The 250,826-nt window shown below is 35.8% G+C and overlaps 8 protein-coding genes, 2 long non-coding RNA genes, 1 other non-coding gene and 2 pseudogenes across 63 annotated transcripts; 9 read left to right on the forward strand and 4 right to left on the reverse strand.

The window, feature by feature from the left end:
• The first annotated feature begins 11,777 nt into the window (after nt 1-11,777).
• On the forward strand, nt 11,778-19,142 carry LOC148780028 (putative metal-nicotianamine transporter YSL7; annotated as a pseudogene). The gene is made up of 7 exons (XR_016042505.1): nt 11,778-12,543; nt 13,599-13,773; nt 14,027-14,124; nt 15,580-15,714; nt 15,880-16,068; nt 16,212-16,351; nt 18,247-19,142. The product of XR_016042505.1 is annotated as a putative metal-nicotianamine transporter YSL7 (transcript).
• LOC18435770 (putative metal-nicotianamine transporter YSL14) lies at nt 18,250-19,142 on the forward strand. Its single transcript, XR_002281160.2, has one exon. It is a non-coding gene; the product is annotated as a putative metal-nicotianamine transporter YSL14 (transcript).
• Nucleotides 19,143-26,026: 6,884 nt separating this feature from the next.
• On the forward strand, nt 26,027-35,168 carry LOC18435772 (putative metal-nicotianamine transporter YSL12). 5 transcript variants are annotated; one of them, XM_011625661.3, is made up of 8 exons: nt 26,041-29,339; nt 29,986-30,161; nt 30,408-30,505; nt 32,075-32,209; nt 32,363-32,552; nt 32,697-32,835; nt 33,078-33,406; nt 34,132-35,168. In XM_011625661.3, exons 1-8 carry the CDS (start codon nt 28,988-28,990, stop codon nt 34,738-34,740), a joined length of 2,028 nt encoding a protein of 675 aa, XP_011623963.2. In that variant the 5' UTR covers nt 26,041-28,987; the 3' UTR covers nt 34,741-35,168. The 5 variants fall into 5 exon arrangements, 4 of the variants coding, with proteins under 4 accessions (XP_011623963.2, XP_088705569.1, XP_020523820.1 ...); XM_020668161.2 differs by having other exon boundaries at nt 26,073-29,339; nt 29,972-30,161; XR_016042504.1 differs by lacking the exon at nt 32,363-32,552 and having other exon boundaries at nt 26,027-29,339.
• A 13,681-nt stretch (nt 35,169-48,849) lies between these two features.
• On the forward strand, nt 48,850-52,150 carry LOC18435774 (wiskott-aldrich syndrome family protein, putative (DUF1118)). The gene is made up of 2 exons (XM_006845813.4): nt 48,850-49,061; nt 51,608-52,150. Exons 1-2 carry the CDS (start codon nt 48,888-48,890, stop codon nt 52,037-52,039), a joined length of 606 nt encoding a protein of 201 aa, XP_006845876.2. The 5' UTR covers nt 48,850-48,887; the 3' UTR covers nt 52,040-52,150.
• A 1,297-nt stretch (nt 52,151-53,447) lies between these two features.
• On the reverse strand, nt 53,448-63,792 carry LOC18435775 (Nuclear transport factor 2 (NTF2) family protein with RNA binding (RRM-RBD-RNP motifs) domain-containing protein). 4 transcript variants are annotated; one of them, XM_006845814.4, is made up of 10 exons: nt 63,691-63,792; nt 62,780-62,829; nt 61,185-61,322; nt 57,738-58,041; nt 57,247-57,485; nt 56,913-57,114; nt 56,417-56,538; nt 56,253-56,312; nt 54,756-54,819; nt 53,448-53,988 (listed from the first exon to the last, which is right to left on the reverse strand). In XM_006845814.4, the coding sequence occupies exons 2-10, from the start codon at nt 62,825-62,827 to the stop codon at nt 53,816-53,818; spliced, it is 1,350 nt and encodes a 449-aa protein (XP_006845877.1). In that variant the 5' UTR covers nt 62,828-62,829; nt 63,691-63,792; the 3' UTR covers nt 53,448-53,815. The 4 variants fall into 4 exon arrangements, with proteins under 4 accessions (XP_006845877.1, XP_011623965.1, XP_088705572.1 ...); XM_011625663.3 differs by having other exon boundaries at nt 56,253-56,318; XM_088849446.1 differs by having other exon boundaries at nt 62,780-62,832.
• Nucleotides 63,793-84,111: 20,319 nt separating this feature from the next.
• Nucleotides 84,112-91,334, forward strand: LOC105420763 (furry). 2 transcript variants are annotated; one of them, XM_011625665.3, is made up of 2 exons: nt 84,112-84,690; nt 91,054-91,334. In XM_011625665.3, the coding sequence occupies exon 1, from the start codon at nt 84,295-84,297 to the stop codon at nt 84,688-84,690; it is 396 nt and encodes a 131-aa protein (XP_011623967.1). In that variant the 5' UTR covers nt 84,112-84,294; the 3' UTR covers nt 91,054-91,334. The 2 variants fall into 2 exon arrangements, with proteins under 2 accessions (XP_011623967.1, XP_011623968.1); XM_011625666.3 differs by lacking the exon at nt 91,054-91,334 and adding an exon at nt 89,148-89,488.
• Nucleotides 91,335-113,756: 22,422 nt separating this feature from the next.
• Nucleotides 113,757-127,022, reverse strand: LOC148780029 (uncharacterized). Of its 2 annotated transcripts, none has more exons than XR_016042508.1 (2): nt 122,938-127,022; nt 113,757-113,953 (listed from the first exon to the last, which is right to left on the reverse strand). It is a non-coding gene; the product is annotated as an uncharacterized LOC148780029 (long non-coding RNA). The 2 variants fall into 2 exon arrangements; XR_016042507.1 differs by having other exon boundaries at nt 113,757-113,988.
• TCP17 (TCP domain protein 17) lies at nt 126,316-134,800 on the forward strand. Of its 3 annotated transcripts, none has more exons than XR_016042506.1 (3): nt 126,316-126,441; nt 127,013-128,517; nt 134,342-134,800. XR_016042506.1 is itself a non-coding variant. In XM_006845816.4 (2 exons), the coding sequence occupies exon 2, from the start codon at nt 127,146-127,148 to the stop codon at nt 128,373-128,375; it is 1,230 nt and encodes a 409-aa protein (XP_006845879.1). In that variant the 5' UTR covers nt 126,316-126,441; nt 127,016-127,145; the 3' UTR covers nt 128,376-128,639. The 3 variants fall into 3 exon arrangements, 1 of the variants encoding a protein (XP_006845879.1); XR_002281165.2 differs by having other exon boundaries at nt 127,016-128,517; XM_006845816.4 differs by lacking the exon at nt 134,342-134,800 and having other exon boundaries at nt 127,016-128,639.
• Nucleotides 134,801-150,410: 15,610 nt separating this feature from the next.
• LOC18435778 (Asparagine synthase family protein) lies at nt 150,411-187,041 on the forward strand. 12 transcript variants are annotated; one of them, XR_016042518.1, is made up of 14 exons: nt 150,411-150,739; nt 151,728-152,208; nt 156,732-156,928; nt 158,133-158,272; nt 158,908-159,154; nt 159,285-159,383; nt 159,554-159,681; nt 160,184-160,289; nt 168,932-169,033; nt 170,465-170,615; nt 179,285-179,384; nt 182,608-182,724; nt 183,172-183,228; nt 186,548-187,041. XR_016042518.1 is itself a non-coding variant. In XM_088849448.1 (14 exons), exons 1-14 carry the CDS (start codon nt 150,623-150,625, stop codon nt 186,668-186,670), a joined length of 2,178 nt encoding a protein of 725 aa, XP_088705574.1. In that variant the 5' UTR covers nt 150,411-150,622; the 3' UTR covers nt 186,671-187,041. The 12 variants fall into 12 exon arrangements, 1 of the variants encoding a protein (XP_088705574.1); XR_016042516.1 differs by having other exon boundaries at nt 168,940-169,033; nt 170,431-170,615; XR_016042517.1 differs by having other exon boundaries at nt 168,940-169,033.
• Nucleotides 165,053-166,030, forward strand: LOC148780030 (alpha-aminoadipic semialdehyde synthase pseudogene; annotated as a pseudogene).
• Nucleotides 187,042-189,966: 2,925 nt separating the features above from the next.
• On the reverse strand, nt 189,967-191,630 carry LOC148780031 (uncharacterized). Its single transcript, XR_016042531.1, has 2 exons — nt 191,482-191,630; nt 189,967-190,462 (listed from the first exon to the last, which is right to left on the reverse strand). It is a non-coding gene; the product is annotated as an uncharacterized LOC148780031 (long non-coding RNA).
• Nucleotides 191,631-192,539: 909 nt separating this feature from the next.
• Nucleotides 192,540-214,054, forward strand: CDC48B (cell division cycle 48B). Of its 29 annotated transcripts, none has more exons than XR_016042521.1 (12): nt 192,540-193,162; nt 193,302-193,346; nt 194,061-194,116; nt 194,393-194,542; nt 194,947-195,054; nt 195,799-195,898; nt 196,871-197,155; nt 197,253-197,422; nt 198,121-198,249; nt 202,489-202,590; nt 212,932-213,009; nt 213,526-214,054. XR_016042521.1 is itself a non-coding variant. In XM_088849452.1 (12 exons), the coding sequence occupies exons 1-11, from the start codon at nt 193,028-193,030 to the stop codon at nt 212,973-212,975; spliced, it is 1,383 nt and encodes a 460-aa protein (XP_088705578.1). In that variant the 5' UTR covers nt 192,540-193,027; the 3' UTR covers nt 212,976-213,009; nt 213,526-214,054. The 29 variants fall into 29 exon arrangements, 18 of the variants coding, with proteins under 18 accessions (XP_088705578.1, XP_088705577.1, XP_088705579.1 ...); XR_016042520.1 differs by having other exon boundaries at nt 213,538-214,054; XM_088849452.1 differs by having other exon boundaries at nt 202,489-202,649.
• Nucleotides 214,055-215,350: 1,296 nt separating this feature from the next.
• LOC18435782 (actin T1-like protein) lies at nt 215,351-227,915 on the reverse strand. 2 transcript variants are annotated; one of them, XM_006845819.4, is made up of 4 exons: nt 227,771-227,915; nt 226,154-226,373; nt 218,595-218,673; nt 215,351-215,704 (listed from the first exon to the last, which is right to left on the reverse strand). In XM_006845819.4, the coding sequence occupies exons 2-4, from the start codon at nt 226,303-226,305 to the stop codon at nt 215,639-215,641; spliced, it is 297 nt and encodes a 98-aa protein (XP_006845882.1). In that variant the 5' UTR covers nt 226,306-226,373; nt 227,771-227,915; the 3' UTR covers nt 215,351-215,638. The 2 variants fall into 2 exon arrangements, with proteins under 2 accessions (XP_006845882.1, XP_011623970.1); XM_011625668.3 differs by having other exon boundaries at nt 226,154-226,392.
• Between the last annotated feature and the right edge of the window lie 22,911 nt (nt 227,916-250,826).

A 250,826-nucleotide genomic window follows, 5' to 3' on the forward strand; every position in this document is an offset into this window, starting at 1 on the left:
AATGCATCTTGAAGATGATGTCACACACCATATTAGTGATGACATTGTCTATTATTGTTAATAAGTGATTTTGTTTCTATTAGGAATTTTTAGTTTACCCTTAATTAATTACTTAAAAGAAAAAGTTTAGGTGAGCCCACTAGCTCATAGGAAAAATGACCCCAACGGCCCAGATTGAACTTGGGCCGATTTAACGATAACGGATGGCCGGTAGTGTTTGAATTTTACTTTTTTTCTATAAATCCAAATCACTTGAAATTGTAGTCGTGTATTCTTCTCATCAAGCCGTACCTAATAAAAATATACAAAAAAAATTCGCAAAAAAATTGATCAAAATACCCTTGAAAATTTTTGGGGGTATTTTCATCAATTTATTTCATGTAAAATATTTTTTTGATATTTTTTGAAGATTCATGTATTTTTGATATACAGAAGTTCAAAATTTTAAATGATTTTGAGTTGTAGAAAAAAAAAATTAAAATTCAAACACTACTAGACATCCATGATCGTCTGATCGGCCCAGATTTAACCTAGGCCGTTGGGCTCTTTTTTTCCTTGTGAGCTAGTGGGCTCACCCTAGCTTCTTCCTTACTTAACCCTAAACAAAAAGTTACTATACTATAGGATAAGGGTACCTAAATGTCTAAAAATGTTGAGCACTTTAAGGGTTTACACTACAGGTGGTGTAGCCTAACAAAACTCAAATCTTAAACTTAGTGCATATTGTGACATTATTTAGATTGTGTATTTTTTAAATGTTCATAGATCTGTTCGATGTGCACAAGTTTCTAAGCTTAATGAGGGGTAGAAATAGATTTTGAGGCTATAATAAAAAGGTTTTAACACCAAAACTATATTTTCCAACAAAATTTGTACGTGTCTTACTTAGATTATTTAAGGTAGGCATCTTATACAAACCTCACTCATGCATGAGAGTTCCCTAATAAAAACAAAATTCAAGAATTTAGTCTTGGAAAGGCAACAATAAAAATATTACTCTTTTCTTTTGAGAGAATGTAACAAAATAGGAAATTGTATATTGCATGTAATGAGATAGAAAAGTGTACATTATTCTATTGTATCACTATTATATATACAATGAAAGAACTACTACAATATTAGTGTTGGAAAGAATTAGTTTTCTAAAAGTTCCTTTTTCTCTCTCTAAAATTATTCATGATATCATAGTATGTATTTATGGAGCAACTTCCTGGATTTGTTAGCTCAGAATATCCAAATCATATCCGCAAATTAAAAAAGTCTTTATATGGTCTCAAACAAACACATCGGATCTGGTTTGATCGATTTAGTACCTATTTATTATCATCTTTTTTTTAATAATTAACCGTAGCTTTTCATTGATGAAACGAAACATTACAACAAGGGGGAAAAAAAAAAAAACAACAAAACAAAGGGAAAAGAAGTGAAAGGAGTAAGTTCAAGGAAGGTCACATTACAACGCCCCTGGGCAAGGCATCTGCGCTTCCATTCCCCTCTCTATGGACATGTACTAATGGAATCTCCCTACCACGAAGGCATAGTTCAATATGATCCCATATATGAACCCACTGCTAGAAGAAAGTTGCATACACCACTTAATAACATTTAGATAATCTCCTTCAATGACCACCCAAAGGCAAATGTCGACTCCATAAAAGAGGGCTCAAAGCTCAACTTCGTTGGCAATGCACATATGTAAATCATTGTGGTAGGACCAAATCGTATCTCCTATATTATCTCTAAGAAGACCTGCAAAGCTGGCCACCCAACCATCTTCTCTCACACTGCCATCAAAGCTAAGCTTGATCATGTTATTCCCAATAATGAAAATATATAAATAAATAAATAAACAACTTACTCGGATCTGTCCTTAAATCACACGAGGGATTAAGGTTTCATACCAAAACCTATAGATCAAGTCATCCGGTGACAGGCTACCTTGAGAGTCCTCTTGGTGAATCTCTTTCACCAATTTTCTATCATTTTCTTTGTCTTTTACTTGAGGGGTTAACCTCTTTTTGTAGAGAACTATATTTTGTAACTCTCACATTCATGGTCTATAGGAGTTAAGATCCAAGTATAACTCCTGCCTTAGTTCGCCTTAACAAGTTGTCGCCAAATTGTAAATCCTATGCAATGAGCTAAACATGTCATTAGTATACTAATGACTCTCATAATACGATGTTATCCAAGCATTCCTATAACTTGATAAAAGATATTTGGAAATTAAATAATTTTGTATATCTATAATATAAAAAAAATTCCTGCAAAGAATTCAAACACATCACTAAGTGTTCCCTCCAGTGAAACTAGGCTTTTCCTCCAGTGCAACATCCTATAAAAGCTCCAAAATGGATCATAGTATATGTCATTGCCTCATGTCAACCACATGGGATTTCACATATACTATTTAATATGGCTTTTGTACCATTATTGAAAAAATAAATTCTCGAGATAAAGGGCTTGATAGGTCATATTTCCAACATCTCCCACTTGGCCTAAAGGCCATTTAACTTATTGTATATGGTATTGCCTCATACTTTCTACGTGAGATTTCCATATACTCAGCCTGAAGGCTCTTTAACATATTATATATGGCATTGCCTCATATTTTTCATATACGCTACTCAGTAAGTGATCATCATAATCCTAAAATAATCATTGATGAAAGATATAAACATACTTTCAAAATGGAGGTCAATTAAAAACAATGCGAGCACAAGCATTTATAGATAACAATTTCACTTTAAAAAATGCACAATTAAACATAATCCAAATGATTGAAATGCTAACATTTTAACGGCAGTGCATAATTCAAATGATTCCACAAAATTACCCTACTGGCGTCCCCAGTAGGTCACTTATATACCCCATCAGCGTCATGATGGGTCCACTTAATCCCTATCGACGTCCTAGATAGGTCCACTTAATCCCTGCAGGTCCACTTATACCTCACCGTTGTACCGAATGAGTCCACTTAATCCCTACCGGCGTCTCGGATAGGTCCACTTAAACCTCACCGGCGAACCGGATGAGTCCACTTGCAAACTTAAAGTATTTCTAATCTTTAAACATTCGAAAGCAGCAATATCATGTACTCAACATATTACTGAAATCATTCATATGAATTTCACTGAAACCATTAATAATAGTCACTTTCAATCACATTTCAAAAATAAACAATCAAATATTTTGGGCTCAAATTTAGAAAGGTAGTAGTTCGTAAAGACATTCTAGCATAATTGCGAGTTTAATCTGTATAGAAAAACTCTTATAGAATTTCAAGAATACAGAATTATCACAATTTATGAGATGTTAATTCGCAATTAAACATTTCACAACAATACTATAATCAATTGCAAAAATATCAATTTTAAAATAATAAGGCAGTCATTGTACATGAAATTTACAATGTCTAAATATTAAAAAACAGTAGAAAGAAATCTCACAATTTTACTAATAGTAGAAATATCACATTTATTTCTAATAATTTTATTTCTAAAATTTTCTAACAATAGACAAGAAAAATAAATAAATAAATTTATTTCTAAGAATTTACAGCATTTAAAATTTCTAATATTATAATTTTATTAAAAAGATTATTTTTCAAAATAATCAGGTTACTTGCCCATAAAATTTATCGCGCCTAAAATTCATGAAAATAAGCAGAAATAATTATTTCATTTCATTTTTTAAAAAGAACGGATTATTTTTCAAGATAATGAAGTCACTTACCTAAAATATTTGAGAGGGAGCTTCCGATAAAAATTCGACTAGAGAGAGATCTCAAAATTTTCTAGGGTGGGAGTCCTCGCCTCTCGTATTTAAATTCTTAGGATACTATACTATAGTCTTTTATTAAGTTACACATCACACATGAGGTGTAAACACTTAAGGCCCACGTCCTTTAGTGGACGTGGCAAGAGCAAGGCAGCAAAAGCTTTTGAAAATAGTGATGGTCCTTAAGGACCATCATGCTCATACGAACCATCACTTATTTAAAGTTTCTGTTTTTTTTTTTTTTTGGAATTTTAGAATTATTACAGCATAAGCCACAAAAAAGAAGTTTCATCATCACACACATTCAAGTAAGCATAAGAAGATAAAATTTCATTCACTTTATCTAGTAAATACATATCCCCTCGAGCTTTCTCTCATACAGTGATTTTCCTATTAATCCCAAATGAAACTTTCCTATCCTTGAAACGAACTTCATATCCATTGATGTGAAGTCTCTTGACTGACAACAAGTTACTACCCATGTAAGGAGCATAAAGAGTATTAGAAAGGAGCAAGAAGTTTCCATTTGGGATGACTAGTTTATAAGTGCCAATGCCCAATGTATCAGACATAGAATCATTGCCCATAGAGATGACATGTTCACTAACTTTAAGTTCTTTACGTTCTACAAAGCCTCATCTAGACCTGGATATGTGTTTAGTGGCTCCAGAGTCCACCCACCAATCATCAATAGACACATTAGCTATTAAACAATCAACTACTACACACAAGTAGTAACGACCTTAGTTAGGTGTCTTGGGTTCCTTTTGTTTGGGCATTGGGATTAAAAATGTCTCATCTTCCCACAAATAAAACATGCCCCCTTAGGTCCATTGTTCATAGGCTTCTTCTTTTCCAAAATAAAAACAAGAAGCCTATGATACAATATTCTGCCTTTTATTATTATTCCAAGGTTGGTAAGTTTTTCTTTTATTAGAGGATTCTCCAATTCAAGAGTTTTGAGATTGAGCAATGCGAAGTGCATTAGTCCTCCTTGAAGATCTACGATCCTTTTTAGATTTCAATTTAACAACAAGATTTTGAAGAGTAAGATGCTTGCGGTTTAAAGAGAAAGTAGTCACAGCAGATTTCTTAGAATTAGGCAAACTATTCAATATAGTTAAAACTTGTTGTTGATCATTCAAAGCATAACCAACACTTATAAGTTGTTTGCCTAGCAAATCATTTTCCTAATATGTTCAACCACAAAGTCATTTTCTTTCATCTTAAAAGAGTCGTACTCTTAAGTCAAAACTCTTAAATTACTCATAAAAGTCACCCCAAATTGGATCTCGTATTCATCATAAATATCTTTGGCTTTTTTAAATTCATCAAAACTCAATAATAATTCATCATCCATATTTCTCAAAATTATGTTCCTACACATCTTATTTTCTTTTTCTGAATTAGCATAAGCTGATCTTCCTGCTCTATTGCTAACATCAGTGGGTTTAGTAGGAACTACAGTTAAAATAATGTGATCTAAATTTTCATGCTCTAAAATTAAAGTTAATCTTCTTTTCCATGTATTATAATTCGATCCATTGAGTCTTTTTATCTTCAATTCTTGCATAGGATCCATGAATAACAACAAATACAGACAATAAATAAATAAATCTAGTTTATAGATGCGATCTCACAGGGCGATAGTATAGACTATCAAGAATAGAGCTCAAGAAAAATATGCAACAACCGGTGAATTAAAGAAACCTCGATGTGAATCTAGCTCAATCAATAATTCTTTCTTCCAAACCTTCTCATCAGAAAAAAAAAACCCAAATTGCTAACAAATCGCAATATATGGTGCTCAAGTAAGATTATTTTCTCTCTCTAGATTTGGGGAAAAAAATGATAAGGACAATATGGATTAAACTGCAGTGAAATAGAAAAAGATTCACAGATTATGAAATACTAGAGAAGATGACTTTCTATATCTCAGGATAATAAACAACAATAAAATCAGATATATGAGCAGGATAGGAGAATACACAATGTCTCAGAAAAGGGGGGAAAAATTGAAAGACTAACTTTCGTTGAAGGGTTGGCCCATTCTTTTGTAGTGCATTTGAGCAGCCAATAAAAAAGGAAGAAAATTAAAAAAAAAAACTTACCGTTGGTCATGGATGCCAGTTACAGGATTTTAGGGGCCATGATCTTTGCTTAATTGTCTGAATAACTGTCATAGGTATAAAAATAAAACGTCCCATCTTTTTTTTTTTTTTTCTTCTGTTTGTTGTTTTCCTTCATTAAAAAATTGGGCGAACCCTTAGGGAGTAAAACAAACTGAAAGGAAACAGATCTTTCTCCATTGAAATAGCAAGTGCAAAAAGATGTTAAAAAAACAAAAAAAAAACATCTTTTGGCTCAATAGAGTTATTGCTAGAGAGAGAAACAGGGCCATTAAAAAAAAATTTATCTGTTTGAAGATTAAAGATAGAATCAAACAAAAAAAAAAAAAAAAAACTTACCTCCTTTGCTCCTCTTTCTTAGCTGTAGAAAAATATCCGTTTGAAAATTAAAGATAGAATCATACCAGAAAAAACAAAAAACAAAAAAAAAATACTTATCTCCTGAAGAGGAGAAAGTCTCTACCATTTGATGTATCAAGAGAGATAAGATGGACCTCGGATCTTTGACAGAGATTTGTGGTCGAATCTATGCCCAAAAAATTGTCTTCTGTAATGAAAGTTTTAGAGAGAGAGGAAAAGAGCAATAGTTTTACGGGAGTTGTAGGATGGAAGACTTATCCTTTTCAGTATAAAGGGATGGGTGGAAAACAAATGGTCGAAAATGCCCTTGTAAAGGTTTTGAATTTGAGCTATAATAACTTGTTATAGGTAGTATAAGTAAATTATTACATAAGTGATAAAAAAAGACCAAAAAAATAGTTCTGATTTTATTTATTTATTTATTTGGCACAAAAAAGTATGTATATCAATCTTCATTATATAGTTAAAAAAAATCCGGCAAGTTGTATTTTAAAGTCAATTTGACCAACCTGGCTCTACTACCATTGTTAGTCCCAATAATGAAAATAAATAAATAAACAACTTACTCGGATCTGTCTTTAAATCACACGATGGATTTAAGGTTCCATACCAAAACCTATAGACCAAGCATCCGATGATAGGCTACCTTGAGAGTCCTCTTGGTGAAGCTCCTTCATCAATTTTCTATCATTTTCTTTGTCTCTTACTTGAAGGGTTAACGTCCTTTTATAGATAACCATATTTTGTAACTCTCACATTCATGGTCTATAGGAGTTGATATCCAAATATAACTCCTGCATTAATTTCCTTAAGTGCAGTTAATTAGGATTAACAAGTTGTCACCAAACTGTTAATCATATTCAATGAGCTAAAACTGTTATTAGTGCACTAATGACTCTCATAATAGGATGTCATCCAAGCATTCATACAACTTGATAAAAGATATTTAGAAATTAAATAATTTTGTACATCTATAATATAAAATTTTTTTCAAACACATCTATGGGTTTTTCCTCCAGTGATGCTGGGTTTTCCCTCCAGTGCAACAATGTATAAAAGCTCCAAAATGGATCCTAATATATAGCATGGCCTCATGTCAATCATATGGGATTTCATATATACTATTCAATATGGCTTTTGTATCATTATTGAAAAAATAAATTTTCAAGATAAAAAGGCCTGATAGGTCATATTTCAAACAGACCCAATCAAAGGGTGGGGGGCACCAACGACGACCTTTTAGGAACTTTCTTCTTTTTGGGGCTAAAAGCATATAAAGGTTAGAATCAAATAACTCCTTTTGAGTGTGTTTGAAGGCAGACTGGGCGTGGGCCCATTCTTTAAGATGAAGTATAAAAGGGGCTCCATATTCTATTTTTTTCCGGGGAAAGATCTAGCATTCCTCTCCTTCCAGACAGTCCAAATGACTACCGCCACCCATAGCCGCCATAAATCCAGACCAAGAGATGAGAAAGGGGGGGACAAACCATGTTAAAGATGCCAGGAATGTGCACGACATCACCCAATGCCATGTGCATATTTATACAAAAGTCACTCCCAAATATGCCAAGCAAAGAGACAAGTAAGAAAAATATGAGCAGCAATCTTAACATCCTGCTTACAAAGGATGCACACATTAAAATTGGGAACTCCCCTCAGGCGAAACTGGTCAATGGTTAAAATGCGACACCAACTCAGAAGCCACAGGAATGCTCTCACTTTGAGAGGAGCTTTTTACTTCCAGACTTTACAGGAGAGTGAATCGGTCAAGATATATCTATCCACTAACAAGAAATTATAGGGCGACTTAACCGAAAAGCCCTAGAGGACTCCAACTCCCAGATCACTCTGCCTCCCCTAAAAGGAGCAAAACATAAATCATACAGATTGGACAAAAGTTGAGAGTACTGTTGCTCCACCGCTAGATTCACCCTCCTGGTACTCAGGGTCAGATTCCAAATAACTTTATCTCCCTGTGCCTCTGCTATATTACAAATCTTCGCATTTTTAGGGGTGCATTTCAAGAAATGCTCAAGAAAATGGGACTTTGAAGGGCATACCCCAAACCATTTGGAGTACCAAAACTGTGTATTTAAACCATTTCCAACCAAATTTCTGCTATAGGCCAGGAACAAAAGTGTAACAGAATTTGATGCCCCTCCAAACAGCAGATGCATGGGCCTTGATAGACAATTTTTTTGGGATAAGGTGGCAGGGATCCCATCCATATTTAGAGATAATGACATGCAATCATCACTATCCTTGTAAAGAAAAGGCCCTCCGTCGCCATTTCGTGAGTAATGCATCATTAACTGCCTTGAGACTTCTGATCCCCAACCCACCTTTCTTTTTAGGTAAGCAAATCACCTACCATCTAATAAGATGGAACTTCTTTTTGTCTTGTGTCCCACTGCACATAAAACTCCTCATCGTTCTCTCTAGATTTTTAATCACTGTCTGCGGAGCTCGAAATAAAGAGGAGAAATAAATCAGTAGATTTGTCATAGTAGTATTGAATAATACTTATTATTATCACTAAGGTTTCATTGTAGTAAATTGATTTATTTCTATTTGTTCTATAAAACATTACAAGATTTTATTATGGGTAAATTCATACCATTATAATTGGTTTCTACCAGGGGCAAAGTCACCATTATTTTCAATTAACAACGTCCTGTGGTGATATTTTTTATAGCAATTCATTCCCATGATAAGGGATATATTAACGGATTAAAACCTTTTCACAAGGGCCTTTGTGTTGTTTTGAGAACTTTTTCCTTAATTATCAATGACAAACACTATTTTAATAGAACGATAAAATGACCATAATTTGATTATGTTCAAGTTAATACTATATTAGAAAAGTTTTTGTGATTGAAAATCTGTCCAATATTTCGACCTATTTTAATAGAACGATAAAATGACCATAATTTGATTATGTTCAAGTTAATACTATATTAGAAAAGTTTTTGTGCTTGAAAATCTGTCCAATATTTCGACCTTGAGATGTAGGATATAAAAAATAGGATCTCAATTTACGAAAATAGTGCATTTTCATTTTCAAGATTTTTTAAATATTTACAAATAATGCCCAATCCTTACCATTTTTTAACTTTTAAATTTCACAATTAGAGTTAAAATACACTCATGCCATTTTAGGGCTTTTTTAGCACCGAAACTACATCTTTTGGCATGATTTGGAGGGTACCTTATTTTGATTGTTTAAACCATAGTACACCCTGCATTATGGTTGTAACATTGTCACTAACTAGACTCAAAGTTCCAGAAGAAATTCTCGAATTTACTGAGACACCCCAGGCCGTTCAAAATTTGACATCTAATAGCTAGGAATGGTTGTCACCTCCAAAAGTGAACTTAGAATATCTTAATCTGAAAATTTGTCCTTAAATTATCTTATCATAGTTAAAAATAGCTTCCAACCAGAAAGTGATCGTGTATATATTGGAAATGGGGAAAAATGGACTTAAAATTTTAAACGTAGTGCATATTGCAACACATTATTTATATGGTTTTGTTAGGCTACACTACTTGTAGTGCAGAAGTGCTCAACATTTTTAGACATTTAGATACCTTTATGCTATAGTATAGTAACTTTTTTTTAGGGGTATTTTAAGTAATTAATCAATAATAAACTAGAAATTTCTAATAGAAATAAAAGCATTTATTAACAATAGTGGACAATGACATCACCGATATGGTGTATGACATCACCCACAAGATGCATTAATTATTTTTTAATACTAATAGAATGCCACTATTTTTTTGCAAAAATATCCATTCTACCCTTCAAAATGACAAAAAATGCCCCTACTTGAAAAATTTTGTATTACAACTCAAGGGTATTTTAATGTCAAAAAATATTGAACACTTTAAGAGAATACACCATCAAGTAGTGTACGCTAACAAAACCCTTATTTATATTGTGTATATTTTAAATATTTATAGATTTGCTCGATGTGCACAATTTTTTGAGCTAAATGAGGGGGTAGAAATAGATTTTGAGGCCATAGTAAAAGGTTTTAACACCAAAATTATATTTTCCAACAATATTTGAGAGTGTGTCTTACTTTGATTATTTAAGTTAGGCACCTTATACAAACCTCACTCATGCATAAGAGTTCCCTAATAAAAACAAAATTCAAGAATTTAGTTTTGGAAAGGCAACAGTAAAAATATTATTCTTTCCTTTTGAGCCAATGTAACAAAATAGGAAATTATATATTGCATGTAATAAGACAGGAAAGTATCCATTATTCTATTATATCACTATTATATATACAATGAAAGAACCACCACAATGTTAGTGTGGGGTACAATTAGTTTTTCAAAGTTCTTCTATTTCTCTCGAAAATTAGTCATGGTATTAGAGCATGTATTTATGGAGCAACCTTCTAGCTTTGCTAGCTTAGAATATCCAAATCATTTTTGCAAATTAAAAATGGCTTTTTATAGTCTCAAACAAGCACCTTGGACCTGGTTTGATTGATTTAGTCCTTATTTATTATCACTAGGGTTTTATTGCAGTATAGGTAATTTATCTCTACTTGTTTGTCACACTTCTCAAAGCATCATTATCCTTTTCTTTTATATCGATGATATTATTGTTAGAAATGATAATTTCAATATGTTAGAATGGTTTATTTCTCAACTTGGAAGATAATTTACAATGAAAGATTTTGGACGACTTCACTATTTTCTTGTCATAGAGTTATCTTATTTTTCTGATGGAATATTTCTGTCACAAAGAAAATATGCCCAAGATCTTCTTGCTCGTGACCTGATGTTAGGTGCCAAACCTAGTTCAACATCAACGGAAGTAAAAAATAATATTCACGGGAATTTTGATCTATTTTTTTATCCATTTCTTTATCAAAGCATTGTTGGTATTCAATACATCACCATAATACAGCCTGACCTTTCCTATAGTGTTAATACAAAGTGTCAATTTATGCATGCTCCTATAATTGCACATTTTCAACATGAACATGCATTTCGGTTAGGGTTTCAAGATGCACAATAGTGACCTCATTTCTTACTTAAGGATGAGGTTTATAAAAAGCCTAGGCTTTATGAAAACCAAATAAGGCCTCACCTCAAATCCTTGTCTAAAAAGCACTTTCGGCAAAAGAAATCTCTATGATGGCTCTAAAATCAATTTTCAACATTAACAATAAAATTTGACACTAAAAAAATGTAGTAGATCTTGACAAGATATGTAAATACCTATTTTTAAGACGAAATAGACGGTCTAGATAATTTATTACAATATGCCCTGTTTTTCCACACTCGATAAAATACCAAACTATACCATACACCAAACTAATCTTCCCTTTTTCTTTTCTTTTTTTCCTTCTCTCCGGTAGTTTCACTTTCCAGTAAAAAAAGATCTCTTTGTTTGTAGTTATCTTGAAAAGTTTTCATCAAAAATAAAATAAAATCTGGGCCCCTTTTAAATGGACAACTGGCAAGGTATGTGTAGGCACCCATCGCTGTGTGTTCAAACTTCACATGGAGTTAGAAGAAAATAAATCTCTTTCTGTGTCTCTCATTTGAAGCCTTTCTCAGTGGTCGCATTATTCTAGAAGAAAAGCATCACCTAACTCTAAATTCCAGGGAAGACTCATCTCTCTCTAAATACTATTCAAGTGAAAACCTCTCTCTCTCTCTCTGATCTTATTTATAGCTTAGATTCTGGTGAAGTGAAACCTGCAAGTCAGAACCATGAGCATGGATGGAGAAGAAGCCATGAAGAAGAAGGATGATGATGCATCAATGGAGGAAGGTGCATTTGCAGGTGTTGAGGTCCCTAAATGGAGGGACCAAATTACAGTGAGAGGTTTGGTTGTGAGCTTTGCCATGGGGTTCCTCTTCTGCTTAATAATACAAAAGCTTTTATTGACAACAGGTATTATACCTGGATTCAATATGGCTGCTGGCTTGATTGGGTTCTTTCTTGTGAAGACATGGAATAAGCTTTTGGAGAAACCTAAATGGAGGGACCAAATTACAGTGAGAGGTTTGGTTGTGAGCTTTGCCATGGGGTTCCTCTTCTGCTTAATAATACAAAAGCTTTTATTGACAACAGGTATTATACCTGGATTCAATATGGCTGCTGGCTTGATTGGGTTCTTTCTTGTGAAGACATGGAATAAGCTTTTGGAGAAGGTGGGTGTGGTTACAAAGCCATTTACAAGGCAGGAGAATACAGTCATTCAAACTGGTGTGATTGCCTGCTGTGGAATTGCTGCTAGTGGTATGTTCTCTCTCTCTCTCGTATTGTTTAAGCTAAGGTGCTTAGTCTGATTTAGTCTCTCTTCTCCTATGCTTTGAGACAAGCTAAATCTATTTGGGCTCTCTCTTTGCTAATTATTTGATGTGGGTTTTAATTTACTCCAGGAGGCCTTGTCTATTCAACTCCACCCACTTATATGTGGCCCCTGGTCTCAGCCATCCCATGGTTGAGATGTGGCAATGTCACAAGCGATCGGACCTTTATTTTTATAAATATTTTTTAAGGGATATCCATATTAAAAAATATTACAAAAAATATTTCTGATCATAAAAAATTAACATAATACTTTTGAAAAATGGTAAGGGTATTTTGGTCATTTATTTTTATATAAAATATTTACTTTTTATTTTTTTCAGGTTTGCCCTAATTTTTTTTTTTATGGGACGCCGAAAATTTCATCAAAAAAATATTTCATAGAAAAAAATGAGAAATAAAACAGTATTTAATGTGACATTGTGGTATATGAACAATGGTACCTTTTGTTGAAAGGTCCGGTTTCTAAAACGTTGCAATCTTAAACAATACAATTAAGGGGCTCCTCCAAATTTCATCATGCAATTTTGGTGTAAAACATTTTTAGGATTTTGTGAAAATCTATTTTCATATCTAATTATAAAATTTTAAACTCAAAAAATATTCAAATCAAAGTATAAGCACAACAAAATCTTGAAAATTATAAAATTTTGGACTCAAAGAATAATCAAATAGAACTATAAGCAAAGCAAAATCTTGAAAATTGACTTTGTAGATAATTTGTTTCAAGATGCATTATTTTTTTGGACTCCAAATCTTTTTTTTATATTCATATATCTCGAAGTCGAGATGATTAATTAGAGGGTTTTTCAACATTAAAACGACCATTTCCATGGATTTTTAATGTGCATCTTTAATTCTATATTTTAAATTTGCAAACCTTATATAAAATTTTTCCTTTGTTGAATTCTGTTTTCTCTCTCTCTTATGATTCATTTTTGTTCAAAAACTCATATGGGGTTTTCTTGGTTTGTGATAAACAGGGGATATGGGACTTATATCATTGCCATGGGCGAAAGGAGCAGAAATCAAACTGGTCCAACTGATTTTTGTCCCAATGGACCTTCTAGTGTTAAGAACCCACAATTAACATGGCTCTATGCTTTTATCATCACAGTGAGCTTTGTGGGACTTTTCTCTGTTGTTCCTCTGAGAAACGTATGCTAAAGCAATGATTCCATAATAAAAGTTTACTCTTAGATCTTCATCCATGTAAAACTTGATAGGTTTTGGGGGTAATTAATTGGGTTTAATTTTTCAAATTTTTTTCAACTGTTTCTATTTTTTGTCACTTTTGCAGATCATGATTATAGATCACAAGCTCACTTACATTCTTGTGAAATTTGTAAGTTTTTTGGGCAATGAGATTCATTTCCTTTTCAACTCTTTCCATGTTTTCTCAATTTTGCAGATCATGATTATAGATTACAAGCTTATCTACCCCAGTGGGACTGCTACAGCAGTTCTTATAAACAGCTTTCACACTCCCAAAGATGAAAAGACAGCAAAGTAAGCATGTATATATATATACACCTCTGAAGCAGATATATATATATATATATATATATATATATATCATTGGAACTGCTTCCCCTTTCTCTCTCCAACCATTACCCTTCTCTTCTTTTTCATTTTCCTCCCATCCCCTTTGACTTATGAATCTTTTGAAAGTTCAAACACAAGGAAGAAGAGAAGGAGAGATTAGAAAATTAGTACCCAAAGAAGCATAGGACTTCTACCTTTTATATTTATTATCATAACACCCACCCATTTATATGTGCCCAAATAAGGAGTTTTCCTTTTCAAACCCATCTCCTCTTTTACATTTTCCTCCCATCCATCCCCTTTGACTTATGAATCTTTTGAAAGTGGAAACACAAGGAAGAAGAGAAAGGAGAGATTATAAAATTAGTGTCCCAAGAAGCATAGGACTTCCACCTTTTATATTTATTATCATAACATCCACCCATTTCTACATGCCCAAATAAGGAATTTTCCTTTCCAAAATGCATGGGACATGTCATCATGACATCACCCCATGAGATTGACTTCCCTGGGGACTTCTATTACCTTTGATAGCACAGAATCCAAACCATATGCATTCAAATCTCCTCACAATTTCTTGATTCATGACCTTGTACCAAGAACTGATGTTCAGACTTGCCATCTACTCTTTACAGTTCCGTAACTCATGTGGCTTCAATAACTTTAATGACCCATTGCTGTTCTATTAGAAGCCTGAAAACAAACTCTTGCCACCCGTTTATCTTTCCTTTTTCTTTTCTGGTTTGAGTTTCTGCCAAATACCAAAAGCAACATACAATTTTCAGGCTGAAATCTGCAGAACATTCAATTTCAGAATAAAATCTCCATAAGCCTAAGAAGGATGAGTCAAATTTCCTAGTTCCCAATTGGTGGGTATTTTTAGCTGAAATCAGCCAATGAACTTGGATAATTTTATCCAAGACGAAAAGCTCAAATAAGAGAAGAAAGTGCCCAAAATGACTAATTGTCTAATTTAGTTGAGATTCAACTAAATTTGGTTAGGGAAATACAAAGGACAGAGATGTAATAGCAAACTTCGCCAAGTTTAGCTGAATTTCAGCTAAAGTTGGTCGGGAATTAGCAAAAGCAACATGAGGCATTTAAGTTAACATGTATAAAAAACAAGGCTAATTAGAGGCAAACTTCCTTTCTTTTTCTTTTTATTTTTTTTGTTTTTTGGTATTTAGAGATAAACTTCAGTCAGGCTAATTGACTGAATGGTTGGGAGATTTTTGGAGAATAATCACTTGAAATATTTGAAGGAATTTGGAAAATCTCCAAATGGAATAAATTTTTGTTTTTGGGGGGGGGGGGGCAAAATTCAAGTTTCAAATATCCCCCTTTTACTCTCTATTTTTTTTTTCATTAGTCAGTCACTTTACATTTATGATATGCTCCATGTTATTCGACATGGATCAGGAAGCAAGTTAGAAGTCTTGGGAAGTACTTTACAATCAGCTTCCTGTGGAGCTTCTTCAAATGGTTCTACAGTGGTGATGGGGACTGTGGGTTTGGCAATTTCCCCATCTTAGGCTTGATAGCACAAGAGAATGGGTGAGTCTCTTTTCAATCATGATCTCTCTCTCTCTCTCTCTCTCTCTCTCTCTCTCTCTCTCAATTTGCTTTTACCACCTTATAAAATCTTGGTTCGACTTCTAAAACTGAGCATAACAAGAGACGGACAAAAGCCTGACCTATGTTGAATCATTTGATTATCAGGTTTTATTATGATATGAGCCTCACATATGTTGGAGCTGGAATGATTTGTACCCACCTAATTAACATCTCACTCTTGCTTGGTGGTATATTTCTTGGGGTCTATTGTGGCCCCTTATCAAAACAAAAGAGGGGGATTGGTACCCAGCTGGTCTTAAGGAAAGAGATGTAAAGGGCCTCTTTGGCTACAAGGTGTATATATCAACAGTATATTTCTTATCAATAATTTTTATTATGATTATTTAAAATTCCTTCTCTCCCTCTCTGATAATGGGCTTATCTCTTCAATTTTGTAACAAATTACTAATCAGAGAGCCATATTTTCTATTTTGGAGGTTTTCATTGCCATGGCACTAATTCTTGGAGATGGGGTTTACAACTTCCTCAAGGTATTGGCAGTCACCATCATTGCCTTCTACAAACAACAAAAAACAGAAGCAAATAGCAACCCTCCTCCTTTCACATGACAAGCCAGGTAATATGTCATCCAAAATTCCATTTTACACATGTTTTTGTATAGTTAATGTGCATCCATGCATATGGAGATGAATGTACAATATATTCTCTATCCCTCTCTCATGTATTTATATATGCATGCATATGCAAACTTTCATGCCTATAACAACGTAATCTTGCATGTGCATGTGCATGCATGATCACATGTATATGTGTATATCCATTATGCCTGTGCATCATTATGATGCTCTCTTCTCTCTCTCTGTCTCTCATCTTTGCCCTTCAGAGGAGCCCCTACCCCCCCTTGAGGCCCGACTCAATGAGTTCTTCATGAAGGACCACGTACCTCTGTGGTTTGCCGCCTCAGGCTACACTGCGCTTGCTGCCAGCACCGTTGGCATAATCCCAAAGCTCTTCCCCTCTGCAAAATGGTACTACGTCCTCATCTCCTACCTCATTGCCCCTGTTCTGGGGTTTTGCAATGCATATGGTTGTGGCCTTACAGACTGCAGCCCGGCCTCCACGTAAGGAGTCCTCGGCCTCTTCATTTTCTCAGCTTGGGACGGTCCAGATGGTGGGGTCTTAGCTGGTCTCGCCCTTTGTGGGGTCATGATGGTAATTCTTATGGCAAAATATTTTTTGAAACTGTTTTACTACTAAGAAGTAAAGATGTACAACTTATCAAAAAGTAGGCTATATTTACAAAATAATTTGAGTAAAAAAAAAGTCCTACAATCCAAATGATGCATACTAAAATCCTCATGAAAGTAGAGTCTCAATTATGGCCATGAAGATGGTGATACAGAGACTTTTGTACCCCCAAGAGCATGGGATTGTCTTTGATGGTAGGTTCCCCTCCATCACCATCCAGTCCATTGTTTGGGTTATAGAAAAGTATAGTATGATTTATATGGTCATGATAGTTATGTGATACATGTAAACCTTCATTAATAGCATGTTTGGTGGCACAAACTCTGCCTTCACCACTGTCCAGCCGGTAGAATGGATAGTTACAAGCCCTATGACAATATCGTTTTCATCTATGAACTATGAAAGTAAAGTACTTTCCCTAAAATGGAATCCTTATGAATGTAAAAAAACCAGATTCATCATCATGGGTTTTGACAGTGATGGAGAGAGAATGAAACCTAATGCAACATGAAATAACTTTGATGGCGGGCCCCTCTCTCTTTCTATTGTTGAGTATTGATGTCTTGTATTCCGAGGAAATAGATTTGCCAAGGTGGAGTCAAAAAGATGACTCTGGAGGGCCGTTAAAAGCCCGCAGGGCCTAAGGCCCGTAGGGCTTGAGGTCCGGGGGAGTTGTCTTGACAGGTTGGCTCGACGGACTAGGCCCATGCGAGGGTTTGGGGGCGGCAGCCCTTGAGGAAAAATTCGAATATATTCTTATATGGGATTCGATATATCTGGGACTTAATATATATCCGTACAAGGGTATTTCTGTAATTTGTACCATCTATATGAAACTCGATATATATTGTTGCGATTGGGGGTTTATCTAGGGTTAAGGGAAAACGCAGATCGCTATGTAATCAGAGAGGCGTGAGGAATAGAGCTTTTTGTAACCCTATTCTCCATTGCCTGTAAGGAAGTTCTCATCTCTCGTGGACGTAGGCATGTTGCCGAATCACGTATATCAATGCATTGTAGTTGGTTGTCTTTTCTTTTGTATTTGTTTCTTCTTTCTAGTTTTCATGGATTGCTTTTCGTTTCTACATCCATCAGCTCTAAGAACCATTACATGGACAGTTATGACCTTCATGAGCATTGGTTCCTCGTGGTGATGAGGATTATGGTGTATGGTGTCCTTAGATTGAAAGAATTTGTCTTTAAATAGCATTCAGACAAGAAATACTTTTAATAGAAATAGCCATTTTTTCCGTTTTCTATCAGATCATGGTGCAAACAGCCGCAGAACTAATGCAAGATTTCAAGACTGGGTACCTCACCCTATCTTCACCGAGGTCCATGTTCGCTAGCCAGATCTTGGGAACCCTCATGGGCTGCATCTTCACTCCATTGACCTTTTGGCTCTTCTGGGTGTCCTTTGATGTGAGGATCGCAAAGGAATACCAAGCTCCATATGTTGTGATTTATATAGAGATGGCCCTTTTGCGGGTTGGTGGGGTCTCCTCTCTCCCTAAGCATTGCCTCTCTCTGTGTTGTGCCTTCTTTGCTTTCTCTCTATTAACAAACTTCATCAAGGACTTGGTTCCAAAGAAGGTGTCCTTGTACATTCCCTTACCCATGGCCATGGCCATACCTTTCTATATAGGCCAGTCTTTCGCCATCGACATGGCATTGGGTTCGTTGATAAATGCAGTATGGGGCCGACTAAATAAGAGAAAAGCCGATCTCTTAGGCCCGGCTGTGGCATCAGGATTGATATGTGGAGATAGGATGTGGACTCTTCCAGCTGCTGTGCTCGCATTGGCTCAAGTGAACCCACCAATATGCATGGCCTTTTTTTCGCGAGGTCAAGCTGCGAAGCTCTCAAGTTAGCAGTGGGAATGCACCCATATGTTTGATGATATGAATTTGCAGTCTAAGTTTGTAATACTACCGCCAAGACCCCATGTCATTCTCAAGTTTGGTTGGTTTAAGGTAAGCGTAAAAATAGTTTGATAGTATTGGTTGGTTCTAATGGCAATTTGAAGTGGGTGTGTTGTGTTTCTTATACCTCAAGAGTTGGATGTAAGATAAGAGTGGGGGTTTTTATCAGTGCTCTTCTTTGTGTTCTCTCTAACACGTAAATATAAGAAATGTCAAAGAAGCATAGTTTTCAGGTTTTTCTACTCTCTCTGAATTGTGGTATACCCATGGGAGCTGAACTATTCAATATCTTACCCATTTACAGCTATCTCATCTTCTGGTCATATTCCTGATCATGAGACTTTCTATGGATATCTTAGAATTAAATCAAACGATAATAGTAGAATCTTTAATAGTTCATCCCACATTATTATTTGGGTAAATTACCCTACAACAAATTATAACATCTCTCTGTGTGGATTGGAAAATCAGTAAATCTTCGTACACCATGTCTGTTTTGACATACACATCCCCTCATGGTTCACAAGCACACTATATTTGCTTGTCATATACATATTAATCGACTGTTCACAAAATCGACTCAAGTGATGAAACACAGCCCCACATGTTGAGCAATCATCATTATACCATAGCCACCAAAACTATTTAAAGCACGATTTCCCAAAAAAAATACTCCAATATTTTAGCAAGAGTATTACGAGTTGATATTCATAATAATTTTTGTAGACATGAGGGTGCATCCTTAATGTGATGGCACACCCAAGTGGACCTTACTCCCTTCATGAAGTGATTTATTTTACTTCATGAGAGGGAGGTGGGGAGAGGTTTGCCTCTTCATGAGGGGGTTATTCTCCAATGAATGACATGCATCATGCATCATTAGCGTGTCCATTTATGAGAAGGTTACTCCCACATGAATGAGGGGGGTTTTTCTCTTGCTATAAAAAGGAGAGGAGAGGATCTCTCTACATTCAACAACACACACATAAGAAAGGGTGTAAAAGCTCCATTTAGGAGAGAGAGGTTGAGTGAGAGAAAGAGAGAGTATAATCCCTCTCACATTCGAGTTTTAAGAATAGAACCAGTCCTGAGATATAGAGTTGTACGTTAGAGTCAAGCTCAGACTGCTCCTCAATCTCATTTGTAGGAGTATTCGTGAGGTTTCACCTCGCTTGGGATTTGCCGTGTGGAACAAAATTATGCAGCTCTAGTAGTTGTTGAATGTGCCTACTTGATTCAATCATTCATCTCCATATTCGTTCATTGAAACTCTTTTGCGAACATTGACGTATGATATGTGATTCCTGATTGTTTATTTTGTTTTCGTTTTAGCTGTTGGACTGTTTTTTTTCCAACATTGGTAGCAGAGTTATAGTAGAACCGGGTTTCTGATTGTGTCCGCAACATTGCTTTCGCTTTACTTTTGAAGGCTTGGTTATGGTTAGCTATGATGTTGCAAAGTGCACATGACGGTCATACTAAGACCATGGGCAGGTAGGTGCATTATGTAACCTTATGTACCAACCACATAGTCACGTAAGCATTATGCATTGAGGAGTTGCCAACGATATGTATGAGCTATGCAAGTTGATGCCTCCTAGACCGTGAGCGTTCATGGCTACCTGATTTTTATAGGCATAACATGCTAAGCCATGCATGGCAGGCCCAACTCATTTTTTTTGGCATTTTAAGGCGCAAGTTTTTCTAAGTGGGAGTGCATCTATGAAGGTGCGCCGCTTGCAAATTGTGAGGTATTTGAGATGCTAGATCCAAGAAATAAAGTTCGTATTGATTACAAGCAAGAGCTCAATATGGCCATGCGAAATTATCATATCAAGACTTTTAAGGGTCAAGTTTTTTTCAAGTAGCTAGACAATTAATAAGCATAAAAAAGATAATCTAAGCGCAATCATAGATCAAACAAACCATTAGACATCTATATTGATAGGTGCACTTTTGTTGTTTTACTTAGAATGGCTTCTAAAAACGTGATAGTAGATCTTGCTAAAGGCAAAACGTTGAGTGGGGGCAATTTTCCTATGTGGCATAGGAAAATGCAATACCTTCTAAATGAGCAAGGTACTCTTGAACACCTAACTACCATTACGCACAAACCTGAACAAGGTATTCCAGATGAACTTCGTTGTGAATATGAAACATGAGACAATGCTAATCGTAGCACTCGTTTTACTTTGTTGAGTACTATGGTTGATGACTTCATTCGTGAATATGAAGGATTCACTACAGCGAAGGCTATGTAGGATGCGCTTCAACAAAAGTATGATGGCACTTCCGTTGCTCGGTTACCAGTCTTATCTATAGCTTTTGAGGTATACAAAATGCCTCCAAATGTGTCGATCGCAGACCATGTCAAAAAAATATCTCAAATAATACATGACCTCGAAGCAGCTGGAAACAAACTCAGTTACAATAAATAGATGTTCAGATTGCTTAGGTCTCTTCTCAGTGTTTTAAAATGTGGCCAGATCGTCGCATATGCGGCCGCATCAGGTGCTATGCTCCACCCGACGCATCGCACTTTCCTGCATATGTGGTTTGGAGAGATGCACTCGCATCAGAGCCGCATCCGCATCGACCGCATCAGGCCGCATAATCTATCCGCTATTTTTTTCAAAACTGTACCCCTCGAGTAGGGGCAATAAGGCCATTTCGACCTTTGAAAATGGGGGGAAGGGTTTGGGAGAGTACTAAACCACTTAAACAACATTTTTCAGCCACATCGATGGCTTTTACTGGATCGATTGAATCAAAGAAAAATTTGGGCGAAAATTTTATTTGTTGAAGTTCTTCAATTTGTAATACAAGATACTACAAACTAAATGTCTATAAAGATTAAAAGTTACAAATCTATGAATTTATCCCAGTATTTTTCAAATAAAATTTGTAAGTTTAAAGAGTTTCATGGACTAATACAATAAAGTTACAAATTAATGAGTTTATAAAATGTATTGATTTTCATAAATGCTCTGATATCGTAAAGTTACAACATTTAATTTATAAAAGTTTACAAATCGAGTCGAAGAACTTCATGGACTATCTTCACGATTAAAGAGTTTATAAAATTTGTATATTTAAATTTTTTTTTTGCAGAATTGTGCTTATGGTTGTTGATTGTCGACTATTTTATGAAGCTAGTTTTAAGTTTCTATCAAGAGATAGTGGATACAAAATCTCCGACAGCTAATACTTTTGGAGTTAATGAATAATCTTAATACCTATTATCACATATATCACATTCATATATATTTTTTATGCATTAACCTTTTTTTTTAGCTGGTTTATAATTTTTTTATATTTATGAACCACATCGCCACGATGCACCTGCATCCGGACCGCATCACCGCATCGAGCCCCCCAACGCTGTTGGCCGCATCCCATATTTTAAAACACTGTCTCTTCTAGAATCTTGAGAAAATATCAAGTCACTAATATTACACAATGAATCTGTAACAACTTTTTCCCATCTTTTCCATCAGTTTGAGATAAAAGCTAAGTTCTGCTAATCTTTTGGAGCTAAAACCACTATAGTTGCCTAATCAAGCAAGCCTCGACTTCGTAAACCTCAAGTAAGTCAAAGAATGGGGCACCTCAAAGGAAGGAGCAACATACCAAAGAGGCTGAGGAAAATGAAGAGGCAGAAATAGACGCAGGAGGCGCATAAGGGACAAATCTGAGATAATTTATTACAATTGCAAGAAGAATGACCATTATGTATGCGAATGTCCTAAACTTAGAAAGGTACAAACTGATTTCCCTAGCTATGCAAATGTTTGCATTCAAGTGCTTGCTGCTCATTTACAATTTTCTGGGTGGATTGTGGATTCAGGAGCGACAAGGCATATGACGAGGGATCGAGAAGGGTTTGTTGAGCTCCAAACTTTGCTCATTGGAAGCCAGAAGATTTTCATGGGGACTTACGCATCAGAAGATGTGCTAGGGGTTGGAACTTACCAACTCTGATTTTGAAGTGGACGAACCATGACGTCCTCTATGCTCCTGGAATGAGAAAGTATTTGCTTTCAGTTCTATGTCTAGTTAGAGACATGTGCTTTATCAGTTTCATGCTTAGTTAGGCGACATTTACATTTCTGGATGGTTTTCACTATTATGACCGGATTATGAATGACTTGTTTGTTTTGGATAATAATGTTGTTAATGTTTCACTTCCTTCTACCTATATGATATCTTCATTATTGTCCACCTCTTCTATTACATACAACTCCATAATATGACATGCTAAGCTTGCCTATATATGAAAAGATAGAATGATCCAATTAGTCAAAGAAGGATTCTTGTCTTTATCTAAAATAGACCTACGTATTTGTGATCTATGTATAGCCGAAAAATCAATTAGAAATCCCTTTAGGAAAGCAAAGAGAGCAACTGGTCTTCCAAATGTAATACATTTCGATATTTGTGGTCCATTTAATGTGTCGGCCTGTCATGATTCCTGTTATTTTATCATATTTGTCAATGATTATTCTCGCTACGGGTATGTATATCTAATCTCACATAAATCTCAAGCAATAAATTGTTTTGTTGTTTTATGCTAGACGTTAAAAATTAATTGGATAGAAGAATTAGATCTACCAATTCCAGCAAGCAAAGGCATCAAAAAAGGAGATGGTGGGACAAATCAGAAGAGTTGTTTGATCCAAGCCCGAAACTTTGAGTTTCGAGTCCCTAGAGGTAAGTATATTTTTCTTTGCTTAATTTAGTTTGTTTTTCTTCATTTAATTATTTGTTTTATTTTATTGTTTCTGGAAATTAATTCATCATTAGATTTAATTAAATTTAGAAGCATTTTTTGTCCAATACGGATTTGGAGCTGGCGCTGCCAGTGGAACTCAGAAAAAGATCGGATCTGTATAGATCTGGGATTTTTCTGAGCCTATAATTCAAGCGACCCCACTTTCTCTACCTTTTCAAAAAGTAACTCAGTTTTTGCTAAGATTTGAGCAGATCTCGTGACAGAGATCGATGCAGATTGAGCGTAAACACATACACTTCACCCTAAAAGATCTAGCTTTCCCGAACGATCTATCTATATGCATGCCGTGTGATGGCACATGGATGAGGTTTTGGCCCCCGTCTCTATAGGCCACCATCATACACAAGGGTCACACAGTCCCTCGGCTCACTCATCCGAACATGTTCTTCGACCTCATCAAGGGCTAACCATGAACCCTCCTCGATTTGTTCTTCAAGCCCAAGTAACATGGGTTTTTCTCAAACGACTGGCTTAGATCGTCAAGCACAGTCCAGTATCTGTAAATATCGTTTGCATGGTATGGTCCACGAGGAACCACACTTCCACTGAATTCATGTTCCATTATATCATTTCATTTTACAAGTACTCATAAGGCCTTTAAAGGCCACATAAACCCAACAATTTTTTATCTTATGAGATGCATAATCGCATTAGTATGAAAAACCTCATGACATGGATATGCTCATAAATGTTAAACCCACTTAGTAGTATAAACTTTCTAATATTTTAAATGTATCTGGTCCTCATGGCCAAGTGGGAGATGTTGGTATATGTGAGTGGTCATGGGGCTTCACATGTCTCATAATTCTCTATCTTATTATTTATCTTAATGTTTTAATATTTATCATTTAAAAGGCTTATTAGATAGATAATATGCCTTTATCCAACGGGTAGATGATAACTACCCATCTCCTAAGATTAAAAGGTCATGTTTTTCAGATATTCCAAAAGGAAGCCGAACTTTGGAGAACGACCTCCTCCATCCCTTTATAACTAGGTTTTATCATGGCTATAGAGAGGTACTTACAGATAATTAATTTTTTGAGTTCTCAGTTGTTCTGGTAAAACCTAATCTCTGTGATCCCTAGTCTCACGACACTGTCATTAGTCTTGGGAGCTTGGTGTTTTTCATCTCTTCCTATCAAAACTCTAACATCTTGTTGGACCCAAAAAGACATTCTAGCATATCTGATGTAGATTTGAGGTATTATAATAATTAAAGTAAAAAACATCTTCTTTTTGGAGTTAAAAAAAAAAGACTCCCTATTAAAATGGAAGCCAATATCTCTTGTAAAAAGATCAACTACGTAGGAAGCACTAACCAACACACCAACCTACGACTTACTAATAATAAGTTATATTATAAATATTCGGATTTTTAAAAACCAAAAGTTTTTAATTTTATTTTTGAAAACCCAAAATTTTTTAAACATTTTGGTTTTTTAAAACTGAAAATGGGCAATTCTGTATTTTTAAAAAAAAATTAGGAAGTTGAAAAAATAGATATATGAGTAATAACAGAAACTTTGAGGTATTTCAGTAATAGCAGTAAATATAATATATTATTTTTCCTAAAATTTAAGGTATAACTTAACTTTTTATTGGAATTCACCATCCCAATGAGATGAACGGTGGGATATTCATGCAGGCATATGCCCGCATGTATCTATTAACCATTTTTACTAGATGAAACAACTAAAATTGAAAATAAAATATTTTAAATAAAAAAGATCAAAATACCCTTATTATATTTTAGTCTATTTTTTTGATACAAATATTTTTTCTATTTTAGTTAATCCATTTTTTAAAATTACTTTATTTCTCAAATTTCATATAGATTTAATTTATAAATAGAAATATAAAAATAAAAATATTTTTTAGCCCTTTGATGAGACAATGTTCCATTTGAGCCATTGAATATTGCCTGCGCACATGTTGTGGATGCCATACTATCCCTATTCTAATTTAGATTCGTTTGGTTGTTTTTTAAGTCTTTCGTTTCTCTAGTTTTGTCTTCTTTATAGTTTTCTAACCTTCCTCACATATTTTTAACATAATATTCAGTCCCCACGTTTTTTACGTATATGAAGTTGCGGAGTTTTCTAACCTTTCTCACATATTTTTAACATAATATTCGGTCCTCAAGTTTTGGACGTATATGAAGTCACGGATGAGTTGGTAAAGAAATGGGGAAATCTTGATCAGGTAGTTATTTCATATTATTTATTTTGACTAATGTATCTTTTTCCTCTTTAAGATCAATATAAGCTAAGTAATCTTGTCCCAAAAAAAAAAAAAACTCGTGTATATGGTTCTCCATAATGATGAAAATTATGTAAGGTCTTAAATAATTAGGTATAAGTTTTGGGCTTGATTGTTTAGTTGTTGATGATTGATTTTTTATCATTGAACTACGGATAAAATAAGTATAGTTCTATAAAACGTTGCAACATGCTATTACGGGTAAAGTTGTAGTGTTGTAATTGGTTTCTACACGGGGCAAAGTCACCGTTATTTTCAATTAAGTCGTTTGGTGATATTTTTCAATTAGCGAATTAAAAACTTTTCACAAGGGCCTTTGCGTTATTTTAGAACTTTTTCCTTAATTATCAATAACAAACACTATTTTTAATAGAACAATAAAATGACCATAATTTGATTATGTCCAAGTTAATACTACGATGGAAAAGTTTTAGTGATTGAAAATATGTCCAATATTTTGACCTCTGATATAAAAAAAAAGAAAAATTATAAAAAAAACTCCAAGCCCACACTTTCTATGCAACTTACCCTGACATTTTCTTTCACTTTTTTTTTTCAAAACAAACTTTTTACGCAAAACCCCCAAGGGAAAAAGTTCATTTTTTTTAAACAGAAATGCCCTTCTGTACACAAAATTCACAACTAGAGTTAAAATAGACTCATGCCCTTTTAGGGCCTTTCCAGCACCAAAACAAAATCTTTTGGAGGGGTACCTTATTTTGATTGTTTAAACCTTATCACAACCTGCATTATTTATATAGAAAAGTATACAAAGATACTATTTATTTTTTCTGTCTGATTTCAAACCTAGTGGTTGTAAGATTGTCACTAACTAAATCCAAAGTTCCAAAAGAAATTCTCGAACTTATTGAGACACCCAAGCCATCCAAAATTTGTGACCTCCAAAAGTGAATTTAGAATATCCTAATATGAAAATTTGATCTTAAATTATTTTATCATACTTAAAAATAGCTTCCAGCCATAAAGTTATCATGTATATGTTGGATATGGGGAAAAAAAGAATTAAATCTTAATGCATATTGCAACACATTATTTAGATTGTGTATTTTTTAACTGTTTATGGATATGCTTGATGTGTACAATTTTTTGAGCTTAATGAGGGGCAGAAATAGATTTTAAGGCCATAGTAAAAGATTTTAACACCAAAACAATATTTTCCAAAAAGGTTTGAAAGTGTGTCTTACTTTGATTGTTTGAGGTAGGCACTTTATACAAACCTCAATCATACATAAGAGTTCTTTAATAAAAACAAAATTCAAGAATTTAATTTTGGAAAGGCAATAATAAAAATATTATTCTTTGCTTTTGAGAGAATGTAACAAGATAGGAAATTGTATACTACACGTAACAAAATAGGAAAGTATCAAGTATTTCATTGTATCACAAATATATATACAATGAAAGAACCACCACAATATTAGTGTGGGGTACAATTATTTTTTCAAAAGTTCATTTCTCTCTCTAAAATTATTCATGGCATTAGAGCATGTATTTATGAAGCAACCTTCTAACTTTGTTAGCTCAGAATATCCAAATTAAGTTTGCAAATTAAAAATAGCTTTATATGGTCGCAAGCAAGCGCCTCGAGACTAGTTTAATTGATTTAGCGCATATTTATTATCACTAGGGTTTTATTGCAATATAGCTTATTTCATATCTATTTGTTTATCACACTACTCAAAGCATCATTATCCTTCTCTTCTATATCGATGATAATATTGTTAGAGGTGATAATTCAGATATGTTGGAATGTTTTATTTCTCTACTTGAAAGATCATTTGTAATAAAAGATCTTGGATTTCTTCACTATTTTTTTGTCATAGAGCTATCATATTTTTCTGGCGGAATCTTTTTGTCACAGAGAAAATATGCCCAAGAACTTTTGCTCGTGCCCTAATGTTAGGTGTCAAACCTAGTTCAACACAACCACAATGAAGAATGATGTTAACGGGAATTCTTATCTATTTTATCCATCTCTTTATCATAGCATTGTTGGTGCATTCCAGTACATCATCATAACACGGACTAACTTTTCATATAGTGTTAATACATTGTGTTGATTCATGCATCCCTCTACAATTGTACATTTTCAAAAACAACATGCATTTCAAGTAGGGTTTTGAGATGCACAACATTGACCGATGAGGTTTATAAAAGGCCTAACCTTTATGAAAACAAAATAACGCCTCGCCTCAAATCATTGTTCAAAAAGCACTTTTGGCAAAAGAAATCTCCAAGATGGTTCTAAAATCAATTTCTAACACCAACAATGAAATTTGAAACTACAAAAGTGCATCAGATCTAGATGATCTATAAATATTTATTTTAGGGTGAAATAAACGGTATAGATAATTTGTTACAATATACACTATTTTTAGAGTTTGAAATTCTACTTTTTTTTCACAACCATAATGTTCAAGTCGAGATGATGATGATTGATGTTAAGGTTTTCCAATGCTCAATTATAATTTTGGACGAGTTATGAGGTGAGGCTTTGCTCAGCCCTATCAAATCATTTTCCCTTACTGAAAAAACCCCAAGTCACATTAAAAAAAGCAATAAAAAATATAGACAAAAGAAGGCCAGTATACCGTAGAGTGACAGCTGCCATGGTTTTTCTATACTTGATAAAATATCAAACTATACTATGCACCAAACTAACCTACCCTATTTTTCTTTTTTTTTCTAGTAGTCAGCACTTTCCACTAAAAAAACATACTTATCTTGAAAAGTTTTCTTTAAAAGGATAAAAAAAGAGCAAAAAAATATCTATGAGCCCTTTCTAGATTTTCTTTTAGTGAAAACTTGTGGCCCATGCGCTGAAAAAGCAGAAAAAGCGAAACAGACAAATGGCTTTCTGAGTGGGCATATTCAGCATGTCCTGCCTCCAAATTCCAGGGAAGACTCATCTCTCTCTAAATGCATGTCTAGTGAAGGCTTCTTTCTCTCTCTCTCAATTCTTTTATAGCTTAGATTCTGGTGAAGTGAAACCTGCAAGTAGGGCCCATGAACATGGATGGAGATGACGCCATGAAGAAGAAGGATGATGATGCATCAATGGAGGAAGATGCATTTGCAGGTGTTGAGGTCCCTAAATGGAGGGACCAAATTACAGTGAGAGGTTTGGTTGTGAGCTTTGCCATGGGGTCTCTCTTCTGCTTAACAATACAAAAGCTTTTATTGACAACTGGTATTATACCTGGATTCAATATGGCTGCTGGCTTGATTGGGTTCTTTCTTGTGAAGACATGGAATAAGCTTTTGGAGAAGGTGGGTGTGGTTACAAAGCCATTTACAAGGCAGGAGAACACAGTCATTCAAACTTGTGTGATTGCTTGCTGTGGAATTGCAGTTAGTGGTATGTGCTCTCTATCTCATATTGTTTAAGTTAAGGTGCTTAGTCTGATTTAGTCTCTCTTATCTCTTTTCCTCTTTGTATGTGCTTTGAGACAAGCTAAAGCTATTTGGGCTCTCTCTCTACCAATGATTTGATGTGGGTTCTAATTTACTCCAAGCTTTTCCTCATTTGTCGAAGGGTGTGGTTTCTATAAGGTTGCAACCTTAAACAATCCAATTAAGGCGCACCTCCAATTTTATAAAATGTAATTTTGGTGTAAAAAATTATTAGGATTATCTGATAAATCTATTTTCATATCTAATTATAAAATTTTAAACTTCAGAAATTGTTAAAATCAAATAGATCTATAACATAGTGAAATCTTGAAAATAGACTGTCTAGATAATGGGTTGCGAGATGCACTATTTTTAGGCTCCAAATCTTTTTTTTTTCTTTTTATATTCATACATCTCAATGTCAAGATGATCAATTAGAGGGTTTTTCAATATTAAAATAACCTTTTCTGATAGATTTTTGAGGTGCATCTTTAATTCTACATTTTAAATTTTCAACCTCATATAAACTTTTTCCTTTGAATTCTGCTCTCTCTTATGATGCATTTTTGTTCAAAAATTCATATGGGGTTTTCTTAGTTTGTGATAAACAGGGGGATTTGGGACTTACATCATTGCCATGGACGAAAGGAGCAGAAATCAAAGTGGGCCAACTGATTTTCGTCCCAATGGACCTTCTAGTGTTAAGAACCCACAATTAACATGGCTCTATGCTTTTATCATCACAGTGAGCTTTGTGGGACTTTTCTCTGTTGTTCCTCTGAGAAGGGTATGCTAAAGCAATGATTCCATAATAAAAGTTTACTCTTAGATCTTCATCCATGTAAAACTTAATAGGTTTTGGGGGTAATTGGGTTCAATTATTTATCAACTGTTTCTATTTTTGTCACTTTTGCAGATCATGATTATAGATCACAAGCTCACATACGTTCTTGTGAATTTATAAGTTTTTTGGGCAATGGGGTTCATTTCTTTGTCAAAATTTCAACTGTTTCTATTTTTATCAATTTTGCAGATCATGATTATAGATTACAAGCTTCCTTACCCCAGTGGGACTGCTACTGCAGTTCTTATAAACAGCTTTCACACTCCCAAAGATGAAAATAAAGCAAAGTAAGCATATCTCTCTCTCATTGGAGCTGCTTCCCCCCTCTCTCTCTCCAACCCTTACCCTTCTCTTCTTTTACATTATTCCCATCCCCATTGACTTATGAATCTTTTGAAAGTTGAAACACAAGGAATAAGACAGTAGAGATTATAAAATTAAGAAGAGAAAGGAGAGATTATAAAATTAGTGCCCGAAGAAGCAAAGGACTTCTGCCTTTTGTAACTATTATCATAAAACCCCCATTTCTAAAGGGAAATGTTTCCCAACAACATATAAATTACATGTGACCCTACTTTTTAACCATTCGATTTGAATCAAACGGCTACAAAATGTCATGACAAACACTATTTTATTTTTTATTTTTTTCTACAAAAAAAATTTGGATAAAAGTTTGGGCATCCCATTATAGAAGTATGGTGAACCTGGAGAAAATAAAAAATAAATATTTTCTGTAAAAATACATGCGCGCCCCATGTATGCGTGCTCCAAATTTTGCTTCAAAATTATTCATAAAACAAAAATAAATAAATAAAAAACTATTAACCACCTTATCAATAGATAATAGTTAAGAGCTAGCTTGTGACAATGTAACTCAAGCCATCCCAGCCATCTACTCATAACAGTGAGACAAGGGTCACATACACTATATACATGGAAAGCCCTCCCATTTCTAAATGCCCAATTAATAGTTTTCCTATCCAAAATACGCTGGACATGTCATCTTGACATAACCCCATGAGATTAACTTCACTGGGGACTTCAGTTACCTTTGGTAGCACAGAAGTCAAACCATATACATTCAAATCCCCTCACAATTTCTTGATTCATGTGCCCTTGTTCTTTCTCTCTCTATCTTGTAGCAATAACTGATGTTCAGAATTGCCATCCACTCTTTACATGTCATTAACTCATGTGGCTTCATCAATTCTTGTGACCCATTGTTTTTCTCTTAGAAGCCTGAAAACAATACTCTTGCCACCCATTATCTTCCCTTTTTCTTTTCTTGTTTAGGTTTCTGCCAAATACCAAAAGCAACATACAATTTTCTGGCTGAAATCTGCAAAAAAGTCAATTTCAGACTAAAATCTGCATAAGTCTAAGAAGGATGAGTCATATTTCCTAATTCCCAATTGGGTATTTTTAGTTGAAATCAGCCAATGAACTTGGATAATTTTATCCAAGACAAAGCTCAAATAAGAGAAGAAAGTGCCCAAAATGACTAATTGGCTAATTTAGTTGAGATTCATCTAATTAGCCAAGGCATTTAAGTAGACATGAGGCGAAAACAAGGCTAATTAGAAGTAAACTTCCTTTCTTTTTCTTGTTTGTTTTTTGTTTTTTGGTAATTAGAGATAAACTTCAGTCAGGCTAATTGACTTAATGGTTGGGAGATTCTTGGAGAATAATCACTTGAAACTTTTGAAGGAATTTGGAAAATATCCAAATGCATCGAACTTTTCTTTTTGGGGGGCCAAATTTCAAGTTTCAAATACCCCCTCTTTTACTCTAATTTTTTTTCATTAGTCAATCACTTATCATTGATGTTATGCTCCATGTTATTCGACATGGATCAGGAAGCAAATTAAAATCCTTGGGAAGTACTTTACAATCAGCTTCCTGTGGAGCTTCTTCAAATGGTTCTACAGTGGTGATGGGGACTGTGGGTTTGGAAATTTCCCCATCTTAGGCTTGAAAGCACAAGAGAATGGGTAAGTCTCTTTTCAAACATGTACTCTCTCTCTCTCTCTCTCTCTCTCTCAATTTGCTTTTACAACCTTATAAAACCTTGGTTCAACTTCTAAAACTGACCATAACAAGAGTTAGACAAAATCCTGACCCATGTTGAATTATTTCACTTTCAGGTTTTATTTTGATATGAGTCTCACATATGTTGGAACTGGAATGATTTGTCCCCACCTAATTAACATCTCACTCTTGCTTGGTGGAACTATTTCTTGGGGTCTATTGTGGCCCCTTCTCAAAACAAAAGAGGGGGATTGGTACCCAGCAGGCCTTAAGGAAAGAGATATAAAGGGCCTGTCTGGCTACAAGGTGTATATATCAATTGTTTATTTCTTATCTGTAATTTTTATTGAAATTAGTTAAAGTTCCCTCTCTCCCTCTCTGAAAATGGGCCTTATCTCTTCAAATTTGTAACAAACTACTAATTAGAGGGCCATATTTAATGTGTTGCAGGCTTTCATTGCCATGGCACTAATTCTTGGAGATGGGCTTTACAACTTGCTCAAGATATTGGCAGTCACTATCATTGCCTTCTACAAACAACAAAAAAAGAAGCAAATGGCGACGCTTCCGCTCTCACATGACAAGCCAGGTAATTGTCATCCAAAATTCAATTTTACACATGTTTTCGTATAGTTAATGTGCATCCATGCATATGGAGATGACATAAGAATGTACATCGTATTGGCATGCATGTCTGCAAACTTTCATGCCTATAACAAAGTACTACTGCATGTGCGTGTCCATGCATGATCACATGTATGTGTATGTCCATTATGCCTGTTCATCATTATGATACTTTCCTCTTCTCTCTCTCTCATCTTTGCCCTTCAGAGGAGGCCCTACCGCCTCTCGAGGCACAACGCAATGAGATCTTCATGAAGGACCGCGTACCTCTGTGGTTTGCCGCCTCAGGCTACACCGCACTTGCTGCCATCTCCATGGGCGTAATCCCAAAGCTCTTCCCCTCTGCAAAATGGTACTACATCCTTATCTCCTACCTCATTGCCCCTGTTATGGGGTTTTGCAATGCCTATGGTTGTGGCCTTACAGACTGCAGCCTAGTCAGCACGTATGGAAAAATTGGCATCTTCATTTTCGCAGCTTGGGCTGGTCAAGATGGTGGGGTCTTAGCTGGTCTCGCCCTTTGTGGGGTCATGATGGTAATAATTATTATTACAAAATATTTTTTGAAACTGTTTTACTATTATGAAGTAACGATGTACAACTTATTAAAAAATAGGCTATATTTACAAAATAATTTGAGTAAAAAAAAGTCCTACAATCCATATCATGCTTACTATATCCTCATGAAAGTAGAGTCTCAATTATGGCCATGAAGATGGTGATACAGAGACTTTTGGACCCTCAAGAACATGGGATTGTCTTTGATGGTGGGTCCCCCTCCTCACCATCCAGTCCATTGTTTGGGTTATAGAAAAGTATAGTATGATTTGTATGGTCATGATAGTCATGTGATAGGTGGCAAACACACTCCCTTCACCACAGTCCAGCCTGTAGAACGGACGGTTATAAGCCCTACGACTATATTACTTTCATGCATGAACAATGAAAGTAAAGTACTTGCCCAAAAATGGAATCCTTATGAATGTAAAAAAGCCAGATTCGTCGTCATGGGTTCAGACAGTGATGGACAGAGAATGCAACCTGATATAACATGAAATAACTTTGATGGCACGCCCCTCTCTCTTTCCATCACCTCCAAGACCCATTACATGAACAGTCATGACCTTCATGAGCATTGGTTCCCCATGGTAATGAGGATTATGGTGTATGGTGTCCTTAGGTTGAAAGAATTTATTTGTAAATGGCATTCAAAAAAGAAATACTTCTAATAGGAGTAGCCATTGTTTCCTTTTTCTATCAGATCATAGTGCAGACAGCCTCAGACCTAATGCAAGATTTCAAGACTGGGTACCTCACCCTATCTTCACCAAGGTCCATGTTTGCTGGCCAGATCTTGGGAACCCTCATGGGCTGCATCTTGGCTCCACTGACCTTTTGGCTCTTTTGGGTAGCCTTTGATGTGGGGATCTCAAAGGAATACCAAACTCCATATGCTGTAGTTTATAGAGAGATGGCCCTTTTGGGGATTGGTGGGGTCTCCACTCTCCCTAAGCACTGCCTCTCTCTGTCTTGTGGCTTCTTTGCTTTCTCTCTATTAACAAACTTCATCAAGGACTTACTTCCAAAGAAGGTGTCCATGTACATTCCCATACCCATGGCCATGGCCATACCATTCTTTATAGGCCCGTATTTCGGCATCGACATGGCATTGGGTTCGTTGGTAAATGCAGTATGGGGTCGACTAAATAAGAGAGAAGCCGATCTCTTAGGGCCAGCTGTGGCTTCAGGATTGATATGTGGAGATGGGATATGGACTCTTCCAGCTGCTGTGCTTGCATTGGCTAAGGTGAACCCATCAATATGCATGGCCTTTTTATTTAGAGGTCAAGCTGCGAAACTCTCAGGTTAGCAGTGGGAATGGACCCATATGTTTGATGATATGCATTTGTAGTCAAGTTTGGTTGGTTTAAGGTAAGCATATTGATAGTTCGATAGTATCGGTTGGTTCTAATGGCAATTTGAAGTGAGTGTCTAAGAGTTGGATGCAAGATAAACGGGTGGGGATTTTTTATCAGTGCTCTTCTTTGGGTTCTCTCTAACAGGTAAATGTCAGAAATGTCAAAGAAGCATAGTTTTCAGGTTTTTCTACTCTCTCTCTCTCTCTCTCTATTGTGGTGTACCCATGGGAGCTGAACCATTGAACATCTTACCCATTTACAACTATCTCATCTCCTGGTCATATTCCTGATCATGTGCCTTTCTGTGGGTATCTTAGAATTAAATCAAAAGATAGTGTATAATCTTTAATAGTTCATCCCTCATCATTATTTGGATAAATTCCTCAGCAACAAATCATAAAATCTCTCTTTGAGTGGATTGGAAAATCTGTAAACCTTTATATGGAGTACGTCATACACCATGTCTATTCTGGCATACATACACATCCCCTCATTGTTCACAAGCACACACTATATCTGCTGTCACCTACACATTAACCGACTGTTCACAAAATCAACTCAAGTGATGAAACATAGCCCCACATGCTGAGCAATCATCTTCATACCATACCTACCAAAACTGTTTAAAGCATGATTTTCCCAAAAGAAATACTCCAAGATTATTGGGAGGTGATTTTCATAATAATTTTTAAAAAGTAAGCTCGGTTTTTTGAACAAGATGTCACAGCATTACAAAGTAAAAAAATAAGATTCAATGAACTTTTTAAAAATTATCTTAAATTTATTCTTCTTTGTTAGTTTTTGTTCTTATCTAATTGGATACATTTCTCTTTGAGCATCATAAAGGTATTATTAATATGGATTTATTCATTGATCAGTAGCATTATAAAATGAAATCCTTTGTTTTCTTGAAAATTAATACACTCCTCTCTCTCTCATACTAACGAATATATAAACGTTTTTAATCCACTTTTTCAAGTTAAATCAAAACCAATCACATACTCTCCGCTGAAGATATTCGGCACTTCATTTTCTTTGGATCCATTTTTTTGACTCCCTTATTTTTGAACCAAAACCAAAATAATAGACTTTTTCGTTTAAATTAGACATTGTTCTTTACCGCATATCCATTTTAGTAAGAGAGAATGGATTGCTTGAGCAAGAGGCAATGGATGGTATCCGACTGCGTGTTACAGAATGCACACCTAATCAGTGCTCTAAAAACAGGCACGCGATCTCATAACTGTTTATGCTTGGAACCGGTGGGCAGGCGGTGGAAGTCTTGCGAAACCCATTGGTTCATTTATTAGTAGTGTTATTATTATTTGGTTTCATTAACAAAAAGCTTCCCTGGATAACCAGCCAATTCCTAATAATCCGGATAGGAAGAAGTCGGGGATCAGTGTGGGTCACCAGTCCTTGCCGGTCTGGTCCTTCGTCTTTCCAGATCGAAAGAAGTAGGGGATCGGTGTGGTCACCAGTCCTTGCCGGTCTGGTCTTAGGTCTTCAAAAGAGTGTTTGTAATATGAGCACAGGAGAACATAGTAGCAGGGAAGGCGCGACCCCAGCAAATGTAGAGGGGCAGCTTCCCACCACAATATTTCATCAGAATTAAAGAATGAATGCAAGTAAATCAAAGATTTGCATTAATCATCATCGTTTTAGCCTTTTTCTAATTGTTATTTTTATATCTCCTCCATGAAACTTCAGCCTAGCTGACTGAGGCGTGCATCCAGTTCTTTTGTGAGAAGTTCAAGTGACACATGCGTCAAGAAAAATCTCAGTTTACAGAGCCAAAGTACGAACTCATTCTTGAAAAAACTATCAGAGTTAATTTTCATTCCAAGAAAATACCATAACGAAGTTACTTCCATTCCCGAAAATGGAAAAAGAGTTGCTCATTAACAAATTGTGAAGATTTCATTCAATCTCTTAGTAAATCACCTAAATGCCATCTTTTATCATTTCCTGTCGCCTACATATAAAAAATGCAAAAGAAACCAATCAGGGGTGGTCGGGTATGGGTTGGATCCTGCTGGACCCGAATAGTACGAGTTGGACCCGTCTCCTGACCCATGCTGACAGGTCCAAAGTATCCAATACCTGTTCCTGTTTATCGGAACGCAGGTTTGGATCCGAGACCCAACCCGCGCACCCAGAATACTCTCTCTCTGCTCCTCTCTCTCTCTCTCTCTCTCTCTCTCTCTAAGCTCCTCAAGAAATCCATCTCTGATAGAGAGTCCCTATCTCTCTCTCTCTCTAAGCTCCAATACATTTTCATCTCGCACCTGCATATCAAAGTCTGTCTCTCTCTAAGCTCACACACATTTTCGTCTCGTACCTGCAAATCAAGGAGCACACATCTCCAAGAACACAAGATCGGCCTCATGTTCAAGAAAACCAGTTAAATCTTTTGACCCTGAAACAAAGCTTTCCGAAACCTCTTTTGAAGGTACTCTCCCTCTAAACCCCTATTTCGATGCAAGAGTACTCTCTCCAGACCCTATTGCCCCACTCCCAGCTCTAAATCCAAAATCCAATTATGATTTCTCCCTATACCCATCTTCCAAAATCCCAAACTCCAAACTCATGAAGCCATTATTTAAGCTCGGAAATGTTGAAAATACTTGAAAGAAGAGATGGACCTACTTTTAGAACTAAGGAAAGTGTCTTTAGACTATTGATCGCAAAGATCAGGTTTTTACCAAAACTGTGAGAATTCAGTAAATTTCTGTGTACCTCTCCATAGTCATGAAACCCTTCATTAGGAGGGATGTCATTCTCCAACGTTCAGCTTCCTCTTGAAATCTCTGAGAAAAACGTGGCCTGTAATTTTGAGAAGTGGGTGGTTACTTTCTAGCCGTTAAATAACTGCACTTTCTCTCTAAGAAACCTCTTTTTTTAGTGATAAGCATTAAATTATAAGAGAGAGAAAAATTGCACTTTTAAAGGCCCCATGACCACACACATACCAATATCTCCCACTTGGCCATGAGGGCCAGATATATTGAAATATCATAAAGTCTTTACCACTTAATGAATTTAACATTTATACGCAAATTTTTGTTATAAGGCTTTCACGCAAGTACGGTTATACATCTCATAACAAAAAATATCCAAAGTCAAACCTCCTTTTTTAGTGACAAGCATTAAATTACAGGAAAGAGAAAAATTGCACGTTTAAAAGCCCCATGACCACACACGTACCAATATCTCCTACTTGGCCATGAGGGCCAGATATATTGAAATATCATAAAGTCTTTACCACTTAATGAATTTAACATTTATACGTAAATTTTTGTCATAAGGCTTTCACGCAAGTGCGGTTATACATCTCATAACAAAAAATATCTAAAGTCATGTCATGGTTTTCACACTAATGCGGTTTTTCCTCTCATGACCAAAACATCAAAAATATCCCATTTGGGAGTTCTTGACTTAAATATTTTTAAGTCCCATCAAAACTACATGCTTTGATAATATTTATGCATTCAATCCCTTTGTTAAAGAGTCAGCAATCATATCTGAAACTTACAGTTATTTCATTCTTTCCAATAATATCATAAATATAATGATAATCAATTTTAATTTGCTTACCCTTGGAACTATAAGCTTCATTTCTAATTGATGAAATTGCAGCCTGATTATCACAAAAAAATTTAACAGGTCCGTCGGCTATATTCAGCTTCAAATCATTTATGAAGCGTTTAATCTAGAAGGCATAAGTTGTAGCAATACTACATGGAATATACCCGGTTTCCATAGTATACCGAGCTACACAACCTTGTTTCTTACTAGACCAAGAAATACATCCATCATTAAAGAAGGATATAATTCCTGAGGTTGATTTCCTATCATCTAGGTCTCCTGCAAAATCTGCATTAGCGTACCCAGTAACCTCTAAGTTGTCAGCTTCGAAGCAATACAATTCATGAGGTTGATTTCCTATCATCTAGGTCTCCTGCAAAATCTGCATAAGAGTACCTAGTAACCTCTAAGCTGTCAGCTTGGAAGCACAACTTGTAATTTTTAGTTTTCTGAATATATTTGAGTAACATTTTTACAGCTTGCTAATGAATCATCTCAGGATTACTCTGAAATCTACTTACAAGACCAATGCATGACTCAAATCAAGTCTTATATATAACATGGCATAATTTATGCATCCTACAGCTTGAACATATGAAATTATTTCTATTTCGACTTTGTCACTAACATTTAATGGACACATTTTCTTTGATAATTTTAAACCTTTACAAACAGGTGTATCTATGGGCTTGCAATTTTCCTTCTTAAATATAAATAATTTTCTTGAGATAAATATATAAGCCTTGAACTTCTATCTCTTGTTATCTTAATCCCCAATACATATGAGCTTTCTCCCATATCGTTCATATCAAAATGAGAACTTAGCCATGATTTGGTATGGTTAATCATGCCAATATCATTACCGGCTATCAAAATATCATCCACATATAGTGACAATATAACAAAATTGCTCCCACTATTCCAGACATATACACAATGGTCTAATCTATTGGCTATATAACCAATTTTAGTGATTGCATTATGAAAAATAAAGTACCATTGCCTAGAAGACTGTTTTAGACCATATAAAGATTTCTTAAGTTTATATACTTTGTCTTCGTGGCCTTTAATTACATATCCTTCTGGTCGTTTCATGTATATATCTTCTTTTAATTCTCCATTTAATAAAGCTGTTTTGACATCCATCTGAAGTAATTCTAGATCATAATATGCAACTAATGCAAGGATGATCCTAATAGATGAAAATTTTGCTACTGGAGAATAAGTTTCTATATAATCTATACGCTCCCTTTGGGTAAATCCTTTAGCTACCAACCTAGCTTTATATTTATCAATGGATCCATTTGCATTAAGCTTTTTATTTATGACACATTTGCAACCGATGGCTTTTCTTCTATCTTTAGGAAGGTCAACCAACTCCCAAACTTGATTTTTTTTTAATAGAATCAAGTTCATCATCCATGATTTGAGTCCACTCAATTGAGTCATGTGAGCTAATAGCTTCACTGTAGCTACGAGGTTCATCTATTGTATCATCACTCATTGAAGAGTAATTATCTTCATTCATAAATACATAAAATTCTTCTAATGTAGTAGGTGTGGCTCTAGTTCTTATAGGTCTATCTGGTATACTTGATTCAATTGAATCATTCTCACCAAGTGTAAAAGGAGTCTGATATTGAAGCGTAGAGAGATAACCTAATATTGAGGCATATGCTAAGTTAAGATAACTCTTCTACAACAACCTTAAACTTATTTTCTCTCTCTTCATATTCTTTTGATGATTCTTCTAGCGTCTTTATCTCTTTAACTTTTTTCTACGAAAGATTAAACAACCAGACGCAATCGAGAGAGAGAAAATATGGCAAAAGAATTTACGGAGAGAAAATATTCCAGAACCAACAATACCAGTAAAAACAAATACTGAATCGCAAATGAGGAGCAATAAATTAAGAGAGAGAAATTTATAAAAAATAAATAAATTCAGACTATTAAATATAAGGTTAGAAAAAAAAATTACAGCAAGATATACGTGAATGACAAAGCACAATATCAAAGTTACTGTAAATTAAACTCAGGAAAAAAAAAAAAAGATATAAAATACCAAAAACAAATTGGGACCCGTAGGTTATGAGCCCAACACACTTCCACAACCTGCTCTGATACCAATATTGAAAATACTTGAGGGAAGAGATGGACCCACTCTTAGGATTAAGGGCAGTGTCTTTAGACTATCGATCGCAAAGATCAGGCTTTTACCAAAACTGTGATAACTTTGTAAATTTCTGCGTACCTCTCCATAGCCATGAAACCTTTCTTAAAGAGGGATGGAGGAGGTCGTTCTCCAACGTTCAATTTCCTCTTAAAATCTCTGAGAAAACGTGGCCCTATAATCCTGAGAAGTGGGTGGTTACTTTCTAGCCGTTAAATAACGGCACTTTCTCACTCTAATAAGCCTACCTTTTTTAGTGAATAGCATTAAATTATAAGAGAGAGAAAAATTGTACGTTTAAAGGCCCCATGACCATACACACGTACCAACATGGCTCAGAACCACTGTTGCTCTAGATCCCTATCTCCAAACTCACGAAACCATTATTTGAGCTCGGAACCACTGTTGCTCTAAACCAAATGACCATAGCTGATTTTCAGCACAACAGCTGAAAACAAATCCTTGAAGGCAGAATATTTTTTTCTCTGGACTATCGTAGCATTATTTCTGCAGGTTTTTTTAAGGGAAAATATCTCCATAGACCCATTTTACTTTCATTTCTTTTTTAACCCAAAATTTTAAAACCTATATTTTAACCTCAAATAACTTTATCTATTTTTATTGCAATTTTTTACCCAAACAAATTATTAAAGACATCTTTTTTTCTAACTCTCTCTCTCCTCGTATGTTTCAATCTCTCTCCTCACATGTTTCTCTCTCTAGACTGGTCAAGCTCAAAGCTCTCTCTTTCTTCTGACCCACCTTCTCTCTAGCTGCTCTCTTGCTCTTACTCTTGGCCTGCAATGGGGTCATCGGAATTTATTATCGAGGTATTACAGCTGACCAAGCCCTTCCTTGATGGTTCCAATGAGCTCTAAAAGCCTATCGGCCCAAGTGAATTTTCGATGATCGACATGAGCAATGATCGAGAAGTTCCTGATTCTTTCAGGCAGAAACTGGGTCAAATTAATGACGGTTTCTCTGCTAGAATGGCGAGATTAGGAGAAATAAAAATGGTTAGAAATACGACCACCCAACTTCGAATTTCCTCTAAAATCGTGAAAAATGGGACCAAATACAGAGGATCCAGAAAGTAAAACCAGAGACTTTGGTCTAAGGGTCCTTGAAGCTCGATGCAAGGAGCCATTAGAGAACCTTGAAGAGCGATCAGCCTGGACTGAACATGAGGTTGTGATTTTGGATTGTGTATCGTTAAAGCCTAGAGGCCCAAAATTTAAAATGAATTTATTATCGGATGATTTGGTCAGAAGCTTTCGTCGGAGAATGAGGATTGATGATTTTCTTGAGGTTTTGTGTTATGGTTCAGTTGGGATTCTCTCTTTAGGTATGGGGGGAGGGGAAGTGGGAGGTGGTGGTAGTCATTTTAGGAGGGGTAGGGGAAGTGGGAGGTGACCTGGCGGAGGACAGGAAAGAGTCACGGAGGAGCAGATGGGGCTGGTGACGTGCATGTATGTGCAGGGGAGGCGGCGGCGCTCACCAAGGATTGTTGCGGGGGGCTGAAGCAGATGGTGGAGAAGAGTGGCAAGTGCTTCTTCATCCTTATCAAAGACTCCACTGACCTCCGTCGATATACTCCACTGCTCAGGTTAAGCTCTAACCTCTCTCTCTCTAACCCCTCACGGGTTTTCAATGGGGTCGTGGTGGTGGTGGTGGTGGTTTTAGGAGGGGAGATAGAGAGAGAGGAGTTTGGGAGGTTAATTGGGGAAGAGAGAAAGGGAATCATGTCAGGAGAGAGAGGGGTTTAAAAATAATGTTTTTTTTTAAGTTGTTTGGGTTAAAAAAAAAAGTAGTAAAAAATGAATAAAATATGTTTAAGAGGTTAGGAGATATAAAAGAGTGAATTTTTATGTAGTAAGATATGATTTGAAACTTTAAGTCAATGGAGAAATGAAAGTTGAAAATGGGTCTATAGAGATATTTTTTCTTTTTTTATTGGAAATATTTTTTTAAAAGAAAGATAGAAGGTATATTATCTGTCTATATATATATATATATATTATTATAATACCAATAATAATGGTAATAACAACAACAACTATAATTATAGTTGTTGTTGATGTTGTTGTTATTACCGTTATTATTATTATTTATTTTGTTGAATCATTTTATTTTATTTATTTTAATTGCATATAAGTTATTTATTTATATTACTCTTTTTTCTAGCTTTATCTTGCTATTTTTCAAATAGATTATATCTCTTTTAGTCTCTCTATTGGGAAGTAGAAAATTAGTTTCTTTTTTTTTTTTAAATGATGTATCGATTTATTTTCATCTCAATTTTTTCCTTTATATGTATTTTAAATTTTTTATGACTATTTGAATATTAAATTGTTTTTGTAACTACAATACTATTTTTCTAGCAAAAAATTATGTGATGAAGTATATATAAAATTTAATTCTTTTTTTTAGGGATACTTGGAGTAATTTTTATTTTCTAATTATGAATTTTGATCACATCTCCTCTAACTTTCTCTCACTATTTTTCATTGCACTATATCAATTTTTATTCCTCTATTTAAAATAGCATTTAAAATTTTTTCGTCTCCCTATAATCGTATTTTATCACAAATAGTATACCTGAATTATTTATTTATTGCATAGTTTTTAAAAAATCATAATTATTTCATAAAGTTATTCAATAGCATGGATAAATTCAATGATCTCTAAAACCATGTTTTATTGAAAATATTTTTCAAAACATGTTTATGTTATTTATATTAAATATCACATACAGCACACATGCATATCACTATTATTAATTTAAACATAATAAATACGGGTTGGGTATGGGTCAAGTCTTGCTGGACTTGTACTCGGACCCGAGACTATTCGGGTATGCTATATTGACCCGAACCCTACCTATAGATCCAAAACTTGAACCTATACTCGGACCCGAGTTGTGAATACCCACTAGGTCCTGCGTCGTCCACTGCCAACCCTAAAACCAACCGATACATAAGAGGACATAAAGAAACCAATAGATATATAAGAAGATGGAAAGAACACAATAAAGAGCTACAAACACGCTATATAAAGATTTACAAGCATTTTCTATTTAGATAACTGAAGAATCTCAGGATGTAATGACAAAATTTGATAAGCCTAAGCTTCTATTTGCAGTTAATATTTTCTTATCACCTATTGCATTACATTTCACATGAAATCTTTAAGTGACAAAACAAGGAAAATTTGAGAAGACTGATGAAAAACGCCAAGGACTCATAAAATGCCACTAAAAAAACAATCAATTTTGAAAATATGAAAAACTACAGTAAGAAGAAGCAATCGGTTTTGAAAATATGAAGAAGCTTCATCTCTCTCTCACTCTCACTCTCACACAGAAGTACAGGTATGCATAATATATCCACATTTCCAAAAACAAAATTCGAAAGAGTATTTTCTATTCAGTTCAACAATCAGTTCATAGCTTAACCTCATGGCATTTAAAGTTCTAAATCACATTCAGAATCAAGATCCCCCCATAAAATCAGTTCTTTCATAAAAATTATGAATCGAAATGAGCATTACCTACCACAAGCACCTGATCCCATATTTGTGCATTACAGCTGCTGAAGTGACAAATAACCCGAAAGCCCATAGTATAATCTGTCAAACAGAATCATTCCAAGTTAACATTCACAGGAAAAGCCAATTTCAAATTAAAAATTTCTATGTTGTTTCGATTTTACATATTTCCATCAATCAGGTATTGTGTTTCATAAGAAATCGTTTTGACAAGCATCTAATAGTGGAAGGTTTTACTTACACTAAGAAATAAGGTTTGAAAAATCATTAAATCAGAAGAAGATATTATATCGATAAGCAGCAACTGGTGAGTAACAAATTTCTCTTTACCATGTATGAAGAACCAGCCATTTTCCTGTGCATTAATATGGTATAATCCACAAAATAAGTTAACATTTGAACAGACTCCTCTCAAAAAAAAAAAAAACATTTGAACAGACTAATAAAGAAATCATCACTTCCATTACAAGAAATTCATCTATAAAACCTACAAGCATGTTCTTGAATATAACATGTAAAAAAGGAAAGAGAAAAAACAGAGACACAAAGAGCATTCTAAGCCAGAAATTTATTCAAAAACCAATCCAACCAAAAAAATTTATATACGCATTTTCACTTAAAATATAAGTCCAATTAGTAAACAAAATTACCCTATTTCCAAGTATTTTAATACGCAGAATCATCAACCCATCCATAGTAACTGAACACAACCTAAAGCTTGGATCTTGAATATTCCATCATTAATTCTTAATAAAATCCAGGAAAATCAGAAAAAAATTACAAATAAATAAAGAACAAGGGCAAGCAGAAATCATCCAGTGACTCTAATCCTCATCTCAGAAACATCATTTCTTCCAAAACTGCAGGCATATTAAAGCTCCATTCCTTACTGATGAGCATACTATGTTGAAAGTCAATCAAACCTCAGATTTCTCAGAAGAAGAAGTGAACCCCTATATCAAAGAATTCAAAGAGCACTAACATTGGTAAAGGGCAATTTCTCGTCGTCTAGAAATTGAGAATTCAAGAAGTGAATCATCTGATCCTTAGATTCAGAAATAGCCATCGAAGAAGCACAAGGGATTGCAAAACCCTGGATCGAAAAACCTATAAATTTTTGGGAAGAAAAACCCTACGTCGATTTTTTAAAATAATGCATCTTGTAACGCATTTTTGGACAGTCAATTTTGAAGATTCCTAGAAATCTACACTATTTTTTAAGTTTTAAATTTTATAATTAAATATGAAAATATATTTTAAAGCTATCACAAAAGATTTCTAGTATTCAAACTGCTTTTCTCCATACTATTTGAAGGCTTCTAATATTCAAATTGCATTTCTCGATACTATTTGAATGTACGCACCCAAAATACAAACATTTGCAAGGTATTTAGATTGGGGTATTGGAAAACAAGTCTCCACTTTTGTATCATTTTTTATGAAAGATAGCAAGCCACTTAAAATTACATAAACACTAGTCTTTTGCCACCCCGAAATGGCCAATGCTGATTTCTTTTTTGCTAAAATGGCAAAATTTAACCCCAAAATTTTGGGAAAATTTGACTTTTTGATAAAACAACATAAATTAACCCCAAAAATATTGAAAAACTTATTCGCCATTGATCAATTCATATTTAAACGGGTTTTTAAAAAGTCAATCTAGTTCAAATCTTTAGATTTGAAAAATAAATCTCAATAAATAGATTGCAACTATGTAACATCAACACATACCTTCATGGCTTTTTTTTTTTAGACGTGCTAAAGATGTAATATATGTGCCTAATACTTTAGACATTAAGGCACTTATTTTTAACATTTTCTCTTAAAACATCACCATAAAAGTATTTAATGTTATCTAAAAACTCATAATTGTCTTTCATTAAATAGCATATGGATATATTGTATCTGGAAGGTCACTTCTCAATAACTCCTAAGTTATCTTATTGTTACACACACATGTGAATTTGAAATTAATAGAAGAAAATAAAAAAAAACATTAAACCTGAATTGAGATGAAAAGTTCAAAATAGATTCAAATTATCTGGTTTCAACTTTCAATATATTTTTAAATAGATAATATTGATTTGAAAAATAGATGTAAAAAAACTCCAATGTTCAAAATTCTTGTTTTGAAAAATGAATGGGAAATAGTCAAATTTAGGCAGACGAAATCAGATGCAAAAAATGAAGAGAAAATATAGGACGCAGTTAGCATGCGGGCCAAGCCCGCACATGTAGAAATGTAGGCCGCTTAATAAATCTATTTTTGAGACGATTTTTTTACTTAATTTTTAAGGATATGTAATCTCTAACATGGAGATCATGAATATAAATAAATAAATAAATAAAATTTTAAAATTAGAAATAATAATTTTATTAAAAAAAATTTGGACCATTAGTTTCAATTACTTTTAGATAGACCACATATTTGCATCCATCTTTAAGATAGATTCTTTAGACTTCTAGACCGTATATGTAGAAATACAGTCCAACCCGGATGAAACAATTTTTCAAAAATATATGACATGAAAAGAATGTGTGCTTAGCCTAAACGTGATTGCCAACCGGACCACATTAGAAAGCAAGCTTTGTTATAAATCACTACTTTACAAATTAAAAGAACAAACCATTGATTCGGAAATCCTCAATTCGACTCGAGAATCGCTGATTCTGATTAGGATTGGGAAGCATGCGACTCCCATATCAAACCCTGGTATCAATCTTCCTTTTCTTGTATTTATAATCTTTTTTCTATTATAGTTTTATATGTCTTGAGAATTGCCCAACTCGGACCCTGTGAATCTAAATTAGATGGTCGATCCGGGTTAGATTCTTATTGTTACAACACTAGAGATCACACGTGGAGATTTGTGAACAAAATGCTTTTGCAAGAGGATGTTGTGCATTAGCTCGAGGAAAAGAGACTGGGAAGCATTTCTTTATATTTGAATTTTTTAAGGGAAAAGTTCTTATAAGGTTGCAACCTTAAAATGTAGAATCCACCCCAAAAATCTATCGGAAAGGCTGTTTTATTATTGAAAAAGCCCTCTAATTGATCATCTCAACATCGAGATGTATGAATATAAAAAAAAAAATTGTTTTTGAGTCCCGGATATAGTGCATCTTACTACACATTATCTAGAGTGTCCATTTCCAAGATTTTCGTATAATTCATAGATCTACTTGATTTTAACTATTTATGGATTTTAAAATTTTCTAATTACGTATGAAAATAGATTTTAAGATAATACTAAGAATTTTTTACAACAAAATTACATGTTATGATAAAATTTTAAGGTACGCCTTAATTGGATTGTTTAAGGTTGAAACCTTATAGAAACCGCACCCTTTTTTTAATCCTAATTGTTTTTAAGAGAAATTTTTTATTTTAGCTTTTTCAACACTTAGATCTCGCTCTTCAACAATTAGATGGTCTTTGTTCAATCTTCAAAAGTTGTTTTTCTAGGAAAATAAATTGTATAATTTGAAATTTTCCTTTTATTTATTTTTTATTTTTATTTTTTTGAGATTGGTCACCAGGTTCAAGAGATCATATCCCTAAAATTGTAGGTCTGGGAAATAATATAGCTTTAGGTTCTATGCAAGGAAGCATGCTTTGATGGCAACAGCAAGCCAGCCTTGGCCATAGCCCGGCCCTTATCCAGGCTGGCTAAGGCCTAACCCAGCCCTAATAGGAATAAAAAGGCCCTGAACCTATCATGACTGAGTTGGGCCGGGCTAAGGCCTTGCCAGGCCAAAAATAAAAAATAAAAATTTGTAAAGAACACAAGAGCCGTGCTGAACTACATTTAATAGTTGGCCCAAATCGTTTTCTGTACCGGACCGGATCACGTTCCATTGCCACACATTTGAGCAGCTTTCTTTTTTAGTACCAGTCAGGAAAAGAAAAAAGTTTATACAAGGAGTCAACTCTATACTATACGGGTAGGTTTACCTAAAAAGCCCATTAGAGAGGTTGTTTCTATGCTGGAAAATCTATAATCTGGACTTCAAAATTTAGAGACATGTAAAAAAAAGGTGTTTTTAATTCTAAAAATAGTTCAGACACATTATCTGGATCATCTATTTTTAAGATTTTCAAGTATCTATATATATGCTTGATCATCACTATTTTTTAAATTTTAAATTCTAAGATTGGGCAACAATAGATTTCACATCGTCGTAAGGCTTTTATGGCACTTAAATTGAGACTTCAACATGGTTTTGAGGTGCGCCTTACTTCAATAGTATAAAGTTGACACACAATTTTTGGGAAACGTGTAGGGATGTATCCTTAGAGGTAAGGTGCACCTTCAAATTTTATCATGGTATTTAATTTAATGTAAAATGTTTTTAAGATTATCTCAAATTCTATTTTTATATCCAATTATAAAATTTTAAATTTCAAAAATGGTTAAAATCAATTAAATCTATAAACATATGAAAATCTTAAAAATGAACGGTGTAGATAATATATTGTAAAATGCAGTATTTCTAAAACTTAAAATCTTTTTATTTTTCATGATCATGCCTCTCGATGTGATGTCGAAATGATCAATCAAAGGGTTTTCCAAACTATCTTTGCCGATTGATTTTTGAATTGCATCCGTAGTTCTACATTGTAAAGTTGTATCCGTATATAAACTTTTTCTTTTGGGAAATAGTAGAAACATTTTGGTCATTTGCTTAAAAGTAAAGGGCGTTCTCCCTATCTCTCTCCTCAAAATCCCCAAGTATGAGAGGCCACCATGAGAAGAGAGAGAAAGTGAAGCTATCTTCAAGAAAGAACCCATGGATGCTCTGGGATTTTGCAGTAACAAATTGCTCCTCTCTCTTCCCAGCAGAACCAAATTCTCCATTAAAAAGATTGGCAAAAGGACCTCAGCTGTTGAGTCGCCCCTTCTGATTCACTCCATGGCCACCCAAAACCCTAATTCTGCAACTCGCCCTATGAGCACCAAAAAGGTCAGTATAGTGATCCCATTGTTTGAAATTTCGTCCAAATCTCAGCTACCCAAATGGGTAATACAGCCCATTTGGGTTGCTAGTTTGCTTAATGTTTACCCAGTATCAGTTAATATTGTGTGAAATTTTGCAGAAACTGAAAATGGGAATATCTCTGAAATTCAAAAGAAAAAAAATGTACCCAACTTTTGACGAAAGATTGGGTGAAATTTCCTTTCTTTTCAGATAATTTTGTCTTAAAATTCAATATATTGTCATTTACTTAGAAATGTAGCTGAATTTGCCCAAGTTTAGTTCTTTTAATTTCAAATTAATTTATTAGTATCTAGGCATTTGAAAAACAGCTCGAAAAGGGCACAATGTGCAGTGGCACTCTCAGAATGAGTCTCTTCACAAAAACTTCTTAATACTTAGGGATTTTTTGAATAAAAGTCTTTGGCATTTTATGTTGAAAGGGTGCAGTTTGTGTAAGGCACCAGCTTCCAATTAAAGTAAGGCACACCTGCTAAAAGATGCAGTTCCTGCGATAGAATGCATTGCATGTGAAAATAGAAATCTATTTTCACTCTTAATTATGAAATTTATAGCTGCTCGAGCATATTTACAGACATCCGAAAAGTTTGGAAATAGACATAGATGCATTATTTTTATGACTTGAAATCTTTATCATATATATATATCTTGAAATTTTGATGATCAATTCGAAGGTTTTCCAGCAGCACAACAACCTTTTTAGGCGGGATTTTGAGATACACCTCCATAAAGTTGATACCTTATATAAACTTTTTGCTCTTGAAATGAGTATCATGATGCTTTGAAACAGTGTGCCAGGACTCACCTCGGCCAAGGAGCTCAGCCCTGGGCCAAGGCAAGTTACTTGGTCGAGTCGTGAGGACTCGGCTGGTCCCGCACAGAGCCTAAAAAAAATTAAAAGCAAAAATTTTAAAAAAAATAAAATATTGTAGTCCTAGTGAATTGAAACCTACAACAGCTTTAAAAAGTTAAAACAAGCTTAAAAAGGTAAAGAAAATATGGATTTTAAAAAAATTAACAGGTTGGGATATTTAAAAAAATAAAAAATAATATATAAATAGAGTGATTATCGCAAGAACCACTATCCAATTTTGGCCAAATACATCCAAATCCTATAAAAAAATATTATAAAACAACTCAACATTTTTTTATTTTTTTCTAAGAATGTTTAAAAAAAATATTTACATTCCCGACTTGTACACCCAACCAGGGGTAACTCGGCCTTACCCATGGGGCAAGTTCACAGCACACTACTCTTAAATTTAAGTCAAATATTATGTTGGGCGATCTCTTTTTCCTTTTGATAGTCTCTAAGCGGCAGGCTTCAATCAAATGCAATTTGAGAAGCTTATAAATAGACTTGTGCGACCAATCAAATATTGATATACCCTTTGTAAAGGAAAAAGTTTATAGAAGTTTGCAATCTTAAAATTTAGAACTAAGGTGCACGTCAAAAATCTATCATAGAAGGTTATTTTGATGTTGGAAAACCCTCTAATTGATCATCTCGACAATATGAAAAGAAAAAAAAGTTTTTGAGTCCTAAAAATAGTGCATATTGCAACAAATTATCTAGACCGTCCATTTTCAATATTTTCAAGTGTTCATGTCTACTTGATTTGAACCATTTTTTGAAGTTAAGATTTTATAAATAGAGATGAAAGTAGATTCTTAAGCCATCCTAAGAATTTTTTACACCAAAATTATATTTATGATAAAATTTGAAGGTGTGCCTTAATTTGATTGTTTAAGGTTGCAACCTTATACAACCACACCCTTTTGTAAATAGTAGCATCTCACATTTGAGTTATCTTTTGTAATTAACAAATTTACTGTTTCTATTTTTCCTTTGAAATTCAAGTCTTAAGTACCTGAGCATAGCACTAGAAATCATGGTTCCAATTTTGGTTTTTAGTAATCATTGATTTTCTTGATGTGGATAGATTGTGTTTTCAAGATGATTTTTTTAGTTTGCATTGATTTTTATTCTAAATGTGGATGGGACTGAGTTAGAACCTGGAAGGGTCATTCTCAAATTTATGCTACAGGTTATAATGTTTTTATTTGGCTTAGTTAACAGTGATTTAGATGTGGAATTTTGATTTGGACTAATTTATAGGATTTTAGCCCATGATAATGCATAGTCTTCATTTATTTGGATACTTAGACCGTGGTAGATGTAATGTTTCACCTGAAAGTCTGAAACTGTTGAGATCAGGGCTTGAAAAATAGCATTTTCAGAAATATTGGCATTTGCAAACTATTGATGCTTATTAATAGACTGAGAAATTATCGAAGCAAATATTATCATATTGGTAAGTGAGTTCTAGGTTCTATTATAAAAATTTTCACTGTATGATGGAGTCAACCATGAAATTTTGGAGAAAGCTAAATCGGCCTCATCCCTAGAATGTGTGTGTGTGTGTGTGGTGGGAAGGGATAGTGGGATGTGGGTGGCGTGAGAACAATCCACTTCTTAAATACTCATCTCTTTTGTCATGACCATCATTCAGGGAACAGTAACAGTTTTCCCCGTCGGTGAGCCATCAACAGGTCCTAGTGAGAGAACATCCAACTCCCCCCCAATAAAACTCCTTACAAGGGTTGAGAAACTGAGGCTTTTAACCAAAGCCGAGAAAGCAGGCCTTTTATCTGCAGCCGAGAAGTTCGGGCTCTCTCTCTCTACGGTAGAGAAATTGGGTCTCCTCTCAAAGGCTGAAGAATTTGGTGTTCTCTCAGCTGCCACTGATCCAGCCACTCCTAGTACCCTCCTCAGCCTAAGCATGGGGCTTTTGATTTTGGGTCCTTTTTGTGTTTACTTTGTGCCTGAGGATTCGATATGGGAGATAGCTTTGCAAGTTATTGTGGCTCTTGTTTCTATTCTTGGAGGCTCAGCTGCCTTTGGTGCCTCTAGTTTTGTATCAAATTTGCAAAAATCTGGTTAAGTTTTTTGAACCCACTTGGACTTTTGGGGAACGCTGGTCAAGTTTTTTTAACCCATTTGTACTTTTGGGGGTGGCTTTGTCGTATTTATGCATAAATGTGGTGTCGTAAAATTCGTCAGTGTATATGATTCATGATGTGATGGACTTCTGGTTAGAGGACGTGGACTTGCTGATTAAGATCTCTGGTTGGTTTTTAGGAAGTTTGTGAGCTTATTTTCTCTCTTATGCGGCATGGCAAGGCCGGTGCGTAGCTTGACAAGGTCGGCAGTGTAGATTAGGAATTAGGAATGGGTTTGAAGTCACGGCAATAGCACCACCTGCGCCTTAGCTCTACCGATCTCGGTTTTCATTCCTATCAATGCTAACCCCTTTCAAAAAACTACGAACAGATTAAAAAATTACTAACGTTTTGCATCCCACAAGATAATCGTAGTCTTGGATTCAAATCTAAACTTACCTTACGTAAAAAAAAGAAGTTTATATAAAGATGTTACCTTGTAATGTAGAACTACCGATGCCCTTCAAAAATCCATTGAAAAATGTAGTTTTAATGTTGAACAACCCCTTGATTGATCATCTCGACATCAAGATATATGATTATGAAAAACAAAAAGATTTTAAGTTTAAAAAATAGTGCATTTTGCAACATATCTACTCTCTCTATTTTCAAGATTTTCATATGTTTATAGATCTACTTGATTTTAACTATTTTTAAAATTAAAATTTATAATTAAATATAAAAATAGATTTTGAAATAATCCTAAAAGCGTTTTTCATCAAAATTATATACCACGATAAAATTTGAAAGTGCACCTTACCTCTACTCCAACAGATGCGTCTGCATGCAAACTACACCCATGTAACAAATACTAATATGAGCAAAATTTACTGAAGATGGCTTTCCTCACTGCAGAACCTGAAAACCTGGAACTTACCTTTCAGGGAATAGATCAGGTGTTAACTCCACCTTAACCATCTAACACCATTGGATCTCTTTCATATAGATCCAACCTCTAAAATGTAGATGTGCCAGTTATATCGCTGCAAGTCTGGGTGGACCATCTTTGTGATGCTTGTATTTCAAATACATGATCTTCTCGATTTCTATGAAGTATTTACATAACAAATACCAGCTCAACCACCTAATATTTGCCTAACAAAGACCAGTGAATCAAAAAACATGTCCAACTTGGGAATTACCCCCATCAATCCAGGTTGGGAGATTGGCGATTTCAGGCAAAAAAAGCCCTAATCTCCCATTTTTCTAGTTTTCTGTTTCTTTGTTGAAAACTAGGAATCACAGTCGAGAATCGAAATCAGACCCTGCCAAGTCTGAGCCTGGTTTCAATTTTGGAACAATGAAAGACCATTTCATTATAGCTTACTTTTCAAACGATAACAGGAAAAATAAATCGCAATAAAACTATGGTTCTTTTCTTTCTTCCCAAAAGACAAGTCCACAATCATTCCTCCAATAAAACCATCCAAAAACAAGAAAACAAATAGAATATCAAACCCCCCAGTTTCATGATCAAATCCCACACAAATATAAACAATTAACCATGAGAAGAAAACCGAATCATAGCCGAAGAACTACCCTCAAAACAGTACAGAATCAGCCATTTAACCCATGCCTCGTAACTCCCATTAACAAAATAAAATCTCCCCAAGGGCGTTATCACCGAAACCCATCAAAATTTGAAGACCCAAAATGGGTTTTAAGAAAAAATACTAAAAATAAACCCGCTTTCTAAGGATGAGCCCCTTTTATTGTTCTTAGGCAACAACAGCACGCGCATCAACTCTTTGATAATTACGACCTCGACCAATAGAGTCGCCACGATTTCCAAAATCACCCCTGGAGTACCCCCTTCCACCATAGTTTCCTCGGCCCCTAAAACCATCATTTCGAAACCCACCTCTTCCTTGAGGAAAGCGACCTCTACCAACTGAAATTTATACAAAGAAAGAGAATTAGTCACTAAATTGGAATTCCAGAAAGTTATGCAAAAAGAGAAAAAAAAAAAGACAAAACAACAACATTTAAGCACCACACAGGGGTGTGTGAAACTAGGGGGACAAAATAATAATAAAAAGTCAGGCACATGCTGTTGATTCAGAAGAAAAACGAAGGATGGGTTTCTCTTTTCTCTTAGCTGGTGGATATCCAAGCAGTTTTTCTGCAGTGAATGGCAGGTCACCAAAGTATTTTCTCTTAATTATAGGACAACTTAACCAGATTGTCATGAAAATAAGAAGGAAAAAGTTTATATAAGGTGCACCTCAAAAAATCCATCGGAAAAAATTGTTTTAATGTTGAAGAACCCTCTAATTGATCATCTTGATATCAAGATGTATGAATTTGAAAAAAAGAAATACTTTTGAGTCCCAGAAATAGTACATCTTGCAATACATTATCTAGACTCTGTCCATTTTCAAAATTTTCATATGTTCATAGATCTACTTGATTTTAACAATTTTTGAAGTTTAAAATTTTATAATTAAATAAGCAAATAGATTCTCAGAAGGTCCTAAGAAAATTTTATACCAAAATTACATGTCATGATAAAATTTGGAGGTGCACCTTAATTGGATCTTTTAAGGTTGCAACCTTATATAAACCACACCCAAATAAGAAAGCCAAGATTCTAACACCTATAAAGCAACCTGAAACCAACCAGAAAAATTTCAATGATATAGGGAAGATTTCACTTGCCTCGAGTTGTTGTTCTCTTCTCCTCTACAAATGCTTGGCGTCCCCCTATCGTAATAGGCGAAGCCTAAATGAAGAGACACCAAGATTAAGAAATGCTCCCAGAAAGTAAAGATAAAAGTCACACCAAAGGAAAACGAGATCCAATACATAATCATATAAAAATAGAGAACTAGTGATAATAAAGTGCGTCAAAATATAAAGAGAAAATGAGGCCATCCATTCACACACACATGGACTTCATTCAAAAACAGAAACAGGGGCCCATCCCTGATAACAGTCATCACACAAAATAATATGGGTAAACAAAAATGTGTGGACATACTCCTCTTAACAATATAAGGTTGAAGCACAAAAGAAGAATAACAATGACAAATTTAGGTCCATAATTATGGCATGCATCATAGCCTACCTGTCAATAATCATCTAAAATTAAATGTGGATGGGATTCTAACCCCCCGGCAGGCAACATCAAACAGGAATAGAAAACGATTACACACTTTCCCAAGACAATATCTAGAAACCAAAGTCACCCAGACAACCATATACTTGGGTAGTACGGGACAGCACAAGGGCATCCCAGCAGGCTGCCATCCCAATTTGATCTTGCATGCAATATTGAAAAAAAGCAGAGGCGGCAGCCCAGGGGTCCTTACTGCATAGGCGTCCGGGCAGGTGCCCAGTATAGGTGTGAGGATAGGGGACTCTGTTATATATCATCGTCATCATCATAGCCTTTTCCCAATAGACTATGTTATATATATATATATATATATATATATATATATATATATATATATATATCCCATTAGACTATGTTATATATATATATATATATATATATATATATATATATATATATATATATATATATATATATATAAAATCTACCCCTCCCTCCCATGGCACTAGGTGTAAATGCTTTTCAGGGGCTGGAATGTTCCCCAAAGCCCTTTTACCCAATCTTAGTGGGGAAAAATACATCTTTGACCTTGGGAAGGCATTTTTTTACCTCGGCCAAGTTGCATCTAGGCACCACCTAGGTGCCTGCCCTAGGAACACGACCACCCAGGCCACGCCTAGGTGTTTTTAAAGGCAGCCAAGCGACTGAATTTTCAATATTGCTTGCATGAATCCCAATATTAATTGTCTTAAACAATCAAAGATTGGATTATAATTTATGACTAGTCAAAGGGGTCAATCCAATAAAAATTATTTGATCAAGAAAATTGAATTGCTCATAAGTTACGACCTTGATAAGGTTATTCTTAAAGTTCCATAGAAAGTAGGTCCATTCAAACAATCCAAAGATAAACAAAGAAAAGAAAAGTCATTAATCCCATAGAATGCCAAATGTACAATTGATCAGATGAATTTGTAATGCAGTTGCCCATGCCACTAAAAGAAAAGGAATTGCAGGTTATACGGTGTTCATTCAAGACAGAGTATTCAACTTTTGTTACTTCAGGATCATATATCAAAAGTAAGAGTCTGACGTACCTTCAATGCACTTTCTACAGAGCTATGTGATTCAAATTCCACAAAACCAAAACAGAATCCCTGTTGCTACAAAAAAGTGACGTAGAAATGACCACATAAATCACAATTCGTAACGATAGGGATATTCAAACTCAAAATGCATAGCAGTGTGTAATTAGGCAAACCTTGTTACTTCTGACTTGGATACCACCAATCTTAATGGGTCCAAATTTCTTGAACTCCTCCTCTACTTTGGAAACAGTAGCACTCATAGGCAAGCCCCCAATATAAATAGAGTAACCCTCAGCTGCAAGAAACAAGATTGTCCATAAGAATACTATAAGGGAAGATCTAGTTCTAGGTATAATCAGATGTGAAACATAATCCCTTAGGACCATGGAACAATCCTTAGGACTATGGAACAACCCATGTTCATTAGTCATCACCACCATCCAATGAAATAATGGAGGGTAATGGGAAAAGAACAGGACCCCTACCATAATGGGAAAACAGCCAATTCTGGGTCCCACTCTCTCCACCACCATCCATTACTTTATTGGAGATTGACAACCCATGTGACTGGGGTTTCGCCATAATCTATTAAATTGTAGCATCCTTCACCTAATCAGACATCTCATAACTCGGACTATAAATATCCATCCATGAGACTAAATTACGGACCTTCAGATTCCTCAGGACTGCTACTTTCAGGACCATTGCCATTGCTAGACTCTAGGGTTTTTGGTGCTGGAGCAGGTGCTGGAGAGGCAACCGGTGAACAATCAGGATTTTTTGGAGCCACCTTCAAGGGAACTTCCTTAACCAGAGCTTTAGTAGGAACTTGAACTGACATTGGAGCCTTATTCTCCTTCATAACCTTCACCTGTTCAATAGTAATCATTTTATTAGGCTCAAACCCAGAACTCACTGAACTGATTGATTTAAAACGAGAAAGAAAGAAAAATAAAACTTAGCCCATATCTATAAAATAATCTCCAATGGTGAAAGCACTTACAATAGAAGCATAAGACTTCTTTGGAACGTCTTCCTGAACCTGAGAAGGCGATTCAACCTTGGATTGGACGTCCTTCTGTCTAATGTCAGTAGTCTTTTCCAACAGAACTTCTTCCTCAACCACAGAGCCTTCACTATTATCAGAAGCTTCAAGGTCTCCTTGAGCATTATTAACACCATTCTCCACCACAGGAGCAGCTTGCTTTGATACTTCATGTTCTTGAACAGTGGGGGCTGGTTCTGAAAAACATTATTTTCTTAGTAAATGCGTACCCCACAAGTATGGTATAAGAGAAAAGGATACCAACTCATTCTATGGCCATCGACTGGAATTGATAGTATAGTATAATCCAGTGGATTATGATTTCCTGAAGTCCATTGGGTATTTGGGGTATAATATAACATTTTCTTTTTGGATAAATTTGGTTATGGTATACCTCCCAAAGAAATAAACTTCATTTTTCTATGAAGATGGACAAAGATAAAACGTACCTAGCTCAGATGTCAAAGGAGAATCAGGTTCAGTTTCACTGATGCCATCGGTTGAAGCTGATTTCCCCTCAAGCTTTTCCGATTCATCCACATACCTAAAAACATCATTTAAAACAAAGAAACCCTTGTCTTGTGGAGCAAGGAAGAATGATTGTGTGAACTTCCTTGTTAAATTGTCCTTGCCAGTCAGATACCCAGTGACCAGAACAATAACTCCACCATCGAACGACTTCTGGGCATCTACAGTCTTTATCTCTGCCTTCAATTCACTGTAGTCCAAGGAGAGTATTTTGTCGTTGATGGCCTATTCCAGAATAACAATACACAGAGCCGTCATTCTTCAATCAAATTTCTTATAATCACTCCCAAAATACATACATTAAAATCACTACCTATTATATAGTGCTTATATTCACGAGAATGTGCATGCATATATATCAACATATGCATATGAAATACATAAACACAGATACATAATTTTATGCAAAAACACACAGTGACATGGACACAAGCAAAAAGATCAATTTGCCCTTTGTTGCTCTAAATGAACATGAATCTACAATTCTTTTAAATGCAGATGGCGATCTGATGGAATGGAATTTCACAAACTGCATTAAAATCAATCTGCGGTTGAGAGTAGCTGGCTGCCATTTCCGCCTGAGGTGAGCCCATAATCAAAAGTCACTGAAATTCACCAAAAAAATTTGTACTCAACAAAAAATTTCTCTCTTCAACTTGCTCTATCACTGAAACATTTGGTTCTCTCAAGCAGTCACCTCTCTCTCAACAACCAGTGTTGAATAGAAGAACGCGCTACACGGCACTTAGGAAGCACCTAGGTGTGATGTGGTCGCCTCGGTTTCGAGATGTCCAACACACATATATATTGCATATAAGTGCGCCCTGAATGCACTATATGTATACATATGTACATTATATGCATACATCTATCTAAAAGTATATTTATAAATACATGTGCATGTGTGTGTACCTGAAACAAATATATATAAACATTTGCATATATATGCAGAATCAATCGATTGAATTGAACTTTGAACATTATAAATTTGAAAAAGAAAATCCCAAAGTTCATTAGTAGATCACATCTCACAAATAAAATCAGTAAATGAAAGATGTAACCAATTAAAAACCACAGAATTAAAGATGATAGCATTTACAAACACCAAATAATGATCACAAGGTTCTCATATTTTTTATATCACCCCCTAATGGCAATTTTCCCAGGGAGGGCAATTTCCATCCTCAGTCCATGGCATCCAAGATGGGCACCTCGGCTGAGGAAAATAGAGCATCCAACCCATCTACCTTTATTTATAACTGCATTGACATTTAAGTCAACCCCACAAACTACAGTGAGTTTGCAAAAAATCTCACATCCATCTCCTCCCCCTTGGATTCATGATTTAAAGTCCTGCGAGTAGCAAACAGAGATGTCCAAGAGATTTCACCAGAAAAAACAAGAAAATTTCAGCCACGGATTATGTGGACAACCCATTTTTTTACCATGAAAGGGAATTGGCCATCTCATATCTGGATTGAAGCTGCCGACTCCCCCATTTCCTTGTTTTATTCCAAATCATCCAAAACCCCCACTATATTCAAGCCCTAATTGTTGCATAGCATTGGTCTCTCAGCAATCGCCTCTCTCTCTAAGCACTCCTCCCTCTTCAAGTTGAAGATGAGAGAAAGGGAATGAAGGGTTTGGCATTGGGGCCATAAGTCCTTGTCGAAGACAATGTTCTGGAGATGACTTTTTTTTGTTGGGAGGGGAGTTTGGCCTTGTATTTGTCAGGTACATTTTCATTTAGCAGCAGCATCCATGCATACCATAATTCTAAGTTTTTAGCTTTGAATTTTTATAAACCAACTAACTTTCCAAATGTCTCCCAAGCCATGGTTTGGGTTGGCATCCCAACATGCCCTTGGGAAAGATAAAAATATCAGCATGAGAAATGCAGAAGAAACTACAAATGAAAAAACCAATACATGTGCAAAATGCAGAAAAGAGAGCTCTTTTTTTTTTGATCGATAGGAACAAGAAGCAAGCATATCCCAAGAGAAAGCACACTATAATGGAGATGGAGACATATAATGAATAAAAGATAATGTTTAACAGGACACTACAATAGAAATGGAGACATGAAAAGAATAAAGGATAATGTTTAATTATCAGTCCTGTGGGTACATGTTATGTTAGCCATACACTGAGAGAGTTATAGGGAATTGTATAATACGAGTGAGAGAGAGCGAGAGCGAGAGCGAGGGAGAGAGAGAGAGATTTTGGTCATTCCCAGGACATCTCAACCAGGTTTTTAGTTCAGCATTTGAGAGAGAGAGAGAGAGAGAGAGAGAGAGAGATTTTAGTCAATCTCAGGACATCTCAACCAAGTTTTTGGTTCAGGATATGCCTAAAAAACCCAGTCAATTGTATTCTGGCCAGATTTTCATAACATAGGCACTTAAGAGTTTCAAGCAGTATTATTGGAAAGAAAGAGCTTCAAGCAGTAAAGGCAAAGGACCTAATGACGGCAATGTAAGTCTGTTATGCATAGTTGATACTCTTTGAGCCCAGTTTTAGAGCTAAAATGAGATAACTCATGGCAGCTCTTTTTTTTCTTTTCCTTTTTTTTTTTTGAAAAATCCATGGCAGCTCGTTGGGTAACCAAAGACAGGATTTTGACAACGAGTATAAAGACTTGGAAGGCCCTATTGATTTGGTAGATTTCATAGGCAGAAGTTAGAACTCTTCTAAATTGACCCAATATTTTCAGTAAATTTTGTTCTAGTCCTTTAATTGTGAAAAGGGACTCCCTAAACATGACATCAGGTTAGTATCTCCACAGACACATGCAAATGTACGACAGGAAATTCTAGAAAAAATCAATTCTTTGATATTCCTTTTCAACATGTGTTAAAGAAGCAATTAGGGTATCTAGAGAGAGATCAGGTCAAAAAACTATTTCTTCTCTTAGTTATACTCATGCAAGGAACCGTTGATACACTTGCATGTTAGCAAGAAATATTAATCACCAATCAACAAAAATGTAATGCGATAATATTATAGTACAACAGTAGCATGTAAGTATTGATGGTGCAAATTTCTGCAGTGGCATTATGTTGAGGACCAACCCAGAAGAAAGGGATGACAACAAACAAAGGATACAATATACAACACCTTATGATAAAATTCTATAAATAAAACAAAGAATAATTTGATTCCTTCTTCATGCTCATCTGAGTGCAAGTGTGTGCGTGTGTGTGTGCGTGTCTACATACATACATAAATACACACATTAACAAATCAATCAACCAAAAAGAAATCATTCATCTAGGCATAGGAGAATTATACTAAACCATTTAACCACACAACAAGAACACTAATGATAAATTTTGTTCATTGTTAATTTTCGTTTTCTATCAAATTACCTGCATCGTTGTCACAGAACTCATTTCACCATCTGGCTCAGGCCTCCCAAGCACACTTGAATCTTGATAGAATCGGTACACAAGGCTGGGGGATTGATGAAGAATATGGTAATATTGGGCCACAAAGGCATTACCCACCTGTAAATCAACCCAAAAAATAAACACTTCACTTCTTTTATAACATAAGGATCATCTTTTAACTTTTTTTCTTGTAGAATATAATAAACTCTCAACCCTTTTTATGGTAAGAGTCTTAGGGCATGTTTGAGAATTGGAACTTCCAGCTCCAGAAGCTAGAAGTTCCAGTTTACCATAGCATTTCCTTGTTTTGTTAGCAAGAAGTGCTACAGGAAACTGGCTTTAGGAAGTCTAGGGTTCTCCAAAAGTGAGAAATTGCAGCTTCCATGCCCCCATAGAAGTTCGCATATTCTATTTTTTAGGAAGTTCGCTTCTCAACTTTTTTTCATTTCCCGTGTCCTTTTTTTCTCTCTCCAAACTCTCTTTAACTCCTTTCTCTCTCTAACCATGCTCTTTCTCTCTAAATCCTCTATTTAACCAAGCCTTCCTCTCTAACTGAGCCCTTTCTCTCTAACCCCTTTCTCTCTCTAACCATGCTCTTTCTCTCTAAATCCTCTATTTAACCAAGCCTTCCTCTCTAACTGAGCCCTTTCTCTCTAACTCCTTTCTCTCTCTAAATGCGCCCATCCTCTCACCAACTTCTCCCTCTCTAACCGTTCTCTATCTATCTAACTCTCTGCAACCATACCATTTCTCTCTAACTCTCTAACCATGCCCTTTCTCTCGAACTCTCTCTAACCATACCTTTTCTCTCTCTAAATAATCTCTCTTAAACCATGCATTTTCTAACTCTTTTCTTTCTCTAACCATCCCTTTTCTTTAACTAGCTCCTTGCTCTTAGCAGTGCTCTGTCTCTCCAACTCCTTTCTCGATCTGATGGTGTCCTTTACCACTCTCTTAATCCTCTCTCTCTCTAATTGTGCCCTTGACTGTCTCTAACTGTGTCCTTTTTCTTTCTCTCGTCTCTTTAACCATGGTCTTTTCTCTGTAACTCGTTTCTCTATCTAAATGTGTCATTTTTCTCTCTTACTCCTTGCCCTAGGTGAGTCTCTAACCATACCCTCTCCCTATCTATCTGTGAAGCCTTGAAGGTTAATCTTTATGAAGCTTTGTTAGATCATTGTGCAGCCTAATCTCTGTATTTGAGAACTTCCAGACAGAGAGTTTATCAAACAACTATTCCAAAGGTTCCAGATATCAACAGTTCTGGCTTCAGGGAATTAGAAGATCCAGGTTTCAGGAAATCCTCCGCACCACATTATCAAACATGCCCGAAACTGTTTTTGATACTTAAAGACAAAGGGCATGTTTGACTGTTGGATCTTTTTGACTTTTTTTTATAATTGAAAGAATCAGCACTTTATTATTGATAAGTAAGAATCAATACTAAACATAATTAAACAATACACTTAAATTTTCTACTAATTAAAAAATAATCACTTGATACAATGAAGGTGAAACACATAATCTCAACCAGTTCAAAGAGGGGAAAAAAAAAATTTAAATGATATCCGTACCACTTGAGCACTGGGAACAGGGGGAGAGTTGTTATCTTGAGACTCCATATCTGCTAAAGAAGAAGAAGAGGGGTAAATACCTGTAAATTATACTAGTGAAATAGCACTACAACATAAAATAACAATTGACAAAGGAATCGTGTTTCTCCTATAAGAACTTCACCCCACAATCCTCCCTCTCTCACACAAACCACCACAGTATTCAGGCAAAAAATAGCTGAAGAACACCAAAAAGACAAGTTTATTACAGGGCTATAACGATAGAAGCAAAAAATCAAAAAATAAGAAAAGAATCATAGTGTTGATAAATAAACTTTGACCCTTAAACCCTCTCCTAAAGTCTCTCTCTACATAATATGATGCTGTTAAAATAATGAAAGAACAGAAGATAACCCATAAGACCGCAAATCTCTCTCTCTCAGAGTCTTCAAGCAACCAAAACCTCAAATCAAAAAAAGAGAGAGCCATTAAACCCAAAACCTCTCAACATAAGAAAAAATATACTAGAAAGGTTGAACACATTACATTTATGATTAAAACCCTAAATCACATGAGCAAAAGCAAGCCTCTCAATACCAATGCAATAGACACTTGGAGCCCAAAAACCCTAGATTGAGCCCAAATTTAGAGCCCTTTCGATCAAAACCCTAGAATACAGAAATGAATGCAAGTTTCCTGAGACTCGTACAGAAAAACCCAAAACCCTAGAGAAAACCTAAGTCTTAAAGACGAGAGAGAATCCCACAAACGAAGTTCACCATAAAAACAATAAGATCCCAAAAAAAAGAGAAAATTTCAGAAATTCTTCAGATATATAAGTGAAGAACCAGGAGAAGAAACCTAGATATCATGAAAAGAAAAAAGGGACTTTATAGAGAGAGCTATACAATAATGGAAACGAGAGAAGATACCTTTGTTTAGAGAGAGAAAGGAACAAACGTCCTGTTGCTAACAGTCCCCACCCAAGGGGAAACCTTTGTCTCCTCCCCTCTCTCTCTGTCTCCTCTTTCTTCAGGAGGAGCGAAAATAGGGTTTTAAGCTTTTTAACGAACAAAGGCTTTTTCGAATTTTCGCACACTTTTAAAAAAGAAGACGAAAATACTCGCAAGCCCTTCTTGCAAGTAAATCTATGATACATTATATATACACTACAGTTAAGGGTTCCTATATGATGTAGGATATGTATCTTTAAATAGATAATTCAGTTAAGGGTTCTATATGATGTAGGATATGTGATCTTTAAATAGATAAGTCAGTTAAGGGTTCCTTTATGATGTAGGCTATGTGATCTTTAAAGAGATAAGTATAGGGCATTGCTAAAGGGGTTTGGCTATATAATGTACGATATGTGATTTTTAAAGAGACAACTTTAGGGCATTGCTAAAGGGTGTCTTTCTATTTTGAAAAATAGCAGATCCAATCTTTATAGATAATGATTTTAGGATATGATAGAGAAATCTATATACTTTGAGAGATTGTGGGAAATAAATTTATTATATATAGATTCGTATATTATTAGAGTATATAAAAGTAAAAATAAATATATTTTAATATAAATTAGACTATTTTTAATAAATATGTATTTTTTAAATGAAGATACTTCAATAAAAAATATTTTAAATAATCATACTAATAATAATAATAATATTATTATTATTATTATTATTATTGTTATTATTATTATGATCATCATCATCATCATCATTATTTTTATCATTATTGTTATTATTATTATTATTATTAGATAGCAATATAATATCATAACGTTGATGTGATATTATGATATTAATAAAATATAATAATGTTAAACAATATTTAAATATCGATATGATATGGTATCAGTAAGGGTTGGAGCAACAATAAAAGGGGTCTCCATCTCTAGAGATGATGTAGGATATGTATTCTTCAAACATATAAGTTTAAAATATTGATACAGGGTATCTTTATATTTCTAACAGATAGCAAATCATATCTTAATTGATATAGATCTTTTATATAGAGAGATCTTAATCATATCTAACAAATAGCAAATCATGATATCACTGTTCTATCTTAAATGATATAGATATTTTAGACTAAGATTGAGATGAGAGATTTCTATAAGGAAGTATATTATATATAAATTGCATATTATTAAAAGGGAAAATATATTCATATCTCATATTTTTTTGTTTCATTTTTTGATAAACCCAAGGTTTCAAAAAATATCTTCTAACCCCTGGCAACTTTAAGCCCATTTTTTAACTTAAACAAATGCGAGAAAGACATGCTATTTCTAAACCCAATCATTTATCTCTTCACTTATATACCCCAAACTTCTTGTTTTCTCTCTCTTCTTGTGTTTCTCTCACTCTCTCCTCCTATGTTTCTCCAAACACCTCTCTCTCTCCTCCCGGTAACCTCTTACCTCCATGAAGCCCTTCTCTCTTTAGAAGTTTAGGATGTTGCCTTTTAAGAAAAAAAACATGTCTTTTTAGATTTATTTGGCCTAAAAAAACAAGTTTAAATTAGGCCAAGGGGTTGTAAGAAATAAATCTATAATTTTTATGCTCCAATATATCTTTTAAAACCCCGGGTCTATTGTGAAATGAAACCTAAAAATAAGGGATATAGAGATATTTTTCCTTATTAAAATATATAAAATTCAAAATAAATATATTCTAAATTATAATTATAATCATTAAATAAAAATATTAAATTATGAGTAATATATGACCAACAAATTATGAGTAATATATGTATAACAAATATTTATTTAAATATATTAAATAATTTCAATAATGATTATTTTAAATAATAACATTGTCATCATTATTATTATTGTTGTTGTTGGTGCTGTTATGTATAACAAATATTTATTTAAATATTATTTAAATAATATATTAAATAATTACTATTTCAATAATAAATATTTTAAATATTATTATTATTATTATTATTATTGTTATTACTATTATATAATAGGGAAATTACCGCTACTATACCCATATTTTAAGAAATTGGAAAAAAAAAGAAAACCCAACTTCCCAAAACCTCGCCAACGCCCTTTTTAACGAATTTTGGCTTTTTTTTGGACGAAACTACTATTTACGATAGTCTTTGTACCGTAAATTATTAATCATTACGGTAATGTAATTACTGTAACAAATTAAGATATTATTACCGTATTAAAAATACCGTAATAGTTTGAAGATATATTAAGGTAAGTATAGTACCGTAATATATAAACTAAGCATTACCGTATTCTTAATACTGTAATGTTTTCAAGAGTCATTACGGCAATCGCATTGCCATAATTGTTTGGCATATAAACCCTAAAAATGAAACCCCCATTCTGCCACTCTGCCGTATTTGTTCGAAGAAGTTACAGTCTTTATTCTGCGATTAGAAGGCTACTGGTTACGGTGTTCTAGAGCTCAATTTCTCTCTCCCGCATCACATATTTGAGGTAAGAAATAGTTGTTGGATTTATAAATTAGGAAGTATATTTATTTTAGAGATCAAAATTTGGGATTTGTTTTTTGGCTTTATGATAGATGCTATAAAAAAAACGAAAAGAAAGAATTATTAGTGAAATTTTGTTTCGAGTTTCTAACAACTCTTATATGCTGGTGTGATGGTATCCTGTATTTTAATATTAGTGAAATTGTGCTAAAAAAAAGTTTAATATTTGATTTGAAACTAAATATTGTTCAAGCTTGTGTGATGGTATCCTGTATTTTGGATGAAAAATGAGTTCATTAACTTATTTGGTAATCCTTCCTTGCATTTATTGCAACATAAACTAGCATATGTCAATCACAATAAGACAAAATAAAAATAAAAAGCGATGATATTTATCATTTTCGAAATGTTCTAAAATCCTTGCCGACTTATGTTTGTAGGGAGTGAAAAACATCAGGTCTATATCTCAAAGTAGTGGGGTTTCTAATATTAATTATATTTGGAGAATCACCTCTCAACACAAACTTAATAACTTCCATGTCAAATGATTTGCTTTCTTCTCCTAATCATCTTCTCAGACAATTTCTTTGTAACTCTAAAGTTATAACCAAGAACTTGGTTACTTTTTGCATACCTAATCTGTTCTTGATATCAGAAGATGTCATTATGTTGTCAATGAACTTTGTCCATATTGCTGAGGATATGAAATATGTAAGTTGTAGATATTAACTAGTAATGCATCTTACTGGTCATATTTGAATGATTTGTTTCCTTTTGCTTGTGATCTCAATTTATCATAAGAATGATAATTATACAAAAATCCTAGTCTTACAAAACCATAAGTAGAAATAAGAATTATCTTAAAACCTCTCTTAAAACTAAGGACACACCATTTGAAGAAAATGATGATCTTTTTCTCATATTATATCTTTAGAAAGTGGATGTATCTTCCTCTTATGAATATGATAAATGCACACTAAGTTCAGCATGTTTTAAGTAGAATTGACATAAATGTACACAAAGTTATGCATTTTTTAAGTAGAATTGGCATAAATGCACACCAAGTTAGACATGATTTTAAGTTGAATTAGCATCACATGTCATGCATTCAACTTTTATGGCATGAGTTCTTTGAAAGCATGAGTTATTATTTGGAATGGAGTGTAAGTTGCATATATAGTGGTTTTAAATATAGGTATCAAATTCATCAGGGACTTAAGGAATATTTACTAGGACATTAAAATATCATAGTAATGTGTCATTTATTATGAAAATGTTTAACATTTCCTAACTCTTAAAGTTGATAGTAATTACCAATGTAACTTGCATAGTCATCAATAGTAATAATGATTAGTCTTTGGCTTTTTATGTATGATGGCCTTTTGAACAGTGATCATGACAGAAGATGCACCCTTTCCTGAAGGTCCTGAGATTCCTACATTACTCACTAGACAAAGAGAACATATTTCACAGAAGATCCGGGAAGGAGATGCATGTATAAGTATTTAAAATTATATTCTTTATCTATCATGTTAGTTAATCAATATATTTATTTTAATATCTGAAATGACAAATTCTATTTAAGGATCGAGAAAACACCCTCAGGAATGATGAGAAGCCCAATGCAAATTCTTCATGGCTGTTAACAAACAACAATCAAATTGATTTGGTCAGGAGATCTGGATTGTATCATCTGACCATAGTATTGATGAATCAGCATGACCGGGGCATATTATCTACAATTATCGAGAGGTGGCACGTAGAGACGAACACGGGGTACTTCAATGTAGACATCGAGGAGATGATGCTTACACTTGAAGATACATGAAAAATTCTCCGGTTAAAGGTGGCTGGTGTAGCTATAACCATGAGGAGAGTGGAGAACTATGTTGATCATATAGTCTGCATGATAGGACAACTGTCACCTGGTCGTAGCCATTCCATTATCCGACTGATATGACTGAGGAACACGTTTAAGTGGCTACCACAGAACTACAACCACATCACTATTCTACGATACACCCGTACTACCTCTTATATCTAGTCGAGTGCACAATATTTTTGCGGATTCCACAAATGGTATGGTTCCTACAGTCTATTTACAATTTTTTGAGGATATCGACGTAGCTGGTCAGTATGCATGGGGTACAGTTGCGTTAGCGTTTTTGTTTCGAGCCTTGTTAAAGGTTGTTCATGCTAATCGTCGACACCTAAGTGGATCAACCATTCTTTTGTTGGTAATGGTAGTATATTAGTGTTTCGATACTTTTACAACGTTCGATAGGTATTTGTTGTTGTGATTCTTATTTTTTTATACATGTATTTTAGTATTCGGCGTACAAGCATTTCAAATTGTTGTGCCTAATTCCATAAAAAAGAAGGGCATGGTAACCTAGATTCCTCAGGTAGGCCCCTCATAGAGAATGGGAAAATGCTTACAACTTCGGTCTCGTCGGGTGACATGAGCTTGATATTGCGTAGATAAATGATGTTACTATAGTATAATTATAATTTGTTTTGTTTATTTCTAATTTAATTAATTTGGTACAAGTTATTTATCTTAAAATTTGTCTTATCTTTGTCATAGGTAATATGGACCACTTACGATGATTATCCTGACATAGGAGAGGAAACTGTAAAAGACAAGGATTATGTGCTTCGTGTCCGTCAGACTGCTTTGTGTTGCACATACCTCATATGTGGGCACATCTATAAGATGTATATGCCAGATCATGTGCTCCGGCAATTTGGACTTCACCAAGGGATACTGACAAATCCCTTGCAGTGGGAGAGGAGGGAGAGAAGGGGGAAGAGGTATGACAACTGGGGAGATGAGCTTAGAGATGAAATAGATATGTGGACGAATCGTTTAGATTATATTTGTCAGGTAGATGAAGATGTATGTTCAATGTGAAGCCGACACGAGAATACATCGAGTGGTACAAGCTTAGGACTAGCCCCTTGATCTATAATCCATTTAGAAAACATCGCTCCAAATACGCACTTCGAGGTTATAAAGATGAAGATAGAATGATAATAATTTATTTTCATATTTCATATGACTTGATACAATTTAGAAGTCTCAATAATCTAATTTCATATTTTATATAACTTGATGCAGCCTAGGGACATCAGCATGCAACTAAACTTGTACGTGAAGGTTACAATTCAAGAAATTGGGACCTAATTGGCAAAGCATTATAGGTGCTTAAAATGTATGACCCAAAAGTTGCAGGAAAAGAAACATCAGAAGAATCGGAGTTCGATGATGAGATGGATGACAATGTGCCAATATGACATCCTTCTCGACCAGATGAGAGGCCTAATAATATACAACCCATCTCTCCATATCGATTCAACCAGAAGAGCCCAGATGGCGGTTACATCCTCGTGTTGCAAGACGAGAGGAGAGCAGCTCACAACAGCAAGGTAGGTCTAATACAGAGTTGCAGTTACCACAGTTCGCTGAGAAGCTGCAAGTACGACGAACACGTTCATGATGTGTACATGGCTGGACGCATGGTTGAATGCATGATTGAGAAGTTTTATTTGTTGTAAAGAGGCTAGTAGTGCTTAAAATGTGTAAAGAGGCCATTAGTGCATATATTGTTTTATGTATATAGCTGGATGCATGGTTGAGAAGTTTTATTTGTATGTGAATTGCTTTGTATGTCAATTGCTTTGTATGTCAATTGCTTTGTATATGTGAGTAAAAATATTTGTTCTCTACAAGGTGGTTATGTGTGTTAAAGAACCAAATAAAACATCATTCATCAGTCACACTAGAAGAGAAAGCATAAAGACATTCTAAAGTCAGCAAGGTTTGGCATCTTATAATCTGTAGTTGGAGCAACTCATAAGACACCTCAAGATGCATTACATTGTCCATCAAGACATAGAAAGCATGAATGGGGTATGAGTTGAATTTTTGGATAAAACCCCCCAAGATGAATTACATAGTCCATCAAGGTTTTCAAGTGTTCATAGATATTCTTGATAGACTCTATTTTTTAAGCTTGAAATTTCATAATTAGAAAAAGAAAAAGAAAAAGAAACGATAAGTGACTCTACAAAGTAAATGCACTCTATACCATCTCAAAATGATGATGAAATATCACAATATAAAGTTAAAATAAAAAAATAAAAATATTTTCATTACGGTCTGTTTATAACCGTAATGCTCTTCAACTGCATTACGGTCATAAAAAGACCGTAATGGTCAAAAGTCCATTGAAATCATTATGGTATTATTAGTACCGTAATGCTCTTCAACTGCATTAGGGTCATAAAAAGACCGTAATACTATTAAAGTGCATTACGGTATTAACAATCTTGTAATGCTCTTCAATTGCATTATGGTCATAAAAAGGCTGTAATGAGAATCTTTTATTTTTATTTTTTTAAAATTTATATTGTGATATTTCATCATCATCTTGCGATGGTATAGAGTGCATTTACTATGTCGAATTACTTGCTTGATATTTGACCTATACGTGGTTCATTTACCATTTCTTTTTCTTTTTGGACAGCTTAAAAGTAAGGCGCACCTTCAAATTGGATAGCTTAAAAGTTCAGAAAGAATGAGACCATTAATTATATAGATAGAATGAGACCATTTAGCTTGATTAATTATAACCATCTGATATGAAATTGGATAGCTTGATATCAGTAATATCAGTAGGCACTTGCCTCTTTACAAAATGGCATATAAAAAAAAAATCAACTGACACTAATGACCTATTTACATCATTTTATATACTTGATTTACATGTCTTATGGTTATGGCCCACAACCTCGCATCGGCTATACTTAAGAGGTCTAATCTCTTTGTACTCTGTTTGCCTGCGGCGTTTCTTTGGCCGACTTGTGGTTCGCCTTGTAGCAGACGACATTACAGTTGTATAGACAATCTCTAGCAACTCTAGTACATCAGACATTGGGTTGAAGGGAAGGGAATATGCTCTACGATACATTTGAATTGTGAAATAAATGCCGCAAAAATTTGTAACATCTTCTTGCCTATGATCTATAGCGGCAATTGCATGACTGCACGACAACCCACTAAATTGCCACACCCGACAATTATATATATGATGCCAGATTAATAGCATATTTCTTATCCGCATTGATCTCATACATACCATCATGTGCCCATGTGACTATATGAAGGAATCTGAACTTATCACTCCTCAGGCCTATTACCTTTTGGGCCCTTCGACGTAAGCACATTGCTCAATTCTAATAATAGAGTCATCTTCTTTGAAAATTCTCTTATGAGCTTAACCCTTAGGCATTCAAGGGGTTTAATAAGGAACTTCTCCAGAGCTTGTAATATCCATCGATTAAATGTTTCAATGATGTTCGATGTTAGATGATTGTATCTATACCCCTAAAAATGTGTGTTTGCCCAATATTTCAGATGTTGTAACATGATTCAGTCATAGGCCTCAACATTTGCACTCTTAATCTTTGTCATGTACTCATTGAAATATAATATATACAATGCACGTGCAGCTTTCCAATAAAGTTTTGTGAGCGTTGAATTTCTATAGGCCTTTGTGAAGTTATCGACAAGGTGTTTCATACAATAGCCTGGTTCACTAATTGGAAATACTGTTTCAATTTCTGGCTTGTAACCCTTTCTGACGATCTGAGACAATAGTCAATGCTGGCAAATCAGGCCTCTAAAAAAACTACTTATTCAGAAGCTCTAGGAACTAAGTCCAACTTGGTGTGTTTTTACTCTCAACCACTACATATGTTATAGGAAATATATTTTCATTCGCATCTACACCAACTGCAGCCAATAATATCCCTTTGTATCTTCCCTTAAAAAATGTCTCATCTAGTCTTATTAGCAGCCTACAACCAAACATAAAAGCATACAAACATGAACGATTGCCTATAAATGCACGCTCAAACCTATCATGATCATTTATTTGAATAATCGTTAAGGTTTTAATGTTAGTGACTTGGATCTTATATAGATATTTAATGAGATCCTCGTATGACTTTACATGGGAACCCTCATTTATCTGTTGTGCAATCTCTTTGCCCCGCCATGCTTGTTGGTAAGATAACATGACATCATGATCACTTTGTATATCATTAACCACATCTCCAAGTGTAAGATTGGGCATATCATTTAACCGATCTTTGATCTTGTTTACCATCCAGTGGCTGGAGCAAGTGGCTGATGAACCGTACCTATTCCGTCAGCACATGAGTGCATGCTTACAAACTTCTTCGCCCTGAAGAAGTTTGTTGTATTAACCCTCCAACAATGCACTTGCCATGAACACCCATCTGTAGCACACCATGCCCATACATGTCTCCCCTCACTTTTTATGAACTTGATATTGAAATTTTGTGATGTGACATAATCAATAAGATAATTACGGCATGCATGTACATCATCAAAATTCTGACCATTTTGAAGTACAACTTCGTAAAGGTTATCCTCATGGGGCTTTCTATCAGATCAATAGCGTCCATATGCCGCTCGATTTATGATTCATGCTCATCTTGTACACCTAGCCAGCAGCACAATCACTGTGACCTACTTGCTCAGGTCGGGATGTGCTGTAAAAAAAAAAAAATCAAGGCAAGTCAGAATTATCTTAACCCATAACAAAAAATTGACAAATAAAAAAATTAATGATTTCTATTGCAAACTTCTTACATGATCAATCTTGATGGATCATTATCGGGCATTGTTGGTGATCGATATTCAGTGTACTCAGATGGACCAATATCGGGCATTGTTGGTGGTCGATATTCAGTGAAGTCAAACTCAATAGGTCTGTTTAATATGTACATAAAGATGAGAGACCCTTCCATCATATTGGTAATGTCGTCATCATCATCAATACTTATTATATTATTGGTAACCCTGGGTTAATATACTTAATAGTTGTGGTACTTGGGATATAATTTGATACTTTTGACAAGTGATCCTTGACCTGTACAAATGATGGGATCCCCTTAAAAAATATAACCTTTACGTCCCCACCGTCATAAAAAATACTTCCATCATTAGGTTTCTTATTGAAAAAACCATCAAAGTGTAAAACGATTTTCACTCTGTTCTCACCCATTGTTGTTGTGTACAAGTTGAATCACTGCATAAAAATTTCAGATAGAAATATAAATAAAATACTTATAAGAAGTTCAAAATACTTACAAATAGTGAGGAGGTTGCATGAGGGACATTAGATTGCAATACAATTGTCATAATATAAAAAAAAATTACAATGGCCAATCAAACTACATCAAGTATTATAGGAAAATATTATTTTGATGGCCAACCATTAAATAAATCTAAAACTTATTTATTCAACAATATAAATAAATATAAAACTTATTTATACGACATAATATTTTTTTTAGATGCTAAAAACAACATAATATTTTGATGACATACTTAAAAATCAGTTGGTGTGTAAATTTGATGCTCTCAGAGACCTCCTTCAAAGATTGATAAATAATAGATGACATGATAGAAACTAGAGAAGAGAGATAAAGATGGATGAGAGAGATAAAAAATGGATGAAACTGCTAAATGATACGTCAAAATAGGGTGTTATGAAAAAATTGGTAAAAAAAAAAAGCAGAAAATGATTACGGTAACTTTGTTACCGTATATAATTTTGGAAGTATTACGGTACTACGAGTACCGTAATTCATTATAAAAACAATACGGTAACCAAATTATCGTACTAATTTTATTTATTAATACGATATTCCCATTACCGTATAGAGGCGACTAAACATTACAGTATTTTAAATACTGTAATGTTTTTTACGGTACAAAGACTACCATAAAGGGTAGTTTCATCCAAAAAAAGCCAAAATTCGTGAAAAAGGTTCTGGGCGAGGTTTTTAGAAGTTGGGTTTTTCTTTCCAATTTCCTTAAAATATGGGTATATTGCAATAATTTCCCATTATCTTAATCATTAGATAATACTATAATATAATAGTGATGAAATATTATGATATTAATAGCACAATAATAATAATAAAGACTATTTTATACTAATATAATATGACATCAGTACATTAAGAAAATAACATAATATTATAGTAATAATAATAGGGTGTGGTTTGTACAGAACCGAGGCTCTAAACAATCAAAGCGTAACACATCTTCAAATAGTATTCAGAAATGTGATTTCAATATTGGAAATCTTTGTGATAGCCTTATAATATATTTTTATCTTTAATTATAAAATTTAAAGTTTCAAAAATAGTGTAGCTCGAGTAGATCTATGAAAACTAGAAAATTTTAAAAATTGATGGTCCACAGATAGATTACAAGATGCACCATTTCCAAAACTTGAAATCCATTTTTTTCTCATTTCCATGGATCTTGACATCGAGATAATCAATTTTAGGATATTTGAGCATCAAAATAACCTCTTCTATTAGAATTTTTGAGGTGGGCTCTAATGTGTATTGCACATTCTAACTCATGTACTGTGGCTCCATTTTTTTAATTAAATTTTTGTACTTCATTAAAAAGGTATAGTTTGTATAAGGCCGAGGCTCTAAACAATCAAAGTATAGTGCATCTTCAAATAGTAACGAGAAATATGGTTTCATTACTGAAAGGCTTTGTGATAGCCTTAAGATGTTTTTCTATCTCTAATTATAAAATTTAAAGCTTAAAAAATGGTGTAGAATGAGCAGATATATGAAAATATGAAAATCTTGAAAATTTACAGTAAAAAAATGCATTACAAGATGCACTATTTCTAAAACTTGAAATCCTTGTTTTTTCTCAAGTCCATGCATCTTGAGGTGAGATGATCAAGTTGAGGATAATTGGGCATCACAACAACTCTTCTAGTGAAATTTTTGAGGTGCGCCCTAATTTGATTGTTTAGAGCCTCATATTTATATAAATTTATTCTTTATCAAAAACGTAAAAAGTTTAACATCTTTAACATGAGCATTTCATATATATGCAAATATATTTTAATGTGCATTCGAAGTTCTCATTAAGAATATATGAAATGCAAATTTAGTAATAATAGGAGTAAAAAACAAGGAAGTGTTAAGATAGATGACCAAAAAAAAACCTAAAAGATAGTATTTTCAATTAATTGGATTAATAATCCAGGAGAATCGAGAGATTGAGAAAGATATCGTGCATAGAATTAGAATTCGGTGGACGAAAAGGAGATGTGCAACTGGAGTTTTATGCGATTGTCACATACCAATGAAGCTGAAAGGAAACTTCTACAGAACACTTGGAAGATCAACTTTGCTTTTTATGGGATGAATGTTGGATGGTCAAGAAACACCATGCCCATAGGATTAGCATTGTAGATGTGAAAGGAAAGTATATATTGCCTATCAGGTTAATATATAAGGTATATCTTGTATTTTATGGTAAGTTTTGATATAGTTTAGGTGTCTCTAATTTATGTTTTCGAAATTTCAAGTTGTAGCAAAAGTAGTTTCTCTCATCAAAAGAGTACTAAGAGACTTAATCTTAGTCTCTTCTGCAATCAACTCAGAAAGAGCCTGAGTAAGAGTGGACAGAGTGCCTCTGTGCAATATGGCACTCCTGGTACTGTCAAATTCAACCCTACGTGCCATCAATAATTCAATAACTCTTAACTCATTTCAAAATTTTTCAACAATTTTCATTCTGGGCCTATCAGTGATTTTAGGTTCCATAAGGGTCAGAGCATCCCAAAACACCTTCATAGAAGAATAAAAGACATGATTGGACTGATCACCTTGTCAAAGGGAACGAAGTTCCTGTATTAATAAATACTTTCTTGCCCAATTAGTTTGATTATTGATTTCTTCCAAAAAAAACCCGAGCCTCTCAAGCATTCTTATAAATGACTCAAATTAACCTCAATATTACTCTCTACTGACCCTATCAACTAGGCTATTATCCTAACATTCATGATTCCCCATTCAACTAACTTTTTTGGATCATTTGGTTTTGTTCATGTTCCATCTATATATCCTACGAGTCATTTACCATGAATCACATTTTTCATGAAAGGGGCCCAAAAAATGTAGTTATTCACATTGAGCTTAACTAGCACAAGTTGAAAGGATTCGGATTTTTCCATTTGGGCAAGAAAGAATTAAAACTTATAATTTGTAGGATCAAAATAATAGAATGGCCACAAGGGCACAATGGACCACAAGAACCAACCCCCTATCCGCTTAACCCTAACTAACTTTACCCTTTTTTAATTATTTTTTTAGCTTTAACAAATATAAAAAAGACATGCTCATTCTAAATCATTCCTCTCTTTATGTGATATATTTCCTCTATATTTCTCTCTTTTTCTCTCTTCTTTGAGATTCTCCACCCCTTCTCTCTCTTTATTTTCATCCACTTTCTCTCTCTAAGTCTCTCTCTCTCTCCTCCATGTTTCCTGAAACCCTCTCTCTCCTCCATGTTTCCTGAAACCCTCTCTCTCCTCCATGTTTCTCGAAACCCTCTCTCTCATTTTGGGTTCCAAAAACAGGCACAATCTACATACATTTAATCATCCATGTGAATAATATCTAATTAATCAATAGAAAATATCCACAGAAATCAAATAAATATATAAAAATAAATAAACCATGGAGAGAGAGAGTGGGAAAATAGGGGAGAGAGAGGGTTTGGAAAAAATCATGGTGAAAGATTTATGGGAAAATCAAAATCACGTAAAGAGATAAAAATGATGGTGTTTAGAAAAAGATGTCTTTATTATATTTGTTTGGGACAAAAAAATAGGTTTAAAGGGGATAAAGTTAACTTAGGGGATTAGAAGATACAAGACTTAAAATATTTTGTCTATGAAACTTAAAAATGGGTTGGGGGGGGGGGGGGGGGGAGATTTTTTTTTGACTTTTACGTCCTTACTAAAGAACAATTGGGTTTGGTTTTGGTTTTGCAAACAAGCGGAAACAAAACAAAAAAAAGCACGAGAGGACTTTTTGAGGTTTTGTTGCAAGCAAACAACAAAAAAAATGGAATGCACGGGAGAACGAAGGTGAAAAAGAATAGGAAGTGAGAGATAGAGAGAGAAAACACAATAGTTTGGGTTTTCAGTAATCAGGAGAAAATATAGCATAATAGAGAGGCCAAAAATAAAAAAAAGCGATGCCTGCTTGGTTTGGTGCAGATGACTGAAAAACAGATTCAAGAGAGATTTGAATGGAATTTTTCGACAGTTTTGGGATGATGAAGAGTCGGTAGAAGTGGATGGAGTGATCTTGAAAATAATGGAGAAAGCCGGAAAAATAGTTTAAAGCAGCTTGCCGGATTCAGACAAAATGGACAGAAAACAAGCAACACTAGATCGGAAGACTCCTTCTCCCAAAGCAAATGTTGCTTTCTCTAACTGAGAGACCGGTAGATCAGAACCGTGCTCTGATACCATATAAAGAGTCACATGTTTTTCTAAAAAAACTCAGCATCTCTTAATCAATATGAATTTACAAGCTTGCCTTATATAGACAAATACAGTTGACAATAATACAAATAAATTAAGGACACCTAAACTATACCAAGACTTACGATAAAATAAATGGATACTATTTCAAGACTTATCATAAACTATAGAGACACATCAACTATATAAAGACTTACAATAGAGGGACACCTAAACTATATCAAGACTTACCATAAAATACAAAATACTATGTCTACCTTCCCATACATATTGGTTACCATGTATACCTAAGGGCCCGTTTGGCTCAATGGATTCAGATTTCCAGGAGTCACTTTCCTTGAAAAAGCTGGGCCAATTCGCTTAGAATTGAGATTTCCATCAGAATTGAGATTTCCGTGGGATTCCTTAATGCTCATTTTAAGCCTAAATTTTGGAAATCTCAGTTTCACCAAAACAGGTAGAAATGACATTTTATAGAAATGATCCATTTTGTTGTTGAAGAACAAAAAAAATTAAAATTTCAGAGAAAGAAACTATACCAAATTTTAAAGAGAGAAAACATTTTAAAATTTTAGAGAGGGAAACCATATCAAATTTTAGAGAGAAAAAGTATGCGAATTTTTTAGAGAGAGAAAATATATAAATTGTTTTAGTGAGAGAAGCTATGTCAAATTTTTAGAGAGAAAAGCTATCTCAAATTTCAAGTTTTAGGGAGACCATATTAAAATTTTAGAGAGAGAAACTATCTCAAATCTTAAATTACAGAGAGAGAGAGAGTATATTAAAATTTTAGAGAGAGAACTACATTAAATTTTAGATAGAGGATCTACTTAAATTTTTTTAGAGAGAAATTTCTCAAAACATTTAGGGGGAGAAATTATCTCAAATTTTAGAGAGAGCATATTAAAATTTTAGAGAATAGAAACTATATCAAATTTTAGATAGAGAAACTACCAAAAATATTTTAGAGAGAAACTATCCCAATTTTTAAGTTTTAGAGAGAGAAAATATTTTAAAACTTTAGGGAGAGAAACTATACCAAATTTTAGATAGATAAAGTACTTGAAATATTTAGGGAGAGAAACTATTTAAAAAAAATTAGATAGAGAAACTATCCCAAATTTTAAATTTTAGTGAGAGAAAGTATGTTAAATTTTTAGAGTGATAAATTACTTGAAAATTTTAGAGATAGAATCTATCTCAAATTTTAAGTTTTGGAGAGAGAAAATATCTTAAATCATTAGACAGAGAAACTATATCAAATCTTAGATAAAGAAACTAACTAATTTTTTTTGAGAGAGAAACTATTGAAAAATTTTAGATAGAAAAAATATCTCAAATTTTAAGTTTTAAAGAGATAAAATATATTAAAATTTTAGAGAGAGAAACTACTTGAAAATTTTAGAGAGAGAAATTATCTCAAAATTTAAGTTTTAAGGAGAGAAAGCATCTTAAAATTTTAGAGAGATTAACTATATCGAATTTTAGAGCGCGAATGTACCTAAAATTTCTTAGAGAGAGAAACTATCTTAAAGTTTTTAGAAACTTTAAAATTTCTTAAAACTATCTTAAAACTATCTTAAAATTTCTTAGAGAGAGAAACTCCTTTATGTTGGTCAAATTACCCATTCTAATTATAATGTTGTATTTTCTCCCTTTGGTTGTTATGTGCCAGTATATTGTGGAAATTGTAACGGTCCACTTCTGTAAATTGTGGCAACCAATTTTTTTTGTTATTAAAAAAGAAAAAATTGTATGTTCTGCCCTTCTGAAAAGCAACTATTTTGTCTTTGAAAATTAGGCATATGCTAAATGCCAACCAAATCTTTTAGAAAACCCCTCTAAAAAATTATCAAAAAAGGGAGTATATTCTCTTAGTTCATATTTGTGATGTTTGTTTTTATGATCAAGTCATTTATTCTATTACTCAATCATGTCTGACTGTCTACGAGCTATTAAATCTGCATCGGATATCAAGTTTTGTTGGCTCTTCCAAGTACCATTCTATTTTGTTAGATGTCTCGACTATTTTTTTGTCTCCAGCGAAGATCTGAAATTTATTGTTAGTGAGGCTTGTTGATATATCATTGCTCGAGCCTACTCTGTTATGGCCATCCATTCCTTAGGCTGCTCTATTCGAGCCTTTTATTTCTGAGGCTTGTTGATCCGCTGTTGCTTTCTGTATTTGTTAATTAAGCAATCTGAGCATGACAACCACTACTTCTGTTTGTCACACTATGTGCCTGAAGATTCAACTGCTCATTTCTTCAACTTAGTATTCAAACTCCAACTGCTCTCTCTTGTAGCATCTTGAGTTTGAAGGAGAGTGTCAAAGGAAATTATATATTGCCTATCAGGTTAATATGGAAAGCAATGGTTTAAAAAACGGATCGGTGACCTGGATCGGGCACCTAAAAAACCGATTCGGATCTGCGAATCGGCGATTCGGATCGGGAATCGGCTGAATCGGTCGGATTAAAGCTTCAAAAAAATCACAAAAAAATTATTAAAATTCATTATAAATGTTGTTTTTTAGGAATGCAATAAAAAATGAGGGTACTACATTATTAACTTTCATTTTTTTTTTTTATCAATTTGTGAATATTAAGATGTTCTTTCCCTGTATAAATTTATTTTAACTATTAAATTTACATCACATAAAAGAAAAATCATAGAAAAATCATGGATAAAATATAAAATTATATATGGACTATTATAAAGAGTAGACTAATCAATGAAAGAATGGCCATTAAAATCTCGTTTTGGCGAAAAACCCTAACCCGCAAAAAAACCCAAACTATTACAGCCTAACTAACTATAATCCAAAATTATTACAATCTCACTAATTATAATATTATATACTGAAATTATAATTATTAGTTTACATTTTATAATTATTTTATTAGACAAATAATAACAAATTAAAAATATTTTATAATATTATCTAATTTAAAATGTATTATTGACAACTGTAAGAAAAATAGTACATTACATGATTTATAATGTAAAAATTCATAAATAAAATAAAAGATTTGGTTATCAATGTAAAAATTAATAAAATGCGTACAAATTTTGGAAATAACATTTTCAATTTTTCAAAAATTTATTTTTTTAGGTTTCTATAATAAATTTAGTAAAAGAAATTGTTAGTAGAAAGATGGAGATTTCAAATAGAATAAACTTTTTATTTTATTTTTTTTATACCTTTCATATTATTTACAAAAATAATTATACCACAATATGCAACAAAAATTAACGGTTATATAAAAAATTAAATTTTTTATTTTTCATTTTTTTATGTCTTTTATATTATTTACAAAAATATTTATATTTATACCAACCACTATATACACAACAAAAATATTTATATTTATACCAACCACTATATATACAACAAAAATGCAACACATGCCAAGGGGATTCGAAAACAACAAAAATATTTATATCAACCACTATATACACAATAAAATTACAACACATGCCCAAGGGGATTTGACCTTGGAACCTCAAGTAAAAAATTCAAAGTCATAACCATCAAGCCATCTAACTACATGTGACTATAAATTGTTGTTTAATAGACTATATTTACATTTCGTTTTCATTTAATGATATTTGAGAATTATCCTACATCGAAAGATGGGTACTCAAATTTGGTATATAAATACCTATGCAACATGAATTATAAAATGTGTATAAAAATATTAGGGCAACCTTGCATGTGCGTTTGGACACACATGTGCACGTGCGTGGGGCATGCTCGCACGTGCGCTTGGACACACGTGTGCGCATGTGAGTGTGCGTGGGGCACGCTTGCACGTGTGCTTGGACACACGTGTGCGCGTGTGAGCGTGTGTGGGATACGCTCGCACGTATGCTCGGACACACGTGTGCGCATGCGAGTGTGCGTGGGGCACGCTCGCACGTGCGTGACATGTGTTACGTGTGTGAACCGGGCTAAACAGAATGGGAACCGGCGGTTCCACTATAGAACCGGGCTGAACCGGATGGGAACCGGCGGTTCCACTCTAGAACCGGGCTGAACCGGATGGGAACCGGCGGTTCTACTCTAGAACCGGGCTGAACCGAATGGGAACCGGCGGTTCCACTCTAGAACCAGGTTGAATCGGATGGGAACCAGCGGTTCCACTCTAGAACCGGGCGGTTCCCGATTTTCGGTTGGAACCGGCACTGGCACGCGTGTTTCTGAGTCGAACCGGGCTCGCCGTTTTTTAAAACACTGATGGAAAGTATATATTATGACCAGTATATATGGGAAACACTGATGGAAAGTATATATTATGACCAGTATATATGGGAAGGTAGGCATAATATCATGTATTTTATGATAAGTCTTGATATAGTTTAGGTGTCTCTGATTTATTTCTATTACTATCGACTGTATTTGTTTATATAAGGTAAGCTTATATATTCATATTGATTAATGGATACTGAGTCTCTTTAGAGAAACCTAAGGCTCTTCACACTAGAGATGAAAATATTGAGATGGATGAGTGACAAGACAAGAAAAGGACGAACTATGGAATGAATATATTCGAGGGAACTTAGGGGTGACTTTAGTAGGTGACAAGATAAGGGGAACTAGACTTAGGTGGGTTAGCAATGTTCAGCACAAACCCAATACAATATCGTTTAAGAGGTACAATTTGTTCAAGTGGAAGGCTGGAAAGGGCAAAGGGAAGCCCAAAAGGACGTAGATAGAAGTAGTGTGAAAAGATACATGGACTTATAGTAATATGGAGGGGGTCTTGATAGAGCAGAATGGCAGAATATAATTTATGTAGTTGACCCCAAATAATTGGGATAAGGCTCTAATGATGATGATGAAACGACTATCTCTCTCTCTCTCTCTCTTTATCTATCTATCTACATTTTTTTCTCTCCCCTTAATGATGAAACCCCAATGAATTGACTTATGGATTTTTTTTTATTTCTCTCGTCTTGCACGTCATTTCTTTATTTCCATCCATCTCTTAAGGTTACATGTATAAGTGTCGGGTGTAGTTTTGGTCATCATACAAGACTAAAAAACTTTGAGGTGCTATTGAACCCAAGGGCGTGACCATGAGATAAATATTGAACGAACGCCTGATTGATATCTTAGCAGACGATGAATAAATTATGCAAACCCCATAGGTATTGATTCTTGAAGATATAAGCAAGGATATACTCTTGATGTGCTATACTGATATGATATGTCTAAGATTCATCATATGAAGGTCCTAATATGCCTTGAGAGTCTTGGCCCATATATGTCCTAGCTAACGACGAATAATAGCAAGAGGTATCAAACCATCTTAATTTGAGACAGATTCTGTGATACATATACTCTCAAGGCTAAGATATGCCGCTCCACATGATATTGGAGGAATTTGATGCAGTGCAACATACTATCCTTATCTGTTGTTAGTCAAATACGTGTATCTTAGTTGAACCGATCATAAAAGATATTAAGTCATTTCAATTCGAGACAGATTCTGGGATATATATATTTTCAATGCCCATATACGCATCTCCACATGATATTGGAGGAATTTGATGTGGTATGATACTGTTTAATCCATCGGTAGTCACATATGTGCGTTCTTTATAGACAGAGCGTAAGGATACCTCACCATATGATATCACAATGAGGTGTATCCTTGCAAATATATTCCACGAGGCCTCACATGCTTCCAAGAATCATATAAGTTGGACATTATTCAGATTTGACTTAACCCATCATCTATATTCATTGGCGGTCAAGATTTGCCTTGATTGACAGCCCCAAACTTGATATTTTGGGAATTGGTCCGAAACTCTCAAGAAATCATATTTAGGACAGTATATACATATTCCCAAAGTTTCACATCATTCGAAGTTAGCTTAACCTTGTATTCATCAGCAGCCAAATGCTTATGCGCCGTTTTACAGAAAATAACCAGGATGATCTTCGATCACCAAATTTGAGATTTCTTTAAATTTACGAGGAGTTTTCTCATGGGACTTGGATCATGACTTCTGACTCGATGCCCTATCAACCATGTAATCATATCATTCTCTTAGGAGAAATTGAATGTGATCTAAATTGAACGGTCTGATAGGGGGAAGTATACAACTTCTATGAAGTATTGAAACCTTTCCGTAAGGGGTGTGGTTTGTATAAGGCTGAGGCCCTAAACAATCAAAATAAATAGTATCGAAAGACGTTGTTTCAATATTGAAAATCTCTGTGATGATCTAGTAGATCTATGAATACTCATAAAATCTTGAAAATCGATGGTTTAAAAAATACATTACAAGATGTACCATTTTCAATACGTGAAATCTATTTTTTATCATGTTCATGGATATTGAGAGCGAGATCATCGATTCGAGGATTTTAGAGCATCAAAACAACCTCTAGGTTCCTTCCATGAAAGGCCGGTCCAAATTTCATAGAATTAAATACCTTAAAATAAGAAACCTGTCCCATGCCAATCAAAATGACCGAAACGCCTTCCAACCAAAATACCCGCCCTCTCTCCCATTATTCGTCATCTTCTATCCCAAAAACCCTCTGCTCTTCCAAACCCATCTCTGCAGCTCCAAAAGAAAAAACTCTAACCCTAATTATTCTCTGGCAAAACCCTCACCCTAACTTCTCTCTCTGCTCCAGCAATGGCTTCGTCTGCTCCAAAAACCCTTATCCAATCTGCCGTTCAAACCCTAAAAAGGTTTGTGAAGAAGCCATGGGAGATCACGGGGCCTTGCGCCGATCCAGAGTACAAGAACGCTATTCCTAGTCCCCTAGAATACAGGCGCTTTTGCCCTGCAACTCCTCCTATTAAGCCCTGTATTCCCACCTCCGAACCTGAGACTGTGTTTGATATCAAGTATTATACCAGAGATCAAAGAAGGAATAGATTGCCAGTTAAGAGGACGGTGTTGAAGAAGGCGGATGTGGAGGCCATGATGAGGGAGAAAAAGTTTGATTTGAGCGATTTTCCTCCTGTTTATGTAACTGAGAAGGTTCAGGAAGATGGGAACTTGAGGGGTGGTGGTTACCAGAAATAGGTGAGAGAATTGATTTTAAATTCAATAACAAAGTCCCTCTCTTTATGGCTTTGTCACAGTCTCTCTCTCTCTCTTTTATTTTTTTGTTGAGTTTCTGTGAAATTATGTTGTAATAACATTGTCGTTTGGTTTTTGAACCTGGCAATTAGTATCATTTTGCTTTCTTCTTAATGGCATCATTTGTGAGATGGGTTTCATCTTCTGACGAAGAATTGTGGTGTAATAAATTAATCTTTTGTCAGAATTGGTTTTGCTATGAGTTGGGTAAGTTTTTTGTTAAAGCTTAACTTTGATGAAGACAATGAATTTTATCAAAATGAGACTGCATTTTGATTTTCTTGTGCATGTTTTGTGAATTTCTATGGTCATTATCCGTTAGTATAACTGTTTTGGGGAACTATGTGCTCTGATGATTTGGTTGTTAGATGAATCCAGACTGTGATGAAGAACTGTGGATGGAATGAAATGAATTGATCTCTATTAGAAATGAGAGATTTGTAGATATCCATTTCATGTGTGGGTGTTGGAATTCCACGTCTTTTTGACTAATCACTTTTGATCTTTTATCTTCAGCTCCAAACTATTGGTTCATCACCTTTTGGTACTCGATGTGCTAGTTGACCTGTTTATTTAGCTTGCTTCTGTTGATGAACTAGCTTCTAATGTAACCTACCTAATTCGCATAAGTGCCTCTTCTTTGGCGTATCCTTCCTTGGTCAGTGATTTAATTTTTAGTGTAGCATGTCGCTTTTTCCAACCTAAGTTTTATATGTTTGTGACCTAGCTGGTAAAGTAACATTCCTCCTCTTTCCTTTGAGCTTGCTTCTTTTAGCATTGCTGGCTGCTTCTGTCAACGATATGACTCTTAACATAGGTTGCCTCCTTTTTGATGAATTTCGTTACTCTATGAATCAAATGAAGGTGTTGGCTATGATCTGATGAATATATGCAGGGTAAAACATATATTATAGAATCAATTTTAGAGAATGACATGAAATTCTTCTCTTATCTTCTTATTTGTGATGTTGGTAGCATAATTGTTAGCATCTATGTTACAAGGACATGGATAGGACAGTCAGATTCGAAGAATCCAATTCAGTTACTAATATTTTACCAAGTCTAGCATGACAAGTTCGTGCAACGCATGTGTCCATACATGTTTCTATGTAAATTAATTTGTAACTTTTTAACAATAAAATTAATTTAAAATAAAACATGTGGGTCCAAATGAAACACATGTGTCCATATCATAAGACACATGTGCCCATGTGACTCTTTAGTCTTACAAAACAGACCTGCATGGCTTCCAAAATGGACATGTGTCTTGTTCGTTCAATCGTTGGGCTTCCTTGTCCACATACCAGGCATGCTGTGTTTGCAAATCTAAAACCTGAAAATCACCAGAAACTTATTTCAACATGGGTTTCCATGTCCATACATGTGTCTTTCATGGCAATGCACATGTCCAGTGCATTGGCATGACAGATTCTCCTAATTGGATGTAACACGCATCTCGTTGTTTCATAGGTTATTATAGATATGTCCAAGACCTTTTTTTGAGAAGGTATTTATGTTTAGGAGAGAACAAGGTGATTGATATGCCTGCAGAGTTAAATGTTTGACATTAAGACTTTCTGTCTCTAATGGTGACTTGCTTGGTGACACTACTATGTGGACCCCATATAGTATAGGTTTTGAAAAATTGTGGGCAATTTTAGGCCTGTTATTTTAATGGTTTCTTTTCTTTTCTTTTTCTTATTTTTTTTTGGGGGAAATATGGAGATGGTTTGAAATAGAAATCCATCCAGTCATGCTTATTTGACTTCTAGTTTAAGTTAGGAAAGGCCTTCAACCATCCTAACAACCCTCATTCTCCTTATTTGTCTCTTTGTCTCTGTTCTTTTGTATAATATGCACTCCCTTTCCAAACTGAAGGTCTATGGTATTTATTTTTTAATTGTACTATTTACTATTAAAGAGGTTATTGGTTTGTATTTGGGTACTAATGTGGTGGAAAGGAATTGTGCCAGATTTGTGAGAGTATTTATTATTTTGACAGTGTCTGTTTTGACTGTATTTACATCCAATGAGTGGGCATTTTCTCCTTCGCCAGATTTGATGTTACTCATGTTGCAACTCAGTCGGATTGTTCAGTCACCTGGTACTTTACATAGGAGAAACAGATACCAACAAGATGGTATTATGTATTTCTATGAGGCCATTGTTTCTTGGGGAGTAAGAAGTAAGAATGGTCCCATAAACCAGTTTTGAAATAGAATTATACAGAGTTGTCTTCAGCTTCTGCTGACATCTTGGAATTCAGATTAAATCATACTTACAGTTCTTCTTATATCCCTTACACGGTTACACCTATTCATTGACATGATATCAATGCCATGGTAATTGCATGAAAGCTAGTTTTTCGTGTTATGCAAGACACATGCAATTTGATTGCCGTTCTATTAGCAGGATTTCTTATTTTTCCCCATATGTTCCTTCATCAAATAGGGCTGTAGATTCATTCCTCTAGACACTAGAGATAGACATAAGTAAAATCGTGGTCTTATGGTATAGGATGCTCCAATTTGACGAAGGACGTTAAGTAGACTGAGGTCAAGGTTAATTATGTCATATTTATATTATGTTTCTATTGTGTGCGTCAGTGTTTTGCACCTTGGCTCAGCCGCGGAACTTGGCCCCTGGCCTGGCCAAGTTGCTTAGGCAAGTCCTAGTTGACTTGCCCGAGTACGCTTTGAGCAGCCTAATGAACTAAAAAACCCAAAGAAATGAAGAAAAATACTAAAGATGAGGAAAAAGCTTTTTAAAAATAATAGTAGAAAACTTGTTAAATGCCATCTTTCCATAAAAAATGAGATAGGTAGAAAAAATATTAAAAAAACATAAACCCATGAAAAATACAAACAGAAGTAGTTATAAATCAATTACAATCGATTTCAATCATTTATAAATCAACTAAAATTAATTTTACAGCCATTATACGCCCCCTGAGTTTGGAGGGTTTCTGGCTCGCCAGAGCAACTCGGGCAAATATAAGTTGTACTCGCGAGTTGTAAAACACTGATGCGCATTGCTTTATGTATAAGGTATTTATATCATGGTACCATTGTGAATTTCCTATACAAGGGTTCTATCCCTCTCTCTTCAATGAAGGAAATGGGGTTATTCTCTCGGGTTTAGCAGGTGATATGCTTTGCTTCCTTGTTGATGTGTTATTGGAACCTATGGCCACAGACCTGGAGAGGTCATCTTTTTCGGAATATTTGTCTCACTTACCTGAAATTGGAGCATCTGAGAGGGGCAGAACAATAGTATCTTTTTTTTTATCATTCTTGTTCTAGTTTTATGACAACCATGAAAGGTAATCCTTATGCTCGTATCATTTACCCAAAAAAACAAAAAAAAGGATGCTCTTATCTTTGAAGCTTTGACACTGGTAGAGTTTTGTAGTTCAAGAGCTCAGATACTCAACTTTGACATCAGTGTTAATTACAATTCAGGGCCATAGGAATTTGTGTGTAGGGTGAAGCAACTGTTTGGTTGCATTATGATCTGGATTTGTTTGGATTTGGACAAATAGTGTCCATGAATTTGAATGTTGTTGAAGCCTAGGCTCATGTCACAGGTTTGGCGATTTTTTACTGTTCTTCTACAGAATACTAGTGGCATATGTTGTAGGAATTAGTCAATATTTATGAAAATCATCAGGTGGGTGAGATCTGTCGGGGTTTCTCCGTGGGAATAGTTAACACCATGGGAAATTTTTTGGATCTCTTTAGTTGCACAACTAGCTCATTTCAACACACTTCTCTTTGGACTCTAATCAATGTTTCAAAAAGCGGATCGCCCAGCGCTTGGGCGCATCGCTCAGGCTTCGGCGCCCAAAAAAAGCGGATATCCTTGGGCGCCCGCCTGAACCCGCCTAGGCGGCCGCCCAGGGGTGGAAAAATTGTGGGTTTTAGGTTCATTTGAAACCTAAAACCCATTAGAGCCTATTTTAGAGAGAGAAAAACTCGAAAAAAAAAAATTTCTACTGGGCCGCTCAGGTTCTGGGCTCCCACCTAGGCGCTGGGTGGCCTGGACCCCCCTGACCGCCTAGGTGCAGCCTAGCGCTTTTTGAAACACTGACTCTAATTCAGTTGTTGATTCCCTTTGCTAGAGAGGGCTACTTTAGAGCTTCCTAACTTATTCATGGATCTTCACACTACATTGGCATTCCTTTTCACTACAATGCAAAAAAAAGGATATTCCTTTCCACCGTATCATGTCAATGGGTCTGCTGTTTGCTGTTATCGTTTTGTGTTTTTATTTTTTATTTTTGCCTTGTTTATACCTCTTTGCTTGTCGGAATTTGTTACAACTTGATCTATATTCCTGATTATAGATTATATGCTCCATTAGGACCATATTAGGAGTATTTTTTACGACTCAATTTTCAGGGATGCGACCTCCTCAACCAAGCAATCAACCTCAAAAAAGAAAGAAAAGAATCGTACAGTCCTGGATGTGCTTGACAAAAATAATGTACTAAGATTGAACATAGACCAGTCCAACTTTTGGATGGTGATATCTAAATTTTTGGGGACTCCAAATCCCTTTTTTTCTTTTTCTTTTAAATACTCATCTGGTGTTCTAAAGTGGATCCCAAACTTATACTTTGACAAAATGCTATGGAGTAGGTCTTTACGTGAGGAAGTGTACACTGTCCTCCTACAGGAGCATGCTACATGCACTAGTGATTGACTGTAATAATATGGATTTCTATGGATTTATAGTGGTCTTAATGTTCTTGCTTGCTAGTGAGAAGTTTTTTGATGACTTCTAAATTTGTGCTAATCTTGAGGTAAACAAATTAAATTTCTTTCTGAAAGGGATTCTCATGTGAATTGCTTTCTACTAGGTGTTATGGGTTTTTGTATGGGATTAAATGATCCATGAGTTCTGTTTCTGATATATTTGGTGTCATACTTTGTTAATGGGCTTAGTTTATAGATGGGTGTTTGTTTTGAGTGAACAATGTGGATGTATTAAAACAATTCTCCTAGAAGTGATTTTCCATCTTAAATGTGCATGTCCTTCAGGGAGGCATTACATAGCGATGTGTTACCTTTTGTATGTATTGATTTTCTTTTTCTGAGTAATGAAGCCATGCTTCGGCCTGATAATTGTTGTCTTGAAGTCTCTTTTTGCTAACAGTTATTGAGTTTTAGACGCACTTTTGTTTTCTGGGCTTTTCTTTTAAGACATCTTTTATTCCCTTAATTTGTTTGTTGAAATAAACCTTAGCAGTCTAAGGGACATTCCATCCTTAACTAACTCCCTTGGCATTTATATATAGTCCTTACGTCTCTGCTCATGTCTTGCACTGGCCCACTACAATTCATAAGCGATGCACCCACTCTCTCCATTTTTCTCCTTCCCTCTTTTATTCCTTGTTAATTCTCTGAAACTTCAGCTCCTTTCAGAATCTACACCATCACCTTTGTTGACCAACTCCTACTCTCCCCTCCGCAATATCACCCTTCAAATTGTGTATTATTGATTTCTCTTTAGAATCTAATCTCTAGTGGTTTCTCTTTAGAATCAAATTATGGGGTTTGCTTTGTTAATCGGATCCATTGTAAGATGAACATTTTTTTCACGGAAAAATTTGTATGCTACATGTGGACTTTCTTTTCTTTTTAAAATCAGAAGTTGGTTTTTCTCTTGACTGTACATCCCATTTTCATTCTATCTTGATAGTTATGAGGTTCTTGAAGGGATTTAGTGATTCATTTTATTATTTAAGTAGAAGATATTGTTTCAGTAACTATTATGGGTGTTTCAATGGAAGGAAAGTTTATTATATGCATTTAAACCCAAGGAAAATAAAAATGTGGTATTTTCCTTTTGTTCTCAATGATGGACGGTGCAGATCAGCCATGTTGTCCATAGATGGAAACTCACCGGGGAATGGTTCATCCTTGTCATCTCTCTTTGAGAATGGATGGTGGATGCACTGGTTGTGTACTGTGTACCATATCCATAGGTCGTGTGTGGTTTAGTTTCCCTTCATAGATGTTTAGTTCTTAAGTAACATTTGGTGTGCTGCAAAATTTACAGTTTAACATATTAAGTGGAGTTTCACTTTATGAATGTGGTATGGAGCTTCAATACTAAAGTGATCTTCATATTATATCTGTAATGCTTGTTTCTTTCCCTTTCTGTGATCTTGACTCGCTGTTGTCAAGAAGGCTAGGTATTGTGATGAAATGCTGTCTCCGCAAGATAAGATCTCTCTCTCTCTACCTGTATGTGCACGTGCATTGTTCACGCTTGTGTGGTGACTATTTGTTCTGTGTGCAGGCCATGAAACATGAAGTAACCTGAATGGGCAGTTTAGAAACTTGGTTAACTAACAGAGCACTATACTCTGTCAGCATTTGGGTAAATAAATGCATTCATTCAATTGATTAGAATAAGTCAACCAGATTGAATGGAATCCTATGCAATTTATGAATTGGACCAAGAAGACATTAATTCCACAGTAGAGGTTTTCAGTTTCCAGTGTGGCATTAATGAAGTATTAATGAATGTAATTTACTATAATGGCTTCCACGTCAATTATAAGGGGAAGGTTTAACAAACAGACAAGTAGTCTTGTCTTTTTCTTCTCTGTTGACATACTTTTGGCTTCCTGGTCTTATTCTGATCAAATTCATGGCGCTCAGTTGTCCTGGGAAACTGAGATTTCATTCTCATACTCAACTTTTTTAATAGGGTAATCCCATAGTTGGGAATTGGGAATAATGGAGTGAGAGATGATCATCTAAGTTCTCTTTGTTATCTCACAGAGAGTGAGATTAAGTTCTCATCTTAAGTTCTCTTTGTTATCTTTTCCTTTTGCCGCCTAATCTTTCATGGTTTGCTCCTCCATCCTGATATTAAAAAGAATATTATAGAGGGGACCAGGCGCGCACGCATACACACACACAAATTGTAATACGTCATTCAGTTACAAACAAAACAATCCTACAATGTAGATGTTTCCTATAACCAAGATATAGGGCCGAGAATGGGTCAGATGGGTCCTGATGGATTTGGATTTGGATCTGAAAAGTATATGTGGGATCTGGATCTGTATATGGATCCCATCGGATCCAAAAAATTATTTTATATATTATTTTATACTTAAAATAATATCTAATAAAAATACTATATAATGTATACATATAAAGGGTGCGGTTTGTATTGAGTCGAGGCTCTAAACAATCAAAGTAAAGAGCAACTCCAAATAATGGCAAGAAATATGGTTTTAATATTGGAAATCTCGCCTTAAAGTATAGGGTGTGGTTTCTATAAGGTTGCAACCTTAAACAATCCAATCACGGTGTACCTCCAAATTTTATTATAACATGTAATTTTGGTGTATAAAATTATTAAGATTATCTCAAAATCTATTTTCGTATCTTACTATAAAATTTTAAAATCTAAAAATGGTTAAAATCAAGTAGATCTATAAACATATGAAAATCTTGAAAATGGATGGTCTAGATAATGTGTTGCAAGATGCACTATTTCTGAGATGCAAAATATTTTTTTTTTTCAAATTCATATATCTCGATATCGAGATGATCAATTAGAGGGTTTTCAATCGGTAGTCCAAAAATGCATTACAAGATGCACTATTTCCAAAACTCTAAATCCGTTTTTTTTTATGCCCATGCATCTTGATGTCGAGATGATTAATTTGAGGATATTTGGGCATCTAAACAACCTCTTCTAAGGGAATTTTTGAGGTGGGCTCTAATTTGATTGTTTAGAGCATCGGCACTATATTAATTTTTTTTTCATATATAAAATAATATATAATATCTTAATAACTAGGTTGGAACCCGATCGGATCTACTTGTACCCAAATCTGACCCGAATCCAAAGTTTGGATCCGGATCCAACTCATCGGATCCAAATATTAGATCTATAGGAGGATCCAGATAGAATCCAAAATTTGGGTTTTGGATTCAAACCGGGTAAATTCTTTGACTTGCCAAGATAACTTGCTTAATACCAGGCATAAGTGACAACATGAATAATCCAGTCTGTACCAAGTGAAAGAAAATTCAAATAATTTGAAATTAGAAAAGTATAATGTTCTTCAAAATTTCATGCCCCTTGCAGGACCATCTTAATAAGTTCCCCCTTGGAAATCCAAACTGGTCACAAGCATGACCAGTAGCATAAATCTCGAAAACTTTGCCATGCTGTCCACGAATTGAATCCATTTGTCCCTTTTCTTATTCTTCATATCCACTTTGACGAATCCATTGAAATGAAATGTAGATCAATAGCAGATGGTAGAAGCTCCGAATATGGAGTATAGGGTTAGTCATCATGATATGATCTGTTGCACTCATCCTCGCGCCTGTAATAAAAACCAATGATCCCTACTTTGAGATTAATATAACGGATGGGATTCCTGCACAAATCCGCGCTCCGATTCGAGGTGTCAGCCATGAAGGTCAGTAAAACCCACTGGAGAATTGAGGAACTTGGCTTCTCAAAGTATGTGAACCAGGCTTGTAGTGGAGCATAGAGGAGCTAGGTTCTGTGAGATTGTCTAAGCTTCTAAATGGGAGACTTAGTAAAGACTATAGGAAAATAGAGGGAAATTAGCCTTCCAGGAACAGGCCTAGTAGGGCTCAGAATTTACCGGTTTGGATCTAAAATTCGAATTTCAGACCTATATGGGTCCGGGTATGGATCTAATTTGGATCCAACAAGTCGGATCCAATCCCCAATAGTAATTCAAATTGGATCTGAGTATAGGGGGATCCGATCTGGATCTGACCCAAATTAAAAAATATTATATGTATATTATATACACACACATACACGTTATATAGTAATTTTTTGTTATATATTACTTTGTAGATGTAAAATAATTTATAATATAATTTTTTGGATCCAATTTTGATCGTGATCTAGATCAAAAATATTTTGGATCCGATCAGGTACAAAACATTGTGACTTCGGATCCGAATCCAAATCTCGGTGATCCGGACCCGATCGGACCCATTCTCAGCCATAGGACAAGCTTCCCAAGGATGGAAAATCTCGGTGTAAATCATAATGGAAAGAAGGAATACACCCTCTATGGATGGCTGCTGATTGTGGTTCATGGTTGATTGAAAAATTTTGAAAGTTAAAAAGCAGGGAACTTGAAGAAGGAAAAGTCTATTACGAGTTCCCTGACTCGTGACTCAAAAAATGGTGCAAATTTGGATGTTCTGTGAAGAAGTATAAGGCTCTAAAATTACAGCTTTTAAATTTTAGAGCTATTTATTTTTCCATATGCATGATAGCCTGGTCAAAAATATTAACTCCTAAATTTTGGATCCAAAATTCATCTCTAAAGTGATTTTTGGAAGGGGGATTTCACACCAAAACCTCAGCTCTTAAAAGAAACTTAACTTTCTTGTGTAAAAAGTATTATTCAAATACTTGAGTTGGCCAAGGGCCGAGTCCCTTGGCCGAGTTCGAGCGGACTTGGTGAGTCCTGCACATTCTAGAAAAAGCCAAAAAAACAAGAGTAAATTTTAAAAAGTAGTTAAAATAAGAAAAAGCAAAAAAACAAGTGTAAATTTTAAAAAGTAGTTAAAATAAGAAAAAGCATAAAAGAGGTAGTAGAAATCATTGGGGGTCTAAAAAGATGAAAAAACTCTATAAAGATGCGTTAGCAAAAAGTTTGATCTTGGTCTTGAGTATTTAAGAGAAATTTTAAAATATAGGAAAAAACCATGAAAGTTCCGAGATCATCTTAAAACCTATTCAACTCCTCCTGGCAACTAATTGTAAGTAATATGGTGGTGTTTTCAAATATTTATTTTTTTTCATTTTTTTTTTCCTTAATAAAGGTGACGTGAGTTGTTGCGAAATTTACCCCCAATGGTTTAAAAAGCGGATCGGTGACCGGGATTGGGCACCTCAAAAACCGATCTGGATCGACGAATCGATGATCCGGATCAAGAATCAGGTGAATAGGTCAGATTAAAGCTTCAAAAAAATCCGAAAAAATTATTAAAATTCATTATAAATATTGTTTTTTAGGAATTCAATAAAAACATGAGGGTACTCCGTTAAGAATTTTTATTTCTTTGCATAAATATGCGAATATTAATATGCTCTTTCCCTGCATGAACTACTATTTACCATTTAATTTACGTCACACAAAAGGATAAATATAGAATTATCATGGAATAAGTATATCAACATACATGGACTACAATAAAGCATATAATTAGTAGCATACGATCTAAAAATAAAATGACAGACGACGTCATTCTTCTTATTGGTTACGCTGGTGCCATTGATTGAATTCGTTTGACAATTAATTGATTCGATCTAAAAACAAATCATCGATATTAGCAGGCGTCTGACTATATCCAAATCCCTGAGTGTTCTGTTGTGTTCCCAATCCAAAATCCCCGAAGCTTGTCCATCCTTCATGCTCACCTACACTGTCGTGCTCATCCCTACCCTGTTGCTGTTGGGACTCGATATGTGAATAATATGGCTGAGATAGGGTGGCCTCGGAATCATCATCTCTCTAATTTTCCCTTAGACCCCCTTCTCACTCTCCCTCATTAGGTCCAATATCACCGACGAATTGTGGATACGTTGGCTGACTGCTTCTTCTTTCATGCTGCTCATCACCTTCTTCAAGATATTCCTCACCGATAGCCTCAAGGAATGCTCTCTTGTGCAACAATGGCTCCTCCTCTTCTAGTACCCATTGGTCTGCTGTGTCTATGACAAATATTGTGTCTAAGTCTATCGGCCCATAGTCTTCAAGCTTCATTCTTATTTGTCGCTCTCGGAGGTTTAAGTTGTAATGAACGTAGACTAGTTTATGAAGCTTCTCCGAAGCGAGTCGATTTCTCCTAGTAGTGTGCAACCAATGGAATGTACTCTAGTTGCGCTCACAGCCAGTAGTAGAACATGTCTGGGAGAGTACCTTGATTGCTATCCTCTTTAGGTGAGGTGCATCAGTACCATATATCTCCCACCATTCAACTGTATTAAAATGCAAAAAGCATTGTAAGGGCAAGAACAATTCATAAGATTAAATATATGAATGAACAAAATATTAGCTAGGGGATAACCTGGATTCATCTTAGTTCGAGAATTCCTGGCAAGTCTAGTTCCAAAGGATCCTATAGCATCCCTATACATAGCAAGCTAACACAAATATATTTCGTTTTAGTGCATTATTCCTCACAAATATAATAACTCAATAAAGTTCTTACCAAAACATTAAATAATACCTCTTGTACTGCTGTTACCTGGTTTCGGTGGCTTCTCTCCAACCTGACAATAATGTATCTGGCCCCTTCCATAATCTTGTGGGGATTTTCAGGTGTCAAATAGGAAAATTTTGGGTTGAAGAAGTAACCTGGAAAATATATTTATAGAGAAATGTCATTTAAAATTTCATAAAAAAATAATTTACAATGAAACATTCTAATGATATAAATATATATTTACCTGCATAATGAATTGGACGTCCAAATTTGGTGTTCCACCTCCGTTCTATAATTTCGATCACTTTGCTAGCAAAACTACACTTTTCCCCAATAGCTGATTTCGCTCTTTCGATACCTTCATAAAGGATGCCCATGGTAGCTTTCTTGTTAGCATCCACCATTCTTAACACCATGACCAAAGGGGCAGTGACCTCTACGATACTAGAACATCGAGACCAAAACCTCCTATTTGAGACTATGCCGTCTACTTTTATACCGGTATTGGACTTCGAGAGGCGGTCATTTAACCACTCTTCACAGGTAAACAATCTCTTTCATGCCTTCAGATTCCCGAATGGAGTCCACAGCTAAATAATCGGTCGCAAAGCGGGTTATGGCAGGCCTGATTATCTCTTTTTTCTTAGAGTGTTCTCTAAACATAAATAATATTTTAGAGTGGTTGTATATAAATCTCGACACCAACCTTACTTCATCTAGAGTCTCCTTCACAATTTTGATCTCACCGATCTCCTCTAACATAAGAACGATGATGTGTGCAGCACACGATGTCCATACTAGATGCTTCCTCTTATCCATCAACTTGCTGCCCGCAGAAACACATGCACGCGCATTGTTCGTAATAAACTGGACTACATGCTTATCTCCTACCTCCTCCACTATCTGATCATATAACCGTAAATAGAAATTTGCATCCTTCTTTGTTCCTAATACGTCTTTGCTAGACAAAAAAGCTGTACCTTTTGAGGAATAGGCCAAGAAGTTTAAAAACTCCTTTTTGTTAACTTTATTCAACCAACCATCACTCATGAGAGTAATGCCTGTCCTTGGCCAACTCTGTTTATATTCTTCAATCCACTTAGTAACTTCCTCCACCTCTTCATCTAATATTGGCCCACTGAGCTCATACGCCGTTGGGGGTTTTACCCCGGGCCTTGCTCTCTGAATTACACTGACCATAGGTGGAAAATATGGGCTATTGGCTGCATCAAAGGGAATCCTTTATCGTAGAACCATTTACCAACATATCTCCCCAACATGTTTTTTGTATCTTTAACCATGCCTTTTAGGGTCATCTGTTGTGTTTTAGGCTTTGAGAGAAATTGGTCTATACGACAATGACCTGCAATATTGGAACTCCTAGATAAGTTAGGAACTATTTCTTCAACATTTAATTCTTGTTTACACATACTGCCACCAATCCCTTCATACATATTTGAGCTGAGCCCGCCATACATGCTCGACCTGGGCTCGCCATGCATGTCTAAGTTGGGCCCGCCATACATGTCTAAGCTGGCCCCGCTATACATGTCTGAACTAGACCCACCATGCATGTCTGAGCTAGACTCATCGGGCATTCTAAACCACGTTCCCTTTGATATTGTTCATGTAAACTCAATCTTGTGGCCATGTCCAGGTCATTATTATATTGCTCTTCTAGGTCATTATTATACTGCTCTTCTGTATCATTCCTGCTTGATGGCGTATATAAACTAGTTATCTCCTTATTCATCCTATGTTTGACAATTTTTTTACCTTTGTTAGCATTAAGAATTGCCGCCATATGTTTTTTTACATTACTAAGGACACTATTGCATGCAGAAACATCTCCCTTAACCCCTGCCAAGTGTTGTTTGAACCTATGTACCCCACTACTTATCACACTTTGGCAGTAATTACAAATAATTTTGTCTTTTTTGTTGGGATCAAGTCTGACCCCATGTTGCCATGCAGAGTCTTCTACAGATGTTGACATGATTCAATTGTTTTAATATGTAAAAAGTTAAAAATTAACCCGACAGTTCAACAAGAAAAATAATCACCATGTGTAGCGATAATATGTTGGGGTAGTTCATGTAGTCATATTTGTTGTTATTTGTTATTGCAAAATACCTCTATTGACAATAATATTTTCGTACATATCAATTACAAACATACAGGATAATATAATACAAAATGCAAGCTCCAAACATGGCTACAACTCAATTATCAAGAACATACATTTTTTGCACTAAAAATTAATAATAAAATTGAAAAAATGTAGGATAATATAATTGTCTTACATGCCACGATTTTTTTACAATGATATTCACTTTAATTCCTCACGATAATACAATTTAACAACATGTATTTTTTGCGTTCAAAATTTTAAAAATTGAAAATACATTTTTAATGCAAAACTACATAAAAAATATAATACAGTTTTGCATTAGAAATATAATAACATATATGTTTTTTGTATAAATATTCTATCAATATGCAATTTTTTCAACAAAAACTTTAACAATAAAAATTAAAAATATGGTTTAATACCTCATGATAATCAAATCCTGGTCACTATTTTCACATCTTTTCGGAAAATCACGATTTTTAAAATAAAATCCATCATGTACAAAAAAAAAACAAAAAAAAACAATTCTTCACAAAGCCACCTAACATAAGTTATTCCAACTAAAAAATGCATTAACAACAGATTAAAAAAATACAGTTTTGCATTAAAAATATAATAACATGCATTTTTTTGCATAAATAATCGATCAACATACAAATTTTTCAACAAAAACTTTAACAATAAAAATTTAAAATATGGTTTAACACCTCATGATAATCTAAACCTTGTCACGATTTTCACATCTTTTCAGAAAATCATCATTTTTCAAAAAATTCGATCATGGATAAAAAAAAAAAAAACAAAAGTACAGAAAATTTTCATAAAATTCGATCATGGATTACAAAAAAAAATTCGACCATGGATTAAAAAAAAAAATCGCAAATTTTCAAAAAATTCGATCATGGATTAATAAAAATTCGATCATGGATTATGGATTACAAAAAATTCGATTATGGATTACAAAAAATTCGATCATGGATTACAAAAAATTCGATCATGGATTACAGAAAATTCAATCATGGATTACAAAAAAAAAAAAAAAACAAAAAATTCAATCATGGAGTACCAAAAAAAACAAAAAAACAATTTGATCATGGATTACAAAAAATTCGATCATGGATTACAAAATAAAAAAATTCGATAATGGATTACAAAAAAAAAAAAAAAAAAAAAAAAGAAAAAAAGAAAAAAATTTGTTCTTCACAGAGCCATCTTACATCAGCCATTTTAACTAAAAATTCCACCTCCAAGGGAATAAATTACATCCAATTGAGTACATTTTCTGATAAACAACAATGTAAAGAATCAAACCCCTAAATTTTAAACACATTATCATCTATAAATCAAATCAGATCGATTAAAATCATCAAAAAAACAAAAAAGCAGTTCTTCACAGACAACAGTCATTGAATCTAAAAAATGAAGCTCAAATTGAATAAATCAGATCAAATTGAGTACATTTGATTATAAACAAGACTATGACGATTAAAAACCCTAGAAATCTAACACATTAATTGTAATATATCATGAACAAAAAATCGAAAGGCGGAAAAAAAAAAAAAAACAGCAGAAATTTTTTTTCACAGGCATCACTGTGTTCATCTAAAAAATCAAGCTGTAATTGAGCAAATTAAACAAAATTGAATATGTTAAATGATAAAAGACACAATAACAATTAAAAACCCTACAAATGTAACTCATTATTTTCAAAATATGCAGTGACATTGATCATATGGCGGAAAAAAAAAAAAACCCAAAGTTTGTACCTGGTTTTGTGAACCCGAGCCTTCAATCTCCAAATTACTCTGTTTTTCTCAACGATTATCACAAATTCGTAACAGAATGTTTTGATGAACAACTTTACGATCAAAATGCCTACAAATATTCACAGATTCATGCCCTATTTGGCATGAAACACAAGAAAAGGCGAAAACCCTAAAAACCCAACTTTCATGATAAAAAAAAAACGAAATTCTCCACCATTTAATCCATGAAAAGGCTGAAAAAAGATGTATAAAGCCTGCATATTCGATCACAGGGCAAAAAAAATAAAAAAAATGATAAAAAAATGACAAATTTTGAAGAATCCCGTGAAGAACACTGTATTGCCCGTGTTCTTCAAGAGACTCGTCGATTCTGTATACAGAATCGCCCGGTTCTCTCTAGAATGGGGCGATTTCGTGTTTTTTGACCGAATCGGCACATACAGTGCCGATTCCCGAGTCGAACCGGGTGATCTGGGTCGACTCGACATTTTTTTAATCACTGCTTATCCCTACTGGGACTCATCCAAGGCGATTCCCATTAACTCGGCCGAGTACACTTGACTCAGCAATTCACATCACACTAAGATTTTGACAAAGGAAAGAAATAAAAAGTTTGAATTTTAAAATAGTTTATAATATTTTGGAAATCAAACTACATGGATAAAATGTTAAATAGTTAGTATTAAGTACATTTTGATGGGGATTTGTAGCAAAAAAAAAAAAAAAAACCCAAATTTTCTCTCAATGCTTCTCTCTCTATGTCTTTCCTTATGTTTATCTTCTTAACTTTTTTTTTCTCACTCAAATCAAATGAGTTATAAAGCCTTATGAAAAATAACTTTTTCATTACGACTAAAATAACCCTCATCATAATAAAAATACCATGGGATGTGATTTGGCATAATGTCTCAATAATCTCTACCTTGATGTAAAATCACACAATTTTCTTGTCAAACCATTATTTCTTTCCTTTCTTGAAATCTAGAAAAGTTAGGCTCCATTCTAATTTATCTACTTGGATGTTCATTGTAAGTATATTCATAAAGTTGTCATCGGTCTTGATCTGGACAAATCGAATTCTTCAATCTTCAACAATTTGCCGGATATAATGATATTAAACCAATATGTGTATTGACCTCTTATGGTGAATCGGGTTCTTGGCCAAATGAATAACACTTATATTATCACAAAATAATTACATGAGCTTGCACACAATGTCCATTTCACCCATCAATCCTTGAAGGCACATGACTTCTTTTGATGCCTTCGTGGCCCCCATGTACTCGACTGCGGTAGTTGACAATGCCACCATGTCTTGGAGCCTTGACATCCAACTTACCGATTCATTTGCAAACTGAATAACAAATGCAGTAGTTGACCTACCTCGATCAAGATCACCGGTAAAATTTGCATCCAAAAAACCTGGTATTGGAGTTGAGCCCTTGCCAAATGTGATTGCATGCCTAGTTATGCCTCTTAAGTACCGAAGCACCAATTTTGTTGCTTCATAATAAATCTTTTTGGGATATGCCATAAACCTATTTAGAACTCCAACCGCATGCGTGATATCCGGTCTAGTACATATTATGACAAACATTAAACTTCCAATCGCATTTGCATAGGGCACCTTAACAATGCTTTTTCTTTTTTCTTCCGTCTTCAGACTTTGTAATTAAGACAATTTGAAGTGAGACGCTAGGGGTGTCTTCACCTGCTTTGCATCTTTCATGTCAAATTTTTCAAGCACCATTTCTAGGCCTTGAAAGGTTGTCTATATTATTTTCCATAGACATAATGCTTACAAAATTCAAATCCATCAATTTTAAGGGTAGGAATAAAATTCTTCTTCATCAAGACCTCCATACCCTTATTACTCATATGCCCAAATCTTCTATGCCATAAGCGAAATGGAATTCCTCACCTTCTACCACCGAATTCACTTTATCATTTATTATTGTGCTTCTTAATAACTTGCACAAGCTCCCAACTTGGATTTCTTTCATCACAATTAGAGCTCATTTGGATACTTTCATTACTTTACATTAATCGGTGAACTTGTAACCCTCCGAATTTAGAGAAGAGAGGGAAATCAAGTTCTTTTTTAGTTCCAATACATGCCTATTATCCTTAATTATTCTAATAGTCCAATTAAATATTCTTAGGCAAACCGAACCCATTTTAACGACCTTGCTAGTGAAATTATGACCCATGGATACCGATCATCCTTTACATGACTCTTATAAATCAAACCATGATTTATGTGAGCACATGTAATGGCTTTATCATCAAGTATCTAATTTTGATAAAATATTGAATTATATGCCCCCATTAATACTTCATCCTCAATGAACCCTGATGTAGACTCTTCAACTTGATTTGCTACATTATTGGATTCACTTGGCCTTTCACCTCCTGTACTAAGAGCTTAAAAGAATTCACCCCATTTTTTTTAAAACAATTTTTCCTTATATGCTTGAGCATCCCACAATGCCAACACACATTCCTGTTATTGGACCCTCTAGATTTTGATCGAAATCTTGAACTACTTTTTTAGTGATTCCTCGATGAATCACCCCGTTCATTTGATCGACCTCTTGTCACAAGAACTTCCGTCTTTGATTCCATTGAATTTCCTAAAGAAGCCTTCTTTCGAAGTTCATCGGCAAGTAGGGTACTACACACTGAGCCCAGATCAAAAGAATCCCATTTACTACAACTCAATGTAGTAACAAAGTTATCATAGGATCCGGCAATGAACAAAGTAAGGTGACCGCCTTATATTTATATTCCATTTTCGCACCAATACTTTCAAGTTAACAAATGATATTATTAAACTCATTCAAGTGTTCCGATACATTTGCACCTTCTTTTATTACCAAGAAATATAATTTTATTTTTAAGAAAATTCTGTTTGTGAGATATTTTATTTGTTATAAACTTTCCAATTTTTTGCACAAATCTTTTGCCGACTTTTCCCCATCCTTCATTCGCCAAACACAAGTGAATAGTGGCCGGTGCCTTCATATCAAGTTCATCCCAATCAACGTTGGTCATGTTGATCAGTTTTTTTATCCTTTCCAAGTAATGTCTTGTGTTGCCCTTGATATACCAATAAATCTTGCATTTTTAATTTCCAAATTTTAAAGTTATCTTTCATATTAAACTTCTTCTCCTCAAACTTGTGAGATGCCATTTTTCCAAAAAATACTACACTACTTCTTTGAGCTATGACACTACTTGTTGTAGATCGGGATAACCCAATTACCCCTTTGAGCAAATCAAAATATCTCAAATCCCTATTAGATGTGGTAAGCTCTCCACATCAATAATTTCAACACTTCAATAACATGCCCAAGATGCAATTACAAGTGTAATATAATTGAAAAAAAAAAATATGAACAAAAAAACAAGTAATATAGAAAATCATCAAAGAATAACACAAATGAAAGTGGAGAGGGATACACACATTTACATAGTTCACCCAAGATGTGTTACGTCTACCGGCAAGACGGCAATGATGTATTCACTATCAAGAATAAGATACTTAAAAGATTGCAGTTATGTAGAGTTACCTCATATAATCTCATAAAAAACTCAAAATGAATTTCCTACCACAAAAACCACCCATAATCTACTCCTTTCTTCGATTTTCCTACACCGCGATAAAATATCGATTAAATAGCCCAACTTGAACCTAAATGGTGGCATTATAGTTTTGTAGCAAAAGATACCCAAATTTTCTTTCAATGCTTCTCTCTTTATGTCTTTCGTTATGTTTCTCTTCTTACCTTTTCTTCTGCACTCAACTCAAATGAGATATAAAGCTTTATGAGAAAGAACCTTTTTATTATGACTAAAATAACCTCCATCATAATGAAAATACCATGAGTTGTGATTTGTCAACACGTCCCAGCAGGCCCGCATGGACCGATACATAGTGCTACATGTTAAATTGCTTGTAATGTCTATTTGTTTATCGTGCAATCATAACCTTTCATATTGATTGATTTGATCACTGTTGGCAAAAATATAGTGTTGATACCTTATTACATAGAGACTCCCGATAAAAGTAGGGGATGGTATTGTTGGGTTTATGTGGCTTTATGAGTGTTTGTTAAATGAAATGATATAGTGGAACATAAATTTAATGGAAGTGTGGTCCCTCATAGACCATATTAAGCAAATGATGTTTACTGATACCAGACTGTGCTTAATGATCTAGGTCAGCCGGTTGGGAAACCCATGTTACCTGGGCATAAAGAACAAACCGAGAAAGGTTCTAATGGGTTAGCCCTTGATGAGGTCGGAGATTATGGCTGGATGAGTGAGCTGAGAGACTATGTGACCCTTGTATATGATGGTGGCCTACAAAGACGGGGGTTAAAGCCTCATCCATGTGCTATCACACGGCATGTATATCGATAGATCGTTTGGAAAAACCAGAAATCCACCTTTTAGGGTGAAAGCATATGCATGTGCGAGAGATAACCTTATGCACTATAGGAGCTTTGGTCGCATTAGGTCTAGGTGACCTTGACTCGTCTCTAGGGGAGGACCTGAAATCCACAGATTGAGATTGCGACCCCTTGACTCAATGGCCGGACTTTGATGACCCGTTAATGAGCCCCTGCTTGGACTGTGGGTCATAGAAAATACTAGGTCGGTCTGATAAAGCAAGTGTGGTCTATAGTCCAACACTGCGTCGGTCTGATAAAACATGTGTGGTTTGTAGTCCACAGTTGAAGGTGGAGTGCCCCATGATTGTTGATTATTAAACGATATGGATCATTTTTCCATCAAATTAATTTAATTTTGTTTGTTTTATGATGAAAATTATTTTAGTTGTGATCAAAAAGGGATCATGTTCTATTGATGTGAGCTTAAACTTGCTTTCCCCGGTTGAGATTGAAGGTTGATCATCGATCCCGTGTTATCGGATGGTAGTGACTCGGTGTGGGGTGTAATAAGCCCGGTTGAAGTAATCTCTGACACTCTTTCTTTTTGTTTTTTGCAATCTTATCTTTTATTTTCAAACATAATGCATAGTTGTTTCAATGACCTCAAGTTGTTAAAATCTTGGTTTTATTGTTATATTGATTTTATTTTGAAATTTATCTTATTGTAATAAAAATCACCTGTACGTTATCTTTTGCCAAAAGAAAGGGGAGAAGAAAAAATAAAAAATAAAATTGTATTTCCCGCTAAAAGATTACATAGGTCTTTCTTTCAGGTATAGCATCCAAATCAATATGAATACTTGAAGGGTTCACATGCACCCTTCATCGGGTTTAGCCTCATTCGGATGCAAAACAATTTTAATTTGATTTTTATTTTATTTAAAAATTATATTATCTGAAAATTTGAGATGTAAATTAAATTCTATAAGGTAAACCAGATAAAAATATAAAAATAATGTCAACAAAAATATTGACTAAATTGTATTTAGGAGAATTTTGATTATTTTTGTTCAAAATATTTATTATTATTATTATTATTATTAGAAAAAAAAGTACCTATTTCCCCTAACCATCACCCTCTTTCCCTGTTACCGGTTCCCCTTCTCTCTCTACCCCATAAACTTCTCCTTCTCTCTCTACCCATGATCCTCCCCCTTCCTCTCTCTACCCTTCTTCTTTTCTTTCTTATTGCATGAACCTCTTCCTTTGTCTCTCTACCCGTTACCCTTCTATTATTTGTGTGGAAGTAAATAATAGATAATCTCCTTCGCACCTTCCATAGGAGTAAGAGTTGACGTGATTAAAAGAAGTAGGGAAAGTGATTTGGACCACAGAAATAAGTGAAAGAAGTAAATGACATTTTTTGAGAAAGAAAAAGGCAAAATAGGGTTCACAAGGTTCTCCAACCCGTTTTATAAACTTTGGAGGGTCCATGGTCTTCACATGGGCAATATGGGATCCTTAGTTTAAAGTGTGAGGTTTGTATAAAGTTCACTATTTATATGGTAAAAGTAAGACATATCTATAAAATTTAAGAATCTACGTCATTAAGGGCCTGTTTGATAATAGGAAGCAAGTTCATAAACGATAAATGGGAAGTTCTTCACGATAGTAAATTAGAAGTTACTTAAGTAGTTTTTAGTTTCTGTGTTTGATAACTTCATTGGAAAGTTAGGAAGTTATTGGTTTCTGTGTTCGATAACATGGGAAGTTAAAAAAAAGATATCCACTTTCTATAAATCAAACAATAATCAATTTGTACGATCCACGCTTATTTCATGATTTATTTATTCTTAAATTTAAAATTTTGCATTTTTTATTTGAAGCATAGGTAATATATTTCAATCCAAATCATGGTCTAACAAATCTTCCATGAATAACTCTGTACCGGAAATGTGAAACTGAAATTAAATCTGACTAAATAAAAATGCAATGAACAAGACCATGCCAAGAGAAGCATGCAAGCCACGCTCTACAAGAAGTTTCATGTATGTAAGAAATCATAGATAATCCATTTTCAATATAAGTCACAGCCTAGCAAATTCTCCATGAATCAATAACTGCTTACCTCAAAATATAAGACTGAACCAAATTGATTTTTAGCAAACCAATAAACAAAAAGCAAAGAATGGGACATGCCATTTCAATATAAGCATGCAAACCGTGCTCTAAGAGCTTCCGAGTAAACGATGTGAAACAAGCAAATTCTCAGAATTTAACCATGCATCGCCAAATAATGGAAAAAATTATCATGGGGCAAAAGGATATCCAATTCAATTTTCAAACAAAGCTTGCAGGAGCATTCCAATTATCATGGGGAAAGGATAAGATCCAGAGAGAAGAAGGAAAAAATAAAAAGAAAGGATTCACCTTGGAGATGGTTGATGGGTGAAGAGAGAGATAAACGGCATTTTGGTGGTGGGCCTGCCAATTCTGTGGCATCGGAGAAGAGAGAGAAGAAGATGCATCCCCTGCAACACTAATCTAAATATCTCCTTTCTCTGTGAAATCAACCCCTTCAGAAACTCGAGAGGATCATAGGGATTAGAGAGAGATAGAAACGCTACAAGTTTGGAGGATGATAGATTGGAGGGCATAGAGGTGCTGCAGAGAGAAACAATACCGATGAGAAAACCCTAGCGAGCAGAGAGGGTCTGGCTGAGCGGCATGGTGCGAAGAGAGGGGTAGCTCAGCGGCTGATTGTGAAGAACAGAAGATGTAGGTGAACCTGTTTAGGGTGTACAACATCGCGAGTGAAGTTTTATAAAACTTCCAATTTCAAGTTCCGACCTTTTGGTTGGAACTTTTTTTAAGCTAAAGATGGGAGCATGAGCAGTAAAGTGAAGTTCCTTATTAATTTTTTCTTTTTTTATCGAACTGAACAATAATAGGTAAGTTTCAACTTTTAGGAAGCAACTTCTTGTTATTGAACACGCTCTAAAAGAAGAAAATAAAAGTAATTTGGATCACGAGAAATAAGTGAAAAAAGTAAATAGCAGTTTTGAAAAAGAAAATGGCAAACTAGGGATCACAGGGTTCTCCAACCCATTTTATAAACTTTGGAGGGTCCATGGTCTGGGTTTGCATATAGGATCCTTAGTTTAAAGGGTAAGCTTTGTATATAAAAGTAAGGCACACTTACAAAATTTACTTAGAGATGTTGTATCAGCGAGAAAATGTTTTTATGATGGCTTCAACGATATAAGTTTGCAACATTATATAAAATTTTTCTTAAATAGCGGTTTATAGGTCATTTTTTTTTACTTTTATTTGGTTTCCCTTATAAATATTAACTTGTGCCCTAAATGTCAAATAAATATAATATTTAAATAAAATAAAAAGAATTAGATTTTAGCCATTGGATTTGATCTTATTTATTTTGAACCGTTGCAATGGTGCTTGTGTACCCTTCTGACAATCCACATGATGTGGAAGAGAGACTTTTCCCATAAATATATTTAGTATATTTGAGAATTTGAATCAAGAGTGGTGAAGATTTCAGTTAGAAATGTAATGAGTCTTAAAATTCCCAAATTATCTTTATTCCCTTAATTTTTTCACGCATAAAATTATTGTACGATGCTTTGTTCTCATATTTTAATAAAATTTTATCTATTTTCAAATACTTATACATATTAACAATATAAAATTTTAAACTTATTTGCAATTCAATTTGTTGCCACTGTGCATGCCACATGATGTGCAATGGTAATTTTACACATTGCATCATTCATTCTTAAGCAAAGCGCGTCAACTTTAAATGATCCAAGTAAGACGCGCCCCCTATCTTTAACCAAGTATGTAAATTTTCTTTTTTTCTTTTTGACGACCTTCAAAATTTATTGGTATTATACTAGATTACAAAATCGTAATGATATCATTTGAGTAACACCCCTTTTAGTTAAAAAATCAGCCAATTTATTGGCCTCCCTATACACATGTACTAAAGATCAAATCAAAGAGAACATCAACTCAAAGATCTGAATCCTGATGACTTTAATTTGTCAAGGAAAGCGTTGCTCTTTCTTACACCATTTGATCACATTCATCGAATCCCCTTCAATGCTAACACCTTTGAGTGTATTTCTCACCACTAGTAATTTCAGGCCATGTAAAATTGTAAGAAGTTCTACATGATTTACCGTTGTAACTCCACACGGTCCAGCATATACGACTATTACATGTCATTGCCAATCCCGGATAGCACCATTGAAATCAGCTGGATCTGGGTTTCCCAACGAACTCCCATCAAAATTTAGCTTTAGCACTCCTCGATCTGGTGGCTTCCATCTAGTACAAGGTCTAATCTTTGACACATCCAATTGAAAAAGATTGGACAGGTTAATAAAAACATCAACCTTAGATAAACCCCTGCATTCTTTGGTAACAATTAATCAAGACTACAAGGATAGTTTGATATTATTTACATTTATTTATGAAATTTAAATAGGAGTGGCAATGGACCTGGACCCGACAAGTAAACTCGCCTCGGGTCTGGGTACAGGTCCAAAGTTTGAACTCGGTGGGTCGGGTCTTGGTCCAAATCTTGGACCTGAATACTATTCGGATCTGGGTCCAAATCTTGGACTTGAATACCATTCTGGTTCGGGTCCCACATTATATTTTTAGGCTCCAATTTATGAAATATAATTTAAATATATTTAAATCTGTACATATTTTAATTTTTGGGTTGGTTCGGATCCCATAAATTTTTTTCGAGTCTGAATCGATGTTTGGCTGGATCCGTACCCGACCCGACCCGATGCCATCCCTAAATATAAAACTCCAAAAATAGCATAGATCAAGCCGATATATAAATATTTAAATTTTTTGAAATTAAGCGTTACAAAATACACTAATTTTAAGACTTTAGATCCTTTTTTTGCCATATCCATTTATTGAACGTCTAGATGATCAATTAGAGAATTCTCCAAAGTTAAAATAACATTTTTTGATGGGTGCCTTACTTCTATAGTCGATGGTTGACACCATATATGAACTTTTTTCCTTCTATTATTGCTCATGAGCCCTAGAAACCATAAAGTTTACATTTTTCAAAAAAAAAAAAAGTAAAAAAGAAAAAGAACAAGAAATAAAAAGAGAGATATTTGAGATCTTAAAAACTCCAAATAGGGATTGTCCAAAACAACAATTTAAGCAATCTTTTGTTATACTAAAACTTAAAAGTTTGAGCCCAAAATAAAATTTTTTTAATTTTTTTATTTTTTATAAATTAAAGCAAAAAAATTATAAAACTATTACACCTTTCTACCCCGAGATTACTTTTCAGTGTATTTACCCCCAATCAAATAACCAAACAATTAAAAGCCATTTTTCCCTTTTATCTTCCTTTTTCAACCTACGCTTTATATTTCTCTCTCAAACTCTCTCTCTACTTACCCAAAAAAAACTCACCCGTCCTCTCTCTCTTTTTCTCTACCCTCCCTCACCGTTTTTCTCTCTTCCTCTCTCTACCCTCCCTCAATGAGATCCGCAATGTTGAACCCTTGGCCTTGTGTAGCTTAGAGAGAGAACTGATTAGGATCATTCAGAGTCAGAAACTGATTTTTGCATTAGGATGCTCTTTGGCCTATCATTCAAAAGACTTCCCCTCGAGGTCCATCTCTCTAATGCTCCCTCTGATGAGAGAGACTTTGGAACTGCATGTGTCATTGAAAGCAAAGCAGTGAAAACGGGGCAGCATTGAAAGTGGCAATTCTTATGGTTTTCGAATTTTCAGTAGTCCGTGCTGATCATGGGTTCTAATTCCCTGGAACTCACCAGAGAATTTTTTTGTTGAGTTTTTGGCCTATCGAGCCTGACCACTATCTGGGGTTTGGGTTTTCAAGAGAGGTGGAATCCACGTTTTTTATTTGGGTTTGGGTTTTTTTAGAGAGAGAGAGTATTGGAAATATGGGTTTTATTTAGAGAGATAGAGTGGTGGAATTTTCGTTTCTGATATGGGTTTTGTTTATAGTGGAGGGGGGAGAGATGGAATTCTCGTTTTGGATTTGGAAAGAGAGAGAAATGGCGGAAGATGGAACTCTAGTTCCGATGATATGTAGAGAGAGAGAGAGGTGAAATTCATTATTCGGATTTCTGTTATGGTTTTTATTCATGTAAGGGGCACGCTCGGCTCTTTGCAGGTTGGGGCTCCTGAGGTGGTGGCTCAGCTGGAAGAGGTTTGCATAGTCTCTGCACCCACCTCTAAATCCTCTTCAACAATATAGAGAGAGATAGGAGTGGGTGGAGAGAGAAAAAGAATGAGGGAGGGTAATGAGGAAAGAGAGAGAAAAAGTGCGGGAGGGTAGAGAGAGAAAAAAAAATGGGTGGAGAGAGGAAGAGAGAGAGAAGATCACCTGTTTAAAAGGATAAAGAAAAAAAAAGAGGAGACATGTAAAAATGACATTTTAATCTCAAAATGTTTTGAATATTTGACTGAAGGGTTAAATACAAAAAAAAATAATTTAAAATTTAGAGTACAATACAAAAATTATTGAGAAGGGAAAAATTAAAATTGAGAGGTTTCTATAATTTTTTCTAAATTAAATAAAAAAAAGTACTCAAAATATCAGCCTCTAAAATCCTACTATGGAATCCTAGATGTTGGTCAACGCTATATAAATAATTAGTGACATCACATGTACAATGTTTTTACTTCTTCTCATGCGTTTCTATGTGATATTTTACTTATGTGCATTAAAAATTATGAAAGATGCTGAAATATTATTATTATTATTTTAAAGTTTGAATGGTGGTAATGGAGCATAGGACGTTATTTCAGGGCACCTGCCCCTAACCACCAATTTTCTAAGGAACATTACTTTTTATCGTTTTTGTTGGTGAGTCAATGGACCGCCCATTTTTTTAAAGAACATTACTTTTTTTTACGTATTTTTGTTGGTGAATAAATGAGGATAAGGCCTTACCCATGGTAGAAATTGAACTTAAAATGTATCGTTGTAAATAGTCAAATATTGATCAATTAAGAGCGAGAACTTTTCCCATAAAAACCGTTGTTCTACTGCTCGCGCTTCCATACTTCAAGGATCGATACGTAACATTTGCATTTGTTAGGACGCTTTTTGAGTCATTATAGTTTCTTTATAGAAGAAAATAAGCTTACCCATCTAAAGGATGAAAGTGAAAATACTAAACATAAAACTGGGGAGCAAAACTTCTAACACATTTGTTTGACATCGTAGTGAGGACCTCATCTACATGGATATGATAAAAGAATAACAATGAAAATAATGTAATTATTATTTATGTAGTTTTTTTTTCCCCTATTAATACAAGGTTTGGACCATTCCTTTGGTTTATGAGTTTTAGATTATTTTTAATTTTAGGAAAAAAATTCGTGGAGGGATCTGCATGCCCTGGTTTTTAATTTTTGTAATTTTCATTGTTCTTTTTAAATAGTCTTTTATTCTACTCAACATTCAAAAACTCGGCTCGGCTAAGTCCGTCGGCCTCAGGTAGCCTAGATGAGATCACATGTAACCTATTTTGCTCTTCTTCTTTCTCTAAAGGAAAATTGTTTCATGGGTTGGATCACATTTCTACAATATGCGGTTCTGTGGTACAAAGCATCCATTTTAAAAAGCGATGCAAATAGGTGGTCCATCTAAAAAACAAGTGTAACAAAATCTTGTCAAGTCTAAACGTTTTTTTAATATAATTATTATGGGGAAAGTTTACATAGAGCCGAGGCTCTAATCAATCAAATTCGAACCTACCTCAAAAATTTCACTAGAAGATATTGTTTTGATGCCCAAATATCCTCAAATTCATCATCTCAATATCAAGATGCATGAACATGTTAAAAAAATGGATTTCAAGTTTTGGAAATAGTGTATTTTGTAACACACTTTTGGACCGTCAAATTTCAAGATTTTCAAGTTTTCATAGATCTCTCGACTTACATTATTTTTGAAGCTTTAAACTTTATAAATAAAGATGAAAATATATTTTAAGGCTATCAAAAATATTTTCGGTATTGAAACCTTATTTCTCAACACTATTTGAAGGTACGCTCTAATTTGATTGTTCAGAGCCTAGGCTCTATACAAACCGCACCCAATTATTATTTCTAGTTTTTAATTTTTTTTACTTTTTATTCATGATTTCCACGTTAAAAATTATATATTCTTTATAATTTAGAATCAAATTATATTTAAAAATATATTTATTGCCAAACCCGCATTTCTACATGCGGGCTGGACGCACAGAAACCGTGTCCCACTCTAAATTTGCTCTCTCGTTCATGATTCCTTCAACCAGATTATCTTCAATTTCTATTAGGATATTGTTGTCTTTTTTAAAAAAGTTTAACTAATACTTTTTTAGGTCACCCTACCCCAATTTTACTTTTATTTTTAATATTTTTTTAGTGGATTGTTCCAGCCATTAATTCTTTCCATTTAAGGACCATCCTCGAAATTTCGAACACTATTCTTCTTGATCAGATTGCAGTGTATTTCTTATGAGATTTTATGATGATTTGCATGTATCCTTGAATAAAGTATTTGTTTATGTAAATTCACTCATGATTTAGACCTGGATTTGCTCTAATAAAGTAGGATGTGTTTTTTTTTTTTTTTTAAAGTAATATCATCTTTCCAAATGGGTTCTCCTCAAATCCATTTTCTTTTCTTCTTAAATTTTTTTTTTAAAAGATTTTTATTTTTATTTATAATTTTAAGGTATTTTTATGGACATACAAACTTAGATGAGTATACTCGAACTCGCCCAAGTTACACAGCTAAGCCAGAGCCAAGTCCTAAGCACAATAAACCTTGCTTTGACGGGAGAGTCTCTTGGGAAACCCAAATTATGGTATAAAAGTCCCTTTTTCCATATTGAATGTTAAAAGAATTGGACTGGTGGTCGAACTGATCACCCCCTGGTTGAGCAGATTGGCTGACTCAAATAGCGAGCTTGGCAGACTTAGCAAGTTTCTATTAAAAAATAAAAAAAAATGTAAAACTTAATGTATAGTTGTTTAAATATTTTAAGAAGGAAATAGTTGTTTATAGAAGGTTGCAACCTTATATGTAGAACTACAGATGCATCTCAAAATCCATCGGAAAAGGTAGTTTTAATGTCAAAAAATCTTTTGATTAATCATCTTGATATCGAGATGTGTGACCATGAAAAACAAAAAGATTTTAAGTCTTAGAAATAAGGCATTTTACAACATTTTATATACACCGTCCATTTTCAAGATTTACAATAGTTTATAGATCTACTTGATTTTAATCATTTTTTAATTTTAAAATTTTATAATTGGATATAAAAATAGATTTTGAGATAATTCTAAGAATATTTTACATCAAAATTATATACCATGATAAAATTTGAAGGTGCATCTTACCTCTACACCTACTGATGCATCCGTATGCTAATTGCACCCTTTTTAAGAATTCTCAAATCACTTCATAAACTTTTATTAGACTTTAAAAAAACATAAGTTCTTTTAATGGAAGATGATCCATCTCCCTATTTCAGGCAATCCCATCAGTTCATTTTGAACCAAGAAAACGGGCCAATCCGCACCTTCTTCTAACCCTGAAATAATTTGAACTTTGAAGGACCAGCTTCTTGAACCATCTGCATTTCACATCTGACGGGTTGGATTGGCATTACTTCACACAAAAAGTAACTTGTCATTGAAATACGATCACATTAAGTTGTATGCTATATTTTTGAATTTACATGTTTTTAATTAAATTCAATCATCAACTCTCTCTCTCTCTCTCTCTCTCTCTCTCTCTCTGTTACATACACACACCTTGGGGACTACATTCTCTGTGCAGATCCTAAAACATGAAATTGATTGATCAGGCAATGAAATAAATTGCTTAGGCAGTCGAGGGACTGGGTTAACTAACAGAACAATGAATACTAAAGTTAGGTTTTGGGTCAGGAAATTCATTCTTTTAGTTATTTCCAAGTTTAAAGAAGAAAGTGATCAAATGGAATCTTCTGCAATGTGTCAGATACCACCAAAATGACCATGACTTCACTATAAATTTCTTTGCCATCAGTTCATGTTGAAGGAAATGGAAATAAAGTAGTTGCAGAGCTTGTAAATTAGTCAATGGCTCCAATATCATAAAATCACATAGCATTCTCTTACTGGAGAATATTGTAGCTTAATTACACTTTCATGCGAAAGAGCCACTGATGAGGATTTTTTGACATGTAATTTTGGGATCCACCTCGAAATCAATATTTATTTTGAAAAATAAATTTGGAGTTCTTAAACACTTAGATCTAACCGTCTAAGCTCTGAGCTTTATCTTTAGGCGTAATTATTTTCAGGCACACCTAATGCAAGTTTATAGAATTTGCAATAAAAGAAATAGAGACAAAGGAGAGAAAGAGAAGAAGAATCAACAAGACATATACATGGTCCGGCAATGGTGCCTACGTCCATGGAGGGCAAACCGGTATCTCATTTATAAGGAATTTGATTTTGAATATGATAAGAAACTACATAGTAAATATAAAAATCTTGAAGTCTAAAGGAAGGTTGAGAGATACGAGAAGACTTACGTAGGGGGGGATCGGGTTGGGTCACAATAGAGTCTTCATTTTTTCTAAACCAACTAGGTGTATTTCAGAGGTATCTTCAACTTCGGCTTGATCATCAAAACTGTTTTCAACTTTTCCTTGATCATCATGGCTTATTATGGGTATGTCGAACACATCACTTGTACTAATATTAGGCAAGGGCAAATGACCATTTGAACACTCTCCCTAAGTCCTATTTTTCAAACCACTATCTAATGTGTCATGGAAATAAGACTTAATTTCAACAAATTGAACATCTCTAGAAATATGCATTTTTTCTAGTAGTGGGATAATAACAATTGTATCCATTTTGAGTATAGGAGTATCCAAGAAAGATACATCTATTGGAATATTTATCAAGTTTATCCAGGTTGTGCCCAACCACATGAACATAAGACGCGCATCCAAATACTCGCAAATGGGACAATCAATTTTTCTATTTTTCAAAATTTCTTTGGGAGATTTAACCTTTAGAATTTTACTTGGAAGTCTGTTAATCAGATAACAAGCAGTTAAAACAGCTTCAGACCAATAAATTTTTGGAACATGTATCTGAAACATCAAAGACCTTGTAGCTTCCAAAATGTGTCTATTTTTCATTTCAGCAACTCCATTCTGTTGAGGTATTCCAGCATACGATGTTTGGTATATAATACCAAGATTTAATAAATACTCAGAAAAAGCTTTGTTCACATACTCTGTGCCATTATCAATTCGTAGAATTCTAATCTTGCCATTGTATTTAGTGGAAATTAGTTTGTAAAATTCTTTGAACACATGAAGAACTTATGTATTTGATTTCAATAAATATAACCAAGTAGCACGAGATCAATCATCAATAAAAGTAACAAATTATTTAAAGCCGACATAAGAATCAACTGGGGCTGGTTCCCACACATGAGAATGTATCAAATAAAAGGGTTCCTTTGAAACATGCGTAGAAGGCTGAAAATAAAGTCTTGCTTGTTTTGAAAATTTACAAACTTCATAAGAATGAGAGTTTAAATATAGATATAGTATTAAAATTTCCAAAACTTTATCTGAAGGGTGTCTAAATCTCCAATACCACAATTTACTAATATCAGAATTATTTTGATTGGGAACCAAAGCCCTATTCTACTGATTAAATAGGTATAATACATTAGACAATCTTCCTTCACCAATCTTCCTCCCCGTGGCCCGATCTTAAAAAGTCGCATAGTTAAGATAAAAAATATCATTGCAGTTCATACTCTGAGTAATTCTACTAACAAACATTAAATCAATGGGAAAAGACATCATAAATAGAACTTCAGAGTTAAGAGACTTAGAAAAAAAATTGGTCTTACTAACGACATGAACAGGAATCAAATAACCATTAGCACTAGACATAAGGTTAATATTCCCATTGTCCTTGAAGTTGGATATGCATTGTAAGTTACCAATCATATGATCGCCCTTGAGTCTATTATCCAAGAAAAAATGTCACAAGAAGAAATGGAATTATAAAGGTTACCGTTGTTCGAGAATACAAAAGAATGATCATATGTGGAGGAAGAACCAAAGTTGTTACTTGATTGCTGATAATTATCACAATTGCAATGATGAGTTTAAGTGATAGATATGTCTGCTGTCCTATTACTACTATTTTGAGGCATTCTTGTTTTATATTTCTCATTATTAGCAACCAAAAAAGATTTTTCAATACTTTTTTTAGATGTTTTGAAATCAAGATTCATGATCTTCTTCCTAGTTATGTATCTAAATTTAGATTTTCCAAAAAGAGAACAAGAATCAACTTTCAACCAAACAAGATAATTAAGTCCATTCAAAGGAACAATAGTAAGTTTTATACTGGAGTTATTTTCTGAATCTGCCATCATAAGAAAAATAGGAACAAGAAGGCTGACCTGGTCAATAACAAGGGCGATTATAAGAATAAAAGACACCTCAATCAGATCCAGCCGAAGTCCCTTAATGAGCACTATTGTTTCTCTATCTAGAAAACACCAATATGTATCCAACCGTTTGTGCTGCTTTCCTTCAAATCAAATCTTACAAATGGCTAGTGACCATGCCGAGAAAAAAATCCCTCAAAATAAATTGCAAACCAAGATCCAATAATTTGCAAACCAATAGCCAATGAACAATAACCACTTTGCATACCAAAACAGTTTGTAAAAGAATATTTGCAAATCAAAACCTTGCAAGGAGGACAACGTCAACTCAAAGCTACTACAACCCAAATCTATTGCTTAAAAAAAAGCTCAAGATGTAAACGTTAACCCTAATATATGGCAAACAAGTTGGAATAAAGTCCGGGACAGAACCTTGGGCCCTGCACTCTGAATACCACCCTGCCCATTGTCCGAATAGACAAATCTTACCAAGATACTTAAATCACGAGTTGTAGACAGCTTTCATGTGTTGCATGAGGGTGAGGAATGCCTACCCATCAAGAGATCCATGACAAAACTTCTTTGAAAATTATTTTCTTCTCATAAACAAACCACTTGCCATATTACATGAGAAAGTCATCTGTAGTATATCCTAGAATGATTTCGGTAGTGGAATTCCAAAAATCTTTAGCACGAGATCTTGAAAATACAGCTGTTATGGAGGCAAATTTTATATGTAAATGATGTATTGGACTTTCTCTCTCTATCAATTGGTACCATATAGAATTTATAATAAAAGAAATAGAGATGAAGGAGAGTGAGAAGAAAAATCAACAAGACATATATGTGGTTTGACAATGGTGCCTACGTCTATAGAGGGTAAACTAATACCTTATTCATAGGGAATTTGATTTTGAATGGGATAAGAAATGTATGGTAAGTATAAAAATATTGAAGTCTAGATGAAAGTTGAGAAATACAAAAAGACTTGTGCAAGGGAGATCGGGTGGGGCCACGATGAAGTCTTCTTCTTCTAAATCAGCTTGGTGTATTTCAGAGATATCTTCAACTTCGATTTGATCATCATAATTTTCTTCAACTTCGCCTTGATCATCATGCCTTATTTCGGATGTGTCAAATACATCACTTGTACTAATATTAAGCAAGGGCTAACGACCACTTGAACAAAATTGGTTCTTTTTCGAAGCATTGGGTTTCAGAGGAATGAATTAGGAAATCTCCCATGGGAGCATAGAATCTATCAATATGGAGCATAATATTCTAGAGAGGAAATAGTTGAGCCATTTTGGAGTGAGAGGATTTATGTACAGTCTTTTGGTTGTTTTTATAATGACTCAACCTCACAATTCCTCTCACAAAAATTAGAGAAACTATAGTTGTGCAGAGAGATTAAAGTTCTACAACACTCTCTCTCTTAAAGAGGATAAATATTGTTGGGAAATGGGAAGTGGATGATGGATTCAAAGAAGGTGAATATCATTGGAAAATGGGAACTAGGTGTTAAATTCGAAGAGAGAGGGAACTGGGTGATGGATTCAAAGAAATTGAATATTGTTGGGAAATGGAAACTTCACCAACTGGTTGTTAGATTCAACGAAAGTTGAGAGAGAGAGTGAGAGAGAGAGATTGTTTTATTTAAAGATATATTATAAATTTTGTGGAATTTGTAAATAGAATATACATTACCAAATATCAATGTTTAAAAACCTTGATTGGCTCTCTGGAAATCCGGTCTACATCGCAATCCAATTTGTAGTATCCGGCCGATCCATCGAACTCCAAAGGGTTGGTGAATTGTTGCACTCTGACCCTTTGATATTGTCATGGTATCTGTTAGTATTTTTGGTTTTGGAAAATACTTGGTTGTATTTCAGAAGAATATTATGTTTTATATGGTTTTCCTTTGTTTTAAATATATTAAGAGAGAAAAGAGTGGGTTTTTGTTTCACATTAAAGAAGTGAGCATGGAATGGGTGATATTTAAGTGGGCATTATCAAACCTTGTGTTCAACAGAGGTTAGAGTGTGGATACTTGTGCGGATCCTAACGCTAGCGTTTGCGTGAGAGCGCAAGGGTGCTTGATGATGCACTTTGCACTTTGCACACTCGCATGTAACTGCTCGCATCCAATAGTTAATAGTTGTTGATGGTAGCTGCCAAAAAACCCAATAGTTACATTGTGCTGTGAAACAATATGTAAATGTTCGCTTCAATAGTGATTGGCTAGCTACTCAGCTCTATGTAATGGGTTATTTTTCCCATTCTTTGTACGTCATTCTCTACATATGATTTTGCATAGTTTTGGCACTAATCCCTTTCTCACTCTACTGATTTTTCTAATTTTTTTTCTCTCTCACTCTCTCTCTCTCACATAGACTATAACACTCTGGTGGTTTTCAATAGACTTCTAGTTCAGGTGCATAGGACTTAGAAGCGCAAAAAAGAGACCTTCTATTATTCTATCCTGAGGATGAATTGCTCTTCTTATGACATCATCTCTAGCATTGAAGAGGGGACATATCAAGAGGAAACAACGCCGTCTTTCGTTTTGGTATTGAATTGTATTTTTATAGTTGTATACTTCATTTTCAACCATGTATTTCACATCTATTATGGTTATATACTCCTTTTTATGTGATTGTAATCGTCAACAAACACTAAAACAGGAAACATTGTATCAATATTTATGTATTTTTATGAAATAATTGAAATTCATTATGCACTGCCCTTATTTTTCTTGAAAACCCAAGAAAAAATTAATAATGATTTTGAGAAATTTTTTGAAAGTTTTTTACGGCCTTATCTAGACCGGTTTTCTGGACAGCATGAAAGCAAATCTCCAAAAGGTTGTAGAAAACTTAAAAGAAAAGACCATGGATTTCACCGTGGCGTTGTATTTAACACGAAGGAGATTGTGGGAGTTCATGACATACTGGCTAGGTCTTTACTGCGGTTGATGAAAAACAATTCTTGAAGATAGAGAAGAACAATAAAAGAGGTACTCTCAATTATCTAGATAGAATCGTGGCATGACTGGACAAACCTTCAAGTAGATGGTAAAAAGAAATTGCTTAAAGATAAGGGAAAATAACAAAGGTAAACTCGTTTTGAGTACACTTTCTTTATTTAGATTAGTCAATCAAAGGTAGTCCTTGCCTGCTAAAATGTCTTATAAGCATTGGTAACTCCACCAAACCCATATTTCAAATAAAAATTGGTGATCTTCAACGATCGAGAGGGAATATAGTATCTCATTGTGTGGCTTCTCTGGGTGATATCATTGGAGTCAGTTTCTCTTTCATACTTTGTAAAGACATTTTTTGGGGTGATCATCGTTAGATGTCATTGATAGGAAATAGACAGCCATGACATATAATCCCACTAGCAAGATGATAGCAAATACCATGTCTAAGCCTATAATTTGAGAGAGAAGTATGGTGTTTGCATTAGGGGATGGGGACTTGGAACTCCTTAATTATTTTCTTATTATGCCAACATCATTGTCTGACTTTTTTTTGTTCATGGATGTCATTTATGGTTGAATTTAACTATTTATTTAAGAGGTTTATGGTATTGTTGTTTGTTTGATACAAATACACATGATTTGATTGTACACTCACACGAGCACCCTAGGATGCATGTTTATTGTGAGATAAATCGTCAGTAGGCTTGGTCTATTTTCTCACACAATATTAACCATCCTCAATGTTTGGGACATTGGAGGATGAGGCATACATGGGGTGTGTGAGTATTGCCTTGATAAGAGATCAGGATGAGATTTCATAGTTGGGAATCACATGATCTCTATAACATCCCACCAGATCATGTAACTTGTATGATAGTGAGATGTGAGCATCAGGGATGGTTAGGTCAGTCGCTTGGGTGTGCAACCTTAGGTACATTGGTTGATGGGATATATAGTTGTGACTAGACTAAGACTTGCATAATGTACATCCTGGTAGTATTTATCATTTACACTATGGTATATGACTTATACCATACGTACTTAGGGAGATCGACATTACTTTATAAAAGAGTATATAAGGTGATCCACATTTTCCAATTACATCGTGCGAGAAATAACCGATAAACGCTGACCTTGAAATTCCTTCACAAGCCATGGACCATATTAGAAAGTTGAGGCTGGAGGTTGGTAGTTTAGCATGCCATCCCCAAGGTCATGTATGATTTGGTTGGGAGGGAGCAGAGCTAGCAAAGCGGTCAAGTCCAAGCAAACAATTGAAGGACTGGGGGAAGACCATTCGCATCAAATAATAATTAGCACCTATATCACTGGTGACCGACATGAAAAGCACTCAGTTGCATTGTAAGCTTAAAGAGTTTTGCAGAGAATATGATTTTGTAAAATATTTTTAAAAAACTATAATATAAATATATTATACACAAATAAATTTCTTGACTTACATGAGAACAATTTTAGTAGATGAGTTGGGCATATGTGCCAAAAAGGGTTGTGCTGTCTCATGAGCTTAGGTAACTTGTAAGGGACTAGTTGAGTTACTCGATTCAGTGTAGCCGTGTGTCTAAGAAAGGATGGAGCATATTTGAATAAGAGAGAAGAGATGTTCGGTGTAAGTTAGGTTGGTTCTCTTCGTAGAGATACATTATTCCTTAAAGTGTCTTGGTGCACTAGTTCTTGCACTTGATGTATCACTAGATGATGATCATGGGACTGACATCTTTTATGCACCCATTAGATTGGTTCTCTTCGTAGAGATACATTATTCTTTAAAGTGTCTTGGTGCACTAGTTCTTGCACTTGATGTATCACTAGATGATGATCATGGGACTGACATCTTTTATGCACCCACTAAAAAATGAGATGTTAGATTTGGATTCCACCCCATATGGGTAGGGACCTCTATACAATTATTAGTATTCTCAGTAGTTAATAGAGAGAAACATCCATGGTATCACTAAACTTATTGACGGTAGAGAAAAAGTAAAAGAGCAACCTATATTATATGGATTTCCAATTAGATGGGACAGATCGGTCCATTCGTCCTTTTATGGATAAGATTCCTTTATGATAAATTTTTATACGAAAAGGTCAAGAGACAAAATAAAGAATTCTCACGGGATTTATATATTTTTTAAAAATAGTTTATCTGTTTACGCTTAAAAGTATCATCTGTTTCTTATCCATTCTAGTTTGTCTTTATAGAAACCCTACAATAAAAAAACCATATTAGTGATTCAAGAGTTTTTGGACTTTCTATCAAAAAGCTCAAGATGTACATTGCATATATAATACTTATAGTTCTAGTAAGTAAAAGTCAACCTAAGATCTCTGGATTCAGAGGAGCTGTTTGCCAAAGGAACAAAAGGATCATATCGACTACAAAAGAAAAATTGATCTTGAAAACGGAATGTAATTTCTATCCAACCATACATTTTTGTATGTCCTCTGCGTTGGGATTCACCAGATAAATCCAACATAACCAAAGTGCGCTTAGAGTCCAAAACTTAAGGAACTTTTAAGATTCTTAAGTTTCCTAAGGTTTAAGCATGAGTTCGGGACCATGTGCGCGCCTGGTGGCTCTCATTCATTCATGTGTAAATGATTCAGGAAAGCTAAAAGGAAACAATTAGATCCTCTGTAACATGTGGCCTGATCCTTGATAGTTTCAAAATCCGTGTAATTTCCAAAGGGATACATGAACTATGTTTTGCCATCTATAGAGCAGGGTGTCGCCTAATTCATCCTAAGGCTTAAATCGCTCAGAGAAAGAGAGAGAGAGAGAGAGAGAGAGAGAGGGTTATGAACTCTTCCCATTGAAGTGAATAAAATGTTGGGAAGTGTTACCATGAGGCCCAACTAATGCAACCACAATGAGTCTCCCCCTCAAAATGCATCTGTTTAACCTAAAAGCATTCCAAATCTCTGCACACACATTTCGTCTCCTAAAATATTGGATTACAAGCTTTAAAATACTGCAGATCTCACTGGTGTAGGATCCATTGATATGGACAGTTCAAACAGTTCAAACCGGAGAGAGAGAGAGAGATGGAAATTCTCTTTGCAGAACGAGATTTTTGGGGGGGGAGAGAGAGGCCGCTAAATATCTATCGACTATCAGAGAGTAATGGTAAATATACCTTTAACTCGATGTAGGAGACTTGGGGCGTACTTGATCTTCCTCATGTTCTAAATAGTAGCTTTCTCTCATACTAAAACTCTCTCTCTCTTCTCTCCTCTCTCTCTCTCTTCTCTTCTCTCCCCCAAGCAGCTCTCTCTCTCTCTTCTCTTCTCTCTCTCCCCCAAGCAGCTCTCTCTCTCCCCCATGTAGCATCTCTCTCCTCTCCTCTCTCTCTTCTCTTCTCTCTCTCTCCTCAAGCAGCTCTCTCTCTCTCCCCCATGTAGCATCGCTTTCTCTCTCTTCTATCATCTCTCTCCCCCAAGCAGCTCTCTCTCTCTCTCCATGTAGCATCTCTCTCTCTTCCCCATGTAGCATCTCTCTCTCTTCCCCCCATGTAGCATCTCTCTCTGTGGAGGTGTTGAAAAGATAGAGATGCCTACTATCTTTCCAGGGACGTAAATGATCCTCCATTTTCTGTTGAAAATACGACAATGATGCCTCCCTCTCTCTCTCTCTCTCAATTGAACCATCGACTGCCTATTCTGGTATGTCATTTGTCTTACTTACCTCTCTTTCTCTCTCATGTTTTCAATATGTTCACCTTTTTCTCTCCCCCTCCCCCTCTCTCTCTCCATTGTACTGTGAAATTCTGCAGTTCTGATCTATCATGCCTCCTACGTACCCCTCTCTCTCTGCAATGTACAGCTGAGTCCTCTGGTTTACCTGCTATGGCATTTCTACCTCTCTCTCTGAAGATGCGATTCCCATTTGATAGGGACAGTGTGCTGCAAAAAGTAAGCTGCTTACTGATTAAAGCAAGATAAATGCACTCTGTGTACCCTAACCCCAACCCTTCCATTTGCACCATTTCAGCAATAAAACAAACCCTGAGCTATTCATTTATGAATTATGACCCCCCATCTCTCTCTCTCTCTCTAACCCTTTTATCTCTTTTCCTTGTCACCTTTTCCTGCAGCTCTTCACGCTTATCTAAGCAACAGATGGCTAGTTCTCAAAGGGGACCATTTGGGATCTGCAAGTCCTCAAAGACCCAACGTCTTGCCATGGATAAGAACCCCAAAAATCGGTTAGTTAGGGTTAGGGTTTCGCTTCAAGGCCTGGTACCGTTGAAATAAGGCTTGGATGTCTTAGGGTTAGGGTTTCGACGACAACTCAAATGTTATCATGGCACAAAAGTTTGGGATTGTTGGGCTTCTGTTTACAGCTTTGATTGGGTTTTCTCCTTCATTGTCCTTTTGAAGTTCTGGGTTCACTGGAATATAGGCCTTAGCTCATACCACCATATGAAACTTTGGGTTTCTTAGATTTAGGGTTTTTGAGATAGGTAGTATAGTATCAATACTCAACAGGATGAGGAGTTTCTGGGGAAGAGAAAATAACTGTACTGGTTTTCGCTTTCATTTTGAATTGTTTTTTGATTTTGGTACTGATACTAGTCAATAACCATGAAGCAAGTACTGCAATAATCGTCGGATGAGCAGGCGCCTGATAAATGGGGTCATTTTGTCTGGTTCCTATATGGTTATTGGGTTGTATAAGTAGTTTTCTTACTTGGAACTGACCTCTTGTGTGAAAAGGAAGGATGCTACTGGAGTTTGGGCTGTGTCTCCCAAAGGAAAGGAATTTATTGTCCCATTGAAGAAGAAGAAAGAAAACAAAATAGCATGCAATTGTGGTTTTAATCCCTGGGCTTGACTAGAAGGAATGAGCACAAATTTCAACTGGAATGTCCCTCTTGTTGTTGGTAACATGAGGTTGTGAGTTTGACACAGCTTATCTTCCCAAACGAAAATAAGCTCCAAATGTTGCACATCATTTGGCGAAATCCATCCATGGAGGACCATAGAGCCAAATTTTTGAGAGACATTGTTTGAGTTGTTCGACTTGACCGCACCGGTGCGAGTGTACACACGTGCAATTGTGTAGACCCACAATTCATGATTCCACACGCGTCTGCGTTCGTGAATGCCACATATATGCATATTCATGTGTGGGTATGCTTTCCTGTTCACATGCTCATGCTTGTGTTACATGAAAAAGGATAGCAATGTAAATGAATGGACATCAAGTGGGTATGCTCTGGCATGTCTTTATTCCTTATGGTTTATCTCATGATGGTAGTGACCTGAATTTGGCTGGATTCAAATTGATCCTTACAGAGTTGCATGCCTTATGACACTAGGGAAAGTTGTGGTCCTCTATGCTTGATGGATGCTATAAAGAAGTGAGGTAGGTCCCCAATCTAAAACCTAGCTCTGTTGATTTTTCTATTAGATCTCCATACATATCTATTTAGAGCGCTCATGGGGTTCAGATCAGTCCTCTAAGATCTTCCTTGTTGGAAGTATTTATTGAATTCTTTATTCCATCCTTTTCAAAGAGCCTAGCCATTTGATTTGGTTGCTTCCTATTGCTCGGTAGATGATTGACGCCAAACGTTTTAACTAGTAGATGAGTAAAGATGTCCTTATCTTGATCAGAAAGATGGCAACCGTAAAACCGAAAAGCTAGCCATTTCTGTAAAAGATCACTAAATTGAGTATCACTTTGACACACACGATATCAAGCAATTACTGCTAGATCAAATTCATTTGGAAAATAATAAAATTTAATGAAATCCCCAAAATAAACATTGTTGAACTCAAGAAGTTGGTTTCTAATTTTGACTCGGTGTCCGGATTATCTACAATGATAGTTCTGCACTCTTACTCTTGAATTATTGTCATCTTTTAGTCATTTTAATCACAATCGTGCTTCATCACATGGTCCCATGCAGCACTTCCAATACTTAGAGCTTTAGTGGTCCCAATTCCAAAAGGATGTAAGTTCCTTCGCTGTAAAAATATTTATTAGTTATTCAGTAGGTATATGTTCCCTGCAACATAGTAACAGATTCGCTAGGATTGATGCCAAGATTGTAGAAATATCACTCCTATTAATTTAGGATTTGATAACAGATTTTTTTTAACATTGTACTTAAAATAAATGGGCTTTTGAATCATGTTTCTCTAGGATAGTATGTTCAAAGGTGTGGTTGTCTCATATTCCTGCAGATGTTATAAGATTAAATAGGTAGAATGATAGACCCTATTCAACAAAAGAAAATAGGAAAAAATATGTGTGAACTATGTGATGGTGATGCCTATTAGTAAAAACTAATGAATTGACCATTGTCCGAGTTCGATAAGTATAAATGCGGTCCACGTGTCCTTAGATGAGCCTCATCTTTTCTGTTTCTTTCCCATTCAAGTCTAGAACATGAATTTCAAGCATCTTCTCTTTACCAAATTGTTCTATATATCTGCCCTAAATTTCAGAATATCAATTCTTTACCTTGAATTGTGTTCCTATTACTACCGATATAGATAGTTAACAGAAAGACTTGTGAGCTTTAAGGAGCATTATCAAATCATATGAACAAGATCATCGAGATTCAAGTAAAAGTATATCATTGAGAAGTGCCAGTCGGTCATTGTACGGCTTCTTCGATCCAATTTTGCAGGTATGTTACCTCTTCATCTCATTAAATTCATGAAAATATAAGAAATTTAAATAGAGTTTAAGTTATTTACGATTTGAAAATGAATTATTTCATGTAGTTTCTGATATATTTTTGTGATTTTTTTTGTTCATCTTGAATTCATTTTTTATTTGTTGTAATTTGGAGCTATTTTTGACACTACTAGGCGGTCATACTTTGTTTTAGAGACAAATAATTTCATGAAATATGGCCAGAAATACGGAGGCATCCTGAAATCTGAATCCTTCTATTGGTCTCTGTTGATACACAAGGTGCAAAATGAATTTGTTATAGAAAAGTGGAAGTCCTCATTTCATGTAGTATTAGATACTTTCCCAAAAGAGAAACTTTTTTAGAGCTACTGAAAAGAAAAAACTTGTTCATAGATTGTATGAATCGCTCAAAATGTTACATCCATCAGAAATAATATTGAAGACCTATTATTATTTTAAAAGACAGCCTTTCATTGGTAGAATATTTGTATTCACGATCTGAACAATCATCAATTGGAACACCTGAAGTAACTAATTTGTTTGTATTGTGAAATATATAGCAGAAAATCCTTTCATGAATCATTTCAAGATAGTGATATCAATCAGGGGAATCTGGAGCTGAAGTATTCTTCTTGCCAATAGTAGTTCTATGCAGATTTAGATGATAATTTGGTGAATGATGAGGCCCATAAGATGATAAGAGATTCAAGATTGAAAGCTTCAGTGACAAAGCAAGAAGATGGAATTGATGATGGCAATAAGAATAAGGGATCGTCTAGCTCAAAGCCATGGTCAGGGCCTAGGGATCCTCGAATAGTGCGTGTCTCGCGTACTTTTGGTGGAAAAGATAGACATAGTAAAGTTAGTACAATTAAAGGATTGAGAGATAGGCGTGTGAGGCTTTCGGTTCCAACTGCTATCCAATTATATGATCTACAAGAGAGGCTTGGTTTCAATCAACCTAGCAAAGTTGTGGACTGGTTACTTGCAGCTGCTCGACATGAAATTGATGAACTCCCCCCACTCCAATTCGAACAAGCAAACTTTCACAATGATCCTTCACCTCAACTTATTTTTCAAGAAATCACCAAACCTCTAGCCTCTTCTAATTCTGCTTCAGATAGTTTGGTTGGTTTCAAGGACACCGGAGCTTGTTCCTTAAGCTTGTTCTCTAGCAACAAAAATGTAACGAGCAGTGATGCTACAATTGGAGGCGACCAAACAAACTTACAGAGAACTTCAACTTGGAATTTAGACTCGTTGAGAGAAAAGTCGAGTGTCATGCCAAGAGATAAGGACCTTGGAAAGAGCAGTTCAAGCAAAACATATGACCATGAATATCAAGAGAACATTCATACCCATGGATCACATGTGTTGGCTTACAATCCAGTCCCTACACCCAATCAATCTTCCTTCTCAAGCGTACTAAACAATATGATGCCAGGTACTTCATACTACCATTGGGAACATACAAATCCTGCTCTCTCTAATGCAGGAAGCCATGGATATCCATCCCAAGCAATAGAAACTCATAATTCTAATACTGTGTCCTTACCTCCATCCTTATCTCTAGTTTCTATGCTACAGCCTAATATTCGTCAAATTTCGGCAACACCATCGCAATTGGCCACCTACTTCGGTGCCCCATTAGATCTTGCTTCTAAACAACTCAGCCACCCTCAATTATTGAGTATGAATTCTCAACATATGAATCCGAACTCCCTAGGTCCACCTGTATATGCCATTAGTCCAACCATGAGACCATTTCAAGTGAACTTTGCCAATTACCATAATCCTCATCAACGAGATTATGACAATCAATCAAATACATTAGCTAAGGAGACTGCTTCTTCCAGTAATGACCAACTTGCAGATTCTTCTTCGATTGGTTTGCGTGGATCAAATGAGCAACATTTGATGTGAGAGGCTCCATTGCAGTAAGTGCTTATAGTGCCATGCAAGTGACATGCCATCAAAGCTATCTTCCATTAAGCACGAATGGGAAGGACAATGCTGCATCCCAGGTCAACAACCAAGACTCAATCCTGAATTGAGCAGTACTCGGGTAACTCTACATTTTATTTTATTTCCTTCCCAATGTTTTATTGTAATCACAATTATAGATGGCTCTTGTGGAATTAAATTTGAACTATAGAATTCCTATTAATTCATACAGTTTCTTGTTTACATTGTGTTAATCTCCAATACTTCAAGTAGCTCTCATATAAAGGAAACACATACTTGGTACCTACTTAGTTTCAAACAGTATAATAGCAGCTTATCAGCCATTCAATGTCAACAACCCGGTCGTTTGAAAAGTTGCAGACATCAGTTGCCTTGGGCGCTGCTCGTATGCTATTTGAAACCGTATACTATTCGAAACGAAGCGAGTACGATAGAATTCATGCATTAATGTGGTTTACAGAACACTAAATGGATATCCAGCACTTTTTCTTCATAGGTTAATACGTAGACCAAATATCATAGGAAATATAGAGTAGCTATAAAGACATGAGGTAATGAATTTGCATTCATACATAATGTCATGCTTTTATAAATAAAGGAATATACATTATATATGCATCTACATAAACATACAATACTATTGAAGAGACATCTATCAATAATTATTTTACATTTGAAAATGCCAACAAATATGTGAAGGAAAAGAGACATTCTTCTCTCAATCTTATAAGCTCTTTAAGCTGAGTCAAATTAGGATTTAAAATGACAGAAAGCCAGCATATGATTTTCATCAACAGTGTTTTACTACTTGGAGGAGTCAACTCGGACTCTCGGGCCCCCGAACTTAGGATTGCCTTCATAACATAAAATTAATGACTCAAATCAAATTATAAATGTCTTGCATTCAGTTTTGGTTATAAGTTTTGTAATTTTAATTATTTTCTATTTTTATATATTTTCTCATTTATTGAGACAAATATTTAAACATGTCTTTAATTGCTTTATAAAAACGTTTTCTCATTTTTTATATAAATCTTCCATTCTTTATCTTTTTCATTGTTTTTTCTTGATTTTAACAAATTTTCAAAATATCTTTCTTAGTTGAGCGTGTAGAGTATGCTCCGGTGGAAGCAGAGTTTATATTTACTCCAAAAGACCTACTTGCAAGGCTTTTGTCACTCTTAAGTTTTGGGACCACCTAAGATTCAGTACATGATTATTTTCAAAAGAAAAAAAAAATGAATCTGTGAGAGTTTTACATTAGATTTCACCCTCCAAATATTGGATGGTCTCTATTTAATCTAAGACATTATTTTTTTCTAGCATAGAGAGTTCGAAGCAAATTTTTTTTATCTAATTAATGTAAGTGTTATGGATTGAAGAGGTTACATCTCCAAAATTTAGGATCCTAAGATTATTCCTATCTTGGGTTTTTCCGGACAATATATTTCCATGGGAGTATAAATATTTTGGCTTCTTATTTTTTAAAACTTTTCTAGCCAGGTCAGAGTAGAGACGTAGGTGAATTGACTCGCTCAAATAACTCGGCCAGGCCGCTCTCGTGGCCAAGCTAAGTAGAAAAACCTTAGCCTGAATACATAACGTACTAAGCTTGAAGATTTCCAATAAGTGTCTTCAAGAAAATGAAGGAAAATGAAGGCCAATGAATGCATGGAAAAGAGTAAAAAATAAAATAAAGAGTAGTAGTTGAGTACATACTCAAATATAGGGGGGCTTTTATTTTAATGAAACTTTATGTGCAAGAACATAGTGTATTCTATGGCAGACCTCACATGTATGGCTTTTACATCTAAAGCCGCATATTTATGACCTTTATATCTATGTCACTGTTATTTCCATTCCTAACAAAACTAGGAGGATCAGAAACCTGATAGAATATTGAGACAGCAGAAGGTCAAGTAGTTGAGAGTGGCAATGCACATGGGAGCATGTTTAAAGAATTATTGTGGCATTTAATTGTACATTTCCTGTCGCGAAAAGAGCTACTTAGTAGGATTGTTGGAAATTGAAAACTCGGGATTCATTTTAAGGATCCCCGCATGTATTTATTAAAAAAGAAGAAGGAAAAATATGGATTTTGAGTTTCTAAACACCTACATCTGACTGTCCAAAAATTAGACGAGTTAAATCAGAAAAAACATGGATTTTGAGTTTCTAAACACCTAGGTTGACTGTCCAAAAATTAGATGAGTTTAATATTAAGATTTAACTTTCTTTAGGAATACATAGCATTTTTTCCTCTTTACTTGTAGAGTTGGTCGCTAGGATGAGGAGGTTATATCACAAAATTTGTGTCCTAAAAATATGCCTACATAAGGTGTACCTAAGGAAGTGAATTGACAATATGCTGCATTGGAGTACAATTTTGGGGAACTAGTTATGAAATAGAGCAAGTGGCTACTTGTATAACTGCTAAAGAACATTATCTCTGCTCCTATGAATTATTTACAAAACAGAAAATTGTATTAGCAACTTGTGTTTAGTTATTTAGCAGACCACCTAAATAGTTGGAATAAGATTCAAATAGTAATGACAAAGTCACTTTTAGTAACTTGAAACTCTCGTGTTAGCCATGAAATTTGCAGCATGTTGGTAAGTCATGGTTTCCTTTTCAAGACTTACTAGTGAGTAAAGTAACAAAGCTAAGTTCATCAAACTTCTTCACTTTGTGTATCATCCAGTTATGCTAGTAGATGAACTTAGGTTTTCCTTTTCCACTTATGCTAGTAGAAGAACTTAGGTTTTACTTTTTTTTTTTTTATTCGAACTTAGGTTTTACTTTTTTTTTAGAGAGAAGGCCACTGTTCTAACCATTATATCATACCATAAGGATTATTAACAATGGCGGGGTAAGTTGTAGGGAAAATTGCTAAAAGCCCCGTAAAATATACTTTCTAGACACTCTACCCCTACCCTAAACTTTCCTCACTTCTTTTTCTCAAAAATCATCTTTTCTAACTAACATTCCCCCAACCTAAAAAATATAGAAATAAAGACAAAATTACCCCCCCTTTTTAATTTCTATCTTAAAAAGGGCGTTTGTGTAGGCAATCTGGCGTTTGTGTAGGCAGTCCGGCATTTGCGTAGGCAGTCTGGCGTTTTGTAACCGTCGATCCGGCATTTGCATAGGCAGACCGACATTTTGTGGGCGCCGTCTGGCATTTTGCGTACTGTAATAAAATCACTCCAGTGTTTTGATGCAGTTGTCCGGTAGTGTATGTGCACGGTCCGGCGATATGTTTAATGTAATGTGGGCAGTCCAACGATTTGAAGTAGTGCTCTGGCAATTTACTTACTAGAATGGGGTCAGTCCGACGCAATGTGCGGTCCGACATGTGTTTCTATAATGATGTTAAGTTTGGCGTTTCACATCATCGCTCTGATGTTATGGTCGATCTATCTGGCACTAGGAGGATTCAGTCTGGCAATTTCTTACTCGTAGCCTGGCATTGCAGAACTTCGCTCCGGTGATTTTACTACTGGAGACGTAAGTCCGGCATTTCATGGTCTTAGTCTGGCGTTTTAGATACATGAGTAGGGTGTCCGGAGGTAGTAGTCTACGGTCTAGCATATCACTGTCTAAATAAGCAGTTCGGTATTGTAGAAATGCAGTCCGACATATGTTGTAAGTCCGGCAAATAACAACCGTGGTCCGACGAAAGTATTATTGGGTCTGTCCAAATGATTTGTTTGTACCGTGAAGGTACATGAAGGGGTATTTTTATCAAAAAAGATATCACTTTTTGAGTTGGGGGTATTAGTTAGAAAAGATGATTTTTGAGAAAAAGAAGTGAGGAAAGTTTAGGGTGGGGGTAGAGTGTCTAGAAAGTATATTTTATGGGTTTTTCAGCAATTTTTCCTACTTTTTATCATATTGTCCATTCATTCCCTTGAGTAAAATTCTATTTAAGAGTAATTTTAGGGCGTCATTGAAATTTGGAGACGTAACTTCTTGAACTTAATAACCAATAAATGTTGCTGAACAATAATGCCCTAAAATTGAACAACGGTTGTCCATTATGTTGAAAAGTGTTTAAGAATATAAAATTTTATTTTATTTGAAATTATTCATTTACTAATTTTAAAGTGGATCTCAATATTTATATATAAAGGGGACTTTTTTTTCCCCAAACTCCATTTCTATGTGACCAACGCATATGTAGAAATGCAGGCCTCTTAATAAATCTATTTTTGAGATGGATTTTAAGACTTAAGTTTTAGGGTATGGTTTCCATACGGTTGCAACCGTAAACAATTCCACTACGGTGCAGCTTCAATTTTTATCGTAATATATAGTTTTGATGTAAAATATTCTTGAGATTATCTCAAATTTTATTTTTATATCTAATTATAAATTTTAAATTTAAAAAATAGTTAAAATCAAGTCAATCTATGAACATATGAAAATCTTGAAAATGGATAGTGTAGATAATATATTGTAAGATGCACTATTTTGATACTCAAAATCTTTTTAATTTTCATAGTCATACATCTCGATATCGAGATGATCAATCACAGGGTTTTTTAACATTAAAACAACTTTTTCCGATGGATTTTTTACCTGCATCTGTAGTTCTACATTATACGGTTGCAACCTTATATAAACTTTTTCCTAATTTTTAAGGACATGTAATCTCTAACATGGAGATCATGAATATGAATAAATAAATAAATTTTAAAAACTAAAAATAATAATGCTAATAAGAAAACATTTGGACTGTTAGTTTCCATTATTTTTAGATGAAACACCTACTTGCATCCATCTTTAATATGGACGTTTTACACTTTCTGGACCATATATGTAGAAATATAGTCCAGCCCCCATGAAACAATTTTTCTTCTTACAATCACGTAATCTTTCGTTTGGAGTAACCCAATCTGTAAGCCAAAGCCCTTTAAGCATCTTGTTCTCGCACCGAGGCAACATGCACATCAACATATGTATGGCCAAACATGTACATGCATGACACAATCATGTGCGCACGCATGCACCACACACAACATGCATATATGGTGTAAATGCCACCTGGATCATACTTTATAGGCATGCTAACTCCAATACTTTCATGTCTGCATCCAACCCCATAAGTAAGAAAGAAATTTTCTTAGGATTAAAAGAACCTCAATGCATAAACCGCCAATAGCATGCTCCAAGTTCTCTTAGATAATAGAGACTTGGTTCTATGTTATGTTTTAGGACAAATCGCAGATAGTTTTATGTGGATATTACCAAGCAATAGACTAAAAAATAAGACATTATGATTCAATAAGGGGATATATTATTTATAGGCTTCACGACAAAGATTCAAATGATTAGCCGGTTTCTGAAAAATTGCCCTAGATAAGTAAATAGTTTTCTTAGCATAAAAAAAAACCCCAATGCAGAAACCTACTTTTATTCCCATCCTTTAACGCTCTCTAAAGGCTTTTAAAGTTTTAGAGAGTTTCTCTCTAGAAATATGAAATTGATATAGTTTTTTGTTATAAAAATTTGAGATAGTTTTCTCTACAATTTGAGATTTGAGATAGTTTTCCTCTCTAGAAATTTTGAGACAGTTTTTCTCTATAAAATTTTTTAAATTTGAGATAGTTTCACTTTCACTCTAAACAATTCGAGATAATTTCTCTCTCTAAAATTTCAAATTTCAAAATTTTCAAAAAAAATCTATTTGAAATAGCACAGGGGTATTTTTATCCTAAAAATTTTCTTATTTTGGGGGCCGGTGGGGTGTGGGGGGCGGATACAAAATCAAACATTATTAAAGTTAGTGATGTAGCATAGAAATATTGAGGGGGTATCTAATTTATTTATTTATTTTTTGTCCCGAATATCTCGTGAGCAATCAACAAGAGTGGATTTTCTATTCTGGTTGTATCTTAATTCTGGCCTTTTCTTTGAACAGTAGGTGACATGTGGGCACAACCCTAAGCCTAAGCCTAGTTCTGGAGTCCTGGGCCTATAAAAAGAAGTTGGAACTCTCTCTTTCCAGGGTTAAAAGTGAGACAAAAGGTAGACTGTCCCATTATTATTGCGCAGGATCCTAGGGCAAATAACAAGTGGAGAAGGGTGGGGCTAATGAGAAGGAAAGGGCATCAACTATGAAAAAGTGGTGGTCCTCACCTCTGTGCATAGGGACCACTGGTGGGACCACACGCTTTTCCCGTGGTCCCCAATCCCCAATCTCACGCGACCTCTCTCTGATAAATATAACTGCTTCTCAGTTCTCAGTAAAAAGAAAATAACAAAAAAATTTCTTGATTCTTAGTAACGCATGAATGCTCTCAAGCGATCATATTGTATATTTGCCCCTCTGGTAAAAGATAAAAATATTTTTAACATGTAATTTTTGAAACCATTCTAGCATCACTGTTTGGGTAATTTGGGGGAATGAGCAAATTTTCATACTAGGGCTGGCAATGGGCCAGGTGACCCAGCCTGGCTCAGTCGGATACTGGCCTTAAAAATGTAGGGTTTGGCCACGAATAATGGCCGGTGACCCAGCCTGGCTCAGTTGGATACTGGCCTTAAAAAAGTAGCGTTTGGCCACGAATAATGGCCGAGGACCGAGCTAGGGCCGGTTCTCGGTCTGCCCCGATCCTCATTTCTTCTTGTTTTTTCTTTTATTTTTCTTCATTTGTTTTTGGCTCAACCTGGCTCTAACAGTGCAAGGGATAGGGCTGGCCCGGCACCTCACCCCTTATTCATCCACGGAAAAAGTTTATATAAGGATGTTACCTTATAATGTAGAGAACTATGGATGCCTCTCAAAAATCCATCGGAAAAGGTAGTTTTAATGTTGAAAAACCCTTTGATTGATCATCTCGACATCGAGATGTATGACTATGAAAAATAAAAAGATTTTAAGTCTCAAAAATAGTACATTTTACAACATATTATCTACACCGTCCATTTTCAAGATTTTCATATGTTATAGATCTACTTGATTGTTACCATTTTTAAAATTTAAAATTTTATAATTAGATATAAAAATATATTTTGAGATAATCCTAGTAACATTTTACATCAAAATTACATACCATGATAAAAGTTGAAGGGCACGGTACCTCTACACCTACGGAGGCGTCCGTATGCAAACTGCACCCTTCATCCACTAGATTTGACTGTAAAAATTTTAATGGTTAAAGTGCATTTGCAATTATTTATTTATTTAGTTGTTGTGCTGAATAGGTAACTTACTTTGCCAAAATCTGGAATCTTAAAAATACTATTTTACCCCTAGGGGCAAATGTACATTTTGCTCCTGTGGAACATAGAATGTTTTAACCCAATCTCTCTCTCTCCTCAGCTAAAAGAATAACAAGAAGGCACGCAACACACAGAGGATAACAAGAACATTCACAATATGCATCACACCCCATATGCAATCTACCTCATAACAAGAACGTACACAATACACAGTCTCTCTCTCTTCATTTGTAATCTACGGTAGCCAATAGAACAGCAAGAACGTATATAATAAACAGAACCTGTGTATGGTGTCTCTCTCACATTTAATATCTCTTCTATGAATTCAGTAGATATAAAGTTTAGGGCTCTCTCTCTCTCTCTCTCTCTCTACATATGTAATTTAGGTTAGCTGCTAGAGAGAGAACATACCTTATGGACCGTATAAGGTAGATAGCCAGGGTTTATTACCAAAGAAAGAACAGTGGAGATCAGTTTTCATTTGGATAAAGATTTAAGCCCTGCTAGTGTAAAAATCCATCGTCAGTGGTTATGCATGGATGGTGGATGTCAAGGCCACGTATCGAATAGCTTCCCCATTCATCCATTGTCGGTGTTTTCGAAGTTCAACTTGGCTCTCACTTGCTGGGGTCGCAAGTCTGAGCCCTTGTCGGACTTGAGTAAATTCTGATTCGGCCTAGCGAATAATAATAATAATAATAATAAATCGTGTTTCTTATTGAAAACAATGGAGATTAAGGTGATTTCTAGTTTGTGAGATTTGAATCACCAATCCGAAATGACTCGGGCGAGTTACTAATCGAATAGGAGATTCTTTAGATGTTTGTACGGTTATTGGGTTTGTGCAAGGCAAATGAAGAATACCAAACCAACGAGCTCAGGATATAACTCCCCTTAAGCTCTGGGTGTGTTTCAACTCCAAATAAAGTAAGATTATGCAATGATTAGGATGGAAATAGTGTTTACCCGAATTTTATGATCCACTTGAGCGTGTGAGGCTTGCCTCGGGCCGAGTACCTCAGACTAGATATTAAGTACTCAGCCCGAGTTATGAACTACTGAGAAAAAAATAAAAATAAAAATAAAAATAAAATAAATAAGAAAATTGATGCATGGCCAAAGGGAAAGAATCCTCAGCCACGTGACTCACCTTTTTTTATTGAAATAATGCATCTCTCACACATACCCACCCCTCCTCTCTCCTCTTGCATACCACCCAACAACACAAATCTCTCTCTATACCATGGCATCTCTCTCTCTCACTGACTCGAAGACACCCAACTAGTGCATATCTGTAGGGTCCTCGAGAACACCTCGCTTGCAAAACTATGAACCCCAAATACTCGGATGCCTCCCAAGGCTTTTAATATAGTTGACCAAATGCGAGAGAAGTAAATGCAACAACAAAAGACATGTGAGAAATAAAACAAATACAAAAGATGCACCGCAGCAACACACAATTTATATGGTTTAATACTCAATGCTATGTCTACTGTCTTAGCAAGTAGAAAGCCAATATCACAATAAAGATTGCAATTTTGGATTACAGGAGATATACATTTCTCTAAATATTGGCAAAAACCTAATTAATCTTTACTTCTAAACCCGCTCTTTTGACCAAACAACATTGTTGATGAACTTTATTTTTTCACTGCTACATAACTACCAGAAAGAGAACCTTGAGAGCAACCAATAGATTTTCTCTCTCTAAAAGTGAAAGTTTAACCAACTCAAAACCCTATAGAAAAACTACCTCTCTTTACGAGGCCATTTCTTTCTCTTTTAGAGATCCATCACCTTCTTGGAGATCTCTTACCATGACCTCAAAGGAGTGACCCTTAAAATGATGAGTATTATGTTTTCGGTGATCCTTGGTTATAGAGATTATTAGGGTTTCTTTCTCGCTTCTCAACAAATGGGAGACCCTAAACAATCAAATTAAGGGGCACCTCAAAAATTTCACAGAAGAGTTGTTTCGATTCTTAAAAATACTCAAATTGATCATCTCAACCTCAAGATGCATGGACATGAGAAAAAATGGATTTCAAGTTTTGGAAGTAGTGCATCTGGTAATGCATTTTTAGTCCATCAGTTTTCAAGATTTTCAAGTGTTCATAGATTTGCTCGATCTATACTATTTTTTAAGCTTTAAATTTTATAATTAGAGATAAAAATAAATTTTTATGTCATCACAAAGATTTCCAATATTGAAACAGCATATTTCGACATTATTTGAAGGTGCGATTTACTTTGATTGTTTAGGGCCTTGGCCTTATTCAAAGCACACCCTTAAAAGATACGATTGACATTTTAAGATTTTGAAAAATATTTACTTAAAGCTGCCCTACCATAATAAGTAGGGTTGCAGCCTCTTGGCCATCCAAATATTTAAACAGTGAAAATTGATGTATTTCTGTTTTCTTTTGATTTCTCATTTTGAAACTAGTTTGCCGTTAGGCAGGTTGTTCCCAGGATGCCTAAACGTTTTGTTCATCATCAAGCATTTGCTCCATGGAAGGCGACTATCTTTATCTTTTTTCTTTTGGTTGAATTCTCTCTCTGAAACTAGTATGCCATTGAATATTATTGGGAGTGTTTTTCTTGGGGGTTTTTCTCTTTGAAACTGGTATGGTATGTTCTGTGGCTTTTTCTAAAACTTATATGAAGTCTTGCTTGGAGGGTTTCTCTCTCTAAATTTGTGTTTGGTGGGTTTCTATCTAAGAGGTTCGAAGTTGGATTTGAGTGTTTGATGACAATTTCTTCTATCTCTAAATCTGATGGCATGGTTTAAAAAGTTATACTGATTTGAAGAAAAGAGGAGAGAAATCTCAGATAAAAGAAAGAAAGAGAAAGGGTCAACAAATTGGTAAAATGGTAAATAGAAAACTAGGGCTCTGGGAAGCCCTGGTTCGTTCGGGGTGCCAAATCTATATTGTCCAAATAAATGGACGGTGTATATGGTTGCAGCCCTACTTCAACAAGTAAAGATGCGGCATTATAGAAACCGTATCCCGATGTTTTACGATGAAGTTCTTCTTTTTTCCAGGTTCATTGTTACTTCACGTTTCAAATCGTGGTTATTTTTACAAGAAAGAGTTTATATGAGGTATCAACCTTACATTGTATAAGTAAGGTGCACCTTTAAAACTCACTTAAATATGTTATTTCGACGCTGCAAAACCCGCTAAATTATCTCGACCTCAAGATATAGAAAACAAGTTGATCAAGTCCTGAAAATTATGCATTTTGTAATATCCTGAAAGTTGTGCATTTTGCAATATATTATCTAGACTGTTTATTTTTTTGACATTTTCAAGTATTTATAGAACGACTCGATCTACGTCCTTTTTGGAGTTTTAAATTTCGTGATTTAAGGGTAGGCATGACTTTTAAATCTATCGTAGGGTTTTTGGCACCACAACAATATCTTTCTATACAATTTAAAGGTATGCTTTATTTTGATTGTTTAATGTTGACGCCTTTTACGACCCACACTATAATTGAGAAAATATTTGAGCAAACATTTTCAATAAAATATACCAATTCAGATTTGAAGTTTCAGGTCCTCCACCTGAAATGAATTTCTGCTTCTTTCAAAATTTCATAGGGAAAATTATAAATAACCCCCAATAATAGACTACCTATGCAGCTTACCCCCAACCAAGCTTTTTTTCTTAATTTTTACTCCAAATTTAACTTTTCTAGCAAGTATCCCACAAGTCAAAAAAATCACATTTTTTTGACGAAAATACCCATAGTGTCGGACCGCCCTCATTTTGTGCAGACCACATGTCCAAAGTGCCGGAACACCCATATTTTATGTCAGACTGCCCCTATTTTGTGTCTGACCACATGCTTTCCAGAAGCCTAAAGTGCCGGACAACTCCCATTTTTGTACTGGACCGCATGCCCAAAGTGCTGTACCACCCCCATTTGGTGTCGGACGGCCCCTATTTTGTACCGGACCACATGCTTTCCAGAAGCAAAGTGCTGGACCGCCCACATTTTATGCTAGACGACATGTTTTTCAGAAAGTATTTTGGTCTTAATTTTACCTTTTTTATGACTTGGGGGTATTTGCTAGGAAAGTTAAATTTAAAGTAAAAAATGAAAAAAAAAAAAATTGAAATCTATTCTTGAAAGTTATTTATAATTTTCTTAATTTCATATGCAACCCTCACGTATATTGGGTTAATAGGACCCAAAAATCAACAGTTGGATTTCACTTGTGAGATTGGATAATGGTCAAAAGTGATCCGAGGTTAGCCGGTGGAAGTGATGTGTCTCTCTTTGTACGGCCTCCTATTGCTTCTCTCTTTCCTCCGGCCTCAACCTCTTCTTTCACTATCCTCCATCCCTTCCTCTTTCGCTCTTCCGGTCCTAGAGTTCGGTTTCTCTCTGACCTTGATTACATCTCTCATTTTCAGCTGCTTTCTCTAATCTTATTTTCAGCTGCTTTCTCTCTAACCTTGATTACATCTCTTATTTTCAGCTGCCTTCTTATGTCTGACTTCTCTCTCTGTCTCCTTTGTCACCCATCATGTACATCTTCTTCCTCACAGTCCTACTTGCATCGTGTGAGGGAGATGGTTTAAGCCTCTGTGTCATGGAACTCCTTCAATCTTCAACCCAAATCTCTCTCTCTATATGCTAGATTCTTACTCTTCATTTGCAAAGTGCAAGCCTTATGGTAGCTTTTGCTGGCTCAGAAGACATAGACAACATGCATCCACAATAGCTTATCAAGACATAGACCACATGCATCCACAATAGCTTATCAAGACATAGACAACATGCATCCACAATAGCTTAGTGAAATTTGAAAATTTATTGCTTCATTTTAGGAGGCATGAGGAGCGAAAGAAACCTAGATGGCTCCTAATAGAAACAAAATTAAAAAATCCCAGTTTTTTGAAGACTACAGTAAAAATATTACTCTTTCCATTTGAGAGGAGAATGAAATAAGATAAGAAAGTGTATACTTGTAGTGACCCCAATCCCAATTGAAGTAACTGTAGGAAACCAAAGAAGTCCAGAATAGCCATCGTGAGCCCTAAACCGTGAGCCCTAAACCAGGAAACTTAAGAACCAGCATCCCTGAACCACAATCCCTACTCCAAAATTTAGTAAGAAGCCCTAAACAGTTAGAACCTATCCTATAGAAGTACATAATCCATATGGAGCTCCCTTAGGATAGTTCGCGGGGCCACCAGGGTTCAACAATCCACCTCGAAGCACCAACAACGAAGGTGGGGTCGTTGGGCAAACAATCCAACAACATCACGTGTAACCCTAGAAACCAGTATCCTTTAACCTCAACCTTTACTCCGAAATTCAGTAAGAACCCTTGAATGGTTAGAAACTACCCTACAGAAGTCCATAATCCAGATGGAACTCCCTAAGATGGTTCGTGGCACCACATGGCTCAACAACCCCACTAGTAGCGCCACTCTAGTAGTGGGGTTATCGGTATCACCTGTACTGCCAAAGTGGCAAAGGCCTCGTCAGGAACTTGGTGGCTCAAGCCAGCTTTAGTGGTGGGGTCGTTGGGCACACAAGCCAGCAACATCACCATTAATGAAAAATAGGGCAGAGGCATTGTTGGGAAGTTGGTGGCTCAACTTACGAGCCTACAACCCGAGCGTCATGCTTTGGAATGCAGTGACAAAAGCTCACAATTACTTCAACAACGGGGTTGGTGTTGCCAACAACCCCACTAGTATCGCCATTCTCGAATTGGCCCAAACCACCAAGTCTTAGAATGCGCAAGTCGCAAGCAAGAAGTAACCATCATTACCTGGACGATGGGGATGACGTTATTAGAAACATGACCAGCAACATCTTTGCACAACTATGAACTTGAAGAGGCCAGTAGCTATGCCAACGATGCCACTAGGGTCGTTGATTTCTCACCACAACTATGAACTTGAAGAGGCCAGTAGCTATGCCAACGATGCCACTAGGGTCGTTGATTTCTCACCACGCCATTGCCCAAGTCACATTGTCCATAATTCTGGCGATTGCATGTCACACAAACAGTAATCATGTCTTCAACTTCCCGAAGGCAGCACCAGATAGGCCACTAGTGTTGTTGAATGATGGACGACCCAAATTTCATCCCAAACTTCGAATGGTGGGTGGTATTTGTCTATAAATATTTGTCGAAACCCCTTTTTTTCAAAATGAAACTTTAAACTATCTAACAAGACTCTGTCAGAAGCAACCTAGACCCTATACTGCCCCTAAACGTTCCTGACTTGGTAGACTCAAACCTCAATCTAGGATACCTAAACTCAAATTATGATATCTTTGAACCCTAAAAAAAATATTATGCTCCGATAGCCTCACTTGGCGGACTCCTGAAGGATTGGAGAAGGTTTGCGCATCCATACTGCTTCTAAACTGGCATTGGCTGCGGGTGTTGGGACTTTGTTCTTTTTATCTCTTTTCTATTGGCTATTTCCAAAAAATGCATCTTCTCAATCCCTCCCTTTTCTCGAAACGTAATTTTAAAACTTCTGTACAAGCTTCCAGTTTTGCCATCTCAAGATCCGGCTTGCCGATGATTTGTGCGAGGGCAGTCATATGGCCAGTCTCTTCCCTGAATTGTAATTTAACGAGACCTATTCTCTACTGAAACCCTTTTCGACGGGTTTACACTCGAAAACTAGGTAGGGGCCACGGTTCCTGCAGAAATTTTTGAGTATAAACAACAATGCATGTAAAAAGATAGAGAAGTGTATATTTAACAAGATAAGAAAGTGTATATTATGACATTGTATCTCCATTAGATGCACAATGAAAGAGATACGAAAGTGTAATTATATCATTATATCACTATTATATATACAATAAAAGAACCACAACAAATTTACGTGGGGCACAAATTTTTCTTCAAAAAAGAACATCTCTCTAAAGAAATCTTTATGGTATAAGAAGATCATCGATCCATCTCTCGTCATCTCATGTTAATTTCTTTTTGTCTATATGACGTAAGTCCTCTCTCTCTCCCTACTTTTTTACTTTTCCTTCACTAAATTCGTTAAACTCTCCCTTCTACGTTCTATTTTTCCTTCATCCTTCATCATTCTACCTTCTAGCGTTTCCCTCATCCTTCATACTTTTTATTTTTCCATCATCTTCAATTATCAAATCATCTTCATATTTTGCCATCATCTTCAATTCTACATCATGTTCATTTTCCTTATTATTATTTATTACTAAGCCATCATCTTCACACTCTCACGTTATGTTAAAGCCATCATTTTGCATCATCTTCCCTTAAGCCTCATCCATTATTTCTCCTTTCACTTCTCATGCCATTAGCCATGACCGTCCACCACAAGCGATCATCTTCCTTCATCCTCGAGTACCTTCAAGGTGAAACGGATGCTCCAACATCTAAGTATCCCTATCAATATATGATATTTTGCGTTTATTAAATTGACAGAGAATAACTATTTGTTATGGGAAACCCAAAATGTTGTCATTCATTGAGACTCATGAACTTTTGGATTAATAAATAGTGATTGCCATATACCAAGTCAAAAGATTTGCTCTCCTAATGGTAAGAATGAAATTGAAAATCCATACTACAAATTATGGATAAAGTCCGACCGATTTCTTAAAGCCTGGATTACATGGGCACTGTTAGGAGAGTGTCTCAGCCAAGACTTCTGTAGATATTTGGAAATGCATAAAGAATACCTATACAAATAATTCTCAAGCTAGGGAGTTCTAACTTACTCAACAACTCCAACTTTGAAAGAAAAGGAGTTTGATCCTATCAAAATACGTATGCAAATTCAAGAGTATTTGTGATGATTTGGTGGTTATTGAAAAACTTGTATCAGATAAAACTAAGGTATTTTGACTTCTTCATGGACTTGATAAAAAATATGAGTTTCTCTACCATTATGCTTAAGCCTCTCATTCTTTTTTGTTATGAAATCATACATATTCTTGAAAGCCATGAGAATACAAATCAGCCCCATATCTATGAAGAGCATTCAAATCGAAATCAAAATATGGCATTTGTTGGAAAACAAAATATTTTTTGGACCCAACAAACGTAATTAGAATTACAGAGGTAGAGGGAGAAATAGTTTTTGTGGTTAACAGTTCTTCAACTCTCAGAGATGTGGGTTTTGTTCAAACTAACCAATTAGTAGTGTAGGTTGTGTGGGGTGCCCTGGACAAACCAAATAAATAGTGGTACACCTCCTATGCGACACATGGATCATGGCTTCCAACAAGATCCTCAGATACAACAGTTGGCTCAAACAAGTTTAGAAGTGATAAATTTGTGGGAAATTTGGGCATACTTCATTAAAGTATTGGCATCGATTTAATCACACGTACCAAGTAAATGATATTCCTCAGGTCCTTGTTACAATAACTATAGCTAATTCAAGAGACTTGGAATTGTTCCTAGACACAGTTGCCTCCACTCAACAACATCAGAAGTAAAGCAAGATTTATTCTCTAATTAGAATAAAACAACTTCAGAAAATGTGTGGCATCAACGTCTTGAAAGTCCTCAAAATAAAATTATCAGTTACTTAGAATTTAAATAGTTGATTAATGTTGATGAATGAAATAAATCTCGTTTTGCTTGTACAATTTGTCAAATGGGAAGTATTGATAAAACATTTACTGAACATCTTTTTAAGATTCATTTAGACTTATGGGTGCCAGCTCCAGTTTTATCCAATCAGAGTGTTTGGGGGTACTTTGCATCAAATAAAATATCACTACACTGGAGGAGTGGTGATGTCTCACCAAATAAATTCTCAGCCTGATGACTGCCTGAATACCAACAGAACAATTGGAAATGGCTACAATGGACAAAAAAAAAGCAGTCTTATAATATATGAAAGGATGAAAGATCACCTCAATGTGACGAAAGAAAGCTCCCTACCAAAGACAAGAAATATCCGAGCCCAATCATGCCCAAATCAATACTAAGACAGTCCAAAAAGAGGCACAGTCGAACTCTGGTAAAATTATCCGAAAATGGAATTCCAACTATTCAATCTCTAATCCAAGGTTCCTTAAGGATACCTCTGATCGTCAGGCCACTCGAATGCCGAAACACAAAAGATATGGTCCAGCGAAGCTCAACCATCCATTTCACAACATTGATCTAAGGCTAATTTATAAAGCTTCCTCAATATATACAAAGAAAAATGGTCCGATAACTTTATAGGTGGAAGGTTACAATATAAAAGGGCTATGGTCCAAATTTGAGCCTAATTCGACATTTGATAAAAGAGAAATGGCTTAGGGTCCACCTAAATCAGTTAAATTTTACAAGAGGAACCCAATAAATAAGTGGCTAATGAGCTTCACATTTTTATTAAAACGATGATGAAAAAATCTTTTGATAAAAATTTCAGCTAAATTTGATGTCTAAAAGTGCCTTTTCGGGCACCATCTTTAGTGCACCACATAATGATCACACAGAAAAGAAGAATATACCATATTGTGTCTATGATTCATCATCTTCAAGTGAATTACAAGCAACAATTTGTTTTGCAAAAATTAAGGGGCGATATATTCCGATTTCAAATTTCACTATGTTGGTCCGTGCAACATGGGATTTTCATCCATTTATGTATCATTGGGTTTCTCCTCTTCGATTGAGGTCGAATCGAGATAAATTTTTGGAGGTTTGCAACAAGTGATTTGTATTTGTTCTCATGGCCTCCATTCACTCTCGGAGCAATATCGGGCAATCCATGTAGCAATTTGAGCCACAAATTTACAAGGAGCTTCCTAACTCAAAGATAAACGCATCCATATATAGAAATCCACAATCAAAATCCAATTAAAGAGGTGAATCTTGTAGAGAACTTGCCTAAATTTATGAGGCTGTAGTTTTCAAAAGTAGTAAAATATGAAAAGAATCATATCTCTTTAATCTGAAATCACCTTGAGCTTAAATTCTCACCAAACATCGGTCTCGGCGTCTTTCATAATAATCTACTAGCAGATCATCAAATAGTAGCTAAATTTGAGCACAATGATGAAGTATAGAAATAGGTTTGCAATTTTTTTAAAAAATAAAAAACTTAAACTTAAAATGAGTGAAACTTAGTGAATGGACGATGGTTTTTACCCAAATTTATTGTAGAATGACTATGGTTCATTTTTGCACAATTTCACGAGAGAAATTTGGGCAGAAATAGAGGGAAAAAAATGTCTAATTTGATGGTAAATGAAAAAGGAAACCTCCTCAAGGGCAAACCATTGAAAATTCCGAGGTTTAGGCATCATTTTTAATAATTTTCAGCTTTGACCCGAATTTATTTTTAATAATCCACATCCTTTAAGCCATATTTTTATTTTCCACCTACCAACTTTTAGTATTCCACCCATATTTTCCTATGTCTATAAAAATCCTCTCAACCTCATTTAGGATTGAAAAATTAAGCTTAACCTAGAGAGAGAAACCTTAGCCCAAGAGAGAGAAAATTTGAACTTTCCAAATCACCCCTGCATCTATCCCATAGTTTCCAAACTATCCCTCAACTCTATCAAAATACCTTTATAAATTGGAAAATCCCCAAGAATTCCCATAAATCATAGAATACCAAAATATAAAAAATGCCTTCAGAAGTTCCCAATTTGGAGTGGCGAGCGATTGGCTCCTAGCCATTACTTCGGTTGGGCTTCAGGCCCTTCAGACTTCAATCATAGATCCACCCTTGGGGGACAGTAAGTCTACCCCTTTTACGCACATCTTCAAAGAGACTTCGTGCAATGGTGATGCTGCTAAAGTTTTGTCAACCTAGTCTTGAGAGGGGCTGGCCCAAGGTTCATACAAGGCCATGAGAGGGGGTGGCCCAAGGTTCATACAAGGCCATGAGAGGGGGTGGCCCAAGGTTCATACAAGGCCATGAGAGAGGGGGGTGACTCCATGTTTGAACTAGCTCTTCTTAAAATCTAAAATACCTAAAATGCCCCTTATAAATTAGAAAATCCAAAAATTCTCAAAAAGTTCCCATAAATCCTAGGGCAGCAAAATTACCCCTAGGAAATCTAACCAAAGAAACCTCAAGCACCCACTTTTTGGATTGCTTAGATTCTAGCGTAGAGTCGCACTTTCCTTCTCGCTTAAAACGAGCAAGGCATGGCTAAATTCCCTGTGAGGAAAAGTGTTGAATACTTGTCCAGATTTCCTAGTAGATTGTTAAGGGTGAGTGGGCCTCCCCGACATTCTTATAGTTTGGTAGTCTAAGAGGGTCAGCTACATCGACTCGGGGAATTTAGAACTCTCTTGTAAGCGTGTTCTACGCACCCTGTAATAATTGAACATATTTTTGCCTCTTTTGTGTGCAAGTCTTTGGTTGTCGCATTTCCTTTGGGGGTGATAAATACCACAAGCGTACACACCACATGCACAATATTCAAGTGCGTACTGATAGACACGAAAACAAAGTTATCGATTTTATGTGGTGTTTGCTAATGATTGTGTTTGTTTTACTTGGATTTATCCTTTAAAGAGAAAAGCTAAATTTTTATCGAATGGTTGAAAGGATATTTGATAAAAGAATTCGAGTTTTTGAATGTGATAGACGTAAAAAATAAGTTATCAATCATCTTAATGACAATGACCATGCAATAATTATTATGCCCAGAAAACCCAGAGCAAAATGGAATAACTGATAGGAATACATAAATATTGTAGAATTGGGTCTTATAATGATGTTTCATATGGGAATTCCTAAATATTTTTGGGTTGAAGCATTTTATACTACAATATTTGTTATCGATAGAATTTCCTCTACCAATTTAAAAATGGATTCACCATATTCACTATTGTTTGGACTGTGACCAGAATATCCTCAGTTCGAGTATTTAGTTGTTGGTATTTTTTCATGTCTTTGAGACTATGCTACAAATAAATCTAGTCCCCATTCTCTTTTAAGTGTATTCTTGTGCTATAGTAACTAGCATAAGCGCTACAGATGTCTAGATCCCCCACATGATAAGTCTATATATTTCGATATGTTGTATTTGATTAAAATATATATCCTTATGTTAACTCCAATTCTCGGTTTGATAGTGCTCAAGTTTAGATGGAGTTGTGCACTTATGTTATTGGTTGTCGTTGTACTTATAAGACTAAATTAAAGTTTGATGGTAGTCTAGAGAGACTTAAGGCCAGGCTAGTTGCTAGATAATACAATCAGGCTACTAGAATTGATTTTTCTGAAACATTCGGTCGTGTTATTAAGACAGCTAATATTTGAATTGTGCTCATCATAATTACTGTGCACCACTAATGTGTCAAGCAGCTTGATGTGAAAAATTCTTTCCTGCATAATTTTCTTAAGGAATATGTACTTATGGATTAACCTCTTGGATTGTAAGCTCAAAATATCCAAACCATGTCTGAAAATTAAAAAGAGCTTTACATGATCTCAAGCAAGTACATTGAATCTGGTTTGATCGATTTACTATCTACTTATTATCATTGGGGATTGCATTATAGTTGATTCATCTATGTTTGTTTGTCGCACAACTCAAGGTACTATTATCCTTCTCCTTGATGTTTATTACATTATTATTTATGGTGATAATTCAAATCTTTTAGAATGGTTCATTTTTCAACTTAAAAAGGAATTTGCAATGAAAGATCTTTGACCCTTTTATTACTTTCTTGGCAAAGAGGTATCTTTATTTTTAGGTGGAATTTTTGTATCATAAAGCAAATGTACCCGGGATCTTCTTGATCGTGCTCAGATGCTAAGTGTCAAACCTATTTAAACACCAATGACAATGAAGAATAATATGAATGGGAATTCTGGTCCATTTCCTGATCCATCTATTTATTAAAGCATTGTTCGTGCACTCCAATACATTCTATAATACGCCCTGACTTTTCCCATAATTGTTAAAACAATATGCCAATTTATGTATGCCCCTACAATTGCACATTTTTAGGTAATTAAGTAAATTTTTCTTTGTCTCAATACACAATGTTGTAATATAAAAATCTTATATGCTAGTTCACTGGAGTTATATGTCTTCTTTGATGCAGACTAGGCTTGGTATCCAAACACTCACCATTCAACCACTAGTTTATGCACCTATCAAGGTTTGGAGTGCTAAGAAACTCGTTCAAGTGTTGAAGCAGAATACCGATCTATGGCATCCACTGTTGTAGAATTGATATGGTTTTATTTTATTCTTTGAGATATTATGGTGCCTCTTCTTTAGCCACCAACATTTTTTATGACAATATTAATGCTCTCTACTTAACAATTAATTAGGTTTTTCATGCCCGGACAAAACACATTAAGATAGACTATCATTTTGTGCATGAAAAGGTTGATCTTGGATTACTTGTCGCTCGATTTGTTTACTTTCGTAATCAAATAACTGATATCTTCACCAAGCCATTTGCCACTAGATGGTTTTCGAGATCTTTGCTTTAAACTCAAGTTTCACATGCCTTCTCAGCCGAGTTTGGAGTAATAGAAACAAAATTCAAAAAACCTAATTTTTTAAAAGGCCACAATAGAAATATTGCTCTTTCCTTTTTAGATGAGAATGTAACAGTATAAGAAAGTGTCCACTGCATGTAATAACATATGAAAGTGAACATTATATGTAACAAGATGGAAAAGTATGTATTATACTATTTATCATCATTATATATAAAATACATGCAACAAGATGAAAAAGTATAAATTATACCATTTATCATCATTATATATAAAATGAATGAGCCACCACAAGTGTATGTGGGGTGCACTTTTTCTCTCAAAACATCCCCCCCTTTCTAAAGAATTCTTTAGCTCCATTTGTCAAATATGAAACCATGGGATTTCCTCGGGTTATTTCATAAGAAAAAATGGTGCCAATCTAGATGCATGTTGGGGTTCTTTGTCTTCATAACAAGAGAAGTTTCCTACCTTATCATGCCAGAATACTCAAAAAAAAAATGACAAAGAACAATTTACGATGCAAATAATTACTCGGTTGAAGAGGAGAGAAAAATTTGAAATAGAAGATAAAGACAGACGGTAGTGGAGAGCGAGGAAGGGGAAACTAGAGAAAGAGGAGGTTGAGGCAGGTAGAGAGATAAAAATTAGAGGCTATTCATGGGAGAGAGAGACGTCGAGGGGAAAAAGAGCAAATGGGATTGCAGGTTTGGTAATAATTATATTTTTTAAATATAATTTGATCTTAATTTTTAAATAATATATAATCTTTAACATGAAGATCATGAATATGAAAAAAATAAATTAAAATTAAAATCTAAAAATAATAATTATATTAAAAAAATATTTAGACTTATACTTGTTTTTCAGATAGACCACATATTTGCATCCACCAATGGATGCTTAATACCTTTAGACTATATATTGTTGAAATATGGTCTAGCGCGCATGAAATAATTTTCTTTATCCGAATCTCAAAGCAAGTGAAATCCAACGGTTAATTGTTGGGTTCTTATGTAGCCAACATATGTGAGGGTCGTATAAGATCATTACTCAAAATCTTAATTTCCGAACTCTCACTTTGGACTAGTATATATACTATAACATACTAAGCATGGATAATCTAAGATGATGGGCAGCATCGCTGTCCATCCATCATCATTGTCCGATAAAAAGACACCGGTGATGACAAACAGTAAGATCCACTACAAAAATGATTTGCCAAGGGTATGTCCCACGCTCTTTCTATCACCATTCATCTACTAATTGGACAGTGATAGGACACTATTGACCATATATCCTTATGGTCATATGAATCGCAGACTGTTCTTGTTCTTCGAAGAGCAAGACTTCCCGCGAAACCACCTTCAATCAACCTGTGAAAAATTAGGGTTCCTTTTTCTTCTGGCCAGGGGAGGAAGTTAGGGTTTCGATTCATGCATTACGAGCAATGTATGAATCACTAAGCATTTTTTTTGCTCGTCATCATCAGTTCATGTGAGAGAGTGTAACAATCACCAGATATGTGCGGGATTGCTCTGATAATTTCAGGAATTTGCTTTGATTCATCTTCTCTCAATAATGTTAATGGAAAATGTTTTCAAGACTCTAATTTCTCATCTTATCAACAGGACACAGAGGTACCTGTTAAACCTTTAAATGCAACTGTGTTTGTTGCTCTACTCATAGTTAGTTATTCTATTGGTACCGGTTTTTCTTTTTTTTGCTTTTTTTTTTTTGTGTAATTTTGGGTGATTCTGAGCTTTGTTTGAAAATTTTCAGAAAATCATGGGAAATATTGCTACTTTTTGAAAGAACCCATTAACACTAAAAGGGAATAACAACACATAAGGAGAGACCCATGTGAAAATTCTGGCTCTTTTCTAGTTTAAACTGATTGTATCAATACTACTTTGGTCTGCTCGATGTTTCATGCTTATTTATGTTTATTTGGGGGTTGATTTTCAGCTGCCTCATGTGCTTAGTTCTTCTCCTGTGCTGATTTTGAAAGCCGTCCAAAAGACAGTCATGGAATCCAAGTTTATTCGTGTAACTATTTTTTATTACCTTAGAAGCATTCTTCAAGTTGTATGGTCATTACCATAGGACGACACCTGATAGTTTGAAAGTGGCTTGCATTTGAGTTTATTCATTGAACTGTACTTTACAACTTGTGATGATTGTCTTCTTTAGATTAAAAAAAAAGGAAAAAAGGTTAGTCATGGTGTCCTTTTTAAGATGTAGAGCGTCCAGTTATGTGATCTGCTTGTTTCTTGATGTTTGTGTTTGAAGTAATTTGTTGTTGGTACTTACCCCAAAAAAAAGTAATTTGTTGTTGGTATAAGTTGGCTTTCTTGGGAAAATTCTGTTATGTGCTGACCTTTAAAATGTATGAAACATTTTAAATTTGGTTTTGAAATTATTTGTTGCATTCTCCATTTGCATTTTGCCATGGCTTTTATTTGGATTGAGAGATTTCTATCATTGTCTTTCCCTTCCATTTATGGTAATCTTGGGTTTAATCTTTAGATTGTAGAAAATTGAGTACTATATCTGTGTTTCTTATCTCACAAACTTTTTTACTGTTACTTGCGAGATACCGAGTGAACCAAGTTTCAACATTTTCAGGTTTGTGGGTCATTTTGGACCATCGATGACCTTAAAGAAGCACTGCAAAGGCGAGGACCTGATCACCTGGGGAGTGAGATAGTGCTTCTCAAACAAAATGAGATACTGTCTAGTGGAACCGAAGAAAACTTTTTCTCAGATACAGGTGCAAACAGTACAAATGGCCATTATGGTGTCATTGATTCCCCTGTAGCTTCCCATTCCTTATCTGCTGACCTTAAAGCTCAAGGCCCAATCCTTGAGTTGGAAAAGGCTGATAATGACTGCAGAGAGGAAATTAAGGATAATGCATGGCTTCTTGAAACTGAAAAAGACTGTGATATTCCTAGATGTGAAGTGAAAAACACTGGTGGTGATGGCTTATCTGGGATAAACTCTTCCTCAGAGATGCATTTCTTTGGTGCTACTTTGCAGCTGAGGGGAATAGCACCTATACATCAGCCACTAAAAGATGCAGACCAAAATCTGCTTATTTATAATGGTAGTGTGCTGCATTTACTTTCTAGACGTTTCAATTCTTTACACGCATCAAAAGAAAAATTAATGAAAATGTTTATATTCCATTGTGATTAGTAATGAAATGAGTTTTTAACTTGATAGTTGTGAATATCAAACAATGTGTAGACTGTGATTCCTAGGTTATGGATGAGATGAGTACTTTATAACCGGGCACCCTGATGAGAGACCGAAGTCTTGACCCTAATTTTGTTACTTGCTTCTTATCAATCACCTTGTTGAGCAGACCACTTTCTTTATTAGGTAAATTATTGTTTGTCCCCTTCCAAACCCCACACTTAATGATATGAACACTTACGTTTGATGTTGTCCCTCTTTTCATCAATAGAAAACCTCATCTCCTAGACCCTGAGCTTATTTTCTATGCTCCTTTCCGGTCTTTCGGCACAAACAAGACCCATGCACTACTCTCATTTTCTTTTATTTTTGATCTTTTACTATTTTTTCATTGAATAAATAAAGATGTGTGAAAACTGTGTGTTTGCCCCTGAGGGCCTTTACAAAAATATCTTGAAACTCAATAGAGCAAAATTGTGTTTGTATGACTGCACAAAATCATCAGTGGTAACTGCAAAATTTTATAGACAAGGTGGAGGAGTTTGTTGTTGTTCATATCTAATAATCATCAACACCTTTTTTGTACCCCTTCCTTGGCCTGATAGTCCACTTTATCATTACACTCCCACCGAAGATGTTTGAACGAGACTGTTATTGTTGATGGTATCTCTAGAAATTCAAAGATTCCATCTAGCCTCCATGGGAAACCTTCCCCAACCTGCACCCATGAGATAATTTTTCCCTAAGTCATGTTCCACTGAGAGGGTGCCCTGAAGTAAGATAGTGGCTTCTACCTCCGTCAATTCAACTTTCTTCCACATTCATTACAAAATACCCCCTATGCCTGTGGGCCAGGATTGCCCATTGAGCAGCCATCAAAGTTCAGCATGATGGCTGTGGGGTGTTTGAACTGTTTGCATAGCGGCTCATCGTAGTTGTAATCCAAGAAGCTCCTTTCTAATGGTGGCTTACTATGTTGTAGTTTGCCTGATTCTGTTGATAAGGGTTTATGTGTTTGGTGAAATACCTTTAATGGAAGATAACTAATGCGCGCGGTCTCCACAGAATCAGGCCTGGTTTTTGGCGTAGACAGCAATAACCATTGCTTAGACTCCCGAGCTAAAGAATCTGGGGCGACCCCCAGGACCTGGAGACATTGAGGAAGAAATTCCATTTTGAGATACTAAATTGACAGTGGAGCAGGAGATTAGTAGAGGCTGAGGAAGAGGTGGTTGTAAGAACTCTCTCTTTCACGGCAAGCCACCCAGAAGCATGAGTCTTGGAAGTAGCTGGGATCTCCCAAGCTTCTCTCCACGGCTATCAAGGGTGGATTGGCTGCGTATGTGATAGGACTTGTCTGCAAAAGTCCCTCTGCTATTGTGATGTGGGGAAATTGATGGGCAGTAAACGCAACAAAAAATCAAGCCAAATACAAGCAATAACTAGGAGAGATTCCTCCTCACTCCAAGCTAGGGTCCTCACCCAAGCTAGGGTTCCAAAAAGTCTAAGCTTTTTCCTTCTTCAATTTTGGAAAATTACATGGGATGACCACTCAAGGGCCCCACGCACCTCTTAAATAAAGTTTATCTAATCGTTCAAGGACATTAAATGTCCATGAAAAGAATAGATTGATCCAAAAGTCCTAACTTCATCACAAAATTCATAGTGATAATTTAACTCCTGTGAATAGGAACTCATGAATAGTGCCCATGAATAGTATCCATGAAGATTAACTAGTGAAGAGTAGAAAAAGAAAAAAAAAAAAACTAGAACACCCAAAATAAACCCTAAAACTACAATTAAAATATATATCTTTTAAAATTAAATAAAAAGAAATTAGAATAATTTTGTCTTGCATCATTCGAGAAAACTGTCCTCAAGTTTTGAAGCAGGTTAAGATGAATTTTACGTTAGTTCCACAACCTTCTTCAACCTGAAAATTCATCATCATCATCATCATCCAAGCCTTAACCCTACTGAATTTGCCTTGGCTCAATCCTATAACATACGAGGTATGCACCTTTGAGATGAGCATTGGATTCAATGGTTAAACCACCCTCACCTATTGATTCTCCTTGAAGTTCTTTATCTTTTTCTTTGTCTAAGATCAGTTCAACCACGCAATCTTGTTCATCATTGTAGATCAGACTCCCACAAGATCTTGTTCTTCATCTAAGCATGTATCAAAGATTGGTGGCAATTCCTAATCTATACCCTGCTGATTTTGGATACAACTTGCGTGAAATCAAGAATGTCTTCTTTCAAATAAAAAAAAATAAAGTGATGTCTCCTATGTCTAGGTCTTTTTTCGGTTGCATTCGAGATCTTCTTGGCCTGAAAGATCAATGTCTTGCCCATGATTGGTACTCACAAACTACTGCATCAGTTGGTGAACTTGCCTTTTAAGGTCCATGATTTCTTCATATGTGGGATCATGACTTGGGTATGTGAAAACCCCTTTACATGGCCCCTTCTCGCTACCATACGTTCACCTAAATCACAAACCTAGGCAGAGAATAAACAAAACCTTGCTGAAATTAGCAAGATCTAGGCTGATTTGACAAAACTTGGTCCAAATCAGCAAACCCAAGGCTTGTTGTAGTTTTCTTGCTTTGTTGTTGAAAAATGCCTATGCACTGGTACCATTGATGTAGGGAAATTGATAAAAACAACAAGAAATCAAGCCAAGCACCACCGGCAATAATTGGGAGAAACATAGGGTTTCCTCATCATCCCAAGCTAGGAAGCCTAAGCTCTTTTCTTTCTTCAATATGGAAAATCAAGTGGAATGGCCACTCAAGGGCCCCACACACCTCTTAAATAATGTTTATTTAATTGTTCAAGGACATTAAATGCCTATGCATGGAATAAAATGACTCAAAAGTCCTAACTTGATCACAAAATTCGTAATAATAACTCCACCTTGGCCGGCCCTGTGTTGGTCAATGCCAGCCCTAAGCCCGGGTAAAGGAGGAGGGTTATGTTAGGTGGGCAGTCAGCATAAAACTTTGCCGCAATTTTTCAGGAATCTTGAATATATGTTGTCTATTCATGCTAGGGTGTTTCCCATAAGCGTTTATGGTGAATGGCGGCATAAGATTCGTGTAGCCAATCCCAAATAGTTGGAATAAGGCTCTGATGATGATGAATAGTAATCTATGAACAATACCCATGAATAGTATCCATGAATCGCAACTAGTGAATACTAAAAAAAGAAAATAAGAAAACCCTAGAACACCTAGAAAAAAACTTTAAAGCCCTAAAAATAAAATCAAAATATGCATCCATTGGAATTAAAAATAAAATACAAATGAGAATAATTTTGTTCTACATCATATTAGGACCTTGTATCCACTTATTAGAGCACCTTCATGGAATAAACACCTTGTCTAATTCTTTGAATAGCCATGTTAGTTCTGCAATTTCTTTTTTATTAAGACTTCTTCAGAATCTTGGGTTCCAAACAATTCAATATGTTTCTCTCAAACACTTTTGAAACCATTTTGTCTTTACCCACATTTGCTAGAATGGAAAATACATTTTCAAGGGACTGAAGGACTGGCAAAATATCTATCCAAAGTTTTATGCATTCACCACTCGTCAAGAGAAGTCTACTGTGGTTCACAAACATTTTCTTACCGAATTGATCCCTCTCTATGACCAAACACACTGCAGTAACCAGTGAAGCTATTCACTAGCCATCTGCACTGATTGCTGCCATATTTGGAAACGACAATCTGCTTCCGTAGGTGCTTTTTGTCTTCTTTATATCCCCACTGCCATGTGCATAAAAGTGCATCATTTGCTTCTCTTGAATTTCAGTCCAAACCTCCCTTTTTCTTGGAAAGACAGATGAGACTCAATTAATCAGATGAAATCTGTCCCAATTTCCACCATCTCTCTAAATATAATCTCATTACAACTGCTCAATCCTATTTGCTATACCCACCTGTGTTTTGAAAAGCGAACTCATGTATACCAGGAGATTCAATAAGGTACCTTGATTAAAGTCATATGATCACTTGAAGATGAGCATTTGCACTTCCAAATCACTAGCCTTCTCACTGTTGCTCTCATGTTCCTCCAGAGAACTCATTGATGCGGTTGTAAATGGTCAGTGTCCTTTTCGTCCTTACACTGAAAGTGTTGACCATCCATGTTATCTCTGTTCAAATTGTTCTTTATAAATGTACTGGCCTTGAGGAACTTGTCACGAGATGTGTAGTCATCCCCATCTGTTTGTAGGGTCCCTCTTGAATGTGTTTGCCATCCATCTTACCTGGTGCTGCTAACCATTGGGTTTGCATTGTTTCTCGTGGTTATCTGTCTTGGCTAAAATTAGCAAAAATGAAAGAAAATATTGGTTGAAGCATATGCACTATTGTACCCAATCTTTGTCAGTTCCTTTTGACAATCTTCTTGGTTTTAAAGGTGAAGTATTTGGAGGAATTCACGTTGACAGGGATGAAAATGATGGTGAAGTTTTAATGCATGCTCTGAGAAGTTGTTGTTCCTGCAAGTGCCATGGAGATAGAAAAGTTTGCCTTTGTTCTGAGAAGATGGGACATATTCGTGTGCCACAACTTCTGTCAACAATCAAAGGACCTTGGGCTCTAATTTATTGGCAGGCATGCTCAATATTTTTCTTAATTGATTTAGTTTTGAATGATTCTTTAGAATTCTTTGATGGGTTTCTACTCATTGTTTTGATTCATATTGAATTTAAGAGGCTTTACTTTAAGATACTGATGCAGGAAGGAAACGTGGAAAATTAAATCCACCCTTTTCGTGAAGGTTAAACAAGTATAATCGATAATATTGAAGTTAAAACATGGCTGTAAATCATGCCATGATAAGAAAAAATTTTATCTTTTATAAAATAAAATTTATTCCAATAACATATGCCTTCCAAATATAACATCCAACCTTTTTTAAGCCTATTAAACCCTAATTTAACTTGAGATCCAGATAAACATTTAATACTCTAAAATACCCCTAAAACTATATTAAAATTCCAAAAATACCCCTGTGAACAATAATGTGTAAACAGTAATTGTGAACAGTAAGTATGAACAGTAACTGTGAACAATGCCATAAATAGTACTTATGAATAATAAATAAAAAAATATAAGAAAATCCTAGAATCTCAAAAAAATCTTAAAATCCTAAACCTAAAAGCAAAATATACATCCTTTAAATTAAATAGAAATAAAAAATAAGTATAATTTTTATATACTAATTTAAGGGTAGTGATTTCATGCAACAGTTGTATCATAGTATAATGCAATGGCACTTCTAGATAACCATGTTTGTGGTATTTGTATGACCCAAAATTTTGCACACACTCTCTTCATCTCAATAATCAATCCAAAAAACAAAAAGTTCAATTTGACCTTAGATATGGTTAAAATGGGTCCCCTCCAAAAACGAATATAAACCATTATTTGGTGAATTTCAAGATCTTAGCGTTTATAGACTCAAAATCATGTTTTTCTTTGTTAACATTGTTCATCTAATGATAATAAAGCCATCCAAAACAATTGGAGATGACAAAATCCTTCTAAGGCCTAGATCTAAGCATCTCACCAAAATGAACGGCGTATGTTAATTGGGCTAAAAAATTACTTTCTAAGTTGTGTTTTCAAACTTTTCTTCTTTGTGACTGTTCATTAGAATGAAAATAGTGTATATTTCAAAATTTGGATCAAACAAATGGCCATACCATGGTTTTTGAAGGTTGTTGCATCATATTACTACACAACCGTTGTATGAAATCATTGCCCCTAATTTAAATTTTTTTCCTTTTACTTATGGAAAATTCAAATTGTACAGGAAAGTTCGAAGACCTTATGGTTTGGAAAGGATGCATTTGGAAGGCGAAGCCTTCTTGTTCACTGGCCTAATTCATATGACCCAAGACTTGTGCTTTCTTCTATAGCACTGCCCTTGGCTCTAGAAGGGAAGTGTAGCAGGTAATAGGGAATGACTTGAGGGACATTTGCTTTCTTGCCGTTATGGTGGTAAAACTGCCCAAGTTGCTTTTTTTTTTTCTGGAAAGTATACTCTGATCCAATGGGCCATGGGAGACTCAATTGTCCATTCGGATCATCACTGTCGAATGAAATGATGGATAGTGAAGATGATAGAGAGTGGGACCATCCAGAATAGGACATGACCCACTGATGAGTCACTCTCTTTCCGTTTGATGCTGGCATGCCAAGGGGCTACGATTTATCTAGTCAATTAGATTATAGTGAGCTTTAATTTTTTTCTATTTAATTGTATACAATACTTTGCCCACCACATGGGCATGGCTTCAATAGACCATAGTCTCCCATATCATTGGAATATAGTATACCTTCCCTTTTTTTTCATTTTTTTTTCATTATAATATGTATACTTCTTCTTCCAACTTTATTTCATTGAAAGGCAATAGCCCCAATGGAGAACGGCTTTCCATAATCAATTGGTTAATAATGTACCTCCTTTTTCACTTCTATATGATACGATATAGATTCTTCTTCAGATTTTCTTGAACCACCATACATAAGAAATTATTGAAGGAAAAATAGTGTCTGCCATGTTGATTGTATTGTTGTTCTAACAGGGACACAGGTTGGGCTACCCCACGTGATAACTTTGGAGCTCATTCAGACATTGATGAACACATAAATGATGACAATTACTGGGAAGAGCTTCCATGTGGAATTTATAGCATAACTTTTGGGACGAGAAAATCGTATCACAATAATACCCAGAATACTCTAGGGAGAGTTTCAAAGCATGAATGGACGGATCCCCAGTTACAGAGACTTGTCAAATGGGATAGAGCTTTTGTGGACCCAAAGCTTAAGGTTAATTATCTTAAGTTTTATTCATCACTAAGAAAGTATCTCTTGAACTCAATTTATGCGTAATTGTGTATTAAACATCCTTCGAAGTGATCTTGTCAATAATCTAATTAGATGTTCTTCACATTCTCAGGTTACTGCAGGTGTCTGTCAATTGTCATTGGCAGAAAAGGTGCTCGTTGCTCTAAAACTATCCATCATAAAGCGAACAACTCAAAGCATGGTTTCTCAGGTATGAAATTAATTGGGAATAGTGTAGAAGAATCAAATGCACTATGGAAAGACCATATTTGCATTTGGTCATCATAATTCACTGAAATGATGGACGGTGATGAAGAGAGACTGGGAACCACCCTTGCGGTCATAGCTTGTCCATACTGACCAAAGGAACCCAATGTGCAGAAACCTGTGGGAGAAGGTCAAAAACAGCAACTTGTCCCAGTTGCTGTTCTATTTTCAGGTGGATTGGATTCCATGATACTGGCAGCGTTGCTAGACCAGTGCTTGAGCTCCTGTTGTAAGTCTTACCTGTAAGAATTGATAATTTTATGCTTCATAGGCTCGATTTGTTCACTAACCTTTTACAGACAAAAGTTATGTGCTTGCATGCGCATGCATGGGTACATGTGTGGGTGAGAGGGTGTGGAGGAATATATGGGTCTTTATAAATGATTAATAACCCATTTAGTCTGGCCTAGGGTTATCATTCATTTGGTGTGGTCTTTAGTTGTCATTCGTAGGTGCCAGTTTGAGAGAGAGAGAGAGGCGGCTTTGTCAAGGATTTGGGGAAGGGGGGGTGGGGGGCAGGGAGGTAGGTTTTCTCTTTCACACATATTTCCTCCATGACAGAGGCCAACTAACTGAAGAACTATAAAATTTTGCTAAACAAAAAAAAAACAGAAAAAGAATTTGTATGCTCTTTCTCTGTGATGCATCATTTTCTCAGTCGATATAGAAAATTTCATTTTACTTCAACTGATATGGAGTATTGAACCTTCATGTAGAGATCTCATTGGATTTTTCTATTGACAGATGATATTGATCTTATCAATGTAAGCTTTGATTGTCAATCTGCACCTGATAGAATATCTTCTAAGGAAGGCATGAGAGAGCTCCAGAGGATTGCTCCTTCTAGAAGGTACATGCAGTTTATGTGGACTTTGTCAGTGGCAGCTTTATTACTTTTTTGGTTCTCTGGCATAATGTTGCTCTTTTCTTACTTCAGTCTGCAATACATGTATGACTAATTGCCTTCCCATTTAGCCATATATGTTCTTTGGTGTTTGTAGTTTATTTTCTTGCATGACGTACTAATGATGCTATGGTTGGATTTTGTTTTAACATTTTGCTTTTAGCCATTTAATATCTGATGTTGTTCTCTTCTTACCACGAAACTTCTCTTCAAGGTTCAGATTCCCCCCAAAAAAGAAAAAAAAAAACCTTCTCTTTCAATATTAACCCCATCTGCATGCATGAATACGTAGAATTTTCCTGAGAACTATGTGTTACTGTATCTCAACGAGCAGGTTTCGTGTATGTTTTCAACTACAGCTTTACATAAGTCAAAAATCAAAGTCGCAAAGTGTCGTGTATGTTTTCAACTTTTTTCACAGAGTATAAGAGAGTTGGATTCAGTACAAAATAGAAAGTTCGCACTTGATGTTCATTTTGAACATTGGCATCTTCATTTCTTAGGAAAATCTCATATAGGGATACTCTTGCAATTCCACCTTCAATCTGTCTTTCATTGCTTTGGTTAGATTAGGGCACAAAGTTGTACCACTATTGAAAATTTGATGTTATTCTTTTCTCACTACTAAACTTCTCTTCAAAGTCAACCCCAAATGCATGCATGAATGTAGGCTTTTTCTTGAGATCTATGTCTGATTGCATCTGAACATTCAGGTTGCCTGTGTGTCTTCAACTACAGCGTTACATACGCTGAAAATCAAAGTCACGGAGTGTCTTATATACTATCTCTAACAAACCATTATACGAGAGTTGGCTTCAGTACAAAATAGAAAGTTTGCACTTAATGTTCATTTCGAATATCGGCGTCGTTATTACTTGGAAACATCTCACATAAGGATACCCTTGCAATTGCACCTTCAATCTGTCCTTCATTGTGTTGGTTAGTTTGGTGCAAAAAGTTGTATCACCATTATGTTGATAGAATTTTGATAGAACTTGGATGGTTGGAGAACTAAGTAACATTAATTACATATCATTCGTTAGCAAATGGGTTTGCCGGAGGAATTATTCAATGGGTTCCTCCAGTGTTTCAAAAAGCATACCGACCAGCGCTTGGGCGGCAGCCAAGGCGGTCAAGGGGGCTTGGCCGCATCGCCCAGGCCTAGGCGCTAGAAAAAGGCGGAATCCTTGGACGCTCGCCTAGGCACCTAGGAACCCGCCTAAGCGGTCGCCTAACGCCCAACCCTGGGCAGCCTCCCAGGGACTGCACCCCTCGCAGAGGGGGAAAACACATTCGGTAGGGACATTTTTTGTCTTTTTTTTTTATACTAAGGGGTTAAATTTATGGTTTTTTATACCTAGAACAAATTAGAGCCCATTTTAGAAAGAGAAAAACTCCTAAAAACTAATTTTTGGTGAGTTCTTTAGAATCGAAGGATTTTCCAAAGTTTTGCGAAATTGATCAAAACATCACTCATTGATATTATTATTAGATTTAATTTTTGATGTTTTATAAATCTATTGGAGGGTTTTTTAGAAGATTTTGAGTCCTTAGAAGCAACTTTGAGGTGGAAGTTTGGAGATCGAACAATTAAAGTAAGTGATTTTTTTTTTATTGCTTGTATAAGTTGTATTATTTTGAGATGTCTTTTTCGGGATCTAATAGGAGTGGTGATCCGGGTTGAAAATATGGCAACAACCTAAATCCTAATGATAAAAATTGCATAGGATACAAGTTTTGTGAAAAAGATACATAAGGGAGCATAAACCGGTTGGTATTTGTGGATAGTGGATTTGTAGTTCCACTGGTTTGGTATTTGGTATCTTGGATTTGGTAATTTGGTTGGTAAATTTTAAGTTTTAATTGGATATGGACCGATTTATAGTTATGCTTATGGAGTGTGTGCTAATGTGTACTTTTGAATTTTGATGTGCCCTGAATACCTAATTCCTATATTTTATACTATAGATTGTTATACTTATACTGTAAAAGGTTATAAAGTCCTTTTTTATTTCAACTGGGCTGCCCAGGTTCGGGGCGCTTTCTTAGGCACTGGGCGGCCTAGACCCCCCAGGCCGCCTAGGACCCGCCTAGCGCTTTTTGAAACACTGGGTGCCTCCTGATTTTTATGCTAGTATTGAAGATACGGTCCAAATCATGTCCTCTACTTGCTTAAGTGTTCAACTGAGCACAGCTTGGGGCCAACTTTTTTAATACATAAAAGTCTCTTTTTAATTAATTATTTTGAAAAGTCAGCAACTGTAGTTCTCTACTTGCACAAACTTTGGAATCACTAATCAATTCCTTGGGCTTTTGAAATCATGCAACTTTAATACTTTTTTAATTTTAAGATGTAAAAAATATATAAAACCTTGATGAACCAACTTGGTTGTTGTGAGGGGTGTGTGGGAGGTCGATGCAGCTTTAGAAACTTTTCTTTGTTGAATATTAATTTGGGAGCTGTTATGAATGAAACTCTCGACATCATGTTTTGGAACCCACCACCCTGACCAACTGTGCCTACCACTCGTGATGCAACTTTAGAACCATATTTTTTGAATAATTGAGTTTTTAGTCAATAGGGCTAAAGAGTAAATCCACACAGTTATATAATATATTAGAACAACAAGTTGCAATTTGCTTCTGAGAAAGGTCCCTTCAATCTCTTGTTGCACACATATTTCCATTTCCAGTTCTCAATTAAGTCTTTTCATTGTGATGATGACTTGCGATAAAGCAGAAAGCAACTTTATGACACTTTGATGCAAATCGCATCCAAGATTTTTATTTATCTATTTTTGGGACTAAATTTTAGGGATATTCATATAGCTGTTAAAAAGGGATTTTTATTTTATTTAGGATGAAATTCCTAGTTTGTAGGATTCCATGATCCTATTTTGGTAGGATTGTTAGATAATTAGAAAGAGAATGATGGGAGATGGGTTGATCACGTGAGGAGTAGAGAAATTTCCTAGAAAAGAGGATCTAATATGAAAGTTTGGAAAAAGGGTTGATTTGTTTGATTTAGAGAGATTTATGTGGGATATGGATGGGGAGTTAGAGATTTAAAAGAAAAAATTTTATGGGAGACTTTCATGAGAGTGAAGATCTAAGCAAAGATTTGATGGAGGAGAGATTCACGTGAAAAGGAGATGAGCTAGAGAGACAAAATTGTAGGGAAAAGAGAGATATAAGTGGTGGGAAGAGAGAGAGAGAGAGAGAGAGAGAGAGAGATTGGCGTGGGAGAGAGTCTATTTTTTGGGTTTATTTATTTATTTATTATTGACTTGTATTTAAGGTGGAACTTTCCCCTTGCAAAAGAGTCTGGAATATTTTTGTACAGAATTTGTTTATGAATGAAGAAAGATAGCTTCTTCTTCTCCATGGCTTGATTTACAGCCACATTTCCTCCTCCATTATTGTTGAATTTTGCTTGTTTAAGATCGAAAGAATGGCATATTTAATTTCCCGGACTTCTTTGCATCATTTGGTATCAGAGCATGATTCGAAAAGGGTTAGTGACTACGATGGATGGTCGTGGAGGTCTCGACCGTAGGAATGCTGAGCATCACCAAATATACAAGAAAATCGACAACTTGACGGAGATGGTTGAAAAGTTGTTACAAAAGGAAAGATTGCAACATCACACATCGAACAAGATGAGATCTATGGTGTTAGATCCATATTGTGCAGGTTCTAGTGGAGATCAACGTAAATCAGAGCACGAGTTTGAGTGGGAACGGTCTGATGTTATGCTTGATCGCATTTATGGGTTTGATGCATGACGGTATCGACGGGAGCATGAATGCAAAAAAAAATTGGGCGACCGACAACCCGAAAGCCGATGTCATTGGCATAAGGGAGTAGATCAAAATCAGTGTCGAAATGAACAAAGAAAGAATTTTCCTACATCCAGATCGACCCCTAGAACCGGATCATCCCAAGCTAGGAGACTGACGCCTCCAACTCAGGGAGTTATTGTCCCTACAACAAAATCTGAACATCACACAAGTAAACAAAGAAAGGTATGTGATTTCTTGGTAAATGAAAACCCTAATTTTCCACTAGAGAAGTTGATGCTTTGAAAGACACAAATGGTCCTAAATCTAATGGGAAACGAGTAGATATATTTAGAGATCAATATGCTGAAAAAATAAAGATAATTGAGGATATGCCTAGCATTTTTATTGATGAAAGTGCGGAGGATTCTAAGTCTGATAATGAAGAAATTCTGCATTGTATTGATCAGAAGGAAATGCTAACTTCTAACATTATTTCTGTTGAAGACAATGTTGGATTTTCAAATGATTCCCTCCTTATGAACATGAACGGGCAACCACTGACTACAATGTAATGGGATTTGGGATTGGATGAGAAAACCAAGATAGTGGGCTTTTTATCAAAGCAAATTGTCGATGGTCAGACATGAACTATCTTTGTTGCCGTTAAGTGATGAGACTCCACCTGAATCTTTTAAAGAGGAGGGTGTGGCTAGATCTCTATTCGGCAACTTATAAAGGAAAAAGTTGATGATATCCAGGTTGTAGTTGATGATGTGGTTAATGTTGGTGCCGGTGGTAAAAATTATGTGTGCATTGGAGTTGTCTAGTAGAGGTGATGAGAATGTTGGTACGAACATGGAGAGTTGTGATTGGTTGTCTATTCTGAAAAATCCTAACCATGATGTGTGGAATGGTTATGATAAATTTGAATGGTTTGGTCGTTTATTGGAACCATTCCGTAATTAGTGTGGTAAGAATTATGGTTGTGTTGTAACTTGTGAAGACATGGACACACCTCTGGACCCTGCAAAAACATTTGATAAGGATGACTATTGTGCACATCCAGAACACTACGTTGCCATTTTCCATGAAAGAATTGCACCATATGCATCTGTAGTAGTGAATTGAATGTATTGGGAAAGAAGAATTCCTCGATTGCTTAGTACTAAGCAATTACATGACATAATGAGAAAAGGATGCCCACTTGTTGATATTTCAGATATAATATGTGATGTTGTTGGTTCAATTGAGTTGTGTTAATCAAACCACGAGGGGGCAAGGGTATAATATGTCTAGCGGTTGACATTCTTCCAACTGAGTTTGCAAGAGAAGCGACCCAATAATTTGGAGATGTCCTATCCAATTTCATTGTTGTCTTGGCCTCTACGATTAACATCTCAGATTTACCTCATTTAAGAAGAGCTTGCATATCTCACAAATGAGTGTTTAAACCTTTGTATAAATATATTGCCCGCATGAGAAATTCAGACTCAGTTGATTCACTGCTAAACCCTTGCAATTGCATCCAAAAGAAATACACAATATTCGTTTCTCTTAGTGGTCATTTATATGATCATTTATTTTACCAATGAGGCATTGGATATTATTGAGGCTGCTGGTGGTTCATTTCATTTTGTGAGATGTGAAGTGGGTCAAAGTGCGGATGCCTTGCCATTCTTAGAACTTGAAGTTGGTTCTAATGATCAAAGCATTCTTGACCAAATAATTGATTCGTTGTCTTTTATTACTAATACAAGTGATAATTCTGAGGCTAGAATTTCTAGGAGAGGTACAGACGGAATTTCACTAAAGGTTGGTGAAAAAATTGTGTAGGCAGGAGGTCGCCTAGAGGAAAGACTAGCGGTTCTAATACTAGGTGCAGGATGTGTTCGCCAACAATTATATTTCCTGTGCAGATATTTGAATGTGCTTGGGTGTTTGTCATGGAAGAAAGTTTTTTTTTTTTCTAGGAATTAAAATTCTTTGGTTGGAAACAATGCTTCCTTTTTAGCAAAAGTAATTGATTTTGATCCCTCAATCAGCAATTTGTTCTGCAATGTATATGCCAAATGGATGGCCATCGAAGATGCATCCCAGTTGTTCAGCTTAATGCCTTACAAGGAACATTTGCGTGGAGATGTTGGACTTCACCATCAGTGAAGGGAGGACGATGAAGATTGAATAGGAAAAACTCGAGACGATATTTATTTATTTATTTATTTATTGTTAGGACTGAATTTTAGGGATATTAATATAGCAGTTAAAAAAGGGATTTTTATTTTATTTAGGATGGATTTCCTAGTTTGTAGGATTCCATGATCCTATTTTGTTACGATTGTTAGATAATTAGAAAGAGAATGATGGGAGATGGTTGATCACGTGAGGGGTAGAGAAACTTCTTAGAGAAAAGATGATCTAATATGAAAATTTGGAAAGGGGTTGATTCTCTTGATTTAGAGAGATTTATGTGGGGTATGGATGGGGAGTTAGAGATCTAAAAAAGAATTTTATGGGAGATTTTCATGAGAGTGAAGATCTAAGGAAAGATTTGATGGAGGAGAGATTCATGTGAAACGGAGATGAGCTAGAGAGAGAAAATTGTGGGGGAGAGAGAGGAAGAGATTAACGTGGGGGAGAGAGAGAGAGAGATTGGCGTGGGAGAGAGTTTATTTTTTGAGTTTTTTTTATTTATTTTTAATTGACTTGTATTTAAGGTAGAACTTTCCCCTTAGAAAGGAGACTGGAATGTTTTTGCAGAAAATTTGTTTATGAATGAAGAAAGATAGCTTTTTCTTCTCCATGGCTTGATTTACAGCCATATTTTGCCTTTTATTGTTGTTGAATATTTGCTTGTTTAAGTTCAAAAGAAGGCCGGATTTTATTTTCCAGGCTCCTTTTGCATCACACTTGTACATTAAAAAGTGTAGATGAAACTAGCCTAAACACTTAAGAGTGGATATCTTTTATTAGGAAGAAATCTAGTCCTTGGCCCTTCAATATATACCCCCTCATAGGTCAATATAGTAGCATGAGAAAACTCCTAGAAGCATACAATATCGTAACATTCAAATTTAGGAGGCATCATTGGGCTATCCCATGTAAACAAAGTAGTGCAGAACATGTAGGGACAGTACTCTCTTTTCGTTTATAAAAGGATCAACTAATAAATGATTGCATTGTTTGAAGCACAATGTGTATAATTATTCTGTCCATAAATATGCTCTGCCAAGGCCTACTTGGGACAGGTAGGGCCTCAAGTAGCCCCACTGGCTTGGCTCTCTCTACCTTGTCGTGTTGGCACACAAGAGAAGTCCTCACGTATTCTTCCACGTCATCCGCCATGTGTGGCCAGAGCTATTCGATTTCTGAACGTTGCCCTGGGCCTTTCCTCACCTTTCCGGCTCCTATCTGGACCTGTCCCTGACCTTTCCTATCCTAGAGTATTGTCTCCTCAAAAAAAAGCTAAATGCACTCTATGGCCATTAATTTATATGGCCTGGTATGGTACTGACATATGATCTAATTAGGTACCATTGACTCCTACTTAACTCGGTTCAATCGGTTATCCGTTCACAGCGTTCAGTCTCAAATCCAATCCCTCCTTCACTTCGTGAACTGCTACTAGCTCGTATACCAGCTCGTCTTATGTACTTATTATACTACTGCAACTGTTTTCCCTCCATTAAAGCACTTCTAACTCGCCCGGAACTCAACTAACAGGAACTCGAAACCCTAACACCGGACTTGAAACTAGGAAGGCGATGTCTTTGACCTTTATTGCTTGCTATGCTAAAGCAAAAAGAAAAAGCTATGGAAGTGAAGAGCCCCTAGCAAAGCACACTAAAAGCAAAGCTCTTTTTTGGACTCATAGCAAAGCTAAGCACTCAAAAGCGAAGCAAAGCACAAGGAGAAAGCAAAACTCTTTCTCAAACTTACACTGCTTAAAGTCCAACCATAAGTGGATTGACTTAATTATTTATCAAACATGTCCTTTTGAGAGCATAAATTTTCATAATTTATCAACAGTGCCTTTTCAACCACTCAAATCAGCACCTAGATCAACACCTTATTGCTTTAGTACACTCTGCATAGCATATCAAAGTAGACTTTCAAACTCGTTTGTAGATGCCCAAAATGAGAGAGCAAAGGTCATATGTAATTAAGACTTATAAGAAAACGGTCATATAACTAAGAAGCTCCATAGTCCATAATGATAAATAAGATCTTATTTACTTTTTAATTCTGTATTTATTTTGTCTTTGGCTTATGCCTCATTGCACATGCATCTTTGTCATGCCATGATGGATGAGGTGCACTGTGGCCATCCCTTGATATATTATCCATCAGGTTGTTGCCATTCAAAACCTCACTTGACCCTCAACATAGTCCCAAGGTCATTTCAAGCTATAGATGTTAGTGATCCATGATGTTAACATTATCTACAGATATGCTACAAAACAGTTTGGCCATGATTTTTTTTCAATATGTACTGTATGATATGGATGGTAGCCTGAATTATCTATTAGTTTGAACTATAACCATACTTGGTGGTATGTGCAAAAAATAATAACTAAAGATCATACAAACGGAATCTACATATAATTTTTTAAAATACCTCAAGGAAATATTAATATTATAATGATCCTACAAAACATTAAGTGATGTTTGCTAGTGGGGAATCAATCGTTTATGGCACTCTTTTTCTCTTTTCTTTTAACCGTTTTCTATGGAACTCATTTTTTAAATTTTTTTTCTATGGCATTCATGTTAATTCTTTTCTTACGTTTTGAACTATAACTGGCTAAGGGTCACAGGTGGCGCCTTGTAGAGATTGATGCTGATCTGTCAAATTTGGCCCGAGAGACAAAGCATGTAATCTCTCTGATAAATCCTGCAAAAACATACATGGTGCGTATAAAATGTTTTCTCTTTAGGAATAACTTATTTGGGATGTTGGCTTTTAATGAATGTGATTCACTTGTGGTTGATAAATGGAAGGCTCTATTCTTTTCTTGTTAACATGATCAGACATGGAGTCCATAACACTAAAAGAATAGAGCCTTCCATTTATCAACCACAAGTGAATCACATACACTGTAGCACCTTTGGTTCAGAAAAGTGAATCATATCAAAGGTGGTACAATGTATGTGATTCACTTGTGGTTGAGAAAAGTATAGCATGCTGATGATGTGTAAGCTATGAAGCAAAGCATCTATTATTTATTTGCACTATTGATGGAGAATGAACTATAGTATGGAGCTGAACTTTCAGGCAGAACTACAATTCATCTCCATCATCTATCATGAGAATGCACGGGAGTGCTCGTCCTATGGATTGTACAACATACACATCATGTGGGTGTTGTACTTTCCCTTTAACATCTACATGGGTCATATGAAACTTTTTTTCTTGTTAGGGCAAATTATTTGGTAAATGTATTTTTAAAGATCTATATGAGAAATTATCCTATAATTATGTATAACCATAGCCTATGATGTCATCATTATCCCTTGAAATGATGATGGTGATAGGGGTTGGTATCTTTTCCTTGCTAGTTAGTTTGGGGTTTGTGCAGGAACCCCAGACATTGTATTAATTTAGAAATTGTATATTGAATTTGGATTACAATGATTACAATATATATATATATACCAAGTCTAATACTTCACAATATATATATATATATATATATATACCTAACTCTAGTACTTTGAAATCCTTCTAGGCTCCACTATTGTGGTGCTTTTTGAGCAAAGGGATTCTCACTCAACTAATGTACTTTTACGAAGAAGATTCCTCATATGTTTTGTGAGAATTTCGCTCCTTTCCTCTCTTGAGTTCTAATGAGTTTATGATGCTTGAAATTTTTTGCCAGGGTATCTTCAATCTTCTTTCTCTTTCTTAAGAGTTCCCTCCTGTCATATTCATTATGTCAATTGGTTTTCCATAGAATCCCCTCAAAAGCATCTTGTGGTTGTTGTCTGGTGTTATCTAGTAGTGCTACATGTACCACCTTTAGGTCCTAATGTCCCACTCTCTGAGTGATAGTGGGACATTGGGACCAAAAATGATCCCACATTTTGATGGAGGCTAGGACATTGGGACCCAAGAATGGGACCATGTGATGTTCTGGTGGGTCCGACTCTCGCTTTATCATCGTGTATCATTTCAATGGATGGTGATGACCCAATGGACTCTAGTTTTTCTATAGCTTACTGGGTTATGATATACTTTCTGTTTGAATCTTCTTAGAAGATAAAGTTGTATTCCCCTTGTTACTGAGGTAATGCTCCTTGAACTTCAGGATTTGAATATCGGGATTGCATTGTGGTTGGCAGCTGGTGGAGAAGGCTGGGTAGATGAAGAGACCTGCAATAATTATGAACGAGTGAAGTATAAATCAGAGGCTAAGATACTCTTTGTTGGGTCTGGAGCAGATGAGCAATGTGCTGGCTATGGTAGACATAGGACAAAATATAGACAAGGCGGGTATGACTTCTTTTTGAGTTTCTTTTGCTAAATGATAGACATGAGGCATCTAATTCTTGTGAATCAAACTCTTTTTGGAAAATTTACCATGAGACATGTTTTTGCTCATGGGGGACTATACTATGATCCAATGGACTTGGAAAGTTGTTGTCCATTGGGATAATTGTTGTCTAATTAAATGATGGATGCCGATGGAGGAAGCGCCAACCAACAGAATAGGACATGACCCTAGTGGTGGGTCCACTCTCTATCACCCTGCATTATTTCACTGGATGGTGATGACTGAAATGGACCATAGTTTTCAATAGTCCATTTGTTTGGTATATTTTCTGTTCACTAACATCCCTTTTTTTTTTCCCCCACAAATCTATGTTTGTTGGAACTCTTTTGGACATGTCTTCCCCTTACCAAACGTTTGAGTTTCTAGGACTGGTAAGGAATGGTGCGGGCATACTGTTAGAAAATCAATCCGATGTGCACAGCTGAACAGAACATCAACTGGACTCCGAGTTAGATGCCTTGTTGTTCAACACTCCTCTCCTTTACCACTCGAAGCAGAAAATTATGAACGGACTACCTTCTTTCCACTACTTTCCACAAGCAAATCGGAGAGGAACGATCACCATGATTAGGCAATCCAGGCAATTACAAGACTTACCTGAATCTTTCCACATTGTTGATCCTCAACCAAGGCGAAGCTCTCAAATACTCCATAGAACGCAACCATGAACAACAAGGATCAGTGGTGAGGAGCAACTAACTATACTTGACTCTCTTTCTGTCTCTTTCTTTAAGGGTGTCTCTCTCTCAAGGAGACGATATGAGGGGATCTCTTTCTCTTACAAGCTTCTGTTGTTGTAGTGAATTCTCCTTATTGTGTCTGAGTTGTTGGTGTGTTTGTAGGTTGCCTCTCCAATTCGACATATGATCCTTAGAGTCTCCATAACGATATTTCAACTCCCCTGATTATGTTGAATATCTTTGGAGACTTTCCATCTTTGTAAGATGGTCCGGATTTAATTAGTGACTATATGATTCCTTAGGACCAAACAAATCTTATGGATTATGGAGACTTTCCATCTCCATAAGATGGGGCTATGGATCTTCTAGAGACCGCATATCTACGTAGGCCATTGCTCTCCTCATGAGTAGGACTCGTGCTCATGGTATGACTAAGGATACCATATGCTGACACATTTCATTAAAGTCAAAATCAATGTTGTTAAGACTCGGATTCGGCCTCCTAGGTGGCTGGGTGGGGTGCCTAGTTCGCTAGGTGGCCCATCCAGGAAGGTGGGGCTCTAGGCTCCATAAAGGGTGTTTGAGGGGTTGGGTTTGAAATGAAATTCCCCAAGTTGATTTTACTATGTCAAAAACCATTTTTCACAGAAATACAAATAGAAAACATTGTCTAAGTCCCCTTAAATTTACCCATTTCAATCAAAAGACAAGTTAAAGACCACTAAACTAAAACAATGTGCTAAGATTGGTTATAGTAAAATGCCACTAAAGACAAACGAAAACTCAGTCTTGAATATTGGCCACAAATCCAAAGTTCCATAAATAAACTTGAAAAAAGAAATACAAGAACAAAAACCAAATAAGCGAAATAAAAAGGACAAAAATGACATTCATATTGTCAAAAGTATTACTATGTGGAGGAAGAGAGAGATGAGAGGGAGGCGTGAGAGAAAAGTGAAGAGAGAAGGAAGAGAGAGAAAGTGTGTGAGGGAGAGAGAATAGGGACAGGTTGCTAGAGGAGGTCAGTCTCTTTATTAAATCACCTCCACTCACTTTTCATTCTTATTTATAAGAATTAAAACTTTACAAACTATAGAAATGTCCGTGTGTGTAACCCCTTAATGAAACTAATGTCCTCAAGTTATAAAAAAGACAAGAATGCCCCACAACCTACAGAAAACTTATAGACAAAAGAATCTAATCTTTAACATTCCCCCTTAAGCTGGAGCTTAAATGTCAACCATCCCCAGCTTGGAACAAATCTACTAAATCTGGTTACGACAAAGAGCCTTGGTGAATATTCTGCAAATTGATCCTTTGACTTCACATATGAAGTTTTATGTGATTACTAGCTATACTCCTGAAGAAAATTACAATCCACCTCAATATGCTTTGTTCTCTCAAAAAATACAGGATTTCTAGCTATATGAATGACTACCTGATTATCACAGAACATCTTCATCAATTTAGTAACTGGGAATCCCATATCCTGCTTCAACTTTTTTCAGCCATGATAGATCACATGTAGTGTGATCCATTGCTCTATATTCAGCCTCTGCACTCAACCTAGCTTCCACACTGCTTCTTGCTCTTCTTGGTTGCCAAATTTCCTCCAACAGATGTATAATTGCGTGTAGCAGATCTTGTCTGATAATGATCCTACCTAATTAGCATCAGGATTAGCTCTCAATTCTTAAATCGCTATTATTCCTATAGATAACTTGTCAATTTGGATCCTCCTTAAGATTCATATGATCCTCCTTACTGCCTCTAGTTTGGTGTCCTGGGAAAATACATGAACTGACTCACCACACTCACAACAAAAGCTATGTCGGCCAAGTAATGATCAGTTAGATAAGTCTACCTACAATCCTTCTGTACCATCCTGGATCTTCAAATAAATTTCCTTGATTCGTTGATAGTTTAGTACTTCAATCTCTAGGTGTATCAACTAGCTTAGCACCCAACATACTTGTTTCTGTCAACAAATTTGTTACATATTTTCTTTGAGACAGATTAACAACATACTTGGATTAGGCTACTTCATTTCCAAGAAAATGCCTTAGCTGTCCCAAATATTTTGTTTGAACATAATTCATTCCTAATCGCTCTATGTAATGATGATATTGTCATCATAGACCACCAAAAGAATTACATGGTGGGTTTTCTCTAGATAAATATCGAATGATCCATATGGATCCTGGAATTGTAATGAAGCTATGATAATTTCGCTGAACTTCTAAAACCATGCACGTGGGGATTGCTTCAGATTATAAATGACTTTCTTCAACTTGCATACCTTGTCTCACTCCCCCTAAGCAACAAACCCCTGTTGGTATCAAGGCTCGACAATCTATACGGATGGTACTGTAGCAGTGTACAAACAATATTGTAGCACTATACGGACAGCACAATAGCGCCATTTGTGCCCTAGAACAACACTTATGCCTCCACGTAGAGGAAAAGCGGCAACCCTAGAAACCTTTGATACTAGTTTGCGAGAAGGGAATTTGAGGAGATTGGTTGAAACTATCTGCGTTTGGCGTGGATGGAAGCCTTGTCTCAGGAGCATGATATCGAGGCAGATGAGTCGGTGACCAAGTTGGTGTCAGACAGGTCAAATTCATGTTGTGATCCCAGTCAAGAGTTCGGTGTACAACATCATCATCCTACACATGAAATCAATGATGAATCTGGTGGGTATTTTGGAACTCTATTCGAGGACAACTATGGAGAAACGTTGTTTTTAGTAAATGGTTCTTAAGATCAGCACGTTGTGGATTGGAACTCACTACCAGTATTTGACAAGTACCTGGATAAAGATTTGGGTGTTGAGAAAGAAGTGGGTGATCATAGCTTTAGTGGTGTTTGAATCTGTAAAGAGGATTAAGAAGAAGATGCTACTATTGGAGGGGATTTTTTGGGTTCTCCTATTCTTAATGAAGAACAGGGTGGATGTCAAGGAGTTGTTCCCAAAATATTTGAGGTATTTGGTTCCTTAATCCTTAGAGAAAGTAGCGAGGAGAATTGTGTTGATAGAGGTAATGGTGATGAATTGCTCATCTTGGAGTTTTACCTGAACTTAGGGTGTCACATAATGTTCATACCCTAGAGTTCAAGGTATTTTCTTCTGAACTCTTAGCTGGTGAGTTTAACACAACATATGCTCACCATAGGGTTGAATCATTCTCTTCGAGAGAATTCAGGCTGAGTTGTCGCTCTGCTTTGATGGAAGAACCAAATTTGTTCCTTATCATCTTCCCCGAAAACCTAAACCTAAGGGGGCCTAATATTTGCATCCCGACCTCACCAAATTTAGCAAGAACACGCCTTAGAGTTCAAAGTTTTTCTTGCATCCCTAAGAGAAGAGTTTTCCTTAGGTTTGTTTATGATTGATAGTGTTGCGCATTTGTATCTCAGCAGTTTTAGTTTTCAATGTACACAAACGTGATGGATAAGATGTTTATGAGAGGCACCATGACTGGGAAAACATTGCTCTCTAGTTATTTTGAATTGTATATCTTTAAGGTTGAGTTACAATGTTTATGAGAGTTGAAAAACTTTGGGTTTGGTCTTCTCAATTTGCCCTTGCAAGTATTGCTGCATCAAAGTGGTGTAATGGAAGATTAGAGAGTATGGAAGTTGCTAAGCATATCCATGCTAAAGCTTTGAAACATGGGTATGGTTGTACTCGTTGGACTAGCTTTGCACTCTCATCAGTTCATTAGAAGATTGGCAAGCTCCTTGTGGCGCATTCAATGCTCAATCTTACAATCATAAAGGTGAGATTTCCTGCAAAGTTATTTTGAATGGATATCTGTAATGATGTATGATTATAAGTGATTCAAGACTCTTCTCTCCTATACATGTTCATGGTTCTAGACCAAGTTGTTCTGAATATTAAGTTGAGCCAGTGCAAGCTTGGACCATGTGAACTGGTGCAAAAGATTAATGTCAATGGCTACAAATTGAATCTTCCTAGCCATATTTGCACTTCTGATTTTTTTTAATGTCAAGCATCTCATTCCATATCGTGGTGATACCTTTGACGACGAGCCACTGAATTCGAGAGCTATCTTTTGAGGAAGGGGGGGACTGATGCAACCCAGAATACTGTTCTCGAATATCTAGATAAAAGAAACATGCTTAGCGTTTACAAGAGGAACGCAGAACTGCAAAGTAGTCATTAAATCTGTCCTTTTATGTTTTTTATTTATTTTTTGAGTCATTTTATTTACTTTGGGGCATAAATAGTAATTTCTAGAGTGTTTTATTTTATTCACTTCAAGTCATTTTATTTATTAAGTCTTGTTTAGAGTTTTCTTATATAAGAGATGTACTCAAGCATAATGAAGCATCTTGTAATGGACTGTACTAAAAACCCTAGAGCAACCAATGCTCCTTTTTTCTCCGGTTTTTTTATTTTTCTCTAATTTAGGATCTTCCCTATCTTCTTCTTTGCTAAACCTTAGCTCCAAGCTACTAGGTCTGCACCATTTAATTTATTTTGGATACGGACAATGTGGATGTTTCATTTTAATTTGTCTATACTGTTATTCATAACTCCATGAGGTGGAATTATGGTGGCCCAAATAGGAAGAGATAGGATGATCCATTTAGCCGAAGAATTCTTGCCTTTATCCAAAATAGAATTACTATATATAGATGGAAAGTCAACTAGAAAGCCTGCCTTGTGGCCAAAAGTGCAACCAGTCTTCTGGACATAATATTTTGATATTTGTTGTGCATCATTTAATGAGGTTGCCTCTTTGTATATTCTGATATAAGATATACTCTCACTGCTAGTATTTGTTCTCATATAAATCACAAACAATTACTTGCTTTCACCAATTTATGCGAGAGGTTAAAAATCAGTAAAGCAAGAGATCAAGATCCTCAACAACTGATCAAAGGGAAGATATTTACTAAGTTATTTGCGAAGCTCTATGAAGATAAGGGAATCTGTGGATTGGAAAATGTTCTATACTCTACAGCAAACTGGTGTTACAAATAGGATGAGTCATTCTTTGTTGGACATGGTAAGGTCAATGATGTGCCAACCTCAAAATATCTTTTTGGGGCAATACAGTCCTCACTGAGGTATTTGTGCACGACAGAGTGTCATCGAATCCTATCCCTAAGATCCCATTGCGAGTTGTGGATGAGTAGGAAGCTGGATCTTTCCAATCCACATCTTTGGGTCAACCACGTATAGTTCACATCCCTTCTCAGTTGACTGGGATACTGGACATGCGGGTTATCGAGCACAATATATTAGATGTTTAGAGCACTCAAAAGGTTATGTGTTTTCTCAGGAACATAAAGCTGGAGGAATGAAGTAGATTTTATAGAAACAAATCCCCATACAGGAATTGCCCTCATTTGACTATTGAGTCTATGAGGAGCCTGAACATTAGATAGACATATGAGCTAATTCCTCCACCCAAGGAAAGCCTCACATGATTTCCTATTGAGAAATGGTGGGGCTTTCTTTATATAGACAAAGGTGTAGTTTGGGTATCTGATTTTGTTCGGATTTTGTTGTCATTTAAGTGGGAGTCATGGGCCCTATGAGACTTAGAGCAAGTTTTGCATGCCAACTGAGCAGGCTTGGTCAGGGTGCTCTATTTGATTTAGAGCAGGCTTGTTTGGTGGGATCTGTGGGTTATAAAGTGGGCTCAGAGAGTGGCTTTATACTTAAAGGGATCAAATAACTTTCACCTTACTTTGCAGCCTATATCTTAGCTGGTAGAGTCAGACTTGCACCTTGGGCCCCAGTGGATTACCTTCTCTGAAAGAGCGCAATGAGCTGACTGATCTTGTCATCTGAGGAGCCAAGGCATTTGTCACCTTGTGGATTGCGGGCTTGGTTGGTGGCGTTGCCTAGTCATCAATGCAAGAGCCAACACCTACCCTTTGTATAGCCCAATCGATTGCAATGCTCACATTTAGGTCTAGAGGTTGTACCCCAACTACGCTCACGTACCCTTCCTCGTCCGGGAGTAGGTGCTTCTTGAAAATTAGCCACAAAAGCCGGATTATGGATCTTAAAAGCCTTTCTCATTACTTCCTGCTCTTTTCTGCTTTTGGAAGGCGAGAATAGATAGAGGTGATCGATGGTAATTTCTCAATGGACATTACACTAGTACATACCATCTCATAGTCGTCATTAAGATCAGCTTGGAGGTAGAAAGTAGGCCTCTTCGCAACTTGTCGTTGCCATTCCAAAATGGCTTCTGGGCACTTATATGATGAGGACTCATAAAGTTTGAGTTCCTCCTAGAGAGCGATACACATGGGTAATATTATGTTTATGGAAAATTGCTCAAGTGTCCTTGGTTTCTTGGGCCACCTTAAGGAACAGCTCCTTTAAAGTGTCCCAAATTTCTTGGGCCGACTCAAGGAACAATAATCCACCTGGATTGCTTTCGTCAGTAGAATTGAGCATCCATGCTATAACAGGTGAATACTATGTTGTCTACTCTTCATACTTAGTCAGAAGGATGAGGGCACTTAGATGCTCCATCTTTATCTTTGATCTTCTATTTCTCTTTAAGTATCATCATGACAAAGTTCGCACATGTCAAAAGTTGTCCCCCTTCAACTTGATAGGAACAATTTTCATGGCCATGGAATTGTCTGAGGATAAATTCCTTTGATCTTCCTTTTAATGGATAAAATAACATCCTAGAACAAAATCTAATAAAAGAAGCATACCGAAAATGCTGTTGCAATTGGAGAACTGCTAAACACCTCTGATCGGTTTTGATTATTTAGAACAAAAATACGTGTATTTCATCATTGCAAACGATAAGGATCCCTCCAAACTTTAGATCTGGGATCTGGAAAAGCTGCCTTCAGGTATCGATCACTGCAAACCTGAAGCCATCTCTGAACTTCAGATCTGTAAAAAAAAAAAAAAAAAAAATGCCCTATACTGATACTGTTGCCATGTAAATTGTGTGGATCTCAAGAGTAGAAAAATAGTAGTTGTAAGATAGAAAAGGAGAACAAGAGCGAGAGAGAGAGAGAGAGAGAGAGAGAGAGAGAGACTGTTGAGGGACAACTAGGCCTGCCCATTTGTACTTATAGACAAAATAAATTACTGAGGACAACATAGTCGAATAGAAATTGCAATATAGAATAAATATAAAACATATGCATTACGTGGAGAGAGAAAGAGAGAAAGAGAGAGAGAGAGAGGGAGGGAGGGAGGGAGGGAGGGAGAGAGAGGAACTGGCTTTTCCCCTACACTTTATCTCTTGCTCTTATGGTTCACGATTGCGCTCATTGAAGGATTTGTGAGCTTCCACGTTGTTTGGACTTAGACTGTGGAATTGTTCCAATTGTTTTAATCGTTGCTGAACTCATCTACTCTAAATTATTGTTCCTCTCCAATTTGCTCGTAGAAAGGAGTGAAGAGAAGGAGTCTAGTTGTGGTTCTCCATTTCAAGTTGAAAAGAGATGGATCGCGTGCATAATGTATAATAACCGGTTCCTAGTTGTATGATTTGCTTTTGCTATAATCGTTGGAACTGTTTTTCCAACAATAATATTATCACTTGCTCATCCTAGAACCTATAATTCAAGAATCGTCTTCTCTCTCTCTCTCTCTCTCTCTCTCTCTCTCTCTCTCTCTCTCTCTCTCTCTCTCAGAAAAGATGATCTCTTATATTCTTTGTGCTTTCTGTTATTATGTCTTTGCTAGCTAGACCCATCACAAGATTTCAATGCATGCAGCTTACCACTTTTTCAATAGTCACTCTCAAAAGATGATTTCTTATATTCTTTGTGCTTTCTGTTATTATGTCTTTGCTAGCTAGACCCATCACAAGATTTCAATGCATGCAGCTGACCATTTTTCAATAGTTTCTAACACATGTTGCTTATTTCATGGTCACGGTGCTTATATTATTGCATTGTATCAGTTGGGTCGCCTTGCAAGAGGAAATGAAAGTTGATATGCGAAGGATATGGAAAAGGAACCTTGGGAGAGATGATAGATGCATTTCTGATCATGGGAAGGAGGTAACAATTGAGAACGAATATATATATAGGAAAATCCAAAAGCTTCTATTAAGTTTTAACACCAATAAATCAAGGATTGCTCCCTATATATATATATATATATATATAAGAGAAACCTAAAAAACGCCTATAGGCGAAGTGCTACAGTGTTTGCCTATGTCACGGACTTGCTATGTCGGTGACGGTTTATTGAACGGACCCACAACAGACGGCGCCGTCCGTTGCTGTTCCACGTAAATTTTTGGACCGTCACGGACCTAGTATGTCCGTGTCGTTACCCACCACGGACATGCTAGGTCCATGGCGGTCGAAAAATGAATGCCATCCGATTTTTTCAGACGGCGATTGGCCTATGGGCGAAATCACTATAGCATTTCGCCCATAGGCATTGCGTAGATGCTTCCTATATATATGTGTTTTTCGACCGCCACGGACATATATATATGGAAAAACCTAAGAAATGCATATAGGCGAAGTGCTACAGTGTTTTACCTCTGTCACGGACTTGCTATGTCTGTGGCAGTTTATTGAACGGACCTGCAACGGACAGCACCATCCGTTGCGATTCCGCGTGAATTTTTGGACTGTCATGGACCTAATATGTCTGTGACGGTACCTGCCAAGGACATGCTAGATTCGTGGCGGTCGAAAAACGCACACCATCCGATTTTTTTGGACGGCAATTGGCCTATGGGCAAAATCACCGTCCGAAAAAAATCGGGTGGCTATATATATATAGCATCTACGCAACACCTATGGGCAAAAATGAAAGTGTTTTTTTCCCATGGGCTCATCACCGTCCGAAAAAAACGAGTGGTGTGCGTTTTTTGACCGCCATAGACATAACAAGTCCGTGGTGGTGGCGAAACACTATAGCATTTCGCCTATAGGTGTTTTTAGGTTTTTCCTATATATATATATATATATATATATATATATATATATATATATATATATATATATATAACGCCATATGCCTCAAACCATGCTCTACAAGAATGAGCGCGTCCCCTTAGAATAGGAATATTCACCTTTTAGCTATAATGTTGCTCAACCTTGTCAACCAGTTCTTGAAAGTCATTCCTCTGTAACACCATATGCCTCAAACCATGCTCTATAAGAATGAGCACGTCCCCTTAGAATAGTAATATTCACCTTTTTAGCTATCATGTTACTCAACCTTGTCAACCAGTTCTTGAAAGTCATTCCTCATAAGCTACCTATTAGTGTGGGGTCTCACAATATTTCACAAATGGAGTTAGTGCAAGGTTCCATGAATTAGACCATTGTAGTTATTGGCAGAGGTAACCCTCTTCCTTGAGCTTTTGTCAATGCATTCCTTGAAGTTATTCAAATTTTGAGATGCCATTTCACTGTTTCAATAAAGAAAATATATCTGCAAGTAGCAAAATTAAAAGCTAAGGATATATTCTATGCAATTCCAACCTCCCAAAATATTTGCGTAAGTTAATTTGGTTAAGCCTTCACTTGCAAATTCCTCTGCCAGAATAAATAAACTGAGGAAGAGCAAGAATCCCCACCGAAGGCCTCTTGAGTGAAAATAGATAATGCTACCTTACTTAGAAATGTGATAGCATTGCTTCCGTATAAAGATAGTTCATGGAGACAATACATGAAACAGCATAACATAGCACCATTGTAATGAACAAACCAAAATTCAGGCTTTCAATATGTAGAATACTGGACTAAGTAGTGGTTAACCTAATGTTCTATTAGAGAATTTTGAGTTGCTCAGCTTGCTTAGTGTCTCCTCCCATCTTATTCAGGTATGATGATTGATATTATTTTTGTAACAATGAATTATTTAGGAGTATGTTGTTAATAGACCTATGAGATAGATTGGGGGAGAGAGAGAGAGATAGACTGAGCGAATGGGTGAGAGAGAGAGCAATAACAGTGCCCAAAGGAGCTTAAAGACATTGACCTAAAGGGAGGTAGTGCCCTAGAGAGAGAAAGATCTAGAGATGGAGAGATTGGGGGTTAGAGAGAGACCGTCAAGAGAATATTATGAAACCAGGGAGAGAGAGATTGACCAAGAGAGTGTGAGTGCCTTGGAGAGAGAGACAAGGAGTCCGAGAGAGAGGGGGGAGGGAGACTCAGAGAGTGATTGAGAGATTGGAGGTTAGGAGATTGATTTGACAGGAGTGTTGGGGGCCTAGAGAGAGAGAGAAAGAGAAAAATCGAGATTGGGGGCCTAGAGAGAAAGAGCCCGAGAGTTGGGATCCTAGTGTGAGAGAGAGAGAAAGAGAGAGACTATAAGAGAAATAGAGTGAGAGGAGGCTAGATAGAGCGATAGGAGATGCCCTAGAGAGAGAATAGAGAGGGGGAGGGAGAAGAGATGAAGCCCTTACCATGAGGTAACAGGCTTAATGTGATCGTTAGTTTTTTGGCCTTGTGCGATCTTGAGGTTCTCTTTTTTGCTCCTTCCAACTCATCGGGCTTACAAGAGAGGGTTGAAGGAGGTTTCACAGGAGAAGAAGAGGGGTGTAAAGAGGTATAGGGAGGAGCTTGTGGGTAGAGAATGAGATGGAGAGGAGAAGGGGACAGAGAGGGGAGAGAGAGGAGGTGTAAAGAGGGAGGAGAGAAGGATGGGAAGAATCCATGTAGAGAGAGAGAGAGAAAGAGAGAAAGGGAGGAGAAGCAAATAAATGAAACAGGGGTGAATAGCAAACTAAACAAAAAAATGGATCTCCACCATCCATTCCTAGAATTTGAATGGACGACGAGGAGTCCATTAGCATAATGGAGGCCACAAATGCGAGAAAGATGGATAATGATTCTATGACCATTCTATTTCACAGTAAGGCCAGATGACCCCGATCAAAGCAGGAGACGATTTGGATGGGCAACAACGGTCGACGCATTTCACCTACGCACTGTCTGTTGTTATTATTTGGAGCATCTAGATGAGATCTACGTGTTCCAAATTTGGGGCCATTGGGTCCCTACTTTTTTCGGAAAAATAATTTGCTAATACGCAATTCTGGCTGCATGTCGTATTCTCCTTCAATCTGAGCTGTCTAGCCAATATTGTGCTATAGGCCCGTGGGCTCATGATCTTTTTCCCTACATGCTCATACACACACACACACACACACACACATAGTAGGAGCATAATTATACATATGTTTCTAACTGAATCACCTGTTTTTTGCCATATCATTTTTTTTTTGTTATTTAATAATTTATTTGTTTATTATAGGCTAGGTTTCCATTTTTGGATGAAGATGTCATGGAGTTGCTATTGGGAATTCCATTGTGGGAAGTGGCAGAACTTGGTCAGCCTAGTGGAGTGGGAGATAAGAAGATTCTGAGACAGGTGACTTCTCTTGATGTGTAAAAGATGGATTCTTAGATCAACTGCCCTTTTTTTGGGAGTTGGTTGTTTTTTATTTTTCTTGCTTGAAATAATTGTGAAGGAGTCACTGGTTTTTTGCACTTTTGAGAGAGAGAGAGAGAGAGAGAGGCTCTACAACCTCAGGCTCTTTAAACATCAGTTCTTTTTGTGTGTGGCATGGCTCAGTTTGCAGCAAAATATTGATTGAGTCTCTCTCTCTCTCTCTCTCTCTCTCTCTCTCTCTCTCTCTCACACACACACACACACACACACACACCTAATGGTATATTTTGTTAAGGTAGTGAAGGATAGGCATTATATGCAGTTTGTGAGCTTGTTGAACAGTTAGTATGATTCTTTTTTCCTAGATTCCAATACATTGCGTGTTAATTGCCATTGAATGTGTTTATATGCTCCAACTCCATGAAGGTTGCAAGGCTGCTGGGATTGGAAGGAGCTGCTGTCCTCCCAAAGAGAGCAATCCAGGTTCTCTCTCTCTCTCTCTCTCTCTCTCTCTCTCTCTCTCTCTCTCTCTCTCTCTCTCTCTCTCTCTCTCTCTCTCTCTCTCTCTCTCTCTCTCTCTCTCTCTCTCTCTCTCTCTCTCTCTCTCTCTCTCTCTCTCTCTCTCGTGGCATTGTTCTTGCCTTCATTCAAGGTCTGTTTTGATGTTTTCTTGCTAGAATTTTGTTGCAACTTGCAATCTTTCTGTGTGTATGTATCCGTGTGTGTGACATTGTATGTGCCTTCATTCAAGATATGTTTTGATTGTGTTTTTTTTTTTTTTTTGACAAATCAGCACATCATTTACTAATCAGTAAAGGAATACAGTATGGAATAGAAAGAAATAGTCAATACAGCAACCTTCAAAAGACACTGATGAAGATCTCTACTCTTCCAACCTCTTGCTTCTCTATAGTTCATCTGCATCGTCATTCACTTCTCTGTAAACGTGCTTAGAAGAAAATGTCAATCTCTTGCATATATTCATGATCTCAAACCAAAATTGATCTTAATTTCCAAGGCACTCTTTGTTCTTGTACACCACTTAATAGCATTAATGGAGTACCCCTCCACCAAAATTGGCTTATTCATCTGCCGGTCTTTAATTATTTCCAATTATATCATCTCAGCATCACAAGCAGTAGAATGTTCACACAGGCCAGAGTCTGCTATCAATAACTTCCCTAAATGATCTCTCACTAAGCTGTCCAATTCTACTTATCAAATTCAACTTAACCGCACCCTGCATGTCACACACTCAATGGGCTATGTTTGGAAGATGTTAATCTGACAATGTCAAATCTATTAACCAAGATTTTTATTTAGAGATGGCCCAACACTCCTTTGTTCCAAGCACCTAAACTGACAGTCTCCATAATCCTATTCTGCAACTTGTTTATCTCCATTACACTCCCCTCAAAGACCTTCTATTTCCCTTTTTCCAATTGGGTTGGTATTGCGTCCGCATGCTGTGGATGCTCAAAAGGTGCACAGGCACCTTTTGATGGTTCAGATTGAACCATGCTCATCTAAGGTCCAATAATGAATCTCGTTTTTTATTTTTTATTTAAAAATAAAAATTTATTTTGAATAAAAAATAGGGAATATATCTCTATACACCCTAATTTAGTGTATCCTTTCTTTATAGACCCTCAAATTTGAAGTCTATCTGGCGGCATTAACTTTTCTAACCTATCTTCTAACCCCTTAGTTTATATTAATCCGAACATTTTGCTTTTTGTGACTTTTTTTGCTCTAAACAAATATATGGACATCCACACCCAACATCTCTCCATACCTCATTTCACTCGTTTTCCCGGCCATTTCCCTCTTTGCTCTCTCACACTCAATACCCTGCGCCCCTCCTCCGTCTCTCTTCCCCCCCCCCCCCAAACCCCTCTCTCTCTCTCTCTCTCTCTCACCCAACCCCTCTCGCTCTACAACTTCTCTCTCTAGTTTCCCTCCATGCTGCTGTTGATTTTTTCACTTCACAAGTTTTTGCTCTCTCTACTGCTTCTCTCTTTTGGTGGTGGTGGTGGTGGTTGAGGGAGGTGGCTCTGTTATGTGGGTTTCTACTTTCTTCAGTTGTTGGGATTGGGCTCTTTCTCGCTTTGTGGGGTCGGTTCTCGCTCTTACTGGTTTTCGATGAATCTTTCTCTCCATCTGCCTGTCCTCCCTTCCATTGTAAGCTTTGTGGTCACTCTCTCTCATCTATCTTGCTCATCTGGGGTTTTCTCTCTACTGCTTCGCTCTCTTGTGCTCTATTAGGACAAGCTCTACTACTTTGTTTTCAGTTCTCTGGATTTTATCTCTCGAAATTTTGTAGTTCCTCTCTCCTTGCTTTTCTCTGCGTTTTCATCCTCCCGCCTCTCTTTAGGTTTTTTCCTCTCTTTCTCTCTCCTCACTCTCTCGCTAAGACCTAACTGATATATTTCTCTCTAAAGAAGGGGGCTAATCATTGAGCGTGCTTGGCTGGTGCTTACAGAAGTTTTTGGGAGAGGAGAGGGTGTGAAAGAGAGGACTGACGCAGAGAGAGGTTGGGTGTGGATGCCTTTCGAGTGTTTGTTTAGGGCAAACGAACATCACAAGGAGCAAAACCTGTAGGTTAATAGGGCTCAGGGGGTTACAAGATAGGTTTCTAGAAAAGTTTATGCTGCTAGATAGACTTCAGATTTGAGGGTCTACTAAGAAGGCATACACCTATAGAGATATTTTCCCAAAAAAGTACTATTCAAAATAAATTTAGATGTATTTTGGTCATTTTTTATTTAAACTATTTTTTAATCATTTTTATTTAGTTACCTTTATAAAAATACACGTACACTCCAAAATTTAGATATCGTATTTAAATAAAAAATAAAATATCAGACTAATTTTGGGCCGTTGGATATGGCCATATGAGATCTCAACCATTGGAAGTGTGTTTGTGCACCCTTCCTCCCGTCCACATGATGCGGACATGATACTTTTCCTTTCCAAATTTCCTGTAATATGGTAGCTCTAAACGCTTTTCACACCACCCTTCCAATCGTAGATAATAAACACAAGCTAAAATGATCAATATTATTTGTAGCTGATCTTGGGCAACAAAAGTGAAAAATCAACTTCTTCAACACCTACATCCGGACTGCATGTTAAATTGTAATGTAAAAACAAATGATCAACCGACTCTTCGTCTTGCTTAAAAAAAACCGCAAGCACTTAAATAAAACCGCAAGCACTAACAATTAGTTGTCCCCCCTTTTCTCAAAGAATCAGCTATAAGAGATCTCGCCAAAGACAAGATCCATAAGTCATTGAATGTGGAATTCGCCATCTTCAAATCTTCTTAATATTATCTTAAGTCCATCTAAATATATCATGATGAACTGATTTAGGAATCGAAAAGATAAATCTCCATCTTGTGTTAACTCCCCTACCCATTCTTCCTTCCTGAGTGGTGAAAAAATAGATCCATGATAGTCGCTGCAACATATAAGAATACTGTGAAATAATATTATCTGATACCCTGTTGTACGTGCACTCAACATTCCACAACTTTAATAACCATTACCCCCATCTATGTCACTACCCAAGCTGAATTGGTTCACCGCTTCAGAGAAAATTTGTTTTGATATTTTGTTGCTAGAGTTTCATTGCAACAAGAACTCTCTCTCTCTCACACAGATTTGTTGGCCCTTCATTTAAGGTCTGTTTTGATGTTTTCTTTCTAGAATGTCATTGGAACATGAGAAATCTCTCTCTCTCTCTCTCTCTCTCTCTCTCTCTCTCCACAATTTATGTGACGTGGTTGTTGATATAACAGTTCGGTTCAAGAATCGCAAGAGAGTCTAACCGAAAGAACTATGGGAGCAACCGTGCAGCAAATCAGGCATCTGCTGGTGGAGCAGTAATCCACTCTTTGTTAAGACACCACGAAAATCATTAAAATTCATGGCACCATTTTGTATTATTATTCTGTCACAAAGTTGTGATCTTGTTCTTTTTGTCTTCGTTTTTCTTTTCTTTTTTTATAGAGAGAGAGGCATAAAAATCTTGTTGGAGAGTAAAAACAATTGCTGTGGAAAATGTAAAAGTAAAGGTTGAGAAGACAACCAAAATGTTTCTTTCCTCACGTTAGTCTGGCACTGTAATGCTTACTCTTTCAAAACCAAGAATAGGATCTTCAATGGCTTGGGAATTCCAAGTCAATTGGTCTGAGTCTAATGATTCTTAATTGGGATCGTTGTGTGTATTTATGTATGGACATTAGGAGGATTTATTATATCCAAGAGAGCTATTATTTCACATTCCAACAAAGGTATGGCTTGATAAGTTTCTCAATAATTATTTGAAATTGACTAAGAATGATGGCACATTGGAAATTAGATCAAAATAATAGTGTGATGTTAAATCGTTCTAATCATTCTTGAAAAAACTAAGCGATCTAACCGGTAATTGCCTCGTTAGATCAGAGCCGGCCACTGTCTGGTTTCAGTTTTGGCCGGTTTTGATGACTGGTTTGGTATTTAAAAAAAAAAATCAAATATATATTTAATCTCAAAAATAATGGATTTAGTTTGTATTGTATTTTTTAATATATTTTTTATCATTATCCCAAAGAATGAAAATTATTTTGGTCATTAATACTTATTTTTACATTTTTTTATTTTTTTTTTAGAAAATTTTAAAAATACCCTTAGGTACAAATTGATTCTTTAAAATTCATTTTTTTCATTAATTCTCAATTTCATTTGAACGTGCTTTGTTTAATAGTTTTTTAATTATACTTTTCATATTTTATTAAAAAAATTTCTAATCTTTTTTATTTTTTCAACACTTATTTGAATGTCAAGATTTTATCGGTTAGAACCGGTGAATCAATTGGTTAACCGATTAGGCTAGTTGAACCATTTTTGGGCCAATGTATTGTTAACCACCATTCCAGTACAATTTTTCCAACACTAGTTCCAACTACTCTTGCGTGTGATTTGATAATCCTGCTGGAGATAAAAACAAATTAAACTTAGGAGAATCGACGATTCTAGGGTTCTTCCAATCAAATTTCATTGCCCACGAATTTTGAGCCGACTCGGGCAATTGTGAGTCGGGTTTGTGATATTCTAAAAGGCGAAGTTTGATTTGCTTCTATTATTTTGAATTTCTTTCTTTCTTTGCTTTGCTGCCCATTGAGTTTATTGCTTCTATTATTTTGAATTTCTTTCTTTCTTTGCTTTGCTGCCCATTGAGTTTAAAGTTAAAAGATTCTATACTCCTATAGGACATTCTCCATTTGCTCCCACAGGTAAAACCCAATCTCCTAGGAATGTTTTTAGGACCTCAAATCCTCTTGATGGCCCCCTCAACTTAGTGATTGACTCGAAAACGAAAATTTTCAAATACACTCTGTTTGAAAAAATAATTTCAAGAAATTGAATAAAAATTGAGACCATTCAACGGTAATATCTAAGTTTTGAAGACCTAAAAAATCTATGGTAAAGATTAAAAATTGTTTTTGTCACTAATGCTCACTTTAATTCAAAACTCGATTCGTTAAAATATTTCTTTTTTATTGATTTTCAACTTTATTTGAATGTGTTTGATTTTAATCATACTTCAGTAGCTTTTTTTATATCTTTTGGATTTTTTCAGCACTTTTTTGACCATCCGGGACTTGTCCGGTTGAAACAGTTGAATTGGTCGGTTTACCGGTTAGGCCGGTTAAACCGCTTCCGGGGTCATGTCAGTTAACCATTCCGGTTCGATTTTACGAACACTGGTAGGGGCTATTTTGTAACCTCTTTTGTTTCCAAATAAACCCAAGTCCAATGCCTTTCATATCAAGAAATCAAAAACTTTATATTCGAGATCGATCTTAAAAAAAATTTAATTGAAGTAAAAAACTTATTTTTTGAGATGGAAATCTCACTTTCTACACAATTGGGGAGCCAAAATAACCCCCATAACCTATCTTCCCCGATTTGGAGGTGGGACATAAAGGCATTACCCTCTCCAAAAAGGCCCAGACTTGGGCGCCTAGCCAGGCGACTAGGCAGGTGATTTGTCTAGTCATTTGCCCTAGCCTATTGCCATGCCCTAGGCCATATAATCCCAGGGTGGCGAGGTGATGCCTCCCAATTGCCTGGCAGCTGAGGGGGGCGACTTTTTGAAAACAGAGGTTTTCGCATCTCAAAATGAGCAACTTTTGTGATTATAACATATATTTTTTTGATATGTTTGGCTATGTTTCTACTTCAATGTAAAATAAAAAACTTATGATATATTTTGTAGTTGTGTTTGGCTTTATTTCTAATTTTACTTAATATTGAAAATATATAATATAATTTTGTGGTTTCTTTTATGTTTGGATTTATTCCTATTGTGTGATGCATATAGTTTTCTAAGATATTTTTGTCTACAATTTTTTGGCTAGATTTGGGTATGTTTATAATTTATAATGCCAAATGGCTAATGGTGGTGGCTAATGGTGGTAAAAAAAATTTACTTTGCTTAAATGGCTAATGGTGGTAAAAAAATTTTACTTTGCTTAAATGGCCAATGTCAAATTTTGGGCAATTTTAAAGTTTTACGTTTTTCAAGTTTGGGCAATCCACCGTTGGACATCCATCTCCCTCTTATTTGAGTGAGATGGACATCCTTCCCCGTTGGGCATTTATTTTGTTCACATTCGTTGGACATTCATCTCCCCGTTAGTTAGAAGGTCCCTGAATATATTTTTTTCCTACATACTTAATCTTTTTTACTCTTTTTATCATTTTTTTTAGCCCCTACTTGATTCCTTGAGTCAAGAGTTTAATTTTTCTTTTTTTTGTAATAAATTTATTTCCCAAATATCACTTCAAAGTGGTTTTATTCAAAATCAACTTCTGAAGTTGGCTCGTTTAATGCTTTAATAGCTAAACATGAATACAAAACGCCACATTTGAGAGAGATTTTTGTAAGCATACTAACTTCAAACTTTAAAGGTCCGAAATTGACGTGTTTGATAACTAGAAGTTAAATTATAAACTGTATATTCGAAGTTCCTTTTGTGGAGAAAAAAGAAGTTACTGTAAAAAAATTTTAGGTTTCTGTATTTGATAACTTGCTGGAATGTTAAATAAATTCTAAGTACATGTGTTTCATAACTTGCTCAAATGTTAAAGAAGTTCTAAGTACATGTGTTTGATAACATGCTAGAAGAATAGCAAGTGATAGTGAAAATTGCAAAATGTAGAGCACATGTTTCTCATAACAATCATTCAAGCCTTAAAATAACAATAGAGAGAGTAAATGAAAAACTCCCTAAAAAATTAAAAACAAGTACTTCAATAAATCTTACGACATAGAACTATCCATTCCTTCAGTTGTCAATAACAGATCAAATACGCCAAATTTTGACAAAAAAAACAACTTAGAGCAAAATAGATGACATAGATTGTCATGAACAGAATCACTTATACCCATCTAGTAAGAAAGAGAAAAGACAGATCCTGGCCACATTCAAGCTGCACCTTTGACCCATCCAGCAAGAAAGAAAAAAGACGGATATCATGGACATTCACTCGTCAACAATCTTGAAAAAAAAAAGAAAAGAAAAAAACAAAAAAAAGACTACATTTTCGTTCCCTTCACAATAAAAAAAAAATCAAAATCAGATCGTGGCAATCTTTAATGTCCAACGATGCAATAATTAGAAAGAATCCATTCACACAATTAAAAAATTGCATGTTTATTTCATCTGCAAGAGATTGAAAAGCAAGACTGCTTAGGCATCCCTTCAAATATCCAAAGAAAGATCGACAATTTCATCTAAAAATCCACATTTTCATAAGAAAACAATCTCATAGACATCCATTCATAAAATATCTGGAAAAAAAAATGTCCGAAAAAAGCAAGACCTCTTAGGCATCTATTCATCATTAAGAAGGTGTTCTCATAGACAGCAGTAAAAAAACCCAATTCAGATGGGCCAGGAGGAGAGTACAGTCTGCATGGTTAGTAAATTTCCTTTAGAACCCTAAAATGTTAATAATTATAAAAAAAACAGCATTTCATTCACAAATTATTCTTGAAATTTAATATGTTGGTACTCACAAGGAAAACAAAAATATGTGAAGAAAATGCATTAATTTTTACTAACAGTCCCCTGTCCTTACAATCCTAGAAGTTCAAGATTCATTCATTGCATTAAAACTCTAATAACTCTCAAAGTGCTATTCTATATTCAGAACTCAACAAAAAAAATTAAAGCAAAAAGAAAACAAAAGAGATAGCGACAATGAAAAGAAAATAAGAATATGCAATATACATCATTAATGTGATCTTTAAAACCCTACAAGATCTAGAACACTAAAAAACCAATGATTCTAATCATTTTGAACATTTTAGTTTTATTGTCCATGAAATAAGCCCTAAAATGCTCAATAAAAGAAAACCAGGAAAGTATTTTACCATATTGCTAAACATAACTTGAAAATCGCATATTTTCTCCATTAATGATTTAATCTTTGAAGCCTTGCAAGATAAAGCACATCCAAAACTAATGATTCTAATAATTTTCAATGTTTTATTGTCCACAAAAGAACCCCTAAAATATCCAATAATGAACTTTCTGGTTTTAGGAGAAATGTTTAGGAGAAAAAGAAAGGTACATGATGAAGAGGGGTGAGAGGGAGAGGGAGAGGGAGAGGGAGAGGGAGAAAGAGGGGTTAGAGACAGAGGGAGAGAGAGGAATAGGGGTTAGAGAGAGAGAAGGACCTATGCGGAGGAGCAGTTGCAGAGGAGGCAGAGGCATGGAATGTATTGGTGTGAGGGTGCTAAAGAAGCGAGAGGGTGAGGTCGGGGATGAAGTTCCCTTTTTAAGTTCCGTGGTTTTCCACCGAACTTTTTTAAAGCGTAAAAGTACGATGAGTTACGGTACATAGGACTTCTTTAAATATCTTACAATCTTTTAACAAACAGAAATAGTAACAGGTAAGTTCCATCTAATGGGAACTAACTTCTGGTTATCAATCATACCTTTTAAAGTAGATAATGAGAAAAAAAATGAAATTTCAAAATTTTCGAAATCTACAATTTTAGTATAAATAAAAAAAATAAAAAAATAACTATCAAATGAAAAAAAAAACATATTGGAGGGGGATCACTTATTGAAAACCTTGCAGCAAGGAAGATTTAAAAGAAAGGAAAAGTTTATATGGGGCCGAGGCCCTAAATAATCAAATTGGAACCTGTTACAAAAAATTTATTAGAAGAGTTTATTTTGATGTTCAAATATCCTCAAATTGATCATCTCGACATGCATCTCAAATTTTTAAAAAACATATTGGAGGGGGAGCACTTATTGAAAACCCGGCATAAAGGAAGATTTAAAAGAAAGGAAAAGCTTATATAGAGCCGAGGTTCTAAACAATCAAATTGGAACCTGTTACAAAAAATTTACTAGAAGAGTTTGTTTCGATGTCCAAATATCCTCAAATTGATTATCTCGACATCAAGATGTATGGATATGAGAAAAAAATGGATTTCAAGTTTTGAAAATAGTGTATTTTGTAACGTATTTTTGGACTATCAATTTTCAAGATTTTTAAGTTTTCCCAGATTTGTCGATATACACTATTTTTAAAGCTTTAAACTTCATAAATAAATATGAAGATATATTTAAGGCTTTCACAAATAATTCCAGTATTGAAACCATATTTCTCGATAATATTTGAAGGTAGGCTCTAATTTGATTGTTTAGAGCCTCGGCTCTATACAAACCGCACTAAAGCCAAACACCGTTATATTTGCGGGGCCCAATTTAACGAGGCCCAATAGCATTCTCTGTCCGAGATGGGTCTCGGGTCTTAACATTCTTGCGCTTCAGAGCCCATCTCATTTCCTGCGAAATGCAATAAGATATGAAAATAAATAGTTTCCACTTTCCAGGATCAGTTCTTGTTTCTGCCACCCAAAACATGGGTGATAATATATTTCTCTGAACGATTTAGGGTTCTACACGTAGGTGGATTGTTAATGCCCATTTCCGTTAAACCCTAACTTGCTTTACTTCATTATACTGCAAGAGCCCTAAAATCTTGGCGTGATTTTCTGAAACCCTAATTTCTCATTTCTCTGCAAATATTCCGCTAAAGGAAGCCTAGATTTCCCCAGTTTTCTGCTAATTCAGCTTTGAAAAAAAACTAGCTTTTTGCTTCTCCAAGGCCTAACTATATCCTGGTCTGCCTTTCTTAAAACCCTACTTTTCTCCATTATACTGCGAATCCTGCATTGATAACCGTCGTTTTCTGGTTATCCAAGAATGGCAGACGGAGCAAACCACATTTTTAGGGCGGAGGACGCCATTGCTGGAAACTCCAATGCTCTTCAAGCTCTCAGGGAGCTACTGGTCTACCCCATCGTCTATGCGAAAGAGTCTCAGATCCTTGGCTTGAAAGTAATTCAAAATCCATTTTTTACTTTTTCTTACTATCTTGTTTACTCTCATTCCATATTTCTGGTTTTCATTTCAAGCTCTGTCTCTGTATTCTCTGCTTGATGAGTTCTGAAGATAAATTATTTGTGTTTGTGAACAGTGGCCAAAAGGATTGCTTCTTCATGGTCCTCCAGGTACAGGAAAGGTACTTTTTTCCCCCAAATTCCGCATTTGTGGCTGTAAAGTGAAATTCTCACTATCAAAAGTAATAATTATGATTTTGTGGGTATTATGAGTGTGGAATTTAGCAGAATATTATTGAGGAAGTCCTCTTGAATGGTTATTTATTAGAAATCCGTCAGTGTTTTACAGGTGAATAAACCACTCTGAAAACTAAGTAATTTTTTTTTTTTTTAACTTCTAATCAAACTTAAAAATGGGTTTTACTGACTTATTAGTTACACGGGTCGGCATGAGGAACATTGAGAAAAACACTTATCCTTGTGAGGACACTGTAATCGTGATATTTTTCTCACAATTTTATGGACATCTCTGTTGCAGATTGATAAAAAGATAAGAGTTTTTCAGAATACATATGCTTTTATTTTAAAAATATTATATGAAATTGCTTTTATAAACATGTAATGTGATAGAAATTAATATCGTGATATCTTGAAACTAACCAAAAATTTATGTCCAATATCTACAATTTCAAACGAGTTATTACCTTGGGCACTGCAAAATCAGATATTCTGAGGAATGCTTTTTTATTTTCAAGCCACTTGTTCTAAAAAGGGTGAATTTTATGAAAATCGATATCATGGTCTGAAAAGTTTCTGTTGTTGTCTTGCTTGCGCTTGCCCGTAGTAGCTGAGTTACTGCATGCCTTTCCACTGCACCTGATTTGCCTGTGTTTCAGACGAGTTTGGTTCGCGCAATTGTTCGAGAATGTGACGCACATTTGACTCTGATTAGGTATTTGAGTTACATTCCTATGATGATAGAACCATACATGAGCCTATTTAACCGTGTAGTCTCATGAAATGGCTTTTTTGGATAGTCTTTTTATGTGGATAATTAAATGATTGTGGCCATGCTTTTACTTGACAAGCTAAAAATTTGGAGAGAATCAGTGAAGACTAGAGATATTAATAAACAGCTAAAGTAAATTGCATACTGCTTTGTTTTGTAATAAAATGCACCGCATTTTAGATTGTGATTATGTTGTGGCTATCATTGGGTTTGTGCCAGTTCACATTCGGTTCATAGAGCATTTGCTGGAGAAAGTGAGAAGATTTTGAGGGAGGCTTTTGCTCAAGCAGCATCTCATGCCTCATCCGGAAAACCATCCATCATATTCATTGATGAAATTGATGCTTTGTGTCCTCGTCGTGACTCTAGGTATCACCTATTAAGAGGAAATATGGGAAAACCATAGTTGATTAGATCATCTCCATCCAATGAAATGATGGATAGTGATGGAGAGAGAAGGTAGTGTACTCGTCTGATGTGTCCCTCTCTATCTTGCTGCACGTTGTTTCAGTGGATGGTGATGGCCCGATGGACTTTGGTTTATCTATAGTCCATTGGATTACGGTATATACTCTCCACCTATAAATTCTTGGCATAATCGACGCACAGGAAGCTTTCTGGGGAATATGACAAATTATATCTCTAGAAACAGTTAATTATTTTTAAGTTACCTAAAATTGAAATGGTCCCATTTGTGCTGGTGTCTACGTTCTAAGATTCTAAATTGCTCTTCTCTTGGAGGTAGTCTGAAAGTGTAAAAATTTTTGATGTAGGAAAGAGAATGAATCTCGCATAGTTGCTCAGCTTCTTACCTTGATGGATGGAAGCAAGACGTCATCAAAGTCTCTTCCCCGTGTTGTTGTTGTCGCATCTACCAACAGGTTAGTTATTTGGGAGTTCTTCTCACTGCTACTTTCAATCAATCTCAGCCATTTGATTTTGAAGATGAGGTTGGGGTCTAAACAGCTAACCAGAATATTGTTATGTTACGTGAATTTTTCCATGTTCCTCTTGTGATTATTAAAATCAAAAGAAAAAAGAACTATGAAAAAGGAAAAAATTTTATATAAGGTGTCAACCTTATGAGATTGAAGTAAGGCGCACCTTAAAAACCTGATAGAAAAAATTCTTTCAATGCTATAAAACCTGCAAATTTATCGTCTCAACCTCAAGATCTATGGATATTGGAAAAAGAAAAAGAAAAAAGAAGAAGAAGATTTCAATTCATAAAAATAGTGCATCTTGTAACACATCATCTGGACTGTTCATTAAATTCTAGTAGTTTTTAGGGCTTTAAAATTCATAGTTAGGGGTGACGATAGATTTTTATGCCATCGCAAGGTGAGCCACACCAAAACTGCATCTTTTGGCAAAGTTTTGAAGTGCGCCCTACTTTGATTGTTTGAGGTTGATGCATTATACATACCATACCTTATGAAAATCTTATTTATTTAGCATCTATCTATCAATTTGAATGAAGAAAATTGTCTCTTGAATTCTGGATTGTTACTTGTTCAAGGTTTCATATAGGAGATAGTGTTTCAATGCCCTTTTTAATTATGTTAGTAATTTTGAAGTGTTTCACATTGTCCCAATAATTTATATTCTACTTTGTCTATATTAAGAGTGAATGGGATTGATCCAGCATTACGAAGACCTGGACGTTTTGATGCAGAGATTGAAGTGACAATACCTACTGAGTATGAGCGTCTTCAAATCCTTGAGGTACGCTTTGCTTATTTTTGTTTGCAATATTCATGGATCAATGAAATAAAACACAGACACGTTTTGAGACTCGGTAGGTGCCAAGTCTGAGTAATGTCTGTCAGACTTAACAGAGTCTTTGACAAATTTAGCTGAGTTTGTCCAAAATATAAATTGAAATAATGCCAACCAGCCAAACTCGGCCAGTTTCCATGTGCATTGTTCCACTGCCAAACCCGATTTACTCTGGCAAGTCCGAATGGCCTCGCCTGAGCTTTCTAACAGTTACATGGATACTTGAGTCATATTGTGAATTGATGATGAATCTTTCACTTGAAATATGTTGGCAACATTTGGAGAAAATGGAAGTAATTCTGGTAGATTAACTTGATTAGTGTTTGGTTTTTCATATCAAAAATTGGATGGTGTCGTGTTACACATCTTAATGTGATATGAAATCATTCCAAATAATACTCCAAAAAAAACAAACAAAAAATCAGTCCAAATAGTATATCTCTTGATTAATGATTGAACAAGAAAATAAAAATCATTGTAGTACTTGTCTCCCATAGATGGAAAATGCTTCCTCAAGGTGACCTAGTGAAGAGATAATATTTGAGCGAGTATAATGTTATCTTTATTACATTTTTTTTCTTTTCTTCATCATCATCAACAAAGCCTTTTCCCAACTAATTGGAGTCGGATTATCTTGTAGTATTCCATATTCATGAGAAGTTTTGGCAAAGTTTGACGTTGGTTGCCTCCCTAACACAATCACCATTTTCACAAGTTTTTTTAGTGAGAATTCTTTGTTTGATCATCAACTTCTTCCATTAATGTTGTATACATTAAGTTGTCCTAAAAGTGCAGAAAATCTGATATTATACATGGTGGACTACACTAGTGATAATTCCTTTTAGTCCTTCATTAGGCTACATTACACCAGAAGGGGATTTGTTTGGACAAATTAGCTTGATTGGTCATTTGATGCAGCTCTACTCAAGGAAGCTCCCTTTAGATGAGAGTGTTGATCTTTATGCTATTGCTGCCTTTTGCAATGGGTATGTTGGTGCTGATTTGGAAGCCTTGTGTCGTGAGGCTGCCATGGTTGCACTACGGAGATCCACAAAGACAGGTGAAACTGGCGCTCTACCTACATTAAGAAATGAAGATTGGGAAATTGCAAGGTCTAAGGTTGGTCCAAGCATAACGAGAGGTCTAACTGAAGAAGTCTCCAAAGTGACCTGGGATGATATCGGAGGACTTAAAGAAGTGAAGGTGAGATAGTAAAACAAGAATTGAATGTCAAGATTATTTTCATGCTCTATTGCTATTGATGTTTGCTTATATAACATGGGTGCAACTCCCAAAACAGAAGAAGCTTCAACAAGCTGTTGAATGGCCTATTAAACATGCCTCGGCCTTTGTGAGACTTGGTCTTACACCAATCCGTGGAGTACTTCTGCATGGACCTCCTGGGTGCTCAAAGACTACTCTTGTTAAAGCCACAGCTCATGCTGCCCAAGCATCCCTCTTTTCCCTAAGGTAAGTTATCTTTGCACGATAAGTTTGGTGTTTTCTATTTGGGAAAGTATACCATGGTCCAAATGAGTAATATAGTTCATCGGCTCAGTACTGTCCATTGAAATGATGGACACTGATGTGGGGGGGGGGAAGAGAGAGAGAGAGAGAGAGAGAGAGAGAGAGAGAGAGAGAGAGATAAATTCATGTTCTTGTGGAACCCTACGGACGACTGTTTTTCTATAGTAGATTTGGTTATAATATATTTCAATTTATATGCTTCTTTTGCCTGACTAGTTGCTTAGCTAACTGCCAACAACTTTAAACCCACTAGTTGTGAACAGTGTCTTTATGGATGATTTTGTGTATGATTTTGCATTGTATCAACTTTCAAAAAGATAAAGAAAATATCATTTTGCATTGCATATACATTACAAGAAGCATGGAAAGCAAAGAATGAGCAACTGTCATTTTTTCATCTTAGTATTGAAGCAGTGTAATTGACATGAAAACATACTTCACTTTCTAATTTCTGGTCATAAAAGGTGGAGCATATATATTGATTGAGCAAGACATCTAACAGGTGAAAACAAACAGATGAGTTTGATCTGATTTAGGCATTTGGTACATTTCTAATGATAAAATTTGGTCAATCAACAAATATAAATGTGCTTATTATGGTTGGGCTTCTAAATTTCTAATTATGTCATGTTGCTTTTCAGTGGTGCAGAGTTGTATTCCATGTATGTTGGAGAAGGGGAGGCTTTATTACGTAGAACATTCCAAAAGGCTCGTCTAGCGGCACCTAGCATTGTATTCTTTGATGAGGCTGATGCTGTTGCCACAAAACGGTGCATTCCACAATTTAATCTGCTTGTCTTTTTCTCTTGCCTTAATAACATATAGTATGCAACAATGTTATGCTTTTTGGATTGCTTCTAATATCAGAAGACAGAAACTAGAGTCTAATCTGGTTCTTGTTCTGCCTTCATCTTAGGGAATTCTCCATGTTTGCATGTTTGATGTAGAAATTTGATGATGAGAACAGAAATTAAACAATTTTAGGCAAAGCAGAAGCACCAATTTGAAGAAACTTGGAGTTTCTTCGACAAACGCTGATTAGAACTTTTTTTTTTTTTTGAGAGAATAACTAGGACTTCAAAGCCATTAGGGCTTCCTTCTTTTTTTATTTCATAATCATGTCAGTGTGCCCCTTAGACATCCACACCTCTTTTATAACTTAATTGAGGTACGAAGGCTCATAATGTCCTTCACCAAAATAAGATTGACTAAATAGTCCTAACTTAGAAATGATATTTTTTCCCCTGATAAAAGAAAATCTTCCGTAATCACTCTTACTTTCCTAAACAACTCCTAAAATCCTAAATATATTAAATAAAAAGAAGAGAAAACCCTAGAATCCCAATAAAACTTAAAAATCCTAAAAGTAAACCTTAAAATTAAAATTAAAAAATACATTATTTGAAATTTAATAAAAATTAAAATGAGAATAATTATGTCCACATTAGATCCCCTGGTTGGAGAAAACTCAACATCGAATTGTGAAGTGTGCTAAGATGACTTCAGTATCAAAATCACCTTCTTCAACCTTCTTCTTTGTTGGCTCAAAGATTATTCATGATTCATTAAGAAATAGATCTTGATATGTATATTGAGGAATCAACATAAATTTATCAATTTCGATTATCCCTAACCTTGCATTGAAAATTGTACAGAAAGCTTCAAATTCAATTTTCTGGCCTTTAGAGGCTTTCTCGACATTTATATTTCATTATATCCAGGATTCCAATTTGCGGTTTATGTGCCGACCATACATTCGTTGGGTTATTCTAATAGTCTGATTCCAATGCCCTAAATTTCTTGAATGCTCCACCTCTTCAATAACCTTGAGATCTGCATCTTGAACCTCATCACAGATCAGATCTTCTAAGGGAACTTTTTGTTCATCTGAGCATATATCAAAGATTGGTGACGAATTGCTATCTACAACTTGCTGACTTTGGATACACATGCGTCAAAAGTAGGAATGTTACCTTCAAATCGAAAACCTAGAGTGACACCCTCAACATCTAGGTTATCTTTCATTCTCCTCATTGCTCAACTCCGTGTGTGAACGACAATGAAAAGCATTGTACTTGGCATCTTGTTGGGCAGAAAGATCACTGTCTTGCCCATAATTGATACCCGCAAGATGTTAAGCAAGTTGCTGAACCTGCCTCTTGAAATTCTTAATCTTTTCATCTCTAGCATCTTGAGGTTGGTCTATGAGAGCCCTCCATGATCCTTTCTTGTTGCCATAGGTTTATCAAAATAACAAACCATATGCAAAAAATCAACAAACCTAGCTGAAATCAGCAAGTTCTATGTGAAAATTAGTAAACCCTAGGATCGACAGATTCTTGGTTAAAATCAGCAAACCCTGGTCTACATTCAGCAAACCCTAGACTTAACCCAATATTTCCCTTGCTACTCAAGAATCATGTGCTTTGATACCACTTGATGAAGAAGGTTGATGAAGAAAAAACATAAATTAAACAATTTTAGGCAAAGCACAAACTCCAATTTGAAGAAATCTAGGGTTTTTTTCCCAAACCCTAACTAGGGCTTCAAAGCTAAAAACTTCCTTTTTTATTTCAAAATCACACGACTGTCCCCCTAAGACCTCTGCACAGTCCATATTGGCCTTCACCAAAATAAGATTGACTAATAATCCTAACTTAAAACAAAATTCACAATGACATTTTTATTTGTGATAAACAAAATATTCTCTAAACGCTCCAACTAATTTTATAAGCACACAAAATTCACAATGACTTTTTATATGTGATAAAACAAAATATTCCATGAATGCACTAACTAATTTTGTAAACAACTCTAAAAATTCTAAATTTATAAAAAAAGAACCTAGAATCCCTAGAAAATTTAAAAAACCCTAAAAAAATTTAAAATCAAAATTAGACATTTAAAATAGGAAAAAGGTTTGACAAGGCTGCAACCCTATCAAAATAAGTAAAGCCTCACCTCATAACTCATCAAAAATTACAATTCAAGCATTGAGAAACTTTTAAATCGATCATCTCGGCTTACAGCTCACCCGAGAGAGAGCAGTTCTGCTCCCATGGTGGAAGCAGTCCATATTGTTGCGGCGATAGCTGATGATATTATAACAGATGTCCCGAATGAGAGCATGCTTATCCCTTTTGAGGGGTGAAGATGTATGTTTGGATTTGTTGAAATCACTGTTTCATCTTGAGTTCTTTCGTCTAGTTCATCATCATCATCATCAACCGAGTCTTATCCCAACTATTTGGGTAGGCCACATAAATCCCGTTTCGCCATTATGCTCTATCAAGGTCATACCCTCAATAAGACCATATTTCACCAATAAATGAAAAATTGGGAGGTGTTTGTGGGAATGGATCCCTGAATGTGAGACGGATAGACTTTGCATAGTAATAGAGTTACCATTCTCAACATTATTTAAATTAAGAATTGGCAGAATCACTATTTGAGCGGGTTGCTTAATTATGTAACAACATATTACTTTGGTTTTCTATATATTGACTGGCATCTTTATGTGCATATCATTAAACAGCATAAGATCTTAATTTTCTTTTTCCATATGTGAGAGTCATAGTCTGTTAGGGACTGCCTAATGCTTGGTCAATCATACTTCCATTTCTATTTATATAATTATTTAGGATTTGGCTTGTCAACGCGGTACTAAGAGGCATTTTGTTCCTCCATTTGTAGGAAACCTTCTGAATGTTAATGAGACCTTGACCTGTGTCCATTTTCACCAACCACTTTCACTATGAAGCCTCCATCATTCGGAAAATTGTGTTTCTGAATTGATTGGAAATGACCATATTCTGTTTCGTTGATTAAGCAAACTATATTTTCAAGTTCCAGAACTGTTTAAAGGATCCTTTTTCCTATTGATATTAATGTTTTAAATTGATAATCCTGATATCTGAATGATATGATTTGATATCTTCCCAGATAAGAAAGGGTGTTTTATGTGAATTAGATTTGTCACATCATGTATAACAAGTATCCATTGTTACATCATGTATAATAAGTACCCATGAACAATGTATATTTCCAATTTCAGGTTACAGTAATAAAATTATACTGTCAACATTTCAAAAAAACGAAAAAGTGTATTTGCAATTCATCGAACTATTTAATATCATGTTCTCCATTTTGCATTTCTAATTGGATTCGGTTAACATGCGTCCAGCCCGCATATTGTAGAAATGTGGGCTTGGCAATAAATATATTTTTAAATATAATTTGATCCTAATTTTTAGAGAATATATAATCGTTAACATGGAGATCATGAATCATCATCATCATCATTTTAGCCTTTTTCCAATTAATTGGGGTCACATGAATCTTGGTTCTCCATTCTGCTCTATTAAAGGTCATATCCTCAGTGAGGCCATAAGTTCCCATATCTTTTCAGACTACTTTCAATCACATCCTTTTGGGCCTACTCTTTGCATTTTTCAGTCCTTCGACTTGAACTAATTTGCACCTCCTAACAGGTGTTGTACTTGGTCGGTACTACACATGGCTAGCCCACCTAAGTCTCTCTCTCTTATCGCCTATTGGAAACTAGAAATAATATGAAAAAAAGAAAATTTGAAAAGTAGAAATAATATTTATACTAAGAAAACATTTGGACCGTTAGTTACAATTAGATGGACCACCTATTTGCATCCATCTTTAAGATGGATGCTTTATACCTCTGGACTGCATATTGCAGAAATATGGTCCAGTCTGCATGAAACAATTGTTCTTTCTAATTTACTTGGGAGACAAAATAGTGATTTTGACTAAGATGCATGACTTTGAGACATATTGTCAACTGACGTGAGATGTATATATAGTTCATGAATGTCTATTTAATGTGAGTTTCCCTTTGTATGATAGTTTCAATTAGTACATGTTGTATTATGGTTGAGAGTACATCAAGAGTACTGCTACAAGTTTATCTCTCACATAAAATTTGATGGCTTCTACATGGTTCTACATTATTTATTTTGTAACCCATTCTGTTTCAGTGGTGGGGAAGATGGACATTCGAGCAGTAATCCTACAGTGGGAGAGAGGCTTTTGTCTACCATGCTGACGGAAATGGATGGTCTTGAGCTAGCTACTGTATGGTACCATTTCCTTCTTATGCATCCCCCTTTGTTGCGAATACCCCATATTTATTCAATAGGTATAAGCAAGTGTTAAGATTGAGACATTATTTTTATTTTTTTTGAAGAGAAGGTTGAGAAAGTAATATTCAAGCACAAGATAAAGTAAATATAGATATCTTTGCGCACTATACAATTCATAGGGCAATGTGTCCTATATATGCATAGATCTCTATGGAAGTCACAATTTTAGTAGCTCAACATGTATAGCTAGTACAACAGAATATGGTAACTGTTAAAGTAGGAAAATGACCCAAATATGATAGCTGTTAAAAAAGAAAATACTCAAGTATGGTGGAATATTATACACTTTATCACCTCATGGAGATTTTCATATTGAGCATGATACCATGATGGTAACTCCAGGTTTCTTTGATGAGCATGGGGCCCATAATAGTCACTAGACCCCCCCTCAAGCTGGAGAATATATATCATAGATGTCCAGCTTGCCCAAAGTATCCTTTAGTTAAACTCGATTAGAGGCCTTGGTATTGACATTGTAACTCATGAACATTCAAAGAAACAAACTTATCTGGAAACAATCATTTTAAAGATTTTAGAAACATGTGACCTTAATTGTGTCACAAGAGGATTTGCTCATGACTTCTAGACACTCAAGTGCATTTTGTATTGAACAAGTACAGCCCATGGTCTTCACGAACACCACCAATCGTCTTCCTCATTTTCAAGTCCTGAAAAACGCAATGTCAGCGTTAGAAACTTAGAATGTGACACAACAGTTTAATTGTTTTGTTAGGTTGCTAACATAGAAGATTGGAATGAAAGGAAGCACATGTATTCAGAGGGTAAGGACTAGGATGATGAAAGTTTATATGTTCCTCTCCAAGAGGCATTGGTCTTGGATCCATTAGTAACTTCACTAGAAGCAGGAAAAAAACCGGTCATATGATCAGTAGCCCCTGAATCAATGATCTAGGATGTAGAAGAGGTGGAGTAGGAGGCATGGTTTGCAGTTGTATACGTATCTAGCTTCTCTTGCAATGTCCTGGAGTTGATTGAAACTTTGAGAGTAGTCAGCTGGTACTTTAAATCTTTGATGGCCTGACTCTTAGATCTAATTCATCAAGTTGTGCGGCTGAGGTATCCTCCCCCTCACTCAATGCAGTAGGAGCACTTGCATTCCTTAGTTTCAGTCTCAAGTGTGGATGCAAGTGCCAACAGTTCTCTCAGCCGTTTTTCCTCTTCCCACAATGGGAGCATTTGAGTTTCTCTTTTTCGCCAGGAGAACATGGGGCACGATTTGGTCCTTTCGTACACACTTTTCTTTGCTTGAAGCTTGTTGTAAAGGTTAATTATTCAAGATGGATACTTGAGCTTCGTCCTTTGCATTAGTCTTTCTAGTGGCCTCCGACTGATTCAATTGAGGCAGTTATCCTTTCCTAGAACTTGTACTCGCTGAACTTCAGTTAATGGTTAATTTGAGGAATTGAGTTGTGATTTCTGTTGATTATTTTAGAAAGATAGCTTCTTTTATTCTTTAAACGTGATTTTGAAATGATCGTTGATGATTGTACTAAATGTGCAAGGGACCCCTACAAATTAAGGTTACTTGCTTGTTTTGGTTGGATGGGAGATCAGTTATAAGAAAATTACGAAATTTGGCTAAACCCCATAAAAAAATATAAGAAATTTGACTACTGATCAGTGTAATATATGGTTTCATATTACACAACAAAGAATTTGTGTGAAAAGTAAACAATGTGTATATTCCTCCATGTATGTATTTGAACTGATTGGTATATTGCTATTTAAAAATAATCATATACTATAATGCAAAAACAAAAAGTCAACAACCCCCCCCCCCCCCCCCCAACACACCACCCCAAACACACAAAAACACATACACACACACAAGTGAAGGTGTTTTTGGGCACCCGTCTCCATTTGTTTTAACATTGGAAAGAGCAGTCCCTATCGATACTTGGTTGCATGAAGTGAAGGAGCCATGTCATTATTGTCAAGTTCTCATTTTCTCATTCATCATAGCATGGATCATTTGTGGGAGGCTTTTTCACTTTTCCTGTGATATAACCCCATTTTCTCTGGCTTCCTATGAGCATTCTGGGAGATTGGGGTCATTCTAAGTAGTTTACCATATAGTTTACATGTAGTGATCATCAATCTTGGGTAGTTAGATTGGCGGCTTATCAAGGAAATATTTTTGCTTGATTTTTGACATTTTCCTTCTTGAACTTGATACCCTCTTCTTCTTCTTCTTCTGTTTTTGGTGTCAGGTTCTAATTTTGTGGCTTCAAAATTTGCAAAGAAACCCTTTTTTTGGTTTTCTTTGGGGAAGAAAGATATGGGATATATTTATGTGATTTTTGTGTAGGGCAAAAAAAAAAAAAAAAATGAAGTCTGCAGTTTTTTACTAGAATTGGAAAGCGTTTAGGATAAAACTTATTGCTAAAAGAAAAGTGAGATGATATTGCTGGAAATATGAGGTCACTGGAAATGAAAGCAGATTGGCAAAAACACTTTCTTATAGGCAAGGAAAGTGAGATGATGTTGCTGGAAATATTAGGTTTCTGACACATCAGAGCTTTAAGCCCAAGAAACCAAAATTATGATTCTAGCGGCATTGGAAGTAATAAATATCCTAGGGTTTCAAGCCTTGCTCTAATACCATATTAAGATTATTTTTTTTTTTGATAAAGTTAACATTGTATTACTTGGAACAAGCAGGAATACAGTAGAGAGAGGGAGGAGAGGACCAGGATACCCACAAGACAGGTATCTCAGTCAAAAAATTGGTCCACTGACCCTATACAAAAATATAGCCTCTTGAAGTAGCTGATTACAAATGGTTGAGCTTTCAAAAAATGGGGCTTCTAGGAACGCGCAAATACAAGGAGCAAAAAATTGTCTAGTGTCCTAGGAAACCTCTGTGGCCCAGAGCAAAAAAGGAGATGGACCAGTCAGGGTCTTCCAGATGTGATCGTCACCGGGCTTCGTCTTTAGCCAGAAGGTCGACGAACTCATTCGACGTCCATCAAGTATGCCTCCAATAGACGTTGGTATCCCTGCATGTGTGGTAAATTTCGTCAAAAATCCTTGATAGATACCAAGGGGGGGTAGTGGTGCCTGCTGCCCAAGATACAATATTTTGAGTGTCTCTGTCCACCACTAAAAGTTGACCCCAAGATGTGTTGAATTTTTTTAGGCCCATAAGGAGTGCCAAAGCTTCGGCAAACTGAGAATCTCCATGTCCCACAAATTCGGAATATGTCATGAGGGCATTGCGGTTGTGGTCACGTAAGACCCCCCCAACTCCTGATGGGCCCGGGTTCCCTAACGAGCAACCACCAAAATTAAGCTTTATGGCATTTTCTAGGGGAGGCTGCCAATTGTAAGGTCTATGTACCTTGAGAGGTTGAAGTTGGATAATGTTTTCCCACTGCCTGAGAAAGGTATTCTTGGGAATCCCACCAAAGATACCTTGGGTGGAATCCCAAAAAGTTACAAGGGTTGTAACCTTGTCAAAGAGCACTGAAACCTCATTTTTGTGTCCTTGAAAGTCGTTTCTTTCTAGCCATAGGATGGTAGCAGTTATTGCTGCCTTCCACAAGATTCTACCTGCTTTGAGCCAATGACCACCTGAGTAATTAACGAAAAGTTCCTTAACCGAAGATGGGACTGGAGACCAAATAAGTGGAGGATAAGAGTCCAAAGTTCAAAGGCCAAATTGCAATGTAGAAAGAGATGAGGGTTTGACTCCTCCTCAATTAGGCACATTACGCATCTGTTTGGCAGCGGCAGGCCTCTCTTTTGAAGCTGATCAAGCGTGAGAGCTCGTTGACAGCAAGCAATCCAATTGAAGGAGCTATAGTTTTCCAAACTTTGGAGAGAGGAGAGATGGGATTTAACGGGTAGGTAGGCGGTTGGGTAAGTTTCTTGTAGAAAGAAGCTACTGAAAACTTACCAGATGGGGAAAGAGTCCATACTAGAGAGTCAATCCTTGAAGAAGGTAAGAACACCGGGTAAGGCGCAGCCGAGAGGTTGGAGAAGGCTGAAGTTTCCTCCTCGATGAGGTTCTTTCTAAAAGAGGGATTCCAAGTTCTACGCCCCCCTGCAAGGACCATTTCATCTGTAATGGTGGATTCTTTGTTGGACGCAAGTTCAAAGAGGTTCGGGAATAAGTCCCTAAGGGGGGCATGTCCAATCCAAAGATCAGACCAAAAGCGCACTCTATTACCTTCTTTTGGACGGAAGCATAGTGATTGCTTGAACATAGCAAGAGAATAGGTGAAGGATTTCCAAGCTTTTGAAGCTCTTCTATGGGAAGTCCTGCGAGGCACCCATGTGTGGTCCGAAATCTTATATTTGTTCCGAATAACCTGTGCCCAAAGAGAGTTTGGTTGGGTGGCCAACCTTCACCACCATTTCCCCATCAAGGCCATATTGTGTTTTCTAAGATCTCTGATTCCTAGACCACCTTGGTACTTGGGTAGTCGGACTCTATCCCAAGTGATGAGGTGATGTCTGGTTTTTTCTGCTTGGCCAGACCACAGAAAATTCCTCATAAGCTGGTCCAACCGATTAGCCACCAAAGCTGGCATGGGGAATATGGACATTAAGTAAATAAGGGAATTAGCCAATGTAGCTTTAACTAAAGTAGAGCGATCAGCCAAGGAGTCCACCCAATCAATCGCCTATCAACTCTATTGATCACCTGGGCCCATTCTCTTTTTTGGCTTCCCTAAGCCCAAAGGTAACCCTAAGTATGTGGTGGGTAAGTCCTCCACTAAACATTCCCAAGAAGGAATAAGGGTTATGATTTCTTGAGTTGTGGGCCCACTCCCATCATCTTTGATTTTTCCATATTCACTTTGAAGCCTGTGGCTTTCTCAAAACATTTGAGGAAGAGTCTGAGGTTTTCGATTTCAAGAGGAGCAGCCTCAAGGAAGACTAAGGTATCATCTACATATTGCAAGTGAGATACCGAAGGACCTTGTGGACTGCAAAGGAAAGGCGAGAGGAGACCTTTCTGGTAAAGGTGAGAGAGAGACCTGCTGAAAACCTCTGCAGCTATTGTAAAGAGAAAGGGAGATAACGGGTCCCCTTGGCGGAGCCCTCTCGAGGCCGAAAAAATAGCCTTTTGGACTTCCATTTATATGCACCGAGAAATGAGGATTGGATATACATCCTTTCATCCATTTTCTCCAACGAGTTCCAAAATTCATTCTGGCCATCATCTCATCCAGTAAGGACCAGTCCACATGGTCGTATGCTTTTTCCCAATCAATTTTGAAAATCAAGCTTGGTTTCTTGGATAAATGCCTGGAGTGAATACACTCATGGGCAACCAGCGCACCATCCAGGATCAGCCTTTGTTGGATGAAAGCAGATTGGGACTGTGAAATGATCAGGAAGAACCTGCTAGAGTCTGGACGCCAGGGCCTTGGCCAAAATTTGTAAGAAGAGTTGAGCAAGCTAATAGGACAAAAGTCCTTTAGCTCTTCAGCCCCTTCTTTCTTAGGGACAAGGGCTAAGAAAGTGGCGTTAATAGCTTTGTTGAGGATCACTCTATGATAAAATTCTTCAAAGAAACTCAAGAGGTCTGGTAGAAAGGTACCCATAAAAGAATTGAAGGGGGCTATGGGAAACCCATCCGGCCCCGGAGCTTTGTCTTTGGCTAATTGGTCAATGGCGCTGGAAATATCCTCTACTGTAAAAAGCCTTTCCAACCAACTTGACCAATGATCTGGAACTGTGAGGAAGTCCAGAGTGGTCATCCTAGGCCTGTGTCCCATAGGGGCAGAGTAGAGAGACCTGAAGAAATGGAGGATGGCTGTTTCAATTTCATCTGGCTGGGTAAGAGAGTGATTTTCCAACTTAATTGTGGAAATCAGGTTCTTTCTTCTCCGGCAGTTCGCTATGCAGTGAAAGAAAGCAGTGTTCTGATCCCCTGTTTTTAGCCATTTGACTCGGGATCTCTGGTACCAAAAAAGTTCTTTCTTGAGAGTAGCGAGGTATTCCAACTTGGATTGGGTTCTAAGAAGCACTTAGAGTCTGAAAGGGGTCTAGCTTCTTCTATTCTATCAATGTCTTGAATGGAATTTAGCAAAAATCTTTAATTGAGAATAATTCCCTGGCCGAGATTGACTCCCAAGTTTTTAGGGACTTTTTGAGAAGCTGAAGTTTGGTTTGAAGCTTGAAACCCTCTCTACCCGAGACTTGGGAAGAGAAGGAATTCCACCAACTAGGTATGAGACTCAGAAGGGGATGCTCTTCAAGCCAAGCCAATTCAAAACGAAAAGGTTTTGGCCCCCTACGGACCACCTGTGTATCAAGAAGAATAAGACAGTGATCGGAGGTGGGTTTAGGCAGGGTGAGTGCGTGTGATTCAGGAAAAGCAGCTTCCCAATCCAGAGAAAGAAGGAAGTGTCCAGTTTAGCCAGGGAAGGCTGAACAGAGTGATTGGACCAAGTGAAGGCATTCCCTTGGATAGGAATGTCTAGAAGTTCTTGTCAAGATATGAAGTCGGATAAATTCAACATACCCTAGGAAATATTGCTGTTAAGGTTTCTCTCATGGGACCATCGGGTGATATTGAAATCACCGCTCGGGCACCACGCACTGTGGGGTAAGGCTACTACAAAGTCCAATTCAGACCAAAGACAGGAACGGAGGGAAGCTGAATTGGGTCCATAAATGGCAGAGAATTTGAGCAGCAAACCATCTGTAGCCCTAGAAAGGAGAATGGTGATCGAGAAATCTCCTATGTGGGAGGAGTGGAGATTAAACTCATTTGGGTTCCAAACCACCCAAATACCACCGGAAGCCCCTGTCACCGGTAGTGAAACTCATTGACACTAAAGCGTACGAGGATTCAGAAAGGTGGGGAGACAACACAGGGGGATAAAGGTAAAGTGGCAGGGGCACGGGTTCATCAGGGGTGGGAGAAGACAGCGGATCAGCGGGATGACCAAAGAGTGGTACACCATGGGAGGGTTCGAAAACTGGTGGTGGAGAAGGAAGAGGCCCTGGGGGAGCATCAAACGAGATGGGCTTCCAAAGAGAAGGGGGCGAAGGCACACTGACAGAAGAGAGGTAGAGACTGGGAGTTGCAGGGGGGTTGATAGGTCCCAAAGAGGGCGGTGGGGTGTAAAAGGACCGTAGTCAAGAAGAGAGGGAGGATAAGTCTGAAAGGGAAGGAGGACAGTAGTCACCCTGCCGAGGGGAACAAGAAGAGCAGATAGGGGAAAAAAGGGGGTGAGGAGTTCAAAAAGAAACGTTGGGTCAGGGGGGGAGGGGTCAAGGGAATCCACAGTGATGATTCCATACGAAAGAAGGGAAGTGTCCAGTTCCATAGCCAGCTCTAAGGCTAACAGTGGAAAAACACTGTTAGAAAGAAATTTGAGGGGTAAGAATGTCAAAGAGAGTATAGCAGGGACCAGGGTCGGAGGGAAGAGGAAGTCCTGGTTCTCTCTTCTTTGGTGCTAACATTCACAGGATGGGAGAGAAGGGACCGGCAGGGGGAAGGAGTTTGGGAGGAGGTGTGAGGGGCCAAGCAAGGGGATGAAGGTAGCTCTAGGGAGGTAAGAGGAGCAAGGGAGCACAGAGAGGTGATAGGTTTGCTATGATGGCAAAGAGGACCATCACGGGGGAAAAGGCAGGTGAAAGGACAGTGGTAGATGAAGAGACAGAGGGAGGCTACTGTGTGTGGCTAGGTGGCAAAAAGAGGGGAGGGATGGCACCTCGGGCAGGGGAGGGAGCGTCAAACGAAAGGACATCAGCTTCAGCCGAAGCAAGGGAAGACGGCCGAGGGGTGCCATTTGTTGTTTCATTAATGCCTGAGGCTCGCGATGAGTCTGGTAAAAGGCGTGTGGCCGAGACTCCAGATGTTGAGACGTCCTCAAAGGACCTCGGGGTGTGCGTCGAGTCAGCAGCAGGGACCGAAGGCAAAAGCCCGGTCAATGAGGACGGGACAATGGTGTTACCCGATGTCCAAGAAGGGAACGGGTAGTCAAGTCCACTACAATCTCCTTACCGGGTCGATGCGCTGAAGGGGCTGGAGGGCCCGAGGATAACCGACAAATACCACTAACCCCACCGCCTTCTGGGACTACTCCTGAGAGGGTAGGCCCTAGGCCGGACTGCAGTGCCGACTTACTGACTCCACCGTCTCCGAAGGGTTCCAAAAGACTACCACGTGGTTTCCAGGATGTCGTCTGGGAATGAGCAGGTAAGCTTGGCCGACTGTCTCCCAGGCCAGGAGGATGGCCATGGAAGTTCCGACGGCGCTGCCACTTAGCATTGCCGGATTTCCTTGAAACTTTGTTCCACGAGGAGAAGGAAACCTCCTCCAATGGGGAAAGATGGCTAGCAATAAGATCATCCAAGGGAGGGGAAGCCTCAAACCATGACAGAGAAATCGGAAAGAACAAATTTTCCACTTCAATCCACACGCATGGTGGAATACATTTAGGGTCCAAAACCTCCACAAGTAGCAGAATAGAACCAAGCGGGAGAGTTTCCAAGGACTTCCAACAAATAGAAATTAAACTGCCACAGGCCTCCACAATCCTCCTAAAAGTAGCAGGAGACCAAGCATGGAGGGGTAAATGGTGTAACGTGAGCCAAACTTTTTGCTTTCTAAGCGAACTTTCCTACAGAGTCCAGGCTCGAAGGCGTAGATTTGCCCCTTTGAACGCCACAGGGTTGGAGTCCTATAACACCTGGCGAGCCTGTTCTTGTGATGAGAAGGTGAACAGAGAGGCACCTAGTAGAGATATTAGAGCCCTTCCATAAGTTTTGTGCCCATTTTCCTATTCCTTTGAAGTCGTCACGAGGAGGACGGAACGTGCCTACCAGTGATGACTGAAACTTGGATTTAAGCAAAGAGGACTCTTCATGGGGGATGGACACGAAGAAGGGACAAAACGGGGAAGTGCAGCGAGGGAGAGAGGGGAACTCCTTAGGGTCTATCGAAAGGCAAGCAGGAGGAAGAGAAGGTGACGGGCGAGCGGCTACTTCCAAGAAGGACACAAGAGGCCTAGGTTCTGTTGCCGAAGACGTCCCTTGTGGATAACAGGATGCTTGTGGCTGCACCGCCTGCACTGTCTTAGGAGGTGTTCTGAAAGAGCGCCAGTGAGTAATAGGGTAAAGGTCGTAAATGTGGCTCCAAAAAACAGGAAAAGCCAGGATCCGAGAAGGGGGACCCCCGGTAGTCAGAGGAGCTGAATGGGAAGGTCGAGGGGGAGCAGAAGGTGGAGGAAGACGACGTCTTCTCCTCCTCATCTCATAGATTATCTATTGCAAGTTGGATTTTAAATGGATAATCAACAAAAATGGGTTAATGGATGGTAGTAACCTTTCTAGAAATAATAGCCATAATACCATATTAAGATTGAGAAAGAAGAGAGAAAGTAAATTCAAGCACAAGATAAAGTAAATACAGATGTCTTTGAACACTATAAATTCAGTAGGAATTCAACTAATTTAGTCTTATTTATCAAATAAATAAATAAATACTAGTTTAGACTGTTTTACGAAACCTAACATGTCGACGTGGTGCTCTATTGTAAAAATTACAATAGAAAGGGTGCTTTCCATCTCTTTTGCATCAATCAGGAAAGGAGTGATGTTTTAAAAGAGCCATCAGCCATGCCATTGTAAATGGTGATGGCAAACACTTTCCAACACCTCCCAATTGTCCAAATGGAATCCCTACATATATTGCATTTAAATGCATCAATCCCTTTTCAAGCTCAGCTTTACTCTCTTATTATCATGCATACATTTAAAACCATAAAATCATTTAGTTGATATTTTCATGTAGACTTTATCCAATGGAATACCATGCTTGCTTGATTCGGTGGGCAGTTACATGGGTTAAAGATATATGTGATTATGAGAGACATTTGGATTTGTAGATTCCGGACTAGCGATTAGGCAAGGCTGCAGTCAGTTACAAAGGAAAGTGGATTCATGCCATCTCAGAGAAATTACTTATTAATTATTGTGATGATCAGTTTTTCATGTAAAGTAGTAATACTTTTTCTTTAGGAATCATCAACTTTGTAGAAGGACATCTATAAAAAAGATCAACTAAATAGAAGATTTATGGGATAGTATTTGCATTTGTTAACAAATGATCTAGTTGGGAAAAAAATTTATGATTCAGAATGCTTAACCTGTGTTTAACTGCATATATCTCGGATCTATTGTGCCTTGAAAGTTCTCTTTTCCATTGTCCTAGTATTTTCTGTTTTTTTTTCTGAACCTGGGATTTTTCCTTTTCATTTTTTGAGCTAAAAAAATCCACTTTTGTAACAGGGGGTTCTAGTTCTTGCTGCGACAAATCGCCCTCATGCGATTGATGCTGCACTTTTACGCCCAGGGCGTTTTGATTTGGTAAGAGCTGATTCTTGTTATGTGTGAATGGAATTGGTCTCATCTACCATGCACTTTTTGTGGAGTTGCTGTTTAATTACTTCAAACACGTGATTCCAGTCTATACTTCATCCACCATTAAATGGCATTATAACCTTGAAAGTGAAAACCAATCTGCACCACTACAAACTAAATCCCAGTCCCTGAACCATATGCGTGAGTCTTTGGGACCTATATTATATTATATCCAACCTCAAAATCTACTTCTGAAGCTGATTTTTTCAATCAATGTTAAAACCTTCCAAAATGCAAGAGCCTAAACAGACTGCAATGCCTAAAATTACAGTCTTTTCCCCTCCCACCCTGACCTCAACAGGAAAAACCACAACCCCAACGATGACTTGCTAAAAAACTCAAAATTTACCCAAAAGTAATCCAAGCCCTAAAATCACTTACCAAAAAATATCTAGTAATTATTAAATCAACCCTTGAACCATTAGGATTACGACTTCCATTTGTTACCATTTTGAATGTCAGTGCCCTCTATAGGTACTTTACGTACCCCCTCCTGATTTGGAAGCACGAAGAGAGATACTCCAAGTACACACACGTAACATGAAGTTAGATCGAGACGTGGATCTAGAACAAATTGCCAAAGAAACTGAGCTCTTTACAGGGGCCGAGCTGGCCGGTCTTTGCAGAGAAGCTGGCATTGTGGCTCTTAGAGAAGATATTTCGGCCACTGTTGTGTGTGGTCGCCATTTTGGGGTTGCAAGCAATTCATTAAGGCCGTCACTGACTGAATTACAGATTGCCGGTTATGCTACTTTCATGAAATAGCCATTGTTGAAAGCTTAGATTTGAGGTTTTATCAGGTTTAAACGGAAACTGGAAATTACAGCATGTATTTTTCTTGTTAGTGTTGAATATGCCTTGCAAGCATGTGCTTAATGCAGATGACCTCGGTGCATTTTTTGAATGGTAAGAAAAAAGATTTTGCTTGCGAGGAATTATGTAATGCCAGGAATTCGTTTGTTTCAAATAAGATAGAAATTTTATTTCATCAGTTTTGGGAAGATTAAGAGAGTTATTTTGGTGAAGACAGAGTGTTGGACTAGTCAAGTATCTGGTATTAATTTGTACAAGAGACCTACTTGAGAGAATTTTTTAAATCTAAAATTTTGGGAACTACCTAAAAATTACTACATAATTATTCTCAAAAGCAAAGTTTTCTTACACTGATTTCAGCTTCTAAAAATCTAATGCTCTCTATACAATCTCGATACATTTTTTTCAAGTGCAACGAGGACACTCGTCTTATTTAGGTTACTGTAAGGGTTGAAGATCCTTAAAATTTGGGGTATTAAAATTAATTTTATATATGGTTTGTATTTAAAGGGTGCGGTTTGTATAGAGCTTAGGCTCTAAACAATTAAATTAGAGCCTACCTTCAAATAGTATTGAGAAATGTGATTTTATTATTGAAAATCTTTGTGATAGCTTTAAAATATATTTTTATATTTATTTATGAAATTTAGAACTTAAAAAATAATGCAGATTGATAGATTTATGAAAATTAGAAAATCTTGAAAATTGACGGTCCAAAATTACATTACAAAAGAAACTATTTTCAAAACTTGAAATCCATTTTGTCCATGCATCTTGATGTGGAGATCAATATGAAAACAACCTCTTCTAGTAAAATATTTGAGGTAGGCTCAAATTTGATTATTTAGAGCCTCGGCTCTACATAAACTTTCCCCTTACTTAAAAGGGAGTAAACAGATGGCATACTCCTTTAGAAAGTATAATATCTTGTCTTATGGCTTTGTACAAATCAGCAGTATGAACTGCAAAATATTGTAATTGAAATACTTTTTTAAGGCCTTAAAACATATGGAATTCAACGAGTGCCTGAAGACCATTAGAGTGTAACAATGTCTTTAAAAAATGAATCAGAGAGTTGAACCCAAGTAGCTTCACTGTATATCCTTTTAAGGCCTTAAAACATATGGAATCCAACAAGTGCCTCTTTGACCATTAAGCGTGTAATAATGTTTTAAAAACTGAATCAGTGAGTTGAACCAAGCTAGCTCCACTGGTTCTGATCCTCCACTAGCTGGCTCAGAAAGTTTCCTTGAATTTGAAAAAGTTCTAAAAAATCCAGTGCAAACCAAGCAAGTCCGAGGGCCTTAAAAACGAGACTGCCCACCATTTCCAAACCTGCTCAGGTGGTTTCCAGCCAGCATGCCGGTTTATAAAATACTGGTTTAGAGTAAAAAGCATGTATCCTAGGAACCAAGCCAGAAATTATCATCTACATGACTCCCTCTCTCACACAGACATATAGAGAGAGAGACTATTCAACGAAGCTGATACACTACTTCACATTTCAATAAGGACGGCGTGTTCCTTAACACCCTAACCAAAGTTTTAATGTATACAGTAAAATGGTATATAGGGTGTAAATTTGGATTCCTTCATATGCATAGCCCTAATCATGGAAATTCGCTTATATAACATCCAAAACCTCCATTGACAAACTAATACAAACTACTAAACAGGTGCGTTTCATTTGCTAAACCCATACAAATGACGAGAGAGAAAAAGAGATCTCCTAAGAGGTCCAAACAGGTCTCCATATCAAAAATCATGGGAAGTAAACGGGCCAGTTAAAATAGTATGAATCACGAACTTCCTTCTTCATCTGGTTCCACTGCAGGAAAGGACAAAAAAAGAACTTGTTAGGAAAAACCATGTTTTAATATGAGAGTGAGAGAGATAGATGAGCTGGGAGGTTAAAAAGTAAAGGGCATTGTTGTTTTCCATAATTATGTGTAGGCGTAGCCTAGCAAAACCCATATATAAATAGTAAACTTTTATATACATTATATATAATATATCGGGTTGGGTTGACCCTAACCCAAACCGGATTTGGTCTGAAATGTACCCAGACACAACCCTGATCGATCCATTTCAAATGGACCCCAACCTGACCTATTGGGTTCACTATCCCCATCCAAAACCGGACCCAGATCGGTTCCACCCAACACGATTGCCATATCTACTTAGGAAGTGTCATTTAATCATATGGCAATTTTATATGTAGCATATTATATCATAGAGCAATGATTTCAGGCAACTGTTGTATAGTAATATGATGCAACAACCTTAAAAAACCATCTTATGGCCATTTGGTGGATCCAAATTTTGACATATACACTCTTTTCATTCTAATGAACAATCACAAAAAAAGAAAAAATTGAAGATGAACAATGTTAAAAAAGAACAAAAATGATTTTGAATTTAAAAAGACAAAGATCTTGAAATTCAAAAAATAAATGGTCTAGATTCGTTTTTGGAGGGGACTCATTTTGACCATATCTAGGATTCAAATTTAACCTTTTTTTTTGGGAGGATTGATTATTGAGATGAAGAGAGTGTGTGCAAAATTTGAAGTCATACAAATACTACAAACATGGTTTTCTAGAAGTGTCGTTGCATTATACTATGATACAACCGTTGCATTGGATCATTGCTCTATACCATATATTATGCTGCCAACACTTCTCTCTTCTATATATATATATATATATATATATATATATATATATATATATATATAAAAGATGCTACGGTACGCCAACAGGCTTAGTGTAGAGAATACGCAAAACTGTCCAGATTGAATCTGGGCCGATCTGACGGTCACATCCTCATTTCGTGTTTGAATTTTAATTTTTTTTCTACAACTCCAAATCACTTGAAATTTTAAATGTGTGTTCTTCTCATCAAGACGCACCAAATAAAAATATCAAAAAAAATAATTCGCAAAAAAAAATTCATATTTGAACACTAAATGAGATCGTGGCCATCTGGTGACCGTCAAATCGACCCAAATTGAATCTAGGCCGTTGGGCATATTTCTATCTGTAAGCCCACTAGCTTACAGGATCATTTGCCATAGCTATATATATTTGGGCGTATTTCTATCTGTAAGCCCACTGGCTTACAAGATCATTTGCCATATATATATATTTAGGCGTACTTCTATCTGTAAGCCCACTGGCTTACAAGATCATTTGCTATATATACATATATATATATATATATATACACACACCCTTATTAAAAAAAATGCTCCATGTACAAAACAAGGGTATAAAAGTGTCCAAAAATTATTGAGTACAATGATAAATTACTTCAAAGTATGAGCACCCTAATATAACCCATATATATATATATATATATATAGAAAATGCTGAGATTAGTCCACTAGCTCAAATGAACATATGAACCCAATGGCCCAAATTAAATCTAGGCCGATCTGACGGTCACAGCCTTATTTTGAATTTTAATTTTTTTATATGAATCCAAATTATTTAAAATTTTAGGCATGTGTTCTTCAAAAATAAGAGAATCTAATAAAAATATCAAAAAAATAATTTGCAATAAATAAAATTGATCAAAATACACCTGAAGCATTTTGGAGGTAATTTTGTCAATTTATTTTTTAAATATTTTTATCAAGTTCGCCATTATGAGAAGAATGGACACCTAAAATTTCAAGTTACTCGGATTTGTAGAAAAAAAAATTAAAATTCAAACACGAAATGAGGTCGTGACCGTCTGATCGGCCAAGATTCAATCTAGGCCGATGGGCTCATATGAGCTAGTGGGCTAATCTCAGTATTTTCCCATATATATATATATATAGCCGAGGCTCTAAACAATCAAATTAAAGCCCACCTTCAAATAGTATCGAAAAATGTGGTTTCAATATTTGAAATCTTTGTAATAGCCTTAAAATATATTGAGTGCGGTTTGTATAGAGCCTAGGCTCTAAACAATCAAATTAGAGCGTACCTTCAAATAGTGTCAAGAAATGTGGTTTCAATACTAGATATCACTGTGAAGCCTTAAAATACATTTTCATATTTATTTATAAAGTTTCAAGCTTCAAAAATAGTGTACATCGATAGATCTATGAAAACTTGAAAATCTTGAAAATTGACGATCAAAAAATGCATTACAAAATACACTATTTTCAAAACTTGAAATCCATTTTTTTTTCACGTCCATGTATCTTGACGTTGAGATGATCAATTTGAAGATATTTGAGTTTCAAAACAACCTCTTCTAGTAAAATTTTTGAGGTAGGCTCAAATTTGATTGTTTAGAACCTCAGCTCTATATAAACTTTTCCCAAATATATTTTCATCTTTAATTATAAAATTTAAAGATTAAAAAATAGTGTAGATCGAGCAGATCTATGAACACTTGAAAATCTTGAGAAGTGACGGTCCAAAAATGCATTACAAGATGCAATATTTCCAAAACTTGAAATCCATTTTTTTCTCATGTCCATGCATCTTGATGTTGAGATGATCAATTTGAGGATATTTGAGCATCAAAACAACCTCGTCCAGTAAAATTTTTGTGGTAGGCTCTAATTTGATTGTTTAGAGCCTCGGCTCTATATAAACTTTTCCCTATGTATATGTGTGTGTGTGTGTGTGTGTGTGTGTGGTCATTGAGAAATCATTCTATGTTATGAGTCGTACTGCATCAAGAACAATTCTAATGCAATAAAGACATGTCTCATGTACCTTGAACTGGTACGCCTCTCCCTTCTCCATTGCTTTCTTCCAGTGGTACTGCTCATGCAACATTGCTCGATCATGCCAACTGCACATACAAAAGACAACTAGCCATAGATGCGTTTATCTATATGCAAAGAGAGAGAGTGAGAGAGAGAGAGAGAGAGGGAGTGCATATGATTACACGGCACATGATAAAACCATAGAAGAGGCACAAGTGGCCTCTGAGCTATGTAGCGTTGAAAAGCAATTCTTTGGTCACTTGGAGTCGATAAGGACTACTTATTTGGGCAACCATGTCTAATAGATGCAAGCCACAAGTTTAGCCCATAGAATTTAAAGAAAAATGTGACCGAACTTTCCCCCTGCCGACCCAAAACATTAATTTAAATAGAATAAATTAAATGCTTCTTGCCTCATTGGAGAATACAAATGGAGAAATTGAGGAAGATGTCGCACAGCAAGTATAACACCTGTTAGGAGGTGTGAGTTAGTTCAAGTGCAAGGACTGAAAAGGGCAAGGGGTAACCCTAAAAGGACGTGGTTGGAAGTAGTCCGAAAAGATATGGAGATTTATGGCCTTACTGAGAATATGACCTTTAATAGAGCAAAAGGGAGAATTCTTGTACTATATATATATATATATATATTCTATTGATTTCATTGTACTATTGCTAATGATTTATTTGAAGGATGTGACTTCAAGCTTAATTCATGCCAGCCTCCAAAGAATCTTTCAATTGCTAAACAATGTGGATTCACTTCTCTTTCTATTTGACCATCTCTCTTATGGAAGTGAATTCTTGCTGCAATGGAAGGTATATATTTGATATGTAGTTTACTTTACCTTATACCTTTGTAATGCTCGTAATCTTCAACTATGTTAGAATCGGCCTTTTCGACTCACTTAAATGTGGTAACAACACTGATTTTTTATTGATGTACACATTTAGTTACATTTTATTTTGATAGTTCTATATGAAGAATCCTCACTAGGGTGATGGGACTGACCTGGTAGAGTTCGCGTCTTTTTTAATAGAGTTAAGGATAGGAATTTTAAAAGTAAGAAGAGTTGCAGCAGTGGGTTATTGCGTCTCTATAACAAAAAACCAGGTGGATAACCCTTCCAGTAGTGTAAACAAAAAAAATAGGGGACCCAAGCTCAAAAAGGTGCTAAATTGGTCCCATAGCCAGTTTCTTAATTGGCTTCATTTTTCACAAGGCCATTGTTTACCTTGCGCCACGAACACTGAAAGGAGATGTGTCTAGGCATGCATAAATAAAATATGTGGGAAAAGATATGCTGTAGTTGCCATTAGCAGGTATAAGCCGTTAACGCCCAAGAGATGATGCTTTAAGAGTTGCCCTCGCCTGTTGAGTAGGTAGATATCCGGTGCTAATATTTTAATGCCCACAATAAGGGCTTTGACCATAGCTTTTGTAGAGTCAATGTGGCCAGTAAAACCCAAATAAGAGAGTAGATGCTGCCTTCATGATCTCTAAATAGGCTATCGTAGATTGCCAGACCAGGGTTGCCAGGAGAACAACTGTCAAAGTTGAGCTTGATGTGCCTATAGTGAAGACCGATGGATTTGCATGGGCCTTATTTCTAGCAAGGCTGCCATTTGTGAAGGAAATCCATGTGACATGGTGTTTTGAAAGTTTTTCTGTTCTTTGCCTAAAAAATAAACAAGGATCCGATGAGATCCTTTTGGGTGTTGGCCGTATTCTCCTTTTCAGAGGTTTTAGAGTTTCTTCTGACCCAAATCACCGGTTGGAACGAATGTGTACACTTGGAAATGGTTTGGGATGGAGGGAGGCACTACCAAGGACCAGTTGAAGAGTTGTTTTTGTAGCTGGTCAGTACCAAGGGTCCTCTTGGATATGGCAATCCAGCAGAAGACATGGATTTTTGGGAGCATGGAGGTAATCCAAGCTTGGTTGGATAAAGAAGGTGGTGATCTGGGCAGGTAGGTGGTTGAAGGCGTTTGTGATAGAAATATGAGACCGTAAAGAAGGAGAAGGCATTCATATGATATAATCCTCACCTGCTACAGGTAGGTAGATTGATTGTAGCAAGGCTGATAATGTCGTCAAATCTTGCAGTGCCCTTCTGAAATTTGGGCTCCATACCCTTGATGCCCCTAAAGGCCGAAGTAAATCATCAGCCACCGTAGCGCTTCCCAATCCATGGCCAACAGGAAGAGTTTGCAGAAGTGGACTTCAAGAGTGGAGCTGCCAATCCATAACTTAGTCCAAAAGTTTACTCCGGCGGATCTCACCCTGAATTGAATATCGACTGAGAGTGCTTGAAGGTGGCAACGAAGGAACGCCACACCCCAAAGGAACATCCATTTGAAGTACCGCTCGGCAACCAGGAATAAGCTCATAATGGTGTTTTGGTCGAACTTCTTCCTGCAATAGGTGGTTCTCTTGAGCGGCAAAGTGACCACCATTTTCCAAGAAGAGCCATGGTGCATTTTTTGAGGCTTGGGATACCAAGGGCCCCTACTTTTTGGCAAGGCAAACCTTGTCCCAGGCTGTAAGGTAAAACTTGTGGCTGTCTCCCACCCTGCTAAACAAAGTTACTCATAAGTCTCCCAAGATGAACTATGACAGGGTAATTTGGAAGAGGGGCCGTTGGTAAACAGGGACATTGGAGAGGGTGGCCTTGACTAGTGTTAGGCGACCTGCCATTGAGAGAAATCTGCCGTTCCATGCCAATAGTTTGCATTCAAAATTTTAAATAGTAGTGTTCCATAATTGTTTCATCAGCTTACCAATACAGAGAGGTAAACACAGGTTTTTGGTGGGAAGACAATCAACCCTGCAGCTCAAATGGCTGGCAAGAGCTTGAACAGTCTGGGGGTTAGTTGTCACTCCCATGATCTGTGATTTCGCAATATTGATCTTGAGTCCTACAGCAACCTCCAGGCATCTTAGGAAAAGCCACAGGGTATCTATTTGTTGTTGGGTTGCATTACAAAAGACGATGGTAATCACTGGCATATTGGAAGCATGGCATGACCTTAAATACGCCCTCACAAAAAAAACAAAGAGAAATAACGGGCATGGTTTATACCTGAACAAAGGAACGCTACGAGTAAAATTGACAGACGAGCATGGTCACGAAACCACGAGTAAAAGAGTTCCGTGAATAAAAACCGGGCCCGGTGAAAACCCGAAAGGGAATCATGAGTAAAAATGGACAAAAGAGTGGACATGACCAAAAGGTCATGGGTAAAAGAGCCCCAAAATAAAAAAAAGAAGAAGTTGGTGAAAAACCGTCTCTACGGCGCCGCTTCCCAAGTTCAAGCGAAAGTCCGCGAAGGACGCTTTGGGCCTTGGTTGCCTACCCTAAAGCCTTCCAAAGGGCCTTGTTGGTAGAGCATTTCTATAGACCAACTGAAAACAACCTTAGCAAAGAGAATCGGGTAGAGCCTCTCAATAGATCTAGTTTGCTGGTAAAGTTTGTGTCTTGAGACTCCATTACACTGCATGTTAACCAATATAGTAACATACAGGGGCTCAGTCCATTCTAAAGTGGATCACTGGTAGATTGGTGATCCTTTGATCTGTTTTGTTTTTCCATTAGATACCAGTTTCAAAGTCATTGGACTTGCTAACTTTTATGAAAAAAGAAGATAATATAAAGCAGTTTGTTTCTTTCAAGACATTTTCAATCTCAAGCATGATCTATTCTGAGTTCGTGGCATCTCTCATACAAGCTCCAATTTACCATTGCTACTTATAATGGGGGCCATGACTTTGGTTATGCTCATAGACTTGATTGTTGGAATGGTATTTGGTTCTTCTCTAAGATTTAATGGTTTTCCTCTCTTTCTTTTTCTCTGATAAATATTCGTAGCTTGACTCCCTTAAGGATATGATACTTGTTACTGTCTATAAGATAACTAAAAGATCATATCTTATTAGTGATTTTCTGGTATTAACATGGTTTGGCCCATCTTGCACTAGAAAAATTAAATATAGTAGTTATTGTGAGGAGATGGATGAAACAAACATACTTTTTAGTGTGAAGTTATGATGGATGAAACAAACATACTTTTTATAATCTTGTTGAGTTTTTATTATACGAGCTATTTCATGAACATATTGATCATCCCATCGAGGGACATAGTACATGGTCAACAGTGTTTGAAAACACGGTACCAGGCAAGGGGCAGGTCCAATTGGTTTGCTAAGTCCTGAGTTTGATCAGTCAAGGCTCGCATGAGAATCACTAGTTTTCTTAAATACGCAGATAGACTGGTCAAGATTATGTTAGACTCATCCAAACTCAGTCAATACTTGAGTCAACTAAGTTGGGTCATCTGGAACTTGCTCCCCGCCGAATTTGAGTGACTTGAACAAAACCGAGTTGGACTCACTGAGTTTTTAAATACTTCTGGTCAGATGATGTGATATGAAATAAGCTCCTAACATGTCACTGGTAGGAGTCTTGTTTTTTAAATTTCTCACTAGACAATTTGGGGTTTCTTACTTTATGGGCCATTTGGATCCCTGAGTTTGTAAACTCAGGTTTTGCATACTCAAGAGTTAACTCAATTGAGAAAATTGTTAGGCTACTTTTTTATTCACAAAATCAGATTATTACCAAGCAAAAAGACTTCTCAAAGCAAAAAAAAGTTAAAACCTGACTTATGCATAAACTGATTATACATGAGCAATCTTTTATTCGCTTGGGGTGTGAGCCACACAAAGGCACGCATGTATGCACACACACATATATATTCAATACTTAAATAATATATACTAGAAGAATATAACATGAATATTATTATAAGATAATAATATTTGTAACAAAATATTGCTAAAACAAAATGCCATTAACCATATAATAAGTCTTTAAATGTAATGTGTAATATTAATGTACTACAATATAATAAATAATAATAATATGCTAATATTATTAAAGTATTAATGTTGTTGTTGTTATTTTCAGAAATGCACACTCAACAATAAATTATAAGTATTATGAATATTAGATATTATGATATTACAAGAATAATACATATTAATATTACTAAGTTATAATGATATAAGTAATACAAAAGTATTAAATATGATAGCATGAAAAACAAAAATTTAATACTAGTAAGTCCCAGTAACTTAGGAAATGAAGGACAATAACATCTATTCATATGGCAAACCCAGACCCAAAGCTAACCGCCAAATAAAAATTGAAGCTTAACTTCAACAGTGGCTCTCCTGGGCTCTGGCTCAATTGAATTGTGATGTATATTTTGGAATGAAGAGGTTTGAAAATCAAGGTCTTAGGGGGACCTGTAGGTTTGTGTGCGTGCATATGTGTGTGTGTGTGTGTGTGTGTTGATTCCACTGAGGAAAAAGTAAAAGGCTCTTCTAACTGACTTGTTCACTGATACCAGTGGGGCACATATTTCACAAAACAATATCAGATAGGGAAGATGAGATAAACTAGTTCGTTGAAGGATTAAAGGCACCATTAAATAGAAACGATGCAATCAACAAGACAACAAGACAGTAGAGAGAGTTAATGAGATTATTAGTTCATAGGCTAAAAGTGATGTTCATATAAACACTCACAATTGGGAACACCATCCCTCTCTCCAAGCTTGTATTAAGAAGGAAAACTTTGTGTTCAATGGCACATTTAGATTTTGTTGCCACTTGATGCAAATTTCTTATAAAAAAAGGCACCAAATACAACAAGCATTATTCTCAAATCTCAATAGAGGCACCAGAAATGAACAAGAAGCATTATAGTTTGTTGTAGTTTAATACAGTCAAAATACATCCAGCAACCAATTAAGCATGGATAAGGTCCCTGATCAAGTGCTTAAGATACTAATTAGTAGTAATTACCAATATCAATTGATAAAAAACAGATCAGTGATACAAAATGGCTCCTAAGTCCTAAATAAATGTTTCAATAAACTGAAGTTTCAAAAACAAGAAAAAGTATATGAATCCCTAATATTAATAGCGCATAAAAACTTCGCTGATGAATACAGCTGTGGATATATCATGGAAGGAATTTGGGAAGTTGCTTCAGGGAGTTGGTCATAGTCTTGAAGAAACTAGGCTAATTGGGGAAAAATTATGTACAATCTTAGAACTCATGTTTGGTCAGAACAGAATGGTAGTGTATATGTAACTATATTTCTTAAAATATATGTCACATTATTTTGAATAGGGATTCTCTCTCTCTAAGCTAAACAAGTCAGAAAATAAGATAATCCATGTATTTTGGATGTTAATATTTACACAATATTCCAAGTATAAACCTTACCATGCATACAAATGCTTTATCCCCATCAATTAACACCCCAATCTCCCCCCCCCCCCCCCCCCCCTCCCCAAACACCCTCCACTCTCTCTCTCTCTCTCTCTCTCTCTCTCTCTCTCGCTTATATATATATATATATATATATATATATATATATATATATATATATATATTGATTTCACGCAACAGTTGTATAGTAATATGATGAAAGCGTTAAGATTATTTGTTTGACCCCAATTTTTAAATATATACTTTTTTCATTTCAATGCACAATCACAAAAGGCAAAATGTGAAAATTCACTCTAGAAAGTGGTTTTTAGCCCAATTAACATAAGCCGCCCATTTTGATAAAATGCTTAGATCTAGGCGTTAGAAGGACTTTTTTCCATTTTCAATTTTTTTGATGGCTTTATTATGATTAGATTAACTATGTTAAAAGAAAAAATAATGATTTTGGGTTCGTAAAAGGCTAGTACTTGAAATTCAGTAAATAAATGGTCTAGATTCATTGTTAGAGGGAGACTCATTTTGACCATATAAAGGGTACAAATTGAACTTTAATATTTCCGGGGTTTCATTATTGGGATGAAGAGAGGGTGTGTGCAATTTTTGGGGTCTTACAAATGCCACAAACATGGTTTTCTAGAAGTGTGGTCTCATTATATTACAACGACATGGTAATATGAAATCACTCTTTGTGCTTATAATGATATGCAATGAATTAATCAAACAAAGCATGAGAGACATAATATCTAGATACTGAGATAGACTTTAAACACTAGATGAAAAAAAATTACAATGAATTATTACATATTTAATTCCACAAAATATGAGAGAAATATTGGGATGGAGAAAGACAAACACATGCTGCTTTAAAACTCTGTTACATACAGCTATCTAGAAATTCACTGTCACAAAATAACATGGGTAATCACCAAATATCTTCAAAGAAAGCAAATCACAGCAATTAATTTTCTACCAATTTTTCTAAAAGCCTAGAAATCCCAAACATTTGCAGTAGTATTCATAGCACAGAAACACTAGGTTTCAAAAAAAAGGACCCCAACATTTCTTGCAGTGAGTCATCACTTCATTTCTCTAGCAAATTTGCTAAAAAAACGAGAAATGCAACATCCTTTACAGTATCCTACCCACCCAAGTAATTGAACAATTCATATTCATCCAATACATAGATAGATAGATGGATGGGTAGATAGACAGATTTAGATAGGGAGAAAGAAACAAGAAATGGGGCGAAGTAAAAAGAATAACTTACTTGTGTTGATTGGAGAGTTGCCACATATAAGGGTCGAACCATGTGAGGGCAGAGAAGACAGCGGAACCAATCCAAATGTTCTCAAAGCGCTCTTCACCAGAGTGGGGTACTCCTGGGTCACCCCTGTATGCGTTTCCAAAGTACTTCTCCATTTCTGCAACCCCTCTCCCCTCTCTCTCTCGAAGCCTGGTCTGATAAATTGTGGTGCTGGTAATTTCACCTGTTTGGCAATGGAAAAGCTGGAAACAACCTCTCTTAACCATCCATTCTGTAATTAATTGATTTGATGTGCAAAATCCATATCTTGAATGAATTTTTCTTGCAACAACCCATCTAATGCATTTCTTATAATATGTAGGTCAACATTGAAGAAATTTGTTCTTCTATCTATGTAACTTATGAGTGGATGACACCCAACAACAATTGAAATTGCAATCACGCCAAAAATTTTGAATTTCTTTTAATCCCTCTAATAAATTCCCAGACAAGTTTTCGAGATCAAATATCTCAAGTAACTCAGCTAACCCAAAGAAAAGCACAAATAAAAGGTACTATCAACACTAAACAAAAAATTTCGAAGAGAGCATAATGAGATGACACAAGTAATGATAGAAGGAAAGTAGAGCATACAATAACTAAACCATCTATTTATAACAACAAACCTAATTTTATTTTTAAAGAAAACAATGTCAAAGATAAACATTGGATAGGTCTCAATTATACCTTCCAAATCTCATGCACAATTTTCTTTTCGATAATGGCCAAATTTTCATTACAGAACCACTGAAATTTTCACTGTTACGAATAGGATATAGCTCGATGAAGCTATCAAAGAAATTTAAACTCATTTCTGTGATGATTGAAGTTTTATTGATTGAATAGAGTGTCTAATTTATGAACTCGAAATAACTGTAATTAGGTTTCATTCTCATTCTGTTCAATAAGTTTCAACAAAATTGAATTAGAAACCAAACACAAAAAGCTGGAATGGACACCAGATAAAACAATATAAAATAAGAAAAAAAAAAAAAACAATCTAAATAATAATTATTTCCTGAATTTTCGGCTCAATTTAATAACAACCCAGTAATTATCATCTATTCAATGACTCAAAAGAAATTCAAAGCTCCCAACATCAAACAAAAACATGGGTTTTTCTCGTGAGACCATGAGATATAGAATATACTGAAAAAGAAACCCACAGTTTCAAAAATAAGTAGAAATATGGGTTTTGTATGGTGAGACAGCGAAAGAATCCCATCTGGTAAAATATCCAGAAGAGCAAGGGAGCCATTGCGGGGTACTCCGATAAGTCTGAGATCAAATTTTAGCAACTTTTTGAGAACATACAAACCATTCTAAGTATGAATCATTGAATAAGCAGCAACCAGAGAAAATATATTGTGAACACATAGATTGTGAGTAGAGAAATGGGTTTCAGAGACATTTCTCTCTTACTGCCCACCATAGTTACTCTTCAATATTTTAATGTGAAAGCCACCTCTCTCTTTCTCTCTCTCATACATCTCTTTCTCCCCGTCTCTCTAAGACAACTCTCTCATACATGCATCTATTTCTTTCTTGGGCACATGGAAGTCGTAAAAAAAAACAACTCACTGATTCGTGGCTTCAATCCCTTTAAGCTCTGTGATAATGGCGATGGAGGAAGTGCGGATGTGGGCGTCTTTCTCTTCTTCAACCTAAGGTTAGGGTTTTCACAGGTTTCACGGGTTTTCTCTTCTGCTGTGGTTTTAAATGTCTCTTTCTAAAAATTTTTGGGCAAGTGGTTTTAAATGTCTCTTATCCTTCGAAAGTTGAAACCCACCGGGCAAGAAAAACGGGTGTGCCTTCAATAATGAGGAGGCTCATAACATCGAAATACGGCGCGCCTTCAAATAGTTTCGGGAGATGTCGTTACTTTAGTGAAAATTTATTTTCATATCTAAATATAAAATTTGAGGGTGTAGTTTATATAAAGTTGCAGCTTTAAATAATCCAATTAACGCGCACCTCCAAATTGTATCATGATTTTGGTGAAAAAAATTATTAAGATTATCTCAAAATCTGTTTTCATATCTAATTATAAAATTTTAAACTCAAAAAATTGTTAAAATCAAGTAGATCTATAAATATATAAAAAACTTGAAAATGGATAGTCTAGATAATGTATTGTAATATGTATTATTATTGGGACAATTTTTTTTTTTCATATTCATACATCTTGATGTTGAGATGATCAATTAGAGGTTTTTTCAACATTGAAAGAGCCTTTTCCGATGGATTTTTGAAGTGCATATGTAATTCTACACTTCAAGGTTGCAACCTTATATAAACTTTTTCCAAAATTTAAAAGTTGAAAAATTAATATGGATCTACGAACACTTGAAAATTTAGAAAACTAATGGTCCAAAAATACATTACATGGTTCACTATTTCCAAGACTTAAATCCAATTTTTTTATCATGTCTGTACAACTTGAGGTTTAGATGATTAATTTTGAGGAAGTTTGAAAATCAAAATGACTTCTGATGAAATTTTGAGGTGCACCTTAATTTTATTGTTTAGAGCCTTACATTTATATAAACTTTAAAAATATATATATAATTAAAATTAGTAGTCTAAATGTGTTTTATAAAAACTATTATTTTTAATTTTGAGATCTTTTTTCCTTATTCATTATCTTTATGTTAAAGATTATATGTCCTTAAAAATTGGGTCCAGAGTTCCATCTCAAAAATAAATTTTTAAAAGGGGATTCATTTCTACAAACTGTCCTTTCATGTATTCCTTTCTATAAAAGGTGAGGTTTGTACAAGGTCTCACCCTTAAACAATCAAAATAATGTGTACCTTTAAACTTCCTACAAGATGCAATTTGAGTGTCTGGAAATTTTTATGATGGCTTAAAATATTATTTTTATTTCTAATTATAAAACTTTTAAAATTTTAAAATAATTCAAATCAAATAGATCTATAAATGCATGAAAATCTTAAATTGGGCGGCCAGTTAATATGTTGCAGTACTATTTTTAGACTTAATGTCATTTTTTTCCACATCCATATGTCTCGTTGTCAAGGCGATCAATTTAATAGTTTTTTAGTGTCAAAATAATCTTTTCCAATAGAATTTTGAAGTGCACCTTAATTCTACAATTTAAGGTAACAACCTTATATAAACTTTTCCCCTCGTGCTTAACATTGGGAATTTTGACAGGATACACTAGTGTATTCTGACTTAATATCACAGTACCCATCAAAATACATATGTGAATAATAGAAAAACAGCAAAACATTAAATAGCTAAAAAGTGAGTTATATTTTGATAAACTTTTCTTATTCTTCAATATTTTACCTATATGTTCTGACTTAATATCACAGTACCCATCAAAATACATATGTGAATAATAGAAAAATAGCAAAACATTAAATAGCTAAAAGGTAAGTTATATTTTGATAAATTTTTCTTGTTCTTTTGAGTCATGACATGCTCTAAAAGTAAAAAAGATAAAATCGTCCTTCATTTTTGGCTCTCATTGTGGCTAATGTTATTGTTGGCTGCAGTGTTTAAAAAACGCCGAGTCGAACCGGATTCGCTCGATTCGACTCGAGAATCGGCACTGGACGTGCCGATTCCGACAAATTACACGGAATCGCCCGGTTCGAGAGAGAACCGGGCGATTCTGTATAGTGACTCGCCGATTCACTGTACAGAATCGGCGAGTCCCGTGAAGAACACTCGCTGCACAGTGTTCTTCACGTGATTCTTCAAAATTTGTCATTTTTTATCATTTTTCTTGGTTTTTTGCCATGTGATCGAATATTCAGGCTTTATGCAGTTTTTTTCAATCTTTTCATGGATTAAATGGTGGAGAAATTTCGTGTTTTTGGATCATGAAAGTTGCGGTTTTAGGGTTTCCGCCTTTCATTTTGTTTCATGCCAAATAGGGCATGAATTTGTGAAACTTTTTATGCATTTTGATCGCAAATGTGTTCATCAAAAAATTCTGTTACGAATTTGTGATAATCCTTGAGAAAAACAGAGTAATTTGGAGATTGAAGCCACGGGTTCACGAAACCAGGTAAGAACTCTGGGTTTTTTTTTTTTCCCGCCATTTGATCAATTTCAACCCATATTTTGAAAACAATAAGTTACATTTGTGGGGTTTTAAATCTTTATTGTGTGTTTTATCATTTACCATATTCAACTTTATTTAATTTACTCAATTACAGCCTGAGTTTTTAGATGAACACGGTGATGCCTGTGAAAAAAAATTTCTGCTATTTTTTTTTTTTTTCCACCTTTCGATTTTTTGTTCACGATATATTACAAATAATGTGTTAGATTTCTAGGGTTTTTAATCTTTATAGTCTTGTTTATAATCAGATGTATTCAATTTGATCTGATTTATTCAATTTGAGCTTCATTTTTTAGATTCAATGACTGTTGTTTGTGAAGAACTGTGTTTTTTTTTTTTTCTTAATTTAATCAATTTGATTTGATTTATTAATGATAATGTGATCATAATTTAGGGTTTTGATTCCTTATATTGTTGTTTATCAAAAAATGTACTCAATTGGATGTAATTTATTTGTTTGGAGGTGGATTTTTTAGTTAAAATGGCTGATGTAAGGTGACTCTGCGGAGAACAGAAATTTTTTTTTTTTTGATTTTTTGTAATCCATGATTGAATTTTTTTTTTTTTGTAATCCATGATCGAATGTTTTTTGTAATCCATGATCGATTTTTTTTTTTAATCCATGATCAAATTTTTCATAATCCATAATCGAATTTTTTTTTTTTTTTTTTTAATTCATGATCGAATTTTTTTTTTTTTTTTTTTTTCTTTTTGTAATCCATGATCGAATTTTTTTGTTTTTTGTTTTTGTAATCCATGATCAAATTTTTTGAATTTTTTTCTTTTTTTGTAATCCATGATCGAATTATTTGTAATCCATGATCGAATTTTTTGTAATCCATGATCGAATTTTTTGTAATCCATAATCGAATTTTTTGTAATCCATGATCGAATTTTTTTGAAAATTTGATATTTTTTTTTGTAATCCATGATTGCCTTTTTTTTTGTAATCCATGATCAAATTTTTTGAAAATTTTTTGTACTTTTTTTTTTTTTATCCATGATCGAACTTTTTGAAAAATGATGATTTTTCGAAAAGATGTGAAAATCGTGACAAGGTTTTGATTATCATGCGGTATTAAACCATAGTTTTAATTTTTATTGTTTGAGTTTGCTGTACTTTTTTTATTATTATTTTTATTTTTATCCATAATCGAATTTTTTGAAAACTGATGATTTTCCTAAAAGATGTGAAAATCGTGACCAGGTTTTGATTATCATGAGGTATTAAACCATATTTTTAATTTTTATTGTTAAAGTTTTTGTTGAAAAAATTGTATGTTGATAGTTATTTATGCAAAAAAATGCATGTTATTAAAATTTTAATGTAAAACTGTATTTTTTTTAATTTGTTTTTAATGCATGTTTTAGTTAGAATGATTGATCTTATATGGCTCTGTGAAGAAATTTTTTTTTTTGTTTTTTTTTTTAGTACATGATCGATTTTTTTAAAACAATCGTGATTTTCCAAAAAAATATGAAAATAGTGACCAGGTTTTGATTATCATGAGGTATTAAACCATATTTTTAATTTTTATTGTTAAAGTTTTTGTTGAAAAAATTGCATGTTGATAGAATATTTATGCAAAAAACATACATGTTAGTATATTTCTAATGCAAAACTGTAATATATTTTTAATGTAGTTTTGCATTAAAAGTGTATTTTCAATTTTTAAAATTTTGAACGCAAAAAATACATTTTGTTAAATTGTATTCTCGTGAGGAATTAAAATGAATATCATTGCAAAAAAATCGTGGCATATATGACAATTATATTATCCTGCATTTTTTCAATTATATTATTAATTTTTTAATACAAAAAATGTATGTTCTTGATAAATAAGTTGTAGCCATGTTTGGAGCTTGCATTTTGTATTATATTATCCTGTATGTTTGTAATTGATATGTACGAAAATATTATTGTCAATAGAAGTATTTTGCAATAACAAATAACAACAAATATAACTACATGAACTACCCCAACATATTATCACTACACATGGTGATTATTTTTCTTGTTGAACTGTCAGGTTAATTTTTAACTTTTTACATATTAAAACAGTTGAATCATGTCAAGATCTGCAGAATACCCTGCATGGCAACATGAGGTCAGACTTGATCCCCACAAAAAAGACAAAATTATTTGTAATTACTGCCAAAGAGTGATAAGCAGTGGGGTACATAGGTTCAAGCAACACTTGGCAGCGGTTAAGAGAGATGTTTCTGCATGCAGTAGTGTCCTAGTAATGTAAAAAACAGATAGAGACATTTCTTAATGCTAACAAAGGTAAAACAATTGCCAAACATAGGATGAATGAGGAGATAACTAGTTTATATACGCCATCAAGCATGAATGATACAGAAGAGCAATATAATAATGACCTAGAAGAGCAATATCATAATGACCTGGACATGACCACAAGAATGAGTTTACAAGAACAATATCAGAGGGAACGTGGGTTTAGAATGCCCTGTAGGTCTAGCTCAGACATGCATGGTTGGTTTAACTCAGACATGTAGGTTGGGCCAACTTAAACATGCATGGCGGGCCCAGGTCGAGCATGTATGGTGGGCCCAGCTCAAATATGTATGGAGGGGTTGGTGGCAGTATGTGTCAACAAGAATCAAACATTGAAGAAATAGTTCCTAGCTTATCTAGGAGTGCCAGTATTGCAGGCCATGGTCATATAGATCCATTTCTCTCAAAGCCTAAGTCACAACAGATGACCCTAAAAGACATGGTTAAAGGTACAACAAACATGTTGAGGAGATATGTTGGTAAATGGTTCTACAATAAAGTGATTCCCTTTGATGCAACCAATAGTCCATATTTTTCACTTATCGTCAGTGCAATCCAGAGAGCGGGGCTCGGGGTAAAACCCCCGACGACATATGAGCTCAATGGGCCAATATTAGATGAAAAGGTGGAGGAAGTTATAAAGTGGATTGAAGAATATAAATAGAGTTGGCCAAGGACAGGCATTACTCTCATGAGTGATGGTTGGTTGAATAAAGTTAGCAAAAAGGAGTTTTTAAACTTCTTAGCCTATTCCTCAAAAGGTACAGCTTTTTTGTCTAGCAAAGACGTATCAGAGACGAAGAAGGATGCAAACTTCTACGTACGACTATATGAACAGATAGTGAAGGAGGTGGGAGATAAGCATGTAGTCCAGTTTCTTACGGACAATGCGCAAGCATGTGTTTCTGCGGGCAGCAAGTTGATGGATAAGAGGAAGTATCTAATATGGACCCCGTGTGCTGCACACAGCATCGATCTTATGTTAGAGGAGATCGGTGAGATCAAAATTGTGAACGAAACTCTAGAGGAAGCAAGGTTGGCGTCGAGATTATATACAACCACTCTAAAATTTTATTTATGTTTAGAAAAAACTCTAAGAAAAAAGAGATAATCAGACCTGTCATAACCCGCTTTGCGACCGATTACTTAGCTGTCACGCCCCAAGAATTTACAGTACTGTTATTCCTGAGATGTGACTGACAAAACATATATACATCTATTGATAGGACAAATTTACAGTGGCGGGGTCTTACATAGTAAATAAAGAAAGCTAGCACAACAACAGTATCTTCCAAGGTTGATCTTGACTAGCACTCAAAATGAATCCGTAGTTATCCTGAAAAAATGTTTACCATAGTTTGATGAGTTTGACTACTGTGTAAGTGATCATCATAATCCTAAAAATAATCATGATTGAAAGATATCAATATTTTTCACAATGAAATCTATTAACAGAAATGCATCAACAGTTTCACTTTCAATAAATACATAATTAAGTATAATCCGAGTAATTGAAATGCTTATAACACTTTTAACGGCAGTACATAATTCAAAGGATTTCACAAAATACCCTACTGGCGTCCCAAGTAGGTCACCTATATACCCCATCAGCGTCCTGATGGGTCCACTTAATCCCTATCGGCGTCCTAGAGAGGTCCACTTAATCCCTGCAGGTCCACTTATACCTCACCGGCGTACCGGATGAGTCCACTTAATCCCTACCGGCGTCCTAGATAGGTCCACTTATACCTCACCGACGAACCGGATGAGTCCACTTGCATACTTAAATTATTTCTAAATATCTTTAAACATTCGAAAGCAGCAATATCATGTACTCAACATATCACTAAAATCATTAATATGAATTTCACTTAAACCATTAATAACAATCACTCTATATAACATTTCAAAAATAACCAATCAAATATTTTGGGCTCAAATTTAGAAAGGTAGCAGTTTGTAAAGGCATTCTAGCATAATTGCCAATTTAATATGTATAGAAAAACTCTTATAAAAATTCAAGAATACGGAATTATCACAATTTATGGGATATCAATCCACAAATAAACATTTCACAACAATACTATAATCAATTGCAAAAAATGTCAATTTTTTTTTAAATAATAAGGCAGTCATTTGCACATGAATTTTACATTGTCTAAATATTCAAAACAGTAGAAAGAAATATCACAATTTTACTAAAAGCAAAAATATCACATTTATTTCTAACAATAGACAAGAAAAATAAATAAATTTATTTTTCTAATTTACAGCATTCAAAATTTTTAACATAGATAAAATATCACAATTTTACTTAAAAGATTATTTTTCAAGATAACGAGGTCACGTGCGCATAAAATTTATCGCGCCTAAAATTCATGAAAATAAGCAGAAATAATTATTTCATTTTATTTTTAAAAAGAATGGATTATTTTTCGAGACAATGAGGTCACTTACACACAAACTGATAAAATAAAGATCCTAGACGGAAATATCACTATTTATTAAAAATAGACTATTTTTCAGAAAGACGATGTCACTTACCCACAATTATTTGAGAGGGAGCTTCCGATAAAAAAATTCGGCTCGAGAGAGAGATCTCAAAATTTTCTAGGGTAGGAGTGCTCACCTCCCCTATTTAAATTCTTAGAACGTATTATTATAATATTTTATTACGCTCTACCTCATACCTGAGGTGTCGCGTTAAGCGTCGGCTTTTAACATACGAAAACCACGTCCGCTAAAGCACGTGGCCAGCTACAAGCAGCAGGAGGCAAAAGCTGGTAAAAGAAAAAGTAAAGGCAAAGGCAAAGGCAAAACCTTTTGAAAATAGTGATGGTCCCCAAAGACCATCATACCCAAACAGAACATCACCTATTTAAAAGCATATTTTCTCCTTTTTTTTTTGTTTTTTTTTTTGAAATTTTAGGATTGTTACATTCTTCCCCCCTTAAAGAAATTTAGTCCTCTAAATTTGTGTACCTGATTACTGAAAAAGATAGGGGTATTTTTCTCTGATTTCGTCTTCTCGTTCCCAAGTCGACTCTTCTCTTAAATGGTACTGCCATAATACACGGACTAAAGGAATCTCCTTGTTACGCAACACTTGCACCCTTCTATCCAGTATCAAAATTGGCTGCTCAATGAAAGATAGGTCCTTCCTGATTGGTAAAGGTTCATATTTTAAGATATGGGACGGGTCGGGCTGATATTTTCGTAGTGAAGATATATGAAAGACATTATGGACATTTGCCAATTCAGGTGGTAAGGCAAGTCTATAAGCGACACCTCTGATTCTTTCCAGGATTTCAAATGTTCCGATGTAACGTGGGCTCAACTTTCCTTTCGTGCCGAATCTCATAATGCCCTTTATTGGTGAGATTTTTAGGAAAACTCGATCACCTTCCTCAAATTCAAGATCTCTCTTTCGGTTATCGGCATAACTCTTTTGCCGACACTGAGTTGTCCTGAGCCTTTCACGAATTAATGCTGTTTTATCTGTGGTTATCTGGACAATTTCTGGCCCCAAAAGCTTTCTTTCACCAACCTCGTCCCAACATATGGGTGACCTGCATTTTCTTCCATACAGGGCTTCATATGGTGCCATCTGAATACTGGCTTGGAAGCTATTATTATAAGCAAACTCAATCAGGGGTAAATGGTCATCTCAGCTTCCTGTAAGTTCAATAACACAGGCCCTCAACATATCTTCCAAGGTTTGGATGGTCCTCTCCGATTGTCCATCAGTTTGGGGGTGAAAGGCAGTACTAAAGGTGAGTCTCGTCCCCATGGCTGACTGTAGTCTAACCCAAAATTTAGAAGTAAACCGAGTATCCTTGTCCGATACAATACTGACAAGAACTCCATGCAATCGCACTATTTCCTTAATGTACAACTGAGCCAGTCGATCCAAAGTGTACGTCGTGCGAATCGGTAGAAAGTGGGCAGCTTTGGTCAACCGGTCCACAATGACCCAAATGCTATCATGTCCTGAATTTGTTCTAGGCAAGCCAGAGACAAAATCCATAGAGATGTGCTCCCACTTCCATTCTGGCACGGGTAAAGGCTGCAACAACCCAGCGGGACTTTGATGTTCAGCTTTTACTTGCTGGCATGTTAGGCATTTAGACACAAATAGTGCTACCTCTTTTTTCATATTATTCCACCAAAAGGTTTTCTTCAGGTCCTGATACATTTTAATACTTCCGGGATGTATTGTATAACGAGAATGATGTGCTTCTTCTAAGATAGCTTTCTTTACACTTTCATTCGGACACAAACCCGACCTTTGAATCATAGCAAATCCTCACTACATATAGAGAATTCATCTCTCTTTCCTTGCTTCACCTCTTCTATAATTGTTATAAGCTGAGGGTCTTTCTTTTGTGCCAATCGAATCTGTTGGATTAATTGGGGTTCCGCCTTAATGTTGGCAATCATACTTACCACACCATTAATGGATGGAATTGGATGCCAATCCACTATTTCCTCTAACAATCGCATTTCTTGGATCATTAGATGAGCTAAGACTCCCGTAGATTTTCTACTTAGAGCGTCGGCCACAACGTTAGCTTTTCCTGAATGATAATGGATTGTACAATCATAATCTTTTAAGAAATCCATCCATCTTATCTGTCACATATTTAAATCCTTCTGAGAGAAAAGGTATTTCAAACTCTTATGATCCGTGTATATTACGAATTGCTCACCATATAGATAATGCCTCCATATTTTCAAAGCGAATACTATTGCAGCTAGCTCCAAATCATGAATTGGATATTTTTTCTCATATTCTTTCAACTGTCTGGATGCATATGCCACTACTTTCCCATATTGCATTAATACACAGCCCAAACCTTTATGTGAAGCATCACTATAAATCACAAATCCCCCACTCCCCTCAGGAATAGTTAAAATAGGTGCTGAAGTTATCGAACTTTTAGTTCTTGAAAACTCTCCTCACATTCACTTGTCCACTCAAATTTGACATTTTTCTGTGTCAATCGAGTCAATGGGATTGCGATTCGAGAAAATCCTTCTACAAATTTTCTGTAATATCCTGCCAATCCCAAAAAGCTTCGAACTTCAGTCACATTACTTGGTTGTTTCCAATTAACAACGGCTTCAACCTTTGAAGGATCAACTGATAGACCTTCTTTTGATATGACATGTCCTAAAAATGTCACTTGTTCAAGTCAAAATTCACATTTACTAACTTTGGCATACAATTTCTTCTCTCTTAATATTTGCAATACCATTCTTACATGCTGCTCATGTTCCTTTTGATTCTTGGAATAAATTAAAATATCATCGATGAATACCACAATAAATTTATCCAAAAAGGGCTTAAAGATCTGATTCATCAAATCCATAAATGCAGCTGGTGCATTGGTTAATCCAAAAGGCATGACTAAAAATTCATAATGGCCATACCTTGTTCTGAAAGTTGTCTTGAGTACATCTTCACTTTTAATCTTAAGCTGATGGTATTCAGATCTAAGATCAATTTTTGAAAACACTTGTGATCCTTGTAATTGATCAAATAAATCATCAATTCTAGGTAATGGATACTTATTTTTCACTGTCACTTGGTTCAACTGTCTATAATCAATACACAATCTCATAGTCCCATCTCTCTTTTTGACAAACAGTACTGGAGCACCCCAAGGTGACACACTGGGCCTGATAAAACCTTTATTTAATAATTCTTCCAATTGTTGTTTCAGTTCTTTAAGTTCTGCAGGAGCCATTCTGTAAGGTGCCTTAGAAATTGGTGCTACCCCTGGCAATAATTCAATGGAGAATTCAATTTCCCTGTCAGGCGGTAATCCTGGCAATTCTTTAGGAAAAACGTCGAGAAATTCTCGGATAACCGAAGTGGTATCCAAATTTATTTCTTCCTTCCTATCTTCTTTGATATAGGCAAGAAAGCTTTGACACCCTTTTCGAAGGAGGCGATTAGCTTGAATACAAGAGATTAAATATGATGGGGAGTCTTCTTTGACACCATTGAAGTAAAATACTGGTTGATTCAGAATATTAAAGGTAACAATTTTCTTATAACAATCAATACTTGCATGGTATGCAGAGAGCCAATCCATGCCTAAGATTACATCAAAATATTGAATTTATAGGAGTATTAAATCAACCAACAGTTCCTTTTCTTCTATCTTTATTACACATGATTTGTACATTATATTGGTGTTAATTGAATCTCCCATCGGTGTGGCTACCTCTAGAATGTATTCTAATTGTTCTGGTTCTACCTTTAAGTGGCATGCAAAGTGTTGTGACACAAATGAATGAGTAGATCCAAGATCAATCAAAACATGAGCTACTTTTTGGAAGATAGTAAGAGTACCTTGGATCACTGATTTTGAGGCCTGAGCGTCTTGCTCGGTAATCGCAAATACTCTTCCCTTCATCTGAGGCTTCGGAGCTATCTCTCCCTGCTTTGGAAGCTGTTGTGTCTGTAAGCTAGGACATTGTTTAATCTGGTGTCCCAATTTTCCACATTTAAAACAAGCTCCGGTATTCCAATAACAAGGGCTTGATTCATGATTTTTCCCACATTTTCTACATGGTTCTATTGGGTTTTGAAATGGCGAGGGCCTTGGCTTCTTGTTTGGCCTTTCAAACCGTTGTCGATTAGATGATGTAGGTCTAACATGACTGTTCTGATTTTCGTCTTTTAGTAATCTTCAAAATCTTTTTCGACAATTTGGGCCCGATCCACTATTTCAGCATAAGTTCTTAATTTCAAGACAGATATTCTGCTTCTAATAGCTGGCCTGAGACCCCTTTCAAATTTCTTCACCTTTCTTGCCTCATTGTTAATCATATGTGGTGCAAACCTAGCCAATTCAGTAAACTTGGCCTCGTACTGTGCTACTGTCCTATTTCCTTGGATTAATTCTAGAAATTCCATTTTTTTTTGGTCTCGAATAAAATCTGGGAAATATTTTTCATTAAATGCCTCTAGAAATACTTCCCAAGTCAAGGTTTTATTTTCTTTGACCAATACTCCTTTTACCATTCGCCACCAGTGTTGTGCCTCACCTTCTAACATAAAAACTGCCAAGGCCACCTTCCTATCATCAGGACATTCCATAACCTCGAATATTTTTTCCAATTGCATAATCCATCCCTCGGCTTCCAGTGGGTTTACAGCACCCTTAAAAGAAGGTGGTTTTAATTTCTTAAATTGTTCGATATTGCTCCCACCATTTCCTGTAAGTGACTGCCTGGGTGGATAGTTGTTTTCCATCTGATGTTGCATTAGAGCAACCATATTTTCCAAGGCTTTGTGAATTCCTTCCATATTGGCTTCAGCTATTCTGGATCCTGACTTTATCCCGGTCTGTACACACAATAAATGTGATTTTTAAGTACATTCTTTTTAAATTTCCTAAGGATCTTAAACCTATTGCTCTGATACCATAATTGTCACACCCCAAGAATTTACAATACTGTTATTCCTGAGATGTGACTGACAAAACATATATACATCTATTGATAGGACACATTTACAGTGGCGAGGTCTTACATAGTAAATAAAGAAAGCTAGCACAACAACTGTATCTTCCAAGGTTGATCTTGACTAGCACTCAAAATGAATCCGTAGTTATCCTGAAAAAATGTTTACCATAGTTTGATGAGTTTGGCTACTGAGTAAGTGATCATCATAATCCTAAAAATAATCATGATTGAAAGATATCAATATTTTTCACAATGAAATCTATTAAAAGAAATGCATCGACAGTTTCACTTTCAATAAATGCATAATTAAGTATAATCCGAGTAATTGAAATGCTTATAATACTTTTAACAGCAGTACATAATTCAAAGGATTTCACAAAATGCCCTACTGGCGTCCCAAGTAGGTCACCTATATACCCCATCAGCGTCCTGATGGGTCCACTTAATCCCTATCGGCGTCCCAGATAGGTCCACTTAATCCCTGCAGGTCCACTTATACCTCACCGGCGTACCGGATGAGTCCACTTAATCCCTACCGGCGTCCCTGATAGGTCCACTTATACCTCACTGGCGAACCGGATGAGTCCACTTGCATACTTAAATTATTTCTAAATATCTTTAAACATTCGAAAGCAGCAATATCATGTACTCAACATATCACTAAAATCATTAATATGAATTTCACTTAAACCATTAATAACAATCACTCTATATAACATTTCAAAAATAACCAATCAAATATTTTGGGCTCAAATTTAGAAAGGTAGCAGTTTGTAAAGGCATTCTAGCATAATTGCCAATTTAATATGTATAGAAAAACTCTTATAAAAATTCAAGAATACAGAATTATCACAATTTATGGGATATCAATCCACAAATAAACATTTCACAACAATACTATAATCAATTGCAAAAATGTCAATTTTTTTTTAAATAATAAGGCAGTCATTTGCACATGAATTTTACATTGTCTAAATATTCAAAACAGTAGAAAGAAATATCACAATTTTACTAAAAACAAAAATATCACATTTATTTCTAACAATAGACAAGAAAAATAAATGAATTTATTTTTCTAATTTACAGCATTCAAAATTTCTAACATAGATAAAATATCACAATTTTACTAAAAAGATTATTTTTCAAGATAACGAGGTCACGTGCGCATAAAATTTATCGCGCCTAAAATTCATGATAATAAGCAGAAATAATTATTTCATTTTATTTTTAAAAAGAATGGATTATTTTTCGAGACAATGAGGTCACTTACACACAAACTGATAAAATAAAGATCTTAGACGGAAATATCACTATTTATTAAAAATAGACTATTTTTCAGAAAGACGATGTCACTTACCCACAATTATTTGAGAGGGAGCTTCCGATAAAAAAATTCGGTTCGAGAGAGAAATCTCAAAATTTTCTAGGGTAGAAGTGCTCACCTCCCCTATTTAAATTCTTAGAACGTATTATTATAATATTTTATTACGCTCTACCTCATATCTGAGGTGTCACGTTAAGCGTCTGCTTTTAACATACGAAAACCACGTCCGCTAAAGGACGTGGCCAGCTGCAAGCAGCAGGAGGCAAAAGCAGGTAAAAGAAAAAGTAAAGGCAAAGGCAAAGGCAAAACCTTTTGAAAATAGTGATGGTCCCCAAGGACCATCATACCCAAACAGAACATCACCTATTTAAAAGCATATTTTCTCTTTTTTTTTTGTTTTTGTTTTTTTTTTGAAATTTTAGGATTGTTACATTAGCTGTGGACTCCATTCGGGAATCTGAGGGTGCATTAAATAGATTGTTTACCTGTGAAGAGTGGTTAAATGACCGCCTCTCGAAGTCTAGTACCGGTATAAAAGTTGACGGCATGGTCTCAATTAAGAGGTTCTGATCTCGATGTTCCAGCGTCGTAGAGGCCACTGCCCCTTGGATCACAGTGTTAAGAATGGTGGATGCTGACAAGAAAGCTACCATGGGCATCCTTTATGAAGGTATCGAAAGAGCGAAATCAGCTATTGGGGAGAAGTGTAGTTTTGTTAGCAAAGTAATCGAGATTATAGAATGAAGGTGGAACACCAAATTTGGACGTTCAATTCATTATGCTGGTAAATATATATTTATAACATTAGAATGTTTCATTTGAAATCATTTTTTTATAAAATTGTAAATGACATTTTTCTATCTATATATTTTATAGGTTACTACTTCAACCTAAAATTTTTCTATTTGACACCTGAACATCCCTACAAGATTATGGAAGGGGTCAGATACATTATTGCAAGGTTGGAGAGAAGCCAGCGAAACCAAGTAGCAGCAATACAAGAGGTATTATTTAATGTTTGGGTAAAAACTTTATTGAGTTATTATATTTGTGAGAAATAATGCACTAAAACGAAATATATTTGTCTTAGCTTGCTATGTATAGGGATGCTATAGGATCCTTCAGAACTAGACTTGCCAAGAATTCTCGAACTAAGATGGATCCAGGTTATCCCCTAGCTAATATTTTGTTCATTCATATATTTAATCTTATGAATTGTTCTTGCCCTTACAATGCTTTTTGCATTTTAATACAGCTGAACGGTGGGAAATATATGACACTGATGCACCTCACCTAAAGAGGATAGCAATCAAGGTGCTCTCCCAGACATGTTCTGCTACTGACTGTAAGCGCAATTGGAGTACGTTCCAATGGTTGCACACTACTAGGAGAAATCGACTCGCTTCGGAGAAGTTTCATAAACTAGTTTACGTTCATTACAACTTAAACCTCCAAGAGCGACAAATAAGAAAGAAGCTTGAAGACTATGGGTCGATAGACTTAGACACAATATTTGTCACAGACATAACAGACCAATGGGTTGTAGAAGAGGAGGAGCCAATGTTGCACAAGAGAGCGTTCCTTGAGGCTATCGGTGAGGAAGATCTTGAAGAAGGTGATGAGCAGCATGAAAAAGGAAGCAGACATCCAACGTATCCACAATTCGTCAGAGATGTCGGTGATATTGCACCTAATGAAGGAGAGTGGGAAGGGGGTCTAAGGGAAAATGAGAGAGATGATGATTCCGAGCCCACCCTATCCCAGCCATATTATTCACATATTGAGTCCCAACAGCAACAGGGTAGGGATGAACACGACAGTGTAGGTGAGCATGAAGGATGGACAAGCTTCGGAGATTTTGGATTAGGAACACAACAGAACACTAACACTCAGGGATTTAGATATAGTCAGACGCCTGCTAATATCGACGATTCGTTTTTAGATCGAATAAATGAATTGTCAAACGAATTCAATCAATAGCACCAGCGTGACCAAGAAGAAGAACGACGTTGTCTGTCATTTTATTTTTAGATCATATGTTACTAATTGTATGCTTTATTGTAGTTCATGTATGTTGATATACTTATTCCATGATAATTCTATGTTTATCTTTTTGTGTGACGTAAATTAAATGGTAAATAGTAGTTCATGCAGGGAAAGAACATATCAATATTTGCAAATTCATGCAAAGAAATGAAAATTCTTAATGGAGTACCCTCAGTTTTTATTGAATTCCTAAAATCAATATTATAATGAATTTTAATAAATTTTTCAGATTTTTTTGAAGCTTTAATCTGATTGATTCACCCGATTCTCGATCCGGATCGTCGATTCATCGATCCCGATCGGTTTTTGAGGTGCCCGATCAGGGTCACCGATCCGCTTTTTAAACCATTGGTTGGCTGAGACAATAAATATTGCTTGCTAGTTTCAGTACGACTTTTTTAATCTCTTTTTTTTTTTTAAGTCATGCTCTAGTTGTATTTACTTTTCGGAGTTAAAAGGTAGTTTGAAACTTTTTTTAACATTTTTTGCTCCCATTTACTCTTTGGTCGAACATTTAATGTCCGAACTAGGCCTTTTTTTCTTTGAAAAATATCACCATATAGTCATGTACCCATAATAGGAAATACTATTCTAGTATCCCCTCTTAAGTTCAAAATATCTTGCAGTATAAACTTCTCCAACAAAATTTCTTCAAACCCCAAACCCTTGTACTCCAAGTCTTTTGTCTTTAAGCCCCATTCATTGCCTTAACAAAATTTCTTAATCCCATTGCGGCGCACTCCTAACCCTTGGGTCTCTCCTCTCCTTAGTCCCCCACTCTCATGGCGGCAGCAGGCACAATAACATTGTTGTTGCTGCCCCAACCCAAAGGCCATTCTTCAATGGAAGAGGAATTGATGCAAAGAATATTAGGATTATTTTAATTTTTAATTATTCTTTAGTTTATCTCTTCGGGAATAAGAGAGGAAGTGGATGAGTTAAAAAAATTTGGTCTCGTGAAGAGATTTTTTGGTGGATTCCCTTATAAGCATTGAGAGAGGGTATATTCTCTCAACCTTTTATTTTTTATTTTTTTGTTTGTTTTATGTTCTCAATTTCCATCAATTGGTATCAAAGCTGCATCAATTTACATCAATTGGTATCAGAGCTAGTCGGATCCAGAGAGCAAGTTAGATCCAGAGAAGTTAGATCTACAGAGACCAAGCTAGATCAAAGCAAGTTAGATCCAGAGAAGTTAGATCTACAGAGACCAAGCTAGATCAAAGCAAGTTAGATCCAGAGAAGTTAGATCTACAAAGACCAAGCTAGATCAAAGCAAGTTAGATCTGTTATGAATGTTTGTTGGGAATAAGCTTGGGATCGTTGGGAAAGAGCTATAGAAAAGTTTCCTAACATCCTAGAGGATGTTCGAACCAAAATACGTGAGAAGAAACAAGAGATGCAGTGGTTGGAGAACAATCTTCCTCGTGAAGAAGAAATACCGTGGTTGGAGAACAATCTTTCTCGTGAAGAAAAAATTAACAAGCTAGATCCGCCGTATTCTATAGAGAAGCCAGATTCACCATGTCCTATAGAACGACCACGAGATTTTGACATTAAAATCTATCTCCCAAAATTTCATGGTCAAGCGTGTTCATCAATTGAACTTGGTGTTTTTTTGGAGCTAGACCCATTCCGGGTTAGGAATAATCAGTCCAAGCTCGTATTCAACAATTATTTTTGGAATACAGTTGCAAGTATCAATCTTTTTAAGCTCATAGTGGGATTAAATTAAGGGAGCTAGTTTAGGAATGTAAAAGGATAAGGTTAAATAAAAAGTAGTTTTTAAACTTTGAATAAAAGGGGATGGTACGTGAGGTTAAGGGAAGAGAGAGAAAATAAGACAGAAGAGATAAACAAAAAGATAATTAAAAATTAAAATAACCCTAACATTATTTACATCAAGAATGGAAGAGCTTCCTACTCTTTTTATGAGTCCTACAAAATTCACCCACCAATCTCTCTAGAAAGTTTCTAGAAAGTCAAATAATTTTCTTAGAAATGTTATCTTTGAGCAACTCTTTCTATCCAATGTTTAGCAACACTCTCTCTAGGAAGTTTCTCACTCTAGCTGCTGGTTCTCTCTCTAACCTTGCTATCATTGTTTTTTTTTTGTTTTTTTTTGTTTTTTTTTTGTTTTTTTTTGTGCTTTTCAGCATGAAAATAAAGTGAAGGGGTTCGAAAATGATAAGGATGCGAGAAAGGGTGTAAGGAGCGAGAGAAAGAGAGGTTGTAAGAGTAAGAGTAAGAGAGACAGAGGTAAGATGAAAGAGAAGGGGGTAAGGAGAGGGGAGACGAACGTTTAGGAGTAAAGAAGGCGGATTGCAATGGACTAAGAAATTTTGTTAGGACGATGAATGGGGTTAAAAGACAAAAAATTACGGGGGATAAGGGTTAGAAGGCTTTGAATAAATTCTTCTCATTTTTTCAAAGAGGCTATAGTCTTAAACAATATTATCAAAATCAGACCAGCTATTGAACATTTGATGTTTCTAGTTCAGTCAAAACCAATTTGATTGCCTATCACACTAGTTGTTGTTTCCTTCATTTCTAAATTATAATTATTTATTGGAAAAAGTTTATATAAGGATGCAACTTTATAATGTAGAACTACGGATGCACCTCAAAAATACATCAGAAAATATAGTTTTAATGTTGAAAAACCTTTTGATTGATCATCTTGACATCGAGATGTATGACCTGAAAATAAAAAAAATTTAAGTCTCGAAAATAGTGCATTTTACAACATATAATCTACACCATTCATTTAAGATTTTCATATGTTCATAGATCTACTTGAATTTAACCATTTTTGAAATTTAAAATTTTATAATTAGATATAAAAATAGATTTTGAGGTAATCCTAAGAACATTTTACATCAAAATTATATACCACGATAAAATTTGAAGGTGCACCTTACCTCTATAGCTACGAATGCCTCTGTATGCCAACTACACCCTTATTTATTGGTTTGATATTATTTCATTGGCTAATCATTTATTGGTTCGGGTTATTTCATGGGCTTTTGTTAATCAACGGAATAGCACTCCTAATGGGAAAATTTCACTATTGAAGCATGAGATCACTTAGTGTGAGACTGAATTTGAAATTGGGTTCGTCTTTGCTGGTTCTTCTTATTAATCAAAAGATTGTTGGTGTAAGCTTTGCGCTTTTTATTTCGATAAGTTGGAATTCTTTTTCAGAAATTGTAACCAAGAGTTTTAATTATGGAAAAAGGCATGTACCCCCTTCCTGAAAGTGGAATCCCAAATGTTTTTTGTGGAAATAAAGTTAGCAAGTGGTTGTCACTGTGGTTGTGGAGCATGAAATGGGACCATGGTCCGAGGAGGTGAAACCCCCAATTTTCAGACATTTGAGGTACCCATGTTGCTTCCTAAATGAAGGAACAAGATAATTAACTAAGGCAATGACCCACTGAGTGCAATGCACTACGTTGACTGGCCGAATAATCACCCAGCACCACAGCTTTAAGAAAATCGCAAGAATCACTGACTCTGGTTACGAGATCAAGATCAAAATTTACAGTCCCTTATGGAGTGAAAAAAGATGACAATTAGCCAAAATATGGGAGGAATCCAAGCTAGTTGCATGGTCAAATCGGTTGATGGACCGCCTAAAGTGGAGCACAGTCAAATCATGGTCAAACCTGGCTTGAAAGGCCATCCAAAGGGGTTCTAAAATTTAATTCAAGATGTCGCAAAGGTATCCTTCAAATTTCAAATCAATCTGACATCGGAGGGTCAAGATGTAGTCCTCCAAATTTCAAATCAATCCGACAACGGAGGGTCGGAGGGTCAAGATGTAGTCCTCAAAATTTCAAATCAATCCGACAACGGAGGGTCAAGATGTAGCCCTGCAAAATTGGAGGTATAGGCCGGGTGCCATGCATCAGCTTACATTTACAAAAGAGCCCCAAAAAATATGTGATTGAATGGGCCAGAACTTTATGGAACATGGCACACTATTCAAAAGCTTAAGTTTTTAATTTAAGGTTAATTAAATAGCGGGAAGTACCATTTTAAAGTAATCTATAGAAGACCATCAAAGGACCACAAGACTTTTATAGAAAAGTGCACTGCGTGAACATGGTCTAGCAACGAAAAACAATTTTTTTTTAGCAACATGCAAGTTTTCTTCCTCTGAAAGATTTGATCCCATCTCACGAATCCCATTGTCACATGAGCTCAAATTTTGATATGTTATTCCCCCATAGTAAGCTTTGCATCCATATTCAGGGTTCCAAGACGGAACATGTTTAGATTGAAGGAATATTTAAAGGGTTAGAAGTTGATTCATGTGTAGCGGTTCCCATGATCTCGATTACTCTTGGACCTATATCTCACAATCCTTGACAAATTTTGAATTCTATTTTTGTTGAGATGGTCCTCACTCCACCCCTTAATTCAATTTGCAGAGGGCTCGTAAACAATTTGGGGGTGTTGGAACTTTAAAAAAAAATAAAAAAATAAAAAGTTTAGGGGTGTCGGATTGTAGAGAGAAGTAGCCCGAAAAATGGTAACTATTGAAAACGAAAAAAGGACCCAATGATTTAATCATATGAGCGTTTTAGTCCAAGTTTATTTTCCAACGCTATAAAGATGATTCCTTATAAATTCTTGGTGGGTGGTAGTGACATGATGACCTATTCCAAAACATTTTTACTTAGCCCAGGGAAAGGGGCTGGGGTCGTGGTGGTAACACCCCACGCCCTAGTCACCTGGTTTTCATTCTCATCGACACACCCCACTAACACACCCTAGTCCCTTTTTTATGATGTTTTCACCTTTTTTTTTGCTGCTATAAATACTCAACACTAATCGGGCCGAGTTACTAGGACACGACCCAAGTAATCAGCTCGGGCTAGGATTGATTACTCAGCCCGAGTCGCACATTCCAACACTGAAGAAATCAATGACTTGGATTGTGTAGTCATGAGGTGCGTCTTAGTGGGAGGGTACACATACTGGTTGACCACACCCCTATGGGAGTTACGACCTCTTTATGAGAGGGAGTTCGAGAGCGTCGTACCCTCGTGGGATTACACCCCAATGAAAGCACTCTCTCCATGCACTCTAATGGCTACCTCATTCATGAGGGGATTAAACCCATATGAATGGGGGCAATGGAGGCCTTTCTCTCACCATAAAATGAGGAGCAATGTGGATCTTAAGGCGTGTGATCCGAAAAATAGTCAATTTAAGGGAGAATCCTAATGCTCTCCCCCTTTTGAGTTGTAAAAAGAAGCCTAACCCTCCAAGAAATAAAGATTTGTACATGAGGGAGTCGAGCTTGAACTTTGCTCCTCATCTTTTCGAACTTCTGCCTCACTCAGGATGTACAATGGAGCCGATTTCAACAGCTCTAGTGGATGTCCAACTTACCTACTCGAGTCTACCGTTCCTCTCCAAATTTGTTCGACGAAAAGAGCATAGCGAAGACAACACCTATTGACTAGCACTTGGTTTCTGGTTGCTTAAAATTTGTCTCCACTACAACGGTTGGACCAGTTCTTCCATATTGGCGTAAGAGCTATCGTGGAATTGGGTTCTTGATTAGCCGAAGTATTAGCTTCTTCATTTGCCTCGCTACAGCAATGGGCTATCCTGCCTCTCCACAGCAATGGGCTATCCTGGAACCGGGTTCTTGATTAGCCGAAGTATTGGCTTCTCCATTTGCCTCTCAACAACAGTGGGATACCTGAACATGGTCCCTAATAATATGTCACTAATCTCTACAAAAGCAAATGTCAGACTCGCTCATGTACCTGTTCTGTCATTGCACCATCTGATTACATTCTGTTTATCCCCTTTGGCCAAATTTTCTCCCTCGTAAAGGTGTAAAAGTTTTAAGACCTTGTAAATAGAGCTTTACACAGCTTACTATGCAGTTGCAGACCGCATGGATCCGAAAATGAATTTCAAATTTCGCCTCTACAGTTCCTAATCACTTCACCTGTACCAGTCACCCCCAGGATTTCTAAAAAAGAACTTCTGTGGAGAATTCGCTTGAGGCACCCTTCAGTGAGCCAGCGATCTCACCAAAATTGTTAATTATATTTGCTTCAGAATGGTCTTGAAATCTTTGTGAATGGAAATCCATTCAGCCACATCAGCAATTACTAACAATTAGAGATCATACTTCCATAACTTTACCCCTCAAAGACTCTTCTATTTCTTTCCCTCCATATGTTCCAGGCTGTGGCAGCTATCAATGCCTTCCAAAGGATACCGCCATTGTTTGAGATTTTTGGGGACTGTCATGTCGAAACAAGCGGTGCGAAATGGATTGTGGATATGTGTGGGTATGTTAAGGAAAGTCCAAATGCGAGGCCCATCTCCATATTTCAAAGCAACAGGGCACTCCATGAAGAGATGGTTGGCTGAAAGTACGACTGGATATCAGAAGGTTACAAATCCTTGAAATTACTCCATATATCAGGCTGCAGCTTCACAAACATGAAAAATGTCACTTTAAGAAATGCTCCACAAAATTCCAAAGAGATTAACAGATGACTAAATGTCCATTGCCACCTCACATTGAAACACACAATGGGCATTACCTCATGTATGTAGGTGGTTAATGTTCAAAATAGTCTCTCGATAAGCCAGCCACCCAAGCCTGCCACTCTATGGGGCCCTTAGCCCATACACAGAAAACTACTCATGGCTGATCTTTCAATGCCTTCCACCTATACCAAAGATCTGAATCGCCTTTCCCCTTAACGATTGTTGGTATTAGTGATCTAAAAAACACCGGGTCGGCACAGAATCACCTGGTCCAACTCAGGAATCAGTCACCCATTCCGGTTCTACGTATATATACGAAAAACAGCCGAGTCGAGGAGGGAAACGGTGGGTTCGGCACACTAAAACAGTGATTCTCTACAATAAAGCAATGATATGGAATGGTTTTTGGCCGGTTCATTCCCGCACAGTAAAACGACGATCCAAACAGCCATTTTACCAATTTGGACCGGTTGTTGGAGTGCCCAATCTAAGTCACCAATCCTTTTTTTGAATCACTGGTTGATATCATGGAAGAGAATTTGGAACAAGTATAGTGGCTCCCTGTTAATAGGTGTCTCCTATATTGTTCACATCCCTTTTTATCTCTTTTCTTTCTCTTTCATCCTTTTCCCTTCTTTTTTTAAAAAAAAAAATTAGTGCACTTGCTCATATGCATAAATGTTTGCAGCTAGTGCAACTTGATGTCTGATGGAAAAAAAGCTCATGCAATTTGATGAAAAAATGATTGATCAAACAAAATTGACGCAGTATAGACCAACAATGTCACTCACTAAAAGACAAAAAGAATAGTTCATCCAATTCTAATTTCTTCAAATTTTGCACTGATAAAATGATCAAATTT

Source organism: Amborella trichopoda, chromosome 10 (genome assembly GCF_054954075.1).
Source record: "Amborella trichopoda isolate Santa Cruz 75 chromosome 10, AtrichopodaSantaCruz75HAP2 v2.0, whole genome shotgun sequence".
Taxonomy (NCBI): Eukaryota; Viridiplantae; Streptophyta; class Magnoliopsida; order Amborellales; family Amborellaceae; genus Amborella; species Amborella trichopoda.

Bases quoted from the DNA above. Each gene is read 5' to 3' on its own strand.
- LOC18435778 (XM_088849448.1), top strand. From the start codon at position 150,623: ATGTGCGGGATTGCTCTGATAATTTCAGGAATTTGCTTTGATTCATCT. The intron at 159,155-159,284 runs GTTAATTATCTT...TCACATTCTCAG, and splicing joins TTGTGGACCCAAAGCTTAAG to GTTACTGCAGGTGTCTGTCA. The intron at 183,229-186,547 runs GTTCTCTCTCTC...TTGATATAACAG, and splicing joins TCCCAAAGAGAGCAATCCAG to TTCGGTTCAAGAATCGCAAG.
- CDC48B (XM_011625685.3), top strand. From the start codon at position 193,028: ATGGCAGACGGAGCAAACCACATTTTTAGGGCGGAGGACGCCATTGCT. The intron at 195,055-195,798 runs GTTAGTTATTTG...GTCTATATTAAG, and splicing joins GTTGTCGCATCTACCAACAG to AGTGAATGGGATTGATCCAG. The intron at 197,156-197,252 runs GTGAGATAGTAA...CTCCCAAAACAG, and splicing joins GAGGACTTAAAGAAGTGAAG to AAGAAGCTTCAACAAGCTGT.
- LOC18435775 (XM_011625663.3), bottom strand. From the start codon at position 62,827: ATGGAGTCTCAAGATAACAACTCTCCCCCTGTTCCCAGTGCTCAAGTG. The intron at 56,539-56,912 runs GTCCGTAATTTA...TGTTTCTTGCAG, and splicing joins CAGTCCTGAGGAATCTGAAG to CTGAGGGTTACTCTATTTAT. The intron at 53,989-54,755 runs GCAAGTGAAATC...TATAAATTTCAG, and splicing joins GAAGAGAACAACAACTCGAG to TTGGTAGAGGTCGCTTTCCT.
- TCP17 (XM_006845816.4), top strand. From the start codon at position 127,146: ATGATAAGAGATTCAAGATTGAAAGCTTCAGTGACAAAGCAAGAAGAT.
- LOC18435774 (XM_006845813.4), top strand. From the start codon at position 48,888: ATGGATGCTCTGGGATTTTGCAGTAACAAATTGCTCCTCTCTCTTCCC. The intron at 49,062-51,607 runs GTCAGTATAGTG...ACCATCATTCAG, and splicing joins GCCCTATGAGCACCAAAAAG to GGAACAGTAACAGTTTTCCC.
- LOC18435772 (XM_011625661.3), top strand. From the start codon at position 28,988: ATGAACATGGATGGAGATGACGCCATGAAGAAGAAGGATGATGATGCA. The intron at 29,340-29,985 runs GTATGTGCTCTC...TGTGATAAACAG, and splicing joins CTGTGGAATTGCAGTTAGTG to GGGGATTTGGGACTTACATC. The intron at 30,162-30,407 runs GTATGCTAAAGC...TCAATTTTGCAG, and splicing joins CTGTTGTTCCTCTGAGAAGG to ATCATGATTATAGATTACAA.
- LOC105420763 (XM_011625665.3), top strand. From the start codon at position 84,295: ATGGCTTCGTCTGCTCCAAAAACCCTTATCCAATCTGCCGTTCAAACC.
- LOC18435782 (XM_006845819.4), bottom strand. From the start codon at position 226,305: ATGGAGAAGTACTTTGGAAACGCATACAGGGGTGACCCAGGAGTACCC. The intron at 218,674-226,153 runs GTAAGTTATTCT...TTGTATGTGCAG, and splicing joins CAACTCTCCAATCAACACAA to TTGGCATGATCGAGCAATGT. The intron at 215,705-218,594 runs GTACATGAGACA...CCTTTCCTGCAG, and splicing joins GAGAGGCGTACCAGTTCAAG to TGGAACCAGATGAAGAAGGA.